The 288358-nt window shown below is 46.1% G+C and overlaps 1 protein-coding gene, 1 non-coding gene and 1 pseudogene across 3 annotated transcripts; all 3 read left to right on the plus strand.

Moving 5' to 3' along the window:
- The first annotated feature begins 49294 nt into the window (after positions 1 to 49294).
- Positions 49295 to 165592, plus strand: MLLT1 (MLLT1 super elongation complex subunit). 2 transcript variants are annotated; one of them, XM_063916429.1, is made up of 12 exons: positions 49297 to 49566; positions 85371 to 85551; positions 89578 to 89660; positions 89759 to 89902; positions 90396 to 90524; positions 91275 to 91832; positions 100445 to 100532; positions 100734 to 100842; positions 126664 to 126763; positions 161347 to 161418; positions 161523 to 161594; positions 163072 to 165592. In XM_063916429.1, exons 1-12 carry the CDS (start codon positions 49555 to 49557, stop codon positions 163198 to 163200), a joined length of 1677 nt encoding a protein of 558 aa, XP_063772499.1. In that variant the 5' UTR covers positions 49297 to 49554; the 3' UTR covers positions 163201 to 165592. The 2 variants fall into 2 exon arrangements, with proteins under 2 accessions (XP_063772506.1, XP_063772499.1); XM_063916436.1 differs by lacking the exons at positions 161347 to 161418; positions 161523 to 161594; positions 163072 to 165592 and adding an exon at positions 160890 to 161340 and having other exon boundaries at positions 49295 to 49566.
- Positions 165593 to 222261: 56669 nt separating this feature from the next.
- On the plus strand, positions 222262 to 222380 carry LOC134934359 (5S ribosomal RNA). The gene has a single exon (XR_010179782.1). It is a non-coding gene; the product is annotated as a 5S ribosomal RNA (ribosomal RNA).
- A 163-nt stretch (positions 222381 to 222543) lies between these two features.
- LOC134936252 (5S ribosomal RNA) lies at positions 222544 to 222662 on the plus strand (annotated as a pseudogene).
- Positions 222663 to 288358: the final 65696 nt, after the last annotated feature.

Genomic DNA, 288358 nt, shown 5'->3' on the forward strand with positions numbered 1-288358 from the left:
CGTGACCCCGTCCACAAGAGAAACAGGTCGTCAATAAATCTCAGGTATAGCAAGATGTATGGTTTAGTGGCCTCATTGGAAAGGAACAGTTCATCCTCAACTCGCAACATGTAACTGTTTGCGAATGAGGGCGAGACGTTACTCCCCATTGAGCACCCCGCTAGCTGTAAATAATAATTTTTGTTAAATAAAAAATAATTTCTCTGCAGAGTTAATTGTAATAGCTGCAAAAACAATTCAATGGTGGGACCACTGTAGGAAGGATTATTGCGTATCAATAACTCAACAGCATGCAATCCTTCTGCGTGCGGAATACACGTGTATAAGTTCTTAACATCAATTGTTGCTAATAAGCAATTGTCTGGAATAGATGGAATATCCGACAGTTTGTTCAACAAATCTGTGGTGTCCTTCAGGCAATGTCCAATGGATTGGATGCACGGCTGCAGATGATGGTCTAAAAATATAGATATTTTTTGGAATAATGAATCTCTGGCCGAAATTATTGGACGGCCAGGGGGAGAACGACTGTCCTTGTGGATCTTGGGTACTGAGTATAGAATTGGTACCACTGGAAATTTTGTCATAAGCGCCTCTGTTTGATTAGTTGTTAAATGTCCATCTTTGGCAGCTAGGGAAAGAACATTGTCCAATTCCTTTTTGAAGGTTACAGTGGGATCCGAGGGCAATTTACGATATGTAACATTATCAGATAGCTGGCGGTCCAATTCGCTGATATAGTCGTGGACATTTTGCACTACAATGGCACCGCCCTTGTCCGCCGGGCGGATAACCACATCCTCGTATTTGCTGAGGTCATTAAGTGCCTGCCATTCTGCTTTAGATAAATTGGAATGTGTAAATTTATTATGCTGTATGGCCTCATGGACTTGATGGTCAACAGTCCGCGTATAAGCTTTAATTGACTGGTTCTGGGATATAGGGTCAAATTTTGATTTGATCCTAAGGCCAGGTGGTAATGCCATATTGCTGGGTGGTGTGGAAGAATGTTGGAAAAAATATTCTTTCAACCGTAGTTGACGTTCCAATTTGTACTGCTCAACCTTCCAATTAAATGGGTCCAGTTTGTTTGTAGGGACAAAATTGAGTCCTTTTGATAAGACTTGTAGTTCAGTAGGTGTAAATGAGCGATCCGATAAGTTAAATATCATCTCCGTTTGGAGTATGTTGTTCGCCTTCCTCTCCGTCCTTTTGTGTTGCCCACCTCTCCTCGTGTATTCGCGCCTCGGTTTGCTAGTTGTGCTCGAGTGCGGACTCCTAAAGGGGGACGACCTTGGCTGGAATTCGGAATGTCAATTTCACTGGCAGTGGCTGTTCCTTCAGTAGAAGAGTCCGAGTCAAGGTGATGCACATTGAATCTATTAAAAGGACGTCTTCGCGTGGGTCGTTTAGTAGAGGGGGTGCCAGATATCCAAGGATAGACCTGTCTTTTGATATAGTCGTTATTGACTATATCTAATTTGTTGCGTTTATATGAAATAAGGTCTTTTTGATATTTGTCAAGTTGAAGAGTTAATTTGTCATACCAATTAGTGGTGGTGTCAGATAATAAAGTTGGTTTATGTGTGGTCTCAAAAGTCTCAATTTGTGTACGTGTGGCATCAAGTTCCCTTGTAACTTCTTCAATGACCAGAAGGATTAGGTCAAGGGAGCACTTGTTTAATATGGAGACCCATTTTTTGCAAAAGGCCACGTTAAATCTTCCAATTGTTGGGACATTTTTTATACGAAAGCCCCTTGGTATTTTACCTTGTCGATGGTAATCAGAGAGGGTGACTCCATGATAGTAGAAGTCTTTTTCTCTGCGCTTCAGCTTGAATAATTCGCGAAACAAATGGATATTATCTGGTCTACCGCCCGTAGCTGCTAAGTCTTCCTTGAAACGTATATTAGTTGCATCAATGTCGGAGTAACTGAATGTCTCTCCTGGTGTTAAATCTACAGCAGACAGTAAATCTTCCAAATCTGTGTCCGTCTGTGTTGTCATAGTGAATAAACACTGTGGTCTTCTTGAGAATAGTCACAGAGAGAGTAGTGAAGGTGTTAATGTCCAAAGGACATGTGCTGCAGTGCTCCACAACCAAAGAAGTCCAGACGTATAATGTACTGGGGGTGGGTGCCCTTCAATGGCCACTAACCTGCACGGTTATTGTGGTCCTAAATGTAGGTAAGCAGGGTCGACGGCACTCCCAAGTCCCCTAAAAGATGGTATCAATAGTTGTAATGCCGGTGCCCTCCCCGGGATATACAGTGTACCTGTATCCAATAGTATAGAGTATGGTTGCGGGCGGCACTCTCGGCGCAAATGAAGACAGACACGTAAGTCTTTAAGTCATCAACGTTTCAATGTCCAGAGTGACATTTTCGTCAGGATAAAGTTACAAACAAGCATTACTCACCGTTTTATCTCCGTCTGGTGGTCCGAGGCGCCATCAGCCGTCGCGTCCCGTTCCGTGCAACAATGACGTTATCACGAGATGCCGGCATCGGCGTCAGGGAACACCTGGACCGGAGCACATATAAAAACACCTGAAATAAGTGCAAAACGAAGCAAGTGAAAATAAATAACAAAACAATATAGTGACTATTAACAATGCAACATTAGGGTCTAATCTATAATAATGTATCACTCATGCAGTCATATTGTAACTTGTAACCGCTAAACAGAAGTTTATTATTGTGCCATTAATGCACAAAATATTGAATATAGATTAACCCATTAATGTGCTAGAAGAGTCAGTGTATTACTACACTATGTAAATGAACAACTGTGTTATGCATAGGAAGATGTAACAAGTCAAAATAACAAAGTAATTCAAATAAAGGCTGACAAGCCAAGCTGTTCATTTAATCCACGTGGAGATAATGTGTCTAGTACAAAAATCCACTTGGCTTCTGCCTTTAATAGTAGCTGAGATCGATCACCCCCCCGTATAAGTGGGGGAATGTGATCAATTATGCGATGTCTCAAAGCAGCTACTGAGTGTTTGGCATGCAAGAAGTGTCTGGCAACTGGCTGATCACTTTTGCCAGTATTAATGGCTGCTCTGATCGATGCTCTGTGGCCAGCCATACGCTCCTTAAACATGCAATCAGTTTTCCCCACATAGTGGAGACCGCAGGGACAGCTTAACAGGTAAACTACAAAGCGTGTGGTGCAGGTTACTCGGTGACGGAGTTTGTATTTTTTGCCTGTGTAAGGATGACAAAAATTGTCACCCGTTAACATATGGCTGCACCAGTGAAATTGACATTCCGAATTCCAGCCAAGGTCGTCCCCCTTTAGGAGTCCGCACTCGAGCACAACTAGCAAACCGAGGCGCGAATACACGAGGAGAGGTGGGCAACACAAAAGGACGGAGAGGAAGGCGAACAACATACTCCAAACGGAGATGATATTTAACTTATCGGATCGCTCATTTACACCTACTGAACTACAAGTCTTATCAAAAGGACTCAATTTTGTCCCTACAAACAAACTGGACCCATTTAATTGGAAGGTTGAGCAGTACAAATTGGAACGTCAACTACGGTTGAAAGAATATTTTTTCCAACATTCTTCCACACCACCCAGCAATATGGCATTACCACCTGGCCTTAGGATCAAATCAAAATTTGACCCTATATCCCAGAACCAGTCAATTAAAGCTTATACGCGGACTGTTGACCATCAAGTCCATGAGGCCATACAGCATTATAAATTTACACATTCCAATTTATCTAAAGCAGAATGGCAGGCACTTAATGACCTCAGCAAATACGAGGATGTGGTTATCCGCCCGGCGGACAAGGGCGGTGCCATTGTAGTGCAAAATGTCCACGACTATATCAGCGAATTGGACCGCCAGCTATCTGATAATGTTACATATCGTAAATTGCCCTCGGATCCCACTGTAACCTTCAAAAAGGAATTGGACAATGTTCTTTCCCTAGCTGCCAAAGATGGACATTTAACAACTAATCAAACAGAGGCGCTTATGACAAAATTTCCAGTGGTACCAATTCTATACTCAGTACCCAAGATCCACAAGGACAGTCGTTCTCCCCCTGGCCGTCCAATAATTTCGGCCAGAGATTCATTATTCCAAAAAATATCTATATTTTTAGACCATCATCTGCAGCCGTGCATCCAATCCATTGGACATTGCCTGAAGGACACCACAGATTTGTTGAACAAACTGTCGGATATTCCATCTATTCCAGACAATTGCTTATTAGCAACTATTGATGTTAAGAACTTATACACGTGTATTCCGCACGCAGAAGGATTGCATGCTGTTGAGTTATTGATACGCAATAATCCTTCCTACAGTGGTCCCACCATTGAATTGTTTTTGCAGCTATTACAATTAACTCTGCAGAGAAATTATTTTTTATTTAACAAAAATTATTATTTACAGCTAGCGGGGTGCTCAATGGGGAGTAACGTCTCGCCCTCATTCGCAAACAGTTACATGTTGCGAGTTGAGGATGAACTGTTCCTTTCCAATGAGGCCACTAAACCATACATCTTGCTATACCTGAGATTTATTGACGACCTGTTTCTCTTGTGGACGGGGTCACGTGAATTATTAGAGTGTACCTTAAATACACACAATTCTTCCACGTCCCCCGTCAAATTCACTTTCCTCATACACGAACAAAGTATCAACTTTCTTGACGTACAGATTTCTGTTAATGAAGGTAAAATTGTTACATCTTTGTTCACAAAAAGCACGGACAGAAACAACCTCTTACAGGCTTCTAGCCATCACCCTGTATCTCTACGGAGAGGTCTCCCATATTCCCAGATGCTGCGCCTTAAGCGCATCATTAGTGATGAATCAAAGCTAGAAGATGCATGTGACAATTTGATTACCAAGTTCACACAACGGGGCTACAACCAATTTGAGCTCACAGCTATCAAAAATAAAGTACTTAAAATTCCCAGAAGTAAAACGTTAGTGTCCAATAAAAAACCAGACACCCATGATAAATTAATATGGGTTAATCAATTTTGCACCCAAAGCCCCATCATTAACAAAATTACTAAAAAATTCTGGCCTATCATCCAAACAGATAAAAAAATAGGAATATCATCCTCAACCCGTATTATGCCGGCATATCGGAGGGGCAAAAATATACGGGATTTTTTGGTAAAAACAAACGTTGAAAGTAAACCTAAAAAGAGCACCACTACATTTCTTAAATCCTCTTGTCCAGGGTGCTACAAATGCCTTGGCTGCACTACTTGCAGCCATATGTTAACGGGTGACAATTTTTGTCATCCTTACACAGGCAAAAAATACAAACTCCGTCACCGAGTAACCTGCACCACACGCTTTGTAGTTTACCTGTTAAGCTGTCCCTGCGGTCTCCACTATGTGGGGAAAACTGATTGCATGTTTAAGGAGCGTATGGCTGGCCACAGAGCATCGATCAGAGCAGCCATTAATACTGGCAAAAGTGATCAGCCAGTTGCCAGACACTTCTTGCATGCCAAACACTCAGTAGCTGCTTTGAGACATCGCATAATTGATCACATTCCCCCACTTATACGGGGGGGTGATCGATCTCAGCTACTATTAAAGGCAGAAGCCAAGTGGATTTTTGTACTAGACACATTATCTCCACGTGGATTAAATGAACAGCTTGGCTTGTCAGCCTTTATTTGAATTACTTTGTTATTTTGACTTGTTACATCTTCCTATGCATAACACAGTTGTTCATTTACATAGTGTAGTAATACACTGACTCTTCTAGCACATTAATGGGTTAATCTATATTCAATATTTTGTGCATTAATGGCACAATAATAAACTTCTGTTTAGCGGTTACAAGTTACAATATGACTGCATGAGTGATACATTATTATAGATTAGACCCTAATGTTGCATTGTTAATAGTCACTATATTGTTTTGTTATTTATTTTCACTTGCTTCGTTTTGCACTTATTTCAGGTGTTTTTATATGTGCTCCGGTCCAGGTGTTCCCTGACGCCGATGCCGGCATCTCGTGATGACGTCATTGTTGCACGGAACGGGACGCGACGGCTGATGGCGCCTCGGACCACCAGACGGAGATAAAACGGTGAGTAATGCTTGTTTGTAACTTTATCCTGACGAAAATGTCACTCTGGACATTGAAACGTTGATGACTTAAAGACTTACGTGTCTGTCTTCATTTGCGCCGAGAGTGCCGCCCGCAACCATACTCTATACTATTGGATACAGGTACACTGTATATCCCGGGGAGGGCACCGGCATTACAACTATTGATACCATCTTTTAGGGGACTTGGGAGTGCCGTCGACCCTGCTTACCTACATTTAGGACCACAATAACCGTGCAGGTTAGTGGCCATTGAAGGGCACCCACCCCCAGTACATTATACGTCTGGACTTCTTTGGTTGTGGAGCACTGCAGCACATGTCCTTTGGACATTAACACCTTCACTACTCTCTCTGTGACTATTCTCAAGAAGACCACAGTGTTTATTCACTATGACAACACAGACGGACACAGATTTGGAAGATTTACTGTCTGCTGTAGATTTAACACCAGGAGAGACATTCAGTTACTCCGACATTGATGCAACTAATATACGTTTCAAGGAAGACTTAGCAGCTACGGGCGGTAGACCAGATAATATCCATTTGTTTCGCGAATTATTCAAGCTGAAGCGCAGAGAAAAAGACTTCTACTATCATGGAGTCACCCTCTCTGATTACCATCGACAAGGTAAAATACCAAGGGGCTTTCGTATAAAAAATGTCCCAACAATTGGAAGATTTAACGTGGCCTTTTGCAAAAAATGGGTCTCCATATTAAACAAGTGCTCCCTTGACCTAATCCTTCTGGTCATTGAAGAAGTTACAAGGGAACTTGATGCCACACGTACACAAATTGAGACTTTTGAGACCACACATAAACCAACTTTATTATCTGACACCACCACTAATTGGTATGACAAATTAACTCTTCAACTTGACAAATATCAAAAAGACCTTATTTCATATAAACGCAACAAATTAGATATAGTCAATAACGACTATATCAAAAGACAGGTCTATCCTTGGATATCTGGCACCCCCTCTACTAAACGACCCACGCGAAGACGTCCTTTTAATAGATTCAATGTGCATCACCTTGACTCGGACTCTTCTACTGAAGGAACAGCCACTGCCAGTGAAATTGACATTCCGAATTCCAGCCAAGGTCGTCCCCCTTTAGGAGTCCGCACTCGAGCACAACTAGCAAACCGAGGCGCGAATACACGAGGAGAGGTGGGCAACACAAAAGGACGGAGAGGAAGGCGAACAACATACTCCAAACGGAGATGATATTTAACTTATCGGATCGCTCATTTACACCTACTGAACTACAAGTCTTATCAAAAGGACTCAATTTTGTCCCTACAAACAAACTGGACCCATTTAATTGGAAGGTTGAGCAGTACAAATTGGAACGTCAACTACGGTTGAAAGAATATTTTTTCCAACATTCTTCCACACCACCCAGCAATATGGCATTACCACCTGGCCTTAGGATCAAATCAAAATTTGACCCTATATCCCAGAACCAGTCAATTAAAGCTTATACGCGGACTGTTGACCATCAAGTCCATGAGGCCATACAGCATAATAAATTTACACATTCCAATTCATCTAAAGCAGAATGGCAGGCACTTAATGACCTCAGCAAATACGAGGATGTGGTTATCCGCCCGGCGGACAAGGGCGGTGCCATTGTAGTGCAAAATGTCCACGACTATATCAGCGAATTGGACCGCCAGCTATCTGATAATGTTACATATCGTAAATTGCCCTCGGATCCCACTGTAACCTTCAAAAAGGAATTGGACAATGTTCTTTCCCTAGCTGCCAAAGATGGACATTTAACAACTAATCAAACAGAGGCGCTTATGACAAAATTTCCAGTGGTACCAATTCTATACTCAGTACCCAAGATCCACAAGGACAGTCGTTCTCCCCCTGGCCGTCCAATAATTTCGGCCAGAGATTCATTATTCCAAAAAATATCTATATTTTTAGACCATCATCTGCAGCCGTGCATCCAATCCATTGGACATTGCCTGAAGGACACCACAGATTTGTTGAACAAACTGTCGGATATTCCATCTATTCCAGACAATTGCTTATTAGCAACAATTGATGTTAAGAACTTATACACGTGTATTCCGCACGCAGAAGGATTGCATGCTGTTGAGTTATTGATACGCAATAATCCTTCCTACAGTGGTCCCACCATTGAATTGTTTTTGCAGCTATTACAATTAACTCTGCAGAGAAATTATTTTTTATTTAACAAAAATTATTATTTACAGCTAGCGGGGTGCTCAATGGGGAGTAACGTCTCGCCCTCATTCGCAAACAGTTACATGTTGCGAGTTGAGGATGAACTGTTCCTTTCCAATGAGGCCACTAAACCATACATCTTGCTATACCTGAGATTTATTGACGACCTGTTTCTCTTGTGGACGGGGTCACGTGAATTATTAGAGTGTACCTTAAATACACACAATTCTTCCACGTCCCCCGTCAAATTCACTTTCCTCATACACGAACAAAGTATCAACTTTCTTGACGTACAGATTTCTGTTAATGAAGGTAAAATTGTTACATCTTTGTTCACAAAAAGCACGGACAGAAACAACCTCTTACAGGCTTCTAGCCATCACCCTGTATCTCTACGGAGAGGTCTCCCATATTCCCAGATGCTGCGCCTTAAGCGCATCATTAGTGATGAATCAAAGCTAGAAGATGCATGTGACAATTTGATTACCAAGTTCACACAACGGGGCTACAACCAATTTGAGCTCACAGCTATCAAAAATAAAGTACTTAAAATTCCCAGAAGTAAAACGTTAGTGTCCAATAAAAAACCAGACACCCATGATAAATTAATATGGGTTAATCAATTTTGCACCCAAAGCCCCATCATTAACAAAATTACTAAAAAATTCTGGCCTATCATCCAAACAGATAAAAAAATAGGAATATCATCCTCAACCCGTATTATGCCGGCATATCGGAGGGGCAAAAATATACGGGATTTTTTGGTAAAAACAAACGTTGAAAGTAAACCTAAAAAGAGCACCACTACATTTCTTAAATCCTCTTGTCCAGGGTGCTACAAATGCCTTGGCTGCACTACTTGCAGCCATATGTTAACGGGTGACAATTTTTGTCATCCTTACACAGGCAAAAAATACAAACTCCGTCACCGAGTAACCTGCACCACACGCTTTGTAGTTTACCTGTTAAGCTGTCCCTGCGGTCTCCACTATGTGGGGAAAACTGATTGCATGTTTAAGGAGCGTATGGCTGGCCACAGAGCATCGATCAGAGCAGCCATTAATACTGGCAAAAGTGATCAGCCAGTTGCCAGACACTTCTTGCATGCCAAACACTCAGTAGCTGCTTTGAGACATCGCATAATTGATCACATTCCCCCACTTATACGGGGGGGTGATCGATCTCAGCTACTATTAAAGGCAGAAGCCAAGTGGATTTTTGTACTAGACACATTATCTCCACGTGGATTAAATGAACAGCTTGGCTTGTCAGCCTTTATTTGAATTACTTTGTTATTTTGACTTGTTACATCTTCCTATGCATAACACAGTTGTTCATTTACATAGTGTAGTAATACACTGACTCTTCTAGCACATTAATGGGTTAATCTATATTCAATATTTTGTGCATTAATGGCACAATAATAAACTTCTGTTTAGCGGTTACAAGTTACAATATGACTGCATGAGTGATACATTATTATAGATTAGACCCTAATGTTGCATTGTTAATAGTCACTATATTGTTTTGTTATTTATTTTCACTTGCTTCGTTTTGCACTTATTTCAGGTGTTTTTATATGTGCTCCGGTCCAGGTGTTCCCTGACGCCGATGCCGGCATCTCGTGATGACGTCATTGTTGCACGGAACGGGACGCGACGGCTGATGGCGCCTCGGACCACCAGACGGAGATAAAACGGTGAGTAATGCTTGTTTGTAACTTTATCCTGACGAAAATGTCACTCTGGACATTGAAACGTTGATGACTTAAAGACTTACGTGTCTGTCTTCATTTGCGCCGAGAGTGCCGCCCGCAACCATACTCTATATATATATATATATATATATATATATAATAAATTAAACAGATTAAAACGTAGAGAGACTGGCTTGATGTTACACGGTCAGTTTCTTTCTGAGTATTTTAGAACTAAACGCATCCCAAGAGGATTTAGAATAAACAATACTCCTACCTTGGGGCGTAGAAACACAAATTTTTGTAGCAGATGGCGTGGAATGCTAAATAAATGTTCCCTTGATCTCCTCCTGCTAGCAATTGAAGAGGTAGGCATTGAGCTAAAACAAACTAGAGAGGAAATTGCTATTTTTAAGAGAGAGTTTTCCCCTGCTTTGGTAGATGAGAAGACAGAAAACTGACATTATCTCATTTACAAGAAAGAAGCTTAAAACAGTGGAGCAAGATTATAAAAATCATACAGTTTATAGAAGGTTGTCTGGAGATGGGTCTACTAGACAGGGTCCATCTGGAGGCAACAAAGATCATATGCCTATGATACGATGTCCTCCAACTCAGCATCTGCATCAGAAAATTGTGATACACGCCCACCATCAGGCAATTTTTGAGGGGGTGCAACAAGAACTCATACAGGGGAGGGCCCAAAAGGCTGCACCCAAGGAGGGGTGGCCACAAGAGATCAGAAACTGGGGGAAAAGGGGAACAACGAGGAATTGATCTTCAATCTCTCAAGCTATTTGCTGACATCAGCTGAGATTTCCCTGTTAAGCAAGGGCTTGCGTTATGTACCCACTTGCGGGTTTGACCCCTTTGATTGGTTGGTTGCAAGTTTGGTAGAAAATTGAGGCTAAAGGAGTTTTTTTTAATAACTCTGAAAATAGTAACACCACACAAACTGCTGATGTCTTTATGAGAACGGGAGAATGTTATCCTTCTTCAAATAACCCGAGTATAAAAACCTTCCTTAGGATGGTTAAGGAAGAAGTCTAGAGGGAAAACAAAAATGCTGCTTTAAAATTTTATAATTTGAGTGCTTCAGAAATACAAGCCTTGAAATCTCTTCGTGACAATCAGTCAATTGTTATTAAGAAAAGCCAATAAAGGTGGAGTGGTGGTTCTGCAGGATATGGTAACACGATATCGAGGTCAGGCACCAACTTAATGATGATCTATCCTATAAAAGGATCCCCTTTAGTCCTGTTGTTAGGATTAAGAGGGAGGTTGATCAGTTGATTGATCTAGCAGTTGCTAGTGGCTGGATTGATGAAATCGTGGCCAGATTCCTCAGAGCAGAAAACTTGCTGTGGCCAATACTGTATACACTGCCTAAGGTGCACAAGTCTCTGATTAACCCCCCAGGTAGGCCAATTATTTTGGCTAGGGGTTCAGTGTTGCAGCATTTGGCACAATTGGATTTATATCTAAGGTCCTTAAAAGGAACCAACATGGATTTGTAAAGGACAGATCATGTCAGACCAACTTACTTGGCTTTTATGAAACAGTAAGTGCAAACCTGGATCAGGGTAAGGAGGTGGATATAATCTTTTTAGACTTTGCTAAAGCTTTCGACACTGTACCACACATGCGTCTTATCTATAAGCTACAAGAAATAGGGCTAGGGAGCACAATATGCACTTGGGTCAGTAATTGGTTAGATAATAGGGAGCAACGCGTTGTGGTCAATGAATCATTTTCAAATTGGACTAAAGTACTAAGTGGTGTGCCACAAGGGTCTGTACTTGGACCACTTTTGTTCAACATTTTCATTAACGACCTAACAGTAGGTCTAGAGAGCATGGTGTCAATTTTCGCAGATGATACCAAATTGTGCAAGGTTATAAATACGAAGGGGGATGCTGAGTCTCTTCAGAACAACTTAACTAAAATGGAAACATGGGGGTAAATTTACTAAGATTCGTATTTTCCCGTTTGAGGTCAAAGTTCAATCACGAATGACATCGAAAGTGTAAATATGCAACTTTTTGAATTGATTACGACTAATTTACTAAGATGCCGTATTCTGCATTTTCGGGTTTTCCGATGTCGATGTCATTCGGTTTTTTTGGCAGTGTTTTACGTGAGTGACTTGTAAAACACTGCCGACTTTAATACAATGAATCTCGGCCGGATCTGAGAGATCCGTGCTGGGCTTCATTGTGCAGCTTGTAAAAAATAAATAAAAAATGTTTAAATGTAAAAAAAAAATTGCGTGGGGTCCCCCCTCCTAAGGCAAACCAGCCTCGGGCTCTTTGAGCCGATCCTGGTTGCAGAAATATGGGGAAAAAATGGACAGGGATTCCCCCATATTTAAGCAACCAGCATCGGGCTCTGCGCCTGGTCCTGGTTCCAAAAATACGGGGAACAAAAAGAGTAGGGGTCCCCCGTATTTTTGAAACCAGCACCGGGCTCCACTAGCTGGACAGATAATGCCACAGCCGGGGGTCACTTTTATACAGTGCCTTGCGGCCGTGGCATCAAATATCCAACTAGTCACCCCTGGCCGGGGTACCCTGGGGGAGTGGGGACCCCTTCAATCAAGGGGTGTCCCCCCCCAGCCACCCAAGGGCCAGGGGTGAAGCCCGAGGCTGTCCCCCCCATCCAATGGGCTGCGGATGGGGGGCTGATAGCCTTTGTGAAAAGTGATTGATATTGTTTTTAGTAGCAGTACTACAAGGCCCAGCAAGCCTCCCCCGCAAGCTGGTACTTGGAGAACCACAAGTACCAGCATGCGGCGGAAAAATGGGCCCGCTGGTACCTGTAGTACTACTACTAAAAAAATACCCCAATAAAGACAACACACACACCTTGAAAGTATAACTTTAATACATCCATCCACACCTCCATATACACATACTTACTTTATGTTCCCACGCAGGTCGGTCCTCTTCTCCAGTAGAATCCATGGTGTACCTGTAAAAAAAATTATACTCACATAATCCATGGTTGAAGGCTCCTCTGCTTGTAATCCTTTTGTAATCCACGTACTTGAAAAAATAAAAAAACGGACACCCGACCACGAACTGAAAGGGGACCCATGTTTTCACATGGGCCCCCTTTCCCCGAATGCCAGAAACCCACTCTGACTGATGTCTAAGTGGGTTTCTTCAGCCAATCAGGGAGTGCCACGTTGTGGCACCCTCCTGATCGGCTGTGTGCTCCTGTACTGCCTGACAGGCGGCACACGGCAGTGTTACAATGTAGCGCCTATTCGCTCCATTGTAACCAATGGTGGGAACTTTCAGGTCAGCGGTGAGGTCACTTTCGGTCAACCGCTGACCTTAGGCAAAAATTGAGTCCGCAATTCTGCTCTATCCACATGGAAAATCAGATAGGGGCTTTTGTGAGACAAAGCCGCCAATTCAGACACCCGTCTTGCAGATGCCAAGGCCAACAACATGACCACCTTCCAAGTGAGAAATTTTAATTCCACCATTTGAAGAGGCTCAAACCAGTGAGATTTCAGGAACTGTAACACCACGTTAAGGTCCCATGGTGCCACTGGAGGCACAAAAGGAGGCTGGATGTGCAGCACTCCCTTTACAAAAGTCTGGACCTCTGGGAGAGAAGCCAATTCCTTCTGAAAGAAAATTGATAGGGCCGAAATATGTACCTTAATGGAGCCTAATTTTAGGCCCATATCCACTCCTGTCTGTAGAAAGTGGAGAAAACGGCCCAGATGGAAAACTTCTGCAGGAGCATTCTTGGCTTCACACCAAGATACATACTTTCTCCAGATACGGTAATAATGCTTCGCCGTCACCTCCTTCCTAGCCCTTATCAGAGTAGGGATGACTTCTTCCGGAATGCCTTTCCCAGCTAGGATTCGGCGTTCAACCGCCATGCCGTCAAACGCAACCGCGGTAAGTCTTGGAACAGACAGGCCCCTGTTGCAACAGGTCCTCTCTGAGAGGAAGAGGCCACGGATCTTCTGTGAGCATTTCCTGAAGATCTGAATACCAGGCCCTGCGAGGCCAATCCGGAACAATGAGTATTGTTTTCACTCTTTTTTGTCTTATGATTCTCAATATTTTTGAGAGGAGTGGAAGAGGAGGGAACACATAGACTGACTGAAACACCCACGGTGTCACCAGGGCGTCCACTGCTACAGCCTGAGGGTCCCTTGACCTGGCACAATACCTCCGAAGCTTCTTGTTGAGGCGTGACGCCATCATGTCTATTTGAGGAAGTCGCCAATGACTTGTTATCTCTGCAAAAACTTCTTGATGAAGTCCCCACTCTCCTGGATGGAGATCGTGTCTACTGAGGAAGTCTGCTTCCCAGTTGTCCACTCCCGGAATGAAGACTGCTGTCAAAGCGCTTATATGATCTTCGGCCCAGCGAAGAATCCTGGTGGCTTCCGCCATTGCCACTCTGCTTCTTGTACCGCCTTGGCGGTTTACATGAGCCACGGCTGTGACATTGTCTGACTGAATCAGAACCGATAGGTCACGAAGAAGATTCTCCGCCTGACGCAGGCTGTTGTATATGGCCCTCAATTCCAGTACATTGATGTGCAGACAAGCCTCCTGGCTTGACCATAGTCCCTGGAAGTTTCTTCCTTGTGTGACTGCTCCCCATCATCGGAGGCTTGCGTCCATGGTCACCAGAACCTGAATGCAGAACCTGCGACCCTCTAGAAGGTGAGCACTCTGCAGCCACCACAGGAGAGACACCCTGGCCCTGGGGGACAGGCTGATTTTTTGATGAATGTGTAGATGGGACCCGGACCATTTGTCCAGAAGGTCCCACTGAAAAGTCCTCGCATGAAACCTGCCGAAGGTAATGGCCTCGTAGGACGCCACCATTTTCCCCAGTACTCGAGTGCATTGATGGACCGACACACCTTTCGGTTTTAACAGGTCTCTGACCAAGTTCTGGAGTTCCTGGGCTTTTTCCATCGGGAGACAAACTTTCTTTTGTTCCGTGTCCAGAATCATAACCAAGAAAGTCAACCGGGTTGTTGGAACCAACTGTGACTTTCGTAGATTGAGAATCCAGCCGTGTTGCTGCAGCACTCTTAGGGAGAGCGACACGCTTTGCAGCAACTGTTCTCTCGATCTCGCTTTTAATCAGGAGATTGTCCAAGTACGGGATAACTGTGACTCCCTGCCTGCGTAGGAGCACCATCATTTCTGCCATTATCTTGGTGAAAATCCTCGGGGCCATGGAAAGCCCAAACGGCAACGTCTGAAACTGGTAATGACAGTCCTGTACCGCGAATCTCAGGTACACCTGATGAGGAGGATATATGGGGACATGAAGGTATGCATCCTTTATGTCTAGTGACACCATAAAATCCCCCCCTTCCAGGCTGGCAATAACCGCCCTGGGCGGTTCCATCTTGAATTTGAACCTTTTCAAGTACATGTTTAGGAATTTTAAATTCAGAATGGGTCTGACCGAGCCATCCTGTTTCGGGACCACAAACAGGGTTGAATAGTACCCCTTCCCCTGTTGAAGTAGGGGGACCTTGACAACCACTTGCTGATGACACAGTTTTTGAATTGCAGCTAAAACTATCTCCCTTTCTGGGGAGGAAGCTGGTAAGGCCGATTTGAAAAACCGTCGAGGAGGCACGTCTTCGAATTCCAGCTTGTAACCCTGGGATACAATTTCCATTGCCCAGGGATCCACCTCTGATTGAACCCAGACGTGGCTGAAGAGTCGAAGACGTGCCCCCACCGGGGCGGACTCACTCAGCGGAACCCCAGCGTCATGCGGTGGATTTAGTAGAAGCCGGGGAGGACTTCTGCTCCTGGGAACTAGCCGTAGCCGGCAGTTTTTTCCCCCTACCCTTACCTCTGGCGAGGAAGGAAGAGCCCCGACCTCTTCTGGACTTATGCGACCGAAAGGACTGCATCTGATATTGTGGCGTTTTCTTTTACTGTGAGGAAATATAAGGTAAAAAAGTAGATTTACCTGCAGTAGCTGTGGAAACCAGGTCTGTGAGACCTTCCCCAAATAAGTCCTCACCTTTGTAAGGCAAAACATCCATATGCCTCTTTGAGTCGGCATCACCCGTCCATTGGCGAGCCGCCTAGCAGAAATCGCCATGGCGTTGGCTCTCGAACCCAGCAGGCCAACGTCTCTCTGAGCATCTCTCATATAAAGGACTGCGTCTTTAATGTGACCCAAGGTCAATAAAATGGTATCCCTATCCAGGGTATCAAAGTCAGCTGACAAGGTATTCGTCCAAGCCACTACAGCGCTACAAACCCAAGCCGACGCTATTGTCGGTCTGAGCAAGGCACCCATATGTGTATAAATTGACTTCAAGGTAGTTTCCTGCCTGCGATCAGCAGGATCCCTGAGGGCTGCCGTATCTGGAGACGGCAGCGCCACCTTTTTGGACAAGCGCGTTAACGCCTTGTCCACCCTGGGCGAGGATTCCCACCGTACCCTGTCCTTTGCTGGGAAAGGATACGCCATAAGAATTCTCTTGGGAATCTGCAGTTTCCTGTCTGTAGTTTCCCAAGCTTTTTCAAATAACTCATTCAGCTCATGAGATGGGGGAAAAGTTACCTCAGGCTTCTTTTCCTTAAACATGTGTACCCTCGTGTCAGGGACAGAGGGGTCATCTGTGATATGCAAAACATCTTTTATTGCAATAATCATGTAATGAATACTTTTGGCCACCCTTGGGTGTAACCTCGCATCATCGTAGTCGACACTGGAGTCAGAATCCTATCGGTATCAGTGTCTGCTACTTGGGATAGTGGGCGTTTCTGAGACCCAGAAGGGCCCTGTGACACAGTTAAAGCCATGGATTGACTCCCAGCTTTATCCCTGGACTCTGCTTTGTCCAATCTCTTATGTAATAAAGCCACATTTGCATTTAAAACATTCCACATATCCAACCAGTCAGGTGTCGACGTTGCCGACAGAGACACCACAATCATCTGCTCCACCTCCTCCCTAGAAGAGCCTTCCGCTTCAGACATGCCGACACACACGTACCGACACCCCCACACACTCAGGGAAATAATTATATGGAGACAGTTCCCCAATAAGGCCCTTTGGAGAGACAGAGAGAGAGTATGCCAGCACACACCCAGCGCAACCAGACCCTGGAATAAAATCCAGTTAGGACAGCGCTTTTATATAAAAATATATATAATAACACTCACTGCGCCAATTACATGTGCCCCCCCCCCCTATTTTTTGCCCTCTGTGACCGTGTTCAGCAGGGAAGAGTCCGGGGAGCCAGCTTCTCTGCATGTGCTGTGGAGAAAATGGCGCTGGTTAGTGCTGGAGGATCAAGCCCCGCCCCCTCAGCAGCGGGCTTCGGTCCCGCTCAAATAATCAAAAAACTGGCGGGGGTTAATAATATACTGCCTCCGCAGTATCTGTACATCTGCCAGTGTCCCTTGAGGCTATTAATTGCTGCCCAGGGCACCCCCCCTGCGCCCTTACAGTGCCCGCTGTTGTGTGTGTGTGTGTGTGGGAGCAATGGCGCACAGCGTTACCGCTGCGCGTTATCTCACTGAAGAACTGAAGTCTTCTGCCGCCTTTGAAGTCTTCTTTCTTCTTCTACTCACCTGGCTTCTATCTTCCGGCTCTGTGAGGAGGACGGCGGCGCGGCTCCGGGACGAACGGCGAGGGTGAGACCTGCGTTCCGACCCTCTGGAGCTAACAGTGTCCAGTAGCCTAAGAAGCAGAGCCTATCACTTAAGTAGGTCTGCTTCTCTCCCCTCAGTCCCACGATGCAGGGAGCCTGTTGCCAGCAGTGCTCCCTGAAAATAAAAAACCTAACAAAATTCTTTTTCAGAGAAACTCAGGAGAGCTCCCCTGTAATGCACCCAGTTTCCTCTGGGCACAGGATCTAACTGAGGTCTGGAGGAGGGGCATAGAGGGAGGAGCCAGTGCACACCCATTCTAAAGTTCTTTATAGTGCCCATGTCTCCTGCGGAGCCCGTCTATACCCCATGGTCCTTACGGAGTCCCCAGCATCCTCTAGGACGTAAGAGAAAAGATATTAGCATGCATAAAACTGGGAATTGATGCAAGGGACAAGAGTATTATACTCTCATTATATAAATCACTAGTGAGGCCACATCTTGAATACTGGGGGTAATTCCAAGTTGATCGCAGCAGGAAACTTTTTAGCAGTTGTGCAAAACCATGTGCACTGCAGGGGAGGCAGATATAACATGTGCAGAGAGAGTTAGATTTGGGTGTGGTGATTTCAACCTGCAATCTAAATTGCAGTGTAAAAATAAAGCAGCCAGTATTTACCCTGCACAGAAACAAAATAACCCACCCAAATCTAACTCCCTCTGTAAATGTTATATCTGCCCCCCCCCCTGCAGTGCACATGGTTTTGCCCAACTGCTAAAAAATTTCCTGCTACGATCAACTTGGAATTACCCCCACTGTGTGCAATTTTGGCCACCATATTACAAAAAAGGATATCCTGGAGCTAGAAAAGGTTCAGAGGCGGGCGACCAAACTAATCAAGGGCATGGAGACGCTGGAATACGAGGAAAGGCTTGCAAGGCTAGGCATGTTTACATTGGAAAAGAAGAGATTAAGAGGGGACATGATCAATATCTACAAATATATAAGGGGTCAATACACAGAGCTTGGGAGGGACCTGTTTTCTATAAGATCAGCACAGAGAACACGTGGTCACTCACTTAGGTTAGAGGAGAGGAGTTTCCGCACATTGAGGCAAAAAGGTTTTTTCACAGTAAGGACAATACGTGTTTGGAATTCCCTGCCTGAGAGAGTAGTAACTGCGGACTCAGTCAACACCTTTAAGAATGGGTTAGATAAATTCCTATTGGATAAAGATATTCAGGGTTATGGTGCGTAGGCACGCCATATAGTTAATTTAACTAGTCCTAACATAAAAATAACTAGTCCTATAATAACACTGCATAGGAGACCACAAATAGGTTGAACTCGAAGGACAATTGTCTTTTCTCAACCTTGGTTACATAGTAACATAGTAACTATGTGTTAAAAGTATCACTAGTTATGTCAGAGATACTGGAAACTTTCTTAAAGGTATAAGAACATTAAAGGATTTGCCATATGATTATCTTCTGGCAACCATGGATGTAAATTCACTCTATACCGTAATTCCACATCAAGGAAGTATAGAATCTGTGAGAGTCCTTAGTTAATGGCCCATATGTGGGTCCACCTATTGAATTTGTTGTGGCTTTACTTGAGAAGGTGTTGTTACTGAACCACTTTATGTATCAAGATTAATATTTTATGCAGGTGTCAGGGACAGCCATTGTCTCTAACCTGGCACCTGCATATGCTAACATCTATATGGATCATTATGAAAGTAGTTATATTATGGCAAACTTTGGACAGGATATTGCCTACTACCAACGTTTTATTGATTTTTGGAGGGTTACCACCTGCGCACTGAGGTATTGTCAACCCCCTATTGGATGTGGCGAGCTGCTGATGTTTGTAGGTGATCTAACCTACTCGAAAAATTTTGCAGAGTGTAAATAACACAGCGCTCAACCCCTGATATGGACTAATGCAGTGTCGGTGTTTACTATAGTAAACACCGACACTGCATTAGTCCATATCAGGGGTTGAGCGCTGTGTTATTTACACTCTGCAAAACGTTTTATTGATGGTGGCAAAATGGGACATTTACTTGCATCCAGCAATGTAAGACCTGTATGTAATGTCTAAATGTATAATGTAATGTATGATGTGAAACATGGATGGCAGCCTGTCCTTTAGGTGAACTCATAGCTACACCGATATGGGAGTAGAGGACACGTGATGTATAGTGGGGAGTCAGAGGTTAGTTTATGGCCCTTATCTAAGAAGAAATAAACTATAGTTAGAAAAGACATTACAGAAAAGCCAGGCCAGATTAAGAATGCTGACCTCGTGAAGCTTAAGAAGACAGTTGATTGAAAAGTAAAACCCAAAGGAAATCTGGTTTCTCATTGCCCAGGTGCACAGCATTGAGAGAGTTAAGGAAAAGGTGGGGGTCGCAACTGTGAGGGAGTTAGATCTGCCCCTCTCACCCACACTGTGTTGTTCATTTCTGAGAGAAGCAGCCAGGAATGCACCATATTTCTTACATTGTGAAATCCCTCCGCATAGAAGGCCTACCTGCTGTTAAGTTAGGTTTCTGAAATTATCCTCCATTTTGTTTTATTTGAAATTGTATCCTAATGCCTGGGGAGTGCCTTTTCTTGGAAAAATAAATAAATAAATAAATATATATATATATATATATATATATATAAATATATAAAAAAATGTATTTGATAATGCAGCTATTATATATAGTTAAAACAGGCAGGCAGATATATTAGATGTAAGATGTCACACGTCAGGCCAGCGCTGGCTCCGATTCTTGGCTGATGAGTGGGTTTTGTTTGCAGGCTGTACACATAGGGGTATATTTACTAAGCTCCCGATTTTGACCGAGATGCCGTTTTTTCATCAAAGTGTCATCTCGGTAAATCTCGGTCATTTACTAAACACTAATCACGGCAGTGATGAGGGCATTCGTAATTTTTTGCTAGTTTAGGTTAAAAATTACGAATGAATACACCATCGGTCAAAACGCGGCTGTTTAAGTATGAATCTCGGTCATTTACTAAGAAGTGCAAAGCAAAAAAACACAAAACACTGCCGTGAAAAATTACAACTCGTAAAAAAGTCCTAAAAAAAACAGACCTGCTTTTTTTATCCGTGATTTGAGATGCATGCAGGGATCCATGAGATCCGTGCATGTATATCAGTGGGAAGGGGTGTGAAAGTGCTTATTTTTGCTAAAAAAATTGCGTGGGGTCCCCCCTCCTAAGCATAACCAGCCTCGGGCTCTTTGAGCCGATCCTGGTTGCAGAAATATGGGGAAAAAAATGACAGGGGTTCCCCCATATTTAAGCAACCAGCATCGGGCTCTGCGCCTGGTCCTGGTCCCAAAAATACGGGGGACAAAAAGAGTAGGGGTCCCCCGTATTTTTAAAACCAGCACCGGGCTCCACTAGCTGGACAGATAATGCCACAGCCGGGGGTCACTTTTATATAGTGCCCTGCGGCCGTGGCATCAAAAATCCAACTAGTCACCCCTGGCCGAGGTACCCTGGGGGAGTGGGGACCCCTTCAATCAAGGGGTCCCCCCCCCCAGCCACCCAAGGGCCAGGGGTGAAGCCCGAGGCTGTCCCCCCCATCCAATGGGCTGCGGATGGGAGGGCTGATAGCCTTTGTTGTAAAATAAAAGATATTGTTTTTAGTAGCAGTACTACAAGTCCCAGCAAGCCTCCCCCGCATGCTGGTACTTGGAGAACCACAAGTACCAGCATGCGGCGGAAAAACGGGCCCACTGGTACCTGTAGTACTACCACTAAAAAAATACCCAAAAAAAGACAAGACACACACAACGTGAAAGTATAATTTTATTACATACATACACACATACATACATACTTACCTATGGCCCCACGCAGGTCGGTCCTCTTGTCCAGTAGAATCCAAGGGGTACCTGTTGAATAAATTATACTCACGAGATCCAGGGGTCCAGGCTCCTCGGCAAATCCAGGGTTAATCCACGTACTTGTTAAAAATAAAAAAACGGTATCCCGACCACGAACTGAAAGGGGACCCATGTTTGCACATGGGTCACCTTCCCACGAATGCCAGAAACCCACTTTGACTTCTGTCTAAGTGGGTTTCTTCAGCCAATCAGGGAGTGCCACGTTGTAGCACTCTCCTGATCAGCTGTGTGGTCCTGTCCTCACTGACAGGCAGCACACGGCAGTGTTACAATGTAGCGCCTATGCGCTACATTGTAACCAATGCTGGGAACTTTCTGCTCAGCGGTGACGTCACTTTAGGTCAACCGCAGGGCAGAAAGTTCCCAGCATTGGTTACAATGTAGCGCATAGGCGCTACATTGTAACACTGCCGTGTGCTGCCTGTCAGTGAGGACAAGAGCACACAGCTGATCAGGAGAGTGCTACAACGTGGCACTCCCTGATTGGCTGAAGAAACCCACTTAGACAGAAGTCAAAGTGGGTTTCTGGCATTCGTGGGAAGGTGACCCATGTGCAAACATGGGTCCCCTTTCAGTTCGTGGTCGGGATACCGTTTTTTTATTTTTAACAAGTACGTGGATTAACCCTGGATTTGCCGAGGAGCCTGGACCCCTGGATCTCGTGAGTATAATTTATTCAACAGGTACCCTTGGATTCTACTGGACAAGAGGACCGACCTGCGTGGGGCCATAGGTAAGTATGTATGTATGTGTGTATGTATGTAATAAAATTATACTTTCACGGTGTGTGTGTCTTGTCTTTTTTTGGGTATTTTTTTAGTGGTAGTACTACAGGTACCAGCGGGCCCGTTTTTCCGCCGCATGCTGGTACTTGTGGTTCTCCAAGTACCAGCATGCGGGGGAGGCTTGCTGGGACTTGTAGTACTGCTACTAAAAACAATATCTTTTATTTTACAACAAAGGCTATCAGCCCTCCCATCCGCAGCCCATTGGATGGGGGGGGACAGCCTCGGGCTTCACCCCTGGCCCTTGGGTGGCTGGGGGGGGGGACCCCTTGATTGAAGGGGTCCCCACTCCCCCAGGGTACCCCGGCCAGGGGTGACTAGTTGGATTTTTGATGCCACGGCCGCAGGGCGCTGTATAAAAGTGACCCCCGGCTGTGGCATTATCTGTCCAGCTAGTGGAGCCCGGTGCTGGTTGTAAAAATACGGGGGACCCCTACTCTTTTTGTCCCCCGTATTTTTGGGACCAGGACCAGGCGCAGAGCCCGATGCTGGTTGCTTAAATATGGGGGAACCCCTGTCATTTTTTCCCCCATATTTTTGCAACCAGGATCGGCTCAAAGAGCCCGAGGCTGGTTATGCTTAGGAGGGGGGACCCCACGCATTTTTTTTTTTAATTTTACATTGTTTAATTAAATTAAAAAAAAATAAGAACCCCAGCACGGATCACACAGATCCGGCCGAGATTGATTGTAAAAAAAAACGGCAGTGTTTTGCTAATCACTGCCGTAAAATTAGGTAAAAAAAACACGAATGACATCGACATCGGAAGAAAAGAAAAACCCGAATACGACAGCTTAGTAAATCCATCGTAATCAATTCAAAAAGTTGCAGTTTTACACTGTCGATGTCATTCGTGATTGAACTTTGACCTTTTTTCGGAAATTACGAATCTTAGTAAATTTACCCCATAGTTGGTCCTTGAGGTGGGCTGCAGACAGGCTGGGGGTGAACCCATCAATGGTGACTGATGACTCACCAAAGGCTCCTTTAGTTGTCTGCCATTTTTCTTTAAGTTCAGAATCTGTAACGCGGTCAGACTGGAGCTGAGCTCCGATTGCTGTAGCAAGGGCGGCAGAGTGGAGCAGGGGAGAGTAAAGGGCAGCCACAAAGGGACCGGCCCAGCAGTTTCCTGCCAGCCTTCCCAGTCTCCCAATTCACCCCAGCATTTAGGTAAGTAGGCTAACCCTACCCCTTACCATCCGTACCCACAGTCTAAGCCTCCCCTCCCATAGCGTAACTCTCCCCTCCTGTAGCCTAACCCCAACCTCCCTTTCTGCAGCCAAACCCTAAACTTCCCCTTCATACTTACATTCTGAATTGTGACTGTTGAGCAGTGTCAGGATTCCCATGCAGGTCTGCTGACTGCCAGCATCCTGATTTTCGGGATGCAAACTTCATCCCTTTATTACATACATATACAGTATACATATAAATGTATATATGTATATCTGTACACACACAATGGTGCTTGAAAGTTTGTGATCCTTTCAGAACTTTCTATATATCTGCTGAAATTTGGCCTAAAATCACTTCAGAAGTCCTATAAGTAGATAAAGAGAAGCAAATAAAACAAATTAGACAAATAAATTACATGTACTAATTTTTTATTGAGAAAACTGATTCAATATCACATATCTGTGAGTGTCAAAAGTGTTATGTTCAACGAACTTGGAACCCAAGAGATTGGGTGGCAATAGAAGGGTTCCGAGTACAGATACGTGAAGCTGCGATAGAACTGAGATACGCAGCTATCCCTAACAAAAATCCCTGACTTTGTTGTCCTTCCCAGTGGTCAATTAACGCTTGTAAAACTATGGTTTCTTGTGCCCACGGCAGCCGCGTTTGAATGGGCGAATTAGGTCCGCCCAGACTCCGATGCCCCCCGGTCTTAATAGGAGACAAGGTGTTAACCGAGACCAAGGAGAACAAGGGGAAAACTAAGACTGACACGACTAAAATGGAGGATACAAAAAATAACAAAGTAATTAATGTGCGGCGCGGCTGCCTGGAACAACAGCAAATCTAGTAATGCAGCCTAACTGCCAAATACGAACCCGTCAAAAATAAGGCGAGGACAGCAATGCAGAAACCTCCGCAAAAATGACACAAGCAAAAATAGATAAAGAAAATATGGCTTCAGCCATAAAGTGCGGCAGAGCTGCTACTCACGACACCACGAAAGGTGTGCACAGGAAACGACCGGAACCCAGACCACTCTACTGGAAGGCAACCCGGAGGACAGCAGGAAACAATCCCTAAACAGGACTCGGGAAACTGGACACGGACACTGGAGTACACCAGCTGGATGCAGGAACACACCAGAGGCAGGAAGACAGGTTTCACAGGAAGCTATCACCAGCGGGGCTATCCTATTCTGGCTCCCATAAAAAGCCCTGCAGACCAATAATCAGGCAGCCCAGCCCCCGGATTCTGATTTGTGCAGCTGTCAGCTGACGCGCAGCGCCCGGCGTCCCAGCTGCTTAGTAACAGCCGGGACTGTAGTGCAGGGCGGCCGCCCGGCGTCTCCGGTTCCCAGGCAACCGGCCGGGGACAGGGAGTTAGCGGCGGAAGTGATGCGCTGGCTCCATTGCCTAGCAACGGCAGGGAGCCAGCGCGATGCGCTACCACCCCTGACACAAAAGTATGTCAACCTTTGCTTTCAGTAATGACCCCCTTGTGCAGCAATAACTGCTTGTAAACATTTCCAGAAATTGTTGATTAGTCCTGAACATCGGCTTGGAGGAATTTTACCATATTCCTCCATACAAAACATCTTCAACTCTGTTATGTGGGTGGGGTTTCTCCTAAGAACTGCTTTTTCAGGTCCTTCCACAATGTTTCGAATGGATTGAGGTCAAGACTTTGACATTCCAAAACTTGAAATTTACTCATCTTTAACCATTTTTCTCTTATGTCCTAGAGGATACTGGGGTTCCATTTAGTACCATGGGGTATAGACGGATCCACTAGGAGCCATGGGCCCTTTAAGTATTTGATAGTGTGGGCTGGCTCCTCCCTCTATGCCCCTCCTACCAGACCCAGTTTAGAAAATGTGCCCGGAGGAGCCGGTCACTCCCTGCATTTATATTTTATATGTTTGTTATTTTCAGGCAGGGCTGATTGGCACCAGCCGGCCTGCTTTGTGGAGCTTACGGGGGGGGGGCGGGGGGGGGGGGGGACGGCCCAATCTCTTGAAGGGTTACTGGTCCCGTTTCCCCACTGACAGGACACTGAGCTCCTGAGAGAACTATTCGCAAGCCCCACCACGGCGAGCGTACATTCCAGCAGCACGCCGCCACCCCAGAGCCAGAAGAATGAAGAGTGGCGAGTACAAAGCCGGCATTCCGACTAGCGGGTCGCCGGCCATTATGGCGGCATGAAGGTACGGAGATACACAGCTTCTAACCGGGGCAGATTGTGTCTCCAGACACAGTACACAGCTGCGTCTCAGTACACTGTACACAGTACCCACACTGGCAAAAACAGCCCTAAAACGGTTTTCTCTCCATTTTAAGCAACAGATTACCTCAGCCAGTATAAAAAAGCGGGAAGACCGCGCGCCATTGATGGGGCGGGGCTTCACTATGAGAGGATCCAGCAGCTCACCAGCGCCATTTTTCCTCTGTAGTGGACACAGACGCTGACTGACAGGGACGCGCAGCTCCTCCAGTGTGACATCAGATTACCTCAGCGATACCAGGGGGCCATGGCAGGGGGAGAGCGACTATTAGTGTACTAAGTCCCCTATCAGGGTATTTAGTCTGTGACCCGGCTAAGCTTGGCATTAGCGATAAGGGCGCGGTGGGGGCTGGCTCTAAATTACTCTGTGTCTCCCTGAAGGTCTCTTTGTGTGTTAATTGTGCTTAACCTTTTCCTGTGTGTGTGTGCTGTCACATTTACATTATGTCAGGCAAAGAGTGTGTTTCTTGTACAGAGGATTGTTCCTCTTCACCAGGGGGCTCACTATTGGGTACTCAGGGCAGTGCACCTTCCCAGAATAGCGGGGCTGAACCAGAATGGGTTAATTCCATTAAGGGAATGATGTCAAATATTTCTACAAAGCTATCCCGCAATGAGACAGAGACACAATACTTAAGATAGACTGTGGATGAGTTGATGAATAGAGACTCGGTCCCCAAACCAGTGTCTCAATCCCCTCCCATTTGTCCACCAAAACGATCTCTGGCCCATATCCTGCAGTCTGACTCTGATGCTGATGGGTTAGACATGGAGGAGGGTGAGGTGGATTTGGAAGGGGGGGATGCTACTCTGTCACAGGAAATAGAAACTCTTATAGAGGCTATCAGAGATGTTCTGCAAATTCCTGATGTGTCAGAGGAGTGTGAGGAATCTTATTTTAATGTAAAACAAATCCTCAGTCCTTTTTCCTACGTTAAAGGAATTGAATACCCTGTTTGAAGAACCGTGGGTTAATCCTGATAAGAAATTTCAAATCCCTAAAAAGTTGCTCTCATCTTTTCCTTTCCCTCTGGCGGATAGAAAAAAATGGGAAAATCCACCGATAGTGGACGCATCAGTCTCTTGGCTGTCACGGAAAATTGTATTGCCTGTCCCTGGTGCAGCCTCTCTAAAAGATACGGCTGATCGTAAAATTGAGACTACACTCAAATCACTGTACACAGCTGCTGCGGTGGCCCAGAGACCCACTATTGCATGTGCGTGGATCACAAAAGCCATTGCTAAATGGTCAGGTAACCTAACTGAGGGGTTAGATTCCTTGTCTAGGGGGATGTTGTTTTACTTCTGCAGCATATACAGTACTCTGCAAACTTTATGGTGGAAGCCATAAAAGAGATTGGTTTGCTTAATGCACGCACCACCGCTATGGCAGTGTCAGCACGCAGGGGCTTGTGGCTACACCAGTGGACTGCTGATGCGGACTCCAGGAAAGGCGTGGAAGGCCTACCATTCATAGGAGAGACCTTGATTGGAGACGAACTAGACAAATGGATCTCCAAAGCTCCTGCGGGTAAGTCTATGTATCTACCTTCTGAAGCTACCCCAGCCAGGAAAGCTTATTTAGCTTCAAATTTACAGTCCTTTCAGACAGCCAAGTTTCAGGGAAAATCCAGAGGTGCTTCTACAGCCTCCAGAGGCGCAAGAGGTAAACCACGCAAACCAGACACTACAGGTGTTCAGGAACAGAGCTCAGACTCTGCTTCCTAAAAGCCTTCAGCATGATGGTGGACCGTGAGGCCTGGAGGTCTGTCAGGTGGGAGCCCAACTACAATTCTTTAGTCACATCTGGTCAAGTTTGTGCCGGGATCCCTGGATCATAAATCTTATTTCCCAGGGCTACAGACTGGAGTTCCAAGAGCTCCCACCTCACATATTCTCCAAATCAGGCTTACCAGCTTCACAAGAGGCAAGCATAACTTTACAGCAGGCCATCCAAAAACTGGTACGGACTCAAGTAATTGTTCCAGTTCCACCTCATCTACACAACAAGAAGTACTATTCCAACTTGTTTGTAGTACCGAAACCGGACGGTTCAGTACGTCCAATTCTGAACCTCAAGTCCTTGAACCCGTTCTTAAGAGTGTTCAAGTTCAAAATAGAGTCTCTGACCTCTCAACCAAACTTCTCCAGGATCATGGGTGGATTCTAAACCTTCCGAATCTCACCTAGAGCCAACACGGATGCTCCCATTCCTGGGAATGATAGTGGACACGGAGTCGCAGAAAGTGTTCCTTCCATTGGAAAAGGCATTGGTAATCCAGTCGATGGTTCGGGATATCCTGAAGCCAACCCGGATATCGGTGCATCTATGCATTCGCCTTCTGGGGAAAATGGTGGCCTCTTACAAGGTGCTTCAATACGGAAGGTTTCACGCAAGACCCTTCCAGCTCGATCTGTTGGACAAATGGTCCAGATCGCATCTTCACATGCACCAGAGGATTCGTCTGTGACCAAAAGCCAGGATCTCCCTTCTGTGGTGGCTACAGACCTCACACCTCGTTGAGGGTCGGAGGTTCGGAATTCAGGACTGGATCCTGTTAACCATGGGCGCAAGCCTCCGAGGCTGGGGAGCAGTCACCCAGGGGGTGAAGTTTCAAGGAAGATGGTCAAGTCAGGAAGTTGTCCTTCCAATCAACATTCTGGAACTCAGGGCCATATACAACGCCCTTCTGCAGGCCTCTTATCTTCTTCAGGATCGGGCCAGTCAAGTCTATTCAGACAGTGTAACGGCAGTGACGTACATAAACCGACAGGGCGAAACGAAAAGCAGAGCAGCAATGTCAGAGGTGTCAAGAATTCTCCTCTGGGCATAAAAAAATGCTGTGGCATGGTGAGCTGTCTTCATTCCAGTAGTAGACAACAGGGAAGCAGACTTCCTCAGCACACATGACATGCACCCAGGGGAGTGGGGCCTTCACCCGGTAGTGTTCAGGTGCTTGACATGTCGGTGGGGATATCCACAAATCGACATGATAGCCTCTCATCTCAACAAGAAGAGGTATTGTTCCAAGTTGAGAGACCTATAGGCAGTGGTGGTAGACGCTCTGACGTCTCCATGGGTCGATCAGATGGTGTACGTGTTTCCTCCACTTCCTCTGATCCCATGAATTCTAAAAAGAAAAGGTTCAAGCAATACTCATTGCTCCGACTGGCCAAGAAGGGCCTGGTACGCGGACCTTCTGGAGATACTACTAGAAGATCCATGGCTTTTACCTCTTTGCGAGGATCTTCTGCAACAGGGCCCGTTCATCCATCAGGACTTACAGCAGCTACGTTTGACGGCATGGAAGTTGAATGGCTGATTCTAGCCAGAAGAGGGATCCCTAACAAAGTTATCCTGACTATGATCCAAGCCAGGAAGGGGGTAATGTCTCTTGGTGTGAGAGCAAAACTTATTCTGCGGTGGAATTTCACCTGGGACGTTTCCTGCTTTTTCTGCAGACAGGTGTGGATGTGGACCTACGTCTGGGCTCCATAAAAATCCAGATTTCGGCCTTGTCCATTTTCTTTCAGAAACAATTGGCTACTCTCCCTGAGGTCCAGATGTTCTTGAAATGTGTTTTGCGCATCCAACCTCCCTTTGTGCCTACCACGGCACCTTGGGATCTCAATTTGGTGCTGCAGTTCCTCCAATCGGACTGGTTTGAACCATTACAGGAAGTGGACGTAAAATATCTTACGGGGAAGACCGTCACACTGTTGGCCTTGGCTTCAGCAAGATGTGTGTTGGAGCTGGGGGTTTTGTCTCACAAGAGCCCCTATTTTATTTTCCATGAGGACAGAGCTGAACTCAGAACTTGTCAGCAATTTCTTCCGAAAGTGGTGTCAGCGTTTCACATCAACCAACCTATTGTGGTTCTGGTTATCACTGACACTTTCGCTAATTCAAAGTCTTTGGATGTTGTGAGGGCTTTGAAAGTATACATAAAGAGGACAGCTCGTCACAAGAAATCCGACTCGCTGTTCATTCTCTATGATCCCAATAAAATTGGATGTCCTGCTTCAAAGCAGTCCATTGCACGCTGGATCAGGCTCACTATCCAGAATGCTTATGCCACGGCAGACTTGCCGGTACTAAAATCTGTACAGGCCCACTCTACTAGGTCAGTGGGTTTTTCCTGGGTGTCTGCCCGGGGTGTCTCGGCTTTACAGCTCTGCCGAGCAGCGACTTGGTCTGGTTCGAACACGTTTGCTAAGTTTTACAAGTTCAATACTTTGGCCTCTGCGGACCTTCAGTTTGGTCAATCAGTTCTGCAGGAACCTCAGCACTCTCCCACCCAGATTGGGAGCTTTGGTACAATCCCATGGTCAATGGAACCCCAGTATCCTCTAGGACAAAGAGAAAATAGGATTTTAATTACCTACTGGTAAATCCTTTACTCGTAGTCCATAGCGGATACTGGGCGCTCGCCCGGTGCTTCGTGTTTCCTGCACTTTTACTTGGTTCAGTATTGTTGGTTCAGCTGTTGCTGTTCCTGCTTAAAGTTGGGCTGGCATAACTTTCCTCTGTTTGTGTGTGCTGGTTCGAAATCTCACCACTATCTTTATCTATCCTTCTCTCAAAGTATGTCCGTCTCCTCGGGCACAGTTTCCTAGACTGAGTCTGGTAGGAGGGGCATAGAGGGAGGAGCTAGCCCACACTATCAAATTCTTAAAGTGCCCATGGCTCCTAGTGGACCTGTCTATACCCCATAGTACTAAATGGAACACCAGTATCCTCTACGGACTACGAGAAAAGGATTTACCGGTAGGTAATTAAAATCCTATTTTTGGTCGAATGACGTGTGCTTTGGGTCATTGTCTTGCTGCATGACCCAGGATTTTTTTATCATAAAGTTTTTATTGATAAAATAGGCAATCATAGAGATGTCATTTTGGAACTAACCAATAATAAACGTAAGCCAAGGAAAACTGTGCAATTGGTTAGACACATGTAAAATAATAAAGAAAGAGCATCAAAATCAACTAAAACATCTCTGAACAAAAATGAAGGGTAATACACGGAATGTGGTTTAAGAGCATGTGTTCAACAGGTAAACATTGATGATCCATCTACAAAGAGACGTTACCATCCTACATTTACTCTTGTATATCAGTAGTGTATATCAGTAGAGAAAAAGTGCCTATAAGGCAGTTTGAAGGAGGACTGAACGCATTATTAGAAAGAGATTTTAGGCATAGAGAATTATGGAGAGGAAAGGGAAGTAGAAGGGGAGGGGTAAAGGTGAAAGGTGAAGCTCCCTGACAAGTTGGGATAAAAATAAAAGCAAAGAGGGGGAGGACAGATGGGGGTCAAGACTTTAGCTGAGACCCAGAATGGGAATATTGTGAAGCCTTTACCAAGGAAGCCATATGGAGTGAAATATTTGTACTTATACATTATGTAGACTTGTAATATTTTACAGCTTTGAGATGAACCAATTTCTATTCAGTAGTTCCAATTATGTGCTATTTGATATTTAGCGGCACACAAGATATGGAGAATCAATTTGTTTGAATCTTTGGATATATTTTACGACTGGGGCACATAGTAGTAAATTTGCAGAAGGGGGTTATGAGCTCAGCAAAGTAGTAAGAAGGGAGCTAACCATATCCCAAATAATGGGTAATCACTAGGCAAGACCACCAAATGTGGTAAAATGAACCCACTTGCCCACAATTTCTCCAACATTAATTAGAAGTGCTTGGATAAATTGAATGTAGTTTCTCAGGATCTAGGTACCATCTAGTATAGACCTTATATGAGTTTTCACATATGGCCACACTTATAGAAGATTTGGATATCGCTGTACAAATTGAATCCCAATCCTCATTTTCCATATGTAGCCCTAAGTCTATCTCCCAGGCCTGTTCATGAGGTTCAGTAGGGGGAGGATCTAATGTCAAAATAGAATTATATTAAATTGAGATAGCACCTTTAACAGTGGGCCTGTAGATGCAGAATCTTTCTAAATAGGTAGGGATTTGCTGTGGATAAGATAGGTGAAGGGATAGTATAAAATTATGAATTTGTAAGTATTGGAAATGTAAGGAGTTAGGATTTCCGAATTTTTCTTGTCAGTCAGTGAATTAATGTAAAGCGTGCATTCCTGTAATATGGTGAACGCTTGTGATTCCCGCTGAAGTCCAGAGAAGAGTCATCGAGGGAGAGAGTCCCGGTGGAAAAGCTGGGTTAAACCAAAGAGGGGTTAAGGGAGATGGGGAAGTGGTAAGCTTCAACTTCTTATTGAGGGACACCCAAGTTTGTATAGTTAACTCCACTGTGGGAGAGAAAATGGTAGCTTGTGTATAATGCTTGCGAGGCAACCATGGTAAATAAGAAAAATTGAAGGAACACCAGCCAAACTGCTTTCCAGGTCAACCCACTTTTTAGTGTGTCGAGGGGAGTGCCATGCAATCATCTAAGACAGGTCGTAGTGTAGTAGCGCAGGAGGATAGGTAAGCCAAGACCTCCAGTTTGTGTATTTTAAGCTAAGTTGTTTCACCTTACCCACGCTTTTTTGTGGTTCCAAATAAATTTACCAAATGAAAATTCACAAGCACAAAGAGTATGAGTAGGAACCCTTATTGGGAGTGTTTGAAAAAGAGACCCGTGTTCTTTTGAGATGCAGCTCATAGACAGATGTCCTGACATTTTCCTTTAGAATATTCTGGTATAATTCAGAATTCATTGCCCCATCAATAATGTTAAGTTGTCCTGGGCCAGCAAAACAGGTTCAAACCATGATACTAACACAACCGTGTTTCACAGATGGCATGAGGTTTTATGCTGGAATGCGGTGTTCTCCTTTGTCAAAGAATAACACTTCTAATTCAAACCAAAAATCTATCTTGGACTCATCTGTCCACAAAACATTGTTCCAATAGCCTTCTGGCTTGTCTAGGTGATCTTTAGCAAACTGTAGATGGACAGCAATGTTATTTTTGGATAGCAGCGGCTTTCTCCTTGCAATCCTGCCATGCACACCATTGTTGTTCAGTGTCCTCCTGATGGTGGACTCATGAACATAACAACAGCTAATGTCAGAAAGGCCATCAGTTGCTTAGAGGTTACATTGGGTTCCTTTGTGACCTTGCAAACTATTAAATGCCTTGCTCTTGGCGTGATCTTTGTTGGTGAACCACTCCTGGGGAAGGTAATAATGGTCTGGAATTTCCTCCATTTGTACACAGTCTGTCTGATTGTTGGAGTCCAAACTCTTTAGAGATGGTTTTGTAACCTTTTCCAGTCTGATGAGCATCAACAACTCTTCTTATGAGGTCCTCAGAATTCTCCTTTATTCATGGCATGATACACAAACATGTGTTGTGAACATCAGACTTTGATAGATTCATGTGCTTTTAAAAAGACTGGTTGTCCACTCACACCTGATTGTCATCCCATAGATTGAAAATACCTGACTCTAATTTCACCTTTAAAATATTTGCTAAGTCTAAAGGTTTACATACTTTTGCCAGTCACAGATATAGGATATTGGATAATTTTCCTCAATAAAAAAATAAGATTTTAAACCTATCGGTAAATCTTTTTCTCCTAGTCCGTAGAGGATGCTGGGGACTCCGTAAGGACCATGGGGGTATAGACGGGCTCCGCAGGAGACATGGGCACTACAAAGAACTTTAGAATGGGTGTGCACTGGCTCCTCCCTCTATGCCCCTCCTCCAGACCTCAGTTAAAGAAACTGTGCCCAGAGGAGATGGACAATACGAGGAAAGGATTTTGTTAATCTAAGGGCAAGATTTATACCAGCCCACACCATCCACACCGTATAACCTGGAATATACGCAACCAGTAAACAGTATGAACAAAAACAGTATCAGCTAAAGACTGATCTCAACTGTAACATAACCCTTATGGAAGCAACAACTATATACAAGCCTTGCAGATTTTGTCCGCACTGGGACGGGTGCCCAGCATCCTCTACGGACTAGGAGAAAAAGATTTACCGGTAGGTTTAAAATCTTATTTTCTCTTACGTCCTAGAGGATGCTGGGGACTTCGTAAGGACCATGGGGTTTATACCAAAGCTCCAGACCGGGCGGGAGAGTGCAGACGACTCTGCCGCACCGACTAAGCAAACGCAAGGTCTTCATCAGCCAGGGTATCAAACTTATAGAACTTTGCAAAAGTGTTTGAACCTGACCAGGTAGCTGCTCGGCAAAGCTGTAAAGCCGAGACGCCTCGGGCAGCCGCCCAAGAAGAGGCCACCTTTCTAGTGGAATGGGCCTTTACTGAATTTGTTAATGGCAATCCTGCCGTAGAATGAGCCTGATGAATCGTGTTACAGATCCAGCGAGCAATAGTTTGCTTCGAAGCAGGAGCGCCAACTTTGTTGGCTGCATACAGGACAAACAGTGCTTCTGTTTTCCTAACCCGAGCCGTCCTGGCTACATAGATTTTTAAAGCCCTGACTACATCCAGGGACTTGGAATCCTCCAAGTCACCCGTAGCCACAGGCACCACAATAGGTTGGTTCATATGAAATGAGGAAACCACCCTAGGCAAAAATTGAGGACGAGTCCTCAACTCTGCTCTATCCACATGGAAGGTCAAATAGGGGTCTTGTGAGACAAGGCCGCCAATTCTGACACCCGTCTTGCAGATGCCAAGGCCAACAACATGACCACCTTCCAAGTGAGAAATTTCAATTCAACCTTTTGAAGAGGTTCAAACCAGTGAGACTTCAGGAACTGTAACACCACGTTAAGGTCCCAAGGTGCCACTGGGGGCACAAAAGGAGGCTGGATGTGCAGCACTCCCTTTACAAAAGTCTGGACTTCTGGGAGAGAAGCCAATTCCTTCTGAAAGAAAATAGACAGGGACGAAATCTGTACCTTAATGGAGCATAATTTTAGGCCCATATCCACTCGTCTGTAGAAAGAGGAGAAAACGGCCCAGATGGAAATCTTCCGTAGGAGCATTCTTGGCTTCACACCAAGAAACATATTTCCTCCAGATACGGTGATAATGTTTTGCCGTCACCTCTTTCCTAGCCTTTATCAGAGTAGGGATGACTTCCTCCGGAATACCTTTCCCAGCTAGGATTCGGTGTTCAACCGCCATGCCGTCAAACGTAACCGCAGTAAGTCTTGGAACAGACAGGGCCCCTGTTGTAACAAGTCCTCCCTGAGAGGAAGAGGCCATGGATCTTCTGTGAGCATCTCCTGAAGATCTGATACCAGGCCCTTCGAGGCCAATCTGGAACAATGAGGATTGTTTTCACTCTTTTTTGTCTTATGATTCTCAATATTTTTGAGATGAGAGGAAGAGGGGGGAACACATAGACTGACTGAAACACCCAAGGTGTCACCAGGGCGTCCACCGCTACTGCCTGAGGGTCCCTTGACCTGGCACAATACCTCTGAAGTTTCTTTTTGAGGCGTGACGCCATCATGTCTATGTGAGGAATTCCCCAAAGACTTGTTATCTCTGTAAAAACGTCTTGATGAAGTCCCCACTCTCCTGGATGGAGATCGTGTCTGCTGAGGAAGTCTGCTTCCCAGTTGTCCACTCCTGGAATGAAGACCGCTGACACAGCGCTTACGTGATTTTCGGCCCAGCGAAGAATCCTGGTGGCTTCCGCCATTGACACTCTGCTTCTTGTCCCGCCTTGGCGGTTTACATGAGCCACGGCTGTGACGTTGTCTGATTGAATCAGAACCGGTAGGTCGCGAAGTAGATTCTCCGCTTGTCGTAGGCCATTGTATATGGCCCTCAATTCCAGTACGTTGATGTGTAGACAAGCCTCCTGGCTTGACCATAGCCCCTGAAAATTTCTTCCATGTGTGACTGCTCCCCATCCTCGGAGGCTCGCGTCCGTGGTCACCAGAACCCAGTCTTGAATGCCGAACCTGCGACCCTCTAGAAGGTGAGCACTTTGCAGCCACCACAGGAGAGACACCCTGGCCCTGGGGGACAGGGTTATTTTCTGATGTATTTGAAGGTGGGACCTGGACCACTTGTCCAGGAGGTCCCACTGAAACGTCCTTGCATGAAACCTGCCGAAGGGGATGGCCTCGTCGGCTGCCACCATTTTCCCCAGAACTCGAGTGCATTGACGAACAGACACTCTTTTTGGTTTTAGCAAGTCTCTGACCATGTTCTGGAGGTCCTGGGCTTTTTACATCGGTAGTAAAACCTTCTTTTGTTCCGTGTCCAGAATCATGCCTAGGAATTATAGTCGAGTCGTTGGAATCAATTGTGACTTTGGCAGATTGACAATCCAACCGTGTTGTTGTAGCACTCTCAGGGAGAGCAACACGCTCTTCTGCAATTGATCTCTCAATTTTGCTTTTATCAGAAGATTGTCCAAGTATGGGATAATTGTGACTCCCTGTCTGCGCAGGAGCACCATCATCTCCGCCATCACCTTGGTGAAAATCCTCGGGGCCGTGGAAAGCCCAAACGGCAACGTCTGAAACTGGTAATGACAGTCCTGTACAGCGAATCTCAGGTACGCCTGATGAGGAGGATATATGGGGACATGAAGGTATGCATCCTTTATGTCGAGTGACACCATAAAATCCCCCCCTTCCAGACTGGAGATCACAACCCGGAGCGATTCCATCTTGAATTTGAACTTTTTCAAGTACAGGTTTAGAGATTTTAGATTTAAAATGGGTCTGACCGAACCATGCGGCTTCGGGACCACGAACAGGGTCGAATAGTACCCTTTCCCCTGTTGGACTATGGGAACCTTGACAATCACTTGCTGTTGACACAGCTTTTGAATTGCAGCTAACACTACTTCCCTCTCTGGGGAAGAAGCTGGCAAGGCCGACTTGAAAAATCGGCGTGGGGGCACCTCTTCGAATTCCAGTTTGTAGCCTTGGGATACAATATCCATCGCCCAAGGATCCACGTCTGACAGAACCCAGACCTGGCTGAAGAGTCGAAGACATGCCCCCACCGGTGCGGACTCACTCAGTGGAGCCTCAGCGTCATGCGGTGGATTTAGTAGAAGCCGGGGAGGACTTCTGCTCCTGGGAACTAGCTGGAGCAGGTGCTCTCTTTCCTCTACCCTTACCTCTGGCGAGGAAAGATGAGCCCTGACCTCTTCTGGACTTATGCGACCGAAATGACTGCATCTGATATTGTGGAGTTTTCTTTTGCTGTGGGGGAACAAAAGGCAAAAAGGTAGATTCACCTGCGGTAGCAGTGGCAACCAGGTCCGCGAGACCTTCCCCAAATAAAACTTCACCTTTGTATGGCAAAACCTCCATATGCTTCTTTGAGTCGGCATCACCCGTCCATTGGCGGGTCCACAGGGCTCGCCTAGCAGAAATCGCCATGGCGTTGGCTCTCGAACCTAGCAGCCCAAAGTCTCGTTGAGCGTCCCTCATATATAAGACTGCATCTTTAATGTGGCCTAAGGTCAATAAAATGGTATCCCTATCTAGGGTATCACGGTCAGCTGACAAGATATCTGTCCAAGCTGCAACTGCACTACACACCCATGCCGATGCTATTGCCGGTCTGAGCAAAGCACCTGTATGCGCATAAATAGACTTTAAAGTAGTTTCCTGTCTACGATCAGCAGGATCCTTGAGGGCTGAGGTATCCGGAGACGGTAGCGCCACCTTCTTGGACAGGCGTGTTAAAGCCTGGTCCACCCTGGGTGAGGATTCCCAACGTACCCTGTCCTGTGCAGGGAAAGGATACGCCATAAGAATCCTTTTGGGAATCTGCAGTTTTTTATCTGGAGTTTCCCAAGCTTTTCCAAAAAACTCGTTAAGCTCATGAGATGGGGGAAAGGTTACCTCAGGTTTCTTTTCCTTATACATGCGCACCCTCGTGTCAGGGACCGAGGGGTCATCTGTGATATGCAAAACATCTTTCTCTAACGTCCTAGTGGATGCTGGGGACTCCGTAAGGACCATGGGGAATAGACGGGCTCCGCAGGAGACAGGGCACTTTAAGAAAGAATTAGGAATACTGGTGTGCACTGGCTCCTCCCTCTATGTCCCTCCTCCAGACCTCAGTTTGAATCTGTGCCCGGACGAGCTGGGTGCACCTTAGTGAGCTCTCCTGAGCTTGCTAAATAGAAAGTATTTTGTTAGGATTTTTTTTCAGAGAGATCTGCTGGCAACAGACTCTCTGCTACGTGGGACTGAGGGGAGAGAAGCAGCCCTGCTAACTGCGGATAGGTCATGCTTCTTAGGCTACTGGACACCATTAGCTCCAGAGGGATCGAACACAGGAACGCACCCTTGGTTGTCCGATCCCGGAGCCGCGCCGCCGTCCCCCTCGCAGAGCCAGAAGCCGGCGTGAGAAGCAAGAAGACGTCAAAAGCGGTGGCAGAAGACTCCAGTCTTCATATGAGGTAGCGCACAGCACGGCAGCTGTGCGCCATTGCTCCCACATTAAACCCACACACTCCGGTCACTGTAGGGTGCAGGGTGCAGGGCGCAGGGGGGGGCGCCCTGGGCAGCAATTGAGAACCTCTTGGCAAAAAGCAGCATATATACAGTTGGGCACTGTATATATGCATGAGCCCCCGCCATTATTTTACACAAAATCGCGGGACAGAAGCCCGCCGCTGAGGGGGCGGGGCTTCTTCCTCAGCACTCACCAGCGCCATTTTCTCTCCACAGCGCCACTGAGAGGAAGCTCCCCAGGCTCTCCCCTGCAGATTCACGGTAGAAAGAGGGTAAAAAGAGAGGGGGGGCACATAAATTTAGCGCAAAATCAGTATATAGAGCAGCTACTGGGTAAACACTAAGTTACTGTGTAATTCCTGGGTCATATAGCGCTGGGGTGTGTGCTGGCATACTCTCTCTCTGTCTCTCCAAAAGGCCTTGTGGGGGTTCTGTCCTCAAATAGAGCATCCCCTGTGTGTGTGGTGCGTCGGTACGCTTGTGTCGACATGTTTGACGAGGATGTGGAAGCAGAGCAGGTACAAATGAATGTGGGATCGGCGCCGACACCCGATTGGATGGATATGTGGAAGATTTTAAATGATAATGTTACTTCCTTGCATAAAAGGTTGGATAAAGCTGAAGCCTTGGGACAGTCAGGGTCTCAACCCATGCCTGATCCTACAGCGCAGAGGCTGTCAGGGTCTCAGAAGCGCCCACTATCCCAAATTGTTGACACAGATATCGACACGGATTCTGACTCCAGTGTCGATGGCGATGATGCAAAGTTGCAGCCTAAAATGGCTAAAGCCAACCGCTACATGATTATAGCAATGAAGGATGTATTGCACATCTCAGAGGAAAACCCAGTCCCTGACAAGAGGGTTTATATGTTTGGGGAAAAAAGGCATGAGGTGACCTTTCCCCCTTCACATGAGTTAAATGAGTTATGTAAAAAAGCTTGGGAATCTCCAGATAGAAAAATGCAGATTTCCAAACGGTTGCTTATGGCGTATCCTTTCCCGCCAGTGGACAGGTTACGCTGGGAATCCTCCCCTAGGGCAGACAAAGCTTTGACACGCTTATCTAAGAAGGTAGCCCTGCCGTCACAGGATACGGCCACCCTAAAAGATCCTGCGGATAGAAAGCAGGAAGGTATCCTGGAGTCCGTTTATACACATTCAGGTACCATACTAAGGCCGGCAATTGCGTCGGCCTGGATGTGTAGTGCTGTAGCAGCATGGACAGATACTTTATCTGAAGAACTTGATACCTTGGACAAGGATACTATATTACTGACCCTGGGGCATATAAAAGACGCTGTCCTATATATGAGAGATGCCCAGAGAGACATTAGCCTACTGGGCTCTAGAATAAATGCAATGTCGATTTCTGCCAGAAGGGTCCTGTGGACTCGGCAATGGACAGGTGATGCCGACTCAAAAAGGCACATGGAGGTTTTACCTTATAAGGGTGAGGAATTGTTTGGGGACGGTCTCTCGGGCCTAGTTTCCACAGCTACGGCTGGGAAGTCAAATTTTTTGCCATATATCCCCTCACGGCCTAAGAAAGCACCATATTACCAAATGCAGTCCTTTCGTTCGCAAAGAGGCAAGAAAGTCCAAGGTGCGTCCTTTCTTGCCAGAGGCAGGGGTAGAGGAAAGAAGCTGCACAATACAGCTAGTTCCCAGGAACAGAAGTCCTCCCCAGTTCCACTAAATCCACCACATGACGCTGGGGCTCCACAGGTGGAGCCAGGATCGGTGGGGGCGCGTCTCCGAAATTTCAGCCACCGGTGGGTTCGCTCACGGGTGGATCCCTGGGCTATACAGATTGTGTCTCAGGGATACAAGCTGGAATTCGAAGTGATGCCCCCGCACCGTTACCTCAAATCGGCCCTGCCAGCTTCCCCCATAGAGAGGGAAATAGTGTTAGCGGCAATTCACAAATTATATCTCCAGCAGGTGGTGGTAAGGGTTCCCCTCCTTCAACAGGGAAGGGGTTACTATTCCACAATGTTTGTGGTACCGAAACCGGACGGTTCGGTCAGACCCATATTGAATTTAAAATCCCGGAACATTTACCTGAAAAGGTTCAAGTTCAAGATGGAATCGCTCAGAGCGGTCATTGCAAGCCTGGAAGAGGGGGATTTTATGGTGTCTCTGGACATAAAGGATGCTTACCTGCATGTCCCCATTTATCCACCTCATCAGGAGTACCTCAGATTTGTGGTACAGGACTGTCATTACCAATTCCAGACGTTGCCGTTTGGTCTGTCCACGGCACCGAGAATATTTACCAAGGTAATGGCAGAAATGATGGTGCTTCTGCGAAAGCAAGGAGTCACAATTATCCCATACTTGGACGATCTCCTCATAAAGGCGAGGTCCAGAGAGCAGTTGCTGATCAGTGTAGCACACTCTCGGGAAGTGTTGCAATAGCACGGCTGGATTCTGAATATTCCAAAGTCGCAGCTGATTCCTACAATGCGTCTGCCCTTCCTGGGCATGATTCTGGACACAGACCAGAAGAAGGTTTTTCTCCCGGCGGAGAAGGCTCAGAAGCTCGTGACTCTGGTCAGAGACCTCTTAAAACCAAAACAGGTGTCGGTGCATCAATGCACGCGAGTCCTGGGAAAGATGGTGGCGTCATACGAAGCCATTCCCTTCGGCAGGTTCCATGCGAGGACCTTTCAGTGGGATCTGTTGGACAAGTGATCCGGATCGCATCTTCAGATGCAGCGGCTGATCACCCTATCCCCCAGGGCCGGGGTGTCTCTGCTGTGGTGGCTGCAGAGTGCTCACCTTCTCGAGGGTCGCAGGTTCGGCATTCAGGACTGGGTCCTGGTGACCACGGATGCAAGCCTCCGAGGGTGGGGGGCAGTCACACAGGGAAGAAATTTCCAGGGTCTGTGGTCAAGTCAGGAGACTTGTCTGCACATCAATATCTTGGAACTAAGGGCCATATACAACGCCCTAAGTCAAGCGGAGCCTCTGCTTCGCAACCAACCGGTGCTGATTCAGTCAGCCCACATCACCGCAGTGGCTCATGTAAACCGCCAAGGTGGCACAAGGAGCAGGGTGGCGATGGCGGAAGCCACCAGAATTCTTCGCTGGGCGGAGGATCACGTAAAAGCACTGTCAGCAGTGTTCATTCCGGGAGTGGACAACTGGGAAGCAGACTTCCTCAGCAGGCACGACCTCCACCCGGGAGAGTGGGGACTTCATCAAGAAGTCTTCACACAGATTACAAGTCGTTGGGAACTGCCACAGGTGGACATGATGGCATCCCGACTCAACAAAAGCTACAAATGTATTGCGCCAGGTCAAGAGACCCTAAGGCAATAGCTGTGGACGCACTAGTGACACCGTGGGTGTTCCAGTCGGTGTATGTGTTTCCTCCTCTTACTCTCATACCCAAGGTGCTGAGAATCGTAAGAAAATGAGGAGTGAGAACAATACTCATTGTTCCGGACTGGCCAAGAAGAACTTGGTATCCGGAACTGCAAGAAATGCTCACAGAGGACCCATGGCCTCTGCCTCTCAGACAGGATCTGTTGCAACAGGGGCCCTGTCTGTTCCAAGACTTACCGCGGCTGCGTTTGACGGCATGGCGGTTGAACGCCGGATCCTAGCAGAAAAAGGTATTCCGGATGAGGTTATTCCTACGCTAATAAAGGCTAGGAAGGACGTGACGGCTAAACATTATCACCGTATATGGCGAAAATATGTTGCTTGGTGTGAGGCCAGGAATGCCCCTACAGAGGAATTCCAGCTGGGCCGTTTCCTTCACTTCCTACAGTCGGGAGTGACTTTGGGCTTAAAATTGGGGTCCATTAAGGTCCAGATTTCAGCCCTATCCATTTTCTTTCAAAAGGAACTGGCTTCTCATCCTGAAGTTCAGACGTTTGTAAAGGGAGTGCTGCATATTCAGCCCCCTTTTGTGCCACCAGTGGCACCTTGGGATCTTAACGTGGTGTTGAGTTTCCTGAAATCACACTGGTTTGAGCCACTTAAAACCGTGGAGTTAAAATATCTCACGTGGAAGGTGGTCATGCTATTGGCCTTAGCTTCGGCTAGGCGTGTGTCAGAATGGGCGGCTTTGTCACATAAAAGCCCCTATCTGGTTTTCCATATGGACAGGGCAGAATTACGGACTCGTCCGCAATTTCTGCCAAAAGTGGTGTCATCTTTTCATTTGAACCAACCTATTGTGGTGCCTGTGGCTACTCGTGACTTGGAGGATGCCAAGTTACTAGATGTAGTCAGGGCTTTGAAGGTTTATGCAGCCGGAACGGCTGGAGTCAGGAAAACTGAGTCGCTGTTTATCCTGTATGCATCCAACAAGCTGGGTGCTCCTGCTTCAAAGCAAACTATTGCTCGCTGGATCTGTTACACGATTCAGCAGGCTCATTCTGCGGCTGGATTTCCGCCTCCAAAATCAGTAAAAGCCCATTCCACAAGGAAGGTGGGCTCTTCTTGGGCGGCTGCCCGAGGGGTCTCGGCATTACAGCTTTGCCGAGCAGCTACTTGGTCGGGTTCAAACACTTTTGCAAAGTTCTACAAGTTTGATACCCTGGCTGAGGAGGACCTTGTGTTTGCTCATTCGGTGCTGCAGAGTCATCCGCACTCTCCCGCCCGTTTGGGAGCTTTGGTATAATCCCCAAGGTCCTTACGGAGTCCCCAGCATCCACTAGGACGTTAGAGAAAATAAGATTTTACTTACCGGTAAATCTATTTCTCGTAGTTCGTAGTGGATGCTGGGCGCCCGTCCCAAGTGCGGACTTCTTCTGCAATACTTGTATATAGTTATTGCTTAAATAAGGGTTATCTTATGGTTGCATCAGGGTTATCTGATGCTCTGTTGTTGTTCATACTGTTAACTGGGTAAGTTTATCACGAGTTATACGGTGTGATTGGTATGGCTGGTATGAGTCTTACCCTGGATTCCAAAATCCTTTTCTTGTACTGTCAGCTCTTCCGGGCACAGTTTCCTTAACTGAGGTCTGGAGGAGGGACATAGAGGGAGGAGCCAGTGCACACCAGTATTCCTAATTCTAAAGTGCCCTGTCTCCTGCGGAGCCCGTCTATTCCCCATGGTCCTTACGGAGTCCCCAGCATCCACTACGGACTACGAGAAATAGATTTACCGGTAAGTAAAATCTTATTTTTATTGCAATAATCATATAATGAATACGTTTGGCCACCCTTGGGTGTAACCTTGCATCATCGTAGTCGACATTGGAGTCAGAATCCGTGTCCGTATCAGTGTCTGCTATTTGGGATAGGGGACGTTTTTGAGACCCAGAAGGGCCCGGTGACCCAGTCGAAGCGGTGGATTGACTCCCAGCTTTTTCTCTGGACTCTGCTTTGTCCAATCTCTTATGTAATAAGGTCACATTTGCATTTAAAACATCCCATATGTCCATCCAATCATGAGTCGGCGTTGCCGACGGAGACACCACAATCATCTGCTCCACCTCCTCCTTAGCTGAGCCTTCCGCATCAGACATGCCGACACACTCGTACCGACACCCACCCCACACAGAGATATAGTTATAAGGAGACAGTTCCCCAATAAGGCCCTTTGGAGAGACAGAGAGAGAGTATGCCAGCACACACCCAGCGCCAACTGACACTGGAAAATAATCTCCCAGATAATAGCGCTTTTATCTTAATCACTGTGTTAATACACTCACTGCGCCTTACAAGTGCCCCCCCTCCTCTTTTCAGCCCTGTGTCACCGTGTTCAGCAGGGGAGAGACCGGGAAGCCAGCTTCTCTGCAGATCTCTGTGGAGAAAATGGCGCTGGTTAGTGCTGAGGGACCAAGCTCCGCCCCCTCCAGCGGCAGGCTTCGGTCCCGCTCAAAGTATCACAACACTGGCGGGGGATTTATAGAATTACTGCCTCCGCAGTGTCTAACCTTATAATGCCAGATTTAGAGGTTTTTATTGCTGCCCAGGGCGCCCCCCCTGCGCCCTGCACCCATCAGTGCCCGCTAGTGTTTGTAGATTGTGGGAGCAATGGCACGCAGCATTACCACTGAAGCATTACTCAGTGAAGATCTGAAGTCTTCTGCCGCCTTGAAGTCTTCTTTTCTTCTCATACTCACCCGGCTTCTATCTTCCGGCTCTGCGAGGAGGACGGCGGCGCGGCTCTGGGACGAACAGCGAGGGGAGACCTGCGTTCCAACTCCCTCTGGAGCTAATGGTGTCCAGTAGCCTAAGAAGCAGAGCCTATCACTTAAGTAGGTCTGCTTCTCTCTCCTCAGTCCCACGATGCAGGGAGCCTGTTGCCAGCAGTGCTCCCTGAAAATAAAAAACCTAACAAAATTCTTTATTAGAGAAACTCAGGAGAGCTCCCCTGTAATGCACCCAATCTCCTCTGGGCACAGGATCTAACTGAGGTCTGGAGGAAGGGCATAGAGGGAGGAGCCAGTGCACACCCATTCTAAAGTTCTTTGTAGTGCCCATGTCTCCTGCGGAGCCCGTCTATACCCCCATGGTCCTTACGGAGTCCCCAGCATACTCTAGGACGTAAGAGAAAATGAGCATGTCTAATTTTTTCGTTTCATGTTTGATTTGGCTCTCTTTATCTACTTTTAGGACTTGTGTGAAAATCAGTTAGTTTTAAGCAAAATTTCTGCAGAAATATAGAATATTCTGAAGGGTTCACAAATTTTCAAGCACCACTGTATATATACAGTACTGTGCAAAAGTTTTAGGCCGGTGTGGAAAAATGCTGCAAAGTAAGCATGCTTTCAAAAAGCGTTAATAGTTTATTTTTTTATCAATAATCAAAATGCAAAATCAATGAACAGCAGAGAAACCTAAATCAAATCAATATGGTGTCACCACCCTTAGCCTTCAAAATAGCATGAATTCTTCTAGGTAAACTTGCACACAGTTTTTGAAGGAACTCGGCAGGGAGGTTGTTCCAAACATCTTGGACAACAAACCACATCTGCGGATGTGGGCTTGCTCAAATCCTTCTGTCTCTTCATGTAATCTCAGACAGACTCAATGATGTTGACATCAGGGCTCTGTGGGGTCCATATAAACAGTTCCAGGACTCTGCGTTCTTCTTTATGCTGAAGATAGTTCTTCATGAGAGAAGGATAAGTGTTTGGCTTCTGGAGGGAGGAGGTGAGAGGGGTGGTCTTCAGTATGACGACTGTTGGGATCCCGGCGCACAGTATACCGGCACCGGGATCCCGACAGTCGGCATACCGACACTTATTCTCCCTCGTGGGGGTCCACGACCCCCCTGGAGGGAGAATAAAATAGTATGGCGCGCGTAGCGTGGCGAGCGCAGCGAGCCCGCAAGGGGCTCATTTGCGCTTGCCACACTGTCGGTAAGCCGGCAGTCGGGCTCCCGGCACCGGTATGCTGGTCGCCGGGAGCCCGACCGCCGGCATATCGTAGTGAACCCGGTGAGAGATGCAGTGGTGATAGATGAGTAGAGATACAAAGGATGAGAGGGAGTGAAGGAGAGGTGTAGGGCTGAAAGAGGGAGTGAGAGTTACAGGAGTGATTAAGAGATGGAAGGAAGGAATTAAAAGTACAGGGTTAAAGAGGGATAAAGGCTAGGAGAGGTGCAGGGGATAACAGATGGAGCAAGTAGAATGATGTGTACTCAGCTAATCTGACTAGCAAATGCGTACACACTTGTATAATGCATGTGAGGATGGCATGATGTAGGATGCCATGCTGCATTTGCCAGCATGGCATTGTAGACGAAACCTTCTGGTTGAGCATGTAGCATGGCTGACTGGAAAATATTGCATGCAACCACAGCAAAGTGCAAATCCATCATACACACTGCATAAACTGGACGATATGTTGTTCTAATTTGGACAGAATTGACACATATCAGTCATAGATTATTCTAGTGCGTACCCACCCTAAGGGTGCAATTCAATTGTTTGTGAAAGCGTGATAATTAATGGGCGTCCATTGTTACTATTCAATTGTTTTGGGCACCCCTTAATTATCTTGCTTATCGCGCCCAATTAGTTAGCGTTAAATTGGTTACAACATATTGTGTAAATTAGCTAAACACGACTAACCTAATGGGCGCAATGGAGAAAAGTGCTGTTTGGATGCCCAAACAGCCAACTACTTGTACATTTCAGCTCGCCACCTCCAGGGACACAGGTAATGGGCGTCTGATCGGAGAAACAATTGAATAGCTCTGATAGAGACCCATTACTGTGGACATAATAAAAAACAATTGAATTGCCCCCAAAGAGTAGCAGTGACGATGTGAAACATTAAGGAAAGATTAAATAAAACCGATATGAAGAAGAGGTGGATGGACTCAGGGCAAATATAATTTTTACAACTATTTGGGGAGGGGGCGTGGCCAAACCCTAGATTTGGACACTTACCCTTCGTTGGTCATGCCCCTTTCCCACTTTTTTTTTTATTTTTGGTAAATATAGCAACTGACTGTTTACTTACAACCTAATACAAGTATCCCATCCCTTGACAGGTGTCATTGTAATGAGATATTGTTATTCACTTCACCTGTTTTTAATGTTATGGCAGATTGGTGTATATTCACCAGTATGCAGCTTTGTGCACCTGCCCTCTATTTGTATTTTTGGCTTGCTACTACTCATCTTCATCATCATCAATGCACGCTTGTAACTAGTCTACACAAGGTGCAAAAATGACACCAGCATCTGGGGACCTGTAACTGAGTCTGGAATGAGCATGCATAAGTAGACAAGTGGGTGAAGATGCTGGCAAAGTAAAGGAGCGGTGCGGGTGTGCAGTCACAAATTGTGACCAAACCTAGTGTAAGTTGCACACTGATAATGAGGCAGCATCCTACTGGTTTCACACCTTAAAAACACATACATAGTTACAGGGCCGGCTCTTCCATTAGGCGGCTGCCTAGGGGCGCCGGCCCTTTGAGGGCGCCACTGAATTCATCAAGCAATAAAGTGAAGGATGTCTCTGTACAAGACATCCTCCTTTTACACTGCACTGGCAGCAGCTGCAGGTCTAATCAGGTACAGCTGCTGCTATCAGGCTCTACCACATAGTGCCTCAGCGCTACCTCCGTGCCGACACGTGTATCATCAAGTCATGTGAAGGCACATAGGAGGCCGATGTAACTATGGCTCCTGACGGGCACCCCCACGGTCACTCATCATAGTCCTGATTCACCTCCTGGATCCCGACTCTCCAGCAGCACCTGACTACGTGCCTGCAGCCGCAGTGTCGCTGTAATGCTGCTGCCGACTGTAGGAGGAACCCTGCTAATGATGAGGGAAAACAACATAAGGTATGTAACCCATGGGGGTTTCTGTGGGACCACAGAAGGTGGGGGGGCAAGGGGGGGGGGGGGGGGGGGTTTGCACAGCACATTAGAGAAGACACCGGAACATAAAAATATATGTAGGTGCGTATATATGTATGTGTACACATACAATTAAATCTCCCCAACAGATGTATATCATTCAGCATAAAAGTGAAACTGGCCTCAGTGTCCTATTCTATTCCTAACATGCCACCTAACATTTATACATATTACAATATATATTTTCATTTTAAAAGTCCTTGAGTGTCATCCCTTTTCTCTGTTTATATATAATGATACCACCAGGAGGTGTGTGTGTGGGGGGGGTTTGCAGATTAGGGGGCGCTAGGCTGAAACTTTGCCTAGGGTGCAGAGATACCTTGCACCGGCCCTGCATAGTTACAAAATCACTAAAACTGTTGCAACAGTTTAGAAAAAGAGCCACTTAACACTGCAGTGCACACCTGTTTTATACAAGGGGCTCGATTCTAATAGCGCCGGGAAGGAGGTCCCGGAGCTATTCTATTGTCTGCGCTATTAAGCTCTACCAGAGGATTTCTGCTTGCACCCTTCCTGAGGTGCGAGCAGAAATACAACTAAACTAGTGCCATAATGCTGCTTTCTGCCCTTAGCGTGATGCAAACAGCATCGCTGCAGGCACTTAAGTTCAAGCATGCGATTCTCGTGACTTAACATCCATTTAAGACACGAGAACTGGTATATCCTGACTAGCGATGTGTACAATTGAATAGCTCCGGTACTTCCTTCCCGACGCTATTCACATCGCTTTCAACTAAATTGACCACAAAGAATGCTACATATCCAGTTGGAGAAAGGGGTTGGGTGAGGGGTACCTGCACGCATATCTTTAAAAGTTGTAAGGATAAAAATGAGAATTTCCTATTTGCACCTGGTTCACTTCACATTACAGGTGCTCCAATCCCCTTGGGTACCTATTTTCTCCAGTCGTACTCGGACCACAACTGGAACATGAAGTGGATAAAAGCAGCTACGATCCTGCCTATGCAGCAGAACACTCTGAGTAGGTGGCAACAATCGCACTTTTTTTTCTGACGTATTCTGTTACGGCATTCATATTTCATTCTGACTAGGGCCCACAATGTTGAATGGGGCCACTTCCCAATTGGATGTGTATATGAATATATGCAGACCCTCCAACATGACCCCTTCCACAGGTACAAAAGGCTCTAATCCTTGTCTTCCCACTTCATCTATGATTGCCATCATCTCTGTTTTTAAAAACGCAATTATCACCAATTAACTAGATCAATACAGGTGACTGCAATCATAAATTAAGTGGGAAGTCCAGAAGTGTGTGTGTGCATGCATGCATGAGGTAGCCAAATAAGCACGATTTACCAAGAACTGTATGGAGTAATCACCGTCTCTGCATACATGAGCTTTTTGCCTTGCTATAAGAATACATTTCAGGTCTCCAAAATGAATTAAGCACAATCAACAATAGACTATGCAATGAGTATATTACAGCGCCCCAGCTACACACGACTATTCTCTCCACAATCTCCAGACTACGAGTCCTCACTCCTCCAGTCCTAACACAACAATACCCTTACACAAAAAATGACTTAGATATATTTGAGAAAAAGCAGGCGGAGCACTAAAACTGGGAATGTTGGGCCGGAACCTGCTATAACTATGGCAACTACAAGACAGCTGACGATTAGTGAGCAACCATGTCAGTCACATCGGCCCCGCCTATCCCGCTGCTCTGTTCTCCCCACTCTTTCTCTATCGTCCCTTCCTGACAGGAAGCCCCGCCCACTGTAACCCTCGGATTGGTCAGATTCGAGGTGGTACATTCCGGTATCCCGGCTCTGGGATCTGCAAGCGGAGTGATCCATTAAGGATAGAAGGGGGTTTGGGCCTAAGCTGGGGCTGTAGGGCCTTGCTGGATCTGTGCTTTCCTTGTCTTGTTGTACTGGACAGGGTGCTAGAACGAGAGGCCGTAGTAGCGGAGGATGTGGCCGTAGGCGCCGAGAAGACCTCAGGAGGAAAGAAAGACGATCTGAACACAGAGACATGGACAGTCAGGTACTGAAAGAGAAAGGCAGGTACCGAGTGGTGATAATAGGGACTGGGCGCAAGTGATTGAATATAGACAGCACTGATAGCCGTATTGGAATTGAGATTTAGATAGTTGCAACGTTATGAGAGGAGTAAATAACGCCATTTAATATAGACACTGGGAAACCGATATTGGTGCTGGCAATAAAAGCTTACTGACAATGCCCTGTGATCTAGCTAAACAGAGGAATGCAAAGAAATTGAGAGAGATTGAGTCAGGCAGAAGAGAAAGAGAATGTTGGTCAGGCAGGAGAGAGTGACCAGGTCCAGGGGAGAGAGAGAGAGAGGGTTAGGCAGTGAGTCTGTCAAGCAGAAAGAGACAGAATGTGGGACAGGCAGAGAGAGAGAGTGAAACAGTGGGTAAGGAAGAAGAGAGAGTGAGTGTTGCTCAGGTAGAAGAGGGGGAGACAGAGAGGTGACCAGGTAAAAATTGGGAGAGTGTTGGCCAGGTAGCAAAAGGGGGACAAAGAGACAGAGTTGGTCAGAGATGGGATAGAGAAAGAGGTGAGGTAGAAAAGGGGGAGATAGAGTGGGTCTGGTAGGAAAGGGGAAGAGAGCGCACATTTGTCAGGTAGGTGAGAGAGTTGGTCAGGTATAATAAATTGAAAGGAAGTAGGGCAGGAGAGAGAGACCGTTAATTGGTCAAGAAAGGGGGAGAGAAAGAGTGAGTTGGTCAGTCAAGAGGGGAGGAGAGTGAGTTGGTCAGGTAGAAAAGGGAGAGATAATTAGTTGGTAAGTACAAGATAGAGAGATAGTTGCTTAGGTAGAGGAGGAGGAGAGAATTAGTCAGGAAAGAAGAGAGAGTGAGTTGGCCGATAGAAGAGGTGGGGAGAGAGTTGGTCCTATAGAAGAGGTAGGGCGAGAGTGAGCTGGTCCGGTAGAAAAGGTGGGAGTAGAAGAAGTCGGGAGAGAGTGAATTGGTCCTATAGAATAGGTGGGGAGAGTGAATTGGTCTGGTAGAAGAGGTGGGGAGAGAGTGAGTTGGTCCGGTAGAAGAGGTGGGGAGAGACTGAGTTGGTCCTATAGAATAGGTGGGGAGAGTGAATTGGTCTGGTAGAATAGGTGGTGAGAGAGTGAGTTGGTCAGGTAGAAGAGGTGGGGAGAGAGTGAATTGGACCGGTAGAAGAGGTAGGGAGAGAGTGAGTTGGTCCTATAGAATAGGTAGGGAGAGAGTGAATTGGTCCTATAAAATAGGTGGGGAGAGAGTGAATTGGTTCGGTAGAAGAGGTGGGGAGAGAGTGAGTTGGTCCTATAGAATAGGTAGGGAGAGAGTGAGTTGGTCCTATAAAATAGGTGGGGAGAGAGTGAGTTAGTCCGGTAGAAGAGGTGGGGAGAAAGTGAGTTGGTCAGGTAGAAGAGGTGTAGAGAGAGTGAGTTAGTCCGGTAGATGACGTGGGGAGAGAGTGAATTGGTCCGGTAGAAGAGGTGGAGAGAGAGTGAGTTGGTCCGTTAGAAGAGGTGGGGAGAGAGAGAGTTGGTCTTATAGAATAGGTGGGGAGAGAGTGAATTGGTCCTGTAGAATAGGTGGGGAGAAAGTGAGTTGGTCAGGTAGAAGAGGTGCAGAGAGAGTGAGTTGGTCCGGTAGATGAGGTGGGGAGAGAGTGAATTGGTCAGGTGGAGAGAGAGTGAGTTGGTCCGTTAGAAGAGGTGGGGAGAGAGTGAATTGGTCCGATAGAAGAGGTGGGGAGAGAGTGAGTTGGTCCGGTAGAAGAGGTGGGGAGAGAGTGAGTTGGTCCTATAAAATAGGTGGGGAGAGAGTGAATTGGTCTTGTAGAAGAGGTGGGGAGAGATTGAGTTGGCCAGGTAGAAGAGGTGGAGAGAGATTGAGTTGGCCAGGTAGAAGAGGTGGGGAGAGAGTGAATTGGCCAGGTAGAAGAGGTGGGGAGAGAGTGAGTTGGCCAGGTAGAAGAGGTGGGGAGAGAGTGAGTTGGCCAGGTAGAAGAGGTGAAGAGAGAGTGAGTTGGCCAGGTAGAAGAGGTGGGGAGAGAGTGAGTTGGCCAGGTAGAAGAGGTGGGGAGAGAGTGAGTTGGCCAGGTAGAAGAGGTGGGGAGAGAGTGAGTTGGCCAGGTAGAAGAGGTGGGGAGAGAGTGAGTTGGCCAGGTAGAAGAGGTGGGGAGAGAGTGAGTTGGCCAGGTAGAAGAGGTGGGGAGAGAGTGAGTTGGCCAGGTAGAAGAGGTGGGGAGAGAGTGAGTTGGCCAGGTAGAAGAGGTGGGGAGAGAGTGAGTTGGCCAGGTAGAAGAGAGGTAGAGAGAGTTTATTGGTCAGGTAGGAGAGGGAGTTTGTTAGGTGGAAGGAAGTCATGCAGGATAGAGAAGGAAGGTGTGGGTAAGGCAGGAGATAGAGAGCGAGTGGGTCAGAGAGAATGAGTTGATTAGGAGAGGAACAGGGTGTGGATTGGTTAGGTTGAAAGAGAGAGAGTCTGGCAAAAAAAAGAGATGGAGTAGGACAGGCAGTACAGTTTGAGAGGCAGTTGGTTAGGCAGGAGAGAAAAACAATGGCTCAGTCAGAAGAGAGAGAAAGCGAGTGAAACATGAGAGTGAGTGGGCCAGACAGGGAGAAACTGAATTGGTCAGGTAGAAGAGAGATTGTTGGTCAGATAAAAAGGAGCAAGGGGGTCAAGTGGACGAGATTAGTGAATTGGTCTTGTAGAAGAAAGAGAAGCAGTTGGTCAGGAAGGAGAAAAAGAGAAGAGGTAGAATAGAGATAGTGAGTGGTTCAGGTATAAGATAAAGAGTGAGTTATGTAAAAGATTGGGAGAGAGAGCGTGCATTGGTCATGGAGAGAATGGGAGTTTGTCAGGTAGGAGAAGAGGAGAGAGAGTGAGACAGTTAGGAAGGACAGTATTAGAGAAAACGAGCATGAGTTGGTCAGGTGGTAGTGGGAGAGAATGGTTCGGGTAAGAAGGGATTTTTCAGACAGAAGAGAGAAGACAGTGTGCACGGTAGGAGATATAGTGAGTCAGCATGCCAGGCAGGTAGAGAGAGAGTGAGTCAAACATAAGAAACCTAGTGAGTGGGTCAGAGTGAATGAGTCATGGAGAGATAGAGACTGAATTAGTCAAGCAGAAGAGAGCGAGAGAGTTGGTCATAAAGACTGATTGTTGGTGAGAAGAGTGAGGAGGTCAGAAAAGGGAGTGAGGGTAGATGAGATAGTGAGTTAATTGTGCAAATAGGAGAAACAGAGGCAGTTGGTCAGCAAGGAAAAAAGAAAGGTAGTTTGTCATGTGGAAGAAGTAGGAGAGATAGCGAGTTGGTCAGGTAGGAGAGGGGAAGAGAGTGAATGAGTTGGTCAGGTGGATGAAGGAGAGACTATTTCAAGCAAGAGGGGATTTATCAGGAGACAGTGTCATGGTAGTAGGAAAAGGGAGTCAGCAGGTCAGGCATATAGTGAGATAGAGGGAGAGCTTGGATCAGGGCAGGAGAAGAGGAAGTGAGTGGATTAGGCAGGAGAGAGGGAGAGGGCTTGAATGGGACAGGCAGGAGAAGGAGTGTGTGCATCAGGCAGGAGAAACAGTGGATGAGGGTAAAAGATAGTTTTGTGCACATGCGCAGTCAGGTTAGATTTTCATGCATGCATAAAATTCCTGTGTTGTAGATACTGCTTCGGGGCATCCGCAGCTGAATTTAACTAATGCAGATCATGGGGTGGCCATTGGAAGAGGGGTTGCGATGGCTAGCAACCATTGCAAACCCAGAAATCGAATGGAAAAACTATTGCCATCGAGCCATGAGCATTGATGGTTCTTAACTATTGACTTCCAATGTCCATTCTTAGAAGTGATTGGGTCATGGTGATAATAAGCAATTGGGAAGGGGATAACGAGATGGTAAGCCTCACAGCAGGAGTAGAGTTAGAGGGGTATTAAGAATGATTGGAGTTGCAAGAGAGATTGAATAGAGACACATTGAGGGAAGCACACAACAAAATTATTTCGGTATTATTGAGCTTAATAATACTCTTCAAACGTTTCTGTGCCTGCACATTCCATTACACAATACTTCTAGCAAGCTTGTCACTTTCCTATGTTCCTATGAACACAGAGTTAATGTTACTTTCACTCAAACATGTGGATCACAACACCTACGCAACAGGTCAGAGGGCAGTTCATATTGAAAGTATAAAATATGGATATTCCACCATATGCCTATTTAAAGGTGAAGTATACACATAGCCAAATAGTGGAAACAGGTTGTCCTGGACAAAGATGGTATTTGATTCAATCTCATCACAGGTTACCTGCACCCACTCATTGGTTAGGTCCACCTGTACTGTGCTGGGGTTTTCGTTTGCTTGTTGAATAAGCAGAACACAGAATGCCGGTGGAGCGCGCCAGGGGAGCGTAACTAAGCCCCTTGCAGGCTCGCTGTGCTTGCCACAGTTTCTCTTCCCCCTCTATGGTGTCGTGGAGGAGTGGGAATAGTCCCTTATAGTCTAGGTATTGTGAGGGTACGGGATGCAAGGAAAGTTATTGTGGCCGTCGGTCGCATAACTACATCCCGTATAAGCTGGGAAGAAGGGTGAAGATGAATGTTCTTCAGTAGTGTGTATTTAACTGTAGATAGATATGAATGATTCATAGGTGGAATATGGGCTCTCAAGACCCACTTCTTCACCAAACCCAGCCAAATCTCATCCTAACCCTCTGTTCCACGCTCTCTACATACCCCGTCTGTGTCATCCCTGTCTGTATATCCCTCCCCTTTAGAATGTAATCTCTCATGAGTAGGGGCCTCTTCTCTGGGTTCACTACGGCTGGCCGGCGGTCGGGCTCCCGGCGCCCAGCATACCGGCGCCGGGAGCCCGACCGCCGGCTGACCGACAGTGTGGCGAGCGCAAATGAGGGAAAATAAGTGTCGGTATGCCGGCGGTCGGGCTCCCGGCGCCGGTATACTGAGCGCCGGGAGCCCGACCGCCGGTATACAGAAGACCACCCCTCTTCTCTCATATGCTTATCCTTTTCTTACTTTAATAATCTTTAACTGCACCAAATACAGCAGTCTTCTGCCACCAGATAGTCCAGTGTCATCTGCTGATGTAGCTATGTTTATTTACCCTGTACGTGTCCTATATTGTCTTCAACTGTAAAGGTCCATACACACTTAACGATAAAATGAGCGACGTCGCTCATTTTCCCCCTCCTTGAGCGACGTCGCTCATTTTATTGTTAAGTGTGTATGCCGCCAGCGACGACCGATGCGCGGCCCCGCGGGTCAGCAACGATCGTCGCTGTCGGTAGGGCATGCATGAAGGATGTGGACTGTCGTCCACGACCTTCATGCAGGGCTGGCGGGGGCGTGACGTCACTGAGCGATATGAGCGGTCATATCGCTCAGTGTGTACAGGCGGCCGCCGACCGGCCGGCCCGGGAGGGGGAAACGTTAGACGATGTCGCTCACAGAGCGACATCATCTAATGTGTATGGGCCTTTAGTTGCTGTTTTCCTTTTTTGATTATTTGTTTATGTTCTCTGTAATTGGGCGCTGCGGAACCCTTGTGGCACCATATAAATAAAGGCTAATAATAATAATATGACAGCTTTCTGAATCCTGCAATGCTAACTATAGGGCAGTGATAGGTTAAACGCCATCATTGTTTACTGTATATCATAGTTATAATATAAAGTCAGGGTAAAACTGAATGGTACATTTTATGTTCATGCTTATGTTAAAATTTACTTTGGTGTTTTGGTGATCCTTTCTTCAGAATTGCATCTACTTAGTAAGATGATTTGATAGCAAGATTTGTTGTAAACAGAAATGAGTTAGGGATATGGTCAATAGTGGAGGGTAGCTAAGAATTTGCGGCATTGGTGTTAGCAGGTAGAACAAAGATTACATAGGAGTGCTGTACCCATGAACTATTGATGTACAGCGCAATTGCAATGACTCCCATGTTAAAGATACTGACTTCTGATGAGTGCACTACAGCTGCCATAAAAGGGAAAAATGGCAAATTGTAGCAGGTGACCAAATTTAAGGCAAAATTGAACTCATTACAATTTCCTCAGTCTTGACTGATTGGTCTTCAGTATTTGGAGAAACACATTTATGTGTTTATAATATGCCTCATCACCATTGCATATTTTGTTTTTGTGGTCTGTCTATATAAATTTGTGTAACAGTGGTGGTGCAATCAAAATCCCGACAGCATATGGACAGAATCTCGATAGATCCTGCAGGTAAAACTTGGCATACACTATACAATTATCTGGCAGATTGGAATGAAAGTCTGGTAATGGATGAGAGCAAATCAACCATTTGCTCTCAAACACAGGAAATAGACCAATACACCTTTCACACTACAGAAAAAAATGTGATGGTAGGTCCTTGCGCTATTCTGAAGTGATTAAGATTCTTTCCCAAATAAAATCCACTATTTGTAATACTTCAAGTATAAGTGGAGAAATTCACATTTATTTGGACAAGGTACAATAAAGTGCATAGTTTATATAGCAGACACTTTCGAAAGACACTTGAAAAAGAATCCCTTAAGATTCGAAAGACGTTGTGTTGGGATGCTGGACATCTGGATTGACTCCTAGAAAAGACTCTGCAACCTGGGCAAAACGCAGTGGTGTGTTGCTGAATGGCATAAAAAGCAGACTTTTTCTCACCACAAATAGGCACACACCACTAGCCCTAGAGGGTATGAAACAAGGAGTTTTTTATTCAATTGCACTGCACTTTATTTATTATGTCTTTTTATTTTAGTGTCATGTTGTTAGTAGCAGTAAGTGCACTGTGACACTAATACTGTCTGCTATATAAACTATGCACTTTATTGTACCTTGTCCCAATAAATGTGAATTTCTCCACTTATACTTGAAGTATTACAAATAGTGGATTTTATTTGGGAAAGAATCTTAATCACTTCAGAATAGCGCAAGGACCTACCATCACATTTTTTTCTGTAGTTTATTATACAAGTTTAAATATTTACTTGTTTAGATGGTAAGGACCTGCTGCATGATTCTGACCAGCTGCACAAATTAACAGGATCCACTACTTCTGTTTGGTTTGTTCTATTAAACACCTTTCACACTGCCAAAAACTAGCACGCGAACGCACAGTAACCCGGGTTTTTGTGCAATGTGAAAGGGATCATGGGAAATATCCTGGGTCGAGCAACCTGGCATCCGTTTGGATGCGGGTTGCTGTGCGGTGTGAATGAGTTGCTTGGTCGGAGCGATCCACTACTCATTCACACTATAGGAACAGGTGGCGCTTGGAGATCATCTGATCTCCAAGCACTGCCTTCACACGTGACGCAGTGATGTCATCGGCACGGCAATATGCGACCCGCTATAGCAATGTGAACGCGGTAAAAAACTGTTTATGCAAACCGGTTAAATCCGTGATTTAACCAGTTTGTCTGAAGACTACACCTCTAATCTAATGCATCTCTAGTCTAATGCAGACTATCCGTGCAGTAGAGATGTTGAACACAATGACAGGGACCTTCATCCAGTTGTATTTGATGAAGTTTGCAATCACCGGGATCACAACAGCATATAACAAGTCCCCATATTCTACTTCTGGCTGGGGTCCTTAAAGTAATCAGAATAAGGTAAATCATTGGATTGTAATTGCCTCTGTTTGGCATAGGGGATAATTCAGACTTGATTGCAGCAGCAAATTTGTTAGCAGTTGGGCAAAACTATGTGCACTGCAGGGGGGGGGGGTACAGATATAACGTGCAGAGAGAGTTAGATTTGGATGCAGTGTGTTCAAACTGAAATCTAAATCGCAGTGTAAAAATAAAGCAGCCAGTATTTACCCTGCACAGAAATAATATAACCCACCCAAATCTGACTTTTTCTGCACTTTACATCTGCCACACCTGCAGTGCACATGGTTTTCCCAACTGCTAACAGATTTGCTGCTGCGATCAGGTCTGAATTCCTCCCATAGATGGATGTGGCATAGATACTTGTGGCATTAAGACATTTGTATGCTTTCCTGTGGGGCTCCCCAAGCACATCCTTACAGACAGATATCCTTCCATCTAAACCTTTTCTTCCTCAGTGGGTATCATGATATCTGGATTTATCTCAACAGATGGTAATAATCTTCTGTTATGCAGAGAAATGGCACAAATAAAACATATCCGTGTTAGGTATACACATGATTACATGTATTCAGTTAAGAGAGCCTAAAGGAGACCAGCACACCACCGTTACAGCATTAAGGGGCACAGGGCCGGTGCGAGGGTGTTCGGCGCCCCCCTGCAAACTATAAATTTGCGCCCTCCCATATTCCTTTGGCGTGCGCCGGGAAAAGGGGTGTGGTCTCACAAGTAAGGGGCATGGCCACACAGTAGTACCCCCATTTAAAATTACGCCACAATGTAGCACAATCTTATTAATCTTATACGTAATGCCCCACCCGTAGTAGTAGCGTCCTTATACGTAATGCCCCACCCGTAGTAGTAGCGTCCTTATATGTAATGCACCCCAGTAGTAGTAGCATCCTTATACATAATGCCCCTCCAGTAGTAGTAGCATCCTTATACATAATGCCCCCCGAGTAGTAGTAGCATTCTTATACATAATGCACCCACAGTAGTAGTAGCGTCCTTATACGTAGTGCACCCCCAGTAGTAAACGCGTCCTTATACGTAATACCCCCCAATAGTAGTAGCGTCCTTATACGTAGTGCACCCCCATTAGTATTAGCGTCCTTACACGTAATGGCCCCCCCAGTAGTAGCGTTGTTACACGTAATGCCCCCCTGTAGTAATAGCGTCCTAATACGTAATGCCCCCCCAGTAGTGGCGTCCATAGAGCGCGCGCGCACACACACACACACACACACACACACACTTCACACATATATACACACACATACACACCCACCACACACACACACTTCTCTCTCACCCTCCACTTACCTAATCCAGTCTCCCTCTGTACAGCAGCCAGGTCCGTGTAGCTCCGCCCCCTTATGGCCCGTTTAGCCACGCCCCCTACCGTCCCGTGTAGCTCCGCCCCCTTCTGTCCCGTACTCGGCGCTCTCACAGTCACACACAGATGACTGAGATGAGGTGAGGTGAGGGGAGGGAGGAGGCGCATCATGCTGCAGGTGCCCGCTGCCAGTGCCTGTCATACAGTGACAGACACAGCAGTGGCAGCAGCAGCAGGGGGGACAGTACGGCGCAGCAGGGAAGGGATGCAGAGCAGTGGAAGCGCCTATCCGTCCCAGCGCCTCCCTGCACTGCATCCCTTCGCTGAGCGGGTAGCGCCGGGCCTGAAGGGGCAGATGTATTAACCTGGAGACGGCATAAGGAAGTGATAAACCAGTGATATGTGCAAGGTGATAAGCACACCAGCCAATCAGATCCTAACTGTTAATTTACATATTGGAGCTGATTGGCTGGTGCCTTTATCACCTTGCACATATCACTGGTGTTTCACTTCCTTATGCCGTTTCCAAGTTAATACATCTGCCCCTAAGAAGCCATAGTGATCCATAACAGCATCAAATGCACCATTTTACAGGCCTTACATAAGTGTGTGTATGTATGTGTGTGTGTATCTCTCTATCTATCTATCTATCTATCTATCTATCTATCTATCTATATATATATATATATATATATATATATATATATATATACACAAAAATACCCTTATCACGTGCTCATCTAGTGGTGTAGCTGCAACTCTTGGAGGCGCCTCTGTTAGTAGGAGCCAATACAATACATAAATAAAACACAATTCCAGTGTGCGCTAATAAATAGTAGTGTAAGATTAGATTGTATTCTCATCAAGGTGATGGATTTTCCTGCAACGTAAGCCTCTTATATGTACAGTTCTTCTAATTCTTTCGGTCTTTATTCCAAAAGTGGAAGGCAATCCTGTGAAAAACACCCTCTCACCAAAATAAATCACCCAACAAAAAAAGCAAAATGGCCATCAGCAAAAAGATACCAAATATTTATTTTCACATTTTAAACGTTTTCTTTTAAAACAGTATTTTTACATACATAAACGAAATACAATAAATCGTGGCCAATACAGGAGAGTTGTTACTGTATCCTTCCTCCACCTGATTTCAGGTGTGAGCTCGGGGAAGGATCCTCGCCTGATGGCACAATAACCTTCTTACCCTGTGTGTATATGTATGTATGTATGTGTGTGTGTGTGTGTGTGTGTGTGTGTGTGTGTGTATGTATATATATATATATATATATATATATATATATATATATATATATATATATATATATATATATATATATATATATATATATATATATATATATATATATAATTTCTCTCTAACGTCCTAGTGGATGCTGGGGACTCCGTAAGGACCATGGGAATAGACGGGCACCGCAGGAGACATGGGCACTTTAAGAAAGAATTTAGATTCTGGTGTGCTCTGGCTCCTCCCTCTATGTCCCTCCTCCAGACCTCAGTTTTGAATCTGTTCCCGGACGAGCTGGGTGCTGTTTAGTGAGCTCTCCTGAGCTTGCTATAAGAAAGTATTTTGTTAGGTTTTTTTTATTTTCAGGGAGCTCTGCTGGCAACAGACTCCCTGCATCGTGGGACTGAGGGGAGAGAAGCAGCCCTACTCTCTGAAGATAGGTCCTGCTTCTTAGGCTACTGGACACCATTAGCACCAGAGGGATCGTACACAGGATCTCGCCCTTTGTCGTCCGATCCCAGAGCCGCGCCGCCGTCCCCCTCGCAGAGCCGGAAGACAGAAGCCTGGTGAAAGAAGCAAGAAGACTTCGAAATCGGCGGCAGAAGACTCCAGTCTTCACTGAGGTAGCGCACAGCACTGCAGCTGTGCGCCATTGCTCCCTCACTACACCCACATACTCTGGTCACTGTAAGGGTGCAGGGCGCAGGGGGGGGGGGGGGGGCGCCCTGGGCAGCAATTAAGAGACCTCTTTGGCAAAAGTTTGCATATATACAGTTGGGCACTGTATATATGTATGAGCCCCCGCCAAAAATTGTACATGAAAGCGGGACAGAAGCCCGCCGTCGAGGGGGCGGGGCTTCTTCCTCAGCACTCGCCAGCGCCATGGTTTTTCTCCACAGCTCCGTTGAGAGGAAGCTCCCCAGCCTCTCCCCTGCAGATACATGGTAGAAGAGGGTAAAAAGAGAGGGGGGGGGCACATAATTAGGCGCAAAAATCAATATAAACAGCAGCTACTGGGTTAACATTAAGTTACTGTGTTATTCCTGGGTTAATAGCGCTGGGGTGTGTGCTGGCATACTCTCTCTCTGTCTTTCCAAAGGGCCTTATGGGGGAATTGTCTTCAGATGAGCATTCCCTGAGTGTGTGGTGTGTCGGTACGTGTGTGTCGACATGTCTGAGGTAAAAGGCTCCCCTAAGGAGGAGATGGAGCAAATGTGTGTGTGAGTGGTGTCTCCGTCGACAACGCTGACACCTGTTTGGATATGTGTAAAAGTGCTAAGGTGAATTTATTGCACAAATAATTAGAGAACAGACAGGGAATCTACCCATGTCTGTCCCTATGTCGCAGAGACCTTCAGAGTCTCTCAATGATCACTATCCAAAATAATAGACACTGATATCGACACGGAGTCTGACTCCAGTGTCGACTACGATAATGCAAAGTTACAGCCAAAATGGCAGAAAAGTATTCAATATATGATTATTGTAATAAAAGATGATTTGCATATCACTGATGACTCATCTGTCCCTGACACAAGGGTACACATGTTTAAGGGGAAGAAAGCTGAGGTAAATTTCCCTCCTCTCATGATGAAAAAGAGAGGGAATCTCCAGACAAGAGACTGCAGTTTCCCTACAAAGAATTCTCGGGGAGTATCCTTTCCCCACTAGGGCCAGGATACGGTGGGAATCTTCCCCTAGGGTGTCACGTTTGCCCAAAAGGTAGCCCTGACGTAACAGCTATTCTCAGGGATCCTGCAGATAGCGTGCACATTCTGGTACACTACTCAGACCGGCGATTGTGTCGGCATGGGTTTATAGCGCCGTGGCAGCGTGGACAGGTACCTTATCAGCAGAGATTGAGACCCTAGTATGTATATATATATATATGTATATATAGAGATATATATATTAAAGATGCTGTCTTAAGAGAGAGATATAGATATATATATAGATATATATATATATATAACATGCCCAAAGAGACATGAGTCTACTGGGTCCTAGAGTCAAAGCTATGTCGATTTCTGCTTGACGTGTCCTGTAGAATATGCAATGGACAGATGATGCCGACTTAAGAGGCATATGGAAGGCTGAGGATTGTGTGGAGAAGGGTTCTCGGACCTGGTCTCCACAGCTATAGCTGGTAATTCTGATATTTTGCCTTATATTCCTGCACAGCCTAGGAAAGCACAACATTATCAAATGCAGCCTTTCGAACAAAGAAACAAGAAAGTCCGAGGTGCGTCCTTTCTTGCCAGAGGCGTGGACAGAGGAAAGAAGCTGCACAACACAGCTAGTTCCCAGGAACAGAAGTCCTCCCCGGCCTCTACAAAATCCACTGCATGTCGCTGGGGCTCCACAGGCGGAGCTAGGCCCGGTGGGGGCACGCCTTCGTAAGTTCAGCCACAAGTGGGTTCACTCCCTGTTAGATCCCTGGGCAATAGATATTGTGTCTCAGGGATACAAGCTGGACTTTGAGGAGATGCCCCCTCACTGACGGCCCTGCCGGCTTCCCCCCACGAGAGGGAAACAGTGTTAACTGCAATTCACAAATTGTATCTTCAACAGGTGGTGGTCAAGTTTCCCCTCCTTCAACAAGGAGGGGGTTATTATTCGCCCATGTTGTAGTCCCGAAACCAGACGGTTCGGTCAGACCCATATTGAATTTAAAATCCCTGAACATATACCTGAAAAGGTTCAAGTTCAAGATGGAATCGCTAAGAGCGGTCATTGCAAGCCTGAAAGGGGGAGATTTTATGGTGACTCTGGACATAAAGGATGCATACCTTCATGTCCCCATTTATCCACCTCATCAGGCGTACCTCAGATTTGTGGTACGGGATTGTCATTACCAATTTCAGACGTTGCCGTTTGGTCTCTCCACGGCCCCGAGAATATTCACCAAGGTAATGGCGGAAATGATGGTGCTCCTGCGGAAGCAAGGTGTCACTATTATCACGTACTTGGACGATCTCCTTATAAAAGGGAGATGGAAGTGTAACGGCAACACGGCTGGATTCTATATATTCCAAAGTCGCAGTTGGTTCCTACAGCTCATCTGCCTTTCCTAGGCATGATCCTAGACACAGACCAGGAAAGGGTTTATCTCCCGATAGAGAGAGCTCAGGAGCTCGTGACACTGGTCAGGAATCTATTAAAACCAAAACAGGTGTCAGTGCATCACTGCACTCGAGTCCTGGGAAGGATGGTGGCATCATACGAGGCCATTCCCTTCGGCAGGTTCCATGCGAGGACCTTCCAATGGGACTTACTGGACAAGTGGTCCGGATCACATCTTCAGATGCATCGGTTAATCACCCTATCCCCCAGGGCCAGGGTGTCTCTCCTGTGGTGGCGGCAGAGTGCTCACCTTCTCGAAGGTCGCAGATTCGGCATTCAGGACTGGGTCCTGGTGACCACGGATGCAAGCCTCCGAGGGTGGGGGGCAGTCACACAGGGGAAAAATTTCCAAAGGCTGTAGTCAAGTCAGGAGACTTGCCTTCACATCAACATCCTGGAACTAAGGGCCATATACAACGCCCTACGTCAAGCGGAGTCCCTGCTTCGCGACCAACCGGTTCTGATTCAGTCAGACAGCATCACCGCAGTGGCTCATGTAAACCGCCAAGGCGGCACAAGGAGCAGGGTGGCGATGGTAGAAGCCACCAGAATTCTTCGCTGGGCGGAGAATCACGTAAGCGCACTGTCAGCAGTGTTCATTCCGGGAGTGGACAACTGGGAAGCAGACTTCCTCAGCAGGCACGACCTCCACCCGGGAGAGTGGGGACTTCATCAAGAAGTCTTCATGCAGATTGCAAGTCGGTGGGAACTGCCACAGGTGGACATGATGGCATCCCGCCTCAACAAAAAGCTGCAGAGATATTGCGCCAGGTCAAGAGACCCTCAGGCGATAGCTGTGGACGCACTGGTGACACTGTGGGTATTCCCGTCGGTCTATGTATTTCCTCCTCTTCCTCTCATACCCAAGGTGCTGAGAATCATAAGGAAAAGAGATGTGAGAACAATACTCATTGTTCCGGATTGGCCAAGAAGGACTTATTTATCTGATGATAAATCTGATGATTTATCTGATGATAAACTTATTTATCTGAGTTTATCTGATGCTCTGTGATTGTTCATACTGTTAACTGGGTAAGTTTATCACGAGTAATAAGGTGTGATTGGTGTGGCTGGTATGAGTAATCCACAGCACTCCAACATCTGTAGTGCCAGTGGTATATGACCACATTTAAATATTTTTTTTTTTAAACATACAAACTTAGCACGCTCCTTATTACACTCCAAACTGTTATTCATCTGAAGTCAGGGAGTGTTACTTACAAAATATTGCAATAATGTATGTATATAGTACACACACACACACACACACACACACACACACACACACACACACACACACACACACACACACACACACACACACCAAACCAAACTGGCTGACTTCAAGCCCACATTTCACCATGTTTTAAGCAGCTAGAGAACATGTGTAATTTATGAGCGTCCCAGTTTAAAGGTACCGTATGGGAAGTGTGTGTGTGTATATATATATATATATGTATATATATATATATATGTATATATATATATATATATATATATATATGTGTGTGTGTGTTTTTGTGAAAATGCGTTTTTTTGTGAAAATGCGTTTTAGACGCAAAGTAATGTAGTAGGACACACAAGCAGCTTTTGCTGATTAACATGATATGCAGAATTCCTATTTCTCTAACGTCCTAAGTGGATGCTGGGGACTCCGTAAGGACCATGGGGAATAGCTGCTCCGCAGGAGACTGGGCACAAAAGTAAAAGCTTTAGGACTACCTGGTGTGCACTGGCTCCTCCCCCCATGACCCTCCTCCAAGCCTCAGTTAGATTTTTGTGTCCGAACGAGAAGGGTGCACACTAGGTGGCTCTCCTGAGCTGCTTAGTGAAAAGTTTAGTTTTAGGTTTTTTATTTTCAGTGAGACCTGCTGGCAACAGGCTCACTGCACCGAGGGACTAAGGGGAGAAGAAGCGAACTCACCTGCGTGCAGAGTGGATTGGGCTTCTTAGGCTACTGGACATTAGCTCCAGAGGGACGATCACAGGCCCAGCCATGGATGGGTCCCAGAGCCGCGCCGCCGGCCCCCTTACAGAGCCAGAAGACTGATGAGGTCCGGGAAATCGGCGGCAGAAGACGTCCTGTCTTCAATAAGGTAGCGCACAGCACCGCAGCTGTGCGCCATTGCTCTCAGCACACTTCACACTCCGGTCACTGAGGGTGCAGGGCGCTGGGGGGGGGCGCCCTGAGACGCAATAAAAACACCTTAGATGGCTAAAAATACATCACATATAGCTCCTGGGCTATATGGATGCATTTAACCCCTGCCAGTTTTTCCTTAAAAAAGCGGGAGAAAGGCCGCCGAGAAGGGGGCGGAGCCTATCTCCTCAGCACACAAGCGCCATTTTCCCTCACAGCTCCGTTGGAGGGAAGCTCCCTGGCTCTCCCCTGCAGTCCTGCACTACAGAAACAGGGTAAAACAAGAGAGGGGGGGCACTAAATTTGGCAGATTAATAATACAGCAGCTATATAAGGGAAAAACACTTATATAAGGTTATCCCTGTATATATATAGCGCTCTGGTGTGTGCTGGCAAACTCTCCCTCTGTCTCCCCAAAGGGCTAGTGGGGTCCTGTCCTCTATCAGAGCATTCCCTGTGTGTGTGCTGTGTGTCGGTACGTTTGTGTCGACATGTATGAGGAGAAAAATGATGAGGAGACGGAGTAGAGTGTCTGTAATAGTGTTGTCACCCCCTGGGGGGTCGACACCTGAGTGGATGTACTGTTGAAATTGCGTGACAGTGTCAGCTTTGTATAAAAGACAGTGGTTGACATGAGACAGCTGGCTACTCAGCTTGTGCATGTCCAGACGTCTCATACAGGGGCTCTAAAGCGCCCGTTACCTCAGATACAGACGCCGACACGGATACTGACTCCTGTGTCGACGGTGAAGAGACAACCGTGATTTCCAATAGGGCCACACATTGCATGATTGAGGCAATGGAAAAAGTTTACACTCTTCTGATAATATAAATACCACCAAAAAAAAAAAAAAAAAGGGGTATTATGTTTGGTGAGGAAAAACTTCCTGTAGTTTTCCTGAATCTGAGAAATAAAATGAGGTGTGTGATGATGCGTGGGTTTCCCCCCGATAACAATTGATAATTTCTAAAAAGTTATTGGCAGTATACCTTTTCCCGCCAGAGGTTAGGGTGCGTTGGGAAACACCCCCTAGGGGGGATAAGGCGCTCACACGCTTGTAAGAACAAGGGCTCTACCCTCTCTGGAGATGGCCGCCCTTAGGGATCCTGCTGATAGAAAGCAGGAGGGTATCCTAAAATGTATTTACACACATACTGGTGTTATACTGCGACCAGCAATCGCCTCAGCCTGGATGTGCAGTGCTGGGTTGGCGTGGTCGGATTCCCTGACTGGAAATTTGATATCCTAGATAAGGACAGTATATTATTGCCTATAGAGCAATTAAAAGATGCATTTCTATATATGCATGATGCACAGCGGAATATTTGCCGACTGGCATCAAGTATAAGTGCGTTGTCCAATTATACCAGTAAAGTGGTCAGGTGATGCGGATTCCAAACGGCATTTGGAAGTATTGCCTTAACAAAAAAGGGGATGTACCCCAGGTCGCCTCTCAAAATAAGACGCCGTATTATCAGGCGCAGTCCTGGTTGGCAAGCGGACAAAAGGGTTCCTCTTTTCTGCTCGTGACAGAGGGAGAGGAAAATGGCTGCAGAGATCAGCCAGTTCCCAGGAACAGAAACCCTTTTCCGCCTCTGCCAAGCTCTCAGTATGACGCTAGGGCTTTACAAGTTCAGGCACGGTGGGGGCCCGTTCTCAATGAATTTCAGTGCGCAGTGGGCTCACTCGCAAGTAGACCCCTGGATCCTTCAGGTAATATTTCAGGGGTACAAATTGGAATTCGAGACGTATTCCCCTCGCCGTTTCCAAAAAGTCTGTTTTACCGACGTCTCCCGCTGACAGGGAGGCAGTTTTGGAAGCCATTCACAAGCTGTATTCCCAGCAGGTGATAATTAAGGTACCCCTCCTGCAACAGGGAACGGGGTATTATTCCACACTATTGTGGTACCGAAGCCAGACGGCTCGGTGAGACCGATTTTAAAATCTAAAATCTTTGAACACTTTACATACAGAGGTTCAAATTCAAAATTGAGTCACTCAGAGCAGTGATTGCAAACCTGGAAGAAGGGGACTACATGATGTCTCGGGACATCAAGGATGCTTACCTTCATGTCAAAATTTACCCTTCTCGCCAAGGGTATCTCAGGTTATGGTACAGAACTGTCACTATCAGTTCAGACGCTGCCGTAGGGATGGTCCACGGCACCCCGGGTCTTTACTGAAGTAATGACCGTAATGATGATATTCCTTCGAAGGAAGGGAATCTTAGTTATCCTTTGCTTGGACGATTCCCTGATAAGGGTGAGATCCAGGGAACAGTTGGAGATCGGTGTAGCACTACCTCAGGTAGTGTTGCGGCAGCACGATTGGATTCTCAATATTCCAAAATCGAAGCTGGTTCCGACGACTTGTCTTCTGTTCCTAGGGATGATCCTGGACACAGTCCAGAAAGAAGGTGTTTCTCCCGGAGGAGAAAGCCAGGGAGTTATCCGAGCTAGTCAGGAACCTCCTAAAACCGAACCAAGTCTCAGTGCATCAATGCACAAGGGTTCTGGGTAAAAATGGTGGCTTCCTATGAAGCAATCCCATTCGGCAGATTCCACGCAAGACTTTCCAGTGGAACCTACTGGACAAATGGTCCGGGTCGCATCTTCAGATGCTTCAGCGGATAACCCTGTCACCAGGGACAAGGGTATCCCTCCTGTGGTGGTTGCAGAGTGCTCATCTTCTAGAGGGCCGCAGATTCGGCATGCGGGACTGGGTCCTGGTGGCCACGGATGCCAGCCTGCGAGGCTGGGGAGCAGTCACACAGGGAAGGAATATCCAGGGCTTATGGTCAAGCCTGGAGACATCACTTCACATAAATGTCCTGAAGCTAAGGGCCATTTACAATGCTCTAAGCTTAGCAAGACCTCTGCTTCAAAGTCAGCCGGTGTTGATCCAGTCGGACAACATTACGGCAGTCACCCACGTAAACAGACAGGGTGCCACAAGAAGCAGGAGGGCAATGGCAGAAGCTGCAAGGATTCTTCGCGGGGCGAAAAACCATGTGATAGCACTGTCAGCAGTTTTCATTCCGGGAGTGGACAACTGGGAAGCAGTTTTCCTCAGCACGACCTCCACCCGGGAGAGTAAGGACTTCACCCAGAAGTCTTCCACATGATTATAAACCGTTGGGAAAAACTCGACAGGTATTGCGCCACGTCAAGGGACCCTCAGGCAATAGCTGTAGATGCTCTGGTAACACCGTGGGTGTACCAATCAGTGTATGGGTTCCCTCCTCTGCCTCTCATACCCAAGGTACTGAGATTGATAAGATGGAGAGGAGTAAGCACTATATTAGTGGCTCCGGATTGGCCAAGAAGGAATTGGTAACCGGAACTTCAAGAGATGCTCACGGAGGATCCGTAGCCTCTACCTCTAAGAAGGGACCTGCTCCAGCAAGGACCTTGTCTGTTCCAAGACTTACCGCGGCTGCGTTGACGGCATGGCGGTTGAACGCCGGATCCTGAAGGAAAAAGGCATTCCGGATGAAGTCATCCCTATCCTGATCAAAGCCAGGAAGGATGTAACCGCAAAACATTATCACCGCATTTGGCGAAAATATGTTGCGTGGTGCGAGGCCAGTAAGGCTCGACGGAGGAAATTCAACTGGGTCGATTCCTGCATTTCCTGCAAACAGGAGTATCTATGGGCCTGAAATTGGGGTCCATTAAGGTTCAAATTTCGGCTCTGTCAATTTTCTTCCAAAAAAGAACTAGCTTCAGTCCCTGAAGTTCAGACATTTGTTAAAGGGGTACTGCATATACAGCCTCCTTTTGTGCCTTTAGTGGCACTTTTGGGATCTCCAGGTGGTTTTTGGGTTCCAAAAGTCACATTGGTTTGACACACTTAAATCTGTGGAGTTAAAATATCTCACAGAAAAAGTGGTCATGCTGTTGGCTCTGGCCTGGGCCAGGCGCGTGTCAGAATTGGTGGCTTTATCCTGTAAAAGCCCTTATCTGATTTTCCATTCGGACAGGGCGGAATTGAGGACTCGTCCTCAGTTTCTCCCTAAGGTGGTTTCAGCGTTCACCTGAACCAAACCTATTGTGGTGCCTGCGGCTACTAGGGACTTGGAGGACTCCAAGTTGCTAGACGTTGTCAGGACCCGGAAAATATATGTTTCCAGGACGGCTGGAGTCAGGAAATCTGACTCGCTGTTTATCCTCTATGCACCCAACTAGCTGGGTGCTCCTGCTTCTAAGCAGACTATTGCTCGTTGGATTTGTAGTACAATTCAGCTTGCACATTCTGTGGCAGGCCTGCCACAGCCAAAAATCTGTAAATGCCCACTCCACAAGGAAGGTGGGCTCATCTTGGGCAGCTGCCCGAGGGGTCTCGGCTTTACAACTTTGCCGAGCAGTTACTTGGTCAGGAGCAAATACGTTTGTAAAATTCTACAAATTTGATACCCTGGCTAAGGAGGACCGGGAGTTCTCTCATTGGGGGCTGCAGAGTCATCCGCACTCTCCCGCCCGTTTGGGAGCTTTGGTATAATCCCCATGGTCCTTACGGAGTTCCCAGCATCCACTAGGACGTCAGAGAAAATAAGAATTTACTTACCGATAATTCTATTTCTCGTAGTCCGTAGTGGATGCTGGGCGCCCATCCCAAGTGCGGATTGTCTGCAATACTGGTACATAATTATTGTTACCAAAAAATTCGGGTTATTGTTGTAGTGAGCCATCTTTTCGAGAGGCTTCTCTATTATCATGCTGTTAACTGGGTTCAGATCACAAGTTGTACAGTGTGATTGGTGTGGCTGGTATGAGTCTTGCCCGGGATTCAAAATCCTTCCTTATTGTGTACGCTCGTCCGGGCACAGTATCCTAACTGAGGCTTGGAGGAGGGTCATAGGGGGAGGAGCCAGTGCACACCAGGTGATCCTAAAGCTTTCTTTAGATGTGCCCTGTCTCCTGCGGAGCCGCTATTCCCCATGGTCCTTACAGAGTTCCCAGCATCCACTACGGACTACGAGAAATAGAATTATCGGTAAGTAAATTCTTATTTTTTCCTGAATCAGATGAATTAAATGAGGTGTGTGATGAAGCGTGGGTTTCCCCCGATAAAAAACTGCTAATTTCTAAAAAATTATTGGCATTATACCCTTTCCCGCCAGAGGTTAGGGCGCGTTGGGAAACACCCCCTAGGGTAGATAAGGCGCTCACACGCTTATCAAAACAAGTGGCGTTACCGTCTCCGGATACGGCCGCCCTCAAGGAGCCAGCTGATAGGAAGCTGGAAAATATCCTAAAAAGTATATACACACATACTGGTGTTATACTGAGACCAGCAATCGCCTCAGCCTGGATGTGCAGTGCTGGGGTGGCTTGGTCGGATTCCCTGACTGAAAATATTGATACCCTGGACAGGGACAGTATATTATTGACTATAGAGCATTTAAAGGATGCATTTCTATATATGCGAGATGCACAGAGGGATATTTGCACTCTGGCATCAAGAGTAAGTGCGCTGTCCATTTCTGCCAGAAGAGGGTTATGGACGCGACAGTGGTCAGGTGATGCGGATTCCAAACGGCATATGGAAGTATTGCCGTATAAAGGGGAGGAGTTATTTGGGGTCGGTCTATCGGACCTGGTGGCCACGGCAACGGCTGGGAAATCCACCTTTTTACCCCAGGTCACCTCTCAGTAGAAAAAGACACCGTCTTTTCAGGCTCAATCCTTTCGTCCCCATAAGGGCAAGCGGGCAAAAGGCCACTCATATCTGCCCCGGGGCAGAGGAAGGGGAAAAAGACTGCAGCAGGCAGCCTCTTCCCAGGAACAGAAGCCCTCCCCCGCTTCTGCCAAGTCCTCAGCATGACGCTGGGGCCTTACAAGCGGACTCAGGTACGGTGGGGGGTCGTCTCAAGAATTTCAGCGCGCAGTGGGCTCACTCGCAAGTGGACCCCTGGATCCTGCAGGTAGTATCTCAGGGGTACAAATTGGAATTCGAGACGTCTCCCCCCTCGCCGGTTCCTGAAGTCTGCTTTACCAACGTCTCCCTCCGACAGGGAGGCGGTATTGGAAGCCATTCACAAGCTGTATTCCCAGCAGGTGATAATCAAGGTACCCCTCCTACAACAGGGAAAGGGGTATTATTCCACGCTGTTTGTGGTACCGAAGCCGGACGGCTCGGTGAGACCTATTTTAAATCTGAAATCATTGAACACTTACATGCAAAGGTTCAAATTCAAGATGGAGTCACTCAGAGCAGTGATAGCGAACCTGGAAGAAGGGGACTATATGGTGTCTCTGGACATCAAGGATGCTTACCTCCATGTCCCAATTTGCCCTTCTCACCAAGGGTACCTCAGGTTTGTGGTACAGAACTGTCACTATCAGTTTCAGACGCTGCCGTTTGGATTGTCCACGGCACCCCGGGTCTTTACCAAGGTAATGGCCGAAATGATGATTCTTCTTCGAAGAAAAGGCGTCTTAATTATCTCTTACTTGGACGATCTCCTGATAAGGGCAAGGTCCAGGGAACAGTTAGAGGTCGGAGTAGCACTATCTCAAGTAGTGCTACGACAGCACGGGTGGATTCTAAATATTCCAAAATCGCAGCTGATTCCGACGACACGTCTGCTGTTCCTAGGGATGATTCTGGACACAGTCCAGAAAAAGGTGTTTCTCCCGGAGGAGAAAGCCAGGGAGTTATCCGAGCTAGTCAGGAACCTCCTAAAACCAGGCCAAGTGTCAGTGCATCAATGCACAAGGGTCCTGGGAAAAATGGTGGCTTCTTACGAAGCGATTCCATTCGGCAGATTCCACGCAAGAACTTTTCAGTGGGATCTGCTGGACAAATGGTCCGGATCGCATCTTCAGATGCATCAGCGGATAACCCTGTCTCCAAGGACAAGGGTGTCTATCCTGTGGTGGTTGCAGAGTGCTCATCTTCTAGAGGGCCGCAGATTCGGCATTCAGGACTGGGTCTTGGTGACCACGGATGCCAGCCTGAGAGGCTGGGGAGCAGTCACACAGGGAAGAAATTTCCAGGGCTTGTGGTCAAGCCTGGAGACATCACTTCACATAAATATCCTGGAGCTAAGAGCCATTTACAATGCTCTGAGCCTAGCAAGACCTCTGCTTCAAGGTCAGCCGGTGCTGATCCAGTCGGACAACATCACGGCAGTCGCCCACGTAAACAGACAGGGCGGCACAAGAAGCAGGAGGGCAATGACAGAAGTTGCAAGGATTCTTCGCTGGGCAGAAAATCATGTGATAGCACTGTCAGCAGTGTTCATTCCGGGTGTGGACAACTGGGAAGCAGACTTCCTCAGCAGACACGACCTCCACCCGGGGGAGTGGGGACTTCACCCAGAAGTCTTCCACATGATTGTGAACCGTTGGGAAAAACCAAAGGTGGACATGATGGCGTCCCGCCTCAACAAAAAACTAGACAGATATTGCGCCAGGTCAAGGGACCCTCAGGCAATAGCTGTGGACGCTCTGGTAACACCATGGGTGTACCAGTCAGTGTATGTGTTCCCTCCTCTGCCTCTCATACCCAAGGTACTGAGGATCATAAGAAGGAGAGGAGTAAGGACTATACTCGTGGCTCCGGATTGGCCAAGAAGGACTTGGTACCCGGAACTTCAAGAGATGCTCACAGAGGACCCGTGGCCTCTACCTCTAAGAAAGGACCTGCTCCAGCAGGGACCCTGTCTCTTCCAAGACTTACCGCGGCTGCGTTTGACGGCATGGCGGTTGAACGCCGGATCCTGAAGGAAAAAGGCATTCCGGATGAAGTCATCCCTACCCTGATCAAAGCCAGGAAGGATGTAACCGTACAACATTATCACCGTATTTGGCGTAAATATGTTGCGTGGTGCGAGGCCAGGAAGGCCCCTACAGAGGAATTTCAACTGGGTCGTTTCCTGCATTTCCTACAAACAGGACTGTCTATGGGCCTAAAATTAGGGTCCATTAAGGTTCAGATTTCGGCCCTGTCGATTTTCTTCCAAAAAGAACTGGCTTCAGTTCCTGAAGTACAGACGTTTGTCAAGGGGGTACTGCATATACAACCTCCTTTTGTGCCTCCAGTGGCACCTTGGGATCTAAATGTAGTTTTGGGATTCCTAAAATCACATTGGGGCTACTAGGGACTTGGAGGACTCCAAGTTGCTGGACGTAGTCAGGGCCCTGAAAATATATGTTTCCAGGACGGCTGGAGTCAGAAAATCTGACTCGCTATTTATCCTGTATGCACCCAACAAGCTGGGTGCTCCTGCTTCTAAGCAGACTATTGCTCGCTGGATTTGTAGTACAATTCAGCTTGCACATTCTGTGGCAGGCCTGCAACAGCCAAAATCTGTAAATGCCCATTCCACAAGGAAGGTGGGCTCATCTTGGGCGGCTGCCCGAGGGGTCTCGGCTTTACAACTTTGCAGAGCAGCTACTTGGTCAGGGGCAAACACGTTTGCTAAATTCTACAAATTTGATACCCTGGCTAAGGAGGACCTGGAGTTCTCTCATTCAGTGCTGCAGAGTCATCCGCACTCTCCCGCCCGTTTGGGAGCTTTGGTATAATCCCCATGGTCCTTACGGAGTCCCCAGCATCCACTTAGGACGTTAGAGAAAATAAGAATTTACTTACCGATAATTCTTTTTCTCATAGTCCGTAGTGGATGCTGGGCGCCCATCCCAAGTGCGGATTGTCTGCAATACTTGTACATAGTTATTGTTACAAAAATCGGGTTATTATTGTTGTGAGCCATCTTTTCAGAGGCTCCTCTGTTATCATGCTGTTAACTGGGTTCAGATCACAGGTTGTACGGTGTGATTGGTGTGGCTGGTATGAGTCTTACCCGGGATTCAATATCCTTCCTTATTGTGTACGCTCGTCCGGGCACAGTATCCTGACTGAGGCTTGGAGGAGGGTCATGGGGGGAGGAGCCAGTGCACACCAGGTAGTCCTAAAGCTTTTACTTTTGTGCCCAGTCTCCTGCGGAGCCGCTATTCCCCATGGTCCTTACGGAGTCCCCAGCATCCACTACGGGCTATGAGAAATAGAATTATCGGTAAGTAAATTCTTATTATTCTGTGTGTAATTGCTGCTCAATCTGCATCTGAAATGCCACGTTACAGTGTTTTCTTTGGAAACACGGTAGCATAGCATTTTGTATGCAAATATAGAAGCTGCTTGTGCGTCCTATTTTTGCGGAAAAAGATGCAAAAAAAAGACGCTCGGCACTACTGTTATGTGTGACACGACTTGTAGCGCACGGAGCAAAGATGCAAAGGTTTGCATAATCTATAAACTGTGCAGGTCACATATAAGTGTTGCCTTGCCATGTCAGAAGGGTTTCTTTTTCCACTTAATGATAAAAGTAACTATGTACTGCCTGTAACCAGAAACCAAAGTATTTTTGAGAAGTTCACCTTTAAATATGTATGTGAAGCAAGCATTTGTGGCTTCATTGTTTCCATATCGGTACGGTATTGTATTGTGTCGTAAGGAAAGAAGTTGGAGACCAGTGTATTTATAGATTTGCATTTGCTGGTTATGTCTCATGGAGAGGGCAAGCTGCATGTTCATGTATAGTATGTACAGCTGTTGATCTTGGGAAAGGGAATTATCAATAAATTAAAATGTATATTCTGCTTAAGTATTTTTAAAGTTATTTTGACATGGAAATAAAATACTTTATGCTGAATCATTTGTTCTATTAAAATAATTTTCTCTAACGTCCTAGAGGATGCTGGGGACTCCGTAAGGACCATGGGGAATAGACGGGCTCCGCAGGAGATAGTGCACTTTAAGAAAGCTTTGGATTCTGGGTGTGCACTGGCTCCTCCCTCTATGTCCCTCCTCCAGACCTCAGTTTTACACTGTGCCCAGAGGATGAAAGGCGCACTGCAGGGAGCTCTCTTGAGTTCTTCGCTACAGAAAGCATTTTTGTTTGGATTTTTACTTTTTCACAGGGAGCACTGCTGGCAACAGGCTCCCTGCATCGAGGGACTGAGGAGAGAGGGGCAGACCTACTTAACTGATAGGATCTGCTTCCTCGGCTACTGGACACCATTAGCTTTAGAGGGGGTGAACACAGGTACGTCCTGGGCGTCCACCCCCGGAGCCACGCCGCCGTTCTCCTCACAGAGCCAGAAGAACAGAAGCAAGAAGACGTCTCAGGCGGCAGAAGCATTCAGCTTCACAGAGGTAACGCACAGCACTGCAGCTGTGCGTCATTGCTCCACATCACCTCACACACTCCGGTCACTGTATGGGTGCAGGGCGCAGGGGGGGGGGGGGGGGGTCGCTGACACAGATACCGACACAGATACTGACTCTAGTGTCAACTATGAGGATGCAAAATTACAGCCGAAGGTGGCAAAAGGTATTAGGTACATGATTATTGCCATAAAAGAGGTTTTGCATATCACGGAGGAACCCCCTGTCCCTGACACGAGGGTTCACATGTATAAAGGGAAAAAGCCTGAGGTCACGTTTCCGTCCTCATTTGAGCTAAGCGAATTATGCGAAAAGGCTTGGGAATCTCCGGATAGGAGACTCCATGTTCCCAAAGGATTCTCATGGCGTATCCTTTTCCACAGAAGGATCGGATACGATGGCAATCTGCGCCTAAAGTAGACAAGGCGCTGACACGCTTATCCAAGAAGGTGGCACTGCCTTCTCCGGATACTGCTTCCCTCAAGGATCCTGCTGATCGCAAGCAGGAAATTACCATGAAGCACATTTACACACATTCAGGAACTATAGTTAGGCCGGCCATGGCGTAGGCCTGGGTTTGTAGTGCTGTCGTGGCATGGGCAGACTCCTTATCTACGGAGATGGACACCTTAGATAGGGATATCATTCTAATGACCATGGAGCATATCAGAGATGCTGCCTTGTATGAGGGATGCTCAGAGAGACATTTGTTTACTAAGCTCTAGAATAAACGCTATGTCTATTTCTCTGACGTCCTAGTGGATGCTGGGAACTCCGTAAGGACCATGGGGAATAGCGGCTCCGCAGGAGACTGGGCACAAAAGTAAAGCTTTAGGACTACCTGGTGTGCACTGGCTCCTCCCCCTATGACCCTCCTCCAAGCCTCAGTTAGATTTTTGTGCCCGGCCGAGAAGGGTGCACACTAGGGGCTCTCCTGAGCTTCTTAGTGAAAGTTTAGTTTTAGGTTTTTTATTTTCAGTGAGACCTGCTGGCAACAGGCTCACTGCATCGAGGGACTAAGGGGAGAAGAAGCGAACTCACCTGCGTGCAGAGTGGATTGGGCTTCTTAGGCTACTGGACACCATTAGCTCCAGAGGGACCGAACACAGGCCCAGCCTCGGAGTCCGGTCCCAGAGCCGCGCCGCCGGCCCCCTTACAGAGCCAGAAGCAAGAGGTCCGGAAAATCGGCGGCAGAAGACATCCTGTCTTCACCAAGGTAGCGCACAGCACTGCAGCTGTGCGCCATTGCTCCTCAGCACACTTCACACTTCGGTTACTGAGGGTGCAGGGCGCTAGGGGGGGGCGCCCTAAGCAGCAATAAAAACACCTTGGCTGGCGAAAATACATCACATATAGCCCCCAGGGCTATATGGATGAATTTTAACCCCTGCCAGATTCCACAGAAAAACGGGAGAAAAGGCCGCCGAGAAGGGGGCGGAGCCTATCTCCTCAGCACACTGGCGCCATTTTCTCTCACAGCTCCGTTGGAGGGAAGCTCCCTGGCTCTCCCCTGCAGTTACTACACTACAGAAAGGGGTTAAAAAAGAGAGGGGGGCACTAATTAGGCGCAGTATAACAATACAGCAGCTATAAGGGGAAAAACACTTATATAAGGTTATCCCTGTATATATATAGCGCTCTGGTGTGTGCTGGCATACTCTCCCTCTGTCTACCCAAAGGGCTAGTGGGGTCCTGTACTCTATCAGAGCATTCCCTGTGTGTGTGCTGTGTGTCGGTACGTTGTGTCGACATGTATGAGGAGGAAAATGAGGTGGAGGCGGAGCAATTGCCTGTAACAGAGATGTCACCCCCTAGGGAGTCGACACCTGAGTGGATGAGCTTATGGAAGGAATTATGTGACAGTGTCAGCTCTTTACAAAAGATTGATGACATGAGCCTGTGCCTGTCCAGGTGTCTCAAAAGCCATCAGGGGCTCTAAAACGCCCGTTACCGCAGATGGCAGATACAGACGCCGACACGGATACTGACTCCAGTGTCGACGATTAAGAGACGAATGTGACTTCCAGTAGGGCCACACGTTACATGATTGAGGCTATGGAAAATGTTTTTACACATTTCTGATAATACCAGTACCACTAAAAAGGGTATTATGTTGGGTGAGAAAAAAACTGCCTGTAGTTTTTCCTGCATCTGAGGAATAAAATGAAGTGTGTGATGATGCGTGGGTTTTCCCCGATAAAAACTGTTAATTCCTAAAAAGTTATTAGCATAACATACCCCTTCCCGCAGAGGATAGGGCACGTTGGGAAACACCCCCTAGGGTGAATAAAGCGCTCACACGCTTGTCTAAACAGGTGGCACTACCGTCCCCGGATACGGCCGCCCTTACGGAACCTGCTGACAGAAAGCAGTAAAATATCCTAAAATGTATATACACTCACACGGGTGTGATACTGCGACCAGCAATCGCCTCAGCCTGGATGTGCAGTGCTGGGGTGGCTTGGTCGGATTCCCTGACTGACAATATTGATACCCTAGATAGGGACAGTATATTACTGACTATAGAGCATTTAAAAGATGCATTTCTATATATGCGTGATGCACAGAGGGATATTTGCCGACTGGCATCAAGAGTAAGTGCGCTGTCCATTTCTGCCAGAAGAGGGTTATGGACAAGACAGTGGTCAGGTGATGCTGATTCCAAAGGCATATGGAAGTATCGCCTTATAAAAGGGAGGAGTTATTTGGGGTAGGTCTAACAGACCTGGTGGCCACGGCAACGGCTGGGAAATCCACATTTTTACCCCAGGTAGCCTCTCAACATAAGAAGACGCCGTATTATCAGGCGCAGTCCCTTGGGCCCCATAAGGGCAAGCGGGCAAAAGGCTCCTCATTTCTGCCCCGTGGCAGAGGGAGAGGAAAAAGGCTGCAGCAAACAGCCAGTTCCCAGGAACAGAAGCCCTCTCCCGTTTTCTGCCAAGTCCTCAGCATGACGCTGGGGCTTTACAAGCGGACTCAGGCACGGTGGGGGCCCGTCTCAAAAATGTCAGCGTGCAGTGGGCTCACTCACAGGTGGACCCCTGGATCCTTCAGGGAAAGGGGTATTATTCCACGCTGTTTGTGGTACCGAAGCCGGACGGCTCGGTGAGACCTAATTTAAATCTGAAATCCTTGAACACTTACATACAAAGGTTCAAATTCAAGATGGAGTCACTCAGAGCGGTGATGGCAAACCTGGAAGAAGGGGATTATATGGTGTCTCTGGACATCAAGGATGCTTATCTCCATGTCCCAATTTACCCTTCTCACCAAGGGTACCTCAGGTTTGTGGTACAGAACTGTCACTATCAGTTTCAGACGCTGCCATTTGGTTTGTCCACGGCACCCCGGGTCTTTATCAAAGTAATGGCCGAAATGATGATACTCCTTCGAAGGAAGGGAGTTTTAATTATCCCTTACTTGGACGATCTCCGGATAAGGGCAAGATCCAGGGAACAGTTGGTAGTCGGGGTAGCACTATCTCAAGTAGTGTTGCGGCAGCACGGTTGGATTCTTAATATTCCAAAATCGCAGCTGATCCCGACGACACGTCTTCTATTCCTAAGGATGATCCTGGACACAGTCCAGAAAAAGGTGTTTCTCCAGGAGAAGAAAGCCAGGGAGTTATCCGAACTAGTCAGAAACCTCCTAAAACCAGGCCAAGTGTCAGTGCATCAGTGCACAAGGGTCCTGGGAAAAATGGTGGCTTCCTACGAAGCAATTCCATTCGGCAGATTCCACGCAAGAACTTTCCAGTGGGACCTGCTGGAAAAATGGTCCGGATCGCATCTTCAGATGCATCAGCGGATAACCCTGTCACCAAAGACAAGGGTGTGTCTCCTGTGGTGGTTGCAGAGTGCTCATCTTCTAGAGGGCGCAGATTCGGCATTCAGGACTGGGTCCTGGTGACCACGGATGCCAGCCTGCGAGGCTGGGGAGCAGTCACACAGGGAAGAAATTTCCAGGGCTTGTGGTCAAGCCTGGAGACATCACTTCACATAAATATCTTGGAGCTAAGGGCCATTTACAATGCCCTAACCAAACAAAACCTCTGCTTCAAGGTCAGCCGGTGCTGATCCAGTCGGACAACATCACGGCAGTCGCCCACGTAGACAGACAGGGCGGCACAAGAAGCAGGAGGGCAATGGCAGAAGCTGCAAGGATTTTTCGCTGGGCGGAAAATCATGTGATAGCATTGTCAGCAGTGTTCATTCCGGGAGTGGACAACTGGGAAACAGACTTCCTCAGCAGAAGTTTTCCACATGATTGTAAACCGTTGGGAAAAACCAAAGGTGGACATGATGGCGTCCCGCCTAAACAAAAAATTGGACAGGTATTGCGCCAGGTCAAGGGACCCTCAGGCAATAGCTGTGGACGCTCTGGTAACACCGTGGGTGTACCAGTCAGTGTATGTGTTCCCTCCTCTTCCTCTCTTACCAAAAGTACTGAGAATTATGAGACGGAGGGGAGTAAGAACTATACTCGTGGCTCCGGATTGGCCAAGAAGGACTTGGTACCCGGAACTTCAAGAGATGCTCACGGAGGACCCGTGGCCTCTACCTCTAAGAAGGGACCTGCTCCATCAAGGACCCGATCTATTCCAAGACTTACCGCGGCTGCGTTTGACGGCAGGGCGGTTGAACGCCGGATCCTGAAGGAAAAAGGCATTCCGGATGAAGTCATCCCTACCCTGATCAAAGCCAGTAAGGATGTAACCGCAAAGCATTATCACCGCATTAGGCGAAAATATGTTGCGTGGTGCGAGGCCAGTAAGGCCCCGATGGAGGAATTTCAACTAGGTCGATTCGTGCATTTCCTGCAAACAGGAGTGTCTATGGGCCTAAAATTGGGGTCCATTGAGGTTCAAATTTCGGCCCTGTCAATTTTCTTCCAGAAAGAACTAGCTTCAGTTCCTGAAGTTCAGACGTTTGTAAAAGGGGTACTGCATATACAGCCTCCTTTTGTGCCTCCAGTGGCACCTTGGGATCTCAATGTAGTTTTGGGGTTCCTAAAGTCACAATGGTTTGAACCACTTGAATCTGTGGAGTTAAAATATCTCACATGGAAAGTGGTCATGCTGTTGGCCCTGGCCTCGGCCAGGCGCGTGTCAGAATTGGCGGCTTTATCCTGTAAAAGCCCTTATCTGATCTTCCATTCAGTCAGGGCAGAATTGAGGACTCGTCCTCATTTTCTCCCTAAGGTGGTTTCAGCGTTTCATCTGAACCAAACTATTGTGGTACCTGCGGCTACTAGTGACTTGGAGGACTCCAAGTTGTTGGACATAGTCAGGGCCCTGAAAATATATGTTTCCAGGACGGCTGGAGTCAGAAAATCTGACTCGCTGTTTATCCTGTATGCACCCAACAAGCTGGGTGCTCCTGCTTCTAAGCAGACTATTGCTTGTTGGATTTGTAATACAATTCAGCTTGCACATTCTGTGGCAGGCCTGCCACAGCCAAAATCTGTAAAAGCCCATTCCACAAGGAAGGTGGGCTCATCTTGGGCGGCTGCCCGAGGGGTCTCGGCTTTACAACTTTGCCGAGCAGCTATTTGGTCAGGGGCAAACACGTTTGCTAAATTCTACAAATTTGATACCCTGGCTGAGGAGGACCTGGAGTTCTCTCATTCGGTGCTGCAGAGTCATCCGCACTCTCCCGCCCGTTTGGGAGCTTTGGTATAATCCCCATGGTCCTTACGGAGTTCCCAGCATCCACTAGGACGTCAGAGAAAATAAGAATTTACTTACCGATAATTCTATTTCTCGTAGTCCGTAGTGGATGCTGGGCGCCCATCCCAAGTGCTGATTGTCTGCAATACTTGTACATAGTTATTGTTAACTAAATCGGGTTATTGTTGTTGTGAGCCATCTATCTAGAGGCTCCTCTGTTATCATGCTGTTGACTGGGTTCAGATCACAGGTTGTACGGTGTGATTGGTGTGGCTGGTATGAGTCTTACCCGGGATTCATAAATCCTTCCTTATTGTGTACGCTCGTCCGGGCACAGTATCCTAACTGAGGCTTGGAGGAGGGTCATAGGGGGAGGAGCCAGTGCACACCAGGTAGTCCTAAAGCTTTACTTTTGTGCCCAGTCTCCTGCGGAGCCGCTATTCCCCATGGTCCTTACGGAGTTCCCAGCATCCACTACGGACTACGAGAAATAGAATTATCGGTAAGTAAATTCTTATTTTCTGCTAGGCGGCTCTTGTGGACCCGACAGTGGAAGGGAGACGCCGACACAAAGCGGCATATTGCCTTACATGGGGGAGGAGTTGTTTGGAGAAGGCCTCTCGGACCTAGTCTCTACTGCTACTGCCGGTAAATCGAATTTTTACCTTATGTTCCCCCGCAGCATTCTAAGAAGGTACCACATTATTAAATGCAGTCCTTTCGTTCCAATAAAAACAAGAAGGTACGAGGATCGTCCTTCGTTGCCAGAGGTAATGGCAAGGGAAAAAAGCTGCACTCAGCTAGTTCCCAGGAGCAGAAGTCCTCCCCTACTTCCGCAAAGTCCACAGCATGACGCTGGGGCTTTCCGGGGGGGGGGGGGGGGGGTCAGATCAAGTGGGGGCACGTCTTCGTCTTTTCAGCCACGTCTGGGTTCAATCACAGGTGGATCCCTGGGCAATAGAGATTGTTTCCCAGGGATACAGACTGGAATTCGAAGACATGCCCCCTCGCCGGTTTTTCAAATCTGCTCTGCCGGCTTCCCCGTCAGAGAGGGAGCTAGTGTTAGCGACAATTCACAAATTGTACATTCAACAGGTGATAATCAAGGTTCCTCATCTCCAGCAAGGAGAGGGTTATTATTCATCCCTGTTTGTGGTACCGAAACCGGACGGTTCGGTCAGACCCATTCTAAATCTAAAATCCCTGAACCTGTACTTGAAGAGGTTCAAGTTCAAAATGGAATCGCTCAGAATGGTCATCGCCAGCCTGGAGGGAGGGGATTGGATGGTGTCCCTGCACATAAAGGATGCGTACCTTCATGTTCCGATTTTCCCCCCTCACCAGGCGTTTCTGAGATTTGCAGTACAGAATTGTCACTACCAATTTCAGGCTTTCCACGGCCCTGAGAATTTTCACCAAGGTAATTGCGGAAATGATGGTGCTCCTGCGCAAGCAGGGAGTCACAATTATCCCGTACTTGGACGATCTCCGTATATAGGCGAGATCTCGGGAGAAGTTGCTGGACAGCTTGTCTCTGTCCGTGAAGACGTTGCAGATGCACGGCTGGATTCTCAATTTACCGAAATCCCAGCTAGTACCTGCAACGCGTCTGACCTTTTTGGGCCTGATTCTAGACACAGACCAAAAAAGAGTTTTTCTTCCGGTGGAGAAGGCTCAGGAGCTCATAGCCCTGGTCAGGAACCTTTTAAAGCCAAAAAAGGTTTCGGTGCATCATTGCACAAAGGTTCTGGGGAAGATGGTGGCTTCATACGAGGCCATCCCCTTCGGCAAGTTCCATGCGAGGACTTTCCAATGGGACCTATTGGACAAATGGTCCGGGTCCCATCTACAAATGCAGAATCGGATCACCCTGTCTCCCAGGGCCAGGGTATCTCTCCTGTGGTGGCTGCGCAGTGCTCACCTCCTAGAGGGTCGCAGGTTCGGCATTCAGAACTGGATCCTGGTGACCACGGAAGCGAGCCTCCGAGGTTGGGGGGCTGTCGCACTGGGAAGAAATTTCCAAGGTCTCTGGTCAAGCCTAGAGACTTGTCTCCACATCAATGTCCTGGAGTTAAGGGCCATTTACAACGCCCTACGCCAGGCGGAGGAGTGGCTTCAGAACAAACCGGTTCTGATTCAGTCGGACAATATCACGGCAGTGGCTCATGTAAACCGCCAAGGCGGCACAAGGAGCAGAGTGGCCATGGCAGAGGTGACCAGGATTCTGCGCTGGGCGGAAGGCCATGTAAGCAAACTATCAGCAGTGTTCATCCCGGGGGTGGATAACTGGGAGGCGGACTTCCTCAGCAGGCACGACCTGCATCCGGGAGAGTGGGTACTTCATCAAGAAGTCTTCACACAGATCGTGGATCGGTGGGGACTGCCTCAAATAGACATGATGGCGTCCCGTCTCAACAAAAAGCTAAAGAGGTGTTGCGCCAGGTCAAGAGACCCTCAGGCGGTAGCGGTAGACGCTCTGGTGACACCATGGGTGTTCAGATCGGTCTATGTGTTTCCTCCTCTGCCTCTCATACCCAAGGTGTTGAGATTAATAAGACTAAGAAGGGTCCGAACAATTCTCATTGTTCCAGATTGGCCAAGGAGGACTTGGTATCCGGATCTGCAAGAGTTGCTCACAGAAGATCCGTGGCCTCTTCCTCTAAGGCAGGACCTGCTGCAGCAGGGGCCCTGTCTGTTTCAAGACTTACCGCGGCTGCGTTTGACGGCATGGCGGTTGAACGCCGGATCGTAGCTGAAAAAGGGATTCCGGAGGAGGTCATTCCTACCCTGATCAAGGCTAGGAAGGATGTGACATCGAAACATTATCACCGTATATGGCGGAAATATATTTCTTGGTGTGAGGCCAGAGCTGCTCCTACGGAGGAGTTCCATTTGGGCCGTCTGCTTCACTTCCTTCAAACAGGAGTGAATTTGGGCCTAAAATTAGGGTCCATAAAGGTCCAAATTTCGGCCTTATCCATTTTCTTTCAAAGAGAATTGGCTTCTCTTCCTGAAGTACAGACTTTTGTGAAGGGAGTGCTGCATATTCAGCCTCCCTTTGTACCACGGGTGGCGCCTTGGGATCTTAACGTGGTATTAAGTTTCCTCAAGTCACCTTGGAGTTGAAATACCTCACTTGGAAAGTGGTCATGCTGTTGGCCTTAGCTTCTGCAAGGCGTGTTTCGGAATTAGCGGCTTTATCATATAAAAGCCCATACCTGATTTTTCACGTGGATAGGGCAGAGTTGAGGACTCGTCCTCAATTTCTGCCCAAGGTGGTCTCATCTTTTCATATGAACCAACTTATTGTCGTGCCTGTGGCTACACAGGACTTGGAGGACTCCGAGTCCCTGGATGTGGTCAGGGCTTTGAAGATTTACGTGACCAGAACAGCTAGGATCAGGAAGACTGAAGCTCTGTTTGTTCTGTATGCGGCCAACAAGGTTGGCGCTCCTGCTTCAAAGCAGACTATTGCTCGCTGGATCTGTAACACAATTCAGCAGGCGCATTCTACGGCAGGATTGCCATTGCCTAAATCGGTTAAGGCCCATTCCACTAGGAAGGTGGTCTCTTCTTGGGCGGCTGCCCGAGGTGTCTTGGCACTACAGCTGTGCCGAGCTGCTACTTGGTCGGGGTCAAACACCTTTGCAAAGTTCTATAAGTTTGATACCCCGGCTGAGGAGGACCTCCTGTTTGCTCAATCGGTGCTGCAGAGTCATCCGCACTCTCCCGCCCGTTTGGGAGCTTTGGTATAATCACCATGGTCCTTACGGAGTCCCCAGCATCCTCTAGGACGTTAGAGAAAATAGGATTTTACTTACCGGTAAATCTATTTCCCGTAGTCCGTAGAGGATGCTGGGCGCCCGTCCCAAGTGCGGACTTCTTCTGCAAGACTTGTATATAGTTATTGCTTACATAAGGGTTATGTTATTGTTGGTCGGTCTTGAACTGAGGCTGTGTTACTTGTTCATACTGTTAACTGGGTAGTTTATCACAGGTTATACGGTGTGGCTGGTATGAATCTCGCCCTTAGGTTACATAAATCCTTTCCTCGTACTGTTCATATCCTCTGGGCACAGTTTCTCTAACTGAGGTCTGGAGGAGGGACATAGAGGGAGGAGCCAGTGCACACCCAGAATCCAAAGCTTTCTTAAAGTGCCCTATCTCCTGCGGAGCCCGTCTATTCCCCATGGTCCTTACGGAGTCCCCAGCATCCTCTACGGACTACGAGAAATAGATTTACCGGTAAGTAAAATCCTATTTTTTATAAGATGCTTGTTAAAAGGCAACAATTATTATGGACTTTAAAGAGCTGAATAGCATTGATTTAATAAATGGTCAGACGTGAGGGGAAATGTATAATTGACTTTACTTGCATCCAGGGTGAATGATGGTTGGTGTTTGGTCCATGTTCCAGTCTGGATGTTGCTGTCCTGCGTGCCAGACCTGTGACTTGGTTAGCAGACCTGTAGTCCTGTCTTCTCTAATGACCTTTCACTCCATGTGTTTCTGCAGTGTACTGTTCAGGTGAAGCTGGAGCTGGGACATCGCGCCCAGCTGAGGAAGAAGCCCACTACTGACGGATTCACTCACGACTGGATGGTGTTTGTTCGTGGTCCAGAGCAGTGTGACATACAACATTTTGTAGAGAAAGTTGTGTTCAGGTTGCATGACAGCTTCCCTAGACCTAAGCGTGGTGAGTGACTGGAAACCTTTGATTTTTTTTTGCAAACAGTGATATTCTTTATCCATGTACTACGCACATATCATAGGTGTTAGTATGTGGAAAACAACTCCTAAAGCAAAATCTGTGTGTGCAAGTGTGTGTTCTCCTTGTTTTTGCATGTTACTTCTAGGTGCTCCGGTTTCCTCCCACAAACCAGAAACATACTGGTCAGTAAATTGGTTTATAACAAACAAAATGAACCCTATTGAAGGGGTATTCAACATGCAGCCTTCAATCCCAGCATGCCCTACCACAGATTTAGTTTTAGCCCGAATTACAAAACTTTGGCAGAGTACGCTGGGATGTATAGTTCCACAGCAGCTGGAGTGACATATGTTGATTACCACTGCCCTTTTTTGTGTACGTGTCCGTGTGGGATGCGGTCAGGATGCCGCCGGACGGAATCCCGGCGGTCGAAATACCGACGCCGGAATCCCGACTGCCACAATCCCGACATATTCTCCCTCCGTGGGTGTCCACGACACCCATAGAGGGAGAATATAATAGTGTGCCGAGCGTAGCGAGGCACCGCGCCCGCAGCGTGGCGAGCGAAGCGAGCCCGCAAGGGGCTTCGTTCCGCTCACCACCCCTGTCGGGATTGTGTGGTCGGGATTCCGGCGTCGGTATTTCGACCGCCGGGATTCCGACCGGCGGCATTTAGTACTGATCCCGTCCGTGTCATAGGGAATATACCATGTAAGCTCCACTGGGGCAGAGGCTGATGGGAATAACTGAAATACAGTACTTTCTATAAAGTGCTGCAAATATGTGTGTGCTATATAAATAGCCTATAATAAACACATACTTAAACCATTGTGCTGTAGCCCATGGCAACCAACCAGCTCTTACCTTTCACAGTCTGAATTTTGCCATATAGTTCACAGCTAATATCTGACTGGTCGCTAGGGTTGCACATAATGTTTTTCTGTTTTTGTTGCCTTCCCATTTGCCCTATAGTAGTTCTCCATCCTATGGAGCAGGTTCTAAATACACAGCAGGTAAATGCTTTTATTTGTTCCCTACAGATTGGCACCTGGGCTATCGCAATAGTGTGTTCAGGAGCTGACTGGTTCAGCTCCTAGTTGCAATGCTTTAGTAAAACACAATGCTTAATGCTAGTGCTGTGTGTGACATGCCAAAAATGGTTTGTAGCATCTGTGTGATGTCCCCATGGATTTCCTTCAAAGATTACCCCAGCAATAAGAGGTTACGGGGTAAATGAACGATCTTTCGATATGGGGAGAAGTGGTATCAGCGCTGATGCTGCTTCTCCGTGTATGACATCGGCTGTACGTGCAAAATGACAGGGGCGCAAGAACGAGAAGAGATAGCATGCTGATGAGGCGGGAAGTGTATAAACGGTCAGTTGCACTAACCATTCTGACAGCTGCAGGTGTCATTGCCCATACACCACAGCCAGGGACAGCACTATCCCTCGCTGAGGCGGCTGCCAACTCTGGGCTGCATAGGAGATCTTGCAAGATCTAGTGCATGCGCCGTGAGCCGGCGGGGAAGGTGCGGGGGGCGCTGACAGGCATCGACGGAGGGGACAGTTTTCACTCCCTTCTCCAGCAGCTGAGATGTTAATACATCTTGGTGCTAGTGCTTCCCGCTTTGCCATGGTAAAGAGGTGATGCAGGAAGACTGATACCGACATGATATGTGCTGATATTTTACATTTACTACTATGTGTAGTAGTGCTTTTATGGTAGGATCACTATTACACTTGATCTTATAATGCTAAGAAGCAGACAACACTTTTAAATATAGAGATAAAAATGAAATAGTAAATTTAAAATAATTACATTTTAAAGTTTGCCACCAGTTTATTTCAATAGTGTTAATTTCTCTGAATCGGGCCCATGGTCTCCTGGTGCTCAGGGGCCTGATTCAGCGGTGGATGCAGTTGCAACTGCTTCTTTGTATGCAGGTGCAACTGTGTATTTATGCTAATGCCGCAACCAGTGCATTTTTTCCAGAGACACCCGCAGGCTGCTGCTTTGCATCTTTGTGCAAAAAGTAACAATTGATCACGCATCCATCTTACCATCAAGCATCTGAGCGACACTATGGTGCCACTGCGCATCTGAGTATCTACCCACTGTTTCCTCCCAGGAATGCCCACCGATATTGCCTCTATCTGTTGCCAATTTCACCCTGTGTACACAGACGGTAACCATCGGCACGCATGCGCAAAACCACCTGCTGCCAACATCAACATTGCTTCCGCCTCTAAAATCAGACTCCAGGGGCCAAATGTAATAGAGTCAGAGTTTCAGAAAGTGAGATGTTTGGTAAGGTTTTGTAGTTTGTTTTTAAAGTGGCAATCATTTACACAGCAAGATCAACCTGGTTTTGCAGTGTAAATGATTGCTACTTTAAAAAAAAATCTGAAAAACCTTACCAAATCTCTCACTTTCTGAAACTCTCACTGTATTACATTTGGCCCCAGGGGCCGGATGTAATGACTTGCAAGATGGCCAGAGCTCTGAGACTCCGGCCGAGCTCGTACGTTTTTTTTTTTTATTGTTTTTTTTTTAAAGCAGCAAACGTTTACAAGGCAAAACCAGGTTGGTTTTGCCTTGTAAACGTTTGCTGCTTTTAAAAAACGTACGATGTTCGGCCAAAGTCTCGGAGCTCCGGCCATCTCGCAAGTCATTACATCCGGCCCCATGTCTCTTGCTCTGTTAGACATTGTTGATTTTTACATAGGTATCTTACACACAGAAAAAAATGTATCAGCATCAAATAGCAGATTTTTACCAAACTCGGTCATTACAGTCCAGGTTTTAAAGCTATCCATGCTGGAGTCCAGATGGTTAAATCGAATTGAGGTACTAATTAAGTCATCTGTTCTCAAGCAAGGATCTCTTTAAAACCTGGATTGTAATAGTGGAGTTTGGGAAACTCTGGGGCTTCTCACTCCAATACAGCTCACCACTTCTCTTTTCTTACTCCCACCGTGTGACATCACACGCATCCGTTCCAATTTATAAAATGGCTGCTGACAGCGCAGCCAGGGGTCAAATGTGGTTAGATGCGTTCGCAATCTAATTGCGGATGCATCGGGAAGTGGCCCGTCACACAAGCTGGGTGGCCTTGTCCTGTGCTGGGCAGCCCCCAGCATGTGGAGATGGACGCAGATCTGGTTCCGTATGCAGCGATCTATGTCCATCTCTGAATCAGCCCCATAGCCTGCTTTATTCAGGGCTGTTGTGTTATGAAAGATGGTTTAACCCCTTGATGGCACAGTGCTGTTGCCTATATATAAAATGTATTACATTCTTTAATAAATACAAATATGTGGCTAAATCTAGTAACATTATGTAAAGCTTATATGTTTTTGTGACCACATTGTTGCAAACTCTGTATATTTTAATTTTTCTTTAAATCTTTTTCTGTAAAATACAAATTTGACAAAACTACTATGTGAAGCTGAATAGAGGGTACAGTGATAAGCCATTGATACTGCGATATTTGTATATTGTTTATTTTCTTGTGTTCTACTTGCCTATGATGTGTAATCGGTTCCCTTGTGGTTAAACCTAAATATCTGGTGTAGAATAAGAAGTGTATGTATAGGGATATAAGTAGAACTATTAGGATGTGTTCCATGTATGATGTTGGCACAGTCGGCTTCTCTGATCTATGAGAGCACATATCACTAGCAGAACTTTGGGATTTTAATTAAGTAAAAGACTGATAGAAAGATCTCCCCTCTCCTTCAGTGTTCGCCTTGGTCCTGGCAATCTGTACTGGCATAAAGCTTATTAACCACACTAGTATGCTAATTATCAGCTTGGCGTGCTTTCCGTCCCTCTACTGTACATCCGTGCTTTGTCCCTTAGTCCCCCTAGTTGTGATTGTGCTACTGTTGATTTGAGATATATCAGTGTAGTATAGACTTTGTGTAAACCCAGCTTTGACTTCATTCTGAAGCTTCTAGTTATGGATATTGCTGACATAAAACACCTTTTTGTGCCTTTCCTTTTGCAGTATGCAAGGAACCCCCATACAAAGTTGAAGAAACTGGATACGCTGGCTTCATATTACCTATAGAAGTCTACTTCAAAAATAAGGTATAGTAGTATGTTCAGATTTTGGTTACATTTTGGATTATCAGTATATACTTTGCAGCAACCTACACATTTGTCCTTCCTTCTGATGTTTTGTACAGGAAGAACCTAAGAAAGTTTGTTTCACATACGACTTATTTCTGAACCTGGAGGGGAATCCGCCAGTAAACCATTTACGCTGTGAGAAGTTGACCTTCAATAATCCAACCAAGGAGTTCCGCAGGAAATTGCTCAAAGCAGGAGGGGTGAGCACATGTAGCTAGAACTATAATTCAGCAGTAGTTTCATGGCTATAATGCACCAATACCTACTAGCAAGGAGCTAGTCAGTGCTAGAATAATGCTACACTGAACCCAGCGAAGACGGCTTAGTCATATTTAGTATCCATATAACAAACTCCTAGGAGTACAGTAGACTTCAAAGTTGCATTTGCACTGAAGCTTTCAGTTTAATTTACTTGTAATATATTTAAAAACATGGACAATCGTGTGTCTTTCCACTCAGATCCTGAGAGTGGTGCTGTTGCTGCATTTTGTAGTTTTAAGTTTATAGTCATTAGACATGTTAACAGATGGGCACAAAATGATCTTAATCAATTGTCAAAATACACACATACAGACCTTTCAATACACTACACATATGTAAAATATAGCCTTCTAGAAGTGCACCTATTGTATTATCTTGCATAAATACAGGTATGTGACCCCTTGTACACTGACTTTTTTTTTTTTTCTCCAGGTGATGGTCATGCCAGAGGGAGCAGAGACTGTATCACGACCAAGCCCCGACTACCCCATGTTACCCACAATCCCCCTATCTGCTTTCTCGGACCCTAAAAAGGCTAAACAGTCATCACATGGGTCAAAGGTTTGTGTTTACCACATTAAGCTTAAGGCGGGTACACACTACCCGATATTTAAATGCCGGCGGTGAACGACTATATCGTTGAACGATATAGGGCCTAATTCAGAGTTGATTGCAGCAGCAAAGTTGTTAGCAGTTGGGCAAAACCATGTGCACTGCAGGTGGGGCAGATGTAACGTGCAGAGAGAGTTAGATTTGGGTGGAGTGTGTTCAAACTGAAATCTAAATTGCAGTGTAAAAATAAAGCAGCCAGTATTTACCCTGCACAGAAAGTAACCTACTCAATTCTAACTCTCTCTGCACATGTTATATCTGCCCCGCCTGCAGTGCACATGGTTTTGCTCAACTGCTAACAAATTTGCTGCTGCGATCAACTCTGAATTACCCCCATAGTGCGTACTCACTGAACATTATCGTTCAATGATAACGTTCAGTGACGTCACTGCCGGCATTCCCGGACATGCAGCTCAGCCCAACATTGACGGGTTGAGCTGCATGTCAGCTCAATATTGGTGATCATTGAACGGTGTGCTGGAGCGCGCATTGTTCATCGGTCACCATTAATAGCCCCATATACACTGGACAATATAAGCCTAAAAATAAACTGTTACGACATTTATGTTGTTATTGTTTGTTTTTTAGGCTGAAATCGCCTAGTGTGTACCCCCCTTTAAAGTATCTTCTCCCACTATCTTAATAAATCTGAAAAATTATTTCTATAATGCGCATAGTGATATCATTGCTTTTTTACAGGATGGCAACAAGGACAGCAGCAAAACCTCAAAACCACACAAAGTGACAAAGGAACATAGAGAACGGTTAAGGAAAGATTCGGAAAGCAAAAGCAAAGAAAGTGAAGTAAACAAGCAAGTTAAGGAGCCTGCTTCCTCAAGAAAACCAGTAGAGAACAAACCACCCAAGGAAGAGAAGGCACCTATTAAAGTAGCTTTCAAGGAGCAAAAATTGGCCCTCAAAGAGCCCAAAGTGGAGAATATGTCTCCGAAAGGGGGTCCATCTGACACCAAACCTTCCAGCAAGAGGCCCCCACACACAGACTCACCCAAATCTAGCAGCAAAAAGCCGAAAAAGGGCAGCTCCAAAGGACTTGTAGTTTCTGGAACTTCCCCTCGTGGTCCTCCTAATACTACTACAAATACCACTATCACTACCACCACCTCTTATACAGACAAAAAACCAGTGAAAGAAAAACCGGGAAATAAAGTAGATAGACCTAAACCAGATACTGATGTAAAAAAAGCAGTGGAGGCCGAGGATTCGAATTCTGACGATGAGGCATCTTCAAAATCAGAGGTAATGCTTTTTAATGTATTCTCATTTTATACTTCCTTCCTAATAATTACAATTTTCTGAAAACAAGATGGTAATACGAGTCAACGATTGTCCCAGCCACATAACTAAGCTAACGAGGTGAGGATTTTCATTCTCTGCTCCATATTACCGCACAGTGGGCCTCATTCAGCAGTAGATGCATTTGCAAAGCTGCACACAGGCAGCTTTGTAAATGCACACAGGCAGCTATGTAAATGCACACAGGCAGCTTTGTAAATGCGTCCACTGAAAATGCAAGCGCAGAAGGAGGTATCGGACACCTTCTTGCTGCATTTGTGGTACCAGCACATTAAAGTCGCAGCCTGAGAACAACATCACGACCGATGTTCCTCGCAAACGGCCAGCTGAGTAAGCCTCAGCTTATGCAGGATGGCTGTTGCAGGGGGCCTTACAAGGCCAAGAAATTTTTGTCTTTAGAAGCAGACCTTTTGTCTCGCCACTCCTGGAAAATGCTGCCCGTCCCCGCCCCACACCTGATCGCCCAGAGACTTATGAAGGGATGCATGCGATCATGCATAACCCGTTCTGCACCTGTGCAGTTTCTCGATAATCTGGAAACTGCACTTGGGATCGCATTAATAATACTTCCTGAATTAGCCCGTTTCCACCATTAGCAGACTTACCTCAAGGCAACCAAAGCGGCTGCTTAGGGCCCTGTGTGTCCTAGGGGGCCCTGCTGGTCCCAGGGGGGTCTGCCAACAAAGTTATGTCTGCAGTCCTGCAGTATTGTGTGTGTGTGTGTGAACCATCATGACACACGTGTGTATGACGTCAGACTCACAGAGAACGGAGTCTGAACGTGCACAGAGAAAAACATGAGAAATTCCAGTGTACTTTTATTACAGTGTTTTCTTTTTAAGTACAGTGTATAACATACACCTGCTACAATCTTGGCTTTGGGGGAGGAACACACTGACTGGTAATATATCAATATGTTATTATACTCTATTTCTCTTACGTCCTAGAGGATGATGGGGTTCCATTTAGAACAATGGGGTATATATGACTCGACTTAGGAGCCATGGGCACTTTAATAATTTGATAGTGTGGGCTGGCTCCTCCCTCTATGCCCCTCCTACCAGACCCAGTTTAGAAAATGTGCCCGGATGAGCTCCTGAAGAGTTTTCTGCATTTATTTTATCTGTTTGTTATTTTTAGGCAGGACTGAATGGCACCAGCCTGCCTGCTTCATGGGACTTTGTGGGGGTAAGGGGACGGCCCAACCTCTTGAAGGGTTAATGGTCCCGTTCCCCGCTGACAGGACACTGAGCTCCTGAGGGAACGATTTGCAAGCCCCACCACGGCGAGCGTACATTCCCACAGCACGCCACCTCCCATAACAGAGCCAGAAGAATGAAGAGTGGTGAATACTAAGCCGGCGTCTCAGCGGGTCGCCGGCCATTATGGCAGCATGAGGGTACGGAGACGCAGGCTTTTAACCAGGGCAGAATGCGTCTCCAGACACAGTACACAGCTGCGTCTCAGTACACTGTACACAGTACCCACACCAGCATAACAGCCTTAAAACGGTTTTCTCTCCATTTTAAGCACCAGATTACTCAGCCAGTATACAAAAGCGGGAAGACCGCGCACCATTGAGGGGGCTGGGCCTGCACTATGAGAGGATCCAGCAGCTCACTAGCGCCATTCTTCCTCTGCAGTGGACACAGACGCTGACTGACAGGGATGCGCAGCTCCTCCAGACTGACTACAGTTTCCCTCAGCGATACCAGGGGGTCATAGCAGGGAGGGGAGCCATTATTAGTTTTCGAAGTCCCCTATCGGGGGGGGGGGGGGGGGGGGATTCTACTCTATTACAGGGAATAGAGGCTCTTATGGAGGCTATAAGAGATGTTCTGCAAATTCCTGATGAAGGTGTCAGAGGAGTATGAGGAATCTTATTTTAATGTAAAAAAAAAAGTTCTCGGTCATTTTTCCTGAGGAGTCATTTTCAAAGGAATTGAAGAACCATGGGGTAATCCTGATAAGAAATTTAAAATCTCTAAGAGGTTGCTCTCATCTTTTCCTTTTCCTCTGAAGGATAGGAAAAAATTTTGAAAATCCACCGATAGTGGACGCATCAGTCTCCAGGCTGTCACGGAAAATTGTATTGCCAGTCCCTGGTGCAGCCTCCCTAAAAGACACGGCTGATCGTAAAATTGAGACTACACTCAAATCATTGTACACAGCTGCGGGGGTGGCCCAGAGACCCACTATTGCATGTGCGTGGATCACAAAAGCCATTGCTAAATGGTCAGGTAACCTAATTGAGGGGTAGGATTCCTTGTCTAGGGGAAATGTTGTTTTACTCCTGCAGCATATACAGGACTCTGCAAACTTTATGGTGGAAACCATAAAAGAAATAGGCTTGCTTAATGCACGCACCACCGCTATGGTGGTGTCAGCATGCAGGGGATTGTGGCTACGCCAGTGGACTGCTGATGCGGACTCCAGGAAAGGCGTGGAAGGTCTACCATTCACAGGAGAGGCCTTATTTGGAGACGAACTAGACAAATGGATCTCCGAAGCTACTGCGGGTAAGTCTACATATCTTCCTTCTGCTGCTCCCACAGCCAGGAAAACCTATTCAGGGCCTAATCTACAGTCTTTTCGGACTGCCAAGTTGAAGGGCAAAACCAGAGTTGCTTCTACGGCCTCCAGAGGCGCAAGAGGTAAACCATGCAAACCAGCAACTGCCAGTTCTCAGGAACAGAGCTCAGGCACAGAGCCTTCAGCATGACGGTGGACCGCGATGCCTGGAAGGCTGTCAGGTGGGAGCCCGACTACAATTCTTCAGCCACATCTGGTCAATTTCATGTCGGGATCCCTGGGTCATAGATCTTATTTCCCAGGGCTACAGACTGGAGTTCCAAGAGCTCGCACCTCACAGATTCTTCAAATCAGGCTTACCAGCTTCACAAGAGGCAAGTATAACTTTACAGCAAGCCATCCAAAAACTGGTACTGACGCAATTCATTGTTCCAGTTCCACTTCATCTGCAAAATAAGGGATATGGGTTGTCATTCCGAGTTGATCGCTAGCTGCATTCGTTCGCTGTGCAGCGATGAGGCAAAAAAAGGCACTTCTGCGCATGCGGCGCAATGCGCACGCGTGTCATACTATTACAAAGGACAATGTAGTTTCACACAAAGTCTAGCAAAGCTTTTCAGTCGCACTGCTAGCCGCAGAGTGATTGACAAGAAGTGGGCGTTTCTGGGTGTCAACTGACCGTTTTCAGGGAGTGTTTGGAAAACGCAGGTGTGGCTGGCCGAACGCAGGGTGTGTTCGTGACGTCAAAACAGGAACTGAACAGTCTGAAGTAATTGCAAGCGCTGAGTAGGTATTGAGCTACTCTAAAACTGCACAAAAAACATTTGCTGCCGCTCTGCGATCTTTTCGTTCGCACTTCTGCTATGCTAAAATACACTCCCAGTGGGCGGCGGCAAAGCGTTTGCACGGCTGCTAAAAACTGCTAGCGAGCGATCAACTCGGAATGACCCCCACTATTCCTACTTGTTTGTAGTACAGTACCGAAACCAGACGGTTCGGTACGGCCGATTCTGAACCTCAAGTCCTTGAACCCGTACTTAAGAGTGTTTAATTTCAAGATGGAGTCTCTGAGAGCGGTGATCTCCGGTCTGGAGGAGGGGGAATTCCTAGTGTCTCTGGATATCAAGGATGCGTACCTTCACACTACGATCAGGCCGCCTCATCAGGCTTATTTACGGTTTGGCTGCAAGACTGTCACTACCAGTTCCAGGCCCTGCCATTTGGTCTATCTACGGCACAGAGAGTGTTCACCAAAGTGATGGCAGAGATGATGTTTCTACTCCGCAAACAGGGAGTGAATATAATTCCGTACCTGGACGATCTTCTGATAAAGGCGCATGCCAGGAAGAGGTTACTGGACAGCATTGGTGTCTCAGCCAAACTTCTCCAGGATCACGGGTGGATTTTGAACCTTCCGAAATCTCACCTAGAGCCAACACGGAGGCTTCCATTCCTGGGAATGAAACTGGACACGGAGTCGCAGAAAGTGTTCCTTCCGTTGGAAAAGGCATTGGTAATCCAGTCAATGGTTCGGGATGTCCTGAAGCCAACCCGGGTATCTGTGCATCTATGCTTTCGCTTTCTGGGGAAAATGGTGGCCTCTAACGAGGCGCTTCAATTCGGAAGGTTTCACGCAAGACCCTTCCAGCTCGATCTGTGGGACAAATGATCAAGATAGCATCTTCACATGCGCCAGAGGATCCGTCTGTCGTCAAAAGTCAGGATCCCCCTTCTGTGGTGGCGACAGACTTCTCACCTCGTTGAGGGTCGGAGGTTCAGAACTGGATTCTGTTAACCACGGACGCAAGCCTCAGAGGTTGGGGAGCAGTAACCCAGGGGGTGCAGTTTCAAGGAAGAGGATCATGTCAGGAAGTCATCCTTCCAATCAACATTCTGGAACTCAGGGCCATATACAACGCCCTTCTGCAGGCCTCATATCTTCTTCAAGGTCGGGCCATTCAGGTCCAGTCAGACAATGTGATGGCAGTGATGTACATAAACCGACAGGGCGGAATGAAAAGCAGAGCAGCAATGTCAGAGGTGTCAAGAATTCTCCTCTGGGCAGAAAAAAACAAAACGCTGTGGCGTTGTCAGAGGTCTTCATTCCGGGAGTGGACAACTGGGAAGCAGACTTCCTCAGCAGACACGACCTGCACCCGGGGGAGTGGGGCCTTTACCCGGAAGTGTTCAGGTGCTTGACACATCGATGGGGATATCCACAAATCGACATGATGGCCTCTCATCTCAAATAGAAGTTCAAGCGGTATTGTTCCAGGTTGAGAGACCCACAGGCAGTGGCGGTAGACGCTCTGACGACTCCATGGGTCTATCAGATGATGTACATGTTTCCTCCACTTCCTCTGATCCCAAGAATTCTAAAAAGAATAAAAAGGGAAAAGGTTCAAGCAATACTCATTGCTCTGGACTGGCCAAGAAGAGCCTGGTACCCGGACCTTCTGGAGATGCTCCTCGAAGATCCGTGGCCTCTACCTCTTTGCGAGGATCTTCTGCAACAGGGCCCGTTCGTCTATCAGGACGTACCGCGGCTACGTTTGATGGCATGGAAGTTGAACGGCTGATTCTAGCCAGAAGAGGGATCCCTAACAAGGTTATCCTGACTATGATCCAAGCCAGGAAGGGGGTAACGTCTAAACATTACCACCGTTTGTGCCTCCCACGGCACCTTGGGATCTCAATTTGGTGCTGCAGGTCCCCCAATCGGACTGGTTTGAACCGTTTTAGGAGGTGGACGTAAAATATCTTACGTGGAAGACCGTCACACTGTTGGCCTTGGCTTCAGCAAGACTTGTGTTGGAGCTGGGGGCGTTGTCTCACAAGAGCCCCTACTTAATTTTCCATGAGGACAGACCTGAACTCAGTACTTGTCAGCAATTTCTTCCTAAAGTGGTGTCGGCGTTTCACATTAACCAACCTATTGTGGTTCCGGTTGTCACCAATACCTTTGCTACTTCAAAGTCTTTGGATGTTGTGAGGGCTTTGAAGGTGTAAAATGAACAGCTCGTCACAGAAAATCGGACTCGCTGCTTGTTCTTTATGACTCCAATAAAATTGGGTGTCCTGCTTCAAAGCAGTCCATTGCACGCTGGATCAGGCTCACTATCCAGAATGCTTATGCCACGGCAGGCTTGCCGGTACTAAAATCTGTACAGGTCCACTCTACTAGGTCAGTGGGTTTTTCCCTGGGTGTCTGCCCGGGGTGTCTCGGCTTTACAGCTCTGCCGAGCAGCTACTTGGTCAGGTTCGAACACATTTGCTAAGTTTTACAAGTTCGATACTTTGGCCTCTGAGGACCTTCAGTTTGGTCCATCAGTTCTGCAGGAACCTCAGCACTCTCCCACCCAGTTTGGGAGCTTTGGTACATCCCCGTGGTACTAAACGGAACCCCAGTATCCTCTAGGACGCAAGAGAAAATAGGATTTTAATTACCTACCGTTTCTCGTAGTCCATAGAGGATATTGGGCACCCGCCCGGTGCTTCGTTTTTCCTGCACTGTTACTTGGTTAAGTATTATTGGTTAACTATTGCTGTTCCTGTTTAAAGTTGGGTTAGCCATGACTTTCCTCTTGTTTGTGTGTGCTGGTTCGTAATCTCACCACTATCCTTTATGTCCTTCTCTCAAAGTATGTTCGTCTCCTTGTGCACAGTTTCCCAGACTGAGTCTTGTAGGAGGGGCATAGAGGGAGGAGCCAGCCCACACTATCAAATTCTTAAAGTACCCGTGGCTCCTAGTGGACCCGTCTATATCCCATGGTAATACATGGAACCCCAGTATCCTCTACGGACTACGAGAAAAGGATTTACCAGTAGGTAATTAAAATCCTAGTACTACCGTTTATAGGAGATGCCTGCTACATTCAGTGTGGCACTGATCTGTAACCAATACAGTTACTTACTGAGGGGTGTAATAATGGGTATTATAACGGATGGGGGACCTGCTATGCTGCTACAATCAGGGAGGGGGGGGGGGGCACTCATATAATGCAGTCAACGCTAAAAATATTGGGTTTAATAATAAGTATTATAAGGTATGTGTGCCTGCATTATACATCAGTACCTGCCCCTCCCCAACTGATTATAGCACATCCACCATCCCCTATTAGCATGTTCCCCATCCCTTATAATACCCATTATTGCACCCCTCAGTCAGTGACTGTATTGATATATCAGTGCCTTTAGTGTGACTCCATTATTCAAGGTTTGACAGTTAAGTTTGCAAACTCACCACCGTGAACTTCACCGTGTGCACCATGGCTACACTGGATTAAAACCTCAGTATGGTTTGATGACATTGGCATATCAGCATTTCACAGCTGTGTTGTTGAGCAACGGCAGTCTTCCCGAGTGGCGTCTATTACTGTATTGTGTGTGGTTTGGTGTACCGTCGCGAGAATATTGGAGCATGAATTAGAGCAACGAACGAACATTCAATTTCTTGTTAAACTTGGCAAGTGTGGAAGCAAAATCTAAAAGTTAGTAGTGCAAGTTTTCGAGGATAATGCTTAAAAGAAAACGGCAGTTTACAAGTGGGTGAAATGTTTTTCTGAGGGAAGAGAAAGTGTCACTGACAATGAGAGATCAGGACAGCCAGCAACAAACCAAGCTGAAGAAAACATTGATAAATTTGTCAAGTTGTGCATGAAAATCGTTAACGGACTGTCAGGAGCATAGCTGAGCAAGTGAATATCAACCAAGGCCTACTGAAAAGGCTGCTTGAAGAAAGTTAGACGGAAATGACACAAACTTTTTGCCAACAACTCTAAGATCTTGCATCATGACAATGCACCTGCTCACATGGCACTGTCTGTGAGGGAGTTTTTAGCTAGTAAACAAATAACACCCTGGAACACCCTACCTATTCGCCGGATCTAGCCCCCAATTACTTTTCTCTGTTCCCGAAGATAAAGGAAATATTGAAAGGAAAGCATTTTGATGCCATCAGGAGTAATACAACAGCAGCTCTGAAGGTCATTCCACAAAACCAGTAGAAAAATAGTTTTAAAGGGTGGACTAGATGCTGGGATCAGTGCATAGTTTCCCAAGAGAAGTATTATGAAGGCGACCACAGTAATATTCAGCAATGAGGTATGTAGCACTTACATCATGATGAGTTTGCGAACTTAATTGTCAGACCTTGTATATCAGTGCCTTCCCCTCCCCCTCTCTTCACTGATTTTAGTAGGCACTGCAATTAGTGAGGAGTAGGGGGGTTCCGGTATGAAAGGTCGACACTCGTTTGGTCGACATTCGCATGGTCGACATGGACTAATGGTCAACACATGAAAAGGTCGACACATGAAAAGATCAACATGAGGGTTGTTGTTTTTTGCGTAAAGTGACCAGGAACCCCAATTAGTGCACCGCGTCACCTTGCATGGCTCACTTTGGGCAAGGTTACCGCTCCCAATCGTAGTCCACATGGATAATAAAGTATGAAAAAGTTCCAAAAATGGGAAAAATTCATGTCGACCATTTCCATGCATCGATCATTAGTGCATGTTGACCATGTCAATGTCGACCTAATGAGTGTCCAGTGAGTGAGGGTGTAATAATGGGGTATGGGGACCTGCTACATTCAGTGAGGGCGCACTGATCTAAAATACGTAACTGAGTGGTGTAATGATGGAAATTAGAAGTGAGGGACATGAAGGACAAGCAGTGAAGGGGGAAGTAATATATTGTGATTAAATATAAGGAGGAAAAACAACAAATACGTAATGTAAGGGGCATAAATCATGAATGAAAATATAGTGCTATGGATTGTTAAAGGGTGGGGGGGCCCTACATTGGTATCTTGCTTAGGGCCCCATGAGGTCTAAATACACCTCTGGTGTCCACACACATTCATAATGGTGAAATGTCTAATGTGATATGCAGATATTGGTCTTTATATGTTAATATAATTGCTGTTAAATCAGTGTTGCACCACTACAGCTTGCTCCTCCTTATTTTTGTGTCCTTCTTTATTTTATTTTTTTCATCATCTCTTTCATTGGTGTTTCTAGTCGGTTCCGTCAAGTCCATCTAACAGCAGCTCCAGTTCAGAGTCCAGCTCTGAGTCAGACTTTGAGCCTTCACAAAACCACAGCCAAGGTATACACACATTTCCTTAAATCAAATAAACATATCACAATGTTCAGGGCAGTTTTATTTGAGGAACTCTCTTGGATAAAATAAATAACATATTAATCATAATAATGATATTATGACTTCATAGCCACAACTACCTTTAAGGGTTTCTATGTCATAAATATTGGTTTGTTGAAGAATTTTCTTATTCATCCCACTTACCAGGTCCTTTGCGGTCCATGGTGGAAGATCTCCAGTCAGAAGAATCAGATGATGACAGCTCTTGTGGAGATGAGGCAGCACTGAAGAATAAGACGGCAGGTCGGGAGTCTAGGTGAGTAGTATAAATATGGAGTGAGCACAGCGGTAATTAATGTACTTTATTTTATCAAGAAGATTGCAATGATGAAGAATTATTGGCAAAAGGTCTCTAACCGAAAGACTGGTTTAGTTTGTAGCATTTACTAACTCTAACTTTCATGTCTATAAAATGATACACAACTTAATTTACAGGTGTAATTACTTTACATTCTCAGTGAGCAGACTAGCTTCTCTTTTCACTGTTGCTTTGTGTGTGTGTGGTCAGTGGGGTAAATATAAAGGCAGTCTGACAATAATTCTGGAAAATGTTAGCTACATTTCTAAAAGAGGGGTGGACCTTTTGGTGCAGTGGGTAGCCAGTACTGTACTAATATCTACAGCTGTTCTTCATTTGTAGAGGATGTAAGAGGCTGTTGTCTTTCAGCCTGATAGTGTTGTTTATTATAGCTAATGATATAGAAATAGCAAAACTCTGTAATCTATGCTTTGTTACCTTTTTCCTCCAAATTACTGTTCTGTACACACACAGTTAATATCCCAGTTGTGTCTGTATTTTATTATTAGAATCGTTTTAAAACACTAGAGTAAGTATTGCTGATGTGACCCTTAGAGCATTTCTAGCTGCATATATCTATAGATTGTAAGCTTGCGAGCAGGGCCTTCCTACCTCTGTCTGTCTGTTTTTACCCAGTTTTGTTCTATTACTGTTCTAATTGTAAAGCGCAACGGAATATGCTGCGCTATATAAGAAAATGTTAATAAATAAATAACAGGTTGCTACTGACTTGGGTAATAAATGTGTTGTTTAAAGAGGACCTTTTAGGTTTCACCTTCTGTGCTGGGTATGTCCTAAGATGAACACCTACTACCTTATTCAGTAAGGATTGCAAAATTAGCGTTTCGCAATCCAGCTGATTATCGAACAGCTCCGCATTCGTAGTATTCGAATTGCGCAGGCGCAAGCAAAAATAGTGACAGAAATTGCATACAGATCGTGATTGCAATGCAGCTGCTATTTGACTGACATGAAGCCGGCTTTCTGGGCGGAAACCTGCCATTTTCTGGGTGTGTCAGAAAAAACGCAGGCGTGACCAGGCGTTTTTAAGGAGGGTCTCTGACGTCAGCAATGACTACCTCCAGCCTCTTGCGTCGCAAGAATTGTGGACAACCTTACCTGGAGCAGATGGGAAAAATCTTCGATGTTCCGGTACATGCGTATGGTTTTGCGATCAGACCGAATAATTCGATGCATTCACAATTTCTGCAATGGGGTTTTTTTTTCTAAATTTCTGTGCAGCAATTATTTGATCGCAGCAATTGCTTTTTAGCAGAAATTGCAATCCTTACTGAATGAGGTCCATATGCCGGCACATGGTGTATTGAGGATGGTGGCTTCAGGAAAGATGCACAATAACATGTCCAAGAGCCACAGATCTCTTTCAGTTCTCTTACTGGCTCCTAAATGACAGAGGAAGGCCAGCACATGGACACAACAGCAGCAGTGGTACACATAGAGGGGATACATGAGGAGGTCATACAAATATCCCTACACACTGCTCAGCACTCACATTTAGGGCCTTCCAGAGGACCCTCCTGCAGCACCCAATATCCCTTCCTCCCAGAAGAGTCCTGTGGATGTTTTTATCTGCCCCTTATGTTCCACAGACAGGAGTAGATTATAGGGCTGGGAGATATGGGCTGCAGATTCAGCAGGGGTGGCTGTTAATGAAAATGTACTTCATTATTTTCTGTACTATGGTGGTCATTCCGAGTTGTTCGCTCGTTATTTTTTTGTCGCAACGGAGCGATTAGTCGCTAATGCGCATGCGCAATGTCCGCAGTGCGACTGCGCCAAGTAAATTTGCTATGCAGTTAGGTTTTTTACTCACGGCATTACGAGGTTTTTTCTTCGTTCTGGTGATCGTAATGTGATTGACAGGAAGTGGGTGTTTCTGGGCGGAAACAGGCCGTTTTATGGGTGTGTGTGAAAAAACGCTACCGTTTCTGGGAAAAACGCGTCAGTGGCTGGAGAAACGGGGGAGTGTCTGGGCGAACGCTGGGTGTGTTTGTGACTTCAAACCAGGAACGACACTGACTGAACTGATCGCAGTTGCCGAGTAAGTGTGGAGCTACTCAGAAACTGCTAAGAAGTGTCTATTCGCAATTCTGCTAATCTTTCGTTCGCAATTTTGATAAGCTAAGATTCACTCCCAGTAGGCGGCGGCTTAGCGTGTGCAAAGCTGCTAAAAGCAGCTTGCGAGCGAACAACTCGGAATGACCCCCTATATTATGCTATGTATCTGTTAAGCTCCTTGAGTCCTATTGGAGAAAGAGCGCTATATAAATAAAATGATTATTATTATTATTATCAGAAGATGCTTGCCAATTGCTATTGGCAACGGTAGCTGGGGCACAGCAGCAGCCTCCTCTGAACTGCTTTTTACACCGGCGTGGACAGACAGGAGATTCTGATCATTACTTCACACGTCTCCTCCAGAGGTTCCCCGGACGGCAGCAGCAGCCAGTACATAGCCCGCGTATGCGTTGGTCTGGCGCTGCCCATGGCGCGAGCAGCGAGACCCACGGCCAGGATTTCCTCAGCGGCGCCGGCAGCTTCAGAGGTACTGCAGTGCAATGACAAGCCGCTCAGCCTGTCGGGCCTCTTGCCATTGCACGCTGGTGAGAGGCAGCGGGCCAGGCAGGATCGGTTGGGCCATATTTTGCCCACCCCTGGTGTAAAGCATGCATGCACATTACATACAAATGTGGAATGTCTGCTTCAAAAATCGTCTCCTGCTCAACCTGTGAATTTAAGCACCTATATAGTGCACAGTGCATTTTGTTAAGACCGATCATCCTAAACATTGCAGGTCCCCTTTGGATTGATTGCCATTTTCTGTGCAGAAGAAAAGAATAAATTATAAAAGGTATGTTGTTATTTATTTCTCTTACATACACAGTGGAAACTGGAGGCAGTAGACACTGGGGTATAGTGGCACTTTAAAAATCATAACAAGTATGAAAGCTCCTCCCCCTCTATCCCCCATCAGACCTTTTAGAAATGTGCAGAGGCTGAGCTCAAGCCTTCTTTATTTTCTTAAAACTCTTGCTCAGGAAAGAGCCCTTTGTTCAGATAATCCTCAGTACGAAGCTAGTATTGCTGTACTTGTGCATTCGTATATTGGGCAAGATGGTTGCGGCCTTCGAGGCTTTACAGTTCAGTCGGTTCCATTCCCATCCTTTCCAACTGGACCTACTGAACCAATTGTGGGGATCTCATCTGCAACTCCATAGGATGATACGTTTAACACCGCAGACCAGAGTGTCACTCCTTTGGTGGCTGTAGCTAAACCATCTCACAGCAGGCAGGAGATTCGGACTGTGGGGTTGGATTATCCTGATGACCGATGCCCGTCTCAGAGGTTGGGACGCAGTGGTTCTAGACTATCAATTCCAGGGTCACTGGTCGGACCAGAAAAGACTACGGCCAGTAAATGTGTTGGAACTGAGGGTGATCTACAGTGCTCTGCTGGAAGCCGCCCACTTACTTCACTCAAGGGCAGTCAGAGTACAGTCAGACAACGCGACAGCCGTCACCTACGTCAACACGCAGAGCGGAACCCGAAGTTGCATGGCCATGCAAGAGGTAGCATGGATTCTGCAGTGGGCCGTGCACCAATAGGTGATACTCTTGGCAGTGTTCCTCCTGGGGGTATACAACTGGGAAGCCGATTATCTCAGTCGCCAGGACCTCCCCCCCCCCCCCCCCCCCCCCGGAGAATGGGCTCTTCACCCAGACATGTTCAGAGCACTCGTTCAGAGGTGGGGATGCCTACAAGTGGACCTCATGGCATTCCAAACGAATTACCGACTTCTACGGTAAGAGGCAGTGGACGCTGTAACAGACCCCTGGCCATACGATACCTGTTTCCACCGATTCTGCTTCTTCCCCGCGTGCTCAAGCGGATAATATTAAAGTCTGCCATGGTAATCCTGGTGGCACCAGAATGGCCCTCAGCGAGCCTGGGTGGTCATTCCGAGTTGTTCGCTCGGTAATTTTCTTCGCATCGCAGCGATTTTCCGCTAATTGCGACTGCGCCAAGTAAATTTGCTATGCAGTTAGGAATTTTACTCACGGCATTACGAGGTTTCTTCTTCGTTCTGGTGATCGTAATGTGATTGACAGGAAGTGGGTGTTTCTGGGCGGAAACTGGACGTTTTATGGGTGTGTGTGAAAAATCGCTGCCGTTTCTGGGAAAAACGCGGGAGTGTCTGAAGAAACGGGGGAGTGTCTGGGCGAACGCTGGGAGTGTTTGTGACGTCAAACCAGGAACGAAACTGACTGAACTGATCGCAGTTGCCGAGTAAGTGTGGAGCTACTCAGAAACTGCTAAGAAGTGTCTATTCGCAATTCTGCTAATCTTTCGTTCGCAATTTTAATATGCTAAGATTCACTCCCAGTAGGCGGCGGCTTAGCGTGTGCAAAGCTGCTAAAAGCAGCTTGCGAGCGAACAACTCGGAATGAGGGCCCTGGTTCTCAAATCAGGGCATGCTTCTCGCAGCCTATCCCTGGCCACTACCTCTACGCCCAGACCTATTGCAGCAGGGGCTGTTCGATATACCATGGCTGCGTTTAACGTGGTGGCAGTTGAGGCGACAGGGTATACTGGAGTCCGTCATTTCCACGATGTCACGGAAAGGTAAACCTGCTAAAGTGGCTCACTACCGTTGCATTTAGCGTTCATATGTGGCCTGGTGTGAGAGTCGCAGTTTTCCGACGGGGTTCTTCCAGCTGTCCCGTCTCTTGCTTTTTCTTCAGGCGTGACTGGATGCGGGCCTCCGGTTAGGATCTCTTAAGGTCCATGTTTCCACCTTATCAATCTTTTTCCAGTAAAGGTTAGTTGTCCTTCTAGAGGTCCAGACCTTCCTTCAAGAAGTGCTCCAAGTGCAGCCTCCATTCGTCCTGCCTATGACACCATGGGACGTGAAACCTTGTGCTTGCTTTTCTGCAATCTTCTTTCTGTAAACCGCTGGAGGAGGTGGACCTCAAATTCCTCTCTTGGAAGACCGTCCTTTTATTGGCTTTGGCTTCGGCTTGGCTAGTGTCTGCATTGAGTGCATTGTCGTGCCGACCGCCATATCTCATCTTTCATTATAATAGAGTATAATTCAGGACGCTTCCTTCCAAAGGTTGTGTCTGTGTTTCACATGATCCAACTTATTGGGGGTAATTCCAAGTTGATCGCAGCAGGAAATTTTTTAGCAGTTGGGCAAAACCATGTGCAGTGCAGGGGGGGGGCAGATATAACATGTGCAGAGAGAGATAGATATGGGTGTGGTGAGTTCAATCTGCAATCTAAATTGCAGTGTAAAAATAAAGCAGCCAGTATTTACCCTGCACAGAAACAAAATAACCCACCCAAATCTAATTCTCTCTGCAAATGTTATATCTGCCCCCCCAGCACCGCACATGGTTTTGCCCAACTGCTAAAAAATTTACTGCTGCGATCAACTTGGAATTACCCCCATTGTTGTTTCTACTTTGCTGGACGAGTCTGGGGCGCCTTCTACTCTAGACATGGTTCGGGCTTTACATATTTAAGTGGCTCGAACAGTGGCTTTGCATAGTCGAATGCTCTATTTGTTCTTTGATGCATCTTGAAGGCTTGGTGGATTAGGCTGGCCATCTGCCAGGGTTATCTGAGCAATGCTCAGCAGTCATTGGTTTCATTTTTTTTGAGCACTCCACGCTTTCTGTGAGTATGTCTTGGGCTGCGAGTCGTGGTGTTTCTACGACGCAGCTTTGTCGTGTGTCCCACTTGGTCCAGTGTACATATTTTTGTTTGTTTTTACAAATTGATACCTTTTATGGCTTTAGCTTCCAACTTTGGCCGGATTGTTTTGCAGGTTCTTCAACGCTCTCCCGCCCAAGGGGGGAAACTTTGGCATGCTCCCAGTATCTTCTGCCTCCAGTGTCCCGTGTGGATGAAAGAGAAAATAGGATTTTGTTACTTACCGATAAATCCGTTTCTCTGGTTTCACAGGAGACACTAGATACCTGCCCAGCACTGTTTACCTGCCTGTCATTGTTCCAGTTTATTTTTATTTTTTGCATTGGTTGTATGTTATGTGTTTTCCTCTTCTTTTCTCTGGTTTATCATTCTCGTGTTCACTGTCTCCTCTCGGCTCAGTTTCTTAAAACTAAGGCCTGATGGGGGATAGAGGGGTAGGAGCTTTCACACTTATTAAGATTCTTAAAGTACCAGCTCCCATAGCCACCCATCTATATCCCAGTGGCTACTGCCTCCAGTGTCCCCTGTGGAATCAGAAACGGATTTATCGGTAAATAACTCGATCCTATTTTTTATATGAAAAATAACATTATTTATTTATTAAAACATGTAAAATCTACTAACCTTCAGTCTACCAGAAGTACTGTAAAACTGGGGAGTTATTGCATACCAAAATGTAGAGCTTGGAGGAAAGAGCAGTAGCATTGTGTTCATAGAGTTAAGTGAAGCTCTGTGAGGAACAGTAGTACCTGGAGAAACCAGATCTGATCTTTGTGTGAGAGAGACTGCACATGTCATAAAGACAACCAATATTTACCATGATCTATATATGAAAATAGGTCCTGATTCAGAGACCCGATGCTTTACATACATCTCCAATGTTTGTGGCACTACACATTTGCAGAACAAATCCTACATGATCACATGCAGTTCCCCATTTGAGGGATAGGGTCAGGGCATCATTGCTTGCGTTTTTCGGAAGTGGCAAGTCCAGTGTCTGCGTCTTCTGACACATATTTACTGGGTATCACAGAAGATGGCCATTCTTAGTAAGCTTAGGCTTACTCAGATGGCCGGTGCAAGTGTCGGATCTGATGGCTGGGGAGTTGTCTAAAGACGCGGCTGCTGTGCAAAATCATGCATCTCTGAATCAGGCCCGTAGATGGGAAATCCAGTGCAGAAATGTTATAGCAGAGCTTGTTTTGTCATTTAAACTGGATAGTACATTTAAAGAACCATTTTTCTCTGACGTCCTAGTGGATGCTGGGAACTCCGTAAGGACCATGGGGAATAGCGGCTCCGCAGGAGACTGGGCACAAAAGTAAAAGCTTTAGGACTACCTGGTGTGCACTGGCTCCTCCCCCTATGACCCTCCTCCAAGCCTCAGTTAGATTTTTGTGCCCGAACGAGAAGGGTGCATACTAGGTGGCTCTCCTGAGCTGCTTAGAGTAAAAGTTTAAATGAGGTTTTTTATTTTCAGTGAGTCCTGCTGGCAACAGGCTCACTGCACCGAGTGACTAAGGGGAGAAGAAGCGAACTCACCTGCGTGCAGAGTGGATTGGGCTTCTTAGGCTACTGGACATTAGCTCCAGAGGGACGATCACAGGCCCAGCCATGGATGGGTCCCAGAGCCGCGCCGCCGGCCCCCTTACAGAGCCAGAAAACAGAAGAGGTCCGGGAAATCGGCGGCAGAAGACGTCCTGTCTTCAATAAGGTAGCGCACAGCACCGCAGCTGTGCGCCATTGCTCTCAGCACACTTCACACTCCGGTCACTGAGGGTGCTGGGGGGGGGGGGCGCCCTGAGACGCAATAAAAACACCTTAGATGGCTAAAAATACATCACATATAGCTCCTGGGCTATATGGATGCATTTAACCCCTGCCAGTTTTTCCTTAAAAAAGCGGGAGAAAGGCCGCCGAGAAGGGGGCGGAGCCTATCTCCTCAGCACACAAGCGCCATTTTCCCTCACAGCTCCGTTAGAGGGAAGCTCCCTGGCTCTCCCCTGCAGTCCTGCACTACAGAAACAGGGTAAAACAAGAGAGGGGGGGCACTAATTTGGCAGATTAATAAAAACAGCAGCTATATAAGGGAAAAACACTTATATAAGGTTATCCCTGTATATATATGGCGCTCTGGTGTGTGTGCTGGCAAACTCTCCCTCTGTCTCCCCAAAGGGCTAGTGGGGTCCTGTCCTCTATCAGAGCATTCCCTGTGTGTGTGCTGTGTGTCGGTACGTTGTGTCGACATGTATGAGGAGGAAAATGGTATGGAGGCGAAGCAATTGCCTGTAATAGTGATGTCACCCCCTAGGAGTCGACACCTGACTGGATGGTCTTATGGAAGGAATTACGTGATGGCGTCAGCACTTTACAAAAGACTGTTGACGACATGAGACAGCCGGAAAAACAGTTAATACCTGTCCAGGCGTCTCAAACACCGTCAGGGGCTCTAAAGCGCCCGTTACCTCAGATGGTCGACACAGACCCAGACACGGACACTGACTCCAGTGTCGACGGTGAGGAAACAAACGTATTTTCCAGTAGGGCCACACGTTACATGATCACGGCAATGAAGGAGGCTTTGAACATTTCTGATACTACAAGTACCACAAAAAAGGGTATTATGTGGGGTGTGAAAAAACTACCCGTAGTTTTTCCTGAATCAGATGAATTAAATGAGGTGTGTGATGATGCGTGGGTTTCCCCCGATAAAAAAACTGCTAATTTCTAAAAAATTATTGGCATTATACCCTTTCCCGCCAGAGGTTAGGGCGCGTTGGGAAACACCCCCTAGGGTAGATAAGGCGCTCACACGCTTATCAAAACAAGTGGCGTTACCGTCTCCTGATACGGCCGCCCTCAAAGAGCCAGCTGATAGGAAGCTGGAAAATATCCTAAAAAGTATATACACACATACTGGTGTTATACTGCGACCAGCAATCGCCTCAGCCTGGATGTGCAGTGCGGGGCTGGCTTGGTCGGATTCCCTGACTGAAAATATTGATACCCTGGGCAGGGACAGTATATTATTGACTATAGAGCATTTAAAGGATGCATTTCTATATATGCGAGATGCACAGAGGGATATTTGCACTCTGGCATCAAGAGTAAGTGCGCTGTCCATTTCTGCCAGAAGAGGGTTATGGACGCGACAGTGGTCAGGTGATGCGGATTCCAAACGGCATATGGAAGTATTGCCGTATAAAGGGGAGGAGTTATTTGGGGTCGGTCTATCGGACCTGGTGGCCACGGCAACGGCTGGGAAATCCACCTTTTTACCACAGGTCACCTCTCAGCAGAAAAAGACACCGTCTTTTCAGGCTCAGTCCTTTCGTCCCCATAAGGGCAAGCGGGCAAAAGGCCACTCATATCTGCCCCGGGGCAGAGGAAGGGGAAAAAGACTGCAGCAGGCAGCCTCTTCCCAGGAACAGAAGCCCTCCCCCGCTTCTGCCAAGTCCTCAGCATGACGCTGGGAACTTACAAGCGGACTCAGGTACGGTGGGGGGTCGTCTCAAGAATTTCAGCGCGCAGTGGGCTCACTCGCAAGTGGACCCCTGGATCCTGCAGGTAGTATCTCAGGGGTACAAATTGGAATTCGAGACGTCTCCCCCTCGCCGGTTCCTGAAGTCTGCTTTACCAACGTCTCCCTCCGAAAGGGAGGCGGTATTGGAAGCCATTCACAAGCTGTATTCCCAGCAGGTGATAATCAAGGTACCCCTTCTACAACAGGGAAAGGGGTATTATTCCACGCTGTTTGTGGTACCGAAGCCGGACGGCTCGGTGAGACCTATTTTAAATCTGAAATCATTGAACACTTACATGCAAAGGTTCAAATTCAAGATGGAGTCACTCAGAGCAGTGATAGCGAACCTGGAAGAAGGGGACTATATGGTGTCTCTGGACATCAAGGATGCTTACCTCCATGTCCCAATTTGCCCTTCTCACCAAGGGTACCTCAGGTTTGTGGTACAGAACTGTCACTATCAGTTTCAGACGCTGCCGTTTGGATTGTCCACGGCACCCCGGGTCTTTACCAAGGTAATGGCCGAAATGATGATTCTTCTTCGAAGAAAAGGCGTCTTAATTATCCCTTACTTGGACGATCTCCTGATAAGGGCAAGGTCCAGGGAACAGTTAGAGGTCGGAGTAGCACTATCTCAAGTAGTACTACGACAGCACGGGTGGATTCTAAATATTCCAAAATCGCAGCTGATTCCGACGACACGTCTGCTGTTCCTAGGGATGATTCTGGACACAGTCCAGAAAAAGGTGTTTCTCCCGGAGGAGAAAGCCAGGGAGTTATCCGAGCTAGTCAGGAACCTCCTAAAACCAGGCCAAGTGTCAGTGCATCAATGCACAAGGGTCCTGGGAAAAATGGGGCTTCTTACGAAGCGATTCCATTCGGCAGATTCCACGCAAGAACTTTTCAGTGGGATCTGCTGGACAAATGGTCCGGATCGCATCTTCAGATGCATCAGCGGATAACCCTGTCTCCAAGGACAAGGGTGTCTCTCCTGTGGTGGTTGCAGAGTGCTCATCTTCTAGAGGGCCGCAGATTCGGCATTCAGGACTAGGTCCTGGTGACCACGGATGCCAGCCTGAGAGGCTGGGGAGCAGTCACACAGGGAAAAAATTTCCAGGGCTTGTGGTCAAGCATGGAAACGTCATTTCACATAAATATCCTGGAACTAAGGGCCATTTACAATGCCCTAAGTCAAGCAAGGCCTCTGTTTCAGGGTCAGCCGGTGTTGATCCAGTCGGACAACATCACGGCAGTCGCCCACATAAACGGACAGGGCGGCACAAGAAGCAGGAGGGCAATGGCAGAAGTTGCAAGGATTCTTCGCTGGGCGGAAAATCATGTGATAGCACTGTCAGCAGTGTTCATTCCGGGAGTGGACAACTGGGAAGCAGACTTCCTCAGCAGACACGACCTCCACCCGGGGGAGTGGGGACTTCACCCAGAAGTCTTCCACATGATTGTGAACCGTTGGGAAAAACCATAGGTGGACATGATGGCGTCCCGCCTCAACAAAAAACTAGACAGATATTGCGCCAGGTCAAGGGACCCTCAGGCAATAGCTGTGGACGCTCTGGTAACACCGTGGGTGTACCAGTCAGTGTATGTGTTCCCTCCTCTGCCTCTCATACCCAAGGTACTGAGAATCATAAGAAGGAGAGGAGTAAGGACTATACTCGTGGCTCCGGATTGGCCAAGAAGGACTTGGTACCCGGAACTTCAAGAGATGCTCACGGAGGACCCGTGGCCTCTACCTCTAAGAAAGGACCTGCTCCAGCAGGGACCCTGTCTGCTCCAAGACTTACCGCGGCTGCGTTTGACGGCATGGCGGTTGAACGCCGGATCCTGAAGGAAAAAGGCATTCCGGATGAAGTCATCCCTACCCTGATCAAAGCCAGGAAGGATGTAACCGTGCAACATTATCACCGTATTTGGCGTAAATATGTTGCGTGGTGTGAGGCCAGGAAGGCCCCTACAGAGGAATTTCAACTGGGTCGTTTCCTGCATTTCCTGCAAACAGGACTGTCTATGGGCCTAAAATTAGGGTCCATTAAGGTTCAAATTTCGGCCCTGTCAATTTTCTTCCAGAAAGAACTGGCTTCAGTTCCTGAAGTTCAGACGTTTGTCAAGGGGGTACTGCATATACAGCCTCCTTTTGTGCCTCCAGTGGCACCTTGGGATCTCAATGTAGTTTTGGGGTTCCTAAAATCACATTGGTTTGAACCACTCACCACTGTGGACTTAAAATATCTCACATGGAAGGTGGTAATGCTGTTAGCCCTGGCGTCAGCCAGGCATGTCTCAGAATTGGCGGCTTTATCCTATAAAAGCCTTTACCTAATTTTTCATACGGACAGGGCAGAATTGAGGACTCGTCCTCAATTTCTCCCTAAGGTGGTTTCAGCGTTTCACTTGAACCAGCCTATTGTGGTTCCTGCGGCTACTAGGGACTTGGAGGACTCCAAGTTGCTGGACGTAGTCAGGGCCCTGAAAATATATGTTTCCAGGACGGCTGGAGTCAGAAAATCTGACTCGCTGTTTATCCTGTATGCACCCAACAAGCTGGGTGCTCCTGCTTCTAAGCAGACTATTGCTCGTTGGATTTGTAGTACAATTCAGCTTGCACATTCTGTGGCAGGCCTGCCACAGCCAAAATCTGTAAAAGCCCATTCCACAAGGAAAGTGGGCTCATCTTGGGCGGCTGCCCGAGGGGACTCGGCTTTACAACTTTGCCGAGCAGCTACTTGGTCAGGGGCAAACACGTTTGCTAAATTCTACAAATTTGATACCCTGGCTGAGGAGGACCTGGAGTTCTCTCATTCGGTGCTGCAGAGTCATCCGCACTCTCCCGCCCGTTTGGGAGCTTTGGTATAATCCCCATGGTCCTTACGGAGTTCCCAGCATCCACTAGGACGTCAAAGAAAATAAGAATTTACTTACCGATATTTCTATTTCTCATAGTCCGTAGTGGATGCTGGGCGCCCATCCCAAGTGCGGATTGTCTGCAATACTTGTACATAGTTATTGTTACAAAAATCGGGTTATTATTGTTGTGAGCCATCTTTTCAGAGGCTCCTCTGTTATCATGCTGTTAACTGGGTTCAGATCACAGGTTGTACGGTGTGGCTGGTATGAGTCTTACCCGGGATTCAAAATCTTTCCTTATTGTGTACGCTCGTCCGGGCACAGTATCCTAACTGAGGCTTGGAGGAGGGTCATAGGGGGAGGAGCCAGTGCACACCAGGTAGTCCTAAAGCTTTTACTTTTGTGCCCAGTCTCCTGCGGAGCCGCTATTCCCCATGGTCCTTACGGAGTTCCCAGCATCCACTACGGACTATGAGAAATAGAATTATCGGTAAGTAAATTCTTATTTTATGGATACAGGAATAAAGGAAAAGAAAAAATGGACAAAATAACTGAATTGATGCCCTGTTTTGTGCTTACAGAAATATATAGCAAGGAATTTGTATTACGTAGTTGAAGAATACAGTGATGCCTAGAGTGTTTATTTTGTATATGTCCACCTTGGGTTCAGTCCTCTGCAGCAGGCTGTCCTATTAGGAGGAATTGTCCTTTGTAACTAAACAGGCAGATGGAGACTTGCAGGCTTTGCCCTGATTCATTGTGTAGATTGGTAGATTCATACATGATAAGTTATCTGCAGTCACAGATTTTTTACCTGTGTCAGAAGTAATGGCACTTTAAGGATGTCTGCCATGCCAAGAAGGATAGCACAAGAGCAGACTTTTGGCTGTCAGCTGCTTTCTGTGACAGACTACGGCTGGGAAAAGCCAAGGGGGGTAATTCCAAGTTGATCGCAGCAGGAATTTTGTTAGCAGTTGGGCAAAACCATGGGCCTAATTCTGAGTTGATCACAGCAGCAAGTTTGTTAGCAATTGGGCAAAACCATGTGCACTGCAGGGGGGGCAGATATAACATGTGCAGAGAGAGTTAGATTTGGGTGGGGTGTATTCAAACTGAAATCTAAATTGCAGTGTAAAAATAAAGCAGCCAGTATTTACCCTGCACAGAAACAAAATAACCCACCCAAATCTAACTCTTTCTGCAAATGTTATATCTGCCTCCCCTGCAGTGCACATGGGCCCTCATTCCGAGTCGTTCGCTCGGTATTTTTCTTCGCATCGCAGCGTTTTTCTGCTTAGTACGCATGCGCAATGTTCGCACTGCGACTGCGCCAAGTAATTTTGCTATGAAGATAGTATTTTTACTCACGGCTTTTTCTTCGCTCCGGCGATCGTAGTGTGATTGACAGGAAATGGGTGTTACTGGGCGGAAACACGGCGTTTTATGGGCGTGTGGATAAAAACGCTACCGTTTCCGGAAAAAACGCGGGAGTGGCTGGAGAAACGGAGGAGTGTCTGGGCGAACGCTGGGTGTGTTTGTGACGTCAAACCAGGAACGACAAGCACTGAACTGATCGCAGATGCCGAGTAAGGTTGAAGCTACTCTGAAACTGCTAAGTAGTTTGTAATCGCAATATTGCGAATACATCGTTAGCAATTTTAAGAAGCTAAGATTCACTCCCAGTAGGCGGCGGCTTAGCGTGTGTAACTCTGCTAAAATCGCCTTGCGAGCGAACAACTCGGAATGAGGGCCATGGTGTTGCCCAATTGCTAACAAACTTGCTGCTGCGATCAACTCAGAATTACCCCCCATGTGCACTGCAGGGGAGGCAGATTTAACATGTGCAGAGAGAGTTAGATTTGGGTGTGGTGTGTTCAATCTGCAATCTAATTTGCAGTGTAAAAATAAAGCAGCCAGTATTTACCCTGCACAGAAATAAAATAACCCACCCAAATCTAACTCTTTCTGCACATGTTATATCTGCCTCCCCTGCAGTGCACGTGGTTTTGCCCAATTGCTAACAACATTCCTGCTGCGATCAACTTGGAATTACCCCCAATATTCTTTCAACTCTGTTGCAGGTCAGAGAAACTTGCGAGTGACTTGGCATTCCCTGTGTGTATGCCAACCACAGAATTGTAACTGACAGCCGGGATTCCCGGCTGTCGTGGTCCTTTTTCTCAGATATGCATTTTGTATGCATTACTTTTGGTATCTTTTTATAAATGCTTTTAAGGTGCCAAATAAATATAAGGTTTTTTTAAACTGTGAATTAAAAAGCGAGGCCTTGAATCAAAATACAAAGTAGCACCTTATATTTCTACTGTGCTAGATTTATTCAGGTTTTTGTTGGCATGGACAACTACTGACAACAACGTTCTCTTTATGCAATCATAGACTGCATTTCTCTTACCCTGCACCTTATTCCCATATGGACTTGCAGTGCAGGTTGGGCCGTGGACAAGAAAATTCCTTTCCTATAAATTACAAGTAGTTACCGTTTTTCTATAATATTTTCAAAAAGTAATATGTTCACACTGGGTGATATGAACGATTTGATCTATGAACTATTTCATATCATTCATGCATACACACTGGACGAGAATATCAACATGACTGAACATGAATGGTATAGGCAACATTGAGCTGCATGTACGAAATGACTGAAGACCACATTAAACGACCAGCGGGTGTGCGCATCATTCATCGTTCAAGCTTTTACACTTTCAGAAAACGTACAGTCATATCGCCCAGTGTGTACGGGGCTTTAGTAAAAATGAATACTTGCTTGGCATTATTCATCAAACAGATCTCTACAAATGATACAAATCCTAAAAATGTAATTGCACTGTAAACCAAGAATAACATTTATTTAATGGGTAATCCAACACCTCTGTCTCCAGGGGGATGCGGTCAATTTACCTACAACCAAATTCCGATGGACAAAATCCCGACAACCATTGGCCGACGGTCAAAATCCCGACGTGGACAAAATACCGACATTTTAAAATACCGACAAGGTCAAAATACCAACATTTAAAATGTCGACAGGTTAAAAAAAAATCGACATGAGTGTTTCATGATTTTTTTTAAAATCGAAACCGACTTGTTCATACTTTACCATCCCAGTGGACCTGGAGGGGGAATATAATAGTGTGCCGAGCGCAGCGAGGCACCGTGCCCGAAGCATGGCCAGCGCAGCGGTACACTTACACGGTGTCCATGTCAACCTATGTCGACATGCACACCAAAAAAAGAAAAACGTGTTGACTTTTTGACCTGTCGACATTTTAACCGTCTGTATTTTGACCTTGTCGATATTTTAAATGTCAGTATTTTGACCGTGTCGGGATTTTGACTGTCTGTCAATTGTTGTCAGGATTTTGACTGTCGGGATTTTGATTGCAGATATTTCATACTGATCCCGTCTCCAATGGGACACGTTTGTAGGCATAATTCATGAAGCAAGGGAACACACTTTTAGATATGGATATATGGAAGAACTTGTGCAATAGGTATAGTGAGATATCATGTGAATGATACTGCTTTGATCTTAAGAACTTTAGAAAATTCACCTACAGTTTGGTGTGTTTCAAGATTTCAATCACTGTGTTTAGCGGCATTAGTACCATGGCACTCATTCCGAGTTGATCGCTCGCTAGCTACTTTTTGCAACCATGCAAATGCATAGTCGCCGCCCACGGGGGAGTGTATTTTCGCTTTGCAAGTGTGCGATCGCATGTGCAGCCGAGCGGGACGAAAAAGTTTTTTGCAGTTTCTGAGTAGGTCTGAACTTACTCAGTCCTTGCGATGACTTCAGCCTGTCCGGTCCCAGAATTGACGTTAGACACCCGCCCTGCAAACGCCCTACCACTCCCAGAAAACGGTCAGTTGACACCCCTAAACGCCCTCTTCCTGTCAATCTCCTTGCGATCACCCGTGCAAATGGATTCGTCGCTAGAAGCATTGCACAGCAACAATGCGGTTTGTACCCGTACGACGCGCGTGCGCATTGCGGTGCATGCGCAGTAGTAACCTGATCGCTGCGCTGCGAAAATCGGCAGCGTGCGATCAACTCGGAATGACCCCCCATATGTGATCACAATAGGTTTTAAACAGTGATTATAGGGCTATAAAATTGTTTAGAAATTTTGAGAAACACTTTTTGTATAGGTGAGTTTATTAAGCGTCTTACACTTGGCACAATTGCTTTATATAGTTTTCTTTAAGTTTGTCTGCTTCGATTAGCTTTTCCTAAGCACTTTAGATGTACCTTTCCAATCATTTCTAACAGTGGCATCTTAAATGAACAATGCCCATTATATACCATTAGTGGCCACTAGATGTCATAACGAACTAATATACAAAAGAAATATTACAAATTGTTACAAGGTCTCAGTATCTAACTGGAATGTAGCTAGCACAGAATAGACATAGTCATACTCAGTCTTAGCTCCATCAATGGAACACATACAAGCATAAATAATTAAATTAAATTGTGTTTTTTATTTATTTTTATCATGAAGAGTTTACGCTGTTATCTTAATTGACTTGTTTGTATTATTCCATTGCAGATCCAGATATATAAAATATAAATTTACTAAATTGAGATAATATATGTAACAAATGTCAAAATGTTGAATAACACTCTGACTGCACTGTGCAGTCATGCGGAGAAATTTAGGTGCTGTGCAGAAGTGTAGGCTTCACATCAAGTATGACCTCTTACCACATAGGTGTATATGCAATTCACGGCGAATCGCGGCAAATTATCGCCGTTTTTTAATTCGACACAATTCGACAGGTGAATTCCGGCAGGTGGCTGCCGGAATTCACCATATTCAATGAAAAACGGATTCGACAGTCCCGCGGGCGAAAAACAGCCGATTTGCCGGATTTTGCCGCGATTTAAAAAAACGGGAAAAAACGGGAAAAACCCGTAAAAAAAATGGCGTGGGGTCCCCCTTCAAAGCATAACCAGCCTCGGGCTCTTCGAGCTGGTCCTGGTTCTAAAAATGCGGGGAAAAATTGGGCAGGGATCCCCCGTATTTTTAAAACCAGCACCGGGCTCTGCGCCTGGTGCTGGTGCAAAAAATACGGGGGACAAAAAGAGTAGGGGTCCCCCGTATTTTTTACACCAGCATCGGGCTCCACTAGCTGGACAGATAATGCCACAGCCGGGGGTCACTTTTATACAGTGCCCTGCGGCCGTGGCATTAAATATCCAACTAGTCACCCCTGGCCGGGGTACCCTGGGGGAGTGGGGGACCCCTTCAATCAAGGGGTCCCCCCCCCCAGCCACCCAAGGGCCAGGGGTGAAGCCCGAGGCTGTCCCCCCCATCCAATGGCTGCGGATGGGAGGCTGATAGCCTTGAGAAAAATGACAAGAATATTATTTTTTCCAGCAGTATTACAAGTCCCAGCAAGCCTCCCCCGCAAGCTGGTACTTGGAGAACCACAAGTACCAGCATGCAGGAGAAAACCGGGCCCGCTGGTACCTGTAGTTCTACTGGGAAAAAAATACCCAAATAAAAACAGTACACAGACACAGTGACAGTAAAACTTTATTACACACTGCCGACACACACATACTTACCTATGTTGACACGCCGACTGCCACGGTCTCCGACGATCCGAGGGTACCTGTGAAAAAAATTATACTCACCTTCCAGCGTCCAGAGGTACATCCACGTCCAGAGATACATCCACGTACTTGTTAAAAAAAAAAAAAAACGAACACTCGTACCACCGGACTGAAAGGGGTCCCATGCTTTCACATCAGACCCCTTTCCCCGAATGCCGGGACACCACGTGACTCCTGTCACTGAAGTCCCTTCAGCCAATCAGGAAGCGCTACTTCCGTGGCGCTCACCTGATTGGCTGTGCGCTGTCTGAGCTGTCAGACAGCGCATCGCAAAGCCTCTCCATTACTTTCAATGGTGAGAACTTTGCCGTCTGCGGGGGTTACCCGCGGTCAGCCGCTGACCGGCGGGTGACCTCACCGCTAGCCGCTAAGTTCCCACCATTGAAAGTAATGGACGGAGCTGTGCGATGCGCTGTCTGAGTTCAGACAGCGCACAGCCAATCAGGTGAGCGCAACGAAGTTGCGCTTCCTGATTGGCTTTAGAGACCTTTCTGTGACAGCTGTCACTCTGAGAGGTCTCTCTGCATTCGGGGTAAGGGGTCCCATGTGTAAGCATGGGACCCCTTTCAGTCCGGCATGGTACGGGTGTCCGGTTTGTTTTTTTTAACAAGTACGTGGATTTATCTCTGGACCCTGGTTGAGATGAGTATATTGATCTTTTCTTTTCAGGTATCCGTGGATTCTACTTGGAGAAGAGGACCGATGTCGGCGTGTGAACATAGGTAAGTATGTGTGTGTCGACGTATGAAATAAAGTTTTACTGTCACGGTGTGTGTGTCCTGTTTTTATTTGGGTATTTTTTTTCCAGTAGAACTACAGGTACCAGCGGGCCCGTTTTTCTCCCGCATGCTGGTACTTGTGGTTCTCCAAGTACCAGCTTGCGGGGGAGGCTTGCTGGGACTTGTAGTTCTTCTGGAAAAAACAATATTCTTGACATTTTACCAAGGCTATCAGCCTCCCATCCGCAGCCATTGGATGGGGGGGACAGCCTCGGGCTTCACCCCTGGCCCTTGGGTGGCTGGGGGGGGGACCCCTTGATTGAAGGGGTCCCCACTCCCCCAGGGTACCCCGGCCAGGGGTGACTAGTTGGATATTTAATGCCACGGCCGCAGGGCACTGTATAAAAGTGACCCCCGGCTGTGGCATTATCTGTCCAGCTAGTGGAGCCCGATGCTGGTGTAAAAAATACGGGGGACCCCTACTCGTTTTGTCCCCCGTATTTTTTGCACCAGGCGCAGAGCCCGGTGCTGGTTTTAAAAATAGGGGGGATCCCCTGTCAATTTTTTCCCCGCATTTTTAGAACCAGGACCAGCTCGAAGAGCCCGAGGCTGGTTATGCTTTGGAGGGGGGACCCCACGCCATTTTTTTCAGGGATTTCACCATTCCATCTATAAAAAAAAAAATATATATTATTTTTAAAAATATATAAATAATACTTGTGCCTCCCAAAAAGACAAACCAAGTACCTAATCCCTTCTAATATAAATAGATCTGATATTACCACGAAAAAAAACCACAAAAAAAACATGTTTTAAATTTTTTTTATTGGTTTCACCCTCCAAAGTGTGGCGGATTGAAAATGACGAATTTGCTGTCTAAAAGCACTGCTGTCGAATTTCCAAACTTGAATTGAATATGCTTTTGTCGAATTGCAGCACTTGTATCATTGCAGAAAAGTCTAATTTGCAAAAAGTCGAATTTCAAAAAGTCGAATTTTGAAAGTCCGTTTTTTTGACGGAAAGCACTGAATTGCATTGACGATTTTTTTTTTTTTGGCGAAAATTACCCGAAATTCGACAATTTCGGGAATTCGACCGCAATTGCATATACCCCATAATCTCAATCTGACCCTTCCATTGTTCTATTAAAATACTGACTGGTTTCCTATTCTTTTTCGCCTTATTTATTCGCGAATGAGTGGACATTTTATTGCATTTGTATTTTGTAGGTTTTGGTTTTTTTTTAATATGTTGGGCATAGAAATGCAACCTGGTCCACCAGTTCAGAGCTGATACAAAACTGAAGTCCTGCACAAATGAGATGATATAAACAGCGGGTGGTGCGGCACTCCAAGCGACAGAGAAATCAGAGACGGTACCCGTTCATGTACAGGATAACGTTTCAATGCCATTTTCTCTAACGTCCTAAGTGGATGCTGGGGACTCCGTAAGGACCATGGGGAATAGCGGCTCCGCAGGAGACTGGGCACAAAAGTAAAAGCTTTAGGACTACCTGGTGTGCACTGGCTCCTCCCCCTATGACCCTCCTCCAAGCCTCAGTTAGATTTTTGTGCCCGAACGAGAAGGGTGCACACTAGGTGGCTCTCCTGAGCTGCTTAGTGAAAAGTTTAGTTTTAGGTTTTTTATTTTCAGTGAGACCTACTGGCAACAGGCTCACTGCACCGAGGGACTAAGGGGAGAAGAAGCGAACTCACCTGCGTGCAGAGTGGATTGGGCTTCTTAGGCTACTGGACATTAGCTCCAGAGGGACGATCACAGGCCCAGCCATGGATGGGTCCCAGAGCCGCGCCGCCGGCCCCCTTACAGAGCCAGAAGACTGAAGAGGTCCGGGAAATCGGCGGCAGAAGACGTCCTGTCTTCAATAAGGTAGCGCACAGCACCGCAGCTGTGCGCCATTGCTCTCAGCACACTTCACACTCCGGTCACTGAGGGTGCAGGGCGCTGGAGGGGGGCGCCCTGAGACGCAATAAAAACACCTTAGATGGCTAAAAATACATCACATATAGCTCCTGGGCTATATGGATGCATTTAACCCCTGCCAGTTTTTCCTTAAAAAAGCGGGAGAAAGGCCGCCGAGAAGGGGGCGGAGCCTATCTCCTCAGCACACAAGCGCCATTTTCCCTCACAGGTCCGTTGGAGGGAAGCTCCCTGACTCTCCCCTGCAGTCCTGCACTACAGAAACAGGGTAAAACAAGAGAGGGGGGGGCACTAAATTTGGCAGATTAATAATACAGCAGCTATATAAGGGAAAAACACTTATATAAGGTTATCCCTGTATATATATAGCGCTCTGGTGTGTGCTGGCAAACTCTCCCTCTGTCTCCCCAAAGGGCTAGTGGGGTCCTGTCCTCTATCAGAGCATTCCCTGTGTGTGTGCTGTGTGTCGGTACGTTGTGTCGACATGTATGAGGAGGAAAATGGTATGGAGGCGGAGCAATTGCCTGTAATAGTGATGTCACCCCCTAGGGAGTCGACACCTGACTGGATGGTCGTATGGAAGGAATTACGTGATAACGTCAGCACTTTACAAAAGACTGTTGACGACATGAGACAGCCGGAAAAACAGTTAATACCTGTCCAGGCGTCTCAAACACCGTCAGGGGCTCTAAAGCGCCCGTTACCTCAGATGGTCGACACAGACCCAGACACGGACACTGACTCCAGTGTCGACGGTGAGAAAACAAACGTATTTTCCAGTAGGGCCACACGTTACATGATCACGGCAATGAAGGAGGTTTTGAACATTTCTGATACTACAAGTACCACAAAAAAGGGTATTATGTGGGGTGTGAAAAAACTACCCGTAGTTTTTCCTGAATCAGATGAATTAAATGAGGTGTGTGATGAAGCGTGGGTTTCCCCCGATAAAAAACTGCTAATTTCTAAAAAATTATTGGCATTATACCCTTTCCCGCCAGAGGTTAGGGCGCGTTGGGAAACACCCCCTAGGGTAGATAAGGCGCTCACACGCTTATCAAAACAAGTGGCGTTACCGTCTCCGGATACGGCCGCCCTCAAGGAGCCAGCTGATAGAAAGCTGGAAAATATCCTAAAAAGTATATACACACATACTGGTGTTATACTGAGACCAGCAATCGCCTCAGCCTGGATGTGCAGTGCTGGGGTGGCTTGGTCGGATTCCCTGACTGAAAATATTGATACCCTGGACAGGGACAGTATATTATTGACTATAGAGCATTTAAAGGATGCATTTCTATATATGCGAGATGCACAGAGGGATATTTGCACTCTGGCATCAAGAGTAAGTGCGCTGTCCATTTCTGCCAGAAGAGGGTTATGGACGCGACAGTGGTCAGGTGATGCGGATTCCAAACGGCATATGGAAGTATTGCCGTATAAAGGGGAGGAGTTATTTGGGGTCGGTCTATCGGACCTGGTGGCCACGGCAACGGCTGGGAAATCCACCTTTTTACCCCAGGTCACCTCTCAGCAGAAAAAGACACCGTCTTTTCATGCTCAATCCTTTCGTCCCCATAAGGGCAAGCGGGCAAAAGGCCACTCATATCTGCCCCGGGGCAGAGGAAGGGGAAAAAGACTGCAGCAGGCAGCCTCTTCCCAGGAACAGAAGCCCTCCCCCGCTTCTGCCAAGTCCTCAGCATGACGCTGGGGCCTTACAAGCGGACTCAGGTACGGTGGGGGGTCGTCTCAAGAATTTCAGCGCGCAGTGGGCTCACTCGCAAGTGGACCCCTGGATCCTGCAGGTAGTATCTCAGGGGTACAAATTGGAATTCGAGACGTCTCCCCCTCGACGGTTCCTGAAGTCTGCTTTACCAACGTCTCCCTCCGACAGGGAGGCGGTATTGGAAGCCATTCACAAGCTGTATTCCCAGCAGGTGATAATCAAGGTACCCCTCCTACAACAGGGAAAGGGGTATTATTCCACGCTGTTTGTGGTACCGAAGCCGGACGGCTCGGTGAGACCTATTTTAAATCTGAAATCCTTGAACACTTACATACAAAGGTTCAAATTCAAGATGGAGTCACTCAGAGCAGTGATAGCGAACCTGGAAGAAGGGGACTATATGGTGTCTCTGGACATCAAGGATGCTTACCTCCATGTCCCAATTTGCCCTTCTCACCAAGGGTACCTCAGGTTTGTGGTACAGAACTGTCACTATCAGTTTCAGACGCTGCCGTTTGGATTGTCCACGGCACCCCGGGTCTTTACCAAAGTAATGGCCGAAATGATGATTCTTCTTCGAAGAAAAGGCGTCTTAATTATCCCTTACTTGGACGATCTCCTGATAAGGGCAAGGTCCAGGGAACAGTTAGAGGTCGGAGTAGCACTATCTCAAGTAGTGCTACGACAGCACGGGTGGATTCTAAATATTCCAAAATCGCAGCTGATTCCGACGACACGTCTGCTGTTCCTAGGGATGATTCTGGACACAGTCCAGAAAAAGGTGTTTCTCCCGGAGGAGAAAGCCAGGGAGTTATCCGAGCTAGTCAGGAACCTCCTAAAACCAGGCCAAGTGTCAGTGCATCAATGCACAAGGGTCCTGGGAAAAATGGTGGCTTCTTACGAAGCGATTCCATTCGGCAGATTCCACGCAAGAACTTTTCAGTGGGATCTGCTGGACAAATGGTCCGGATCGCATCTTCAGATGCATCAGCGGATAACCCTGTCTCCAAGGACAAGGGTGTCTATCCTGTGGTGGTTGCAGAGTGCTCATCTTCTAGAGGGCCGCAGATTCGGCATTCAGGACTGGGTCCTGGTGACCACGGATGCCAGCCTGAGAGGCTGGGGAGCAGTCACACAGGGAAGAAATTTCCAGGGCTTGTGGTCAAGCCTGGAGACATCACTTCACATAAATATCCTGGAGCTAAGAGCCATCTACAATGCTCTGAGCCTAGCAAGACCTCTGCTTCAAGGTCAGCCGGTTCTGATCCAGTCGGACAACATCACGGTAGTCGCCCACGTAAACAGACAGGGCGGCACAAGAAGCAGGAGGGCAATGACAGAAGTTGCAAGGATTCTTCGCTGGGCAGAAAATCATGTGATAGCACTGTCAGCAGTGTTCATTCCGGGTGTGGACAACTGGGAAGCAGACTTCCTCAGCAGACACGACCTCCACCCGGGGGAGTGGGGACTTCACCCAGAAGTCTTCCACATGATTGTGAACCGTTGGGAAAAACCTAAGGTGGACATGATGGCGTCCCGCCTCAACAAAAAACAAGACAGATATTGCGCCAGGTCAAGGGACCCTCAGGCAATAGCTGTGGACGCTCTGGTAACACCATGGGTGTACCAGTCAGTGTATGTGTTCCCTCCTCTGCCTCTCATACCCAAGGTACTGAGGATCATAAGAAGGAGAGGAGTAAGGACTATACTCGTGGCTCCGGATTGGCCAAGAAGGACTTGGTACCCGGAACTTCAAGAGATGCTCACGGAGGACCCGTGGCCTCTACCTCTAAGAAAGGACCTGCTCCAGCAGGGACCCTGTCTCTTCCAAGACTTACCGCGGCTGCGTTTGACGGCATGGCGGTTGAATGCCGGATCCTGAAGGAAAAAGGCATTCCGGATGAAGTCATCCCTACCCTGATCAAAGCCAGGAAGGCTGTAACCGTGCAACATTATCACCGTATTTGGCGTAAATATGTTGCGTGGTGCGAGGCCAGGAAGGCCCCTACAGAGGAATTTCAACTGGGTCGTTTCCTGCATTTCCTACAAACAGGACTGTCTATGGGCCTAAAATTAGGGTCCATTAAGGTTCAGATTTCGGCCCTGTCGATTTTCTTCCAAAAAGAACTGGCTTCAGTTCCTGAAGTACAGACGTTTGTCAAGGGGGTACTGCATATACAACCTCCTTTTGTGCCTCCAGTGGCACCTTGGGATCTAAATGTAGTTTTGGGATTCCTAAAATCACATTGGTTTGAACCACTTTCCACTGTGGACTTAAAATATCTCACATGGAAGGTGGTAATGCTGTTAGCCCTGGCTTCAGCCAGGCGTGTCTCAGAATTGGCGGCTTTATCCTATAAAAGCCCTTACCTAATTTTTCATACGGACAGGGCAGAATTGAGGACTCGTCCTCAATTTCTCCCTAGGGTTGTTTCAGCATTTCACTTGAACCAGCCTATTGGGGTGCCTGCGGCTACTAGGGACTTGGAGGACTCCAAGTTGCTGGACGTAGTCAGGGCCCTGAAAATATATGTTTCCAGGACGGCTGGAGTCAGAAAATCTGACTCGCTATTTATCCTGTATGCACCCAACAAGCTGGGTGCTCCTGCTTCTAAGCAGACTATTGCTCGCTGGATTTGTAGTACAATTCAGCTTGCACATTCTGTGGCAGGCCTGCCACAGCCAAAATCTGTAAATGCCCATTCCACAAGGAAGGTGGGCTCATCTTGGGCGGCTGCCCGAGGGGTCTCGGCTTTACAACTTTGCCGAGCAGCTACTTGGTCAGGGGCAAACACGTTTGCTAAATTCTACAAATTTGATACCCTGGCTGAGGAGGACCTGGAGTTCTCTCATTCGGTGCTGCAGAGTCATCCGCACTCTCCCGCCCGTTTGGGAGCTTTGGTATAATCCCCATGGTCCTTACGGAGTCCCCAGCATCCACTTAGGACGTTAGAGAAAATAAGAATTTACTTACCGATAATTCTATTTCTCATAGTCCGTAGTGGATGCTGGGCGCCCATCCCTAGTGCGGATTGTCTGCAATACTTGTACATAGTTATTGTTACAAAAATCGGGTTATTATTGTTGTGAGCCATCTTTTCAGAGGCTCCTCTGTTATCATGCTGTTAACTGGGTTCAGATCACAGGTTATACGGTGTGATTGGTGTGGCTGGTATGAGTCTTACCCGGGATTCAATATCCTTCCTTATTGTGTACGCTCGTCCGGGCACAGTATCCTAACTGAGGCTTGGAGGAGGGTCATAGGGGGAGGAGCCAGTGCACACCAGGTAGTCCTAAAGCTTTTACTTTTGTGCCCAGTCTCCTGCGGAGCCGCTATTCCCCATGGTCCTTACGGAGTCCCCAGCATCCACTACGGACTATGAGAAATAGAATTATCGGTAAGTAAATTCTTATTTAATCTGGCATTTTCATCAGGTCACTGTATATGACCGGGTACCGTCTCTGATTTCTCCGTCGCTTGGACTGCCACACCACCCGCTGTGTGTGTGTGTATAGTACATACATAGACATCAACACCAACAGTGGTTGGTGCATCCCCCTGAGAACTTTTCTTGTTAAATGTATTTTATTGACTTGCTGATATTTACGGTTTATTCTGTGTCTTTACAGGATGAGCCTGAGTGACAGCGACAGTGATAGTAGTGATGACTCATGCGCTCCCAGCCGTGGCACCACCCCTATACAGAAGATGCCTCCAGCTAATAACAAGGTATCACAGACACATTTTCCAATTCTATTCCTGCAGAGCATTTTGCACACATTGCAGCTGAATGATTTCTCAGCTGAAACTCAGGGCTGTGACCTGCCAGTGGATTAGGCTAGTTTTATCTTGATAGTTTATAATAAATTGTTGAATAGACTTACAAATAGGCTGCAGCTGATACGCAAATTTAAATCCGTACTATATAGTTAAGTACTTCGGCAGTATGCTAATCTGTAAAGCTAACATACACAATCCCAAGCACAAACACAGGATTTACATATTACAAAACAGTAGGTAAGCCCTGCATGTGACATTAACCGACATATAAAATGTTGTTGCCGGATCTTATAAGTATTGTAGTTTTGCAGACATACATAATGATAGAAGATGGTTTCTTGGCTCCGTAAGGTTCAATATTGTACAGATGTGTCTTCATACATCTTTACTGCAGTCGCGCCAAATAGCCCTCTTGGCACGGTAGGTTGCATGAGAATCTTTTAGCACTGTGCTTCTTTTTTGCCGAAAAAAATGTGTCTTACTGCAGTTGCAATGTAATGTGACTAGGACACACCAGGAGACTGCTGATTAATTTGATATATGCCACTTGTTTATCTGTGTGCGACTGAGTCTGTCAGTCTTTATACAGATTGCTACAATGTAGCAGCCGCAGCTTTTATCCAATACAAGTTCTGTTGTGCTCTGTATACAGACTCAGTCACACACGATATAGAAGTGTTGCATCTGAGTCTCCTTGTGTGTCCCAGTCACGTTGCGAGATGCATATTGTGCAAAAAAAAGATGCCCACTGTTAGCAGAGTTGCGCGGTACCTGGCGGCTCACTCACGCCAGACATCTGGTGCTTCATGGTGTATTGAGGCTAGATGTATGAGGACGCACCTGCAGTTGTAGTATGCTGGTCACAGTTCCAAGACTTTGTTTCCATTGTTACAGTACACATGTGGGAGGGACCAGCTGGATCACACCGGAGTCTGTTGAGCAAATAACTGGATAGGGCTGAATCTGAGTTGAATGCAATGCAGTTGTTAGCACAAGTTGACTTTTTTTTTTTGCATCCAACACTTGCGTCCCACAGTGTCTGCACACAGAGTCACAGGACTGGTTAAGCCATTTTATGGTCGTTTTATGGAAGTGATGCAGGAGTGGTTTTGGACTCTGATGCTTAATCATATACATTGGAGGCCATACTATGACAGATATTCTGCACCTAGCATGGTGTTGGTGCAAGGCCGTATGGAGCTTCCAATGGGTGCAGCTGCTCAAAATTTGCATCCCAGCCCTTCTGCATTCAGATGCACGGCTGCACATCAGAGGAAAGCCTGATACTAACACTAAAATAAAGTCGCAGACACGACTACCTTTTTCATATTTAGGGCCAGCTTTATAACAGGATTTTAGACAGTATAGAAATATAAGGGACAAAGGGATTATTATGATAAGATGCTGTAGTATAAATTCATTCCTGACAGAGACTTTTGCGGATGATATAATGTATACTTTACAAAGGTCTCTTGCAGGAGTTAATTTTACAGATGACTATTTACACTGTAAAAGCAGCTATGGTGTAGTAAGACGCTTATCCAGTCTAATCATTACCTTTACAGGAATAGGCAACTACTGCTGAAATAGACTAATTATTAGTGTTTTCTTATAGTTTTATACAGTACAGGTCTACTTCTACCAGCTGTGGAAAACATAAACTGGGTACACATCCATGCAATTAATCCGGAGCTCAGCTGATATCTGTCAATTGGGCCATAAATTTCATAAGTGTGTATGCAGGAGCACTAGCCAGTAAACTGCTTAAAATGCTCCTGAAATGGACGGATAGGGAGATCAGGATTTTTAAAGTCCTGTTTAAAAATTGTGATGCCCGACCATCCTATCCCTTTCAGTTAACGCGCTGAGTAAAAAAATTGTAGGCCCCAGGGACCCCTCACTTTTAAAAATGCCTCTCAGCTTCCTCCCCCTTTTGTGCCTCTCAGCTTCCCCCCCCCCCCCCTGTGCCTCTCAGCGTCCCTCCTCTGTACTTCAGCTTCCCACCAATGTGCATCTCAGTTTTCCCTTCTCTGTGCCTCTCAGCATCCCCCTGTCACTACACACACCAGCTCACCAACACCCGGTCCACTTCACTGCGGTGACCCGCCAGTCCAGAATGTGGAAAGTGAACACAACCCAGGAAGCGACATATCGCTGGGACGGAGAGCATCAGGTCCTAGTGCCAATAGCTGCACGGGGAGGGCTGTCGGCAGCAGCCTCATCTGTGCAGCTGCGACAACAGTCAGCAGTGCACATGGGCCCTCAGCTGAGGGAACGCATGGGGACACTGGGGAGCAATTGGCAGCCGCGGGAACACTCAGCCCCCACCCCACCGCCGCGGGAAAACACTCAGGATTGGCTGCAGGCAGATCGCGTCCGGGGGACCCACCGAATTCGAAAATGTGAGTCCCCAATCCTCAGAAGTGGGTAAAATATGCACTATATCGCGTTTTTGCAATCGCTGCCCTTGAAGAAAGCATACACTGATCTAAAAATAGATCACTGTTAACAGGGTGAACCCTGACCCGTGGGGTTGGGTGTGGAGGGGGGGGGGGTCCTTGTATTGTACACTTAATTCTAAACATAATAAGAGGCACTATCATGCTGAAACTTGCAGATCCAAACAGAAAAAAAAATCCAGAACTGCTAATCCGAATAATTATAATAAACTCTGCAATGTAACATAGAGCAAATTTAAGTGCTTAGCATAATTTTTGCCCAAAAATACGGGCCCATCAAGTGAAACCAGGAGACCAGGTGGTTAGCACCCTTCCCACCTATGGTGTTTCTAATTAGCATGGATCTCTGGCATTTACAGACTGAATATTGAGAAAGGTACTGTGATGGTGAGTTCTGAATAAATGTTTACAATTTGTCAGTTTTTGGGATGAGTTCCGGGCATGGGGCCCCCTGAATGGTAATCTAGCACATTTTTAGCACTCAATTATTTTTTTACCAATGTAACGCCCTCTAACATTCTAATTTCTCTATCGTCCTAGTGGATGCTGGGGTTCCTGAAAGGACCATGGGGAATAGCGGCTCCGCAGGAGACAGGGCACAAAAAGTAAAGCTTTAGGATCAGGTGGTGTGCACTGGCTCCTCCCCCTATGACCCTCCTCCAAGCCTCAGTTAGATTTTTGTGCCCGGCCGAGAAGGGTGCAATCTAGGTGGCTCTCCTAAAGAGCTGCTTAGAAAAGTTTAGCTTAGGTTTTTTATTTTACAGTGAGTCCTGCTGGCAACAGGATCACTGCAACGAGGGACTTAGGGGAGAAGAAGTGAACTCACCTGCGTGCAGGATGGATTGGCTTCTTTGGCTACTGGACATTAGCTCCAGAGGGACGATCACAGGTACAGCCTGGATGGTCACCGGAGCCTCGCCGCCGGCCCCCTTGCAGATGCTGAAACGAGAAGAGGTCCAGAATCGGCGGCAGAAGACTCCTCAGTCTTCTTAAGGTAGCGCACAGCACTGCAGCTGTGCGCCATTTCCTCTCAGCACACTTCACACGGCAGTCACTGAGGGTGCAGGGCGCTGGGAGGGGGGCGCCCTGGGAGGCAAATGAAAACCTTTTTTGGCTAAAAATACCTCACATATAGCCTCCGGGGGCTATATGGAGATATTTAACCCCTGCCAGAATCCATTAAGAGCGGGAGACGAGCCCGCCGAAAAAGGGGCGGGGCCTATCTCCTCAGCACACAGCGCCATTTTCCCTCACAGAAAGGCTGGAGGGAAGGCTCCCAGGCTCTCCCCTGCACTGCACTACAGAAACAGGGTTAAAACAGAGAGGGGGGGCACTAATTTGGCGTTAGAAATATATAAAAGATGCTATAAGGGAAAACACTTATATAAGGTTGTCCCTATATAATTATAGCGTTTTTGGTGTGTGCTGGCAAACTCTCCCTCTGTCTCTCCAAAGGGCTAGTGGGTCCTGTCCTCTATCAGAGCATTCCCTGTGTGTGTGCTGTGTGTCGGTACGTGTGTGTCGACATGTATGAGGACGATGTTGGTGAGGAGGCGGAGCAATTGCCTGTAATGGTGATGTCACTCTAGGGAATGGATGGCTTATTTAGGGAATTACGTGATAATGTCAACACGCTGCAAGGTCGGTTGACGACATGAGACGGCCGACAAACAATTAGTACCGGTCCAGACGTCTCAGAAACACCGTCAGGGGTTTTAAAACGCCCGTTTACTTTAGTCGGTCGACACAGACACGGACACTGAATCCAGTGTCGACGGTGAATAAACAAACGTATTCCTTATTAGGGCCACACGTTAAGGGCAATGAAGGAGGTGTTACATATTTCTGATACTACAAGTACCACAAAAGAGGGTATTATGTGGGATGTGAAAAAACTACCGTAGTTTTTCCTGAATCAGATAAATTAAATGAAGTGTGTGATGATGCGTGGGTTCCCCCCGATAGAAAATTATGGGCGGTATACCCTTTCCCGCCAGAAGTTAGGGCGCGTTGGGAAACACCCCTTAGGGTGGATAAGGCGCTCACACGCTTATCAAAACAAGTGGCGGTACCGTCTATAGATAGGGCCGTCCTCAAGGAGCCAGCTGACAGGAGGCTGGAAAATATCATAAAAAGTATATACACACATACTGGTGTTATACTGCGACCAGCGATCGCCTCAGCCTGGATGTGCAGAGCTGGGGTGGCTTGGTCGGATTCCCTGACTAAAAATATTGATACCCTTGACAGGGACAGTATTTTATTGACTATAGAGCATTTAAAGGATGCATTTTCTATATATGCGAGATGCACAGAGGGATATTTGCACTCTGGCATCAAGAGTAAGTGCGATGTCCATATCTGCCAGAAGATGTTTATGGACACGACAGTGGTCAGGTGATGCAGATTCCAAACGGCACAAAGGTGTATTGCCGTATAAAGGAAGAGGAGTTATTTGGGGTCGGTCCATCGGACCTGGTGGCCACGGCAACTGCTGGAAAATCCACCGTTTTTACCCTAAGTCACATCTCTGCAGAAAAAGACACCGTCTTTTCAGCCTCAGTCCTTTCGTCCCTATAAGAGTCATATCTGCCCAGGGATAGAGGAAAGGGAAGAAGACTGCAGCAGGCAGCCCATTCCCAGGAACAGAAGCGTTCCACCGCTTCTGCCAAGCTCTCAGCATGACGCTGGGACCGTACAGGACCCCTGGATCCTACATGTAGTATCCCAGGGGTACAGATTGGAATGTCGAGACGTTTCCCCTTCGCAGGCTCCTGAAGTCTGGTTTACCAAGGTCTCCCTCCGACAAGGAGGCAGTATGGGAAACAATTCACAAGCTGTATTCCCAGCAGGTGATAATCAAATTACCCCTCCTACAACAAGAAAAGGGGTATTATTCCACATTATATTGTGGTACTGAAGCCAGAAGGCTAGGTGAGACCTATTCTAAATCTAAAAAAATTTGAACACTTACAAAGGTTCAAATCAAGATGGAGTCACTCAGAGCAGTGATAACGAACCAGGAAGAAGGGGACTATATAGTGTCCCGAGACATCAGGGATGCTTACCTCCATGTCCAAAATTTGCCCTTCTCACTAAGGGTACCTCAGGTTCGTGGTACAGAACTGTCACTATCAGTTTCAGACGCTGCCGTTTGGATTGTCCACGGCACCCCGGGTCTTTACCAAGGTAATGGCCGAAATGATGATTCTTCTTCGAAGAAAAGGCGTCTTAATTATCCCTTACTTGGACGATCTCCTGATAAGGGCAAAGTCCAGGGAACAGTTGGAGGTCGGAGTAGCACTATCTCGGATACTGCTACAACAGCACGGGTGGATTCTAAATATTCCAAAATCGCAGCTGATCCCGACGACAAGTCTGCTGTGCCTAGGGATGATTCTGGACACAGTCCAGAAAAAGGTGTTTCTCCCGGAAGAGAAAGCCAGGGAGTTATCCGAGCTAGTCAGGAACCTCCTAAAATCAGTGCATCATTGCACAAGGGTCCTGGTAAAGATGGTGACTTCCTACGAAGCAATTCCATTCGGCAGATTTCACGCAAGAATTTTTCAGTGGGATCTGCTGGACAAATGGTCCGGATCGCATCTTCAGATGCATCAGCGGATAACCCTATATCCAAGGACAAGGGTGTATCTCCTGTGGTGGTTACAGAGTGCTCATCTTCTAGAGGGCCGCAGATTCGGCATTCAGGATTGGATGCTGGTGACCACGGAGGCCAGCCCGAGAGGCTGGGGAGCAGTCACACAAGGAAAAAATTTCCAGGGAGTGTGATCAAGTCTGGAGACTTTTCTCCACATAAATATACTGGAGCTAAGGGTAAATTTATAATACTCTAAGCTTAGCAAGACCTCTGCTTCAAGGTCAGCCGGTATTGATCCAGTGGGAAAAACATCACGGCAGTCGCCCACGTAAATAGACAGGGCGGCACAAGAAGCAGGAGGGCAATGGCAAAAACTGCAAGGACTTTTCGCTGGGCGGAAAATCATGTGATAGCACTGTCAGCAGTGTTTCATTCCGGGAATGGAAACTGGGAAGCAGACTTCCTCAGCAGGCACGACCTCCACCCGGCAGAGTGGAAACTTCATCGGGAAGTTTTCCACATGATTGTAAACCGTTGGGAAATACCAAAGGTGGACATGATGGCGTCCCGTCTGAACAAAAAACGGGACAGGTATTGCGCCAGGTTAAGAGACCCTCAGGCAATAGCTGTGGACGTTCTGGTAACACCATGGATGTACCAGTCGGTGTATGTGTTCCATCCTCTGCTTCTCATACCTAAGGTACTGAGACTTATAAGACGTAGAGGAGTAAGAACTATACTCATGGCTCCGGATTGGCCAAGAAGGACTTGGTACCCGGAACTTCAAGAGATGCTCACAGAGGACTTATGGCCTCTGCCGCTAAGAAGGGACTTGTTTCAGCAAGTACCATGTCTGTTCCAAGACTTACCGCAGCTGCGTTTGACGGCATGGCGGTGGAACGCCGGATCCTAAGGGAAAAAGGCATTCCGGAAGAGGTCATTCCTACCCTGGTCAAAGCCAGAAAGGAGGTGACCGCACAACATTATCACCACATGTGGCAAAAATATGTTGCGTGGTGTGAGGCCAGAAAGGCCCCACGAAGAAATTTCAACTCGGTCGATTCCTGCATTTCCTGCAAACAGGAGTGTCTATGGGCCTCAAATTGGGGTCCATTAAGGTTCAAATTTCGGCCCTGTCGATTTTCTTCCAGAAAGAAGTGGCTTCAGTTCCTGAAGTCCAGAAGTTTGTCAAGGGAGTATTGCATATACAACCCCCTTTTGTGCCTCCAGTGGCACTGTGGGATCTCAACGTAGTTCTGGGATTCCTCAAATCACATTGGTTTAAAACCAGTCAAATCTGTGGATTTGAAGCATCTCACATGAAAAGTGACCATGCTCTTGGCCCTTGCCTGGACCAGGCGAGTGTCAAATTGGTGGTTTTTTTCTCAAAAAAGCCCATATCTGGTTGTCCATTTGGACAGGGCAGAGCTGCGGACTCGTCCCCAGTTCTCTCCCTAAGGTGGTGTCAGTGTTTCACCTGAACCAGCTTATTTTGGTGCCTTGCGCCTACTAGGGACTTGGAGGACTCCAGGTTGCTAGATGTTGTCAGGGCCCTGTAAATATAGGTTCCAGGACGACTGGAGTCAGGAAAACTGACTTGCTGTTATCCTGTATGCACCCAACAAACTGGGTGCTCTTGCTTCTAAGCAGACTATTGCTAGTTGGATGTGTAATACAATTCAGCTTGCACATTCTGTGGCAGGCCTGCCACAGCCAAAATATGTAAATGCCCATTCCACAAGGAAGGTGGGCTTATCTTGGGCGGCTGCCCGAGGGGTCTCGGCTTTACAACTTTGCCGAGCGGCTATTTAGTCAGGGGCAAACACGTTGGTAAAATCCTACAAATTTGATACCCTGGCTAAGGAGGACCTGGAGTTCTCTCATTCGGTGCTGCAGAGTCATCCGCACTCTCCCGCCCGTTTGGGAGCTTTGGTATTATCCCCATGGTCCTTTCAGGAACCCCAGCATCCACTAGGACGATAGAGAAAATAAGAATTTACTTACCGATAATTCTATTTCTCGGAGTCCGTAGTGGATGCTGGGCGCCCATCCCAAGTGCGGATTATCTGCAATACTTGTACATAGTTACAAAAATCGGGTTATTATTGTTGTGAGCCATCTTTTCAGAGGCTCCGCTGTTATCATACTGTTAACTGGGTTCAGATCACAGGTTGTACAGTGTGATTGGTGTGGCTGGTATGAGTCTTACCCGGGATTCAAAATCCTTCCTTATTGTGTACGCTCGTCCGGGCACAGTATCCTAACTGAGGCTTGGAGGAGGGTCATAGGGGGAGGAGCCAGTGCACACCACCTGATCCTAAAGCTTTACTTTTTGTGCCCTGTCTCCTGCGGAGCCGCTATTCCCCATGGTCCTTTCAGGAACCCCAGCATCCACTACGGACTCCGAGAAATAGAATTATCGGTAAGTAAATTCTTATTTATTGCTTCTCATCGATGTAACAATTCTCACACACAGCTTCTGCTTCTAAAGGTGTGTACACACGGTAAGATATTTTCTTCCGATTCTGACTATATAGTCAGAATCGTTAGAAAAGATAGTGCAGATCGCAAGGTGACAGTCACCTTGCGATCCCGATCCGATGCCGATGCGCGGCCCCGCGCGGTCGGCATCGGCAGAAAAAATAGGCTGTGCAGGCAAGTCAATCCTGGCTATCTCTATAGAAGAGATAGTCAGGATTGACATCGCACATAGCCAGCATCGCAAGCACACTCATTATGTGCTTGCGATACTGGCTAAGTGCTGACCCGGCCCCCTGTCGCACGGTGAGAATCGGATAAGTCCGAATCTCACCGTGTGTATGCACCCTTAGGGTGTGTACACACGGTGAGATCCTTGCTATGTCCTATTTTTACTTGCGATTTCCCTTGAACTCCCCGGAGGCCAGATAGGACAGATTTTGACTAACTTTTCTTGAGATCTGTACTATGTGTGCTTACGATTTTGGCTTATGTGAGATTTTGGCTTATGTGAGATGTCATTGACATGTGAGAAGAACTAGATAGTACACCGATCTAGCAAGGATTGACTTGCCTGCACAGTCTATCTTTTCTTGTGATGCCGACCTGGCGGGACCGCGCATCGGGATCGCAAGGTGACTTTCACCTTGCGATCTGCACTAACTTTTCTTACGATTTTGACTATATAGTCAAAATCTTAAGAAAAAATCTCACCGTGTGTACACACCCTTACTTATGTAACACTTATTGACCGTTTAACCTCTTGTCCCGTGCCCTGGACTTGAACCTTCGTGTTAGGGACCCACCACAGGAGGTCTCAGTTTCGTGGTACGTGGGCCCATATTTTTTTAGCTGAAAATTATGCTAAGCACCTCAATTTTGCTCTGTTAGATTGCAGAATTTATTATAATTGTTCTGATTAGCAGTCTTAAGTATTATAGAGAGTGCATCTGTATTTTCTTTTTTCTGATAGTTCCAAGGATTGGCACATTTATCAGGTCTGCAGAGCGATCCTCAAAGTGTGTATCCAGTTTAAGTATGAATCCAGAAATAAAGACACTATATAAGATTCAGAACCTTGCAGAGCGTCACTCCCTTTATCAGGAGCAATGCGCAGCACACCTCTTAGGCGAAAAACAACAAAAATAGCGCAATACTTGAAAAAATATATATATAATATATATATTTTATAATAAGATTTTAAACCTACCGGTAAATCTTTTTCTCGTAGTCCCTAGAGGATGCTGGGGACTCCGTAAGGACCATGGGGATTATGCCAAAGCTCCCAAACGGTCGGGAGAGTGCGGATGACTCTGCAGCACCGACTGAGCAAACAGGAGGTCCCCTTCAGCCAGGGTATCAAACTTATAGAACTTTGCAAAGGAGTTTGACCCCGACCAAGTAGCAGCTCGGCACAGCTGTAGTGCCGAGACCCCTCGGGCAGCCGCCCAAGAAGAGCCCACTTTCCTAGTGGAATGGGCCTTGACCGATTTTGGTAACGGCAATCCAGCCGTAGAATGCGCTTGCTGAATCGTGTTACAGATCCAGCGAGCAATAATCTGCTTTGAAGCAGGGGCACCAATCTTGTTGGTCGCCTACAGGATAAACAGTGCTTCTGTTTCTCTGACTCTAGCCGCTCTGGCTACGTAAATTTTCAAAGCCCTGACCACATCAAGGGACTCGGAATCCTCCAAGTCACGCGTAGCCACAGGCACCACAATAGGTTGGTTCATATGAAAGGATGAAACCACTTTTGGCAGGAATTGAGGACGGGTCCGCAATTCCGCTCTATCCATATGGAAAACCAGATAGGGGATTTTATGTGACAAAGCCGCCAATTCCGACACTCGCCTAGCCGAAGCCAAGGCTAATAACATGACCACCTTCCAAGTGAGATATTTTAACTCTACCGTTTTAAGTGGTTCAAACCAGTGTGACTTAAGGAAACTTAACACCACGTTAAGGTCCCAAGGCTCCACCGGAGGTACAAAAAGGAGGCTGAAAATGCAGCACTCCCTTCACAAAAGTCTGAACTTCTGGGAGAAAAGCCAATTCTTTTTGAAAGAAAATGGATAGGGCCGAAAACTGAACCTTAATGGAGCCTAATTTTAGTCCCAAATTCACTCCAGTTTGTAGGAAGTGAAGGAAACTGCCCACATGGAATTCTTCTGTAGGAGCATTCCTGGCCTCACACCAAGAAACATATTTTCGCCATATACGGTGATAATGTTTAGATGTCACGTCCTTCCTAGCCTTTATCAGCGTAGGAATGATCTAATCCGGAATGCCTTTTTCCGCTAGGATCCGGCGTTCAACCGCCATGCCGTCAAACACAGCCGCAGGTAAGTCTTGGAACAGACATGGCCCCTGTTGCAACAGGTCCTGTCTTAGAGGAAGAGGCCACGGATCTTCTGTAAGCATTTCCTGCAGATCCGGGTACCAGGTCCTTCGTGGCCAATCTGGAACAATGAGGATTGTTCTCACTCCTCTTTTTCTTATTATTCTCAACCCTTGGGTATGAGAGGAAGAGGAGGAAATACATAGACTGACTGGAACACCCACGGTGTCACTAGGGCGTCTACCGCTACTGCCTGAGGGTCTCTTGACCTGGCGCAATACCTCTGTAGCTTTTTGTTGAGGTGGGACGACATCATCTCTATCTGGGGCAATCCCCACCGACTTGCAATCTGTGCGAAGACTTCCTGATGAAGTCCCCACTCTCCAGGATGTAGGTCATGTCTGCTGAGGAAGTCTGCTTCCCAGTTGTCCACTCCAGGAATGAACACTGCTGACAGTGCGCTTACATGATTCTCCACCCAGCGAAGAATTCTGGTGGCTTCCGCCGTCGCCACTCTGCTCCTTGTGCCGCCTTGGCGGTTTACATGAGCTACTGCGGTGACGTTGTCTGACTGGATCAGAACCGGTTGGTCGAGAAGTAAGGTCTCCGCTTGACGTAGTGCGTTTTATATGTTCCTTAGTTCCAAGATGTTGATGTGAAGACAAGTCTCTTGACTTGACCAAAGAGCTTGGCAATTTCTTCCCTGTGTGACTGCTCCCCAACCTCGGAGGCTCGCGTCCGTGGTCACCAGGATCCAGTCCTGAATGCCGAACCTGTGGCCCTTGAGAATGTCGATTTCTATTACCTTATTAAACACTCTAGGAGGTTAAGAGACACAGTACGCAATTGGCGTGCGAGGTACCGTAAGGGTACGCTCTTAGCGTAGCGGACGCTGTATCGGGAGCGAGCCGCTCGAGCGACACAAACGCTCGCGAGAATACGCTGTTGGTATCTGGCACACTATAGGTGAGCGACTACCGTAATGCTACGCTGTCAGCGTAGCGGACGCTCGAGACCACGAGGAGATCACGAGCGGCGCAGATGCTCACAAGATAACAATCATTAAACCTTGTATGTAACACACAGAAAAGATATTCTTATGCTGTAAACCTTGTACTAGAACCAATGTAGAGATATAACGCTGTTTAACCTTGTTAATACCAAAGCTGTTTGAGCGATCGAGACGCTCCTGTTACCCCTTGCTATATAACGAATACACACTACCGTTAAGGGTCCAAAACCTTTTACTAACACATATTTTAAATTACTTCAAAAGGGGAAACAGTTCACAAGTCATACGCTACAAACTAACATATAATTCTAGCAGAGTATCTAGACAGTAACATACACAATAGAGAACGATCGTATTACAAATACAGAGACTAAGTGTGAATGGCTAACCATATACGGGTAACAAAGTGGCAACAGAGAAACATACCATACGGGGAACACACGCAGGCGCAACCGGAATCCAGTCCTCCAATTATCAGCGATAACTGTTGAAGAGAGAGTACTGGCTGGCCTGGGGACGGTGACCCTTATATACACTGCACACAATACAGTACAATGGTCCCTATATTCTTGTTGTTCATTGGACACAGGAATTCGGCTTCGCATTATAACAAAAGGTCATAGGTTGATTCATACAGGTGGGCTGTGGCTATTTCCAACTGCCCAGGTGGGTGGGATACTAGGTTTCCCGCCGCATGGCTAAGTAAGAGCAAATAATAGTAAATGGACATAAACTTCTTATGTCCATAACTATTCGCACGAGCGATTAATCCGCTCCAAACCGACACCGGAATATTGCTATTTAAATACTCTTCCGATGGGTACTAAACACCACTGTATTACTCCTGTCTGACCCTTCGTATCAAACAAAGGGGGATTTCTCTGTTCATGAACATTCTACATTAACCAAACTTTCAGAATCTATCAAAGGGACCATGATCTACAAAATACATTATATAGTGAAAATATGTAACGATTGAGTCGCACGCTACGAACACATGAACTCTACCGTAAATGCACATACCGCGCGCCCGCGGGTGCCCGCAACAGCGAGTATGCGCACGCACGGGAGAGCGCACGCATGCGCAGCGCAGACCTGTGTGAGGTGCAAATATGGCAGTGTGCATAGAGATATTTTTCTGACTTTGACAGTCCACCCTTTGGCAGTCAACAATAACTGCCACCTTCTAAAACATTTCAAAAAGAGAAAAATATATGTATGGGGTTAATACATTTCCATGGTTGGGTAAGGGAGGAGAGAGGAGAAGGTGTGAAGAGGGTATGACCTAGTGAGATAGCAGAAGCATGTGTGTATGAGTCCATGTTTGGGGGGTCATGTATCATCGTGCCATACGTGTTGTAAATCAAGCTTCGAGGTATTGCGAAGTATACATTTGAATTCCTTCTTATCCCGTGGTACGGGTCTGTGGATGGGCTGTCAAACTTTACCGAGCTCTTTTCGGATTTTGGTTGTAACAAAAATGGGGAGCACATTTTAGTTGATGATACATGAATGGGGGGAATATGTGATTGCTGATATCTGTGCCTGTATTCCCTATACTATGTGTGTAATTACCTGAAGGTTGTAGAGATGAAGAAAAGACATAATTACGGTAAATGCAGTGGTATTCTATGTCAGGTTAGTACATTCGTCGATTGAGGTCTTGTTTGGTGTCTGTTGAATGCAGTCTTCTTTGTGCTTTTGCCCATAAGGTGCGAGCAAAAGCTTTGTCAATGTCCATAGATTTACAAAAGTGTTGGGCTAGCGTAATTTTAAAATTTCTAGGGAAACTGGGGATCTATGGCAAAGTTCATCAAAAATCTGTGCATCAGGTTGTCAAAACTTCTTCTTTAATCCATCTGTTGTCTGTATATCGGCTCATCAAATTCCTCGTCCAAGTGGGTCTTTTTACCTTGGAGGAAACGGAAAAACAGGTGAAAGAAACGGACCGTAGAAATCGCATTTTCATCACATCATTGTTTCTACATTTGGGTCATAAATCAGATCCATGGGAATTACAGTTTCCTCACTCCTTAAACTCATCACCCTGGTACTTCGTTTGCACTTCGTTAAAGCCTGACCGCATCTAAATATCAAGCCAATCGTTATGATAACACCTAAGATACATAGGAGAAACTTCCCTACATCCATTATGACTCCTTGAGCCCATTCTCCTAAACCAGAAAACCAATTTCGCGGGTTCAACCATGACACCCAACCAGTCAGCTCATTACCTACAGCAGCAAGAGTGAGATTGTGTCTCCTGCGAAATTCCCACTTCAGTTGGAGAATATCGTCCATCTTTTGGTCTATGACCTCGACCGGGTCCTCGGTGCTATTCGTAATATATGTGCAACATTTCACGCCGTATTGTGTTGCCAGTGTGACACAATATCCGCCTGTCACTGCTGTGAGGTAATTAAGAACCATTCTATGCTGTACCAGTTCTGTTTTATAAGCTTGAAGTTCTCTTCCAGTATACCTAAACGTGTCATCATACATTTCAGTGATATTATCTAACAAATTTGCAAGCGCAGATATGTATTTATAATTCAACACTCCTCTGGCGGTGCGAGTGATGTCTAACGCGATTAGAAACTGAATCCCGGTGGATTCATGGATCATGTCAGAGGCCGGATGCTCTGTTCTTTCTATCAGGTGCCGTTTAACTACGTGCTCGTAATGGGTGTGAGTATATGGAGTTTGGGCAACACGGTGTATGTCTTTCATTTTGTCATGTGATACAGTCATTACTTCAGGCAGTACTTTTCCAATATAACACAATCCTTCAGAGTTTGGGGCAAGCCACTTATACGCCTTTCTCCCGCATATGAAATATGCATCATCGGGGAGAACATATGGGACGGAGTAGGACATAACCATATTACACACCTTCCATGTGAAATCTCCTAACCCTAATTCTTCCATCTGCTTAGTACACGTATCAGGTTGTACGATATGTGCACAGTATCCTGGTGATACCTCTCCAACTCTCGTAATCCTATTTCCTAAGGTATACCTATACCGGAAAGATTTTCCTCTACTGGCTATGTGGCGTATAAGCTCTGTATCTGTAGGCATTCTATCTGCTCTATGCGAAAAGGTCATGGTTTGGTTACTCCATGACACTTCCCAATTTCCCGGCTTTCGGGGATTGGAGATGTTAAAACATAATAGGGACCTATCCACATGGTATTGGTGGAGCTTCAAACTAGGAGGGCTGGAGATATTAAACCTCCTGTCCACCGGTCTCCCACCACTTAACTCAAGTACCTCCCCTAACGTTAAAGGAAATGGTACTAGCCCTGATTTGCTATGACCTTGAGGTACTTGAGAGCATACCCAACAATCTGTTTTATTTAACACACTACCCACTAAGGAGTGATAGTCACTCAATGGATGCCGGTCCATATGGATATTAAAACTGGATTGGCATTTCTTAATGCACCCATCCTCAACTACATTGTTACAGAGCCTACAGATACAGTTTTCTTCAGCTAACAATCCTTCACAATTCCTTCTATGATCAATGCTATCGGATCGTTTTCTGATACTCGCCTTTACTTGTTGGTTAAGTTGTTCTTGGAAAACTACGCCTCCATCTTTATCATCAGAACCCATTCCAGAACCTCTCTCGACCTCCATGATACTCTCGCCGGAACAGACTGCTCTGGTCAACATCATGGTCAACAGGAAAATCCGGATCACAGTCTCTTGGGGCAAGTCCATCTTATAGGAGGAAACGAAGAAGAATGAGAAGGGGGAAAAAAATAATTGAGGGAGATGGGATGGGAAGTTGGAGAAAAACAATAAAAGGGAACAGGGGATCGACAACTGCTTTTGATCTTGTGATCTTCGATGCTCAGGTGCCTCCTTAGTCCTCCTGGAACAGACACTCTACCGTCTGTTCCTTATCACGGGACTTCTCTGGATCAGCGACCTTCTTACAGTGGGACGAATGAACCCAAGTCTCTCTCTCAGCAACCTTCAATGCTGTAGTGCTAGTCAATAAGACCTGGTATGGTCCTTCCCATCTGTCAATAAGGCAACCTGAGCGTAGAAAATTCCGTATCCTTACATAATCCCCAGGTTCAATGTCATGACAATTACTATCTGGTAAATCAGGAATCACCAATTTCAGATTATCATTTTGATTCCTTAACTGTTTACTCATGTTAATCAAGTATTTTACAGTCACTTCATTGTTACACTTCAAATCATCCTGGGGGTTAATCATAACATGCGGTTGTCGACCAAACAAGATTTCAAAAGGTGACAGATTAAGAGGGGACCTGGGAGTGGTTCTGATGCTGTACAGTACAATGGGTAAAGCTTCTGGCCATGTCAATCCTGTCTCTGCCATAACTTTACTCAGTTTATTTTTAATAGTGCTGTTCACTCTTTCCACTTTCGCACTCGCCTGTGGACGGTATGGAGTGTGCAGCTTGCTATCAATTCCCATCAACTTACACATTCCTTGAAAGACATCACCTGTAAAATGGGTACCCCTATCACTTTCGATTATTCTAGGGATACCATATCTACATACAAATTCCTGCACAATTTTCTTAGCAGTAAACATAGCGGTATTTGTGGCCGCAGGAAATGCTTCAACCCAATTTGAGAAAACATCTATACAAACAAGCACATATTTCAAATTCCGACAAGGGGGTAATTGTATAAAGTCAATCTGTATTACCTGGAAAGGGCCGCCGGCAGGTGGGATATGAGATGGTTCTGTAGGTATTGCCTTTCCGATGTTCTTTCTCAAACAGGTAAGGCATGACATTGCTCTTTTACTCGCATGAGATGAAAATCCTGGGGCACACCAATATGCTCTTACCAACTTGCACATCCCTTCCTTGCCCAGATGAGTCAGCCCGTGAGCTGCCTCAGCTAAACATGGAAGGTATGTTCTGGGGGCCACTGGTTTACCATGTACATCCGTCCAGAGTCCTGAGGACTCCTGGCCATATCCTTTTGCCTTCCAGACTGCCTTTTCCTGTGTGGAACACAAATTTTGCATTTCACACAACTTCTGTGTGTTGATGGTATTAAATACCATCAGTTGTGTGGTGTCTGTCTGTCTGGGGGTAGCAGCTGCTAACTTAGCAGCTTCGTCTGCTCGGCTGTTACCAAGTGATACGGGGTCCTGGCTATATGTGTGTGCTTTACACTTGATAACAGCCACTCTGTCGGGTTCCTGTATCGCTGTTAGAAGCCTTTTTATGTGAGCTGCATGCGCTACCGGTGTACCAGCTGCCGTCATGAAATTTCTGAGTCGCCATAGGGCTCCGAAATCATGGACTACCCCGAATGCGTATCTAGAATCGGTGTAGATATTGGCTGACTTACCCTTAGCCAATTCACATGCTCTGGTTAGGGCGACCAGTTCAGCAACCTGGGCTGAGTGAGGTGGGCCTAGCGGTTCCGCTTCTATGGTGCCTTGATCATCTACGACTGCGTATCCAGTACACAAGTCTCCCGAGTCTGACTGTCTATGACAACTACCGTCCGTGTAGAACGTAAGTTCTACATCTTCCAGTGGGTTGTCACTGATGTCAGGCCTTGCGGTAAAATTTTGGGTCAAATATTCCATACAATCATGAGTGTCTTCCTTTGTATTAAATCCTCCTTCCCCACCACTCTCATCCTCCACCCTTTGTGCCTGTCCAGGCACACCCGGGAGATATGTTGCAGGATTTAATGCACTGCATCTCCTTATGGTGATGTTTACGGGGGCCATTAGTGCCAATTCCCATCTTGTAAACCGCGCTGATGAGACGTGCCTGGTTTGGGCAGAATTTAACAAGGCTGACACTGCATGTGGTGTATGAATTGTGAGGTTGTGACCTAGTACGACGTCTTCGCTTTTCGTTACTAGCAATGCTATCGCAGCAACGCTTCGCAAGCATGTGGGGAGGGATCGCGCTACCGTATCTAGCTGAGCGCTGTAATATGCTACTGGCCTGCTGGCATCACCGTGCTTTTGGGTTAGGACGCCTGCCGCGCAACCAGCACTTTCTGTTCCGTACAGCTCAAAGGGTTTCCCATAGTCTGGCATACCTAATGCTGGTGCCTGCGTTAGGCACTGTTTAAGTCTCTCAAATGCCATTTCGGACTCGTCTGTATGCGAAATCCGATCAGGTTTGTTTGAGGAGACCATCTCCTGCAAGGGTAACGCTAGAATGGAAAACCCTGGGATCCAATTACGGCAATACCCACACATTCCTAAAAATGTTCTGATCTGTTGCTGGGTTTGTGGCAGAGTCATGTCTCTAATTGCTTGAATTCTATCAGCGGTCAGGTGTCTCAGTCCTTGTGTTAGACAGTGTCCCAAATATTTTACCTTAGTTTGGCATAATTGCAACTTGTCTTTGGAAACCTTGTGTCCTGTGTCTGAAAGATGAAACAGGAGCTGTTTCGTATCCTTCAGGGATGCTTCCAATGAATCAGAACACAGTAGTAGATCATCCACGTACTGTATTAATACTGATCCACTCTCTGGTTGGAAAGACTGTAAACAATCATGCAAAGCCTGGGAAAATATACTTGGACTATCTATGAATCCTTGTGGTAATCGAGTCCATGTGTATTGGACTCCTCTGTATGTAAATGCGAACAAATATTGGCTGTCAGGGTGCAGAGGTACCGAAAAGAAAGCGGAGCAGAGGTCAATAACAGTGAAAAATTTCGCAGTGGGAGGGATTTGCATTAGGATGACAGCTGGATTTGGTACTACGGGGAACTGACTCTCAACTATTTTGTTAATCCCCCTTAGATCCTGCACTAACCTGTAACCCCTCCCCCCACTCTTTTTCACAGGGAAGATGGGACTATTGGCAGTGCTGGACGTTCTTACCAGAATGCCCTGTTGTAGCAAGCGCTCTATTACTGGGTAAACTCCTAACTCCACCTCTGGCTTCAGAGGGTACTGTGGGATTTTTGGAGCTATCCTACCATCTTTTACTTGTACAACTACCGGAGCTACGTTTGCCATTAATCCAGTGTCCTGTCCATCTTTAGTCCAAAGTGACTCTGGTATCTGAGATGTCATTTCTTCTACTTGGGAGGGAGTCCTATTTGTCATAATGGTATGTGACATTAATTTTGATGGGGAGTCTAACATGTCTCGCACTTCCTGAGCGTGATTCTCAGGTATGTCCAAGAATACACCTTCAGGAGTACAATAAATGACGCACCCCATTTTACACAGTAAGTCTCTTCCCAGGAGATTGGTCGGTGCCGATGCAGCCAGCAAAAAGGAATGCTTGGTATGCAAAGGCCCTATTGTAATCTCGGCTGGCTTGCTAACAGGGTAATGCTGGACTACTCCTGTTACTCCCATGGCTGGAATTGTCCTACCAGTGGTTCTCATGCCCACTGTCGAATTTATCACTGATTTGGCCGCCCCCGTATCTACAAGAAAGTTTAATGATTTACCAGCTACATTAATTGCAATTTCGGGTTCACTTCCAAGGCTTGCAATCAATTTTACTGGCTGCAGATTACAGGTATGGCCACACCCCTATTGGGTATGGTGACCTCCCTGGATCCCGCTGGCAGCAACTACTTGTGACGGAGTTAATTGGGAACTACCAGAGGCGTGCCAGTCTCTGTTCGGGGGGTATCTTTTTGTTTCCTCTGTATGTGGCTCATAACTCCGTCTCTGTGGACCCTGATCCCAATGTCGTGTGTCGTGTCGTTGTCTAGGGTTTTTATGTGCATTATATGAGTTATTTGTACAGTTACGTGCAAAATGTCCTTCCCTGCTACAATTGTAACATTTTACCACATGCGGCTTACCACCAGGGATCTGTGATCTGGACTGAGGCGGCCTTGTTGTGAGGGCCTGGATACTTATTGCCATCAGTTTATCACTCTGTGACTCCCTGTGTCTTGTAATATTCCTGTCATGCCCAGCAGCAGTCTCTCTTAAGGCGGCCACCGACATACCTCTCCAGTTGGGTTGAGTAGTTTGTACCCTACTTTTTAATACCTCCTTTAAACCGTCCATCAATACGGACACCGCTACCTCTCTATGGTGTATATTTGTCTCAATGTCCATGATCCCAGTGTATTTAGCCATTTCCTCTAATGCTCTGTGGAAATATTCAGGGGCAGTTTCCCTTTCCATTTGTTTAATGGAGAATATTTTATTCCATTTTACTACGGCTGGGAAATATATTCCCAGTTGCAGATTGATTCTGATTACATTTTCTTGATTATATGCATCCGTAAGGGGAACCTCCTGATCTAGTTTACAGTCAGCTATAAACTTAATAGGGTCAATACTAGAGGGCAGACATGCCCGCAGTAGTGTTCTCCAATCTTTGTTGTTTGGTTCAGTGGAATTTCCTAGGTCTTTAATGAACCTCTGACATGCGGCTAAATCTTTTCTAGGATCAGGAAATTCAGACAGAATTGTTCTTAATTCTGCTCGTGACCAGGGACAGTGCATTGCAATATTTCTAATGGGTGTGGCTCCATTTGCGTCAGTCTTACCATTGGGGACCGCTATTACTCTAACAGGGTTAATCTGAGCTACTTCGCTCTGGTTTGATTCTTCAGTGTGAGGTGCACTAGTTTCAGCATATTGTACAGTGCCGTACTTACCTGTAGATACAACCTCACCTGTCCCTGAGCTATGTGCTTTTGATGCCTCCCTAGGTGGTTGGGCGATGCCTACTGGAGTATCGCTTATGGTGGCTGCTAGAGAGAGAGCTGAAATCGTTGTGGGCTCATCTTCTTGGTCGTATTCCTGGGGGAAGTTTAACATAGGATACAACTTGCATGGGTTAGGGTTAGTGTCAACATTTGCATTTACTTTCATCTTAATTTTGTCATTACTAATACATTTATTAAGTGCACCCTTATCGCAAACCCGCATGTCATTTTCTGCAGCCACTTTGTCCCCTGCTATATATGGTGGTGGTGCCGTTGCTATTAGATTTCTACCTGGATGGGAATTCGCTTTTTGAGCTAGTTCCTGTTGTATTTCACTTTCCTGTAGCCATATCTGTAAACCATCATAATGTCTAATCCTCTGCTTTGCAGATTTTATTAGACCTATCCTTTTTCTTAGATTCTGCAATACCTCAGGGTTCAGACTGCCTACCCGGGGAAACTGTTCCCCATCATCCTCTGTCATACGTTCCCACTCATTGCATAATACCTGTGTGTGAGTTCCGTATTTTTCACACATTATATACCGTGCGGACCCTTTGGGCCAACAACCACCAACGTGAACCCTTGTTGGACGTCCCTTCTTTGAACAACTGGCCCCCATCGTTTGTAGTTATTGCTGCCTTAGCTAATTCTTACAAACAGACCAAATTTGCCCGCGGTAAGGCGACGGTGAAAGTTTAACCAGTGCTTTCACTCACTTCTGTTTTCTGGTAACCTCTATTTACTGGGGCGTGTGGGAGTATGCTACCCTCCCCAGCAAATATTGGTTGTTGGAGATTTGCTTAGTGAACAGCGAAACTCCCTTAAAATAACAAAAACCTACACAAATCACGTTAGAATGTACAAATAGCGTTTATGATCCCACAATAAATTGTTGATGGGTATCAAGGTAACAAACTAATGCACACAATTACGTGCGGTCCAGTCGCACAGCGCATAAATAACTAAATATTTATACGCTTTACGACCAATGGAATCGGTTGTTTAGGCTGCGAAACCTTCAGCCGGAGCTTTACCTTGACTATATGGGTGCTACGCAAAACCCCCGGGGCTGCGCTTAAATACCTCGCAGTCCTTTTGTCTGCGGAAACTACTTGCTCCTTCAATATAATGTTAACGCGGGCAAGCCAGTCCCACGCCACCAAGTGTCCACTCACCTGATGTGGTCTCCGACGGGATCCCGATTTGTGGGTTTCACAAAAACAACACCTTAAGTTCCACACTCACTCCTTTCCAATCAAATACACTTTTAATCTTTCTGTACAGAAATTCCTTTCATACAGGTAGGAGTCCAATCCCTGGGTTTGCAGTAGAAAAAGGTTTTGTTTTTTTTCTTTTCACTAATACTTTTAGTAAACTGAACTGAACAACTGTGTGCCATTTACCAGGTGGCTATACTATACCGCCCACCCTAAACAAGGTTATTGTGTGATTTGAGTCTCAATGGGCGTATGCGTACGTTCCGTTGCGTAAAACACGCCACGTGCGTATGCCTTTGCGTCACGTACGTGCTTTTGCACGTTGTCCGAGACACTTATGCACAGAGTGCAGATACGCCCACAGCGACACAATCAACACGCTTCTATCAATGTAAACAATGCTCAACAGAAATCGCTTACCGTACACCACACAGTATTTGTTATGCTGTGTGTGTGTTCTTTACACTTATACCCTTAACAATTTTCCTTTGTAATCTTAACTAAATAGCACCAGATTCCTCAGCACGTGTCTAATAATCAATTCTAATGGCAACAATAAAGTGAGCTGCAACACTGTAAATGTGTGCATGCGTGTGTGTGCAAAAGCAGAAATAAACCGTTTAAAAAGATAATAGCGTTTTTGTTCTTACCTCCGGTTCCGGATTCCACCCCAGCACTCCTACAGCGTAGCGAAACAGACGCTTATCTAGCCAGCACTACTGTATCCCTCACCACCAATACGGATACGAAAGGATACTGCGTTCCCGCCCTTTGCTGACAGATAAAGTCTGTTTTAGCTAATGCGGATGGATGTGTGGAGGGAGGACGAGCCCTCAATTGAGAATGTCGATTTCTATTACCTTATTAAACACTCTAGGAGGTTAAGAGACACAGTACGCAATTGGTGTGCGAGGTACCGTAAGGGTACGCTCTTAGCGTAGCGGACGCTGTATCGGGAGCGAGCCGCTCGAGCGACACAAACGCTCGCGAGAATACGCTGTTGGTATCGGGCACACTATAGGTGAGCGACTACCGTAATGCTACGCTGTCAGCGTAGCGGACGCTCGAGACCACGAGGAGATCACGAGCGGCGCAGATGCTCACAAGATAACAATCATTAAACCTTGTATGTAACACACAGAAAAGATATTCTTATGCTGTAAACCTTGTACTAGAACCAATGTAGAGATATAACGCTGTTTAACCTTGTTAATACCAAAGCTGTTTGAGCGATCGAGACGCTCCTGTTACCCCTTGCTATATAACGAATACACACTACCGTTAAGGGTCCAAAACCTTTTACTAACACATATCTTAAATTACTTCAAAAGGGGAAACAGTTCACAAGTCATACGCTACAAACTAACATATAATTCTAGCAGAGTATCTAGACAGTAACATACACAATAGAGAACGATCGTATTACAAATACAGAGACTAAGTGTGAATGGCTAACCATATACGGGTAACAAAGTGGCAACAGAGAAACATACCATACGGGGAACACACGCAGGCGCAACCGGAATCCAGTCCTCCAATTATCAGCGATAACTGTTGAAGAGAGAGTACTGGCTGGCCTGGGGACGGTGACCCTTATATACACTGCACACAATACAGTACAATGGTCCCTATATTCTTGTTGTTCATTGGACACAGGAATTCGGCTTCGCATTATAACAAAAGGTCATAGGTTGATTCATACAGGTGGGCTGTGGCTATTTCCAACTGCCCAGGTGGGTGGGATACTAGGTTTCCCGCCGCATGGCTAAGTAAGAGCAAATAATAGTAAATGGACATAAACTTCTTATGTCCATAACTATTCGCACGAGCGATTAATCCGCTCCAAACCGACACCGGAATATTGCTATTTAAATACTCTTCCGATGGGTACTAAACACCACTGTATTACTCCTGTCTGACCCTTCGTATCAAACAAAGGGGGATTTCTCTGTTCATGAACATTCTACATTAACCAAACTTTCAGAATCTATCAAAGGGACCATGATCTACAAAATACATTATATAGTGAAAATATGTAACGATTGAGTCGCACGCTACGAACACATGAACTCTACCGTAAATGCACATACCGCGCGCCCGCGGGTGCCCGCAACAGCGAGTATGCGCACGCACGGGAGAGCGCACGCATGCGCAGCGCAGACCTGTGTGAGGTGCAAATATGGCAGTGTGCATAGAGATATTTTTCTGACTTTGACACCCTCTAGAAGGTGAGCACTCTGCAGCCACCACAGGAGATATACCCTGGCCCTGGGGGATAGGGTGATCAACTGATGAATCTGTAGATGTGACCCGGACCACTTGTCCAGTTGGTCCCATTGGAAAGTCCTCGCATGGAACCTGCCGAAGGGAATGGCCTCGTATGATGCCACCATCTTTCCCAGGACTCGAGTGCAGTGATGCACTGACACCTGTCTTGGTATCAACAGGTTCCTGACCAGAGTCATGAGTACCTGGGCCTTCTCTATCTGAAGGTAAACCCATTTCTGGTCCGTATCCACAATCATACCAAAGAATGGCAGACGAGTCATAGGAACCAACTGTGACTTCAGGATATTGAGAATCTAGCCGTGTTGCTGTGACACCTTCAGCGAAAGTGACACGCTGTTCAACAACTGCTCTTTTGATCTCGTCCTTATTAGGAGATCGTCCAAGTATGGGATAATTGTGACTCCTTGCTTGCGTAGGAGCACCATAATTTCCGCCAATTACCCTGAAATTGGTAATGACAATACTGTACCGCAATTCTCAGGTACGCCTGATGGGGTGGATAAATGGGAACATGAAGGTATGCAGCCTTTATGTCTAGATACACCATAAAATCTCCCCCTTCCAGGCTGGCGATTATCGCTCTGAGCGATTCCATTTTTAATTTGAACCTTTTCAAGTATAGGTTCAGAGATTTTAATTTTAAAATAGGTCTGACCGAACCGTCCGGTTTCGGGACTACAGCCAAGGTTGAGCAATATCCCCTTCCTTGTTGCAGGAGGGGAACCTTGAGCACCACCTGTTGGAGATACAATGTGTGAATTGTATTTAATATTATCTCCCTTTCTGGGGGAGAAGCCGGTAGGTCCGATAAGGAAAACCTGCGAGGAGGCACCTCTTCGAATTCCAGCTTGTAACCCTGAGAACCAATTTTTATTGCCCAGGGATCCACCTGTGAGTGAACTCAGATGTGGCTGAAGAGTTGAAGACGTGCTCCCACTGGGGTGGACTCCCTTAGCGGAGCCCCAACGTCATGCGGTGGATTTAGTAGAGGCCGGGGAGGACTTCTGTTCCTGGGAGCTAGCTGTGCCCTGTGCCCTTACCTCTGGTAAGAAAGGACGCTCCTCATACTTTCTTGTTTTTCTGCGACCGAAAGGACTGCATTTGATAATGTCGTGCTTTCTTAGGCTGTGAGGGAATATAAGGCAAAAGATCAGAATTACCAGCTATAGCTGTGGAGACCAGGTCCGAGAGCCCTTCTCCACACAATTCCTCAGCCTTGTAAGGTAAAACCTCCATATGCCTCTTTTAGTCGGCATCACCTGTCCATTGCATGTTCCACAGGACACGTCTAGCAGAAATCGACATAGCGTTGACTCTAGAACCCAGTAGACCAATGTCTCTTTGGGCATGTCTTATATATAAGACAGCATTATATATATATATATATATATATATATATATATATATATATATATATATATATATATATATATATATCCCAAATGGGACTGGCACTCTCCTGACTGGCGTAAAGGTACCCCGGTGCCTTCTGTGGAAGAAATGCAGAAATCCGGAAGAAACAGCGGCACTCGAGGATTTTCGTGAAGTATTGAAAATTGTATTCAAAAAAGGTTACAGGTAGCCAACGTTTCGGGGCTTACATGCCCCTTTGTCAAGGTGTATAACAGTGAGTGAGTGCAATAGCTTACCTTATATCCCCGTGAAGTTCAACGCAGTGCAGGTGTGTGGACGGAGCCGCCGGACTTCCGGTCGCGGCTCAGTGACGTCTGAAGGGCAGTGCCTGTTGCTATGGTGACTGAGACGCCAACAACGCCGATAACGGCTGGGTGGCGTCTGAGTGAAGGAGCGCGTTGTTATAGCAACTAAGGCGATTCGTGCCAAGTGCTCTTATCAATGTCTCAGTAGGCAACCAAGTTGTAAAGAAATTGTGTGAAAAAAAAGTGTGCGCCAAACGTTATACCAAGGTGCCTGGGAACCACTACTCCACCGTGGGGCACGATGTGTTACCGGTGCCGCGGGATGGGTGGGTATGTCAAGACCTGGTGGATGCCAGACTACTGTAAAGGTTAGGGTAAATCAAATCCGGGGATAGATAGAACGAGCAAGTTAAGTCGACCATAGGCTTGAAGATAACCTGCAGATGCCTCCTGTCTGGCACTAAACCCGGTGTGTAAATTCTTGGGGAGACTACCAAGGCCCATTATGAGGCTGGAATGTCTGCTTGTAGTAGAGTGTGATCCTGCTGTCCAATGGTATGGAGAAGTGCTTCCACCAGGTGCTGACGAATGTGGGCATATAAGTGATGTGCAACTATGTAACGCGTCAAACTGTGATGAAATGAGGTGACTCTGGCTGGCTGGGCCGCCTAATGACACAGTGTGGAACAAATATACTGAGTTATAGGAAAATGTTCCATGAGAATTTTTCGTTCAGCCCTCCTGGGCTGATGGTGCCCAGTTCGAAGATCCATTTGGATTCAATATGCAGTAATCTTCGATCCCTGTCTCCTCCTCTGATGCTGCGGGGTACGTGATCGATGATCTGATGTCTCAAATCGTTCAGTGAGTGGCCCTTCAAAGCGAAGTGCCTAGCCACAGGTTGTTCAGAAGGTTTGCCTAATAGGGCCTGCTTGATCGCAGACCTGTGGAGGGCCATCCTCTCTCTGAGTGTTCTGATGGATTTGCCCACGTATATTAGGTGACACGGGCAGGTGAGTATGTACACTATGTGTGTGGTAGTACATGTTACCACGTGTCTGATCTGATAGATCTTTTCTTTATGCGGATGCTTAAAAGAAGATCCCGTGATCATATTGCTGCAAGTGGTGCATTTAGGGCACTTGTAGCACCCTGGGGCCTTTGAGAGAAAGGTGGGGGGTCGTTGTGCTTCGCTTTGGAACCCCGTGATGTCCGAGTGTACTATAATATCTCTTATGCTTTTGCCTCTTGTGAAGCATAGCATCGGACGCCTCTCTCTGAACGTGGGAAGTTTTGCATCTGAGGCTACTATGGGCCACAGGGCTCTGGCCGCTCTCTGTATAACTGGGCTTGCTGTACTGAACTGGTTCACAAACGGTATGATCGCTTGGTTCCTGCGCGCAGTAGGATTCAGTAGTGTCTCCCTCGGTATCGCCATAATCTCTTTTTTCTGTGCCTGGAGTGTTTGATAGTTATAGCCCCGCTGTATGAATTTATCAACCAGGGTCTCTAATTCCTGGTCCAGGGTAGAGCGATCACTGATGATCCTGGAGGCCCTGATCATCTGAGATCTGGGGAGCCCCTCCTTCAGGGGTCTGGGATGGTGACTGTTGGCCTTCAGTAAAACATTCTTGTCTGTGGGCTTTGTGAACAGGCTGGTGGTTAGTGTTCCTTCCTGAATTGTTATCCTGACGTCCAGGTAGTTCACTGATTCGCTACTGATGTTGTAAGTGTATTTAATTGTGGAGGGTCTGTTGTTTGCTTCCTCTATCAGTCGTTCAAAACGTGCTCTGTCACCCGTCCAGAGTAAGAACAAATCGTCTATATATCTGACGAACAGCAGGATGTTTCGCGCTATGTCCTGGTTCTCAAAAAATATATCCTGTTCTTCCTGGAACATGAAAACATTTGCAAATGATGGGGAGACGTTGCTCCCCATCGCACAGCCTGTTCGTTGCTGGAAAAAGGTGCCATTAAACATAAAGAAGTTTCTCTTTAAGGTAAAGGTGAGGAGTTGTATGAAAAGCTCTGTGTCAAGAGTGTCCATTTTTTCTTTGATAAGAAAATCTCGCATAACTTGAAGGCCTTCCCGATGAGGGATACTTGTGTATAGGCTCTTTACGTCGATCACACACATCAAAGTCCCTTGAGGGACCCGTCCTATACTGTTAATCCGCTCCAGAAAGCTGGTGGTGTCCTTGATATAGTTGTGGTGTTTGACGATCAGTGGTTGCAAGATTCCGTCTAAGAATGTTGAGATGTTGAGTCCGGCGGCTCCGTCCACACACCTGCACTGCGTTGAACTTCACGGGGATATAAGGTAAGCTATTGCACTCACTCACTGTTATACACCTTGACAAAGGGGCATGTAAGCCCCGAAACGTTGGCTACCTGTAACCTTTTTTGAATACAATTTTCAATACTTCACGAAAATCCTCGAGTGCCGCTGTTTCTTCCGGATTTCTGCATTTCTTCCACAGAAGGCACCGGGGTACCTTTACGCCAGTCAGGAGAGTGCCAGTCCCATTTGGGATATATATGCAATTTTGGCGCACACAGGTCGCACTGTTCGCCAGCCGGGGTCAAGGCACCTCCCCCTCAATGACTCCTTACTTCTCTTGATTATCACACTGCACCCTTTTGTCCAGGTGGAGTTCCACAGTCACATACACTGCGGTGTACACCTCAGCACCGGGCACCCACCAGCAATAACTGCACGCACCAAATATGGAGTCCACATCCACCCTAAGGCATGATGAAGACACACCGGGATGCAAAGGGATGCCTTCGGTTTTGGGTGAATCCTTCAGTTTTATTTTTTGAGAACCAGGACATAGCGCGAAACATCCTGCTGTTCGTCAGATATATAGACGATTTGTTCTTACTCTGGACGGGTGACAGAGCACGTTTTGAACGACTGATAGAGGAAGCAAACAACAGACCCTCCACAATTAAATACACTTACAACATCAGTAGCGAATCAGTGAACTACCTGGACGTCAGGATAACAATTCAGGAAGGAACACTAACCACCAGCCTGTTCACAAAGCCCACAGACAAGAATGTTTTACTGAAGGCCAACAGTCACCATCCCAGACCCCTGAAGGAGGGGCTCCCCAGATCTCAGATGATCAGGGCCTCCAGGATCATCAGTGATCGCTCTACCCTGGACCAGGAATTAGAGACCCTGGTTGATAAATTCATACAGCGGGGCTATAACTATCAAACACTCCAGGCACAGAAAAAAGAGATTATGGCGATACCGAGGGAGACACTACTGAATCCTACTGCGCGCAGGAACCAAGCGATCATACCGTTTGTGAACCAGTTCAGTACAGCAAGCCCAGTTATACAGAGAGCGGCCAGAGCCCTGTGGCCCATAGTAGCCTCAGATGCAAAACTTCCCACGTTCAGAGAGAGGCGTCCGATGCTATGCTTCACAAGAGGCAAAAGCATAAGAGATATTATAGTACACTCGGACATCACGGGGTTCCAAAGCGAAGCACAACGACCCCCCACCTTTCTCTCAAAGGCCCCAGGGTGCTACAAGTGCCCTAAATGCACCACTTGCAGCAATATGATCACGGGATCTTCTTTTAAGCATCCGCATAAAGAAAAGATCTATCAGATCAGACACGTGGTAACATGTACTACCACACACATAGTGTACATACTCACCTGCCCGTGTCACCTAATATACGTGGGCAAATCCATCAGAACACTCAGAGAGAGGATGGCCCTCCACAGGTCTGCGATCAAGCAGGCCCTATTAGGCAAACCTTCTGAACAACCTGTGGCTAGGCACTTCGCTTTGAAGGGCCACTCACTGAACGATTTGAGACATCAGATCATCGATCACGTACCCCGCAGCATCAGAGGAGGAGACAGGGATCGAAGATTACTGCATATTGAATCCAAATGGATCTTCGAACTGGGCACCATCAGCCCAGGAGGGCTGAACGAAAAATTCTCATGGAACATTTTCCTATAACTCAGTATATTTGTTCCACACTGTGTCATTAGGCGGCCCAGCCAGCCAGAGTCACCTCATTTCATCACAGTTTGACGCGTTACATAGTTGCACATCACTTATATGCCCACATTCGTCAGCACCTGGTGGAAGCACTTCTCCATACCATTGGACAGCAGGATCACACTCTACTACAAGCAGACATTCCAGCCTCATAATGGGCCTTGGTAGTCTCCCCAAGAATTTACACACCGGGTTTAGTGCCAGACAGGAGGCATCTGCAGGTTATCTTCAAGCCTATGGTCGACTTAACTTGCTCGTTCTATCTATCCCCGGATTTGATTTACCCTAACCTTTACAGTAGTCTGGCATCCACCAGGTCTTGACATACCCACCCATCCCGCGGCACCGGTAACACATCGTGCCCCACGGTGGAGTAGTGGTTCCCAGGCACCTTGGTATAACGTTTGGCGCACACTTTTTTTTCACACAATTTCTTTACAACTTGGTTGCCTACTGAGACATTGATAAGAGCACTTGGCACGAATCGCCTTAGTTGCTATAACAACGCGCTCCTTCACTCAGACGCCACCCAGCCGTTATCGGCGTTGTTGGCGTCTCAGTCACCATAGCAACAGGCACTGCCCTTCAGACGTCACTGAGCCGCGACCGGAAGTCCGGCGGCTCCGTCCACACACCTGCACTGCGTTGAACTTCACGGGGATATAAGGTAAGCTATTGCACTCACTCACTGTTATACACCTTGACAAAGGGGCATGTAAGCCCCGAAACGTTGGCTACCTGTAACCTTTTTTGAATACAATTTTCAATACTTCACGAAAATCCTCGAGTGCCGCTGTTTCTTCCGTATTTCTATATATATATATATATATATATATCTCTCTCCTAGGGTCAATAACATGGTATCCTTATCTAGGGTGTCAATCTCCGCTGATAAGGTATCTGTTCACGCTGCTACAGCGCTATAAACCCATGCCGACACAATCGCCGGTCTGAGTAGTGTACCAGAATGTGTGTAAATGGACTTCAAAGTACTTTTACTGCGTGCTATCTGCAGGATCCCTGAGGATAGCTGTTAAGTCAGCGCTACCTTTTGGGTAAATGTGTCAATGTCCACCCTAGGGGAAGATTCCCATCGTATCCTGGCCCTAGCAGGGAAAGGATACGCCATGAGAATTCTTTTTGGGAATCTGCAGTTTCTTGTCTGGAGATTCCCGCTCTTTTTCTTCATGAGAGGGGGGAAATTTACCTTAGCTTTCTTCCCCTTAAACATGTGTACCCTCGTGTCAGGGACAGATGAGTCATAAGTGATATGCAAAACATCTTTTTTTACAATAATCATATATTGAATACTTTTCTGCCAGTTTTGGCTGTAACTTTGCATTATCGTAGTCGACACTGGAGTCAGACTCCTTGTCGGTATCAGTGTCTATTATTTTGGATAGTGGGCGTTTTGAGACTCTGAAGGTCCCTGCGACATAGGGACAGATATGGTAGATTCCCTGTCTGTTCTCTAATCTTTTGTGCAATAAATTGACTTTAGCACTTAATTCTACATATCCAGTCAGGTGTCAGTGTTGTCGACGGAGATACCACACACACACATTTGCTCCATCTCCTTCTTAGGGGTGCCTTTTACCTCAGACATGTCGACACACGCGTACCGACCCACACCACACACTCAGGGAACCCTCTTATCTGAAGACCGTTCCCCCACAAGGCCCTTTGGAGAGACAGAGAGAGAGTATGCCAGCACACACCCCAGCGCTATATGACCCAGGAAAAAAAACAGTAATTTAATGTTTTACCCTGTAGCGCTGTTATATATTATCTGCGCCGAATTATGTGCCCCCCCCCATTTCTTTAAAACCCTCTTTTCTACCGTGGTATAAGCAGGGGAGAGTCTGGGGAGCTTCCTCTCAGCGGTGCTGTGGAGAAAAAATGGCGCTGGGGAGTGCTGAGGGAGAAGCCCCGGCCCCTCGACGGCGGGCTTCTGTCCCGCTCAAATATACTGTACACTGGCGGGGGCTCGTTATATATATACAGTGGTTAGCTGTATATATCCTATTTTGCCAGAAATTAGGTTTATATTGCTGCCCAGGGCGCCCCCCCTGCGCCCTGCACCCTTACAGTGACTGCCATGTGTGTGGTGTATGGGAGCAATGACGCACAGCTGCAGTGCTGTGCGTTACCTCAGTGAAGATCATGAAGTCTTCTGCCGCCTCTGAAGTCTTCTTTACTTCTCATACTCACCCGGCTTCTATCTTCCGGCTCTGCGAGGGGGAGGGCGGCGCGGCTCCGGGACGAACTCCAGGGTGAGACCTGTGTTCTGACTCCCTCTGGAGCTAATGGTGTCCAGTAGCCTAAGAAGCAGAGCCTTGAAACTCACAGAAGTAGGTCTGCTTCTCTCCCCTCAGTCCCTCGATGCAGGGAGTCTGTTGCCAGCAGTGCTCCCTGAACATAAAAAACCTAACAAATATACTTTCTGACAGGAAACTCAGGAGAGCTCCCTGCAATGCACCCAGTCTCCTCTGGGCACAGTAGTAAACTGAGGTCTGGAGGAGGGGCATAGAGGGAGGAGCCAGTGCACACCCAGATCTAAAGTCTTTCTTAAAGTGCCCATGTCTCCTGCGGAGCCCGTCTATCCCCATGGTCCTTACGGAGTCCCCAGCATCCTCTAGGACGTAAGAGAAATATAAATAAAGTCCAGGAGATAGGCGCCACTCTTACACTTCTTAGGGATTTTTCATATAGGTAAATAACCAAATCACACAGTAGCAAATGCATGCAAACTGCCATTTTGGTACCATTAGTAAATATAAGATTTCATTTCTGTAAGCTGTTAAGGAGACGGTGGGATCTGTTACATATATATTTGTGAATGATAAGAGGCCTTCACTTGTATTTTAGGTTTAGTTATCCTTTAATATGCAAAGAACTGAACAGCAGGAGGCCTTTAAAGCCTGGCCTGTTACCAGCCTGTGATGATGGAAGTTGTGCAAGTCACTGTTAAGGGAAAGCAGCCTTAAGTGCTAAAGAGAGTGACTTTATTTAAAACGGAAGGATTTATTTGATTTCACTTTTTAATGCTTCTCGAATTCTGGATATGATCAGCTCAATTCATCAGGAGTCTGTAATTTTCAAAGCTAAACACGGCCGACTGCTCAATATATAGCGAAATAATTACTACGTGAACTCTGTGCTTATCATGCCAAGCAGTCTATAAAGATGGGAAGGAACCAAATATTTTTATTTTGATATTCTATTTTAGCTCTGTTGAATAAAGTTTACTGGTATTACGTTCTCAGCTCATCATAGATAGCAGTCCACATCTGACGTGTACTACGTGATACTGTTCTACATATGATCCAAGATTCAAGGGGACATTTTCATGTGTTGAGCTGCTGTGGCAGCGATGGTCTGTCCTGTGATGTATATGAATCCAGCATTCCACATTTATTTTCTACAGAGCAAGTCTGTTACTCACACTTGTGTTGTCACATAAATAAGCCGTTTTATCTCTGGATGTAACCTTTTCTGACTTCAGGGAGATGATTTTGGTACCTTCGTGGGCTTTGTTGCAGTTACAGGTGTTTTTGTTACATTTTAAACACATTCATTTAACTTTGATTCAGGGTTCCTGGCAGTAATGTAACCATTTGAAGAAATATGTTTTCTTGCTGTAAACTGACCTAATGTTTTATCTGTAGTGTATTGCAGGTCACTATAATACATGAAAGTTTTTATTAATAAATTCGCTTAACGCATCAGTGCAACAGCTTCAAAAGATAAATCTTTTATTTATTTTTTTAATGACATGCTATTTTTATTAGTGTTGTTCACAAATTTAAATAAATAAAAATCTATACCTAATATATACACAAATACACACAAAAAATGTTAGTGTATACACTTTTCCTTTTGCTGAATTTTACAAGTGGTTTAATTGAAGGAATGCCCTGTATGGTGACCTCCCCTCCCTTTTCCCTCCTGTGAGTACACATAAAGATACAAATTGCCATTGAATGGTGTTGCGTAGTGAAATGAGCACCTGATTGGGTAGGTGACTCTTTCATTGCCCTACTCCATTCTACACCAGTTGAATTTCCTCCGCTCTTTCAGTTCTCCAGAGATAGGGCAAATGACAAATAAAATAAGGTGGAATAGTAAGGTAACTGTAAGGGTGTCCCTCCCCTGACTGTTACTAGGGATGGGTGGAGGGGGCATGAAAGTAGATTTCCCTTATGAGTATTGGCAGGTAGTAAGCTGAAATGTTCGCTACTGCTGGTTAGTTAGCATAAACTACATGCAGCAATAGTGAACATTCACCAGAGTGTTTAAACTGCATCTCTTTTGCCATTTTAGCTTTTACAGTGTGTGAGAACAGTGCAGTCCTGGGGCAGACATCTTCTGGCTCTCCATCTATTGTTAGCTCGCCGGCTAGCATGGCACTCTGGACAGCCACATGTTGCCTAAGCTTGGTTAAGTCATAGTTTTCTTCTTGGAACTCTGTTTTTGGCTTCCTACCCTCTGTTAATATCACACTGGAAATCCCATAACGTGGCTGCTATATGTGTTATGATTTCAAATATATTTTGAATCATTTCTTTATTTTAGTGTAACTCAGTTTCTTGTCCAAATCACTCTAGACTGCAAGACCTCATGAGCAAGGCAATTTCTACCATTTGTATTTGTTTGTCACCGTGCATTGTTTTCTGGCCAGCTGTCCAATTACTGACACATCTGGTGATCTAGAAATAAATATTAATAATTCCCATCTTCTGCTTTGTTTTGCTGTCTCCATAACTCTTCCTGTACATAGAATACTGGGCGGCGAAGTCCTGAAACGTGCAGCAAGTCAGAGAAGCTGCTGAAGAAAGTAGTGTATGACAAGGTAACTTCTTACACCCCCAAAGGGTTACACAGGCATCTTCTGTCAGAGAGACTCTAATACTAACCTTTTCTCTACTGACCCTTTTGCCCCCCCTTCCCTTTTAGGCATACACCGATGAGCTGGTTGATCTACACAGAAGACTTATGGCTCTACGAGAGAGAAATGTCCTGCAGCAGGTAGGTCTATGTAGATTTATATGTCTGCTGCATAAAATGATGCATTCTGCCTATTTCTTTTGACTTCTACCTGCCCCATTAGTTGTGTTCAGGCTTTACGGTGAGAAGGCATATATTTGTCTCCTGAATGTGTTGGATGGGGTCGGGTACGAAGTCCCAGCAGTCTGTATCCCTACAGTCAGGATGCCGACAGCGGTATCCTGACAGTCAAAATCCAGACTGATCATGGTAAGTATTTACAGCCTAACCCTATCCGCCCCCTCCTCCTAGTGCCTAACCCTAACACCCCAGCCCGTTGGACGGACATGCTGCTCTTGTGAATGCCCACTTTCAATAATGTGTTTTTTGTTTTGCCCCAAAGCCACTAGGTCATTTTACACAAGAAAGGGCTATTACTGTATGTCCTGTGAGGGAAATCTCCATTGGCTGGCTTCTATTCGATGCATTTAGACTCTCATGTGGCTGTATGCTGCACTTACAGTAACTCGGGACTCCCAAATTTTTGTTTGTAGCTCAGAAGGGTGCCTTACAAAAATCTGCTAGTCTGGCTAAGGTGAGCCTCGAGGGGATTGAGATGGGCTGCCATTGTTCGGGTTTCCACACATCTCCAACACATCTTGTCCTTTTCTTGAGTATTTGAATAGACGGGTGGTCTTCAGTATGCCGACTGACGGGATCCCGGCGCACATTATACCGGCGCCGGAATCCCGACAGCCGGCATACCGACACTTATTCTCCCTCGTGGGGGTCCATGACCCCCCTGGAGGGAGAATAAAATAGTGTGGCGCGCCACCGTGCCCGTAGCGTGGCGAGCGCAGCGAGCCCGCAAGGGGCTCATTTGCGCTCACCACACTGTCGGTAAGCCGGCGGTCAGGCTCCCGGCGCCAGTATGCTGGTCGCCGGGAGCCCGACCGCCGGCATACCATAGTGAACCCGAATAGACCCCTATATATTCTGGCATTTTATAGTGACTTGCATGTCTGTTGCTTTTACATTCAGCAGATACTTTATCAGTGTTGAGAGGTTTATTTCTCTCTGTGACAAGTTGCTTAATGGGTAAGGGGATGTGTTGCAAGGGTTGTACAATGTTTATTTTGTCTACTGTACGTTTTAAGGTGAAAGACAGAAATCACTTGGAGTGCATGTAACTGTTGTTCAAATAGAGTGTAAAAAACAAATGTAAAGTATATCATCACTCTGGCATGGATGAGGAATCTCCTAACATGACCACTATAATGAAAGGGTATTCTGTTCTATGACTGCTATATCCAGTTACAAAATGTACACATGCTTGGTTTGTCTATATTTGGGAGAGATAGCTTATTAATAGCCTCATTGTGGTGCATACACCGCTAATAATAATAAAAAATAAAATTCACCTTTCTTACTAAAAAAAAAAAAGATTTTTAAATGCTCATACAAGTAAAACATTTTGATTTTCTCTGCATCTTATACTCTCTGTACCTCTTTTTCCAAGATTGTCAACCTCATAGAAGAAACAGGACACTTCAATGTCACCAACACAACTTTTGACTTTGACCTCTTCTCATTGGATGAGACAACTGTCCGTAAACTGCAGAGTTACCTGGAATCTGGAGCTACATGACCCCCATGTAGACTGGGAACTAAGGAGACAGCGTGTTGTAGGGCAGTTAACACCTTCATTCCTTAAACTTTTCCTGGTCCGTGCAACCACCTTTGGGATTGACCAGTGCTCCCAGCAAATAGGATGTTTCAAACTGAGCCATCTAGGCTAATCCTACATGGGGGATATCACTCCAGCATACAAGATTTTATCGTGTGACTTTTTTATTTTTACCCTCTTAGAGCATAAGGTTTAGCAGGGATTTTAGATCATGTTTTTTTCTTTCAAAATACAGATAATAATTCACACTGCAGATGATGCAGTTTTTAGTGATAGAAGTCTGTGGGCTAGATGAATATAAGCATGAATTAGAAGTATATGAACAATCCTTAGACAGTGCAGACATCTGGACAGACAGTAATATATATTTACATACATACACAACCTGTTTTGATAACGTTAACTTTCATTAGAACTGTATCTATACAGTAATATTTTTTTATTTCTGTATTTTGAGATTAAGTGTGTGAAAACGTCTGCTCTAACCCCACAGGATTTTCTCCAAAAATCATGAAACCATACAGTAGAGGTATGAGGTAGGAGTGATTCCGATACCTCAGTGTAATAACAATCTGTAGTAGATCCCCCTTCTCTCTTTCTCTCTCTCTCTCTCTATGTTAGGCAGAGAGTTTCTAGTATTTATGATGAGCAAGGAGAGCACTGGCTTCACTCTGCTTCAGAAGCATTACGGAACATTGAATCTGTAAGCTGTATATTATATATATATATTATATATATGTATGTATGTATTTTATGTATAAGATGGCCTGGAGAGGCAGACTATTACTCCCTTTTTTTTTTTTTTTTTTTTCTTTTTTTTTGACGGGTAAGGATGGAACAAGGATTTGCTTTGAATCATCTTGTAATTTTACAATTCTTATTTTATTGAACAAGAGATTCAAAATGTACCAGTTAAGGAGACCGTGGCGGTTGTATGTTTTTAATAATAATGTCATTTGTAAACATCATTACATTCTGATATTGGAAGGGCTTTTACGTGCTTCTAACTGTATTGGCTTTCTGAATAGCAGAAGGGTGTACAGGTACAAGTGTTTATGGAAGGAAGAGGAGTATTTATATAGGACACTGCTGACTGTATAGGTTCCAGCAGGAAACCTCCAGAATTCACAGCTTCAAGGGTTATTTTGTGCTATCTTCAAATAGGCGCAAAAGTAAACTGGACTGCCAATCCTAACTACTCAAACACTTGTCAACACTACAGCCTGCTTCACTCTAAGAGAAAAGTGCGGATCACGGTGTTGACTATGGATGGACACCATCTTTATTCAGGAATACTTCTTCCTACTGCAGTGAGCATTCTGAATTCGGACAGAAAATGTTTTGCTGGTAGGAGATAATTATAGGTTTTATTAAACAGCCTGTCCCTGAAATGTAAAACACTAATGCTTATTTTATTTTTTTATACTTTTTTTGTTACACTCCTTTTTCATACGGTACCCATTCTTGACCAGCGTTGGGTCCCTTTTTAGGACCAAAAGTAGAAATGTATGTATTTAAGCGATCAACCCCACTTTTTTTGGTCAATTTTTTTTTTTTTTTTTTTTTTTAATCTGCTTCTGCAAATCATATTTGTCATTAATGACTATTATGGACACATTTTAGCTATTTCCCCATATCATATTTGTTGAACAGGACTTACACTCCTTTTTAAAATGGCAACACTACAACAGCTTCATTTTTTTTTTTTTTTTCTCAAGGACTCCTCCCCTACCCCCCCAGGAGGATAGTACTGCACTCGTATACTGTACTTGTAAGGACAGATGCTTAGAGTTTGGGTCTTCCACACAGTATTTGATTCCCTCCATTTGATATCAGTATTTGTTGTTGATTGCAAAATGATTTCACTTTCCCATTGGGAGTTGGGAGCTTGGAATAAGGGATGTATTTCTTCCTCGAGAAAGGTTGCCTTAAAGGTATTATTTTAACACCGTTAAATGATCAAGGGATTGGGAAACAAAATCAATGTTAATAGGACAACTTTGTGTCAACCACTTTCATGCCAGAATGGGTATGTATTTCTACAGCTATCAGTTGCAGACTTAATGGTATTGGGCTCATGTGATGCACATTTAGCAATTCTTATTGGTTGGCGAGTTATGAACATACATTTTTAAATGAGACTGAGACCTCTATAATCAAACTGTTTTATTGTCCAAGAAGTATTTATTAATGTATCGAGCAAAGTGAATCTGGTTTTGAACCAAGCCTGATGGTTGGAAACTGTATTGCTAAAGATGCATAGATATTTGGTCTTGTATTATTTTTATTTTAATATTGGGAATCTTGCAAGAGTTTTTATAGGAAAAAATGAAATAAAGATCAAGAAAATCTTTTTCTATTGCAATGGACTTTTATTCTGTTCTATAAAAACACTACTACCTTTTTTTTAAGCACAGATCAAACAACATGTACTTTATGCAATTTATTTTTCTCTTACGTCCTAGAGGATACTGGGGTCCACATTAGTACCATGGGATATATACAGGTCCACTAGGAGCCATGGACACTTTAAGAAATTGATAGTGTGGGCTGGCTCCTCCCTCTATGCCCCTCCTACCAAACTCAGTCTAGGAAACTGTGCCCGGAGGAGCCGGTGACACTTGGGAAGCTCCTGAAGAGCTTTCTGCATTTATTTACTTTTTTGCTGTTTTCAGGCAGGTCTGGCTGGCACCAGGCAGCCTGCTCCTTGGGACTTAGGGAGGGGGGGGTGGGGGAGACGGCCCAACCTCCCTAGGGTTAATGGTCCCGTTCCCCGCTGACAGGACACTGAGGGTCCTATTCGCAAGCCCCACTACGGCGAGCGTACAGACCCGCAGTACACCGCCTCCCCTAACAGAGCCAGAAGTAAGAAGAGTGGTGAGTAGGTGGCCGGCGTCCCGGTTAGCGGGTCACCGGCTCTAATGGCGGCACAATGGGTAGGAGCGCAGCTCTGACGAGCAGGCTGCTACTCCAGGCTTCAGAGGCATACAGTGTGCTATGTGTTCCGCTGTGAGGGGTGAGCTGAAGCCACAACAAACATATACCCACACTGGCAGCAATTCTACAGGGGTTTTAACCCACTGTAGAACAGAAATGACATCATCCAGAAGACTGCGCGCCATTAAGGGGGCGGGGCTTCACTATGAGCGGATCCAGCAGCTCACCAGCGCCATTTTCCCTCTGTAGCTATACACAGGCAGACTGGCAGGGAAGCGCAGTTCCTCCACAAGGACTCCAGAGCACCTCAGCGGAACCAGGGGGTCATAGCAAAGGGGGGAGCAATATTTGGCGTACTAAACCATATTAAGGGTACTTAATTTGCGACCCAGCTGAACTTGTACTTTAGCTATAGGGGCGCTGTGTGGCTGGCTCCATTATGCTCTGTGTGGGTTAACTGTGTTTTACCCTATTTTCTCTGACGTCCTAGTGGATGCTGGGGACTCCGTCAGGACCATGGGGATTAGCGGCTCCGCAGGAGACAGGGCACAAAAATAAAGCTTTAGGATCAGGTGGTGTGCACTGGCTCCTCCCCCTATGACCCTCCTCCAAGCCTCAGTTAGGTTTTTGTGCCCGTCCGAGCAGGGTGCAATCTAGGTGGCTCTCCTAAAGAGCTGCTTAGAAAAAGTTTTTAGGTTTTTTATTTTACAGTGAGTCCTGCTGGCAACAGGCTCACTGCAACGAGGGACTTAGGGGAGAAGAAGTGAACTCACCTGCGTGCAGGATGGATTGGCTTCTTAGGCTACTGGACACCATTAGCTCCAGAGGGATCGAACACAGGCCCAGCCATGGAGTCCGGTCCCGGAGCCGCGCCGCCGACCCCCTTGCAGATGCCGAAAAGTGAAGAGGTCCAGAAACCGGCGGCAGAAGACTTTTCAGTCTTCATGAGGTAGCGCACAGCACTGCAGCTGTGCGCCATTGTTGTCACACACTTCACACCAGCGGTCACTGAGGGTGCAGGGCGCTGTGGGGGGTGCCCTGGGCAGCAATGAAATACCTATACTGGCTAAAAGATACATCACATATAGCCCCTGGGGCTATATGGATGTATTTAACCCCTGCCAGGTCTCAGAAAAACGGGAGAAGAAGCCCGACGAAAAGGGGGCGGGGCCTATTCTCCTCAGCACACAGCGCCATTTTCCCTCACAGAAATGCTGGTGGGAAGGCTCCCAGGCTCTCCCCTGCACTGCACTACAGAAACAGGGTTAAAACAGAGAGGGGGGGCACTTATTTGGCGATATGATTATATATATATTAAGATGCTATAAGGGAAAAACACTTATATAAAGGTTGTCCCTGTATAATTATAGCGTTTTGGTGTGTGCTGGCAAACTCTCCCTCTGTCTCTCCAAAGGGCTAGTGGGGTCCTGTCCTCTATCAGAGCATTCCCTGTGTGTGTGCTGTGTGTCGGTACGTGTGTGTCGACATGTATGAGGACGATGTTGGTTAGGTGGCGGAGCAATTGCCTGTAATGGTGATGTCACTCTCTAGGGAGTCGACACCGGAATGGATGGCTTAGTTAAGGAATTACGTGATAATGTCAACACGCTGCAGGTCGGTTGACGACATGAGACGGCCGGCAAACCAATTAGTACCTGTCCAGGCGTCTCAAACACCGTCAGGGGCGTTAAAACGTCTTTTTACCTCAGTCGGTCGACACAGACACGGACACTGACTCCAGTGTCGACGGTGAAGAAACAAACGTATTTCTCTATCGTCCTTGTGGATGCTGGGGTTCCTGAAAGGACCATGGGGAATAGCGGCTCCGCAGGAGACAGGGCACAAAAAGTAAAGCTTTCCGATCAGGTGGTGTGCACTGGCTCCTCCCCCTATGACCCTCCTCCAGACTCCAGTTAGATTTTGTGCCCGGCCGAGAAGGGTGCAATCTAGGTGGCTCTCCTAAAGAGCTGCTTAGAGAAAGTTTAGCTTAGGTTTTTTATTTTACAGTGAGTCCTGCTGGCAACAGGATCACTGCAACGAGGGACTTAGGGGAGAAGGAGTGAACTCACCTGCGTGCAGGATGGATTGGCTTCTTGGCTACTGGACATCAGCTCCAGAGGGACGATCACAGGTACAGCCTGGATGGTCACCGGAGCCGCGCCGCCGGCCCCCTTGCAGATGCTGAAGTAAGAAGAGGTCCAGAATCGGCGGCTGAAGACTCCTGCAGTCTTCTAAAGGTAGCGCACAGCACTGCAGCTGTGCGCCATTTTCCTCTCAGCACACTTCACACGGCAGTCACTGAGGGTGCAGGGCGCTGGGAGGGGGGCGCCCTGGGAGGCAAATGAAAACCTTTTTTGGCGAAAAATACCTCACATATAGCCCCCAGAGGCTATATGGAGATATTTAACCCCTGCCAAGATTCACTAAATAGCGGGAGACGAGCCCGCCGAAAAAGGGGCGGGGCCTATCTCCTCAGCACACAGCGTCATTTTCTCTCACAGAAAGCCTGGAGAGAAGGCTCCCAGGCTCTCCCCTGCACTGCACTACAGAAACAGGGTTAAAACAGAGAGGGGGGGCACTGATTTTGGCGATATTGAGATATATATAAAGATGCTATAAGGGAAAACACTTATATAAGGTTGTCCCTATATAATTATAGCGTTTTGGTGTGTGCTGGCAAACTCTCCCTCTGTCTCCCCAAAGGGCTAGTGTGGGTCCTGTCCTCTGTCAGAGCATTCCCGGTGTGTGTGCTGTGTGTCGGTACGTGTGTGTCGACATGTATGAGGACGATGTTGGTGAGGAGGCGGAGAAATTGCCTGTAATGGTGATGTCACTCTCTAGGGAGTCGACACCGGAATGGATGGCTTATTTAGGGAATTACGTGAGAATGTCAACACGCTGCAAGGTCGGTTGACGACGTGAGACGGCCGACAAACTATTAGTACCGGTCCAGGCGTCTCAGAAACACCGTCAGGGGCGTTAAAAACGCCCATTTACCTCAGTCGGTCGACACAGACACAGACACGGACACTGAATCCAGTGTCGACGGTGAATAAACAAACGTATTTCTCATTAGGGCCACACGTTAAGGGCAATGAAGGAGGTGTTGCATATTTCTGATACTACAAGTACCACAAAAAAGGGTATTATGTGGGAGTGAAAAAACTACCTGTAGTTTTTCCTGAATCAGATAAAATAAAATGAAGTGTGTGATGATGCGTGGGGTTACCCCGATAGCAAATATTGGCGTTATACCCTTTCCCGCCAGAAATTAGGGCGCGTTGGGAAACACCCCTTAGGGTGATAAGGCGCTCACACGCTTATCAAGTGGCGTTACCGTCTCCAGATACGGCCGCCCTCAAGGAGCCAGCTGATAGGAAGCTGGAAAGATATCCTAAAAAGTATATACACACATACGGTGGTTATACTGCGACCAGCGATCGCCATCAGCCTGGAGATGCAGTGCTGGGTTGGCTTGGTCGGATTCCCTGACTAAAAATATTTTATTCATATAGAGCATTTAATAGGATGCATTCTATATATATGTACGTGAGATGCACAGAGGGATATTTGCTCTCTGGCATCAAGATAAGTACGTTGTCCATATCACCCAGAAGATGTCATGGACACGACAGTGGTCAGGTGATACAGATCCCATACGGCACATGGAAGTATTGCCGTATAAAGGGAAGGAGTTAGTTGGGGTCGGTCCATTCGGACCTGGGGACCACGGCAACAGCTGGGAAATCCAACCTTTTTACCCCAAGTTACATCTCAGCTGAAAAAGACACCGTCTTTTCAGCCTCAATCCTTCCTTTCCCATGAGGGCATGCAGGCAAAAGGCCAGTCATATCTGCCCAGACATAGAGGTAAGGGAAGTAGACTGCAGCAGGCAGCCCCTTCCCAGGAAAAGAAGCCCTCCACCGCGTCTGCCAAGTCCTCAGCATGACGCTGGGGCCATGCAAGCGGACTCAAGGTGGGGGGGTAGTCTCAAGAGTCTCAGCGCGCAGTGGGATCACTCGCAGGTTGACCCCTAGATAGTACAAGTATTATCCCAGGGGTACAGATTGGAGAGTCGAGACATCTTCTCCTCGCAGGTTTCTGAAGTCTGCTTTACCAACGGCTCCCTCCGACAGGGAGGCAGCATTGGAAACAATTCACAAGCTGTATATCCAGCAGGTGATAAATCAAAGTACCCCTCCTACAACAAGGAAAAGGGTATTATTTTTCCACACTATATTGTGGTACTGACGCCAGATGGCTTGGTGAGACATAGTCTAAACTGAAATCTTTGAACACTTACATAAAAGGTTCAAATCGAGATGGAGTCACTCAGAGCAGTGATAGCGAACCGGAAAAAAGGGGACTATATGGTGTCCCTGGACATCAAGGATTACCTCCATGTCCAAATTTGCCCTTCTCAACAAGGGTACCTCTGGTTCGTGGTACAGAACTGTCAATATCAGTTTCAGACGATGCCGTTTGAATTATCCACGGCACCCCGGGCCTTTTACCAAGGTAATGGCCGAAAAGATGTTTCTTCAAAGAAAAAAGGCATCTAAATTATCCCTTACTTGGACGATATCCTGAAAAGGGCAAGTTCCAGAGAACAGTTGGAGGTCGGAAGAGCACTATCTAAAGTAGTTCTACGACAGCACGACTGGATTCTAAATATTCCAAGAATCGCAGCTGTTTTCCGACGATACGTCTGCTGTTCCTAGGAATGATTCTGGGCATAGTCCAGAAAAAGGTGTTCCTCCGGGAGGAAAAAGCCAAGGAGTTATTCGACCTAGTCAGAAACCTCCTAAAACCAGGCCAAGTATCAGTGCATCAATGCACAGGAGTCCTGGGAAAAATGGTGGCTTCTTACGAAGCGATTCCATTCGGCAGATCTCAGGGGATTTGCTGGACGAATGGTCCGGATCGCATTTTCAGATGCATCAGCGGATAATCCTGTCTCCAAGGACAAGGGTGTCTCTTCTGTGGGGGCTGCGGAGTGCTCATCTTTTAGAGGGCAGCACACTCAGCATTCAGGACTGTGTTCTGGGGACCACGGATACCAGCCTGAGAGGCTGGGGAGTAGTCACACAGGGAAAAAATTTCCAAGGAAGTGTGGTCAAGTCTGGAGACTTCTCTCCACATGAATATACTGGAGCTAAGGGCAATTTACAATGCTCTGAGCCTAGGAAGACTCCTGCTTCAAAGTCAACCGGTGCTGATCCAGTAGGACATCATCATGGCGGTCGCCCACGTTATCAGACGGGGCGACACAAGAAGCAGGAGGGCAATGACAGCAAGGATTCTTCGCTGGGCGGAAAATCATGTGATAACACTGTCAGCAGTGTTCATTCCGGGAGTGGGCAACTGGGAAGATTTCCTCAGCATAAATGAATTCCACCCGGAAAAGTGGAAACTTAATCTGGAAGTTTCCACATGATTGTAAACCGTTGGGAAAGACCAAAGGTGGTTATGATGGCGTCCCACCTGAAGCGCCAGGTCAAGAGACACTCAGGCAATAGCTGGGACGCTCTGGTAACACCGTCGGTGTACCAGTCGGTGTATGTGTTCCATCCTCTGCTTTTCATACCCTATGTATTGAAAATGATAGGAAGGAGAGGAGTAAGAACTATACTCGTGGCTCCGGTTTGGCCAAGAAGGACTTGGTTCCCGGAACTTCAAGAGATACTAAGAAGGGTCTTGATTCGGCAAGAACCGTGTCTGTTCCGGGACTTACCGCAGCTGCGTTGACGCCAAGGCAGGTGAACGCCGGATCCTAAGGGAAAGAGGCATTCCGGAAGAGGTCATCCCTACCCTGGTCAGAGCCAGGAAGGAGGTGACCGCACAACATTATCACCACTTAGGTGAAAATATGTGCCAGGGTGTGAGTCCAGGAAGGCTCCACGGAAGAATTTCAACTAGGTTAATTTCTACATTTCCTGCAAACAGGAGTGTCTATGGGTCTCAAATTGGGTCCATTAAGGTTCAAATTTCGGCCTGTTGATTTTCTTCCAGAAAGAAATTGGCTTCAGTTCCTGAAGTCCAGAAGTTGTTAAGGGAGTACTGCATATACAGCCCCTTTGATGTCTCCAGTGGCACTGGGCGATCTCAACGTAGTTTTGGGATTCCTAAAAAATCACATTGGTTTAAACAACTCAAATCTGTGGATTTGATATATCTCACATGGAAAATGACCATGCTGTTGGTCCTGGCCTCGGCCAGGCGAGTGTCAGAATTGGCGGCTTTATCTCACAAAGCCATATCTGATTGTCCATTCGGACAGAGCAAAGCTGCGGACTCGTCCCCAGTTTCTCCTTAAGGTGGTGTCAGCGTTTCACCTGAACCAGCTTATTGTGGTACCTGCGGCTACTAGGGACTTGGAGGACTCCAAGTTGCTGGATGTTATCAGGGCCCTGAAAATATAGTTTCCAGGTTGGCTGGAGTCAGGAAATCTGACTTGCTGTTTATCCTGTATGCACCCAACAATGCTGGGTGCTTCTGCTTCTAAGCAGTCGATTGCTCGTGGGATTGGTAGCACAATTCAACTTGCACATTCTGTGGCAGGCCTGCCACAGTCTAAATCTGTTAAGGCCCATTCCACAAGGAAGGTGGCCTCATCTTGGGCGGCTGCCCGAGGGGTCTCGGCATTACAACTTTGCCGAGCAGCTACGTGGTCGGGGGAGAACACGTTTGTAAAATTCTACAAATTTGATACCCTGGCAAAAGAGGACCTGGAGTTCTCTCATTCGGTGCTGCAGAGTCATCCGCACTCTCCCGCCCGTTTGGGAGCTTTGGTATAATCCCCATGGTCCTTTCAGGAACCCCAGCATCCACAAGGACGATAGAGAAAATAAGAATTTACTTACCGATAATTCTATTTCTCGGAGTCCGTAGTGGATGCTGGGCGCCCATCCCAAGTGCGGATTATCTGCAATACTTGTACATAGTTATTGCTAACTAAATCGGGTTATTGTTGTTGTGAGCCATCTTTTCAGAGGCTCCGCTGTTATCATACTGTTAACTGGGTTCAGATCACAGGTTGTACAGTGTGATTGGTGTGGCTGGTATGAGTCTTACCCGGGATTCAAAATTCCTCCCTTATTGTGTACGCTCGTCCGGGCACAGTACCTAACTGGAGTCTGGAGGAGGGTCATAGGGGGAGGAGCCAGTGCACACCACCTGATCGGAAAGCTTTACTTTTTGTGCCCTGTCTCCTGCGGAGCCGCTATTCCCCATGGTCCTTTCAGGAACCCCAGCATCCACTACGGACTCCGAGAAATAGAATTATCGGTAAGTAAATTCTTATTTTTTCTTTTAGGGCCACACGTTACTTGTTAAGGGCAATAAAGGAGGTGTTACATATTTCTGATACTACAAGTACCACAAAAAAGGGTATTTTGTGGAGTGTGAAAAAACTACCTGTAGTTTTTTCCTGAATCAGATAAATTAAATGAAGTGTGTGATGATGCGTGGGTTTCCCCCGATAGAAAATTATTGGCGGTATACCCTTTCCCGCCAGAAGTTAGGGCGCGTTGGGAAACACCCCTTAGGGTGGATAAGGCGCTCACACGCTTATCAAAACAAGTGGCGGTACCGTCTCCAGATAGGGCCGCCCTCAAGGAGCCAGCTGATAGGAGGCTGGAAAATATCCTAAAAAGTATATACACACATACTGGTGTTATACTGCGACCAGCGATCGCCTCAGCCTGGATGTGCAGCGCTGGGGTGGCTTGGTCGGATTCCCTGACTGAAAATATTGATACCCTTGACAGGGACAGTATTTTATTGACTATAGAGCATTTAAAGGATGCATTTCTATATATGCGAGATGCACAGAGGGATATTTGCACTCTGGCATCAAGAGTGGTCAGGTGATGCAGATTCCAAACGGCACATGGAAGTATTGCCGTATAAAGGAGAAAAAGACAACGTCTTTTCAGCCTCAGTCCTTTCGTCCCCATAAGGGCAAGCGGGCAAAAGGCCAGTCATATCTGCCATGGGATAGAGGAAAGGGAAGAAGACTGCAGCAGGCAACCCATTCCCAGGAACAGAAGCCCTCCACCGCTTCTGCCAAGTCCTCAGCATGACGCTGGGGCCGTACAAGCGGACTCAGGTCCGGTGGGGGGTCGTCTCAAGAGTTTCAGCACGCAGTGGGCTCACTCGCAAGTGGACCCCTGGATCCTACAAGTAGTATCCCAGGGGTACAGATTGGAAATTCGAGACGTCTCCCCCTCGCAGGTTCCTGAAGTCTGCGTTACCAACGTCTCCCTCCGACAGGGAGGCAGTAGTGGAAACAATTCACAAGCTGTATTCCCAGCAGGTGATAATCAAAGTACCCCTCCTACAACAAGGAAAGGGGTATTATTCCACACTATATTGTGGTACTGAAGCCAGACGGCTCGGTGAGACCTATTCTAAATCTGAAATATTTGAACACTTACATACAAAGGTTCAAATCAAGAAGGAGTCACTCAGAGCAGTGATAGCGAACCAGGAAAAAGGGGACTATATGGTGTCCCGGGACAGATGCTTACCTCCATGTCCCAATTTGCCCTTCTCACCAAGGGTACCTCAGGTTCGTGGTACAGAACTGTCACTATCAGTTTCAGACGCTGCTGGTTGGATTGTCCACGGCACCCCGGGTCCTTACCAAGGTAATGGCCGAAATGATGATTCTTCTTCAAAGAAAATGGACGATCTCCTGATAAGGGCAAGGTCCAGAGAACAGTTGGAGGTCGGAGTAGCACTATCTCAAGTAGTTCTACGACAGCACGGGTGGATTCTAAATATTCCAAAACCGCAGCTGTTTCCGACGACACGTCTGCTGTTCCTAGGGATGATTCTGGACACAGTCCAGAAACAGGTGTTTCTCCCGGAGAAGAAAGCCAGGGAGTTATCCGAGCTAGTCAGGAACCTCCTAAAACCAGGAAAAGTGTCAGTGCATCATTGCACAAGGGTCCTGGGAAAAATGGTGGCTTCTTACGAAGCGATTCCATTCGGCAGATTTCACGCAAGAACTTTTCAGTGGGATCTGCTGGACAAATGGTCCGGATCGCATCTGCAGATGCATTAGCGGATAACCTTATCGCCACGGACAAGGGTGTCTCTTCTGTGGTGGTTGCAGAGTGCTCATCTGTTAGAGGGCCGCAGATTCGGCATACAGGATTGGGTCCTGGTGACCACGGATGCCAGTCTGAGAGGCTGGGGAGCGGTCACACAGGGAAGAAACTTCCAGGGAGTATGGTCAAGCCTGGAGATGTCTCTTCACATAAATATACTGGAGCTAAGAGCGATTTACAATGCTCTAAGCCTGGCAAAACCCCTGCTTCAGGGTCAGCCGGTGTTGATCCAGTCGGACAACATCACGGCAGTCGCCCACGTAAACAGACAGGGCGGCACAAGAAGCAGGAGAGCAATGGCAGAAGCTGCAAGGATTCTTCGCTGGGCGGAAGATCATGTGATAGCACTGTCAGCAGTGTTCATTCCGGGAGTGGACAACTGGGAAGCAGACTTCCTCAGCAGACACAATCTACACCCGGGAGAGTGGGGACTTCATCCAGAAGTCTTCCACATGATTGTGAACCGTTGGGAAAAACCAAAGGTGGATATGATGGCGTCTCGCCTCAACAAAAAACTGGACAGGTATTGCGCCAGGTCAAGAGACCCTCAGGCAATAGCTGTGGACGCTCTGGTAACACCGTGGGTGTTCCAGTCAGTGTATGTGTTCCTCCTCTGCCTCTCATACCAAAAGTACTGAGAATTATACGGCAAAGGGGAGTAAGAACGATACTCGTGGCTCCGGATTGGCCAAGAAGAACTTGGTACCCGGAACTTCAGGAGATGCTCACGGAAGATCCGTGGCCTCTACCTCTAAGACAGGACCTGCTTCAGCAGGGACCGTGTCTATTCCAAGACTCACCGCGGCTGCGTTTGACGGCAGGCGGTTGAACGCCGAATTCTAAGGGAAAAAGGCATTCCGGAAGAGGTCATTCCTACACTGGTAAAAGCCAGGAAGGAGGTGACTGCACAACATTATCACCGCATTTGGAGAAAATATGTTGCGTGGTGTGAGGCCAGGAAGGCCCCCATGGAGGAATTTCAATTGGGTCGATTCCTACATTTCCTGCAAACAGGATTGTCTATGGGCCTCAAATTGGGGTCCATTAAGGTTCAAATTTCGGCCCTGTCGATTTTCTTCCAGAAAGAATTGGCTTCAGTTCCTGAAGTCCAGACTTTTGTAAAAGGAGTACTACATATACAGCCCCCGGTTGTGCCCCCAGTGGCTCCATGGGACCTTAATGTAGTTTTGGAAGTAACCATGCTACTGGCCCTGGCTTCAGCCAGGAGAGTGTCAAAATTGGCGGCTTTATCGTATAAAAGCCCATATCTGATTTTCCATTCGGACAGGGCAGAACTGCGGACGCGTCCTCAGTTTCTGCCTAAGGTGGTGTCAGCGTTTCACCTGAACCAGCCTATTGTGGTGCCTGCGGCTACTAGCGATTTGGAGGATTCCAAGTTGCTGGACGTTGTCAGGGCATTGAAAATATATATTTCAAGGACGGCTGGAGTCAGAAAATCTGACTCGCTGTTTATACTGTATGCACCCAACAAGCTGGGTGCTCCTGCTTCTAAGCAGACGATTGCTCGTTGGATTTGTAGCACAATTCAACTTGCACATTCTGTGGCAGGCCTGCCACAGCCTAAATCTGTCAAGGCCCATTCCACAAGGAAGGTGGGCTCATCCTGGGCGGCTGCCCGAGGGGTCTCGGCATTACAACTCTGCCGAGCAGCTACGTGGTCGGGGGAGAACACGTTTGTAAAATTCTACAAATTTGATACCCTGGCTAAAGAGGACCTGGAGTTCTCTCATTCGGTGCTGCAGAGTCATCCGCACTCTCCCGCCCGTTTGGGAGCTTTGGTATAATCCCCATGGTCCTGACGGAGTCCCCAGCATCCACTAGGACGTCAGAGAAAATAAGATTTTACTTACCGATAAATCTATTTCTCGTAGTCCGTAGTGGATGCTGGGCGCCCATCCCAAGTGCGGATTGTCTGCAATACTTGTACATAGTTATTGTTACAAAAAAATCGGGTTGTTATTGTTGTGAGCCGTCTGTTCAGAGGCTCCTACGTTTGTCATACTGTTAACTGGGTTCAGATCACAAGTTGTACGGTGTGATTGGTGTGGCTGGTATGAGTCTTACCCGGGATTCAAAATCCTTCCTTATTGTGTACGCTCGTCCGGGCACAGTATCCTAACTGAGGCTTGGAGGAGGGTCATAGGGGGAGGAGCCAGTGCACACCACCTGATCCTAAAGCTTTATTTTTGTGCCCTGTCTCCTGCGGAGCCGCTAATCCCCATGGTCCTGACGGAGTCCCCAGCATCCACTACGGACTACGAGAAATAGATTTATCGGTAAGTAAAATCTTATTTTCGTGTGTGTGTGTGTGTGTGTGTTTTCTTTCACATTTATTATGACAAAGGAGTGTGTATCATACACAGCAGAGTGTTTTTCTCAATCGGGGGGATCACCTCCATGTACTCAGGATAGTACACAGTCTCAGGCTAGTGGATCTGAACCAGTATGGTTAGATTCATGAAAAGGGATGATTTCAAATATTTTGAATAAATTATCCCAAAATGAGAAAGAGAAGCAATACTTAATGTAATCTGTTGATGACCTGATGAATAGAGATTCAGTGGTTATTCCAGCGTCTCAGACCCCTGCCATTTGTCCACAGAAGCGTACTCTGGCCCAAATCATGCAGGCTGATACCGATGATGATGTATCAGACCCAGGGGAGGGTGAGGTGGACTCGGGAGGGGGGGATGCAGCTTTGTCACAGGGAATACAGGCCCTGATAGAAGCTATTAGAGATGTCCTGCACATCCCTGACAAAAAGATAGAGAAAGATGAGGAATCTTATTTCAATGTAAAAAAGAAATCCTCAGCTACTTCCCCTGCATCTAAGGAATTAAATTTCCTCTTTGAAGCAACTTGGGTAAATCCTGACAAGACGTTTCAGACCCCAAAACAGTCTCTCACATCCTTCCCGTTTCCTCAGGATGATAGAAAAATATGGGAAAACCCACCGATAGTTGATGCATCGGTTTCTAGGCTGTCACGTAAGATAGTTTTACCTGTTCCTGGGGCAGCTTCCTTGAAGGATGCTGCAGACCGCAAGATTGAGACCACTCTCAAATCTCTGTACACAGCTGCGAGGGTGGCCCAGAGACCCACTATAGCTTGTGCAATGGTCAGGTAATCTAATTGACGGGTTAGATTCCTTATCCAGGGGGGAGATAACTTTTACTCCTACAGCATATACAGGATTCTGCTAACTTTATGGTGGAGGCCATAAAGCAGGGCTGGCCAAACCGGTACTCGAGATCTACCAACAGTTCACATTTTCCAGACTATACCTGGTGCACAGGTGTAGTCATTACTAATTAAGATGTGCTGCATTCATTCCTAACTGACAATTCTACAGATCTCCAGGAGGCCTGGAAAACATGCACTGTTGGTAGATCTCGAGGACCGGTTTGGCCAGCCCTGCCATAAAGGAAATTGGTTTACTCAATGAACACACCACTGCCATGGCAGTTTCAGCACGCAGGGGCTTGTGGCTACGCTAGTGGACTGCGGACGCGGATTCCAGGAAAGGCGTGGAAAGCCTACCTTTCACAGGTGAAGCCCTTTTTGGAGATGAACTGGATATGTGGATATCCAAGGCTACGGTGGGTAAGTCTACATACCTTTCTTCCGCAGCTCCCCTGACTAGAAAATCCTACACTGCTCCAACTCTGCAGTCCTTTCGGACAGCGAAGTTTAAAAACAAAACCAAAGGTTCTTCTACGACCTTCAAAGGCAATAGAGGTAAACCCAGAAAACCAGTAACTGCAGGTTCACAGGAACCGAACCCCGGTTCTGCTTCCTCTAAGCTTTCAGCATGACGGCGGGTGGGAGCCCGTTTGAGATTCTTCAGTCATATGGGCAACGTCATGCCAGGATCCCTGGGTCAAAGATCTTATAGGCCAGGGCTATAGACTGGAGTTTCAAGAACTCCCACCTCACAGATTCTTCAAATCAGGCTTACCAGCTTCTCAAGAAGCAAGTATGACTTTACAGGAAGCAATTCTGAAACTGGTACAGACTCAGGTCATTGTTCCAGTTCCACTTCAGCTGCAAAATCAGGGTTATTATTCCAACCTGTTTGTAGTTCCGAAACCGGACGGTTAGGTAAGGCCCATTTTAAACCTCAAGTCGTTGAACCCGTACTTACGGGTGTTCAAGTTCAAGATGGAGTATTTTGAGAGCAGTGATCTCTGGTCTGGAGGAAGGGGAATTCTTGGTGTCTTTGGATATCAAGGATGCGTACCTTCATATTCCGATTTGGCCGCCTCATCAAGCTTATCTAAGGTTTACATTACAGGACTGTCACTACCAGTTCCAGGCCCTGCCATTTGGCCTCTACGGCACCGAGGGTGTTCACCAAGGTAATGGCAGAGTTAATGTTTCTCCTCTGCAAACAGGGAGTGAACATAATACCGTACCTGGACGATCTGATGAAGGCACTATCCAGGAAAAGGTTGTTAGTCAACATTGCCCTCTCAACCCGGCTACTCCAGGATCACGGGTGGATTTTGAACCTTCCAAAATCTCATCTGGAACCAACATGGAGGCTTTCGTTCCTGGGGATGATATTGGATACGGAGGTGCAGAAGGTATTCCTTCCATTGGAAAAGGCATTGGTGATCCAGTCGATGGTGCGGGATGTTCTAAGACAAACCCGGACATCGGTGTATCTATGCATTCGCCTTCTGGGAAAGATGGTAGCAGCTTTCGAGGTGCTGCAGTACGGAAGGTTTCACGCAAGACCCTCCTTCCAGCTGGATCTGTTGGACAAATGGTCCGGATCGCATCTTCGCATGCACCAGAGGATCCGTCTGTCGCCAAAAGCCAGGATTTCTCTTCTGTGGTTGCTTCAGACTTCTCACCTGACCGAAGGCTGAAGGTTCAGGATTCAAAATTGGATTCTGCTAACGACAGACGCAAGCCTCAGAGGTTGGGGAGCAGTCACCCAGGGGGAACAGTTCCAAGGAAAAGTGTCAAGTCAGTAAGCAATTCTTCCAATCAACATTCTGGAACTAAGGGCCATACACAAAGCCCTTCTACAGGCATCACATCTCCTTCAAGATCAAGCCATTCAGGATCAATCGGACAATGTGACGGCAGTAACGTACATAAACCGACAAGACGGAACGAAGAGCAGGGCAGCAATGGCAGAGGTAACAAGGATTCTCCTCTGGGCAGAAAGACACGCTGTGGCATTGTCCGCGATCTACATTCCGCGAGTAGACAACTGGGAAGCAGACTTCCTCAGCAGGCACGACCTCCACCCAGGAGAGTGGGGCCTTCACCTGGAGGTGTTCGGGTGCTTGACACGTCGATGGGGAATGCCACAAACCGACATGATGGCCTCTCGTCTCAACAAGAAGCTCAAGCGGTATTGTTCCAGGTTGAGGGACCCACAAGCAGTGGCGGTGGACGCTCTGGTGACTCCATGGGTCTACCAGATGGTGTACATTTTCCACCACTCCCATTGATCCCAAAAATTCTCAAAAGAATAAAAAGGGAAAGGTTCAAGCAATTATCATTGCTCCGGACTGGCCAAGAAGGGCCTGGTATGCGGATCTACTGGAGATGCTCCTAGAGGACCCGTGGCTTTTACCTATTCGCGAGGACCTTCTCCAACAGGGGCCGTTCATCTATCAAGACTTACCACGAATACGTTTGACGGCATGGAGGTTGAGCATCAAATTCTAGCCCGGAAAGGGATCCCGGATAGGGTTATTCCAACCCCGATCCAAGCCAGAAAGGGGGTAATGTCTAAACATTACCACCGTATTTGGAAAAAATATACGTCTCTTGGTGTGAGTACAGGAAATTTCCTGCAGTGAAATTTCAACTGGGACGTTTTCTCCTTTTTCTGCAGTCAGGTGTTGGTGTGGGCCTACAATTGGGCTCCACAAAAGTCAAGATTTTGGCCTTATCCATTTTCTTCCAGAAACAATTGGCTTCTCTCCCTGAGGTTCAGACATTTTTGAAGGGGGTTCTGCACATCCAACCGCCCTTTGTGCCTCCTACGGCACCTTGGGATCTCAACATGGTGTTGCAGTTCTTGCAATCGGAATGGTTTGAGCCTTTACAGGACGTTGACTTCAAGTTTCTTACGTGGAAGGCCGTTACACTGTTGGCCTTGGCTTCTGCGAGGCATGTGTCGGAGCTGGGGGCGTTTTTCATGATGATAGGGCTGAACTCAGAACTCGTCAGCAATTTCTTCCAAAGGTGGTGTCTGCGTTTCATATCAACCAACCTATTGTGGTTCCGGTGGTTACCGACACCTCAAAGATTAGAATCCCTTATTGACTCCGTGAAACAGGTCCTTGGCTTCAAGGAAGATGAAGTCAAGGAACTGGAAGAATTTGATTTGATTTGTTTGAGTCTCAAAAGCCTCAAATAGCCGTATTTCCTATACCCAAGACGCTGCAAGAACAGATGGGTCAGGCCTGGAAACAGGCCGATAAAACGTTTCCAGTTGCCAAAGAAATTTACGGCCTAACTATCCCCTACCAAAAGCGGTTATGACAAAGTGGGAGAGCCTACAAGTGGTAGACGCTTCCCTAGGTAGATTGTCCAAGAAGACAATTTTACCTTTTCCCAATGTTACTACATTAAAGGATGTCTCTGACCGCAAGTTGGACACAGCACTTAAGTCCATTTTTTTTGCAGCGGGAGCATCACACAGACCAGCGCTAGTGAGTGCCTGGGTTGGGCTGGTCAGATAGTGCGGTTACGGAACACGATGACCAGGAAGAGAGATTTCCCGTTTAGCGGAACATATCCGCGAGTCAGCCTCCTATCTCTGCCAGGCGGCAAAAGATGCTACTAGAATAGCCTGGCTATTTCCGCATCTGCAGTGTCGGAAAGGCGCATTTTATGGCTCAGAGAGTGGCAGGGGGATTCGGATTCCAAGAAGGCGGATGAGGCCATACTGTTCGTAGGAGAGGCCTTGTTCAGAATTGGACAAATGGATCTTGCAGGCTACTGCAGGAAAATCGACCTATTTGCCTACTCCATATCCAGAATCCACACCCACGGCCAGACGAGGGTATTCAGGACCAACCTTCTCTTAGTTCAGGTCTCGATCCTTGTGCCAGAGGTAGAGGTTATGAAGGACAATCCCGTGGTAATAGAGGCAGAGGATGTTCCCAGTCAGCCAGTCGAAAATAAGACTAAGCCCGCGGAAAAGACTGTGGCATGGCGATCTCCCAGCTCACCTTGGTTCTCCCAAGTTGGGCGCACGGTTGACAGAGTTTCGGGAAGCCTGGGCCGAAACCACTCCAGAGATCTGGGTCAACAATATTATCTCCCAGAGTTACAAAATAAAGTTCCTCATGCGTCCTCACAGCCAATTCTTCACTACAGGTCTACCTCAGTGCCCTCTAAAGGCAAGGGCATTGGAATCGGCTATTCAAAAGTTGATCTTATCAGAAGTCATAGTGGCAGTGCCGGTACCACAAAGAGGATTGGGATTTTATTCATATCTTTTTGTGGTACCCAAACCAGACGGATCGGTCAGACCCATTCTAAACCTGAAGGTCTTAAATCAATTTCTCACATTTTACCGCTTCAAGATGGAATCGATACAGTCTGTCATAGCTGGTTTGGAACAAGAGGAATTCATGGTGTCGATGGACATAAAGGACGCGTATCTGTACGTACCAATCTGGACACCACACCAAGCGTATCTGAGGCTTGCGGTGGAGAAGAACCACTATCAATTCAGAGCGCTTCCGTTTGGTCTATCCTCAGCTCAGAGGATATTCACAAAGATCATGGCAGTAATGGTGGCAAATTTACGATCCTTGGGAGTAACTATGGGGGTCATTCCGAGTTGTTCGCTCGCTAGCTGCTTTCAGCAGCATTGCACACGCTAGGCCGCCGCCCTCTGGGAGTGTATCTTAGCTTAGCAGAATAGCGAACGAAAGAGTAGCAGAATTGCGGATAAATAATTCTTAGCAGTTTCTGAGTAGCTCCAGACTTACTCCTACACTGCGATCAATTCAGCCCGTTTCGTTCCTGGTTTGACGTCACAAACACGCCCTGCATTCGGCCAGCCACTCCCCCCATTTCTCCAGACACTCCCGCGTTTTATCCTGGCATGCCTGCGTTTTTCCGCACACTCCCAGAAAACTGCCAGTTTCCGCCCAGAAACACCCACTTCCTGTCAATCACACTCCGATTACTTCAACGATGGAAATTCTTAGTTCGGACGTGAGTAAATCTACTAAATTTTGAGCTAAAATACTCAGCGCATGCGTACTGCGTACCATGTGCATGCGCATTTTCGCCTTAATCACTCCGTTGCGAAAATCGGCAACGAGCGAACAACTCGGAATGACCCCCTATAATACTGTATTTGGACGACCTTTTGATCAAGGCCCCAGCTCCGGACATCCTGATCAGACATGCGGAATTGACTCATCAGGTCCTAACTCAACACGGTTGGATGATAAATTTCAAGAAATCCAACTTTAGTCCCTCCCAAAGACTTCCAATTGTAAGGTCTGGTTCTGGATATGACTCTGCTCAGGGTCTTTCTTCCACCAGACAAGATTCAAGATATCAGGCATGTGGTTCAACAGGTGCTGCAGAATCCAAAGTTATCTCTACACCTTTGCATAAGGCTTCTGGGGAAGATGGTAGCATCTTTCGAAGCAATTCAGTACGGCAGACTTCATTTGCGAACTTTCCAGATGGACCTAATCTCACAAGGGGCAGGCTGATATCTCTTTCTTCACCGGAAGATCCGCCTGTCATCTCAAACCAGAATTTCGTTGACTTGGTGGTCAATCCACAGGAACCTGGCAATGGGGAAGAGGTTCGGAATTTGGAATTGGATCATTTTGACGACGGATACAAGTCTAAGAGGTTGGGCGCAGTCCCAGGCGAGCACCAGTTTCAAGCGAGAGCCATCTCCCCATAAATGTACTGGAACTTCGAGCGATCTACAATGCTCTCTTTCATGCAGAGAGCCTGGTCAAAGGTCAACATGTGGGAATTCAATCAGACAATGCCACAGCGACGGCTTATATAAACCGACAAGGAGGAACAAAGAGTCGAATGGCTCTAAAGGAAGTGTCAAGAATCCTACACTGGGCAGAAAATCACAACATAATTCTGTCTGCAATCTTTATTCCCGGAGTAGACAACTGCGAGGCGGATTATCTCAGCCATCAGGACATGCACCCAGGAGAATGGTGCCTACACTCCCAGGTTTTCAATATGGTTGTAAGACGGTGGGGATTACCTCAGGTGGACCTCATGGCCTCCCGACACAATCATCAACTTCCGAACTATGACTCCAGGTCAAGGGATCCGAAGGCAGTGGCAGTGGATGCTTTGTCACTTCCTTGGCCTTACAATCTGGTATACATATTCCCACCATTTCCTCTCCTACCACGGGTTTTGAAGAAGGTAAAAAGGGAAAGAACGTGGGTAATTCTAATAGCTCCGGACTGGCCGCGCAGGAGTTAGTATTCAGAACTGAGGAGTCTCCTGGTGGAGGAGCCTTGGAGGTTGCCGCAGAGAGAAGATCTGTTGTCGCAGGGTCCATTCCTGCATCCAGACCTGAACCGTCTTCGTTTAACGGCTTGGCTCTTGAGACCAAAATTCTAAAGGAAAAGGGTATTCCTAGTTCGCTGATTCCTACCATGATTGCAGCGCGGAAGCCTGTTATGGCGGCTCACTATCATAGAATTTGGAAGAGATACATGGATTGGTGCCAACCTAATGGTTGGAACCCCAGACAGTTCCATCTTAACAGATTATTGCATTTCCTTCAGGATTGTTTGGAGGGTGGTTTGAGATTTGGATCTTTAAAGGTACAGATCTCAGCCCTTCTATTTTCTTTCAGCAACGTCTGGCTTCCTTGGAGGAATTACAGACCTTCTTGCAGGGTGTGTTGAGGCTTCAACCACCTTTTCGTCCTTCCACGGCTCCGTGGGATTTGAATCTGGTTTTAGAATTTTTAAGATCTGACACTTTTGAACCATTGGAAAGGGCTGACCTTAAATATGTGTCTTGGAAGACTGTTCTGTTGCTTGTTTTGGCTTCAGCAAGGAGGGTTTCAGAACTATGAGTCTTATCTTGCAAAAGTCCTTTCTTGGTGTGTCATGAGGATAGAGCAGAACTTCGTACTAAGACAGAGTTCCTACCCAAGGTAGTTTCAAGTTTTCACATCAACCAACCTATTGTGGTTCTGTCTGTTTGGATGTCGGATGGCGATAGATCGCTGTATGTCATAAGGGCACTAAGAGTGTATGTACAAGCAACTAAGTCCCTGAGACGGTCGGATTTGTTATTTGTCTTGTATAGTGGGCCAAAACGGGGTTGGCCTGCGACAAAGCAAACCTTGTCAAGATGGATGGGACTCGCTATCCAACACACTTATGTGGCTAGTGGTAAGAAAGTCCCATTTCGGGTGAGGGCTCACACCACCAGATCGGTAGGGACTTCCTGGGCGGCTGCCAGGGGAGCCTCTACGAGACAGATTTGCAGGGCTGCTACATGGCCTTCGGCCCATACATTTACTTGTTTTTACAAGTTTAACACGTTTGCGGCTAAGGATTCTACTTTCTGGCTGTTTGGTTCTACAGGCTTCGGACAGCACTCCCGCCCATGGGAGTATCTTTGGGACGTCCCCAGTTGCATGAACTCCAGTGTCCCCTAGTGGATGACAGAGAAAAGTGGATTTTGGTATTTACCGATAAATCGATATCTCTGAATCCACTCGGGGACACTGGACACCCACCTCGGTACTGCCTGCCTGTGTGTGTTCTTGTTACTTTGCTTCAATCTGGTTTTCTGCTTGTTAGTGTAAGAATTGTTAGTTTACAATGTTGTTGGTTTCATGTTCCCTAATCTTCTCTGGACAATTTTCCAAACTGGAGGGAGAGAGGCGTGAAGGGGGAGGAGCCAGCTGTGCACTTCAATTAATTTGTGCCACCTCCGGTCTCCATTCTTCACACCCCAGCTGTATGAACTCCAGTGTCCCCAAGTGGATTCGGAGAAATCGATTTATTGGTAAGTACCAAAATCTTCTTTTTATAGTCTTACTATCTTTCTTGAGTGATCTTTCTAAAAAGCATCTTATACGTACCTTAGAAAGAGTTGCTCCAACAACTCCCCACTGGGTCGCGACAGTGCTTACCCACAAGTACAGTGCTGTTTCGGCAGGCATCTGTCTGATATACTAGCATGTCCAGCAGACGTTACCAGGCTGTGGCCGGAGCACAGGGAGAAGGTAAGGCATTGGTTCCACTTAGAGGGGGAACGCGGACACAGACACACTCTTTTGGGCGGAAACTACCAAACAGTCGCTGCCACGGCTGCCACCTATGGTGAACCAGTGCTAGGCCTTAGAGATCATAGGCTCCAGGGGTAGTATGTGGCCACGATCCCTAGGGTTGATAGAAGTGGGGTGTCAGATGCGCCCCTCCCCCCAGTTCATGACCAATTTCCTCCAGTCTCCCGCCATAAACTGTTTTCCCACTTCCGTCTGAGACGCTGTGTATCTAAGAGGACCCAGTTGCAGCATAGGCAGCTGTGTGGCTGGTTTATCAGTGTTCACTTGGGCGTCTGTGTTCACTGTAGGTTCACGGAGTGGTTGTGTACACTATTAGCGTCTGGATCCAGTCAGCGTTTGCTAACTATTGATCGGTCCTGGGGTGAGTCTCCCTGTATCCCACTCTTCTGAGCACATGTAATACAACACTAAGTCTCTATCTACCTTTTGAATATGAATAGTTGGATAAGTGACTAATGCATATGAGTCTGATAATTATTATTGTTTTATTTCACTATGCGACTGAATACGGTTAAATCCGATATAAGGTAATGCAGTAATATGTTTCTCCTACATACTTGAAATGTATTTGTAGTTGATTATGTACTCATATTCCTTATTATACTAATGTATGATCTGTGACTGATTGCTAGTGTGATTGCTGACTTTACTATAATTCTGTCAGTTTTTTCTGTCTATTCCAATCCTCAATGCTGGTGCAAAGCAGGGTTGGATTGTATGTCACATTAACAACATTTAAAGTGATTACAGTCACAAATTGTGTAGTACACTGCAAGTGTGTGATTATTATCATGTCTAAGAGCGGCAAGAGTGAGGAAAATACACTCACAGAAGCACCAACACTCATGTCATATATGTCTTGCAATGCTGGGTTAACCTCTAAGGATCTGGTTCAGAATGGTTTCTGTGTAAATTGTTTTAGCTTTCACCAAAGTCTCTTGAAAAATCCAAGGCAGACACAGGTGCAAGAACCCCATGGGTTACGTTTGCACAGACATTATCCAGTATTGCTGAGCAGATAATTCCAACTTCTGTACCAGGGATAGGTTACACTATTAACCTTTACATGCAGCATTCCACCTGGAGTTTATCACATCCAGCAGGGGAAGCAGCAGCCTCTCAAACAAAAACAGGCTGACAGGCCAGTGGTAAGTAAGTCACATAGACATGAAACAACAACTTCATAGTCTACACATGTTTCAGATGAGGATTTGTCGGATGATGAAGACTCATTACACTCCAGTTCTGCATACAAAGATGAGGAGGTAGGTCTCAGCTCAGTGGATAAAAGCCTTTCTATCTTTAGAAGAATCAGCAGAGCCTGTGTTAAAATCCAAGGCACCTATGTTTAAACGTCCCAAAATAGTTAGGACTGAGTTTCCTGGGTCAGTTCAGCTGACGGAAATTATGGAAGAGGCTTGGGCTACGCCCAGTAAGAAATTTAGAATTCCAAGGAAATTGAATTCCAATATTCTTCCGGCTGGGGACTGTTTAAAGAGGGCGGTGACCCCCAAAGTAGATACGCATGTCATTCGATTAGTGCGAAAATCTACATTACCTCTGCCTTCAGCATTATTAAATGATTTCACGGATAGGAGAGTTGATGTTTTTCTGAAAAACATTTTTTTCCCTGTCTGGGTCAATAATAAGACCAGCCATGGCTTCAGCCTGGATGGCAAAAGCAGTGGCTGCCTGGGATGATCTTTCAATGGCATCTAGAGAGCAAAAATCCCATGTTGCTCATATCAAACAGGCTGCAATGTTTTTGGAAGAAGCAGCCTTGGATATGGGTACAATTGCCTCTCAGGCATCAGCTTCAGCAGTAGCCGCTCGCAGAGCAGTTTGGCTACGTAGATGGAAAGTTGATTCAGAATCCAAAAAGGTTTTGGAGTCTTTACCTTTTACTGGAGATATTCTTTTTGCTAAAGTATTAAACAGTATTTTGGAGTCAGTCGCAGACTCCAAGAAAGTGAAGTTTCCTTCCACATACAAATTCAAGCCTAAAATTCCAGCCTTTCGGTCTCAAGGGAAAGGAAAAGGTGATGGCAAACAGTCCCAATACAACAAGTCTGGTAAGATTAAAAAGCATTGGGCTACCAGAGGACCGGCTTCTAAAACAGAAGATAAGCCATCAGCCCGATGGTGCGGGCCTCCATCTTGGGGGATCCCAGGGTGGGAGGCCGACTTGTTCAATTTGCACTGATCTGGCAGCAGTCTACCACAGATGCCTGGGTGCAAGAAGCGGTATCTCGGTTATGCATTTGCCTTCAAGAAACACCCTCCTCAAAGGTTTTTATTGTACCAGCCCGTCTTTAGTAGAGACGAAGGCCATGGCTTTGCAAGAAGCAGTTCAGAAATTGCTCCAGTCAGGAGTAATCATTACAGTTCCTACTACACAACGGGGACAGGGTTTTTACTCCAACCTGTTTCTAGTCCAGAAGCCAAATGGGTCGTTCCGGCCCATGCTCAATCTCAAAGTGCTGAACAAATACATTTGGGTGCCTCGGTCTCATATGGAGACTTTACATTCCATCATTTTGGCCATGGAGCCAAGGAATTTCATGGTATCCCTGGATATCCAGGATGCTTACCTACATGTTCCTATAGCCATGTCCCATCAGCGCTATCTCAGGTTTGCTGTCCTCCAACAGCATTTTCAGTTCCAGGCCCTTCCATTTGGATTGTCCACAGCCCCCAGAGTATTTACCAAGATTATGGTTCTATTGGCAGCTTATCTCTACCAGCAGGGGACAATAATTTTTCCATACCTCAACGATCTTTTAATCCTGGCACAGTCTCAGGAATTGCTTCTGTGTCATCTGCAACAGACAATAGTGTGTCTGCAGAAGCATGGTTGGCTCATAAATTGGGCAAAATAGTCTCTGGTTCCGTCACAGCGGATGACTCACTTGGGGGCTGTATTGAATTCGAGCCTTCAGAGAGTAACTTTACCTCTGAACAAAATAGCCAAAGTTCAGTCAAGGATTCAGGAGCTGCTACACAGTCGAAAGGTATCCATTCGCGCAGCAATGCGAGTGATGGAATTGATGGTGTCAACATTTGACATGGTGGAGTATGCTCTGTTCCATTCAGGGCCTCTGCAACATCTGATCCTTACCAAATGGAATGGTTTTCATCAGACAATAAAAACGCAGACTATGGTTCTTACTCTGGAAGTAAGGAGTTCATTAGCCTGGTGGCTACAGACATCCCATCTGTACAAAGGGAGACCCTTTTGGATATAAGATTGGGAAATTCTGACAACTGATGCCAGCCTTCATGGCTGCGGTGCAGTGTCAGGAAGGATTAGTTTCCTGGGGCAGTGGACCAAGGAAGAAAGTTTCTTGCCAATAAATATATTGGAACTCAGGGCCATATACATGGCACTGAATTAGGCAAAGGACATCCTTCAGGGTAAACCAGTTCAGACCCGCTCGAACAATGCCACGGCAGTAGCGTACCTCAACCATCAGGGAGGAACTCGCAGCCAGAAAACAATGCAGGAGGTAAATCACACATTAAAGTGAGCAGAACTTCATCATCCAGCCTTGTCCGCAGTGTTCGTTCCAGGAGTCCTAAACTGGAAAGCGGATTTTCTCAGTCGACACGCCATTCATGCAAATGAATGGCCTCTACACCCCAAGGTCTTCCAGAACCTGGTCGACAGGTGGGGGTTGCCGGAGATAGATCTCATGGCGTCCCGTCAGAACAACAAAGTTCCCGCATAGGGGTCAGGAACAAAGGATCCCAAAGCAATCTTTGTGGATGCCCTGTCAGTGAGATGGGACTTTCATCTGGCCTATGTGTTTCCACCAATCGCCCTGTTACCAGGGTGATGAGAAAGGTAAAACAAGGAAGGGGTGCTGTGATACTAATAGCTCCGGCTTGGCCCAGAAGACATTGGTACACAGATCTGCAGAGGATGTCGATGGATGCTCCATTCCTACTTCCTCAACATCCAGATCTACTGTCTCAAGGTCCTTGTTATCACAGACACTTGGATCCGACTGTCTTTGTCGGCGTGGCTCTTGAAACTTCCATCCTGAAGTCAAGAGGATTCTCGCAACAGGTAATTCAAACAATGCTCAGAGCAAGGAAACCTTTAGCTCGCATTTATCACCGAATATGGCAAGCCTATATTTAATGGTGCAGTAAACGGAAATTTGACCCTAGGTCTTTCAGAGTTTCCAGGGTCTTAGCATTCCTTCAGGCAGGAATGGATAAAGGTTTAAAGGTGGCTTCCTTGAGTGTGCAAGTGTCAGCATTGACTCTATGGTTCCAAAAGAAAATTGCTAACCTACAGGATGTGTGCACTTTTTTTTCCAGGGAATGCTGCGTATTCAACCTAATTTTGTTCCTCCTACAGTGCCTTGGGATTTAAGTTTAGTCCTAAAGGCCCTTCAAGTTGTCCCATTTGAACCACGTAAAAGAGTGTATCTTAAATGGTTGACAGCTAAAGTTGTCTTTCTGCTGGCCATGGCTTCAGCTAGAATAGTTTCATATTTAGGGGCTTTGTTATGTGGGCCTCCATTTCTGATTTTTTTTTATCCAGATAGAGCAGTTCTCAGAACTAAATCTGGGTATCTTACCAGGGGCCGGGCCTTTCTGCGGGAGATGCATCGTTGGACGTAGCCCGTGCCTTAAGGATCTACGTAGATCTTCATTCTCTATGGATTTCACAAGAGAGGATGGCCTGCTGATAAGTAGACACTGGCGAAGTGGCTTCAGGTGACGATTTCAGAAGCATTTTTTCAAGCTGATCTCCCTGTTCCAGCTAATGTGTCTGCTCACTCTACTCGTAAGGGTTGGTCCATCATGGGCAGCACAACGTGGTGCTTCAGCAGAACAGATATGTAAGGTAGCCACATGCTCTTCCATTAACACATTCATTAGACATTATACTGCTGATACCTTTGCCTCGCAGGACGCTGAATTCGGGCAAAGGATGCTTCTAACCAGTCAGGAGCGTCCCCACCACTAAATTGCTTTGGGACATCCCAATGTTATCCTGTGGATAACCTGTGGTGTTATGGTAAGAACTTACCGTTGATAACGGTGCTTCTCCTAAGTCCATAGGATCCACAGGGATCCCACCCTGACGCACCTGATTTGAGGATCCTTTTACTAACCTCTTTCTTCTTGTACGGAAGGTTGTGCATGTGTGTTCTTCTCGCCTGATTAGGGCTCTCTATGATGCTCCTGCTTTGAGCTTTGGAAAAACAACTGATTTGCCTGAGCCAGGATGCTGGGATATATGGACGGGCGGGCCCGTTGCATGCTGGGAGGCCGAAAAGCTTTGACCGTGTGGTGCAAATCCGCTGTCGCGTCTCATATCCCAATGTTAATCTGTGGATTTAGGAAAAATACCGTTATCAACGATAAGTTCTTACCATGACGTATATTTTCCTTTAATAAAAAAAAAATTTACACAGTGAAGTACATGTACGTATAAATGTCATTGTGTACTCAAACACAAAGCACGTGTATTTAGGCTGGTCAGTGGGAGAACATAGTCGAAAAAAGTAATTTCTTCTGTGGGCAGGGTATTGGTTTATAATTTATTACAAATCTATATTGCCATGGAAACCAGGACAGTTTTATAGCATTACTACTCCTTATTAACTTTGCCTTCCATCCCATTAGTGTGCCAAACTTTTTCCTTGCAGAGAAATGTCAGTGGATCTACTAGACTTTCCCACTCTACCGTAATAGTACAGCGAGCTGGGTTAGTTGGTTTAAAGAAAAAAAAACAAGCACAGTTGGACAGGGAGAATGCAATAGCGGGGACCTATGAAGTAGTTTGTGATCTGCTGCTTTGCAAATATATATATAAATTATATTTGTGTTTAGCTGTATTATATATATTTCTCTATCGTCCTAGTGGATGCTGGGGTTCCTGAAAGGACCATGGGGAATAGCGGCTCTGCAGGAGACAGGGCACAAAAAGTAAAGCTTTAGGATCAGGTGGTGTGCACTGGCTCCTCCCCCTATGACCCTCCTCCAAGCCTCAGTTAGATTTTTGTGCCCGGCCGAGAAGGGTGCAATCTAGGTGGCTCTCCTAAAGAGCTGCTTAGAAAAGTTTAGCTTAGGTTTTTTATTTTACAGTGAGTCCTGCTGGCAACAGGATCACTGCAACGAGGGACTTAGGGGAGAAGAAGTGAACTCACCTGCGTGCAGGATGGATTGGCTTCTTGGCTACTGGACATTAGCTCCAGAGGGACGATCACAGGTACAGCCTGGATGGTCACCGGAGCCTCGCCGCCGGCCCCCTTGCAGATGCTGAAACGAGAAGAGGTCCAGAATCGGCGGCAGAAGACTCCTCAGTCTTCTTAAGGTAGCGCACAGCACTGCAGCTGTGCGCCATTTTCCTCTCAGCACACTTCACACGGCAGTCACTGAGGGTGCAGGGCGCTGGGAGGGGGGCGCCCTGGGAGGCAAATGAAAACCTTTTTTGGCTAAAAATACCTCACATATAGCCTCCGGGGGCTATATGGAGATATTTAACCCCTGCCAGAATCCGTTAAGAGCGGGAGACGAGGCCGCCGAAAAAGGGGCGGGGCCTATCTCCTCAGCACACAGCGCCATTTTCCCTCACAGAAAGGCTGGAGGGAAGGCTCCCAGGCTCTCCCCTGCACTGCACTACAGAAACAGGGTTAAAACAGAGAGGGGGGGCACTAATTTGGCGTTAGAAATATATAAAAAAGATGCTATAAGGGAAAACACTTATATAAGGTTGTCCCTATATAATTATAGCGTTTTTGGTGTGTGCTGGCAAACTCTCCCTCTGTCTCTCCAAAGGGCTAGTGGGTCCTGTCCTCTATCAGAGCATTCCCTGTGTGTGTGCTGTGTGTCGGTACGTGTGTGTCGACATGTATGAGGACGATGTTGGTGAGGAGGCGGAGCAATTGCCTGTAATGGTGATGTCACTCTCTAGGGAGTCGACACCGGAATGGATGGCTTATTTAGGGAATTACGTGATAATGTCAACACGCGCCAAGGTCGGTTGACGACATGAGACGGCCGACAAACAATTAGTACCGGTCCAGACGTCTCAAAAACACCGTCAGGGGTTTTAAAACGCCCGTTTACTTTAGTCGGTCGACACAGGGACACTGAATCCAGTGTCGACGGTGAATAAACAAACGTATTCCTTATTAGGGCCACACGTTAAGGGCAATGAAGGAGGTGTTACATATTTCTGATACTACAAGTACCACAAAAGAGGGTATTATGTGGGATGTGAAAAAACTACCGTAGTTTTTCCTGAATCAGATAAATTAAATGAAGTGTGTGATGATGCGTGGGTTCCCCCCGATAGAAAATATGGGCGGTATACCCTTTCCCGCCAGAAGTTAGGGCGCGTTGGGAAACACCCCTTAGGGTGGATAAGGCGCTCACACGCTTATCAGAACAAGTGGCGGTACCGTCTATAGATAGGGCCGTCCTCAAGGAGCCAGCTGACAGGAGGCTGGAAAAATATCATAAAAAGTATATACACACATACTGGTGTTATACTGCGACCAGCGATCGCCTCAGCCTGGATGTGCAGAGCTGGGGTGGCTTGGTCGGATTCCCTGACTAAAAATATTGATACCCTTGACAGGGACAGTATTTTATTGACTATAGAGCATTTAAAGGATGTATTTCTATATATGCGAGATGCACAGAGGGATATTTGCACTCTGGCATCAAGAGTAAGTGCGATGTCCATATCTGCCAGAAGATGTTTATGGACACGACAGTGGTCAGGTGATGCAGATTCCAAACGGCACAAAGGTGTATTGCCGTATAAAGGCAGAGGAGTTATTTGGGGTCGGTCCATCGGACCTGGTGGCCACGGCAACTGCTGGAAAATCCACCGTTTTTACCCTAAGTCACATCTCTGCAGAAAAAGACACCGTCTTTTCAGCTTCAGTCCTTTCGTCCCTATAAGAGTCATATCTGCCCAGGGATAGAGGAAAGGGAAGAAGACTGCAGCAGGCAGCCCATTCCCAGGAACAGAAGCATTCCACCGCTTCTGACAAGCTCTCAGCATGACGCTGAGACCGTACAGGACCCCTGGATCCTACAAGTAGTATCCCAGGGGTACAGTTTGGAATGTCGAGACGTTTCCCCTGCGCAGGCTCCTGAAGTCTGCTTTACCAAGGTCTCCCTCCGACAAGGAGGCAGTATGGAAAAAAATTCACGAGCTGTATTCCCAGCAGGTGATAATTAAATTACCCCTCCTACAACAAGAAAAGGGGTATTATTCCACACTATATTGTGGTACTGAAGCCAGAAGGCTAGGTGAGACCTATTCTAAATCTAAAAAAATTTGAACACTTACAAAGGTTCAAATCAAGATGGAGTCACTCAGAGCAGTGATAACGAACCGGGAAGAAGGGGACTATCTGGTGTCCCGAGACATCAGGGATGCTTACCTCCATGTCCCAAATTTGCCCTTATCACTAAGGGTACCTCAGGTTCGTGGTACAGAACTGTCACTATCAGTTTCAGACGCTGCCGTTTGGATTGTCTACGGCACCCCGGGTCTTTACCAAGGTAATGGCCGAAATGATGGTTCTTCTTCGAAGAAAAGGCGTCTTAATTATCCCTTACTTGGACGATCTCCTGATAAGGGCAAAGTCCAGGGAACAGTTGGAGGTCGGAGTAGCACTATCTCGGATACTGTTACAACAGCAGGGGTGGATTCTAAATATTCCAAAATCGCAGCTGATCCCGACAACAAGTCTCCTGTGCTCAGGGATGATTCTGGACACAGTCCAGAAAAAGGTGTTTCTCCCGGAAGAGAAAGCCAGGGAGTTATCCGAGCTAGTCAGGAACCTCCTAAAATCAGTGCATCATTGCACAAGGGCCATGGTAAAAAAATGGTGACTTCCTTCGAAGCAATTCCAGTCGGCAGATTTCATGCAAGAACTTTTCAGTGGGATCTGCTGGACAAATGGTCCGGATCGCATCTTCAGATGCATCAGCGGATAACCCTATATCCAAGGACAAGGGTGTCTCTCCTGTGGTGGTTACAGAGTGCTCATCTTCTAGAGGGCCGCAGATTCGGCATTCAGTTTTGGATGTTGGTGACCACGGAGGCCAGCCCGAGAGGCTGGGGAGCAGTCACACAAGGAAAAAATTTCCAGGGAGTGTGATCAAGTCTGGAGATTTTTCTCCACATAAATATAGCGAAGGGTAAATTTATAATGCTCTAAGCTTAGCAAGACCTCTGCTTCAAGGTCAGCCGGTATTGATCCAGTGGGATAAAACATCACGGCAGTCGCCCACGTAAATAGACAGGGCGGCACAAGAAGCAGGAGGGCAGTGGCAAAAACTGCAAGGACTTTTCGCTGGGCGGAAAATCATGTGATAGCACTGTCAGCAGTGTTTCATTCCGGGAATGGAAACTGGGAAGCAGACTTCCTCAGTAGGCACGACCTCCACCCGGCAGAGTGGGAACTTCATGGGGAAGTTTTCCACATAATTGTAAACCGTTGGGAATTACCAAAGGTGGACATGATGGCGTCCCGTCTGAACAAAAAACGGGACAGGTATTGCGCCAGGTTAAGAGACCCTCAGGCAATAGCTGTGGACGTTCTGGTAACACTGTGGGTGTACCAGTCGGTGTATGTGTTCCATCCTCTGCTTTTCATACCTAAGGTACTGAGAATTATAAGACGTAGAGGAGTAAGAACTATACTCATGGCTCCGGATTGGCCAAGAAGGACTTGGTACCCGGAACTTCAAGAGATGCTCACAGAGGACTTATGGCCTCTGCCGCTAAGAAGGGACTTGTTTCAGCAAGTACCATGTCTGTTCCAAGACTTACCGCAGCTGCGTTTGACGGCATGGCGGTGGAACGCCGGATCCTAAGGGAAAAGGCATTCAGGAAGAGGTCATTCCTACCCTGGTCAAAGCCAGAAAGGAGGTGACCGCACAACATTATCACCACATGTGGCGAAAATATGTTGCGTGGTGTGAGGCCAGGAAGGCCCCACGAAGAAATTTCAACTCGGTCGATTCTTGCATTTCTTGCAAACAGGAGTGTCTATGGGCCTCAAATTGGGGTCCATTAAGGTTCAAATTTCGGCCCTGTCGATTTTTCTTCCAGAAAGAATTGGCTTCAGTTCCTGAAGTCCAGAAGTTTGTCAAGGGAGTATTGCATATACAACCCCCTTTTGTGCCTCCAGTGGCACTGTGGGATCTCAACGTAGTTCTGGGATTCCTCAAAACACATTGGTTTAAAACCAGTCAAATCTGTGGATTTGAAGCATCTCACATGAAAAGTGAACATGCTCTTGGACCTGGCCTGGACCAGGCGAGTGTCAAATTGGTGGTTTTTTTCTCAAAAAAGCCCATATCTGTTTGTCCATTCGGACAGGGCAGAGCTGCGGACTCGTCCCCAGTTCTCTCCCTAAGGTGGTGTCAGTGTTTCACCTGAACCAGCTTATTGTGGTGTCTTGCGCCTACTAGGGACTTGGAGGACTCCAAGTTGCTAGATGTGGTCAGGGCCCTGAAAATATAGGTTCCAGGACGGCTGGAGTCAGGAAAACTGACTTGCTGTTATCCTGTATGCACCCAACAAACTGGGTGCTCTTGCTTTTAAGCAGACTTTTGCTAGTTGGATGTGTAATACAATTCAGCTTGCACATTCTGTGGCAGGCCTGCCACAGCCAAAATATGTAAATGCCCATTCCACAAGGAAGGTGGGCTCATCTTGGGCGGCTGCCCGAGGGGTCTCGGCTTTACAACTTTGCCGAGCGGCTATTTAGTCAGGGGCAAACACGTTTGTAAAATCCTACAAATTTGATACCCTGGCTAAGGAGGACCTGGAGTTCTCTCATTCGGTGCTGCAGAGTCATCCGCACTCTCCCGCCCGTTTGGGAGCTTTGGTATAATCCCCATGGTCCTTTCAGGAACCCCAGCATCCACTAGGACGATAGAGAAAATAAGAATTTACTTACCGATAATTCTATTTCTCGGAGTCCGTAGTGGATGCTGGGCGCCCATCCCAAGTGCGGATTATCTGCATTACTTGTACATAGTTACAAAAATCGGGTTATTATTGTTGTGAGCCATCCTTTCAGAGACTCCGCTGTTATCATACTGTTAACTGGGTTCAGATCACAGGTTGTACAGTGTGATTGGTGTGGCTGGTATGAGTCTTACCCGGGATTCATAAATCCTTCCTTATTGTGTACGCTCGTCCGGGCACAGTACCTAACTGAGGCTTGGAGGAGGGTCATAGGGGGAGGAGCCAGTGCACACCACCTGATCCTAAAGCTTTACTTTTTGTGCCCTGTCTCCTGCGGAGCCGCTATTCCCCATGGTCCTTTCAGGAACCCCAGCATCCACTACGGACTCCGAGAAATAGAATTATCGGTAAGTAAATTCTTATTTTTTGGTAGAACACCGAAAGGCTGCACTCCGGTTAAAAGAAGGCGCTTTAAATACATTAAAACACTAGATCTTGGCGCAGCATTATAGAATAGTAGAAAAAAGAGTGCAAGAGAATGCCAGACTGAATATATTATTCAGTCTGGCATTCTCTTGCACTCTTTTTTCTACTATTCTATAATGTTGCGCCAAGATCTAGTGTTTTAATCTATAACCAGTAAGGGTACCGGTTTGTTCTACGGCTGCACCATTAAACCTGTCTAAATTCTGAAATTCCTTTCTACTGTGATAATTGAGGAGATTGCGCAGATAATATATTTCCGCTTTCAATTCATTGTTTCGGGGAGGGATTCCCCTTCATCAGGAATAAAACATTGAACTCAAAGCACCTTTTCACCTGTATGTCAAGTCTCCCAGTGTTGTACTATTTGTTGAGATGAGTTGACTCTAAGGAGGGCACCAGAGCAAGGTAATCAGCATTTTTGTGTTTGAGTGCCAGAAAAGCATTATTGACTGTATATATAATATCACCAAAATGCGTCTCTCCCCGGACTTCAAGCAGTGAATTATTCCAAGATTTCAGTCTTTTCTCTTACGTCCTAGAGGATGCTGGGGACTCCGTAAGGACCATGGGGATAGATGGGCTCCGCAGGAGACATGGGCACTTTAAGAAAGACTTTAGGTATGGGTGTGCACTGGCTCTTCCCTCTATGCCCCTCCTCCAGACCTCAGTTTACTACTGTGCCCAGAGGAGACTGGGTGCATTACAGGGAGCTCTCCTGAGTTTCCTGAAAGAAAGTATATTTGTTAGGTTTTTTATTTTCAGGGAGCCTGCTGGCAACAGACTCCCTGCATCGAGGGACTGAGGAGAGAGAAACAGACTCACTTCTCTGAGTTTCAGGGCTCTGTTTCTTAGGCTACTGGACACCATTAGCTCCAGAGGGATCGGTACGCAGGTCTCACCCTCGCCGTCCGTCCCAGAGCCGCGCCGCCGTCCTCCTCGCAGAGCCGGAAGATAGAAGCCGGGTGAGTATGAGAAGAAAGAAGACATCAGAGGCGGCAGAAGACTTCAGATCTTCACTGAGGTAACGCACAGCAGCAACGCTGTGCGCCATTGCTCCCACACAGCACACACAAACGGCAGTCACTGTATGGGTGCAGGGTGCAGGGGGGGCGCCCTAGGCAGCAATAAACCTCGTTTTCTGGCAAAAGTATATATATACAGCTGGGCACTGTATATATAAAGAGCCCCAGCCAGGTTTTTAGATATTTGAGCGGGACAGAAGCCCGCCGCCGAGGGGGCGGGGCTTCTTCCTCAGCACTCACCAGCGCCATTTTCTCCACAGCACAGCGCCGAGAGGAAGCTCCCCGGACTCTCCCCTGCTTATCCACGGTGAAAGAGGGTTTTAAAGAAGGGGGGGGGCACATATTTGGCGCAAAATACATACAGCGCTATCTAGGTAAACAAATTGTGTGTGTTTTTTCCTGGGTCATATAGCGCTGGGTGTGTGCTGGCATACTCTCTCCCTGTCTCTCCAAAGGGCCTTGTGGGGGAACTGTCTTCAGATAAGAGGATTCCCTGAGTGTGTGGTGTGTCGGTACGCGTGTGTCAACATGTCTGAGGTAGAAGGGTTTCCTAGGGAGGAGGAGGAGGAGCAAATGAATGTGGTGTCTCCGTCAACGCCGAAACCTGACTGGATGGATATGTGGAATGTTTTAAGTGCTAATGTAAATTTATTGCACAAAAGATTAGACAAAGCGGAAGTTAGGGAACAGCCAGGGAGTCAACCCATGTCTGTCCCTATGTCGCAGGGACCTTCGGGGTCTCAAAAGCACCCACTATCCCAAATAGTAGACACAGATACCGACACGGATTCTGACTCCAGTGTCGACTACGATGATGCAAAGTTACAGCCAAAAGTGGCTAAATGTATTCGATATATGATTATTGCAATAAAATATGTTTTGCATATCACAGAGGAACCCCCTGTCCCTGACACGAGGGTACACATGTATAAGGGAAAGAAACCTGAGGAAACCTTTCCTCCCTCACATGAGCTGAAAGAGTTATGTGAAAAAGCTTGGGAATCTCCAGACAAAAAACTGCAGATTCCCAAAAGGATTCTTATGGCGTATCCTTTCCCGCCAACGGACAGGATACGGTGGGAATCCTCCCCTAGGGTGGACAAAGCGTTGACACGCTTATCCAAAAAGGTAGCGCTGCCATTCCAAGATACGGCTACCCTAAGGGATCCTGCTGATCGCAAGCAGGAGGTTACCTTGAAGTCCATTTACACACATTCGGGTACCTTACTCAGACCAGCTATTGCGTCGGCTTGGGTGTGTAGCGCTGTAGCAGCATGGACAGATACCTTATCAGCGGAAATTGAAACCCTGGATAAGGATACCATCTTATTGACCCTAGGACATATAAAAGATGCTGTCTTATATATGAGAGATGCTCAAAGAGACATTGGTCTACTGGGTTCTAGAATCAACGCTATGTCGATTTCTGCTAGACGAGTCCTATGGACCCGGCAGTGGACAGATGATGCCGACTCAAAGAGGCATATGGGAGGTTTTACCTTACAAGGGTGAGGAATTGTTTGGGGAAGGTCTCTCGGACCTGGTCTCCACAGCTACAGCTGGTAAATCAAATTTTTTGCCTTCTATTCCTTCACAGCCTAAGAAAGCACCACATTATCAAATGCAGTCCTTTCGGTCACAAAGAAACAAGAGAGTACGAGGTGCGTCCTTTCTTGCCAGAGGTAAGGGCAGAGGGGAAAAGCTGCACAACACAGCTAGTTCTTAGGAACAGAAGTCCTCCCCGGCCTCTACAAAATTCACCGCATGACGCTGGGGCTCCGCTAAGGGAGTCCGCCCCAGTGGGGGCACGTTTTCGAATTTTCAGCCACATCTGGGTTCACTCACAGGTGGATCCCTGGGCAATAGAAATTGTTTCTCAGGGTTTCAAGCTGGAATTCGAAGAGGTGCCTCCTCGCCGGTTTTTCAAATCGGCCCTGCCGACTTCTCCCCCAGAAAGGGAGATAGTGTTAAATGCAATTCACAAATTGTATCTTCAACAGGTGGTGGTCAAGGTTCCCCTCCTTCAACAAGGGAGGGGATATTACTCAACCCTGTTTGTAGTTCCGAAACCGGACGGTTCGGTCAGACCCATTCTAAATTTAAAATCCCTGAACCTATACTTGAAAAGGTTCAAGTTCAAGATGGAATCACTCAGGGCGGTCATCACCAGCCTGGAAGGGGGGATTATATGGTATCTCTGGACATAAAGGATGCATACCTTCATGTTCCCATATATCCACCTCATCAGGCGTACCTGAGATTTGCGGTACAGGATTGTCATTACCAATTTCAGACGTTGCCGTTTGGGCTTTCCACGGCCCCGAGAATTTTCACCAAGGTAATGGCGGAAATGATGGTGCTCCTGCGCAAGCAGGGAGTCACAATTATCCCGTACTTGGACGATCTCATAAAAGCGAGATCACGAGAGCAGTTACTGAACAGCGTGTCACTTTCACTGAAGGTGTTACAGCAACACGGCTGGATTCTCAATATCCCGAAGTCGCAGCTGGTTCCTACGATTCGTCTGACCTTCTTGGGCATGATTCTGGATACAGACCAGAAAAGGGTTTATCTTCCAATGGAAAAAGGCTCAAGAACTCATGACTCTGGTCAGGAACCTATTGAAACCAAAACAGATGTTAGTGCATCACTGCACCCAAGTCCTGGGAAAGATGGTGGCATCTTGAGAGGCCATTCCATTCGGCAGGTTCCATGCGAGGACCTTCAGATGGGACCTACTGGACAAGTGGTCCGGGTCACATCTACAGATTCATCAGTTGATCACCCTGTCCCCGAGGCCCAGGGTATCTCTCCTGTGGTGGCTGCAGAGTGCTCACCTTCTAGAGGGTTGCAGGTTCGGCATTCAGGACTGGGTTCTGGTGACCACGGACGCGAGCCTCCGAGGTTGGGGAGCAGTCACACAAGGAAGAAACTTCCAGGGTCTTTGGTCAAGTCAAGAGACTTGTCTTCACATCAACGTCCTGGAGCTGAGGGCCATATACAACGCCCTTCGTCAAGCAAAGACCTTGCTTCGCGACTTACCAGTTCTGATCCAGTCAGACAACATCACCGCAGTGGCTCATGTAAACCGCCAGGGCGGCACAAGGAGCAGAGTGGCAATGGCGGAAGCCACCAGGATTCTTCGCTGGGCGGAAAATCATGTAAGCGCACTGTCAGCAGTGTTCATTCCGGGAGTGGACAACTGGGAAGCAGACTTCCTCAGCAGACACGACTTGCATCCAGGAGAGTGGGGACTTCATCAGGAAGTCTTCGCACAGATTGCAAGTCAGTGGGGACTGCCCCAGATAGACATGATGGCGTCCCGCCTCAACAAAAAGCTGCAGAGGTATTGCGCCAGGTCAAGAGACCCTCAGGCGGTAGCTGTGGATGCCCTAGTGACACCGTGGGTGTTCCAGTCGGTCTATGTGTTTCCTCCTCTTCCTCTCATCCCAAAGGTGTTGAGAATAATAAAAAAAAGAGGAGTACAGACAATTCTCATTGTTCCAGATTGGCCTCGAAGGGCCTGGTATCCGAATCTACAGGAGATGCTCACAGAAGATCCGTGGCCTCTTCCGCTAAGACAGGACCTGTTGCAACAGGGGCCCTGTCTGTTCCAAGACTTACCGCGGCTGCGTTTGACGGCATGGCGGTTGAACGCCGGATCCTAGCGGAAAAGGGCATTCCGGATGAGGTCATTCCTACTCTGATAAAGGCTAGGAAGGACGTGACATCTAAACATTATCACCGTATATGGCGAAAATATGTTTCTTGGTGTGAGGCCAGGAATGCTCCTACGGAAGAATTCCATCTGGGCCGTTTCCTTTACTTCCTACAATCTGGAGTGAATTTGGGCCTAAAATTAGGCTCCATTAAAGTTCAGATTTCGGCCTTATCCATTTTCTTTCAAAAAGAATTGGCTTCTCTCCCAGAAGTTCAGACTTTTGTGAAGGGAGTGCTGCATATTCAGCCTCCTTTTGTACCCGCGGTGGCGCCTTGGGACCTTAACGTGGTGTTGAGTTTCCTTAAGTCGCACTGGTTTGAACCACTTAAAACGGTGGAGTTAAAATATCTCACTTGGAAGGTGGTCATGTTGTTAGCCTTGGCTTCGGCTAGGCGAGTGTCGGAATTGGCGGCTTTGTCTCATAAAAGCCCCTATCTAGTTTTCCATATGGATAGAGCAGAATTGCGGACCCGTCCTCAATTTTTGCCTAAGGTGGTGTCATCTTTTCATATGAACCAACCTATTGTGGTCCCTGTGGCTACACGAGACTTGGAGGATTCCGAGTCCCTTGATGTGGTCAGGGCTTTGAAAATTTACGTGGCCAGAACGGCTAGAGTCAGAAAAACAGAAGCACTGTTTGTCCTGTATGCGGCCAACAAGGTTGGCGCTCCTGCTTCAAAGCAGACTATTGCTCGCTGGATCTGTAACACGATTCAGCAGGCGCATGCGACGGCTGGATTGCCGTTACCAAAATCGGCCAAGGCCCATTCCACTAGGAAGGTGGGCTCGTCTTGGGCGGCTGCCCGAGGGGTCTCGGCACTACAGCTGTGCCATGCTGCTACTTGGTCGGGGTCAAACACCTTTGCAAAGTTCTATAAGTTTGATACCCTGGCTGAGGAGGACCTCCTGTTTGTCAATCGGTGCTGCAGAGTCAACCGCACTCTCCCGCCCGTTTGGGAGCTTTGGTATAATCCCCATGGTCCTTACAGAGTCCCCAGCATCCTCTAGGACGTAAGAGAAAATAAGATTTTAAACCTACCGGTAAATCTTTTTCTCGTAGTCCGTAGAGGATGATGGACGCCCGTCCCAAGTGCGGACTACTTCTGCAAGACTTGTATATAGTTTTGCTTACATAAGGGTTATGTTATTGTTTTCATCGGTCTCCGACTGATGCTATGTTGTTTTTTCATACTGTTAACTGGTTAGTTTATCACAAGTTATACGGTGTGAATGGTGTGAATCTTGCCCTTGGATTAACAAAAATCCTTTCCTCGTACTGTCAGTCTCCTCTGGGCACAGTTTCTCTAACTGAGGTCTGGAGGAGGGGCATAGAGGGAGGAGCCAGTGCACACCCATACCTAAAGTCTTTCTTAAAGTGCCCATGTCTCCTGCGGAGCCCGTCTATACCCATGGTCCTTACGGAGTCCCCAGCATCCTCTACGGACTACGAGAAAAAGATTTACCGGTAGGTTTAAAATCTTATTTTTAATGATTGTTGTCACGATTGAAATAATTGGAATAATACACTAGGAAAGAGGTTCCCAGTCTGGGTGCCATGGGTTGGAGGTCCAAACCAAATTATTTATGGTCTATTTTTCTAGTTTTCCAAGTGCTGGTTATAACCAATCAAAATATATGACAAACAGAAGGAGAACCCTGTCCACCACCACAATTTACCCTAATCTTGACGGATAAGCACAATTTACTAATTTAATCATTTTTGCAGAATTTCTCAATAAGAAACTTTTGGCTTAGGGGTACCATGAAAAAATTGCTGATATTCTAGAGCTCCATTATTCAAGTAAGCTTGGGAACCACTACTAACTAGGACTTGTCTTTATCTATTGGAGTCCGAGCAGAGCTGCCTTTTGGTGAGATGTAATTGGAAAAAGTAATTATTTTTTTGAGAGAGCACATAGGCATGTTTATTTACTAAGGAGGAGAAGTGCCGACCACCCTGCTGCAAGTCTTTGTTTGTGTGTGTATATATATATATATATATATATATATATATATATATATATATATATATATATAATTAGTAGCTCTCTGAGGAATTCCTATGATGAAACATATTGAGTTGTAGTATAGTGACGATGCCTCCTGCTGACTCAGCTTCAGCCTCCTGATTGGCTGCCAGTCCGTGAGCTCCGATTGGCTCACGGCCGGCTCTGTATTAAGAATATGACTGTGGCTCTGTCCCTCTGATGGCAGCCCTGCATGTGGTAACCAACCCACATTGAGATACACTGGGTACAAGCATATTCTCTGGAACGCATGTCAGTTTCGGGTGCATGTCCCTAAACTCAGCCCTCATTCATGATGCTTAATCCCATAACACGTTACGTTTTTTCCACTTGGAACACATGACTTCCTACTGCACAGGCTCACAAACTCTCACCAGTGTAGCAGCCCTGCTATGTCAAATTGGTGATCGAAAAACAATACACTCTGAACTATTAAAGAGCCGCAGTGTGCATGTGTCACAATGGTGCTGCAGCTCCGGATGCAGAGCCCTTTTAGTCGCAGCCTGATTGGCAGGCTGCAGGTGTTTGGGGGCAGTTGTTGCAAGGAGTGTTGCAGAAAACAGGGGCATTTAACAGTTCATGTTTTTGAGATCTCCTAGCTGGTGCACAGATGTATTCATTACCTCTTCCTGCATCCCGAACACTTATAATCCCGACAGTTGGTATGCCGACTAAAAGGGACCCCCCCCCCCCCCCCGCCCGCATTCTGCGGCTGGGTTCTGTTACCTTCATTGCTGGCTGACATTTTAAAAGTGGAGCTAATTGTTTCAATTGTGATACTGAGACATGTGAGGGCTCCCTGAGGACTGGAGTTGGGGAACATTGCTTAAAGCCTTTCCCATATAGTTTAACCTAATACTATCTCTGGAGTTCTCCAGCTCTCTACAAAACTTCAGGCATGCTCTCAAGACCCACTTCGTCAATCCCAGCCATCTCTCATAAATGTATTAACCCTCTGTTCCATGCTCACTGTTTACCCCATCTGTGTCACCCCTGTCTGTCTGCCCCTCCCCTTCAGATGTAAGCTCTCATGAGCAGGGCCCTCTCCCCTCCTGTCCTTTCCCTTCTCTTACTTATACAGGTTGAGTATCCCTTATCCAAAACGCTTGGGACCAGAGGTATTTTGGATATCGTCTTTTTCCGTATTTTGGAATAATTATATACCATAATGATATATCATGGTGATGGGACCTAAGTCTAAGCACATAATGCATTTATGTTTCATATACACCTTATACATACAGCCTGAAGGTCATTTTAGCCAATATTTTTAATAACTTTGTGCATTAAACAAAGTGTGTGTACATTCACACAATTCAATTATGTTTCATATACACCTTATACACACAGCCTGAATGTCATTTAATACAATATTATTAATAACTTTGTGTATTAAAAAAAGTGTGTGTACATTGAGCCATCAGAAAACAAAGGTTTCACTATCTCACGCTCACTCAAAAAATTCCGTATTTCGGAATATTTGTATATGGGATACTCAGCCTGTACTTATCTACTCCATACTCCCTACAACAGCACCTAACCCTCTTTTTCTTTCTGCCACCCTGAAACCTACTTCAGTGTCATGTTCGATGATGCAGCAATATCTATATACCAGGCACTTGTCCTACATTATCTTGTACTATAAGTCACTGTTTTTCTTGTATTATTCATTTGTTTATGTACTTTGGTAGGCGCTGCGGTACCATATAAATAAAGGATGATGATGATAATAATACCTTTTTAAATTCTAAATATACAGGAAATCAAAGAGGATAATAACAGAAGGGGCAGTGAACAAAAAGGTGAATTTCAGTATTGATTACTTATGCTGTAATGCCTGTGGTTTGTCCCATCCATTGTGAAAATTATAGCTAATAGCATGTGCCCCCACACCCAATACACATATTGGGCGATATTCAGTTGTTTGAAAAGTCAGTTGGGTGTCTGTTATTTCCTATCTAATAGACAGAAAAAAACAGACACCCAACCGACTTTTCAAACAATTGAATATCCCCCAATCAGTTTCATGATAGACCATAGCACATTAATATAAAACTATATAAGCGGGATCCATTCAATTTACCGGCAGTCGGGATCCCGGCGGTCAGCATTTGCCGCCAGCCTGAATCCCGGTAAAACAGAACTATTCCCACTCATGGGTGTCCACGACACCCATAGGGGGAGATTCAAATGTTTAGTAAGTGGCAGAGTACTACTGGAACTGAGTGTGCCATACAGTACCAGAGCTGGTATCTGATGCATATTTTATTAAGATATGGCCATATAGAGAAACTAAGGCACTGTGGAAAATGTTGGAATGAGTGTTTAATGAGCCATGGGTTTTATTTACAGAGAAAAGGCATCCAGTCTTATGGGACTTTGTTTGCCATAGAAGGTAATTGGATTAATTCACAATGATTAGGGATTAGCCATTCTGAGACCTGGCAACAGAACGGGGATGTGCAGTGGCATGTGTTTGGCTAGGAATTGAGTGGTGAATAAGGGGGCAATGCTGAGCACAGTTTACAAATGTCAGTAATTGGGGGGTGTTATAGTGGGGTGATGGATGGCGCATCTATGCAGTGGAAAAAGGTGTATTTTATACTCAACATTATCACTATCCATCCAATTATACTGTCGATCTATAAACTGTAAACCTATTATCTCTGTCTAACGGTGTTGATCGACATATTGTTGAACTAAACTAAATTGATCCTTCAATACAAATCCCCCTTCCCCATCTCCTTCTTCAACAGTTCCTGCAGGCCAGCGGGTGGTAGGTCCCAGGCCAGCTGCAGTACGCATCTCGGGCCTGGGAGCGGGCAAGCATCCACTATCCACCCGTGAATTGTGAAAGAATACAAAATGGATGCTGCTGGTAACCACCTGCCATGTGAGCTGCTGGAGAATCTTCTTGGTTGAGTAGAGAAGCAAGCACGAGACCAGGCTCAGATCATGCAGTGCTTGCAGACACTAATGCAGCAAATCGGTCACCTCTGGCACAACCAGCGGCACGTCCTGCGGTGCCGGACATGCCGCTCATCAAGCCATCATCAAACCTCCATTCAGGAAAATGCTGAGGACCAGTTCCTTCCAAGGTTCCAATGGGAAGGTTTGTAGAGCAGATTACGCAAAAAGTAACAGACCACGAGATGCATCTGGTGGTCTGCTGCTTTTTGGTGAGTCTGCTATTACAACCTGATGGACTAAAGAGGGACCCTCATAACCACATGTGTGGTGATATGTTTTTATAAATTGTTCATTGCAAGTGTGATGTGTCAAATACATTTCTTCATACTGTATGTTCCTGGCAATGCTGCACTATTTTGTATTTCTCCTAGGGTGCAAGCAGAAATCCTGTAGTCAAATTTAATAGCGAGCTGAATTGAATAGTTCTGGGACCCCCTTCCTGGCGCTATTAACAGCATGCTGAATTGAATCAACTCCACTGCCCACTTTCCGACCCCTGGTGTGCTCTGATTCCTGGCAATGCTGCACTATTTTGTATTTCTCCTAGGGTGCAAGCAGAAATCCTGTAGTCAAATTTAATAGCGAGCTGAATTGAATAGTTCTGGGACCCCCTTCCTGGCGCTATTAACAGCATGCTGAATTGAATCAACTCCACTGCCCACTTTCCGACCCCTGGTGTGCTCTGATTCCATCACTGCCGGAGATACTCTGAGTCTGAGGGAGCTTCTTGACATCGGTGAGACCTGGTAATGTGACTGGGTGCTGTCTCCTGCTCTCTCTGTCACTGGCGATTGCAGACTGCAGATGGCCACCTGGATAGTTCCATGTTTACCACTGCATCCACTGGGATGCCATTGACTTGCGGTGCACCTGAGTGGTGGACCTCTCCTGCTCTCAATGGCTGTTCTCCATCCCCACTATCTGTTGGCTGGACTTGGCTTCATTTGCCCATCGAGGCCTGAACCATGGCACGCTGCCAGGGGAGGTGTGGTGGCAATCTTCCTCTTGGTCTTGTAGTGGCTCCCGATCGCTGAAGGCTCCCTTCTCGGGCAACTGGACCTGCTGCAACTTTGCTGCCATAATCCCATCTCTCCTCTGAGTTTGAAGCTCCAGCGGACTGTTATCTCTGGCTCCATCTCAATATCTGGTGCACTATCATTAGGGTCGGTGTGGCTGCTCTTCCTACCCTTCTGTCTCCATCCCCAGCTGCAGGAGCATGTTGGGACTGGTGATGCAGATCTTTCCTGAATTTGCTGGTCTAATGGTGTGACTGTGGAGCTGGAAGAGGCACTGAGTGCTATAGAGCTCATGGATGCTGTTGAGGATCTTCTACTTCCCCGGTACTAAACTTGTTTGTGACACCACTTTTCCTTTCCTTACAATTATCTTATTCTAACCTTTTTTTTTCTTTATCTACCCTCCCTTGCACCTTTTCCCTCTTTATGTTTGATCCTTTTGCCCCACTGCCTACATTTTCCACCTGAGCATTTCTGGAAGCTGTAGGTTGGAGGGACTTTAGGAGACTCAGTGATACAGAGCAGTGGTTCTCAACCCTAGTCCTCAAGTACCCCCAACAGTTCATGTTTTCCAGGTCACCTAGCAGTTGAACAGGTGTATTCATACCTCACTGACACATTATAAAAGACCCACAGGTTGAGCAAATTATTTACCTTGCAATCCAGTGAGCAGACCTGGAAAACATGAACTGTTGGGGGTACTTGAGGACCGAGGTTGAGAACCACTGATATAGAGGGAAACTACATGCCATGGACTGTCTGTATTGTTACTGTGATCAGCACTGGGATTTTTCTGGCCCTTCACTCCCTTATTGTGATCTACCAAGGTCCCAAGTGCGTTGATACTATTGGGGAACATTTATAACTGCACTAAAAGGAATGGGTGCAGATGCACTATGCACTCATTACTATAAATTAGAATATCTATTTTAATTAGAGGTTGTTAGCATATAATTGGCCAATAATATGGGCTTGCCCACCACGTTGAGGTCACCTCTGTTGAGCAAGTCTCTAACACTTTGGGGTTTACACCCCCCCAAACCAGCCCAGCCACACAAAAACGTGGCATCACACTGATAGAAAATAATAGCGAGGTGTTATGAAGTATAGGACAAGCAAAGATAGTTCCGGAATATACAAAATGTTATAAAAATAGATATAGGGGGTATGTGAAAAAAATACATAAATTTAAAAAAATCAGACACAGACTGCTTGGAGTGGATCTCCATTCTCATCATACCTATTGATTACACTTCTATGGTTTGACGCTACTGTATGCTGATTTTGTATCTCACCTGCATTATTAGCAACATTGGATTTAGTTGTTCTGTGTTAGCTCTGTTACACCTATGCACAGATTCTCAATTAAGCACCACTCACTACTTTGCTGTTTGTAAGGCTGGTGTTCTTTTATTTATCTGCTGAGCCTCTAGTTCAGAACTTGCAATTCTCTTGTTTTCTTTGTACACTACACCCCATCTCTAAATTGTGTCCCGAGGAGTGTGTTATGGACAAATATGTTCATAAACACTCAGCTAATACATTATCCAACCCTTCTGCTAACAGTAGTATGAGCAGAGCCAATACAACTGTGGGAAAATCCATTCCCCCCTCTCCTCCCGATGCCAATTCTCCATTTGAGGATGTGTTTTCTGGCAATCCCTCCACTATGGAAATGGCACAGGAAATTTCTAAAATGATTATGCCCTTCATTGATAAAAAAAAAAAAAAAAAAACTGGAGAGTATACAAACTCTCTTTGACATGGCACTGACCAAAAGTTATGCCAACTCTTCTAGATTGAATTTTCTGGACCAGAGGGTCAGCAATTCTGAAGACCAGGTTCAAGCAATTCAACACTCCTCTGACACTCAAGCCACATCGTGCCAATATTTACAAGCTAAGAGTTAGAGAAAAGGCATAGTAGTAACAGCCTATGTTTCATTAGTATCCCTGAGACTATCGGGGATGCCTTGTTACCAGAGTTTGTCTCTACTACTATTTTAAGGGCCCTCTGTGCACATGATGAGTCGTTGCTCCCCCACATTGAGCAAGTATATCATATAGGTCCTGACTGCCCTGATACAGCTACCAAAACAGGCCAGTCATAGCTACATTTCTTGATTTCCATGTAAGAACATTTCAATGCCTTATTTCCAAATGGGGAAGCAATACACGATCCGAACAGCCTTTTAGCTTCTCACCTATGGAAGTCTTAGCTAGGCCCATCACAATACCAGGCGGGGTGACATCATACATCCTGTACACAGTGCAAATTGGCTTTCCAACAATGTCCTGCAGATTGGTACCTTGAGAAAAAGCGAAGATTTATACCTCCTGCCTATGCAGAACCTGCTTCTGGCATAATTTTCCACTTTTGACAAATTACCCAATTAATATCATACCAACTTTCTCATCTCGCCCACCTTTTCCATTTGCTTCTGCAGGTTCCAGACTCCACTCTCTTTGCAATACTGTTTTATCAGTACAATGAGAACCTTCAATATGATGCGAGTCTCTCCTTCGTCCAACCCACACAATAGTCAGAGACTGTGGTACTTGATACCTCTACAAATATACAGATACAAGTTTCATCTGGGGCATTCCATTTGTTGTAGGTTGGATAAAATGCTAGTACTAACTCTTTGTTAGAGACCTCTTCTTGCCCTTCATAACTTCAAAAGTAGTAAAACTAAAGAGTTTAAAAAAAGTTTCACTTCCGCCACAGCCATTTTCTCCTGGGCTACATAGATGTTGATCATCTTCATATAATCCCTCAGAGGTTCTTGAATGGTTTCTGTTACATTGGCAGTGCAAATAGAGAGGACCTGGAGGAGATGGCTGGAGATAAAGAGCTCAGTAGGGCAACAATGTTAGGGTTATAGTGGCTGACTAATCAGACATATATGCATATGTTTTAGAAACTCATCAGAGCTGGAAACATTGGATCAGACTTGATACATAAAATAACACTACAGAGACCACAAAATACCTTTCATGGTGAACAGGTAGTTCTACTCTGCTGTAATAATCATCAACCTTTATACACAGAGTGCCAACATAATCTGCAGTGGTGTACAATTATAGAGGGAACCTTTAAACAGCACCGCAGGATAAAGCTCATAACCCACTGGCATCACGATACATGTTTTTCTCAGCCGTTTTCCCCGGCGATAGTAAAAGTATGAAAATTGGTATAAGAGTTAAATCCATTGGTTCTAGTCATCACACACCTACTAGCATTTGCACTTGCAGTGAGAGTGTTTGTGCTGTGATGCTGTACTTTGGACATTGCCTAATCTATTTACATGTGATTACATGTAGAGAATGTACAGGATGTCAACGGAGTGTCCTCCAATTACCCCAACAAGTGTTCACATCTACAATGCTCAAGTATTCTTAGATGTACTAATGTACCCCGAATTCCCAAACTACCTAGTCAATGCTTTTTCATACAAGAAAAATGAAGTTGCCGACCATGGCATTCATACAGGCCTTCAAGACGAGGGGCTGGGATGTGGTGGTAGAAAGTCAGTCCTGACCAATAGTGGTATCAAACTATGCACCGGGATGTGGGGCAGCCGATTAGTATAATTAGAGCCCAAAGTAGGTGCTGAGTAGCAAGGATCATCGTAGCTAGAGCACCAGGTTGGAGGACAAGGAATAAAAAGTGGTCATACACGATGCCCTGCACACCAGAATTTAATCTTCATGTTTTATATTGTTTCATTTTCTATGCATATTTGTTTTACAACCTTGGAAGCAGATAAACTTCTAAAATAAAATACAAAGTGTGTTCCAAAAGATGCTAATTTAGGATTAGAACAGAAATTTTCCAAATTGGTAAGATAGTATGCTTTGAGGATAAGCAACATTTGTTACATCTACTGTCTATTGTGGTGGGAGCTGCTTGGATGGAAAAAAGTTTAAAAGAACCTTCTTGAAACTCGTGTTGGCCTTGAGTAAATGGTGTGTGTCTGGATTCTGCACCTGAGTCTCTGAAGTACTAATATGGAGAGAGAGACTACTTTTCAATTAGAACAATCTGTGTTCCCTTTCTAGGACTGAATTAGGATAAACTGTTTGTCCATTAGCTATCTAATACACTATTTAACCCCATAGAATGTAACAAAGAATGTTTTCATTAATCAAGAACAAGATCAGAAGGAAGGATTGATTTGTAAATTAATTTCATTAATTCTTTGAATCTGAAACTGTTAATCAAGGGGGAGATTGTGAAGGGTATTGCATATTCAAATTTTATTGTCTCTTCTCTCCTCGGTTGGTGTAAAATGCTACAGCTCTCGAATGAGGCCTTACACATGTTAATTTTAATTTATAAATCAATCAATCGATCAGTCTGGTGTTCTGTTATGTTGCTACAAAATAGTCCTTACCAAAAAAAAAAGATATGCACAGTTTAACCAACCATGTACTTCAGCGACAGGGACTGCCACTTCTGTGGCTGAAATGCTTGGTTTGTTTGGCCTCTCACAAAACTAGTTACTTTTTTGTCTACTAAGGGGCACAAGATTCATTACACTGGATATAGGCTGGACAGGAAGCGAGGCAGGCACCAAAGAGTTACTTTCTTCTTCCCAGCATGCCCCAGCCTCCCTGTCCCCAATATCCCACCGACAACACAAAGCCTGCCAGTTATTTTCATTGGTGCTGGACAGGAGGCACCTTTTAAAAGAGGAGGCTGTATATCAGCCCTGATTTACTTTCTTTTAATTTTTTTTCTCTCTTACAACAAGATGAGCAGTGGTGCGGGCAGATGCTGCAAGTGCCCGCACAGCTGCTCTGACACCTGGCGCAGAGGGCTACAGCACTGGCGACTGGGTCGGTGACTTCCGCTGCGGACCTCCTGGACAGCGGCACCTCTGGGGGACCTGCAGCCGCAAACAGCCGGGATGGTAAGTAAGACTGGCTCCCTGTTTGCAGGGAGCCGCGACATGGCAGCGACCCCCCGCTAGCAGGAGATGGTGGGGGACAGGTGCAGTGGAGGCTCGGGTAAACTGTCCCTTTTTTTAACCACTAGGTAGGCGCTCAAAACCACAGAAGCGATCTATTAAAATTACAAAATTATTACAAACAACACAATAATAATACACTAAAACCAATCATAAAAAGATATACCTCATGTGATAAGCTGATTAGTACAATTACAAACATACACACTTAAATAGTGTGGAATCATGGGATCCCTGGGGTTATAAATATATATATTCAGAATGGTAGAAACAAATATATTCAACACCATATAAATGTAGCAGGCGGAGACACTCAATGCAGTTCAATCAGTCTCAAAACGCCTATGTGGTATTGCTGGCCAATAGCAAGTAGATTAGTTATATGGTATAAACCTGCATATATTTGTAGAAATGTGTCCATCCATCATCTCATCCCTCTCGGTGTAAATGAGCAGTGGAATTTAGATGCACCGATTTGCCAAATGTTCCGTAATTGATGCTTAATAAATAGCTAGAATGGTGCCAGGAAAAACTACTGGCTATACTGATGAATAATATGCAGTTTATATATCAGTAGAATTATTGATGGCTAGCCCACAAGGTGTCAGCAGGTAGTAATACAGAAGGTCACTGAATATACCTGTCGGATTCATGGTAGTTCTTTCGGCAGTGTATAAGACCTCTAAGCGTGATTCCTGATAGTGGGTACAGCATCCATAGCATCCGCTGCTTGTAGCATTAGTACCCAGGCGGTGATGTCGGTGGCTGCTCTGATGGTATGGGAAGCCGCTGTATATAGCTGCTCACTGTCAGGTAGTGAGGGCAGCGGCGCAGGTTGCTGTAGCTGCAGTAGGGGATCCAGCAGTGCTGGGAGCCGCTACTCGTGCCTGCTCACTACCGTACCATAGTGTGGGCAGCATAGCGGCCGTCACTGTAGTGAGGTGCACTCAATTGTTGTAGGCGGTCAGTAGCTGTTAGCCACGGCAAAGACCCCAGGGAGCCTTAGTCCTGTTCCCTCAATGCGTTTCTCCGCACAAGGGCGACTTTGTCAGAAGGCAGAATGTGAGTCCTGAGTCTCAGTGGAGAGCTTTTTATCCTGTGTTCCAGCAATTAGTGCAAACAGATGTATGTTACAAGCTCAGGATTCAGGTGTAATATAATCATCCTACTGGCTTGTTTGTTTCCATAATCAAATAGCAACAAAGTACACGTACTGTTACAAGCTTATCACTTATACAAAAAATACAATCAAATATAAGTAAAAGAAAATAAAGTAAAAATAAATTGAAATAAAATGCATGCAATTCGGACTGAGCAACGCGGGAGTCTGTAAAGGTAAGTATACCAATCTCACTAGCTCATTTAACAGTTAATGTTCCCTGCTCTATAGTTAATTGGTATGAAGACATACTTAAAGACACAGTGTGTTTTCTATATGCATATTCCAACAGTCAGTCATAATGTTAATCCGAAGATAATATAATATGCAAACTGTTAGATATATTGGTGGTCATTCCGAGTTGTTCGCTCGTTGCCGATTTTTGCTATATTGCGATTAGTCGCTTAATGCGCATGCGCAAGGTTCGCAGAGCGCATGCGCTTAGTTATTTTACACATAAGTTAGGTATTTTACTCACGGCATAACGAGGAATTGTCATCGTTCTGGTGATCGTACTGTGATTGACAGGAAGTGGGTGTTTCTGGGCGGAAACTTCGTTTTCTGGGCGTGTGCGAAAAAACGCTGGCGTTTCTGGGAAAAATGCGGGAGTGTCTGAAGAAATGGGGGCAACTCGGAATGAGGGCCATTGTTATAAAAGGAGGCGCAAATCACACAACGCATTTACAATTGTTCTCAAAAAGGAGGACATGCATTGTTTTAAACTAATTCAAGAAATGGAACCTATACCAAAAATAACTTGCATCATCATCAGGAACATATCACACCAATGATGATGCAAGAGCAACAATGTCTCGCTTATTGTCAGCCAGGCGCAAAAAAATCCACCTCGCTGTCACATATATACAGAGATCAAAGGAGGGGGAGAGAATGAAAAGAAGTAATTGCATAGGCCTATTGTCCAATTGTAGCTGGACATATATAAATTACTGTAAATTAGACCTAACCACCCGGGATATACCAGCACAGCCAATACAACTGGATGGCAAACCCCTAGCAGTATAGGGGTTATGCCATGCTTGGTCAGCTGAATGATCCCACATGGTACAATATAAAGCATCACATCAGAATATATAAGAAGAGGAAAGTACACAGAGAAAGAGGGAAAAACTATTCTCAGAAGAAAAATTTTATGAATTCCAGGTCAATCATCTCATTCAACCCTTGTGGTTTTAGAGATTATAATTTTAGAATCCATATAGCTTCCTGTCGACATAAAGTTCTGAATTGATCCCCACCTCTAGAGGTAAAGGCTTCATGTTCTAAGCCAATTAGCTCAAGGCAGGAGGGGTTACCAGCATGTACATCCACAAAGTGGTGTGAAATGCATTGGTTCATATACCCATTCAGTATATTCCTCCTGTGCTCCATAAATCGCAATTTCAAATCCTTAGTAGTACGCCCCACATAGTACAATTGGCAGGAACACCGCAACAAACAGATTACAAAATGGGTGCTACAGTTGATAAATGATTCAATCTTATATTCTTGCTTTGAGCATGAGGAGGTAACTTTTTTCGTTTTATTGGCCACATGCATACAGGTTATGCACCTACTGTGGTTACACCTGAAAAAGCCTACAACTTAAGGGCCTACCAATGTTCGTTGGCCTCCCCCATTATTGTTATTGTGCGGTCTCTTAAAGAGGCTGGGGGCCAATATATTCTTCACATTCTTAGCCTTTTTGAAAATAATAACGGGATTCCTTGGAATGGCAGTACACAGTAATGGATCAGTAAACAACAATTTATAGTTCTGTTTTATGATACCTGAAATTTTATTGGCTCTTACATGAAATTTCGACTTAAAGGCAAGATTATAATCTTTGTTCTTATTATCCTGTTATCTTCTGTGTTCCTTATTATATATAGTAGTATTTGTCAGATCTTGAATCAGTGTCTGTATGATAGCTACCCCTTGGTTATCACTTATGATTTCAGTAGGATCTGTAGAGCTTTTCACACCAGGTTGAGTTGCCAGCAACATGGCTCTATCAAGTCCTTTAGAGTATGACATGGCTTGGTCCAACAATTTGGCAGGATAGTCCCCTTCTCTAAATGAGTCAATAAGTTCGGCAGCTTGCTCTTCAAATACATTATCCAGCGTACAGTTTCGCCTTATTCTAGATAGTTGACTCTTAGGCACATTGTCCAACCAACTTTTCTTGTGGTTGCTTGTATACAGTATATAACTACATACATCAACTGCTTTTTTTGTATGATGAAATGGTCAGGCGCTCTCCCACCACCTCCACCGTAACATCTAAAAAATGAATGAGTGATGGGTCATGCATGCATGTGAAGGATATACAGGTTGAGTATCCCTTATCCAAAATGCTTGGGACTAGAGGAGTTTTGGATATGGGATTTTTCCGTATTTTGGAATAATTGCATACCATAATGAGATATTATGGTGATGGGACCTAAATCTAAGCACAGAATGCATTTATGTCACATATACACCTTATACACACAGCCTGAAGGTAATTTTAACCAATATTTTTTATAACTTTGTGCATTAAACAAAGTGTGTGTACATTCACACAATTCATTTATGTTTCATATACACCTTATACACACAGCCTGAAGGTCATTTAATACAATATTTTTAATAACTTTAAGTATTAAACAAAGTTTGTGTACATTGAGCCATCAAAAAACAAAGGTTTCACTATCTCAGTCTCACTCAAAAAAGTCCGTATTTCGGAATATTCCGTATTTCGGAATATTTGGATATGGGATACTCAACCTGTACCATAATCATTAGTGTTCAAATACTCAACAAAATCTAATACAGAAGTAACATCCCCATTCCAAATGAAAAACAGGTCGTCGATATAGCGACCGTAGAGGACCAGGTTCGCCGAGTATGGGCTGTCCCATATGTGGGATTGTTCTACTTCACCCATGTATATGTTAGCAAAACTCGGCACGAACCTGGTCCCCATCGCCTTACTGAGGACCTGTAAATAGTGACAGTGATCAAATAAAAAAATTATTATGTGTCAAAATGGCTGAAATAATAAACTTGCGCTTCAACTCTGGGGTCTCTCCTGCCCTTTCCAATGCAGAGTCCACAGCTCTTATGCCTTTGTCGTGCGGGATGTTTGTATAAAATGCTTGTACATCACACATCACAATCCTATAACCCGGGGCACATTTATGGCCCTCTACAAGTTTGATGAATTCAGTAGTGTCCCGAATATGGGACCTCCAGAGATGTAGCACAAGGTTGTAAATAGTGATCAATAAAATAAGACAAATCAGAAGTAAGGCACCCTATCCCAGAAATAATAGGTCACCCCGGGGGTTCGTGAAGTGTTTTGTGAATTTTGGGGAGATGATAATAAACCAGAGTAATAGGGTGGAAGGGTTAGGGGAAGTCAAACTCGTCACGAGTAATAGCACCATTATCCTGAGCTGTCTTCAGGAGAATCTGTAATTCTTTTTGATACATATTAGTTGGATCATTTTCCAATACTCGATAAAATGTTTTATCAGATAATTGGCGTTTAGCCTCTTTAACATAATCGGAAGTGTCTTGTATCACCACCCACCCCCCTCCCTTATCTGCTGCTGGCTTAATCATAAGGGAGGGGTCACTGGACAGTAGTTTGAGTCCTCAACAGTCAAATTGAAAAGACAGGAGTATTTTTGTATTGCATAATAGGCAAAATTCCTCTAAGGCAGGCTTTCCCAACCACGGTCCTCAAGGCACACCAACAGTGCAGGTTTTAGTGATATCCAGGCTGCAGCACAGATGGTTAAATCAAAATAACTGAGCTACTAATTAAGTCACCTGTGCTGAAGCCTGGATATCACTAAAACATGCACTGTTGGTGTGCCTTGAGGACCGTGGTTGGGAAAGCCTACTCTAAGGTCTTATTATAGAATGTCTCAATGGCACTAGTCTCATGTTGTGTTGGATAAAACTGGGAATAATTTTTGAACAGTTTCTGCGGTACATCATTGACATCAAAGATAGGGAGTCCCAGCATTGCCTGATTATCCAAATCTACAGTATGTTTTCCATTAGGAGTTCATTTAAAATATTTAAACCAGACTAATCATATTGATCCAATACTACTTGTGTCTCTATATCGGAAATTTTTTTGGTACTGGCAAAAAAAACTTTTTCTACACAGACTTCTCACAAAGCAGTTCAGTTCTATAAATAGTTCAAAGAAATGCGGTTGTGATGTTGGGGCAAAATTCATACACTTGGATAAAATCTTAGTTTCTGATTGTGTTAGCGATCTAGATGATAGATTAAAAATCCCAGTTTCTTTTACTGGAAGCGCTGATTCTTTCTGTCTCTTTCTCTGTCCACCTCATCTCCCTCGTCTAGTTCTCTTGCCCATTTTGGGGTTCCTGCCAATGGTTCGTACTTGTTGTAATGATGAAATTGGAGAGAGGGGCTTGTTACTTCCCCTACTCTCCTGCCCCTGCCTAAAAAATGCTCTTGGTGATTCTGGATTCCTGAGTGCCACATGTGTTCCTTTTAAGATAATTATTTCTTTGTCGTGTGTAGGAGACTTCCCTCCAATCCGGCAAGTATTGTGCACCATTAGTGTATATCCTTCTAGTAGTACGTGCATGATTATATGACTGTTCTGAGGGTCTGGGGGACGTATTGTAAAATTTCCCTCTAGTTATCTGTCTGTCACCCCAAATATTTTGCCCCAGATCTTGGTTATATCTCAAATGAGGTTTGGGTTGAACTTGCGTCTGGGGTCTGGAGTGAAAATTTCTCACACGGTCAGACTGGTAGTCACCAAGATCTCTATCGAATTTTTTTTCCTTTCTTTCAATAGTTATTTCTCTATCTTTTATAGTTTGATTCTTCCTTACGTGTACCATGTGGCATCATTCAGCGTGACCAAGCATGGCATAACCCCTATACTTGGCCGCGCTGGTATATCCCGGGTGGTTAGGTCTAATTTACAGTAATTTATATATGTCCAACTACAATTGGACAATAGGCCTATGCAATTACTTCTTTTCCTTCTCTCCCCCTCCTTTGGTCTCTGTATATATGTGACAGTGAGGTGGATTTCTTGCATCTGACTGACAATAAGCAAGACTTTGTTGCTCTTGCATCATCATCGGTGACATTGGTGTGATATGCTCCTGATGATGATGCAAGTTCTTTTTTTGGTATAGGTTCCGTTTCTTTAATTAGTTTAAAACAATGCAGGTCCTCCTTTTTGAGAACAATTGTATATGCGTTGCACAAGTGATTTGCGTCTCCTTTTATAACAATATATCTAACAGTTTGCCTATTATATTATCTTCGGATTGACATTATGACTGACTGTTGGAATATGCATATAGAAAACACACTGTGTCTTTAAGTATGTCTTCATACCAATTAACTATAGAGCAGGGAACATTAACTGTTAAATGAGCTAGTGAGATTGGTATACTTACCTTTACAGACTCCCGCGTTGCTCAGTCCGCATTGCATGCATTTTATTTCAGTTTATTTTTACTTTATTTTCCTTTACTTTGTTATATTTGATTGTATTTTTTTTTTTTTTATAAATTATAAGCTTATAACAGTATGTGTACTTTGTTGCTATTTGATTATGGAAACAAACAAGCCAGTATGATGATTATATTACACCTGAATCCTGCTCTCGTAATACACATCTGTTTACACTAATTGCTGGAACAGGCACGAGTAGCGGCTCCCAGCACTGCTGGATCCCCTACTGCAGCTACGGCAACCTGCGCCGCTGACCTCACTACCTGACAGTGAGCGGCTATATACAGCGGCTTCCCATACCATCGGAGCAGCCGCCGAGATCACCGCCTGGGTACTAATGCTACAAGCAGCGGATGGTATGGATGCTGTACCCACTATCAGGAATCACGCTTAGAGGTCTTATAAACTGCCGAAAGAACTACCAGGAATCCGACAGGTATATTTAGTGACCTCCTGTATTACTACCTGCTGACACCTTGTGGGCTAGCCATCAATAATTCTACTGATATATAAACTGCATATTATTCATCAGTATAGCCAGTAGTTTTTCCTGGAACCATTATAGCTATTTATTAAACATCAATTACGGAACATTTGGCAAATCGATGCATCTAAATTACACTGCTCATTTACACCGAGAGGGATGAGATGATGGATGGACACATTTCTACAAATATATGCAGGTTTATACCATATAACTAATCTACTTGCTATTGGCCAGCAATACCACATAGGCGTTTTGAGACTGATTGAACTGCATTGAGTGTCTCCGCCTGCTACATTTATATGGTGTTGAATATATTTGTTTCTACCATTCTGAATATATATATTTATAACCCCAGGGATCCCATGATTCCACACTTTTTAAGTGTGTATGTTTGTAATTGTACTAATCGGCTTAATCAGGTATATCTTTTTATGATTGGTTTTAGTGTATTATTATTGTGTGGTTTGTAATAAAATTTGTAATTTTAATAGATCATTACTGTGGTTTTGAATGCCTACCTGGTATAATCTATACTTCTAGTGGTTGCTTTACGGAAGAGGTTGGCTACCTCTTCACCAGATGGCTGCTGATCTACAGGGGCCAACAAACCATATCCCTTGCTTGTTCCTTTTTTCCTCTAGACCACCAAGACATTTGTCACAGGTCAGAGCTGATTCCCTGGGGTTTTGCACCTGGGGGGAAGTGAGCCTAGCCTGTAGCCCCTCCCCTGCCACTGAGGCTTGCATTCTGCCTGCCTCAGGATAATGTCTCCTCCCTCTCGCCTGCACCTGATAACTAAAGCAGGTGCTGTAGATTAAGAACATTGTACTAGCAGGCATACTGTGTTGGAGGAATTTACCACATTACTACACCAGCACTAAAGGAGAGGGAGGTTTGGGCACTGTCTCCTCTGTACCTTGCTCTTAGAGCCTGGTCCTTGCCCCACTCCTTCCTGCTATCTATAGCTGGACAGTTGAGCATAATGGCCCACTATTTCCGCATTGAGAGGTGCCTGTGTGCTTGGGTGTTGAGTTTGTATGTGCTTCCGTTTTTGAGGGAAATTCTCTAGGGTCTGAAAGTTAATATCCATTTGTACATAACCTATGGATATCGACCGCTACCCCACTAACTGTTGTTGAGGTATGCTTTACTCTCATGCACTCCTAGATTGTCATGCACTCTGTTGTTTCACTAGTGTCTGAAACTGCATTGAATGTCTTTCAGATGCCAGTTACCAGGGAAGTTAGGGCCTCATCTGGCTCCTCCATGCCCCCCCCCCCCCTTCCCCCAGCAAGCAGGCTGACACCCTGTGTTGGCCCTGTGTAGTACCTACAGCCACACCACACTGGACATGCCCAATCTCATCTGATCTTGGAAGTTAAGCTGTGTGTGACCTGGTTAGTACTTGGATGGGAGACCACCTGGGAATTCCAGGTGCTGTAGGTCATATTGCTACAGGGGGGCAGCTGTGGAGGCAGTACTTTGCACGGTACATGCTGGACCACCTCTGTGCAGCTGTTGCTTGAAACAGCCTCCCAAAGGCTGGAGGGAAATCATGAGTATTTTCTGAGGACTGCTTTTCTCAGATAGAAGTAGAGACCCCCAGAATACCTACAGCCACACCACACTGGACATGCCCAATCTCATTTGATCTTGGAGGCCAAGCAGTGTTTGGCCTGGTTAGTACTCAGTTGGGAGACCACCTGAGAATACCAGGGATTGTAGGTCTAGTCAGCAGAAATTCTAACACAGGGTAGTGGCCATTGATAGGGGACAGACCTTGCCGCCTCCTTACAAGGCTCCATGCAGCACTACACCGGTCCTCTCAAGGACATAGGCTGTGCTTCCGGGTCTTATCCTATACCACTCCCTCTTTTCTAGGGCCTAGCTAGTTAAGGCCGTTGGTAGCTGTGTAGTAACACTGGAGCTCCTTACCTAGGAGGCCAGTAAGACAGAGTTGCTCACTCTGGGTTTATGTCTAGAAAGGCATTCACCTACTCGGTGAGTGCAACCACTACACTACACTATGCATGCCCGATCTCATCTGTCTTTGGAAGCCAAGCAGGGTTGAGCCTGGTTAGTGCTTGGATGTGAGACCACCCGGGCATACCAGGTGCTGTAGGTTTGCACACTGGAGGGTTATCCTTCAGGGGCTTGATTGCCATGGTAGGTCATATGGACTACACCCCTACCAAAACTTGGATGGTCCTTCCTGCGCCGCATGCAGGGCAGGAGACTATACCCTTTTGCAGCAGAATCCGGACAAGATGGTTTCCACGCTGGCAGCTTCCATAACAATATTTATACTTTAGCCGCACCAGCTCGGTCCTGGACTTCCTCCGCATGCAGGGCAGAAGTAAGAGTCAGGCTTTATTCTGGTACCTAGCTCCAGCCAGGGAGTTTACAGCCCTGCGCTTCAGGGCCTTGGGTAGCCAGACATCCAGCTCCAAGACCAGCTACCTGGCCTTGGAGCTGGTAGCTGGTCTTGGAGCTGGATGTCTGGCTACGGGTGATGGGCAGGTCCTCATCCAGGGGGTTCCTGGGAATGGGGGCCTACGTCTCCGCAGTGGATTAGGACCTCACCAGACACTTGGGTCAGAGAGGGAGTCTTTCAGGGCTTTGCTCTGAATTTAGTGATTTCAGCCTCTGTATTCCGTGGGATCGTGGTTGGGCTGAAGCTCGTCAGGAGTCAGTGGACTCCCTACTGGACTCCAGGGTCATTGGGCCCTGGTCGCACGCAAGCTATTTTTTGTACTGCTACGACCAGGTAATTGCTGTCTACAGAGGAGGGGTTAGGGATTTTCATGGGTGCCATCGGCTGTGCTGTGAGCTGCACAAACAAAAGTTTGTGCAGTTTCTGCACAGCCCTGTACTTACTCAGCCGCTGCGACGATCCGGGATGTCGCTGATGTCAGGAACCCTCCCTGGAAACGGCCGGGCACGCCTGCGTTTTTCCGGACACTCCCAGTAAACGGTGAGTTGCTGCCCACGAACGCCTTCTGCCTGTCAATCTTCTTGCGATCGCTTTCTTTGTAAGATTCGTCATTAGCGGCCGACGCACCTGCGCATTGTGAGTCACGCGCATGCGTAGTTCAGACCCGATCGCACGGCTCCGAAAAAATGTAGCATGTGATCGGGTCTGAATGACCCCCATTGTCCTGGCACCCCATACCTTATGGGGCTTTCTGCAAGAACCCTGTGTTAGGTTCAGCGGTGCGCAGCATTTATTGTCCTATTCTCCATTTCTAGTTGTTAACTGGGTCTTCAGTTCCCCGGTTCTGTGAGGGGTCCCTGTGCTCCTTACTGAGGGTTTGGACACCGGTAGAAAATACGGCATCCCAGAGCATTAAGGGTGCAGTTTGGGCTGTTTTGCTGGTCTTTGTGTCCTCAGGTTGGGTATGCAGGTATATTACTACCACTTCGGACATGGCTGTTCAGGTCAACGACATCCGTGGTTGGTTGTGGCTGTACATCTGTGTCACAGGGATGGCAGGCATTCGCCACATTTGGTCAACCTTTTTCTCTGGGCTCAGTCCCCAGAGTTCTTGACAGCACTCAATCAGGAGATGGTGGAGCCTCTTCAAGCTAGGGACTATCTTCAGTCCTTGGAGAGTGTTAATCCATGATTACAGGTGGACCCTGGGCTCACGCGGTAGGCACTTTCACAGGGAGAAATCTGTTCAGTTCAGCCCTTGTCCTCTAAGCTTGGACCAGGTCTCATTGGCACATACAATTTCAGTTTCTTGGTCCTCTCACAAGGGGTTCACCACTCTTCCGCAGGAGGGTTGCTCAAGTACGGCCTGGACTACTGTCCCTGTCCTTCGGTATTCAAGATGGGGACTTGATTACCTCTGATGCCAGTCCTCAGCACTGGGACAGAGGTTTCGTATGGTCACAGGTATCAGGACAGGACACCTCCAGTTTGCCAGCTCCCCATCCAGGGCTGGGGGCTCCAGGCTCTTTGTTGAGCGCTTGGCTCAGTCTCTCTCCTTGGGGGTCTGCACACGAAAGGGTTTCAACTGCTGGTCGGCCGTTTGGACCATTCAGGATTAGACGTGATGCGGTCTTGCAGGTCCTCTGGGTGTCGAGTTCTGGTTCCCATGCTGGGAGCCTGCACCCTTTCTAGTAATTGTATCAACGACTTATAGGAGTTCTTCCCTGTTCATCTCTCATGCAATATCCATCCCTCTGTAGGCATCTGTGGGTCCAAGCGGATAGGGGACAGGATGTTCAATTGGCTCTGGATTGGTCTCCTTGGTTCTCAGGGCCTTGGTCGGCATCCTGGTCAAAACTGTCTCTTTTTATGGGATGGCTCTGGTGACATGCGTCCCACAGTCAGGGGTTTTTCCACAGAGCCAAGGAAAACGACTTCGGCCTGACGTTTGTTAGGGCGCTTGGTGATCCTTCCTTGTTTAGGATCTCTCAAGGGTTTTGCTCTTTGTTCATTCAGTTTTTGAGGCCTGCTGGTTTTTCCCCAGAAAGTTTGGGACATGGGTCTACAAGTTTCATCTTCTAGAGTCTTGGCTATGTCAGTCCGTTTTTCTATGTCGGCAGGATCAATTCTCAATCGTCTGATCCTTCTCAGGCCTCTCTCTCTTCCTGTTTGGCTTCTGTTGATACCCCCAGTTGCTCGGGGGGATGTGTCCTTGGTTCCTCGGGCCTTCTTCTTGGCTCCTTTTGTCCCGTTGGACACAGGGCAGCCGTGTTGGCTCCCCTGGTGGACCTTTTTCCCCCTTAATACTGTTTCCTACAGACAGGGCGATTCCTTTCACTGGTTGGACTTCTTGCCTTAGGTTGTTTCCAGGTTCCGGGGTCACCTAGGCATGGTCCTTCGGGCCTTTCATCGTTGGTTGTTCTGTGGACTCTCTGCAGGCCTCTGGATGGGCCTCTGGATGATCACTGTTCATATTCCCACAAACGGGGCTGGCCAGCTTCTCTACAGTCCTGGGCCAGGTTGCTTCATCGCCCATTCGCTGGGCTGCTTTAACGGTGAAGGTTATGTCCCCTGCGGGGGTTTTCTTCTCCTCCTGCTGGTTTAGCTTGGAGTTCTTTGGGGCAGCTTCCGGTGGGGCCCATGTTGCGCAGCTTACAGGGAAGCCTTGTGACTTCTGCTTTGACCTTTGTCAGGTTTTTAGGCGTTGAACTCCTGGCTTCAGGTGTCACCACCTTCAGGCACAAGGTTTCTTGTGCAGTCCAGGAGCGTCCCCATCCTTGAGTGGACAGCTTTGGGACATCCCAGTGTAATGAATCCTGTGCCTCCTAGTGGACAAAAAAGAAAATAGGATTTATGTTCTTACCTTGCTAAGGGGGTCATTCCAAACCGTTCGCACGCAGTGGTTCTTCGCTGCGGTGTGAATGGGTCGGGACTGAGGCTGCATGGTGCCCGCAATGCGCACGCGCATCATTGCCCGGTCAGCGACATCACCAGTGCAGAAAGTGATCGCAGCGACGATTGCATGAAGACTGACAGGCGGGAGGCATTCCGGGGCAGATACTCACCATTTTCAAGGCATGGTGAGGCGAATGTAGGTGGATCCAGGCGTTTGGAGGGCGGATGTCTGACGTCAATCCCGGGCCCTTCGTCGCTGGATCCGTCGCACAGTGCGAGTAACTCTTACCCTGGTCTTGTTTTGCAGGAAACTTTTTTAGCATAGCAGGGCTGCACAAGCGATCGCACCCCTTCTATGCTAAAATACACTCCCGCATAGGTGGCGTCAAGTTGATCGCATGAGCAGCAAAAAGTTGCTACGTGCGATCAACTCAGAATGAGGGCCTAAATCCTTTTCTTTAAGTCCATAGGAGCACAGGACAGCCTCCCGGATGCACCTGTCCTGTGGGAACTTCTTCCTATATGTGGTGGTGTGTGGCCGGTCATCCTATGAGTATATCTCTAGGGGCGATGTGGTTTTCCTGTCTCCTCTTTTCCAGCTCTTGCTCGGGGCTTGCTAACTAAAACTGTCAGGCCTTGCTTTGGGGGCAGGATATAGCGGACAGGGAGGCTGGTTCATGCTGGGAAGAAGAAAGTAACTCTTTGGTGCTTGCCTCGCTCTCTATCCAGCCTATACCCAGTGTAATGAATCCTGTGCCCCCTATGAACTCAAAGAAAAGGATTTAACAAGGTAAGATCATAAATCCTATTTTTTGGAAGGACTGCCTCTGATCACTAATGATTGGTAGATGAAGGTATTAATTGTAACAAATTATACTTATGTAAAATACATTTCATGAACTCGCTGCAAATAATGTTACATGGAGGAGAAGCCTAGATATTTAACGTCCCTACCTCTATTAACTATGGCCTCACAAATGGAGCAGATGCCTTCAAAGACATTGTCAGGATTTTGGGTAAAAATAATCCCACACCCAAGAGGTGGCTTTTTTGATCTTATGCCCAGGCATCACAATGGCATTCATTTTATCACTGGCAAGAACTGCTGCCAAACATCATCCGCATCCTCAGTAGCGTCGAGTAGTATGCAGGTATCCCCCTTATCCTGTTCCACTTCCACTAAAGCATCCTCAATTTCTATGATGTCATCATCACCATCTGTACGGCTCATCGCCACATTTCCAAATGGTGGAAGGAGGCTTCTCTACAAGTACAGTATCCGCAATGTCAGACTCACAAATAGCTAATGTGGACACCCCTAGAGTCTCATCAGGGATTTGTGAACACAGTGTGTTCTTCAGCCTCAGTGTTCTTTTTTGTGGACACTGATTTGTTGATTTTTTTTCCTTTTTTTAATAACATTTTATTGTCCTATTTTCAGATAAGTTGTACAAAATCGAAGATCAGGCCAAGAGGAGCATAAGTATCAACATAATAGAGCAATAAAGCAGAACAATAAAGCATAACAGTAAGGATCAATAGACACACACATAAGGTATATAGACAAGGGAAACTAAATGGGGGGGGAGGGGGGGAATAGAAGGTATATTCCAGAGTACCTATACACAGACCAGTAATCAGACAAATGGGTTATACAGCAGGTAGTCCTAAAGAGACAATAACAATTCAACAGGAAGATAAATAATAATTAGTTATTTATTGGATACCATAAGAAAGGGTGTAAAGAGTGAGGCAGGCCTTTGCTCTTGGCCAATCATGAGTACCAAAGTAACAAGAAATGGTATGTCTAGATTCATCAACTAGGGTTTGTATATATAAGTCCCATTTATTGTGAAAGATCCGTAAGGAAAAGTCTTTGTTCAGTAGAAGAGAACGCATTTCAAAATACAGAAACATCAGAAGTCTCAATTTCAATTCCTGAAGAGTGGGCGCTGATTTCTTGGTCCAATGTATGAGGATTAGTTTTTTGGCTAGAGTCAGTATGAGAATAACAAGAGGTATGCAACGGGGAGAGTGAACTCCAAGATTCCAGCCATTAAAGTAGAACAGAAGGCAAGCCTCAGGGTTGTGAGTTAGGGTTACATTAAGAGTAGTACTCAGAAAGTAGACTATTTTACACCAAAACCTACGAATCTTAGAGCATTCCCAGAAATGATGAAACAACTTTGCATTGTGAATTTTGTGCACATCCCTGTATCTTCACCTCCCATATATTTCCGTTGGGCTGGTGATATGTATACTCTATGAAGAAATCTAAGGTGTGTTTCCTGCAAGTAAGCGGAGTGCAAACATTTAGTGTATTTGCAGTACTGCAACAGAAGAACTTCTGAGGAGTATAGGAGGGTGGGTATATCTATTTTCCATTGTGTGAGTAGCTTCTGCGAATAGAGAGGGGTATTAACCTTTGCTTCTACCAAATAAGGATATAGTTGGTGAAGCTTGTATGTCGCTGCAGTTCTATGTTGCAATATCTTAATTATAACATGAGTGTTATGTGTAAGGGAGTCGGGGGGTCGTGAGAGCGGAGTGACTGAACATAGTCTCACCTGCAAATATAAGTAGAAGTGTCTGTTTGGGAGTTGGAATTGTTGCTGCAAATCAGCAAAAAGTGTACACATTGCCACCGGGGTCAAAGACTTTGTTCACAAGAGCAATACCTTTTCTTCTCCAGACCTGGAGTAATGGGTTTCGAATCGAAGGTGGAAAGTCGGGATTGCCCCAAAGTGTGAGGAAGGGGGAGAAACGAAAGTCTGTCTTCAATTTTTTATGTAGGCTAATCCACAAAATGTAAGTATAGTTGAAAATTACATTGGAATAGATATGTTTCGGGATAGCGGAGGATGTAAGATGCAATAGTGCGGAGGGAGAATAAAGGGTAAAAATTGCCTCATCTAAAAGAACATCGGTGTAAGTAGACTTGTCCAACAACCAATCCCCTGCATAGCGAAAGAATACAGCAATGGTATATGCTTTGAAATCTGGGATACCCAGCCCCCCATGTGATCTAGGAAGCATCAGTTTTGAGAGCGCAATTCTAGGTCGTTGACCTTTCCAAAGAAAGGAGGAAATAGCGGAGTTAATTTTCAGAATGTCACTGTTAGCCAGGGTAATCGGCAGCAATTGGATGGGGTAGAATATTTTCGGGAAGATTATCGACTTAATCACCGCCGCTCTTCCTAACAGTGGAAGCATGTCCCAAGATGACATCCGTGTGGTCACCCTTCGTATGATAGGGGTGAAATTAGCTTTCTACAAGGTCTCAATTTTGTTGGTAATGAATATCCCTAAGTATTTTATTTGTGAGGTATTGATTTTAAAACGTGAGAAAACCGGTGAAGAATCGAGATCCATTGAGTAAAGACCAATCAGTAGAATTCCCAATTTTCGACGTTGATTTTATACCCAGATTCCTTTACAAAGTCATCGATCAATGACATAATGACAGGAATTGAGGTCAGGGGGTCAGTGACAAAAAGCATATCATCTGAAAATAGAGAGACTTTCAATTCATGTGATGCAATTTTTATTCCCTTAAATCCGGTGGATTCACGTAGTAAGATAGCTAGGGGCTCAATGGCAATGGCAAACAGTAGGGGTGACAAGGGACACCCTTGTCTTGTGCCTTTGTGTAGGGGAAAATAATCTGATATCTGCCCATTGCAAACAATTTGTGAGAGCGGGTTGGAGTACAGTAATTAACATAAAATATAAATGCATTGGGAAGGCCGAAGCGGGACATGGTGGAGTACAGGTGAGGCCAGAGTACAAGGCCGAAGGCCTTCTCAGTGTCAAGGGACATAATTATACCCGGAGGGGAGGAGTCAGTAGAATGTTGGAGATGCTGGACAGCAGTAATGACCTTCCTCATGTTGAGTACCGAGTGTCTGCCAGCAATAAATCCAGTTTGGTCTGGGTGGATGATAGAGGGCAAAACCACTTTAAGTCTGTCTGCAAGTAGCTTCGCTAGGATCTCATAGTCAGAGTCTAAAAGTGATATCGGCCTATATGATCCCGGGCGAATAAGATCCTTCCCTGGTTTTGGTAGGACCTTAATGTAGGCTGCATTAAAGTAAAGAGGGGAAAGACCAGACTGTAACATAATTAAAGGTATCAACCAATGTGTCTAAAACCTGGGGAAGCATAAAAAAGCTACCTCCGAACCCATCTGGGCCAGGAGCTTTACCTTGCTTTAAAGATTTGATTATTGTAGTAACTTCAGCAGGAGTGACTGGGCCTATCAGATCTTTCTCCAGTGCAGGGTCCATTCGCAGGAATGGAACAGTGTACCAAGGTAGGTCATGTCTGGGTTCGGGTGCTTTATCTTTAGCATGGGTCGGTGGGTTGTGAGAATATAGGGCAGAGTAAAAATCAGTCATGATCTGCATTATCTGTTTATTTGAGGAGGTTAGGGTGCCATCTGAGCCCTGTAGGGGATGAACAATCGCAGACAGCCTGGTGCCATTCAATATATTGGTTAGCAGCTTGCCTGTCTTGTTACCAAAACGGTGATATCTATAGTTGACCTTATACAAAGACTTGTTTCCTCTATTCAAATATTCATTAAAGTGTGTTCTAGCTACAGTGTATTTTTGCCTATTAGACACAATGGGGTCTTGACAGTAAATAGATTAAGTAGAGGACAGATTATATTGCAGGGTAAGGTAAGAGGAGGCGTAGGACTTATTTAGTTTCGCCATATATGAGAGGATTGCGCCACTTAACACTGATTTTGCTGATTTTTAGTGCAAATTGATTTTATTGGTTTTCACAAAATGCATACACAAGGCAAAAATTTGATTAAGATACAAGAATCAGTTTATAATGTGAAAATATCAAAATCACATTAGACAATCAAGGAATACATCGAAAAAGAGGTAACAAATCTGGTAAGGTAAGGAAGAGAAAAAGAAAGAGGAGCAAAAAGAGAAGAGGGAAAGAAAAAAACAGCTCCGGATCCTGCATAAATAAAAAAAAAAGAGAAGCAACTATACACCAACAAAGTTGAAGGGCAGCCAAATTAAACCTAGAAAGGCCCGAGGACACTAGAGAGGTTGAGGAGGGATGGGATAAAATAATGCCCTTAAAGATTTTCGAGTCCATGAAGTCCAACCAGTGGAACCATGTATCCCTAAATATTGCATCGGTACCTTCCGCAGAAGACAGAATATCTTCCATTTCCATATAAATATTGATTCTACTGAACCAGTTTCTGACCGTTGGAGGAGAGGAGGAGTGCTACCTAACTGCGATATCTGGCTCAGCAGTGTTAATCAAATGGCACAACAGGGATTTTTTATATCTCGATATGGGGGTGAGGGACAGATGAAATAACCAGAACAACGGATCAGAAGGGATCGGTTCTCCTATAATGATTGCAGAAAGTTTGAGCACTTCTGACCAGAATGAATGGAAGCATTGCCACCGTATGTGAAAAGAGTTGCCAGGGGCACTTGAGTACTGCCAGCATATATTGGGCACACCAATCCCCATCTTCGAAAGTGCGTCAGGACACGTGTAGCAACATAATAGTAACATGTACTGGGTCCTCCGAGAGCAAGGGTGAGCTAAACAAAATATTTTAACCCAGTTGGTCTCTCCTACCTCTTCACCCAACTCCAGGTCTCAAGTTTTAGTAAAATGTGGAAGACTGAGACTTGCATCCTTCGAAAAAGGAGATTTATGGTAGACTTACCATAGTTAAATCTCTGTGAGGTACACTGGGTTCCACAGGGAATACATCGGGGTGTAGAGTTGGATCTTGATCCGAGGCCCCAACAGACTGAAGCTTTGACTGTTCCCAGGATGCACTGCACCACCTCCTCTATAACCCTCGCCTCCAGACAATGGAGCTCAGTTTCGTTAACCAGTCCAATGCAGTAGCAGGTAAGAGAGATGGCAGATGTTAGTCACATAGAACCACATTCTCACGACAGGAGAAGGGACCAGCGGCTAATGCCAACCCAAAGAAGCTAAGTGCATCAGGGTGGGCGCCCTGTGGAACCCAGTGTACCTTGCAGAAAGAGATTTAACTATGGTAAGTCTACCATAAATTTCCTTTTCTGCAGCGGGGTACACTGTGTTCCACAGGGAATACATCGGGGATGTCCTAAAGCAGTTCCTCATGGGAGGGGATGCACCGTAGCGGGCACAAGAACCCGGAGTCCAAAGGAAGCATCCTGGGAGGCGGAAGTATCAAAGGCATAGAACCTAATGAACATGTTCACGGAGGACCATGTAGCCATCTTGCACAATTGTTCAACAGATGCACCACGGTGGGCCGCCCAAGAAGGTCCAACAGACCGAGTAGAATGGGCTTTGATAGCAGGAGGTGGGAGTCCAGCCTGCGCATAAGCTTGTGAAATCACCATTCTAATCCATCTGGCCAAGGTTTGCTTATTCGCAGGCCAGCCACGTTTGTGAAAACCAAAAAGTCCAAAAGGGTATCTGACCTCCGGATAGAGGCAGTCCTCTCCACATAGATACGGAGAGCCCGTACCATATCCAAGACCGTTCTTTGGAAGACAAACCAGAAGAGATAAAAGCCGGAACCACAATCTCTTGGTTAAGATGGAAAGAAGATACCACTTTAGGTAGATTACCAGGGTGAGTTCGAAGAACTGCCCAGTCATGGTGAAAAATCATAATGGGTGGATGACAGGACAAAGCGCCTAAGTCCGACATCCTCCTAGCAGAGGCAATAGCCAGCAGAAACACAACCTTAAGCATAAGGCATTTAAGGTCCACAGACTCAAAAGGTTCAAATGGAGATTCTTGTAGGGCATTTAAGACAACAGACAGATCCCATGGAGCCACAGGAGGGACATAGGGAGGCTGAATCCGTAAAACACCCTGAGTGAAAGTATGAACATCAGGAATAGACGCAATTTTTCTCTGGAACCACACCGACAAGGCAGATATATGAACCTTGAGGGAGGCCAGACGAAGGCCTAAGTCTAGGACTTGTTGCAGAAAAGCCAAAAGCCTGGAAGTTCTGAACGTATAGGCATCATAATTCTTAGCAGCACAGCAAGAGTTCCAGACCCTGTAATAAATCCGTGCAGAAGCCGGTTTGCGGGCCTTCAACATAGTTTGAATAACCGCCTCGTGGAATCCTTTGTTCCTCAGGAGTGAAGCTTCAAGAGCCATGCCATCAAAGCCAGTCTAGCCAGGTCCGGGTAGACACAAGGGCCCTGAATGAGGAGGTCTGGTCATTGAGGAAGTAGAAAAGGACGCTCGATCGATAGACCCTGCAGGTCTGAGAACCAATGTCGTCTGGGCCACGCTGGAGTGACTAGAGTAGTATTCCTCCTTCTTGCTTGAATTTCTATAGTACCCCGGGCAGGAGTGACACTAGAGGGGACACGTATGGAAGCCGAAAGTTCCATGGAATTGCGAGTGTGTCCACGAATGCTGCTTGAGGATCCCTTGATCCGAGGACCGGAACCTTGTGATTGTGTCGAGACGCCATCAGGTCTACATCTGGTAGGCCCCACTTGTCCACTAGGAGATTAAATACTTCCGGATGAAGACTCCACTCTCCGGCGTGAACGTCTTGACGACTGAGGAAGTCCGCTTCCCAGTTGAGGACTCCGGGAATGAACACTGCCGATGTTGCTGGCAGGTGGTGTTCCGCCCAACGAAGGATTTTTGATACTTCCAGCATTGCCATGCGGCTTCGAGTGCCGCCTTGATGATTTATGTATGCCACCATGGTGGCGTTGTCTGATTGTACTTGAACAGGCCTGTTCTATACCAGGGGCAGGGCAAGCATCAATGCATTGAGCACTGCCCTCAATTCCAGAATGTTTATCGGGCGGAGAGATTCCTCCCTGGTCCACCTACCCTGGAGAGAGTGTTGCTCCAACACCGCACCCCAACCTCGCAGACTGTCATCCGTTGTCAGGAGTACCCAGTTGGAGATCCAGAAGGGACGGCCCCTGCTCAACTGTTGGTCCAGTAGCCACCAGCTCAGTGATAGACGAACCTCCGGAGTCAAGGAGATTATTTGAGACGTGATCCGATGAGGCAGGCCATCCCACTTGGAAAGGATTAACCTCTGCAGAGGGCGGGAATTAAATTGAGCGTACTCTACCATGTCGAAAGCCGAGACACTATGAGGCCTAGTACTTGCATCGCCGAGTGTATCGACACTCTTGGGCGAGAGAGGAAGTATCTGAACCTGTCCTGAAGTTTCAGGACTTTCTCTGGAGACAGAAACAATCTCTGGCTGTGTGTGTCCAGCAGTGTCCCCAGGTGCACCATGCTCCGAACAGGGACCAGTGAGGACTTTTTCCAGTTGACGAGCAACCCGTGGGCTTGTAGGAATTGGACCGTCAGTTCCAGATGACTGAGTAGAACATCTTGGGAGTTCGCCAGGATCAGCAAGTCATCCAGATACGGCAGGATCCTGATTCCCTGATGGCGGAGAAGGGCCGTCATCACGGCCATGACCTTGGTGAAGATCCGAGGGGCCGTGGCCAGTCCAAATGGCAGAGCCTGGAACTGATAATGGAGGTTGCCAATAGCAAACCGCAGATATTGTTGCTGCGATACGGCAATAGGTATATGCAGGTAAGCATCCTGTATGTCCAGGGATACCATATAGTTTCGGGTTCCATGGCCAGTACAATAGAGTGCAGAGTTTCTATACGGAATTTGGACACGCTCACAAATTTGTTCAATGCTTTGAGGTTGAGTATAGGCCTGGGCTAACTGCAGAAGTCAGCCTCCCACCCTGCGGACCCCCAGGGGGATGCCCGCCCTGTCATGCAGCAGGCTTGTCTTGTTTGGAAGCAGGCTGACGAGCAGCCCAGGATTGTTTAGGTTTGGGCTTAGTGGATTTGGAAGTACGAGCCTGTCTAGGGTACACCTGACCCTTTGATTTCCCTGGAGGTCGATAGGAACGAAAAGTGGTACTCTTTGCCTTCGGTGCAGAAGGATTAGTACTTGGGAGAAACGCAGTCTTAGCAGTCGCCAAGTCAGTCACAATCTTATTAAAATCCTCCCCAAAAAGGATTTCTCCCTTTAAAAGGGAGCACCTTCAAGGTCTTTTTGGAGTCTAAGTCCACCTTCCAGGACCTCAACCACAGAATTCGCCGAGCCAGTATAGACGTAGTAGACGCCTTGGCTGCCATTACACCTGCCTCTGAGGCCGCCTCCTGAATATAGTGGGTGACTGTGGTAATATGAGACAGATATTGGGGGTCAGTCCGAGTTGATCGCTCGCTAGCAACTTTTTGCTGTGCCGCGATCATATAGTCGCCACCTATGGGGGAGTGTATTTTCGCTTTGCAAGTATGCAAACGTTTTTGCAGCCGATGGCACAAAAAAAAGTTTGTTGCAGTTTCTGAGTAGCTCTGGACTTACTCAGCAGCTGCGATCACTTCAGACTTTTTGGTCCCGGAATTGACGTCAGACACCCGACTTGCAAACGCTTGGACACACCTGCATTTTTCCAAACACTCCCAGAAAACGGTCAGTTGACACCCATAAACGCCCTCTTTCTGTCAATCTCCTTGCGATCGGCTGTGCGAATGGATTCTTCGTTAAATCCATCGCCCAGCACTGATCCTCTTTGTACTCGTATGCAAAAAGTTGATAGTGAGCGATCAACTCGGAATGACCGCCATTGTCTGGCAGTGTCAGAAATATCCTGAGGTAGCTCATCCTCAATTGCCTGAACCCATGCTTCAATTCCTTTCGCAGCCCAGGAGGCTGCTATAGTGGGTCTATGTACAGCATCGGTAAGAGAGTAAATAGACTTCAGGCATCCCTCCACGCGCTTATCCGTCAGTTCCTTCAGTGAGGTGACAGTGGTGACAGGCACATGACATGAGAGTCCACCAGTGGTGGAGTTTCCCACTTGTTACTCAACTCCGCAGGGATAGGATAATGAGCTAGCATCTTTTAAGACAGGGAAAATTTATTTCCTGGAGAAGACCAGGAATCCTGATGTATGTCAATTAAATGGTCAGAATGTGGTAAGACTACTTTAGTAACCTTCTGACGTTTGAACTTATCAGGTTTCTTAGACGCAGTAGTGGGATCTATCTCATCATCAATTTGGAGAATCGGCTTAATAGCCTACACTAGGTCAGGAACATCAACCTGGGTTGTAGATTCCTCATCAGAAGCGACTGTATCAGTGTCTGATGGATCAGTATATTCTCCATCCTCATAAGAAGAATTATCCAAAATATTAGTGGATTGGGAGGAAGAAATGGCCCGCTTAGATGACCCCTTGACCGGCGTGAGGTAGACTTTTGTCTAACCAAAGATTGATTTAATTGTTGTAACTGGGTAGACAGAGTGTCCGCCCAGGGTGGATTAACTACAGGTATAATATGTGGCTGCAATGGCAGAAGAGGTCCCACAGAGGGTGTAAGACGTGTCACAAGCATATTCAGCATACTTGAGAATGCTACCCAAGGTGGCGGCCACAGGTGCTGCGGGCTGACTGGGAGATGTATGGCACCCAGTGCCTAAACCATCAGCTAAAACTTCCCCGTTAGGTAAATCCTTGGTGCCAGCACTGTATGATGCAGAAGCGTCCGCGGATTTCCTGCCCAGTGTGGCAGACATTATAGGGAATGTTGCCTTAGAGCGTAAAAGTACAATATTGCCAGACAAACCCTGCCGCACCTAGCCCCCCAGGGTACAGAATATAGTGATAGAAATAAGTGTGATACATGAGAATGAAATCCACACAGCAGCTACAGGCACACTCAGTCACAGGTACAATGCAGAAGTTATTACAGATAAACAATAAAACTGCACTGGACAAGTAAAACTACATATATAGATATATATATATATATATATATATATGAGAGAGAGAGAGAGAGAGAGAGAGATATATATATATATATATATATATATATATATAGAGATATATATATATATATATATATATATATATATATATATATAGGTAGAGATATATATATATATATAGAGATATATATATATATATATATATATATAGGTAGATATAACAATGCACAGTAGATACTAGATGTATATGACAGAATACTTGTACTAAATATTCAGGTAGAAGTACACTTGTTCTTAACTAACACTGTCTAAAATGACATGTAGAATACTTAACTGCCTGTAAAATCACAGCGCTGATGAGGCAGGCGGATTTACAGAGGAGACAATGCCCTACAGTCCCGGAGACCAGCCGCAGCTACTTGTAAAGATGGCGCCAAAATCACTTAAGGGAGTAAGAGAGAGTGAAAGGCAGCTCCAGGGTGGGAACACCAGCAGTAGATGGCTCCTGGAGCTGTGGGAGGGGCTACAGGTCAGCGCCTTATCCCCTATGCTGCCAGCGTTGCGGTCCGTCTCCTGGGACTGCGACCGGACCATGATTTACCGGCAGGTCCCACCTGGGGGACCCTCTTACCTCGTCCCTGATGTGCAGCCACGCGATCCTGGAGAGCGTCAGCGGTGGTGTGCCTGATGACCGGTGCACCTCTACTGCAAGTACCTGGGAACCGGCCGTGGGAGTATGCAGCACTGCTGGGGAGGTGATGGAGCTGCAGTACAGCATGTCATAATGACATAAATAGTGCTGCGGCCCTTAAAGTCTTCTTAAAAAGCTCTTTTCAGGGCTGCCTATCGCAGCCCCACCTGTTAAGTGACCTGCTTTGCAGGCACCAACTTACGAACTGGGCTCCAGTGTCCAGAGGCAGGGTTATAGAGGAGGCGGTGCAGTGCATCCTGGGAACAGTCAAAGCTTTAGCCTGTTGGTGCCTCGGATCAAGATCCAACTCTCCACCCCAATGTATTCCCTGTGGAACACAGTGTACCCCGCTGCAGAAAGTAAGTTATAAATCAGAGAAATAGTGTGAGAGGGAGACGAGGGACCAGCACAAAGGACTTCAAGGCATTAGAGCTGTGCAAAGGTGTTCAGTAGAATATCCTGGCTGACGGGATGCCAGCTGTCAGGATCCCGCCAGCGGTATCCCACCAGCCGCAATACCAGCAGCGAATGTGTCCCTCGCATGCTCACTGTGCTCACCACGCTTTGGGCCTGGATGCGAGCTTCGCTCGCCATGGGTTGTGTTCTCCCTCGGTTGGTGGCATGGACAGACCACCCGATTGGGAATACCAGAGAGCAGTCAGTATTCCAACTGCCAGCATTTTACTGGCTGTCGGGATCATGAACGCTGGAATCCTGATAGTCTGTATATTAACTACATCCTGTGTGAAGGGTACAAAAGGGACCAAGTGAGTGAAGAAAATGGCAAACTTGTAAGTAACGCCTAAATTCTCCCTGTGGTAGGTTGCAATTGCCTTGTATGTCAGCAAAGAACGCAATGTTGCCTCCACTCACCAACTGTCTGACTTGAAAGAGGCCCCTGTCTAACCAACCCCTAAAAAGCATTGAGGTCCAGGCGGGAACTGAACAGTGGATAAGAAAGAAAAATACAGGGAGGTCTTAGAGGAGATAGAGGGATTTTTCTGAACAGACTTCCAACAGGACAACTTCGGCCCAATGATAGGGTGGGAGGGATAGGAAGCCATGGGGCTATGGAAATGGGGACAGTTAATGCCTGCTATTCAATCTGCACCCATTGCTTCAACATATCAGCTCTCGACCATTCTAGGATTCTAGTGAGGAGACATGCATGGTAATAGCCCTGAATATTGGAGAGCAGTAGATCCCCTCTACATGTAGACCTGTACATCAGCTCAAGTTTCAAGCATGATCTTCTCCCTCCTCACACAAAGTCTCTAATAAAGACCTGGACATCTAAAAACCATCTCTGGGGTATCTTAATGGGCAAAGTTTGCAAAAGATACAGAATCTTGTGGAGTGTATTTATTTATAGTATGTCTAACCTCCCAAACCATGAAAAAGATCTGGCTCTCCAAGACCGCAAATCCGAACGTAATTTGGCCAAAAGGGGGACAAAATTGGCCTCGAACAGGTGGCTAAGGTCTCTAGTGATGGCTTCTCCAAGATATTTCAATTGGAAAGCATGCCAGGCAAAGGGAAACGCAGTTTTAAGTCCTGCCAACATGTGTGGTGGTATTGTAATATTTTGGGCAACCGATTTGGTATAATTGACCTTGAAGTTAGACAGGTCACCAAATAGACTGCGCCAAGGCCTCCAATCAAAAAATAAAAATTGAGTGACAGCGGGCAGCCCTGTCAAGTGCCATTATTTATAGCGAAGGAGCTGAAGAGGGAACCATTAACCCTAACCTTAGCCATTGAAGAACGATAGAGGTATACGTTGAAAGAAGATAGGACCCAGCCCTAAGTGTCACAGCACACCTTCCATGAATCCCCAGTCAATCCAATCACGTCTTCTCGACATCAGTAGACAATAAAATCGCTGGGACCTTTGTTGCAGAGATATGGTGTATGAGTACTAGAATCTTAGAACTACTGTATTGTCGCGAGCCTCGCGACCCGGGATAAATCCAACCTTATCGCTATGTATGATTGATGAGAGAAAAAGATTAAATTTATTCGCCAGAAATTTTGCAAACAATTTGACGTTGACATGGAGAAGGGAAAAGGGCTGGTAGCTGGGACACAGAAAGTGGTCCTTTCCCTCTTTAGGGATCACTGTGATGTGGGGCCTCCAGGGACTGTTTGGAGAAAGAGGACTGGTCATAGACCATGTTAAAGCCTCTAAAAGTAACAGAAGCAATTTGTCTTTAAAGGCCTTAAAGTAGTTGATGGTAAAACTATCTGGGCCAGGGCTCTTCCCAGAAGGGTTGTATTTGATAGCCTCCTCCAATTCAAGCAATGTAAAAGGCCTTTTCAATTCCTCGCAATCAAGCTCAGTGAGCCTAGGAAACCCAACTCTAACAAGAAGGTAGTCACTAATGGCTCGTTGTTTTACCAAAGTGTCAGGATAGGCTGCAGAGGAGGGGAGATTGTAAAGAGAAGAGTAGAATGCACAAAACGCCTCTGCAATCATACCAGTATCATGGAGAGCAAGACCCCTCTCGTCCTTAATAGATGATAAGAAGGAAAGCACTCTCTGCACATGGAGAGTGCGAGCCAGCATTTTCCCAAGTTTATTACCCCATTTATAATACCCGCTGCTGCATTTCCTGAATGAAAATTTTACTTTGATTCTATTTTTAATGTGACACTTCTACCCCCTTTTTTTTTTTATGACAGTGTGAAAGATTTTGATTTCAGGTGTCCTTTCCCAATCTTTCTGCCCCCTGGAACCCCTTTACTAGATGTTGTAGTACTATCATGACTGGCAGCAGCCATGGCACTGGTATATGGTTGCTGCTCCTGCTCTTCTATAAACTGATCAAGATCCATATCGACTCAGTGCTCATATTTATGTGAACAAAGTGGGATACAGAACACACAGGCTGTACAAAAAAAACCTATATGTGATGCCCCAATCTTACAGTTGTGCTAATTGTGATACTTACCTCAGTATAGTATAATAATATTATTTATTTACTTTAAGGTTTTGTTTTTTCCAAAAATTACCACTCACTGAGGGAGTCACAGTGCTTATGTTATGTGAATGTAGTGGGGTACAGCACATACAAGTTGTACAAAAAAACAAGTATAGCATAATAGTAGTATACTTTTTTTTAAATGACCACTCACATTGCAAACTCACAGTGCTTAAATTTACATGAACGCAGTGGGGTACAGCTTGTGGAGTCTCAGAGCTTATATTGAATTATGTGATCACAGTGGGGCACAGTACCTACACCACACACCAGTTGTACAAAAATGATATTAAATTAGCTCTGGGCTGCACTACAGACAGTGCCAAAAAAAGTTTAAAACACCAGTGTGCTGTGAACCAAGGATTTGCAGCTGCAGTGTGCAGTTGCACCAAAAATCAATGCTCCGCACGAGTGACACTTAAGCTGGGTACACACTACACGATGTGTGTACTTGGTGACATCGTGGGCAATGGGATCTGGCGGGGGTGGGGGGGGGGGGTGACATTAGCAAATGCATAAACACTTGCAAATGTGGGTAGTGACAGAGCGATGGCAGGGTGACTGCAGCAGTTGGCAGCATGGCCCTCACTAACAATGTCTTCTGTTGGTCCTGCATGCAGGACCGATGGAGGATCTTGCTGACTATGCGCGGGAATGTGCATCGTCAGCGGGTACACACTAGACGATGTGCTCGATATGTCGGTTTGATGCGCCGGATCATATCACATATCATCTAGTGTGTACCCAGCTTTAGGATTACACAGCAGCACCAGTGTGACACACTTAGTCAATAGATGTAACTTCAAAGTTCCTGCACTAAAAACAAATAATACACAATAACTTGCTAAATGCCTGTACACTATGGGGTGTATTCAATTACTGTCAGATCCATTCCAACATACATTTGCCGGAATGTATATGACAAGCCCTATTCAATTGAGTGGCCAAATCCGACTGTCTGATTTGTCCGTCATCCGTGCTGCTGCTGTCAGCAGCTTCTTGTGTGTGAGATCACAGGGAGCTGCTGGAGGGAGCCGCACTCAGCCATGTAGCCGCCTGTGTAACCGGGGGACCGCGTTGCCGGGCAGCGCTGCCGCGGAGCCGCCTGGGGAGCCGTGTACTCGGGCAGCGCTGCTGTGGCACTGTGGAGCCACCTGGGGAGCCGTGTAGCCGGGCAGTGCTGCCGTGGGACCATGGAGCTGTGGAGCCACCTGGGGAGCCATGTAGCCGGGCAGCGCTGCCGTGGAACCATGGAGCTGTGGAGCCACCTGGGAAGCAGTATAGCTGTCTGTGTAGCCGGGGAGCTGTGTAGGCGTGTAGTGCTGCCGGAAGAGAGGAGCCTGGCTGGGGGATGCCCATCAGAGAGGAGCCGTGTGTTCCACCGACCGTGGCTCCAGCTGCCCCCCACCAGTAAGCACTCTCCCTCCCTCCCTCGCCCCGCTCCCCCATCTGATCTTTTCAATCCGACTTTTTTTAAAGTCGGATTGAGATTCTCGGAAATGGGGCCAAAACCTGTCGGATTTGGCCCCGTATCCAACAGATGCACGCGGATCGGCGGCTATGCCGATCCACGTGTTTTCCGACAAGTCAGGAATTTTCGACTTGTCGGGAAAAAATAGCCCCTATTGAATAGGTCGGAACCCCTTCCGACTTAAATTAGTCGGAAACTGCCATCTTTCCGACAAGACGGCAGTTTACGACTCTTATTGAATATACCCCTACATATAACTCGGCCAATATTACACTTAGGGGACTGGAGTGGGTACTCAGGTCAGCTCAGCAGCATTGCAGGGGAGGATGAACACATAGTGGATGGACAGATAATTCAGCTTAGCACTGGTGTGAAGTCAACACAGACGTCAGAGGCACACAGCTCTCTCCTGCATCTGCTGTGAAATGGTGCTGAGTCACCACTATCAGTGCCGTAACTAGGCATTTTAGCGCTGTGTGCAAGGAACGGCATTGGCGCCCCCCCCCCCTTCATGCAATATAGGGGCATTGCGGGCCGCAGGCGCATGAAAAAAAAATAGGGGCGTGGCTTCATGGGGAAGGGGCACAGTAGTCTCCATTATTCAAATTACACTGCACAGTGGCGCCACTACACCAGGTAGAGCCCCTTTTTACACATTACGGCAGACAGTGTCCCCCTTTTTGCACATTACGGCAGACAGCGTCCCCTTTTTTACACATTACGGCAGACAGCGTCCCCCTTTTTACACATTGCGGCAGACAGTGTCCCCCTTTTTGCACATTACGGCAGACCGTCCCCTTTTTTACACATTACGGCAGACAGCGTCCCCCTTTTTACACATTATGGCAGACAGCGTCCCCTTATTACACATTACGGCAGACAGTGTCCCCCTTATTACACAGTACGGCAGACAGCGTCCCCCTTTTTACACATTACGGCAGACAGCGTCCCCTTATTACACATTACAGCAGACAGTGACCCCCTTATTACACAGTACGGCAGACAGCGTCCCCCTTCACAGATCCAGCGCACCGCCGCCGCCGCTGAGGGTCGGCACTCAGGAACAGTGCACAGTGGTGTGTACCTGTATGACCAGCAGCCCGCTGCCCACCCGTACACAGCAGCGCAAGGGTCCGTCCGGGACAGCAGCCGCCAGCGCCGCCCAGAAGAAGACGACGCCTGCCTGACTAGTAGTGGCCCTGCTTTCTGCTGGTGAGCGATCTTTTGTTGGGGGGGGGGGAGAGTGTGGGGGTGATATGGAGAGAATGGTGCTGCAGTGGTGAGCGGTCTTTTGCTGGGGGGGAGGGGGACCTGGGGAGAGAGACTGGTGCTGCTGTGAGGCTGAGCGGTCTTTTGCTGGGGGGGTGACCTGGAGAGAATGGTGCTGCAGTGGTGAGTGGTCTTTTGCAGGGGGGGGACCTAGGGAGGGAGACTGGTGCTGCTGTGAGGCTGAGCGGTCTTTTGCTGGGAGGGAGTGTGGGGGTGACCTGGAGAGAGATTGGTGCTGCGGTGAGCGGTCTTTTGCGGGGGGGGGGGGGGGGGAGTGGGGGTGACCTGGGGAGCGAGAATGGTGCTGCTGTGAGTGGTCTTTTTCTGGGGGGGTGACCTGGGGAGGGAGAATGGTGCTGCTGTGAGCGGTCTTTTGCTGCGGAGGGAGAATGGTGCTGCTGTGAATGGTCTTTTGCTGGGGGGGGGGGGGAGTGGGGGTGACCTGGGAGGGAGAATAGTGGTGCTGGGGAGGGAGAATGGTGCTGCTGATACTCACATTGAGCACTTGACCACACCCCCTCACACAATTGGTCACACCCACTGAAACTTGGTCATGCCCACTCCACTTCTAACTCCACCCCTCCTTGATAGCACAACCACTTATGGTGCCCCCCCTGTAATTTTTTTCTGGATCCGCCCCTGAACCCACCCAAATCTAACTCTCTCTGCACATGTTACATCTGCCCCACCTGCAGTGCACGTGGTTTTGCCCGTTAGCTAACAAATTTGCTGCTGCGATCAGATCTGAATTCCCCCCATTGTTTGATAAAAACATGCTGCAATAAATTGATCTGACTGCTCCTATGAGTCTTTCTCAGCTGTTACCCTGTCATTTGGGAATGAATCACTTTTTGTGAAAGCTGCTTCTGTGGTAACATTTGCGGTATAATGCTAGCTAACAGCTGCCGGCATTCACAAATCCCAAAAAGGAGGGCCCGTCAATAACCAGGCAAGTATATAGAAATGACAGACATTGGCATCTAGCTGCATCTCACATCAGACTAAAGGCCCACACACACGGTGAGATTCGGGCTATGGTGGTCATTCTGATTTGTTCTCTAGCTGCATTCGTTCGCTGTGCAGCATTGAGGCAAAAAAAACGGCACTTCTGCGCATGCGTATGGGGCGCAATGTGCACGCGCAATGTACTTTTACAACGGCCGATGTAGTATCACACAGGGTCTAGCGAAGCTTTTCAGTCGCATTGCTGACCGCAGAGTGATTGACATGAAGTGGGCGTTTCTGGGTGTCAACTGACCGTTTTCAGGGAGTGTTCGAAAAAACGCAGGCGTGCCAGGAAAAATGCAGGTGTGGCTGGGCAAACGCAGGGCGTGTTCGTGACATCAAACAGGAACTGAACAGTCTGAAGTGATTGCAAGCGCTGAGTAGGTATTGAGCTACTCTAAAACTGCACAAAAAAACTTTGCTGCCGCTCTGCGATCCTTTCGTTTGCACTTCTGCTAAGCTAAAATACACTCCCAGTGGGAGGCGGCATAGCGTTTGCACGGCTGCTAAAAACTGCTAGCGAGCGAACAACTCGGAATGACCACCCATGCTCGATTCTCACAATGCGACAGGGGCTAGGCCGGCATCGCAAGCACATAATGAGTGTGCTTGCGATACTGACTATGTGCGATTTTGGCTAAGTGTCAATTTTGACTATCTCTTCTATAGAGATAGTCAAAATTGACTTGCCTGCACAGTCTATTTAGGCTTGCAATGCCGACCGCGCGGGACCACGCATCGGCATCGAATCGGGATCGCAAGGTGACTTTCACCTTGCGATCTGCACTAACTTTTCTTACAATTTTGACTATGTAGTCAAAATCGTAAGAAAATATCTCACCGTGTGTACACACCCTTACATTAACTACAGACCAGAGAAATGTAGATGACAGAATTCTTTGAAATTTTCATGGTCTCTTCACATAATTCCTCTTTAAGTTGCGAGCACATATGCTGGGTACACACTGGAATGATATCGCACCAAAATGCCACTTTGCTGTAATATATTGCTTACATCGCGCAGTGTGTACCCGGGACTGTGTGCTCCCGCGGTCTCATGCCACAGACACTTGGTTTGATGTGCTGCGCATCAAAACAAGGGTCTGTCACTAGCGTACTGTGTTGTTAATGAAGGACAGAACATGGAGAGTAATTCAGACCTGATTGCTAGGCTGCGTTTTCTCACAGCCTGCGATCAAGTCTTAACTGTGCATGCACCACAATGCACAGGCGTGTGGGACGACTGCATTGGACATCGGTGCATAGCGATGGGATGGGGCGAAAAAAACAACCGCACGGCGTTCACAAGGAGATTGACAGGAAGAGGGCATTTCTGGGTGGCAACTGACCGTTTTCAGGGAGCGTCTGGAAATTCGCAGGTGTGTCCAAGTGTTTTCAGGGGGGGTTCCTGACGTCAAATCCGTTCCCGGACAGGCTGTAGCGATCCCAGCGGCTGAGTAAGTCCTGGGCTGCGCAGAGACTGCACAAAATCAGTTTGTACAGCTCTGCTACACATGCGTTCGCACACTTGCGCAGCTCAAATACCCTCCCCCTGTGGGCGGCGACTATCTGATCGTAGGACAGCAAAAATTGTTGCCCAGCGGTTTGAATTACTCCCGTGGTCGTGCCGTCCTTCATGGATATTGCCCCAGTGTGTACGGGCGTTCTGGGCTGAAAGGGGATTCATTCCCCGTCGCTCCAGTGTGTACCCAGCTGTAAGGTCAGCTCATCATTTATGTATTTTACACCAACATTTGATTTGAGGATGTGTTGTTGTTGACCTATACTTCTGAACTGCAAGCATGCAGAGACCATGCAGCTTTGATGCACTGGACAAGTCTTTTGAATAAATAGATTTAGCTTTAAATATGTATAAAAACTCTGACTAACCCTCATTGTCTGCTGATGGTCAGACTGCAGTAGGTTTATTGTGCTGGGATAGTGGACTCTGTATACAGTAAATAAATATGTAGCTTTAAAACTGTAGAGATATCCGATGGTATGTGGCAGCTGCCAGCTTCTGAGATGCAGCATTAAAAAAACACTAGTAGAAGCAGCGGTTAACAACAACACATGCCATGGGACAAGCTGCACTTTCTTTGTGTAATGCTGGACCAGCAGATTATGGGCCTTATTCAGTGCTGATCTGTAATGTAATGCGATGCGATCGCATTTACCCAATTTTCACGGCTGTGCGCATGCACAGGGCCTGTTCTGCACGTGTGTGGCCCGGAATTTGATGGCATTGATGCGCAAATTCCTCTGCCTGATTGACAGGCAGGGGCATTTGTGAGGCGGTCAGGGGTGGTGACACGGTGTTGCGCTGGTATGGCGGTGAAAACAGGTGTGGGTCCAGGTTGCTTTCGGGGGCAGCCACGTGGTGTCACATGTGATGGGTAAGATGGTGGTGGTCTAACTGTCATAGTAGCCAGGCTGTGCAGACAGGGGGCTACCCTTATTTTGCTGGGTCTGCGATCGCAATTGCATTGCGATCGCATCACTGGTGGTTGGGCGGCCTTGCCTTGTGCTGGTCAGCCCCTAGCATGCGACTGCTAGCAGTTGCAGTTTTGCTAAATTAGCAAAACTGCAACTGAAGCGGAATAAGGTCCAATGCTCTGCAGATTTGTGGGAACGGCTTTTCTCAGTGCAGGCTTCTGCCATTATCGACCCTGATAATAGATTATCACTCAGGGATAAAGGGGGTGATCCAGACCTGATCGCTGGGCTGCTAAATTTATTGTGCTGCGTTCAGATAGTCACCGCCCAAGGGGAGTGTATATTCGATGTGCATGTGTACGATTACATGTGTATGTCGAGCTGCTAAAAATCCCTCAATCACCGGACAGCTGCAAATCCGTTCACACCTCACCCACCATTGAATTATTTTTCTACAGTGTGCAGTCTGTGCGCAGCCCAGGACTTACTCCTACAGTGCGATGAGAACGGACTGATCCGGGCCGGAGCTGACGTCACATACCATCCCTGAAAACGCTTGGGAACGCCTGCATTTTCCCCTGACACTCCCAGAAAATGGTCAGTTACCACCCACAAATGTCCCCTTCCTGTCAACAGTGGCGTAAGTTCGTCCCAGTTGCCCGGAGGCAGGATAAATATTGGTGCCCCCCTATTTACTATATTAAGATAAATATATGTATGTAGATGCGCATGTGTGTGTGTGTATATATATATATATATATATATATATATATACACACACACACACACACACACACACACACACACACACGTGTGTGTATATGTGTGTGTGTCTGTGTGTGTGTAGTGTTCTGAAAAAAAATGTATATACCGTATTTATACATTTAATTGTCTTTTATTTTAAATCACACATTTCTTAGCAGTCATACACAGGATTAGAACCCATGACCTGTTACACTAACAGCAGACACTTTACTGATGGAGCAATTTGCTCCTGTAGAGGAAGCATGAGAATGCTAACTATATGAAGTTACGTGTAATTGTCAGAGAAGTATCTTCTTCATATAGTTAGAATTCTCATATATCCTATACAGGAGCAAACAGCTTCATCAGTAAGGTGTCTGCTCATAGGCGTGCGCAGCTAATTTTATTAGGGGGTGCACCCCCAGAGGGGCATGTCTAGCACCGCCTTTTGGGCGTATCTAGCACCACCTTTTGGGCGTGTCTACTGTCTAGCACCCAGGGACATGTCTAAAACTATTTTACATTCTCTCAGTAAAATCACATGGTTTAATCTAATTTCTCCCTAATAATAAAGTAGATATAATACACCCAGAGAAAAAAAAGGAAACATAATGGTGCGACCACCAGGCAGTACTGACGGATCAATACGACATAACCCTGAGTGCTAGCTGCCGCTGTACCCTATAACTGCTTACACTTCCCCAATATTTCCCTGACCCAGTGCCGGAACTAGAGAGTGATGGACCTAGGTGCATATGCAATCCCCTCCCCACCCCCCACACACCCCTTGCACCCCCCAGCACTACACCCTAATTTTGAGTGGGCCACTCTGAAAAGTACAGGAGATTTATTGAGCCAAATGGGAGGCAATCACGAGACCGCCTGTCGGAATAACGGCACCACAGGCTTTTCTCCCTCTGTGGGTGTCCACGACACTCACAGAGAGAGAATTGATCCTGCGGAGCGTGGCCAGTGCAGTGAGCCCGCAAGGGGCCTTCTAGCGTGGCGATCCCAGCGAGCCTGCAAGGGGCTTTCCAGCGCTCGCTCCGCTGCCGGCATACTGGTGGCCGGAATCCCGCTGTCAGGATCATGACAGCCGGATCCTGGCCGCCTGTAAGGGGGGTCTTCAGGTTGCCGACTGTCGGGATCCCGGCGCACAGTGTACCGGCGCCGGTATACCGACAGTTTTTCTCCCTCATGGGGGTCCACGACCCCCCTGGAGGAAGAATAAATAGCGTGGCGCATGTAGTGCGCCACCGTGCCTGCAGCGTGGTGAGCGCAGCGAGCCCGCAGGGGCTCATTTGCGCTCGCCACGCTGTTGGTATGCTGGCGGTCGGGCTTCCGGCACCGGTATGCTGGTCGCCGGGAGCCCGGCTGCTGGCATACCATACTACATTCCCTGTAAGAGGTATGTATTCCAGGATGAACATTTCCATTTTAATATAAAACAAGTAAGTTTATAATTCGCACTTGTGCCATCAGAGCCACATTTGCCTCTTTTTTTGCTATCAGACTCCACCTCTGCAGGACAGCTGCATTTGTCACAAATGTCCCCATGCTCACCAGCCACTGACAGTAGTGCCCCTTATTCACATTACGCCACACAGCATGAGTAAAAATTCACATTACGCCAAACAGTATGAGCCGAAATTCACATTACGCCACACAGTATGAGCCAAAATTCATATTACGCCACACAGTGTGAGAAAAAATTCACATTACGCCACATGGTATGAGCCGAAATTCACATTATGCCACACGGTATGAGCCGAAATTCACATAACGCCACACGGTATGAGCCAAAATTCACATAAAGCCACACAGTATGAGACGAAACTCACATTATGCCACACAGTATGAGACAAAATTCACATTACGCCACACGGTATGAGTCGAAATGCACATTATGCCACACAGTATGAGCCGAAATTAACTTTATGACATACAGTATGAGCTGAAATGAACGTTACACCACACAGTATGATCCAAAACTCATGTTATGTCACACAGTATGACCCGGAATTCACATTATGGAAAACAGTATGCCCCCAGCAGTGCCAGATACACATAATACCCCCGTAGTGCTCACCGTTATTATAAAAGGATAACACATTATTAATAATAAATATTTTGAGGTATATAAATAATCCATAGTAATAAAAAAATCCAAATTTAACATATATTAAACATAGGTGTCTCAGTGACACAGATAGCGTGTCTTAATCTCTCTGCTGAGTGCTGAACTGTCTCAGGGTCGCTCAGCTGTGTCCTCCGCTCCGGCGGCGGCTGCGATTCCTCCTGAGAGGAACGCTGCCTGGGCTGGGCCTGTAATGTTGGAGTGGCTGGTGTCGGCAGAGGAAGGACAGCGAGGACACGGCGCAGGGGCAGTTGCAGGATTTTTATGGGGAGGGGGGTTCTGTACACACACACACACACACACACACACACACTGAATATATACACACATACACATACAGTATGTATACACACATATATATATTTACATACACACACACACACACACACACACACACACACACACACACACGAGACTCATGAGACTCATATAAGAGTATACATACACATACATGATATACTAACATACACAGTACACAACATGCATATACAGTAGACACAGAGTAGCATACAGATACACAGCAGACACTATACATACTGTACACAAACATAGCTTTCACAAAAAAATTAAACACAGCCACCATAATTGCTGCCAGCCCCTGCCGGGTCAGCGAGAGTCCGTCTGGCCAGCATATTTAATTAAAGCTGCCCGCTTACGATCCCTCCCCACCGGACCCGCCACTAGCGCCGGCACCCCTGACATGCGTCTCATACTCGCAGACAGGAGAGGAGACGCTGCATCTGACTCGTCCAGTCCAGCCTCATGAGAACACCCCAGCATTCGCGTAGCCGTTGGAGGAGACTGGTGAGCGCGGGCGGGAGACGGAACTTTACCTCAATCACCCCCTCTGCAGCCGCTGGGCAGCCACTAGTGACAGCAGCATGTGTGCGGCGCAGCAGCACGTGCGGCGCAGCAGCACGTGCGGCGCAGCAGCACATTTGGTCAGTGCAGCAGGCTGAGATTGGCGGCTTATCGCAGGCGTGGAGTGCGTGGGGTGCCGGACATTAGGGGGTGCCTGTGCGCACCCCCCGTGCGCACGCCTATGGTCTGCTTCCAGTGTAATAGGTTGTGGTTTCTAATAATGGGTTTGACACTTGTAAAATGTGTATATTCAGTATAATAGAGAGGGTGTGATATGTAAGGTGCAGGGACCAGTGAGGAAGTCGGCCACTGAAAAGACAGCGGCAGCTATCAATTAACTTAATTGAATGGTGTCACAGAATGGGAGGAGAGGTGCCCCCCTTCAGAGCAGGAGCCCGGCGGCAGATGACTCCGTTGCCTCCCAGAGTTCTGCCTCTGACTGTCAATCAGCATGCGAATGGCTGTGCGAATGAAATTTTCACACCATCCTGTCACTGTTCGGCGATGCCTTTTGTTGTTTGCCGATGCGCGTGCTCATTGCGGTGCATGTGCATGCACAGTCTATCGCTGATCGCCCGCTGTGCGAAAATGCACAGCAGCGATCAGGTCTGAATTAGGCCCAAAGTGCACTGTGGCTGCAAGTTGAAAACATTCTGTTTGGTAGAATGAGTCCACAAGCAATTGCAGTATGAAACCCTCTCCCAATCGCTGCATTTTGTTCTTTCAAAGAAATGTATAAAGTCTGGCTGCGTTCACCAAAAATCATTCTACATTCACAGTCTGTCAGATTGCGTTCTGATTACAGAATAAAGCGCTGCATACCGGAAAACAATTTGTGCTTTTTTAATAACACATTAAAAGTAATTAATTACAATACATAATCATAATACACACATATGAACCCATTAATGATAAAATTATTAGTAAAACTTATCAACCCATACATACAGATATCACATCTATAGCATGACCTAACAATGATGCATCACTGGTATAATAGTCGACTATTGTATTAACTGCCTAACCATAAGCTGGGGGGCCCCCTGATCTCCGTTAATCAGTCACAGTTATGTCCGTTTAAGCTATTAATTGCCAAGGTGTTAGTTTCCAGATGGCCAGTTAGTATGTTAGTATAGCCAGCAATGTCCGTTCACTGATATTTAGTAAGTCACTTTTGGTCCTCCAAGGTTAACATGGACATATAACCATCTCTTAAACAGCTCTATTAAAAGTCTCATACGCTGTCCTGGGTACTGGTTACTGAGTAGGCTTTAATTACAGGGATTCTCACCGACCAGCTGATTGTCTGCTCCGGCAAAGTTTCTGCTGCCGACTCCTCCCTTAGACCGCGCCTCACCTCAGACCCGTTCAAGTAGATGTGTCCCAGAGATCGATGTAATTCAGTCCATACACGTTAACCCTCTCTCTCTCTCAACGCATTTCTCCGCCTTAGGACTCAGCGGCTTCCTCAGGAGAAATATTACTACAACTCCCATTCACCCATTTAAATAGCATGTAGATCATTCATTTCCGGGCGTCATCCAATCGCGTACGCGCACCTTTTGCGTGTCACGTGCGTTCCAGGGTTTTGAAGACAGCTGGCTTACGATCCTATCGCGCACGCGTATTGCTTGCGTCTCACGTGCGGTTCAAATTGTTAACATTTCCTCTTATATCATCTTATCAGTCGCTCGTATCTTGATTGCTTCTCACATGCAGTTCTAATTCTATTCTACACAAAAAATGCATTTTATCTTATTAGATGTAGCCAACCCTCCTATATCTATAATCATCAATAACTTCCCTGGAATTACCTAGAACATCATGTGATATTAAATAGATAAATTTAATTATGACCCAAACCTTAATAATGACTTTATTATAAATAATCGCTTCTAATTACTCCCAATGATCCACATCAGTCAATTCATAAAATCCCTAATAAACAATGTACATAATACCAAAAATAGATTCAAAAACAAATTAGAGCAAATTAGATATTCTACAGGGATCCCTCTACTACTACAGTGCATAATGTCCAAATCCACAAGCATATTGTTTAATTGTGTCCATAAATAAAAATAATACCCACAGACATCAATATATTTCCTTAACCAATCTATTTCACAGGCTAAGACCTACTCAGATACCTATAAAATTAAATGGTATAAAAGATACACACAGATTATATTTCTCTAATCCATTATACTCACAAGCTAAGACCTTTGAAACATATATAATCAATCATTATTAAAAATATACAGGATTATATTGGTCACCCTATAACCAGAGAGATAGCATACGGGAAATGAGGATCTATTTTCAACAGTATATCCATCCATACCCCCTATAACCCGTCTAGTGTTTAAAGTATATATAGTGACATATAACATACATATAGATATGTACACCCATCACAGGTGCATACATATCGCTAAATATTATTATTCATAATCTTATGTACACATCTCTATATAAGCATGCAAGACAACAACTGAACGATAACATATTGGGGCTATTTAACCTTGTTCATGCTGAATCAGAACTTAAAGTATATATTCATGGTACAATCTAATGATGGTCTAGTAGATGTTATTAAGTTCGACCGTGTCATTCAGACCCTCTGGTACCATCGTTCCCAGGCAAAAAATCCAGTAGGCTTCTCTCTTACAGAGGAGTCCATACCGATCCCCGCCTCTAGCTGTTTTATGAACCTGCTCTATTCCAAACATCTGAATATTCTTTATATTTCCCAGTTCACATTTACTAATATGATTATAAAGGCTCTGTCTTCTTGTCCCATTGGTTATATTCCTTTTATGCTCCATTAGTCTAGCATGTAACATTCTGATCGTCCGGCCAACATATTGTTTTCCACAGCCACAGATAAGAAGATAAATTGTAAAGGAGGATTTACAGTTAATGAATTCCTTTATGGAGAAAGATTCCCCTGTCATTCTAGAACTAAACCTTTCTACTTTACGGCTGGTGAATACACATGTCTGGCATTTAATATTTCCACATCTGTGGAACCCAGCTGGTTTCACTGGTAACCAGCTATGGTTCACATTCTCTCGCAAGGTGGTGCTTTTCATATGACTAGGTGCCAATTTCAATTTAAGATTGTTGGATTTTCTAAAAATCACTCTATTACTACACCCATTCCCCCTATTTAGGATTTCATCCATCTGTAATATTGGACTATTCTTCTTAATTATTGCCTTTATCTCAGTAGCATGTGAATTATATTTTGTAATGAAGTGTACTGATCTACTCGAATCATCCTCCCTAACATCACCTTCATTGCCATTGTTTCTCTTCCTACCTTGTAGTAGGCAGCCTCTGTCTATATGGCATACTTCTTTATATGCTTTACTAACCACCCTAGGGGGGTAACCTTGTTCTATAAATGAATCCATCAGTTTCTCTGCCTGTCTTCTAAACATTTCTTCAGTAGAGCTGTTTCTTTTCAATCTAATGAATTGACCCTTTGGCACATTATCACGCCACTTTTGTAGATGACTACTACCATAGTTAAAGAAACGACCTTGATCCACATCCTTATAAAATGTACATGTGTTCAGCTTATCCTGTGTGGCCTCCAATGCGATATCCAAATATGAAATGTGAGTTAAACTATATTTATAAGTGAACTTAAGACCAAAATGATTATTATTGAGACCCTTTAAAAAATCAAGTAGTGTAGCCTCATCACCACCCCATAAAAAAAACAAATCATCAATGAAACGGCAGTAGAGGACGAGATCCGCGCCCAGCCCGCCCCCCCACACATGTTCCTCCTCGAAGCGACCCATGTATAGGTTAGCAAAGCTGGGCGCGAACCTCGTCCCCATCGCCGTGCCCTTCAACTGAATATAATACTCACCATCAAAAACAAAATAATTGTGGTGTAATATAAATTCTATCGACTTTAATATAAATTCACATAATTCTTCTGATATTGAATGGTCTGTAAGTAAATAGTGCTTAACTGCTAACACCCCTAAATCCTGTGGTATGTTAGAATATAGGGCCTCAACATCACAAGTGACCATATAATAGCCCTCCTTCCACCGTGTGTTATGTATTAAATTAAGAAAATGTGTAGTGTCCTTAATAAAGGATTTTAATTGACGTGTATGATCTTGTAAAAATGAATCTACATAGTGCGAAAGATTATTAGTAAGTGAATTGACGCCCGAAATAATCGGGCGCCCCGGAGGTGAAACTAGAGTTTTATGAATCTTTGGCAAGTGGTAATAAGTGGGTATGACTGGGTGCGCTGTAAAAAGAAAATTAAATGTGTCTTTGGATATCACCCTGGAGGCCAAGGCATGGGAAAGCATGTTTTTCAGTTGAATTTGGAATTTGGACGTAGGATTACCGGATAATTTCCCATAGATAGCAGGATCTTTCAACTGTCTATAGGCCTCCAAAAAATAGGCACTTCTATCTTGTAACACTATCCCCCCCCCCCTTATCGGCCGCCTTAATGACCAATTCATGGTCGGAACTGAGATTTTTAATGGCCAACCTTTCTCCCTTAGTCAAATTGTCTTTATATGATTTTTTCTCTATTTTATCACATAGAATCCTAAAATCTTCCAAAGTGGATCTATAGAAGCTCTCAACATATACTCCTCGGTGTTGAAGGGGATAGAAGTCTGATTTCCTCCGAAAGGGAGTTTGAGTTTTAGCATCATAAATCAATACCTCTGCATTGCCAATGATTTCAGTATCATTCTCCATCTCAAGTGATTCAAGCATCTGTAGTGCTGCATTATCTGTGTCATCCAAAATAATTGGCAATTCATTGGAATCAGTTGCTTTAAGAGCCTTCATAGCAAAATAGCGTTTTCTACTCAATGTTCTAGTGTATCGATTAAGATCCACAAACAATTCAAACATATTTGGTTTAGTCCTAGGTGCAAAGTTGAGCCCTTTTGATAAAAGTCTAAGCTCATGTTCATTTAGTTGTTTAGAAGACAAATTAAAAATCCCTTTGGCTGTTACCTTACTCGTACATTCTTTTCCATATTTCCCTCTTCCTCCCCTGGATCCCCTGCCTCTCTTCCTCTTTTTTGGGGGGCTCTGCTTGGAGGATCCTTGGGGTTCCTTCGTGGATATTCTAAAAAATCCTCATTCCTGTATCTAGGGGATGGTTCGTTACTTCCTGTGGTACTAGCCCATCTTGTTCTCTGGGGACGTCTCCCCCTCCAATTGGGTGTTTGTGTTTCTTCCTCACCCTCTACATGATCATTCCTAAGGACTTCATACCTATTTGGGTGTGCCCATTTTCTAGAATTAAACCTATTCGTTTTCCAACCTCCCTCATCCGATCTAGAATTTACATTAAAACGGGTATTTCTATTAAAATTCTCCCGGGTAGTGTACCCATTGGTTTTTTGATTATTCCGATAACTGTTAGTGGAATAATTAGAATGGGTTCCATTTTCCTCTCCTCTATGATTCTGGGGTTTGCTTGTTCTATTAAATGATCGCACTTGACCTTTAGCATAATCTACTCTATCACGGTCCATTTTATTGTCTTTCCTTTCAATAAGGGAACTTTCGAATTCCTGGATATTGATATTTACTCTGGTATCTCTCTCTTTAAAACCTAAATTCTTTGAAAAGGGTTTGAGATCTTCCTGTATCTGTTCAATCTCAACCTTTAGTTGATCTACTTTCGCCTCTCTATACTTAATAAGTAATTTCATCAAATCTTTTGAACACTGATCCAATAACATATTCCAATCATCGACAAATTTATCGTCATCCTGGAATGTTGCATTTTTAAGGATACGTAGTCCTCTTGGTATAAGACCAGTGTCCAAATATTTTTGCAGAGTCACCTGGTCCCACCAATGCTTTGTTTCTTGAATGCAAGCATTCTCTAATTTGTTAAACAGTTGATGCATATTAGGCTGATCATTTTTATTGTGACTCAACTCTCCTACTGCATTACCTCTCAAATAGCCACTCCTCCGTTCCAATCGTTCTGTAACACATTGTAATAAGGACATTATGCACTATAGGTCCGCAGCCAAGATAAGAGTGAAATTGATTAGAAAAGAAAAAGAAAAAAAAAAAATATATATATATATATATATATATATATATATATATATACACACATATATATAAAAAACCTCGGCGCTGACTTAGCAAGGGATTCCCTCTATGAAAAACAATTATTATATATATATCCGGATATGCTGCAGCTCTATCTAGGAGATCACTAATTCTCCCAAAAAAGTAAAAGAAACAACCTGATTACAGAATAAAGCGCTGCATACCGGAAAACAATTTGTGCTTTTTTAATAACACATTAAAAGTAATTAATTACAATACATAATCATAATACACACATATGAACCCATTAATGATAAAATTATTAGTAAAACTTATCAACCCATACATACAGATATCACATCTATAGCATGACCTAACAATGATGCATCACTGGTATAATAGTCGACTATTGTATTAACTGCCTAACCATAAGCTGGGGGGCCCCCTGATCTCCGTTAATCAGTCACAGTTATGTCCGTTTAAGCTATTAATTGCCAAGGTGTTAGTTTCCAGATGGCCAGTTAGTATGTTAGTATAGCCAGCAATGTCCGTTCACTGATATTTAGTAAGTCACTTTTGGTCCTCCAAGGTTAACATGGACATATAACCATCTCTTAAACAGCTCTATTAAAAGTCTCATACGCTGTCCTGGGTACTGGTTACTGAGTAGGCTTTAATTACAGGGATTCTCACCGACCAGCTGATTGTCTGCTCCGGCAAAGTTTCTGCTGCCGACTCCTCCCTTAGACCGCGCCTCACCTCAGACCCGTTCAAGTAGATGTGTCCCAGAGATCGATGTAATTCAGTCCATACACGTTAACCCTCTCTCTCTCTCAACGCGTTTCTCCGCCTTAGGACTCAGCGGCTTCCTCAGGAGAAATATTACTACAACTCCCATTCACCCATTTAAATAGCATGTAGATCATTCATTTCCGGGCGTCATCCAATCGCGTACGCGCACCTTTTGCGTGTCACGTGCGTTCCAGGGTTTTGAAGACAGCTGGCTTACGATCCTATCGCGCACGCGTATTGCTTGCGTCTCACGTGCGGTTCAAATTGTTAACATTTCCTCTTATATCATCTTATCAGTCGCTCGTATCTTGATTGCTTCTCACATGCAGTTCTAATTCTATTCTACACAAAAAATGCATTTTATCTTATTAGATGTAGCCAACCCTCCTATATCTATAATCATCAATAACTTCCCTGGAATTACCTAGAACATCATGTGATATTAAATAGATAAATTTAATTATGACCCAAACCTTAATAATGACTTTATTATAAATAATCGCTTCTAATTACTCCCAATGATCCACATCAGTCAATTCATAAAATCCCTAATAAACAATGTACATAATACCAAAAATAGATTCAAAAACAAATTAGAGCAAATTAGATATTCTACAGGGATCCCTCTACTACTACAGTGCATAATGTCCAAATCCACAAGCATATTGTTTAATTGTGTCCATAAATAAAAATAATACCCACAGACATCAATATATTTCCTTAACCAATCTATTTCACAGGCTAAGACCTACTCAGATACCTATAAAATTAAATGGTATAAAAGATACACACAGATTATATTTCTCTAATCCATTATACTCACAAGCTAAGACCTTTGAAACATATATAATCAATCATTATTAAAAATATACAGGATTATATTGGTCACCCTATAACCAGAGAGATAGCATACGGGAAATGAGGATCTATTTTCAACAGTATATCCATCCATACCCCCTATAACCCGTCTAGTGTTTAAAGTATATATAGTGACATATAACATACATATAGATATGTACACCCATCACAGGTGCATACATATCGCTAAATATTATTATTCATAATCTTATGTACACATCTCTATATAAGCATGCAAGACAACAACTGAACGATAACATATTGGGGCTATTTAACCTTGTTCATGCTGAATCAGAACTTAAAGTATATATTCATGGTACAATCTAATGATGGTCTAGTAGATGTTATTAAGTTCGACCGTGTCATTCAGACCCTCTGGTACCATCGTTCCCAGGCAAAAAATCCAGTAGGCTTCTCTCTTACAGAGGAGTCCATACCGATCCCCGCCTCTAGCTGTTTTATGAACCTGCTCTATTCCAAACATCTGAATATTCTTTATATTTCCCAGTTCACATTTACTAATATGATTATAAAGGCTCTGTCTTCTTGTCCCATTGGTTATATTCCTTTTATGCTCCATTAGTCTAGCATGTAACATTCTGATCGTCCGGCCAACATATTGTTTTCCACAGCCACAGATAAGAAGATAAATTGTAAAGGAGGATTTACAGTTAATGAATTCCTTTATGGAGAAAGATTCCCCTGTCATTCTAGAACTAAACCTTTCTACTTTACGGCTGGTGAATACACATGTCTGGCATTTAATATTTCCACATCTGTGGAACCCAGCTGGTTTCACTGGTAACCAGCTATGGTTCACATTCTCTCGCAAGGTGGTGCTTTTCATATGACTAGGTGCCAATTTCAATTTAAGATTGTTGGATTTTCTAAAAATCACTCTATTACTACACCCATTCCCCCTATTTAGGATTTCATCCATCTGTAATATTGGACTATTCTTCTTAATTATTGCCTTTATCTCAGTAGCATGTGAATTATATTTTGTAATGAAGTGTACTGATCTACTCGAATCATCCTCCCTAACATCACCTTCATTGCCATTGTTTCTCTTCCTACCTTGTAGTAGGCAGCCTCTGTCTATATGGCATACTTCTTTATATGCTTTACTAACCACCCTAGGGGGGTAACCTTGTTCTATAAATGAATCCATCAGTTTCTCTGCCTGTCTTCTAAACATTTCTTCAGTAGAGCTGTTTCTTTTCAATCTAATGAATTGACCCTTTGGCACATTATCACGCCACTTTTGTAGATGACTACTACCATAGTTCAAGAAACGACCTTGATCCACATCCTTATAAAATGTACATGTGTTCAGCTTATCCTGTGTGGCCTCCAATGCGATATCCAAATATGAAATGTGAGTTAAACTATATTTATAAGTGAACTTAAGACCAAAATGATTATTATTGAGACCCTTTAAAAAATCAAGTAGTGTAGCCTCATCACCACCCCATTAAAAAAACAAATCATCAATGAAACGGCAGTAGAGGACGAGATCCGCGCCCAGCCCGCCCCCCCACACATGTTCCTCCTCGAAGCGACCCATGTATAGGTTAGCAAAGCTGGGCGCGAACCTCGTCCCCATCGCCGTGCCCTTCAACTGAATATAATACTCACCATCAAAAACAAAATAATTGTGGTGTAATATAAATTCTATCGACTTTAATATAAATTCACATAATTCTTCTGATATTGAATGGTCTGTAAGTAAATAGTGCTTAACTGCTAACACCCCTAAATCCTGTGGTATGTTAGAATATAGGGCCTCAACATCACAAGTGACCATATAATAGCCCTCCTTCCACCGTGTGTTATGTATTAAATTAAGAAAATGTGTAGTGTCCTTAATAAAGGATTTTAATTGACGTGTATGATCTTGTAAAAATGAATCTACATAGTGCGAAAGATTATTAGTAAGTGAATTGACGCCCGAAATAATCGGGCGCCCCGGAGGTGAAACTAGAGTTTTATGAATCTTTGGCAAGTGGTAATAAGTGGGTATGACTGGGTGCGCTGTAAAAAGAAAATTAAATGTGTCTTTGGATATCACCCTGGAGGCCAAGGCATGGGAAAGCATGTTTTTCAGTTGAATTCGGTGAGAATCCCTGTAATTAAAGCCTACTCAGTAACCAGTACCCAGGACAGCGTATGAGACTTTTAATAGAGCTGTTTAAGAGATGGTTATATGTCCATGTTAACCTTGGAGGACCAAAAGTGACTTACTAAATATCAGTGAACGGACATTGCTGGCTATACTAACATACTAACTGGCCATCTGAAAACTAACACCTTGGCAATTAATAGCTTAAACGGACATAACTGTGACTGATTAACGGAGATCAGGGGGCCCCCCAGCTTATGGTTAGGCAGTTAATAGTCGACTATTATACCAGTGATGCATCATTGTTAGGTCATGCTATAGATGTGATATCTGTATGTATGGGTTGATAAGTTTTACTAATAATTTTATCATTAATGGGTTCATATGTGTGTATTATGATTATGTATTGTAATTAATTACTTTTAATGTGTTATTAAAAAAGCACAAATTGTTTTCCGGTATGCAGCGCTTTATTCTGTAATCAGGTTGTTTCTTTTACTTTTTTGGGAGAATTAGTGATCTCCTAGATAGAGCTGCAGCATATCCGGATATATATATAATAATTGTTTTTCATAGAGGGAATCCCTTGCTAAGTCAGCGCCGAGGTTTTTTATATATATGTGTGTGTATATATATCATATATATATATATATATATATATATTTTCTTTTCCTGTCAGATTGCGTTGTTTAACTATTATTTCATGAGCGATACACTTCATTATTCTCTGCATACCTTCATTTTTCTGTTCTTTTACAGACTCAGACTTCCTACATCAGTATTATCTGCGGTATAGCTACTTTTCAGAAAATCACCTGCTCATAATAATTTGGCCACTTAATACACACCATCTTACAATCAAATCTGAACCACATCATTTATCCCAATATTGTAATAATCAATTGAACCATTGGAAGTAGTTAGAGATATACAGACAAAAAATATGTAGAATACGTACACAAGAGATTAATATAATAATGTAATATTTCAAAACAAAAGTTATTGGGGCAGATGCACTAAGCTTTGGAGAGATGAAGTGGAGAGAGATAAACTACCAACCAACCAGCTACTCTAATTTCTCAAACACAGCCTGTAACGTGGCAGTCAGGAGCTGATTAGCTGGAACTTTATCTGTCTAAACTTTCACTCTCCAAGGCTTAATACATCTCCCCTTTTAGTCACTTATTAAACTACTCATTTCACCAGTCATATTAAATATTAAGTTCTACTGGGTTATTTAGTTCATATGGGGTTAATTGTCTTGACTTACGAATGCCTATCACCTCTGACAGAGGTCCCTGATTGTATCGCTCCTTCATATGGTCATTTTGTTAAAAAAAAATACCATTATGAATACTTTATCAGCAAAATCCCTGGCATTTACGGACATGTTTTGATAGCATGAGGCTTAATATTCTTTCAAATGTTTCTTCAATGTTTGGGGAACTTTGTGTTCAAGGTTCTACTCTGCAGTACTGCTCAAATTCAGCCCTCTGGTCAATAACAGTGCAAATATGTTCCAGGTCTCACAGAATCATAAGTGAAATAATAAGAACCACCTATGGACCAGCACTGGCAGATTGGCCATAAGCTTCTGCAGGAGTTTTCCCAGTAGGAAGACAGCCGCCTGATGTGGAGCCACTTACAGTAACTACATTTTTCTTTTAGACTATGTTTAAATACTGTAGGTATTTGTGGCTCAGCCACATTCGTCACCGCATCTTGTATCTAGCGGTCAGGTCACCTGGGTAACCATCTCCATCAAACTGCTGTGCTTCCAAGAAAAAGTCCAGAGAGGAATTTGATGTGTTCATCAGCTCTTACCCTCTTAATAAAAGCTGTCTATCCAAGGTGCCCAGCAGTCTGCAGGTGAGGAGGGTGATGGAGATACAGGCATTGTGGAGGGCTTCAGCTGTGCTCCCTGATTGGATTGGCTCATTATGATTGATAAAAGGTTCAGCACAATGCACTTTATTTGTACCTACAGTATTTTTAAAGAAAACACTTAAAATAGAAAGCGCTGGCAAGCTGTGAAATGATTAAAAAAAAATCTTTATTTATCCTTTTTATGTCACCCTAAGGTAGTAAAAATATTATAACTCACACATTTCCTCAGATATAATTTCTTCCTTAAATATATAAAAGGTACCAAGCACACAAAAAAATACATTTAAATTAATATCTAAAAAATACTTTTAAATTCAACTGTTTGGAAGAGATTTCATTAGTATTCACGGCTCCCCCAGAAAATTTCTCACTGAACGGAACTATGAATACCCCTCTCCAAATATATATTTCTTAAGTATTTTTCCAATCCGCAGAGATCACTTCATAATGTAACCAGTTTGTTATGTTTATTTATTTAATTTCTGCAGAACTGGAAAAATGAAACAGATGCATTTGTTTCAATTCAATACTCAATTCTCAAACAAAACAAGCAGGCACTTCTAAAAAAGATACTTTTACATTCACTGTGTAAAATAGATAACAGGATTTTGGTACTCACCGTTAAATCCTTTTCTCCTAGTCCGTAGAGGATGCTGGGGACTCCAAAAGGACCATGGGGTATAGACGGGATCCGCAGGAGCTTGGGCACACTAAAAAGACTTAAAACTGGGTGTGAACTGGCTCCTCCCTCTATGCCCCTCCTCCAGACCTCAGTTATAGGAACTGTGCCCAGGAGAGACGGACAGTACAAGGAAAGATTTTTGTTTTAACTAAGGGCTACCAAACTACCAGCCCACACCATAAACATACCGTACAACCGGAATAACGCCAAACCAGATAACAGTATGCATAAAACTCCAGCAACCAGCTGCAACAAACCAATACACAACTCGTGTACAAACTAACTTAACCAGTAAGAAAACACACTGCAAGTAATAGTCCACACTGGGACGGGCGCCCAGCAGTCCATACGGACTAGGAGAAAAGGATTTAACGGTGAGTACCAAAATCCTGTTTTCTCTTACGTCCTAGAGGATGCTGGGGACTCCAAAAGGACCATGGGGATTATACCAAAGCTCTAGAACGGGCGGGAGTGTGTGGACGACTCTGCAGCACCGACTGAGCAAACGCCAGGTCCTCATCGGCCAGGGTATCAAACTTATAGAACTTAGCAAAAGTGTTCGAACCCGACCAAGTAGCTGCTCGGCAAAGCTGTAGCGCCGTGACACCTCGGGCAGCCGCCCAAGATGAGCCCACTTTCCTGGTAGAATGGGCTTTAACTGATTTCGGCACCGGCAGTCCAACCGAAGAATGAGCCTGCTGGATCGTACTACAAATCCAGCATGCAATAGTCTGTTTTGAAGCGGGATGACCAATCTTGTTGGCCGCATACAAAACAAACAACGCTTCAGTTTTCCTAGTAACCGCTGTCCTAGAAACATATACTTTTAACGCTCATACAACATCCAGAGATTTTGGAATCGCCACCTCTTCCGTAGCTACCGGAACCACAATAGGTTGGTTAATGTGAAATGAAGAAACCACCTTCGGTAGAAATTGTTGACGAGTCCTCAATTCCGCCCTATCCGAATGAAAAATCAAGTACGGGCTCTTATGAGATAAAGCTGCCAATTCCGACACTCGCCTGGCAGATGCCAGCGCCAAAAGCATAACGACCTTCCAAGTGAGAAATTTCAACTCAACCTTACGCAAAGGTTCAAACCAGGAAGACATGAGAAACCGTAAGACGACATCGAGGTCCCATGGAGCTACAGGAGGTACAAACGGCGGATTGATATGCATTACACCCTTCACAAAGGTCTGAACCTCTGGGAGGGCAGCTAACTCTTTTTGAAAGAAAATAGACAAAGCCGAAATTTGCACTTTGAAGGAACCCAATTTCAGGCCTGCATCTACGCCCGCCTGTAAAAAGTGGAGAAAACGACCCAAGTGAAAATCCTCCGCAGGAGCCTTTTTAAGCTCACACCAGGAAACATACTTCCTCCAGATACGGTGATAGTGTTTCGCCGTAACCTCTTTCCTAGCCTTAATGAGAGTTGGAATGACTTCCCTGGGAATACCCTTACGAGCTAAGATCTGGCGCTCAACCTCCATGCCGTCAAACGCAGCCACGGTTAGTCTGTAAACACGCATGGACCCTGCAACAACAGATCCTCTCTTAGAGGAAGTGGCCAAGGATCTTCCACCAGCAAGTCCTGAAGATCCGGATACCAGGCCCTTCTTGGCCAGTCTGGAACGACGAGAATCGCCTAAACCCTTGCTCGACGAATGATCCCCAGCACCTTTGGAAAGAGAGTAAGTGGAGGGAACACATACACCGACTGGAAGACCCACGGAGACACCAGAGCGTCCACTGCAGTGGCTTGTGGGTCCCTTGACCTGGAACAATACCTTGGGAGCTTCTTGTTGAGCCGAGACGCCATCATGTCTATCAACGGAATTCCCCAGCGTCTTGTCACTTCTGCAAATACCTTTTGGTGCAGAGCCCAATCTTTTGGATGGAGGTCGTGTCTGCTGAGGAAATCCACTTCCCAGTTGTCCACCCCCGGTAGGAAAACTGCTGACAGTGCGCTGACGTGTTGTTCCGCCCAGCGAAGGATCTTTGTGGCCTCCGCCATTGCCGCTCTGCTCCTCGTTTCGCCTTGCCGGTTTATATGGGCCACCGCTGTGATGTTGTCTGACTGTACCAGGACCGGTCGATCCTGAAGAAGACTTCTTGCTTGGAGCAGGCCATTGTAAATGGCTCTTAACTCGAGAATATTTATGTGAAGACAGGCTTCCTGGAGCGACAATTTTCCCTGGAAATTTCTTCCTTGGGTGACTGCGCCCCAACCCCCAGAGACTTGCATCTGTCGTCAGAAGTACCCAATCCTGGATACCGAATCGGCGTCCCCCCAGGAGGTGATGAGCTTGTAGCCACCACAGGAGAGAAATTCTGGCTCTGGGAGATAGACTTATCTTCCGGTGAATGTGTAGATGAGATCCGGACCATTTGCTTAGCAAGTCCCACTGAAACACACGGGCGTGAAATCTGCCAAATGGAATGGCTTCGTACGCTGCAACCATCTTCCCCAGAACCCGAGTACAATAATGGATTGACACACTCGTCGGCTTCAGAAGTTCTCTGACCATCGTCTGCAGTTCCCGAGCCTTTTCTTCTGGAAGGAATACCTTCTGTAACTCCGTGTCCAGAATCATGCCCAGAAAAGGAAGCCGAGTGGTCGGAATCAACTGGGATTTCGGCAAATTGAGCACCCAACCATGCTGTCGCAGAACCAATAGTGACAACTCTACACTTCTCAGCAACCGTTCCTTGGACCTCGCCTTTATCAGGAGATCGTCCAAGTACGGGATAATTGAAACCCCTTGTTTGCGAAGAAGAACCATCATTTCTGCCATGACCTTGGTGAAAATCCTCGGAGCCGTGGAAAGCCCAAACGGCAACGTCTGAAATTGGTAATGAGAATCCTGTATCGCAAACCTGAGGAAAGCCTGATGTGGAGAATATATCGGCACATGTAAGTAGGCATCCTTTATGTCGACTGATGCCATAAAATCCCCCCCCCCCCCTCCAGGCTGGCAATCACCGCTCGAAGGGATTCCATCTTGAACTTGAAGACTTTCAAGTATGGATTGAGGGATTTTAGATTTAGATTTGGTCTGACCGAACCGTCCGGTTTCGGTACCACAAAGAGGCTCGAGTAGAACCCCTCCCCCTGCTGGGACGGAGGGACGGGCCAAAATGAAGAACCGGTGAGGGGGCATCTCCTTAAACTCCAGTTTGCATCCTTGAGACACGACTTCTAACACCCAAGGATCCAGGTCTGATTGAATCCAGACCTGGCTGAATACCTGAAGACGGCCCCCCACCGATCCGGACTCCCCCAGGGAAGCCCCAGCGTCATGCGGTGGAATTGGTAGCAGCCGGGGAGGACGTGCACCTGAGGCTGCAGGAAGTTTTCTTCCCGTCCTCTACCCTTTGAGGCGAGGAAAGACGAACCTTTCCCACGCCTGTATTTATTGTGACGAAAGGACTGCATTTGTTGATGTGGTGCCTTTATCTGTTGTGTGGGAACATAAGGAAGAAAAGAGGACTTACCCGCAGTCGCGGTCGAGACTAGGTCCGCCAGGCCGTCCCCAAACAAGACAGTACCTTTAAAGGGTAGAGCTTCCATAGACCTCTTGGAGTCGGCATCAGCATTCCATTGATGGATCCACAAGGCCCTCCTGGCAGATATCGACATGGCATTGGTCCTTGATCCCAAGAGACAGACGTCCCTTGCCGCGTCCTTTAGGTAATCCGCAGCGTCCTTAATATAACCGAGAGTTAGAAGGACATTATCTTTATCAAGAGTATCCATGTCACTAGCTAAATTCTCAGCCCATTTAGCAATAGCACTACTCACCCATACCGACGCCATAGCAGGTCTGAGCAATGCACCCGTATTAGCGAAAATGGACTTCAGACACGTCTCCAACTTGCGATCCGCCGGATCCTTGAGAGCTGCCGTGTTAGGAGACGGAAGCGCCACCTTCTTAGACAAACGGGATAGAGCTTTATCAACAGTTGGAGATGTCTCCCATTTTTCCCTGTCATCAGAGGGGAAAGGATACGCCATATAAATCCTCTTGGGAATCTGCCATTTCTTATCCGGCGACTCCCAAGCCTTTTCACAAAGAGTATTCATTTCATGAGAGGGGGGAAACTTCACCTCAGGTTTCTTTCCCTTGAACAAGCAAATCCTTGTTTCCTGTACCGCAGGTTCATCAGAAATCTGCAAAACATCCTTTATAGCCACAATCATGTACTGAATACTCTTAACTAATTGTGGATGTAACGCAGCCTCAGTGAAATCGACCTCGGAATCAGAGTCCGTGCCGGTATCCGTATCCCCCACCTGAGTAAAAGGCCTCTTATGGGACCTGGATGGGGTCTGTACCTGAGATAAAGCCTCCTCCATGGACTTTTTCCACACCTGCGTCTGTGACTCAGACTTATCTAACCTCTTAGATAAAGAAGCTACATTGGAATTTATTGTATTAAGGAGTGCTAGTAAATCAGGAGTCGGCTGCTTCGACAGTGCTACATCTAGCCCCGCATCCCCACCTCCCATAACCTCCTCTGGTGAATAACATTCAGGCTCCGACATGTCGACACGTAGTACCGACACACAACACACACAGAACCGTCCCAGCAAGGTGACAGGCCCACAATGCAGCCCAGAAGAGGAGACAGAGGGAGTATGCCAGCTCACACCCCAGCGCCTGTATATTGGTACACGAATATATGTACCCAGCGCTGCCTTATTATCAAAAAGACTGGTACCCCATTGCAGCTCCCCTCTGGAGATGCCCCCTTTACTTGAAATCAGCGTGGAGGTCCCGGCAGCGTCTCTCCCTCCGTCTGGTGCAGGGAGAAAATGGCGCGTGTGAGCCACGGACCGGATCTCCGCCCCCTTCCCGGCGGCTTCGGCCCGCCAAATTCAAACTCATGTAAAATGCCGGCGGGGGTCTGTAAAAGGTGCCTCGGCACCCACAATCATATGCCGCCCTTACAAAACTTCAGTAACATGCCTCCCAGGGCGCCCCCCCCCAGCGCCCTGCACCCAGTGACAACCGTTGGTGATATGTGTGTGGGAGCATGGAGCACAGCGTTACCGCTGTGCTTTACCTTCCGTCACTGAAGTCTTCTGCCGTCCTGAAGTCTTCTGATCTTCTCATACTCACCCGACTTCTGGCTTCTGTGAGGGGGTGACGGCGTGGCTCCGGGAACAAGCAGCTAGGCGCACCAAGTGATCGAACCCTCTGGAGCTAATGGTGTCCAGTAGCCGTGAAGCAGAGCCTTGAAACTCACAGAAGTAGGTCCTGCTTCTCTCCCCTCACTCCCACGCTGCACGGAGCCTGTAGCGAGCAGGGCTCCCTGAAAATAAAAAACCTAACAAAAGTATTTTTCTAGAGAAACTCAGTAGAGCTCCCCTAGTGTGCATCCAGTCACTCCTGGGCACAAAGTCTAACTGAGGTCTGGAGGAGGGGCATAGAGGGAGGAGCCAGTTCACACCCAGTTTTAAGTCTTTTTAGTGTGCCCAAGCTCCTGCGGATCCCGTCTATACCCCATGGTCCTTTTGGAGTCCCCAGCATCCTCTAGGACGTAAGAGAAATATTGTATCCACAGGTATTTCAGAGGAGAGCATCCACATTAATGGACTTGAAAGCACTCCTTTTTATCCACATTGCCGTAAAGTCCTTGTTAATTAACAATTGGCAGTCTATTCAATCAAAATAGCAGCTGATTATGGCAAAGTTCTACTCAGGACATTTAATCAGTCTATTTGTGTAATAGACTGATTAAACAACAGACAGAGAAGGGGGGGGGGGGGGTGCAAAACCCACCCCTAAATTTCCCTTCAGCACATTAAACATTACCTGTAACCATACCTGAACCTATCTGGTAATAGAAATTCAGAGAATTAGTCACACATGTTTGCAAACACATGTTTAGCTGCTGAGCAACTTCATGGCTTCTCTGATATCAGCAGTCCTAACACTACATAATAGCAGTGCCCACATAGGGCCATGTAATTTGTCATAGTATGCCTCATGATAAAGGCTATTACTAAAACACATCCAGACAGAGAGCTAACATGCCCAGGAGCCACCCCCAGGGTCTCCCATTGGCAATACAAGGAACAGCATGCCTTCCAAATACTGCTCCCATTCAATGCCTCTCGCACACAAGCAGACAAACAATGGTAGTTGCTCGGTCATTCCTGGAGATAATTATGTATCAGGTGCTGGAAAGGGGGAGGGGTCACAGACAAACAACAGACAGAGAGGGGGTGCAAATCCCCACCTCTAAATTTCCCTTCAGCACACTAAACATTACCTGTAACCATACCTGAACCTATCTGGTAATAGAAATTCAGAGAATTAGTCACACATGTTTGCAAACACATGTTTAGCTTCTGAGCCACTTCATGGCTTCTCCGATATCAGCAGTCCTAACACTACATAATAGCAGTGCCCACATACGGCAATGTAATTTGTCAAAGTAGGCATCATGATAAAGGCTATTACTAAAACGCATCCAGAGAGCTAACTTACCCAGGAGCTACCCCCAGGGTCTCCCATTGGCACTACCCATTGCACCCCCCCCCCTCTCTGTCTGTTGGTCGCTGAATCAATGTAAAAGGTGAGAGTGCTGCACACCCACTGCACTGCACAGCACTGTCACCTTGTACATTGATTCAGCGTCCAGACATTCCCCTTTGCGATATCACCCACTATATCCATTACATTAGCCATCTCGGGGCTTCCAGGCCAGCAGGCCAGGTGCTGTGTTGCGGAGTCAGGGCCTCTGGGTGCGGCTGTGGCGGGGAGGCACTTCTGTGACATCACACGCAGAGGAGGCTCCAGGACTCCAAGAATATGCAGCACACGGGAGGGCTATGAAAGCCTTCTGCTGCGCCGCTTTCATACACATCTATGCCGGTGGCTGCAGCAGCTTTTGTTCCCCATGCGCTGCGGCTAGAGAGTGGGGATTGTTGATGCCGGAGGGGGGCAAGCGGAATGGCAGCAGGACATAGGGGGTCATTCTGACCTGATCGTAGCTGTGCTAAATTTAGCACAGCTACAATCACACTGACATGCGGGGGGAAGCCCAGCACAGGGCTAGTCCACCCCGCATGTCAGGCCTGCCTCCCCAGCATAAGTACAAAAGCATTGTCTTGAGGAAGTATCCGTTGCTAGGAGACGAAACGCATTGACGCCCCTTTTCTACGAGTTCAGTGCAGTGGATATCTGTTACTCCACAGACGGGCTCCTACCATCTCGGTCCTGATACTCCGGTTCCGTCCACATCTAAGCCAAGTGACCTACAGGAATCATACCTCCGCAGTGAGGTTAAAGGGAGTCCAGTTGCTAACGGCATTTCTACATCAGAATCCCGCTGCGATCAGCTGGATATAGACGGATCTCCGCTGTGAGACCAGTGCGGCGCCAGCCATCAGCGGCTTTGCCGTTTCATGCTGTTACCGATAGCCATACGGATCACGTCCCTTGCTGGGAAACTCCCTATATGTCATCATCTGATGGTCAACTGACGGCTATTACAACGGAGAATAAGTATTCCAGCAAGTCTGTCCTCTAATTACCATTGTGGCAGCAACTACAAATCTTTACATTCTCCTCGTGCAAATGCATACAGGACTCTGCATTACATCTCAGGACTCAGCACTTGGGTAATTATTACCGTTTGCTTTGCTTCTAATAATTTCATATTGTGGAGCCATCTGTGGACATTTTATATGATTCCACACTGGGACGCCAGTGTCAGAATCAATTGTTGCTCTCTGTAAAGAGCCTCTTTCACTTAAGTTATCTGATCTGCATTTTAGATACATTGTATGCTGTTTAAACAGCACGTTCATAAAAGTTAGATACAGTGTTTTTGTTTACACTTGCAAGAGGTGAAAACCTCCGGTTTTTATACTGCTATATATATATATATATATATATATATATATATATATAGAGGAAAAAGTCCAGCACTCTCATCATTGAAATAACATCAGCGGGGTGCACTACACAGAAGAGCCACTTTTTCAGAGAGAAATTCCGATAAATATAGTCCATAAAGTAGGCACTCTCCAGGCTTTGGCAAGCTTATGAAGGTATTTTATTCAGTACTTACAACATAGAAGTGCAAGACACAATCACTTGCATGGCAACAGAGTAGCAGCGACGTTTCGGTCCATCCGGACCATTCTCAAGCTTTACAGCATAGTATGCCCATTCAGAATCCACAACAGCAGAGTTATTCACAGCGGAAGTGTCATACCCCATTGCTGGCTGCCCTTTATACGCCAAGAATGCCGCCGAAAACACTCTCAGCCCCGGCGTGCGTTCCAATCACCAGGTGGAACGCATCCGGGAATAGTTCAGGTTCCGGTCACGTGGTCTATGCGTTCCAGCATCCGGCGTGACACGCACGCTGATACTAGACCTGTACATAGACATTTTATGACATCACGCGACCACCCATCCCGTATGTCAATAACAAAACATTAAAGTGCAACACCATTAGGTGCATATAACACCACATAATCATACATTGGGGGGAAGTAATAACAGCACCGCCAATAGGCCAAGGCGGTATGGCAGGCATTATTAGACATGTATAGGCATTCCAGTGCTAACAAATGGCAGCCAGCAAAGCTTAATATTTCTTATCAGATAAGTAAACAAAACATATAAGACACAAATATATAGACATATAATTAAAAACATATGCACACACATATATATATATACATACACCCACAATTAGGCATAAATACACATATATATGCATATATAAAGAGTGTGGTGGAGCTAGTGAAAAATTAATAATAATCAAAAAATATATAAATATAAATTTCCTTAATTCACATCTATAGAGACGCCAGTTAATCTAGCTCAGAAAATGTTTCAAATTTATTTGCTCATTCAAGCCCCTAGGGGCCATTGTATCCAGCCGAAAGATCCATTCAGATTCACGTTTGTATAGTTCCAGGATCCTATTACCTCCTCTAATCGATGGAGGAATCCAGTCAATGATACGGCAGCGAAGCATAGGAATCTGATGTCCCACCTCCAACCAGTGCCTTGCCACTGGTTTGTCAGACTGTCCTGTCTCAATAGCCTGTCTTATAGAATATCGGTGGTTTGCCATTCGTTCTCTAAAGCAGCGTTGTGTCAAACCAACATATACCAGCCCGCATGGGCATATAATCAAGTAGATCACATGATCCATAAGACAATGCAGACGATGCTTAATATGTATCTGACGCCCACTATGTGGGTGAGGAAAGGAAGCACCTGGAATCAGGGATCTACATGTCGTACAGTCAGAGCACTTGAAGCACCCCTTGCGTGCAGATTTCAACCATGTCTCCCTCTTAGCTTTTTCAGGGTTTAGCAGGGGACGCATAAGAAGCTGTTTAAGGTTCGCACCACGGCGATATGCCATCATTGGCTGTTGTTGTAGATCCCGCCCCAGCTTGGGATCCGAGGCCACAATCCTCCAATTCCGTCTAAAGGCTCTTTTAACACAACCCGCTCTGTCATCGTATCTACTGCAGTATATCATCCGATTTTTCATTCGTGTTTCCGATGAGCCAGAGTGCTGCGTAATATTTCTACGTGCCTTATGAAGACAATCTTCAATCATTTTATGGGCATAACCACGCTCCTTGAAGCGTACTTTCATTTCATTAATCTGTTGCTCCGCAAGTATCGCATCAGTATTGATCCGTAGTATTCTCATAAATTGTGAAATAGGTAAGCTTGCCTTTAAGCTAGGTGCATGGTGGCTTGTGGCATAGAGTAAACTGTTCCTGTCAGTTTCTTTTCGAAAAAGTGTAGTGCACAACCCACTGACATCCTTGTAGACTGTGACATCAAGAAAGTCAATTCTGGCATCCTCTATCCTAGCTGAAAATTTCACTGGCGTCTCTAAGCTATTTAAAGTAGTCACCATCTGCCAAAACTCACCCAATTCCCCGGACCAAAGCAAAAATATATCATCAATGAATCTATAATAACATTTAATATGATCACTGAATGCAGGTAATATATATGTGGTTTCAAAGTCATGCATATATATATTAGCATAAGCAGGTGCCAGGTTCGACCCCATCGCGGTCCCTGACACCTGCTTATAATATCTACCAGCATATAGAAAATGGTTCTCCTTTAGTACCAACCCCAGCAAATCTAAAATAAATTCCACTGGAGGGCCCTGATGCCCAAAGCCCACGAGTGCCTCACGCACCGCCTTGATACCACCTTCATGGGGAATGATGGTATACAGCGATACCACATCTAGTGTAACCAGATAGATATTCTCTAAATGAAACACATCCATTTGCTTTAGTCTCAGCAAGAAATCTCCAGTATCCCTTAAGCAAGTGGGAATCTTGGCAACAACAGGTTGTAAAAATGTATCAACGTATTTGGCAACAGGTTGTAATACCGAGTCCTGGGCCGAGATTATAGGACGACGCGGGGGATCCACAAGGGTCTTGTGGACCTTGGGCAAGGTATACAAATAGGGACATTTTGGGTAGTCCACTTTTAAATATTCAGCAATCTTATCATAAATCCAACAATTTTGGAGTCCATGTGAGATACATAAATCAATCCTATTTTTCACCTTAACCATTGGATTACCATCACATAGACTGTATACAGATTCATCACCCAGTTGTCGCTTGACCTCCTTATCATAAGAGGACCAATTCTGCAGGACAATCGCCCCGCCCTTATCAGCGGGACGTATTACCACATTTTCATTTTCCTTAAGTGCCTTCAAAGCTATACGTTCACCCTTCGATAGGTTATCAAAGCCAGTGGTTCTATATCCTGTCCTAACCTCTTTTTCCATAACCCTAGAAAAGGCCTTAATGCTAGAGTTTGCAGATGGGGGATCAAACTGACTAGGTTTCTTAAAATCATCAGGGACTGTTGTTTGATTGCCATCACCAAAAAATTCTCTCAAACGAAGTTTACGCCCAAATTTGAACTGGTCAATACAGAAATCAAAATCATCATGTTTTACTGTTGGAATGAAGCTTAGCCCTTTTGCCAACAGTGAAGTCTCATCAGGGGTTAATTCATGATCAGATAAATTAAAGATGAGGTTCATTTCCGCCTCCTTCGTCCCCTTCTCCCTGTACCCGCCCCTCCTCGGGTGCGGCCTCTTCCTCTTACGGATTGGGGTTGATCTCCGTTCCCACCTTGTTTGTCTAAAAAACCACTTGGCGGACGGGTTTCAGATTGGTCAGTATCAGAGGCTGTAGCTGAAGAGTTAGTATCAACAGGATTATAAAATCTGGATCTAAACGCCCTTTTATATCTCACTGTGTTACTGTTGGAGTTATCACCACTGAGCCATTTATAGACCTGATGATTTTTGTAATCATTGTTGACAGTGCTAAGCTTCTTCCTTTTAAAAGTAACCAATTCATCCTTATATACATCAATCTGCTTCTGCAGCTTAGTAATCCAATTCTCTGTCTTGTCACTCGTGAGCGATTGCATAGATAGAGACTCAAATTTCGTTATCTCCTCACGTATTTGTGTTAATTCTGACCCTACCTGCTCAATAACAAGCAGCATAAGGTCAAAAGCACACTTATTTAGTACACCACACCATTTGCTACAGAAGGTGGCGCTGTTTCTTCCAATAGTTGGAACATTGTTGACTCTAAATCCACGTGGTATTTTTTTTAGATCTAAAATACTCTGAAAGAAACTGACCGTGTAATACTAAGTCAGTTTCACGTCTCTTGAGGCGTAGTAATCTATAAAATAAGTCCACGGGTTTCTCACTAGGTAAAGTACCAAATTAAACTTTTTCAAAAAGAACTTTTTCAGCGTCATCATCTGTTAGCGAAATTAGTGTGTGCTCAGCTTCAAACAATAAGCCTTCATCAAATGCTATATGATTTTGTGACATTTCTGCATATATTAATTTCCAATTACCACATGCCCAAAAGATAATAGAGACCTGGCAGAATGGTGACCACATCAAATAACTGAAAATTAGCTCCACCACATAAATATTAAAAATAGGTATGACCAACCGTAAATAACAATTGCTCATTAACAGGGAAAAAAATGATTTTTAGACAAAAAGCAAAAATAGTAAATGGGTGCAGAAAAAATATGCTCTTCGGCATATCATATCCAGAGGAAAAAGTCCAGCACTCTCATCATTGAAATAACATCAGCGGGGTGCACTACACAGAAGAGCCACTTTTTCAGAGAGAAATTCCGATAAATATAGTCCATAAAGTAGGCACTCTCCAGGCTTTGGCAAGCTTATGAAGGTATTTTATTCAGTACTTACAACATAGAAGTGCAAGACACAATCACTTGCATGGCAACAGAGTAGCAGCGACGTTTCGGTCCATCCGGACCATTCTCAAGCTTTACAGCATAGTATGCCCATTCAGAATCCACAACAGCAGAGTTATTCACAGCGGAAGTGTCATACCCCATTGCTGGCTGCCCTTTATACGCCAAGAATGCCGCCGAAAACACTCTCAGCCCCAGCGTGCGTTCCAATCACCAGGTGGAACGCATCCGGGAATAGTTCAGGTTCCGGTCACGTGGTCTATGCGTTCCAGCATCCGGCGTGACACGCACGTTGATACTAGACCTGTACATAGACATTTTATGACATCACGCGACCACCCATCCCGTATGTCAATAACAAAACATTAAAGTGCAACACCATTAGGTGCATATAACACCACATAATCATACATTGGGGGGAAGTAATAACAGCACCGCCAATAGGCCAAGGCGGTATGGCAGGCATTATTAGACATGTATAGGCATTCCAGTGCTAACAAATGGCAGCCAGCAAAGCTTAATATTTCTTATCAGATAAGTAAACAAAACATATAAGACACAAATATATAGACATATAATTAAAAACATATGCACACACATATATATATATATACACATACACCCACAATTAGGCATAAATACACATATATATGCATATATAAAGAGTGTGGTGGAGCTAGTGAAAAATTAATAATAATCAAAAAATATATAAATATAAATTTCCTTAATTCACATCTATAGAGACGCCAGTTAATCTAGCTCAGAAAATGTTTCAAATTTATTTGCTCATTCAAGCCCCTAGGGGCCATTGTATCCAGTCGAAAGATCCATTCAGATTCACGTTTGTATAGTTCCAGGATCCTATTACCTCCTCTAATCGATGGAGGAATCCAGTCAATGATACGGCAGCGAAGCATAGGAATCTGATGTCCCACCTCTAACCAGTGCCTTGCCACTGGTTTGTCAGACTGTCCTGTCTCAATAGCCTGTCTTATAGAATATCGGTGGTTTGCCATTCGTTCTCTAAAGCAGCGTTGTGTCAAACCAACATATACCAGCCCGCATGGGCATATAATCAAGTAGATCACATGATCCATAAGACAATGCAGACGATGCTTAATATGTATCTGACGCCCACTATGTGGGTGAGGAAAGGAAGCACCTGGAATCAGGGATCTACATGTCGTACAGTCAGAGCACTTGAAGCACCCCTTGCGTGCAGATTTCAACCATGTCTCCCTCTTAGCTTTTTCAGGGTTTAGCAGGGGACGCATAAGAAGCTGTTTAAGGTTCGCACCACGGCGATATGCCATCATTGGCTGTTGTTGTAGATCCCACCCCAGCTTGGGGTCCGAGGCCACAATCCTCCAATTCCGTCTAAAGGCTCTTTTAACACAACCCGCTCTGTCATCGTATCTACTGCAGTATATCATCCGATTTTTCATTCGTGTTTCCGATGAGCCAGAGTGCTGCGTAATATTTCTACGTGCCTTATGAAGACAATCTTCAATCATTTTATGGGCATAACCACGCTCCTTGAAGCGTACTTTCATTTCATTAATCTGTTGCTCCGCAAGTATCGCATCAGTATTGATCCGTAGTATTCTCATAAATTGTGAAATAGGTAAGCTTGCCTTTAAGCTAGGTGCATGGTGGCTTGTGGCATAGAGTAAACTGTTCCTGTCAGTTTCTTTTCGAAAAAGTGTAGTGCACAACCCACTGACATCCTTGTAGACTGTGACATCAAGAAAGTCAATTCTGGCATCCTCTATCCTAGCTGAAAATTTCACTGGCGTCTCTAAGCTATTTAAAGTAGTCACCATCTGCCAAAACTCACCCAATTCCCCGGACCAAAGCAAAAATATATCATCAAAAATATATTATCAAATATATCATCAATGCCATGCAAGTGATTGTGTCTTGCACTTCTATGTTGTAAGTACTGAATAAAATACCTTCATAAGCTTGCCAAAGCCTGGAGAGTGCCTACTTTATGGACTATATTTATCGGAATTTCTCTCTGAAAAAGTGGCTCTTCTGTGTAGTGCACCCCGCTGATGTTATTTCAATGATGAGAGTGCTGGACTTTTTCCTCTGGATATGATATGCCGAAGAGCATATTTTTTCTGCACCCATTTACTATTTTTGCTTTTTGTCTAAAAATCATTTTTTTCCCTGTTAATGAGCAATTGTTATTTACGGTTGGTCATACCTATTTTTAATATTTATGTGGTGGAGCTAATTTTCAGTTATTTGATGTGGTCACCATTCTGCCAGGTCTCTATTATCTTTTGGGCATGTGGTAATTGGAAATTAATATATGCAGAAATGTCACAAAATCATATAGCATTTGATGAAGGCTTATTGTTTGAAGCTGAGCACACACTAATTTCGCTAACAGATGATGACGCTGAAAAAGTTCTTTTTGAAAAAATTGAATTTGGTACTTTACCTAGTGAGAAACCCGTGGACTTATTTTATAGATTACTACGCCTCAAGAGACGTGAAACTGACTTAGTATTACACGGTCAGTTTCTTTCAGAGTATTTTAGATCTAAAAAAATACCACGTGGATTTAGAGTCAACAATGTTTCAACTATTGGAAGAAACAGCGCCACCTTCTGTAGCAAATGGTGTGGTGTACTAAATAAGTGTGCTTTTGACCTTATGCTGCTTGTTATTGAGCAGGTAGGGTCAGAATTAACACAAATACGTGAGGAGATAATGAAATTTGAGTCTCTATCTATGCAATCGCTCACGAGTGACAAGACAGAGAATTGGATTACTAAGCTGCAGAAGCAGATTGATGTATATAAGGATGAATTGGTTACTTTTAAAAGGAAGAAGCTTAGCACTGTCAACAATGATTACAAAAATCATCAGGTCTATAAATGGCTCAGTGGTGATAACTCCAACAGTAACACAGTGAGATATAAAAGGGCGTTTAGATCCAGATTTTATAATCCTGTTGATACTAACTCTTCAGCTACAGCCTCTGATACTGACCAATCTGAAACCCGTCCGCCAAGTGGTTTTTTAGACAAACAAGGTGGGAACGGAGATCAACCCCAATCCGTAAGAGGAAGAGGCCGCACCCGAGGAGGGGCGGGTACAGGGAGAAGGGGACGAAGGAGGCGGAAATGAACCTCATCTTTAATTTATCTGATCATGAATTAACCCCTGATGAGACTTCACTGTTGGCAAAAGGGCTAAGCTTCATTCCAACAGTAAAACATGATGATTTTGATTTCTGTATTGACCAGTTCAAATTTGGGCGTAAACTTCGTTTGAGAGAATTTTTTGGTGATGGCAATCAAACAACAGTCCCTGATGATTTTAAGAAACCTAGTCAGTTTGATCCCCCATCTGCAAACTCTAGCATTAAGGCCTTTTCTAGGGTTATGGAAAAAGAGGTTAGGACAGGATATAGAACCACTGGCTTTGATAACCTATCGAAGGGTGAACGTATAGCTTTGAAGGCACTTAAGGAAAATGAAAATGTGGTAATACGTCCCGCTGATAAGGGCGGGGCGATTGTCCTGCAGAATTGGTCCTCTTATGATAAGGAGGTCAAGCGACAACTGGGTGATGAATCTGTATACAGTCTATGTGATGGTAATCCAATGGTTAAGGTGAAAAATAGGATTGATTTATGTATCTCACATGGACTCCAAAATTGTTGGATTTATGATAAGATTGCTGAATATTTAAAAGTGGACTACCCAAAATGTCCCTATTTGTATACCTTGCCCAAGGTCCACAAGACCCTTGTGGATCCCCCGCGTCGTCCTATAATCTCGGCCCAGGACTCGGTATTACAACCTGTTGCCAAATACGTTGATAAATTTTTACAACCTGTTGTTGCCAAGATTCCCACTTGCTTAAGGGATACTGGAGATTTCTTGCTGAGACTAAAGCAAATGGATGTGTTTCATTTAGAGAATATCTATCTGGTTACACTAGATGTGGTATCGCTGTAAACCATCATTCCCCATGAAGGTGGTATCAAGGCGGTGCGTGAGGCACTCGTGGGCTTTGGGCATCAGGGCCCTCCAGTGGAATTTATTTTAGATTTGCTGGGGTTGGTACTAAAGGAGAACCATTTTCTATATGCTGGTAGATATTATAAGCAGGTGTCAGGGACCGCGATGGGGTCGAACCTGGCACCTGCTTATGCTAATATATATATGCATGACTTTGAAACCACATATATATTACCTGCATTCAGTGATCATATTAAATGTTATTATAGATTCATTGATGATATATTTTTGCTTTGGTCCGGGGAATTGGGTGAGTTTTGGCAGATGGTGACTACTTTAAATAGCTTAGAGACGCCAGTGAAATTTTCAGCTAGGATAGAGGATGCCAGAATTGACTTTCTTGATGTCACAGTCTACAAGGATGTCAGTGGGTTGTGCACTACACTTTTTCGAAAAGAAACTGACAGGAACAGTTTACTCTATGCCACAAGCCACCATGCACCTAGCTTAAAGGCAAGCTTACCTATTTCACAATTTATGAGAATACTACGGATCAATACTGATGCGATACTTGCGGAGCAACAGATTAATGAAATGAAAGTACGCTTCAAGGAGCGTGGTTATGCCCATAAAATGATTGAAGATTGTCTTCATAAGGCACGTAGAAATATTACGCAGCACTCTGGCTCATCGGAAACACGAATGAAAAATCGGATGATATACTGCAGTAGATACGATGACAGAGCGGGTTGTGTTAAAAGAGCCTTTAGACGGAATTGGAGGATTGTGGCCTCGGATCCCAAGCTGGGGCGGGATCTACAACAACAGCCAATGATGGCATATCGCCGTGGTGCGAACCTTAAACAGCTTCTTATGCGTCCCCTGCTAAACCCTGAAAAAGCTAAGAGGGAGACATGGTTGAAATCTGCACGCAAGGGGTGCTTCAAGTGCTCTGACTGTACGACATGTAGATCCCTGATTCCAGGTGCTTCCTTTCCTCACCCACATAGTGGGCGTCAGATACATATTAAGCATCGTCTGCATTGTCTTATGGATCATGTGATCTACTTGATTATATGCCCATGCGGGCTGGTATATGTTGGTTTGACACAACGCTGCTTTAGAGAACGAATGGCAAACCACCGATATTCTATAAGACAGGCTATTGAGACAGGACAGTCTGACAAACCAGTGGCAAGGCACTGGTTGGAGGTGGGACATCAGATTCCTATGCTTCGCTGCCGTATCATTGACTGGATTCCTCCATCGATTAGAGGAGGTAATAGGATCCTGGAACTATACAAACGTGAATCTGAATGGATCTTTCGGCTGGATACAATGGCCCCTAGGGGCTTGAATGAGCACATAAATTTGAAACATTTTCTGAGCTAGATTAACTGGCGTCTCTATAGATGTGAATTAAGGAAATTTATATTTATATATTTTTTGATTATTATTAATTTTTCACTAGCTCCACCACACTCTTTATATATGCATATATATGTGTATTTATGCCTAATTGTGGGTGTATGTGTATATATATATATATGTGTGTGCATATGTTTTTAATTATATGTCTATATATTTGTGTCTTATATGTTTTGTTTACTTATCTGATAAGAAATATTAAGCTTTGCTGGCTGCCATTTGTTAGCACTGGAATGCCTATACATGTCTAATAATGCCTGCCATACCGCCTTGGCCTATTGGCGGTGCTGTTATTACTTCCCCCCAATGTATGATTATGTGGTGTTATATGCACCTAATGGTGTTGCACTTTAATGTTTTGTTATTGACATACGGGATGGGTGGTCGCGTGATGTCATAAAATGTCTATGTACAGGTCTAGTATCAGCGTGCGTGTCGCGTGCGGATGCTGGAACGCATAGACCACGTGACCGGGACCGGAACTATTCCCGGATGCGTTCCACCTGGTGATTGGAACGCACGCCGGGGCTGAGAGTGTTTTCGGCGGCATTCTTGGCGTATAAAGGGCAACCAGCAATGGGGTATGACACTTCCGCTGTGAATAACTCTGCTGTTGTGGATTCTGAATGGGCATACTATGCTGTAAAGCTTGAGAATGGTCCGGATGGACCGAAACGTCGCTGCTACTCTGTTGCCATGCAAGGGATTGTGTCTTGCACTTCTATGTTGTAAGTACTGAATAAAATACCTTCATAAGCTTGCCAAAGCCTGGAGAGTGCCTACTTTATGGACTATATATATATATATATATATATATATATATATATATATATATATGTACTGTTTGTCTCATATACTTTGTTCTGTGTCATTAACTGTTTTATAAAATATTTTTCTTTATAAAAAAGGTCAAGCTTCATTGAGTCAATCATTTTCCTTGCTATACTGCACTTAATTAATCAATTAATTAATTCCAAGTGATTTTTGGTGCGCAGAGCATTTCTTCCTTCTTTGTAGTCCACCCCGCATGTCAGGCCTGCCTCCCCAGCACAAGTACAAAAGCATCGCACAGCCAGGCAATCGCTAGGCAATGACAGCTGTCGGCTGTCAGCCATGCATCGGCGCACTGTGGTGTCGGAGCAGGCGCAGTTCTAACCTGATCGCTGCACTGCGATGAACTGCAGCGAGCGATCAGGCCAGAATGACCCCCATAGGACGCTGTAGTAAAAGGATTCCCCCCCTATCTACAGCGCAGAGACTTGCTGCAGATGCAGTGGCATACCCTCCAGCTGTACCTTTTTGGCAGGTACAGTTCTTTTTTTTTTTTTATGGTCAATACCGTTTTTTGGCTTTCCAAACTCCCATTGAAAGTATAGGAAAAGGGGCGTGGCCATGCCACTGTACCCATGGCCACACCCCCTTTCGAATTTGTCCCGATGTGTAAATTGTTGGAGGGTATGTTGCTGCAGATGCAGTGGGCCTATTTTGGGGTGTGGACCTGGAGCTGCAGCTCCATCAGCCCCATTGTTAATCCTGCTCTGGGAACACACAGCAGCCAAAGGGAAGGGCCTCCCATTGGATGTAACCTGTGTGGAAGGGCATTTCTCGCCCAAACAGCTGTGGACTGGGTGTGATAGACCTGCTGTTAACCCAATGAGAGCTCCTAGCCACACCCAGCATTATCCACAGAGTGACAGATCTGGGCTAATATATAGGAGATTGTCCTATGTTAAAATCAACACTTCTTCTGAATGACTCTTTAGATTTGGTGGCAGAGCATGTGTGCATGCCCCTGGTGATTTTTGGCACCTCCCATGGTCCTGCCTGAGGGGGTCTCATTTCTGGAGTTAGGTGGTGTGATTGTCTCCTTTAATATATAGGGATGCATTTAGCATCTTCACTGTCAGGTTACAGACACCGGTATCCCAGCACCAGAACATAAAAGAAAAAGTTAATAGCTTGATCATCATTATAGACAGAGTATACATATACAGATTGGTTAATGACACTTGAAAAGACACACACACACTTTCTATTGTTTTAGAAACTTTGTTTCAAACTCAACATTTAACCCTTTAGGTGTTAATGTCTTTAATTGATGTATAGTTTGCATTTCAAGTTTAGCTAAAGTCTCCTCTGTATTTTTGTTCTCCAAATATCTATGGTTATTTTTAATGCCACAAAAAGTTTTCAATCCTTTCCTATTATACTCATGTTTTTCCTTAAAATGTAAGGATACACTATGTTGTTCATATCCCTTTTTAACAAGATTAAAAGTTTTTGTTGTATAAAAATAAAGAAAATGGTAATTGGAGGAAACTTTAGCTAAACTTGAAATGAAAACTATACATCAATAAATGACACTAACACCTAAAGGGTTAAAATGTTGCATTTGAAACAAAATGGTTTCTATAACAATACACTTTTGTGTCTATTCAAGTGTCACTAACCAATTCTGGATATGTGTACGGTGTCTATATTGATGTTCAAGCTATTAATATTTTCTTTTATGTTGTTTTGTCTCCCATTCTTCTGCCTTCAAATATGGATGGAACACATTACTTGTGATGGTAAGAACTTACCGTTGATAACAGTATTTCTCCTAAGTCCACAGGATAACAATGGGATATGATTAAGCAAGAGCGGATTTGCACCAATCGGTCAAAGCTTTCCGGCCTCCCAGCATGCAACGGGCCCGTCCATATATTCCCGCCTCCTGGCTCAGGCAAATCAGTTGTATTCCAAAGCTCAAGGCAGGAGCATCATAGATAGCCCTAATCATGCGATAAGAACACACATGCACACCCTTCCATACAAGGAGGAAGAGGTTGGTGAGGAAAAGGATCCTCAAATCAGGTGAGTCAGGGTGGGATCCCTGTGGACTTAGGAGAAATACCGTTATCAATGGTAAGTTCTTACCATTACATATATTTCTCCGGCAGGGTCCACAAGTTATCCACAGGATAACAATGGAATTTCCCAAAGCAATTTAGTGGTGGGGACGCTCCTGATTGGACAGGAGAATCCTTCCCCCGAATTCAGCGTCAAGAGAGGCAAAAGGTATCCATGGCATAATGTCTAATGAATGTGTTAATGGAAGACCATGTGGCTGCCTTACATAACTTCTGCTGAAGCACCACGTTGTGCTGCCTATGATGGACCTACCTTACGAGTAGAGTGAGCAGAGACATTAGCCGGAACAGGGAGATCGGATGATGATTTCAGAAGCATATTCTCAAGCTGAAGCCATCTTGCCAGTGTCTGCTTATCAGCAGGCCATCCTCTTGTGAAATCCGTAGAGAATAAAGAGAGAATCTTTCTGATGGCACTGGTACGATCCACGTACAGTACATCCTTAATGCATGGACCACATCCAGCGATGCATCTCCCGCAAAAAGGCCCGGTACCTGGAAAGCCAGGACTACAATTTCTTCATTAAGGTGGAATTTAGACACCACCCTTCGGAAGATACCCAGATCTAGAACTGCTTTATCTGGGTAAAAAAAAAAAAAAAAAAAAATCAGAAATGGGGAACGACCCGATAATGCCACTAAATCTGATACTCTTCTAGCTGACGCCATAGCCAGTAGAAAGAGAACTTTAGCTGTCAACCATTTAAGATCCACTTTATTAAGTGGTTCAAATGGGCCAACTTGAAGGGCTTTCTGGACTAGACTTAAGTCCCAAGGCGCTGTAAGAGGAACAAAAGAAGGTTGAATGCACATCCTGTAAGTTGGCAATTTTCTTTTGGAACCATACAGTCAATGCCAACACTTGCACTGTCAAGGAAGCCACCTTCAAACCTTTATCCATTCCTGCTGGAAGGAATGCTAAGACCCTGCAAACTCTGAAAGATTTAGGGTCCATTTTCCGTTCACTGCACCAATGAATATAGCTTTGCCATATTCGGTGATAAATGTGAGCTGAGGAAGGTTTCCTTGCTCTGAACATAGTTTGAATTACCTGTTGTGAGAATTCTCTTGACTTCAGGATAGAGGTTTCAAGAGCCACTCAGTCAATAAACAGTCGATCCAGATGTCTGTGATAACAAGGACCCTGCATCAGTAGATCTGGACGTTGAGGGAGCAGAAGTGGAGCATCCATCGACATTCCCTGCAAATCTGTGTACCAATGCCTTCTGGGCCAAGCTGGAGCTATTAATAACACGGTACCTTTCCCTTGCTTTATCTTTCTCACCCCCCCTGGGTAGTAGGGTGATTGGAGGAAACACATAAGCCAGATGAAAGTCCCATCTCACCGACAGGGCATCCACAAAGATCGCTCCGGGATCCTTTGTTCTTGACCCATATGCGAGCACTTTGTTGTTCAGACAGGACACCATGAGATCTATCTGTGGCAAACCCCACTTGTCTACTAGAGTGTGGAAGACCTCTGGGTGTAGAGCCCATTCGCTTGCCTGACTGGCGTGTCGACAAAGTCCACTTCCCAGTTTAGGACTCCCGGAACGAACACTGCGGACAAGGCTGGATGATGAAGTTCTGCCCACTTTAGTGTGTGACTTACCTCCATCACTTTTCGGCTTCAAGTTCCTCCCTGATGGTTGAGGTACGCTACTGCAGTCACATTGTCCGAGCAGATCAGGACTGGTTTTCCCCGAAGAATGTCCTTTGCCTGAATCAGTGCCATGTATATGGCCCAAAGTTCCAATATATTTATTGGCAGGCAACCTTCTTCCTTGGTCCATTGCCCCTGGAAACACAACCTTCCTGACACTGCTCCCCAGCCATGGAGACTGGCATCTGTCGTCAGAATTTTCCAATCTGATATCCCCATTGTCCAGTTGGGATGTCTGTAGGCACCAGGCTAATGACCTCCTACTATCGTAAGAACCATAATCTGTGTTTTCATTGTCTGATGCACCCCATTCCATTTGGCAAGAATCAGACACTGCAGAGGCCTAGAGTGGAATTGTGCATACTCCACCATGTTGTTAAACACATTGCTGCGTGAATGGATACCTTTTGACTGTGTAGCAAGTCCTGAATCCTTGACTGAACCTTGGATATCTTGTTCAGAGGTAACATTACTCTCTGAAGTCTTGAATCCAGTACATCCCCCAAGTGAGTCATCCGCTGTGACGGAACCAGAGACTATTTTGCCCAATTTATGAGCCACCCGTGCTTCTGCAGACATGTTATTGTCTGTTGCAGATAACATAGAAGCAATTTCTGTGACTGTGCCAGGATTAAAAGATCGTAGGAGGTATGGAAAAATTATTATCCCCTGCTGGCGGAGATAAGCTTCTATTACCACCATAATCTTGGTAAATACTCTGGGAGCTGTAGCTAACCCAAAAAGGTTGGGCCTGGAAAGGAAAATGCTATTGGAGGATAGCGAACCTGAGATAGCACTGATGGGACAGTGCTATAGGAACATGTAGGTAAGTATACTGTATATCCAGGGATACCATATAATCCCCTTGGCTCCATGTGAAACCAAGGTACCGAAATGTATCTATCTGTTCAGATACTTTGAGATTGAGAATAGGCTGAAATGACCCATTTGGCTTCTGAACTAAAAACAGGTTGGAATAAAAACCCTGTCCCCGTTGTGCATGAGGAACTGGAATGACTACTCCTGACTAAAGCAATTTCTGAGCTGCCTCTTGCAAAGCCCTGGCCTTCGTCTCTACTAAAGACGTGTTGGTACAAAAAAATAAAAAAACCTTTGAGGAGGGTGCTTCTTGAATGCAAAAGCATAACCTAGAGATTTCACTTCCTGCACCCAGGCATCTGTTGTAGACTGCTGCCAGATCTGTGCAAACTGAAGAAGTCGGCCCCACACCCTGGGGTCCCCCAGGTGGAGGCCCGCACCATCACACTGATTGCTTATTTGTTTTACCAACCGGTCCTCTGGTAGCCCAATGCTTTTTAGTCCTACTAGACTGGTTGTATTGGGACTGCCTGCTATCACTTTTACCTTTAGCTTTTTCTTGAGACCGAAAGGGCCGAAAAGCTGAAACTTTAGGTTTGAAATTGTATGTGGAAGGAAACTTTACTTTCTTAGAGTGTGCTTCTGACTCCAGAATATCTGTCAATTCTTTACCAAAAAGAATATTTATATCTGAATCAGATTTCCACGTAGGTAGCCAAATTGCTCTGAGAGCAGCTATTGTTGAAGCCGATGCCCTGGGAGGAAATAGTACCCATATCCAATGCTGCTTCTTTCAAGAACATTGCAGCCTGTTTTATATGTGCTATATGGGATCTTTGCTCTCTAGATGCCATTGAAAAATCCCCCTCCAATGCATCAGCCCAGGCAGCGACTGCCTTTGCCATCCAAGCTGAAGCCATGGGTGGCCTTATGACTGCCCCAGACAGGGAAAATAAGATTTTACTTACCGATAAATCTATTTCTCGTAGTCCGTAGTGGATGCTGGGGACTCCGTCAGGACCATGGGGATTAGCGGCTCCGCAGGAGACAGGGCACAAAAATAAAGCTTTAGGATCAGGTGGTGTGCACTGGCTCCTCCCCCTATGACCCTCCTCCAAGCCTCAGTTAGGATACTGTGCCCGGACGAGCGTACACAATAAGGAAGGATTTTGAATCCCGGGTAAGACTCATACCAGCCACACCAATCACACCGTACAACTTGTGATCTGAACCCAGTTAACAGTATGACAACGTAGGAGCCTCTGAACAGACGGCTCACAACAATAATAACCCGATTTTTGTACCAATAACTATGTACAAGTATTGCAGACAATCCGCACTTGGGATGGGCGCCCAGCATCCACTACGGACTACGAGAAATAGATTTATCGGTAAGTAAAATCTTATTTTCTCTAACGTCCTAGTGGATGCTGGGGACTCCGTCAGGACCATGGGGATTATACCAAAGCTCCCAAACGGGCGGGAGAGTGCGGATGACTCTGCAGCACCGAATGAGAGAACTCCAGGTCCTCTTTAGCCAGGGTATCAAATTTGTAGAATTTTACAAACGTGTTCTCCCCCCGACCACGTAGCTGCTCGGCAGAGTTGTAATGCCGAGACCCCTCGGGCAGCCGCCCAGGATGAGCCCACCTTCCTTGTGGATCGGGCATTTACATATTTTGGCTGTGGCAGGCCTGCCACATAATGTGCAAGCTGAATTGTACTACACATCCAACTAGCAATCGTCTGCTTAGAAGCAAGAGCACCCAGTTTTTTGGGTGCATACAGGATAACAGCAAGTCAGTTTTCCGGACTCCAGCCGTCCTGGAAACCGATATTTTCAGGGCCCTGACAACATCTAGCAACTTGGAGTCCTCCAAGTCCCTAGTAGCCGCAGGTACCACAATAAGCTGGTTCAGGTGAAACGCTGACACCACCTTAGGGAGAAACTGAGGACGAGTCCGCAGCTCTGCCCTGTCCGAATGGACAATCAGATATGGGCTTTTGTGAGACAAAGCCGCCAATTCTGACACTCGCCTGGCCGAGGCCAGGGACAACATCATGGTCACTTTCCATGTGAGATATTTCAAATCCACAGATTTGAGCGGTTTAAACCAATGTGATTTGAGGAATCCCAGCACTACGTTGAGATCCCACAGTGCCACTGGAGGCACAAAAGGGGGTTGTAT

The sequence above is a fragment of the Pseudophryne corroboree genome, chromosome 1 (genome assembly GCF_028390025.1).
Source record: "Pseudophryne corroboree isolate aPseCor3 chromosome 1, aPseCor3.hap2, whole genome shotgun sequence".
NCBI classification, from domain to species: Eukaryota; Metazoa; Chordata; class Amphibia; order Anura; family Myobatrachidae; genus Pseudophryne; species Pseudophryne corroboree.

Excerpts from the sequence above, each read along its gene's own strand:
- MLLT1 (XM_063916429.1), top strand. Across the intron at positions 90,525-91,274 it reads AGTCATCACATGGGTCAAAG|GATGGCAACAAGGACAGCAG; the intron begins GTTTGTGTTTAC and ends GCTTTTTTACAG. Across the intron at positions 100,533-100,733 it reads TTCACAAAACCACAGCCAAG|GTCCTTTGCGGTCCATGGTG; the intron begins GTATACACACAT and ends CCCACTTACCAG.